Genomic DNA, 278,446 nt, shown 5'->3' with positions numbered 1-278,446 from the left:
TTAGGGTGTCCAGACGTCCTGATTTTATAGGGGCAGGCCCAAGATTCGGGGCTTTGTCTTATAAAGGCGCCTAGTAACCCCCCCTCCTCCGTCCCGATTTTTCACACTTGCTATCGGGTCACCCTTTGCTTTGTGCCGAAGTCCCCGGATACAAAAAAGCGGCTGCAAAGAAGCCACCTGCAGATAAAACAAGCCCCCAACCCCCCCCGCTCTCGAAAAATTTAAGCAATTTAAAAAAAAAAAAAAAAAGAAGCAACTGCCCAATTCCACTTATTCTAGGGCAGTGGGTCTCAAACGTTTGTACTGTACCCTCTTCCACACAGCTAGCCTCGGAGTGCCACCCCCCCTTACAAATTAAAAACACTTTTTCATATTGAACGCTATTATAAATGCTGGTGGCAAAGCAGGGTTTGGGGTGGAGGCTGACAGCTCGTAACCCCCCCCCCCCCATGTAATAACCTCCCAACCCCCTGAGGGGTCCTGACCCCCAGTTTGAGAACCCCTGTTATAGGTGGACTTGCCCACATCTGGCGCCCCCTGGTGCCTCCTCTCGGGAACGCCCCCCCTGCCTCTTGGGGCCCCACTCACTGCTGCTCTGGCGCCGCCCTGGTGGCTGGGAATCTCCCGACCCGGCTTAGCCCTTGAAAATGTAAGCGGGGGAATGGTCCCGCTATTGTGGGGAACTTTCCTGGCATCTGCACTACCCCGGTGAAGTGGGCTAGCGAAAGGATCTGAGTCCTCGCTCCCACTTCCTTTACCCAGAGACCTCCCTGCCCTTGAGGGCTCCCCTTCCACTCTCCTGTCTGGCAGAGTCCTCGTAACCCCGACAAGGCTGGGCCCAGGATTCCTGGGGGGCTCGACCCCCAACCCTGCTGTGGTCACCCAGGACAGGGGCTAGGGTGTCCCCACTCCGGGGTGCTCTCTCTGCACTAGGCACCTCCCTGACCCATTGATCATTTCATACAATTTAAAGCAAATACCAGTCGTTTAATTAACAATTAATTTTAAAAAGGAATAAGGAAAAATGGGAAAGGTTAAAGGAAACACGTCACCCCGCTCTGTGGCCGGGAACATCACAACCAGTGTCTCTGGAACCTCAGGGCAGGTCACAGGCTGTTCCTTGTAGGTCCCAGGCTCCTTCTCAGGCCCCAGCCATGCTGCGGGGACGCTGCGGGTCGGACACTTGCTCGGCCGGTGGCCACACGCTCTCAGGCTCTAGGTGCAGGACCCTTCTTCCCAGCGTCGCCCCTGCCCGGTCGGGGTTACGATCCCCCCCAAGTCTGGCCTGCAGAGCCTCTTGGCTGAGGCGTCTCCCTGTGCTGGGCCCACTGCCCAGGGTCCCCCTCACTCTCCCCAGCTGCTGACCGCACCCGGCTCTGGACAGCTCCAGCTCCAGCCCCAGCCCCGGCTCCAGCCCCACTCGGCCTCAGCCCGGCTGCTGCTGCTGCTCCACCTCCAGCCCCCTGGGCTGCTTGTCTGGCCCGGCCCTGCCCCCAGCCCAGCTCGGGCCCCTGCTCTCTCCTTAGCTCGGCCCCTCTCTGTCTAGGGTTACCATACGTCCGGATTTTCCCGGACATGTCTGGCTTTTGGGGGCTCAAATCCCCGTCCGGGGGGAAATCCCCAAAAGCCGGGCATGTCCGGGAAAATCGGGAGGGAGGGAGGGAGGGCTTGGCCGGGGCCGGTGCGGGGCCGGGGTCGCGGGGCCGGGGTGCCGGGCCGGGGTCCGGGCCGGTGCGCTGGGCCACGGGGCCGGGAGCCGGTCCGGGGTAGCGGGGGGTGCGCGGGGCCGGGAGCCGGTCCGGGCCGCCGGGGGGTGCGCGGGGCCGGGAGCCGGTCTAGGGTAGCGGGGGGTGCGCTGGGCCGCGGGGCCGGGAGCCGGGCCAGGCCGCCGGGGAGTGCGCGGGGCCGCGGGGCCGCTCCAGGGTAGCGGGGGGGGTGCGCTGGGCCGCAGGACCGCGGGGCCGGGAGCCGGTCCGGGGTCACGGAGCTGGGGCCGCGGGGCCGGGGTCGCGGGGCCGGGCCGCCGGGGGGTGCGCCGGGCCGCCGGGGGCCAGCAGTGCTGGGCGGGCCGGGGGCCGGGGTCGGCACCCCCACCCCAGGGCCCGAGCCGACCCAGGCTGGAAACGCCGGGGGGCCAGCCTGGGCCGCGCCTCCTCCCCCCACACTCCCCCTTACCTGCTTCAGGCTTCCCGTGAATTAAATGTTCGCGGGAAGCAGGGGAGGGGGCGGAGACTTTGGGGCGGGGGCGGAGTTGGGGCGGGGGCGGGGGCGGGGCTGGGGGCGGGGCCGGGGCCCCATGGAGTGTCCTCCATTTGGAGGCACAAAATATGGTAACCCTATCTCTGTCTGACCCAGGCCATTCCAGTTCATACAGAGGACGGGACCCCCCTGCCCTCCTGACTCCCTGATTAGCCTGCCCGCCCTGTCAATCAGGCTGACCTGGAGCATTGGCCTCTCCCCATTGCCCCTGGGAACTGTCAGTCTCAGGCTCCCGATTTCCCATCGACCCCTCCCCTTTAGCAGCCACCAAAACACCCCCACTGAGTGTTAGTAAGGGGGCAAGAGTCCCCTTACATAAAGCATTAAACTAGGGGTCGCGCCCTTCGGTGCTGCTGGCATTTGAGCTCATTGCACCAGCACCAGGGCCCTCTGTGCCCCCTCCCAGCTCCCCCCCATGCCAGGGGCTCTGCGTGCCCCCCATTCCCCATCCATGCCAGGGGCTCTGTGGGCTCCCCGTTCTCCCTCCCCCCATGCCAGGGGCTCTGTGTGCCCCCCCATCCCCCTCCCACCCCGCCATGCCAAGGGCTCTGATTTGGAATTTAGCCGGAGCCAGCAGAGGTGGCAACATCACCTGGGTTCCCCCATCTGGCCTGATCCCAGCTCAGCTCCTAGGCCCAGGACACTGAAGACCCAATGACGTCATGGTGGAGCCCAGGAGATGGTGCCGCCCAAGAGATGGTGCCAATGGCTCCCATCTGTCCACCCGGCTCCCTTCATCCCCTCCCACAAGTGCTCCCCAAAAGGAGGGGGTGCCGGAATAGCCCCTCCCCCTCCTGCTTTTGTCCACCAATCAGGATCGTTTCCGACCCACCAATTTTGGTCCATTCGTTCCCATTCTCCTTGGGGAAGTGGGATCTCTGAGCCAGGTGGCGCTGCCAGGGCCACGAGGAGGAGACTACGGATGGCTCACTCAGCCATGGCCACCCGTACCGAAGCTAGGCAAAAAATGAAGGATCTGGATACGTGCCGAGATTCAGTGGGTGAAAAGGGTAATATTTGGCAGAGCGATTTACGGCTAAACCTTGCCACGGCTGCAGCTGTTGGAGGAGCAATGGGGGTGTCTGCTGGCCCCAGCACCTGGCCCACATGGGATCTTCTAGGGATGCCCACCAGTTAAATAATAACAGTTGGTTTTTGGGGGTGCCTATCAGGTGACAGAGCTTGTGGAGCTTGCCTGAGCTCCGAGCTCCCTGCTTCTAACTGGGCTTCTGTCTCCATGAGGGAGGGATCATGGCAGAGCTGGGTTCATAAATCCTTATGGGACCTTGCTGGGCCTACGGGGAGAAGACAGGGCCCTACAGGCGACAGCCAGGTGGGAATGCAGGGAAGGGGCCTTTTCACTGCCGATCCCAGTTTTTCCTGCTATCTACCCTAAATCTCCCTGGCTTCAGGTGAAGCCCATTACTTCTGGGCATATCATCGGTGGACACGGAGAACAACTGATCCTCGTCCTCTTCGTAACAGCCCTGAACAACTTTGAAGACTGTTCACAGGTCCTCCACAGCCCTTCTTTTCTCAAGGCTAAACAGGGCCAGATTTTTTTTTTAAATCTTTCCTCCTAGATCAAGTTTTCTAAATCCTTTGTTCATTTTTGTTGCTCTCCTCTGGATTCGCTCCCATTTGCCCCCATTTTTCCTACCGTGCGGCACACAGAACTGGACACAGTCCTCCAGCTGAGGCCTCCCCAGTGCCGACTAGAGTGGGACAATCACCTCCCGTGTCTTACATCCAAGCCTCCTGTTAATACATCCCAGTGATATTAGCCTTGTTCGCAAGTGCATCACACTCGACTCTCATTCAATTTGTGATCCACTATCACCCCCAGATCCTTCTATACCGGGGGTTCTCAAACTGGGGGTCAGGACCCCTCAGGGGGTCGTGAGGTTATTACATGGGGGGGGGTTGTGAGTTGTCAGCCTCCATCCCAAATCCCAGTTTGCCTCCAGCATTTTTAATGGTGTTAAATTTTGAAAAGTTTGTATATATTTATAAGGGAAGTCACACACAAAGGCTTGCTGTGTGAAAGGGGTCACCAGTCCAAAAGTTTGAGAAACGCTGTTCTCTACACTCAATCCTCCTCCATCTGAATGATGGGAGCGATAAGAAAAACTGGGTTTTTTTTCAGTTGGCTGGCTGGGCCAAAAACTCGGGGGGGGGGGGGGGGGCGCGGGGAGAGGAGAATCATGTGGGTCGAATGAAACGCTTTGATTTGGGGGGGGGGGGGGGGCAAAAAAAATAAAATAGGAGATGGTGATCGGAATTGACATTTCAAAACATTTCAATTTTCTTGACCATGAGGGGTGGGGAGAGACACAAACAATTTGCTGAAATTGACACAAATTCACAAAATTTCTCCATCAACTTGAATCTGCAATTTTTGGTGAACATTTTTGCCTGGTTCTAGCCGGGATTCCAAGATCCCCAACCCCAGCGCAGGTTCTCTCCCCGGCTCCGGGAAGGGAGCGGGATCAGGAGGGTTAGAAGTAGGGGGGCTGGAAGCCAGGATTCCTGGGTTCTATCCCCAGCTCTGGGAGGGGATCACAGTCTTCGTAGACCAGTGTTTCTCAAATGCATCCACCACGTTTTTTTTCCTGCAGCCATGACAGACACCTGGGCAGATATGGGGGAGAGGGCAAAGCAGCACCCCCTCCCTGCAGCACCCAAGGGCTGTGGGGGCAGGGCTCAGCACTTCCTGTCTGGCTTCAGCCCCCCTCTCCTGCTTCAGCCAGAGTCTCCGCTGGCAGACATTAATTCCCCCACCCCCTCCAGCTGCGCGGTTCCAGGGGTGGTCTTAACCCTCCTGCTTCGGCCTTAGGGCTCTGGCAGTGGGTTCCTGCCTCCCCCTGCCAGCTATTGGGCTCTGGGCTTCGTCCCCTTCCCCCGGATCCAGCCGTAGGGCTCCAGCTCTGGGTTTCAGCAGGGCCAACTTTATTGGGCGCCATGGTCAAAGGGCACAGAAGGGAGCTCACGGCAATCAGGGGGAAGCATCAGGCTCCAGGTGATCCGTCAGGGCAGGAGGGAGGCAGCAAGGGCCAAGGACACCAAAATACAGCTGTACATTAATTTCATTATTGAGTTTGCAAAAGAGAGACCCTACATAAATAAATGACAATGGTTCAGACGTGTATCTGTGCACATTTGTTTGTTTTCCCTACAGTTAATTAAGAATTATACAAAAGCAGGGTCAGAGCGGCCACCAGCAGAAGTTGGTGTCAGCGCTCTGAGGCCATCAAAAACGTGTGTTGTGAGAACCACTTCCTAGACTCCTGAGCAAGCCTACTGCACATACAGAAGGAACGGTTGTGAAAGGAGACGCTCAGGTGGACTGAAGATACATGGAGAAACATCGCCCCCTACTGGTGGGCACTGTACTACAGCAGGCACTTTAAGAACATAAGAACGGCCCTACTGGGTCAGGCCAAAGGTCCATCTAGCCCAGTGTCCTGTCTTCTGGCAGTGGCCAGTGCCAGGTGCCCCAGAGGGAATGAACAGAACAGGGAATCCTCAAGTGATCCATCCCCTGTTGCCCATTCCCAGCTTCTGGCAAACAGAGGCTAGAGACACCATCCCTGCCCATCCTGGCTAATAGCCATTGATGGCCCGATCTTTCATGAATTTATGTACTTATTTTTTTGAACCGTTATGGTCTTGGCCTTCACAACATCCTCTGGCAAGGAGTTCCACAGGTGGACTGTGCGTTGTGTGAAGAAATACAGTACTTCCTTTTCTTTTAAACTTGCTGCCTATTAATTTCATTTGGTGACCCCTAGTTTTTGTATTATGAGGAGTAAACACTTTCTTATGTACTTTCTGTACACCAGTCATGATTTTATAGACCTCAATCATATCTCCCCTTAGCCGTCTCTTTTCCAAGCTGAAAAGTCCCAGTCTTATTAATCTCTCCTCATACAGAAGCCGTTCCATACTCCTCATCAGTTTTGTTGCTCTTTTCTGAACCTTTTCCAATATATCTGCTTTGAGACGGGGCGATCACATCTGCACACAGTATTCAAGATGTGGACGTACCATGGATTTATAAGGAGGCAAGATGATATTTTCTGTTCTTTATCTATCCCTTTCTTAATTATTCCCAGCATTCTGTTTGCTTTTTTCACTGCCGTTGCACATTGAATGGATGTTTCAGGTTACATCAGTGAGCAATGACCCCGGAGTACCCACCAAGCACTGAGATGCTTCCACCTCTGGGGAGGGGCAGCTGGGGAACAGGTGTGGGGTGACGTTGCACCAGGAGGGTTCGCCCGGCGCTGAGATGCAGCCGCTTCTGGGGCAGGGCAGCTGGGGGACAATCTTTGCACACAGAGGCACATACACCGATCGCACGAGAATCAAACCTTTTGCAAGACACGGGACATTTTAAAAAGTGCTTTGTTTATCCTTTTTATTACAAAATACAAGTCAGGCCACGTTACATTCAATCGCCAAGGCAACCGGGAAATGTCACTCCACATTGCAGTTTAGAGGTTAAGAATTAAAACAAAGAGCTGGGGCAAGAACCCAGGCGTCCTGATCCTCTGCCTGGTTAATGGGGAGAGCTAAAATCTGGCTCATGCTTCCGTCAGTCAGACCCAGCTTGGCTTGGCGGAGGGGCAAGGAGGTCAGAAACCCTTCCCTGGCTTGTCGTGGGGGGTTGGGTCAGTTGACACCCCCCCATCCGCACGGATCAGGGGGTGGGGTATGAGGGGGTGGGGTGGGCCAAGGGGCAGCCAAGGCCTGGGGGTGAGGCCCCCACTTGGTATGACGCAAGCAGTGTGAAAGGCCGTGCTAAGGCTGGGGGCTGATGGGGAGGGTGATGGAGGAGAGGCGCCAAGGACAGCAGTGGAGCAGGGGCTGATGGGAGTGGGGGGGAAGCAGGCGCAGGGGGGTGCAGAGCAAAGGTGCCAGCAGTGGGCCACGTGGAATGGCGCCCCTCCTGCCAGTCGGCTGGGGGATGGAGAGGGTCAATTGACGGGGGGACACGGGGTTTGAATGGGATCATGATTAAATACTGAGCCCCGGGGGGTTAAGGCACAAGAGACATGGGGAGGTCGGCCTCCCCTCGGAGCTGGGGAGAGAACCCAGGAGTCCTGACTCGCTGGGGGGGACAGGAGGCCTACCCCAGAAAAGCCACCGTGCTGCATTGGCACATATCTCACTGGCAGTATGAACAGAGACCGACCCCACCCTGCCCCCTAGAGGGAACCTCCTGTTAAGGCAGTGATGGGGCACTGTGAGCGGGGGAGATCGGAGGGCACCCCTCCTCCCCAGCAAACAGCGACCCATGGGCCTGGGACGCCCCAATACCCTAACTGGGGCATGGAGTCCCCCACCCTGAGGAGGGGAGTTGGGGAGAGCAGCAGGTACACAGGAAGTGGCACCATGAGACAGGAAGTGGGCACAGCTGGCGAGGGGGGCGGGGTACGGACCATACCACAGAGAGCAGGCCCGCCCGAGACAGGACATTGATGCCGGAGGGGAGGGGCCGGGACACAAAAAGGAAGTTGGCATTACTGTAACAGGAAGTAGAGACCGAGAGCAAGAGGCGGGGCCTACAGGAAGCTGATTTTCCCAAAACAGGAAGTAGATACTGGCAGGAGGGGTGATGAAACAGGAAGTGGGCTTGGCCAGGTAGAAGTGGGCTTAGAAGAAGTTGACTTGCTCAGTGCATGAAGTTAATGCTAGTGTGAGGGGCTTTGCCACGCAAAGTGGCACTGCCCAAAACAGGAAGAGGCTCAAAGGGGAGGGACAGAGCCACAGGAAGTGACATGGAGGATGAACCGTCAGCTCAAAATGCCACAAATTCACAGATCTCAGAAAATCAGAGGCTCTTCAGGGCGGATCTCACCCCAACCCCGAAGGCAAGAGATGCGAGGAGTTCATAGAAACCATTCTGGACGGGAGGGGGCTGGCTAGTGCTTAAAAAGCAGGATTTAAACCCGGTGTTCGCTCCGGCCGTCAGTGCATAAACCTCCCAGCAGGGGGCAGTGGTTCTGCTGGAAGACAGGGCCCTGTTCACGAATCCTGAAAGGCCGAGAATATAGCTGGGGTTACAAACTCAATATGGGCCTACCCAGCCCCAGCCTCCCCCATATCTACACCAGTGGTGCGTGCTGAGGGGTGACTACGCCCCACGGTACTTACCAGAAAGCCCCAGCCCCACAGCAGGGGGAGAGGGGGTGGAAACTGGACGCAGGACTAGCCGGTGGTGATGGCCACTCCGATGATAATCACAACGATGACGACGGCGACCGAAAGGCAGATGATGATCATGAACTTCTTCTGCCGAGCCACGCACAGAAGGGGAAAGTGTTAGCAGGCTTCCCACCTTCCACAGCTTAACCCACTAGACCCCACTCCCCTCCCAGAGCCAGCAAAAGAACCCAGGAGTCCTGGCTCCCAGTCAACAGTGAGGTGTTACAGAAAGTGGGATGTGGGTCCTTTCTCCTGGAGGGGCACTGGTTCTGATCCGGCTGCTAAGCCAGGGGTCGGGGGGTAAGACTGGTTTGCTCAGTAGGGCGGGAAGGGAACATCAGGGGACCCACCTTGCGGGCTTTCTTCTGGCTCTCCCTGGCCGAGCTGAGATGGACGTGTCCCTTCTTGACGTAATCCTCCGAGTCCAGGATGTTCTTCTCAATCCGGTCGATCATCTCCCCCTACAGCCCAGGGGAGAAGGAGGTAGTTGTGATACCCTCCGCTGGTCCAGGATTCGGGGAACAGGGAACAAGGGTGAGAGACAGGGAAGCATGAGGCGGTCGAGCTGAAACGAAGGGGAGATGGACAGGGCTATGGGAGGAATGGGGCAGCACCTACAGGAAGCGGCCCTTCCCCACACAGGAAGTGGCCATTGGCAGTGCGGGGCAGGGCACACAGGAAGTGGCCCTGCCTAAAACAGGAAGTGAATATTGGCTAGAGCGGGCAAGTGGAAGTGGTGGCTGGCAGGAGAGATGGGCCCACGGGAAGGAGCCAGCTGCCCAGAAGAGGGAAAGCTGTGCCCCCGGGAGGGGGGAGGGTTCTGGGCCCCCCCATACCTGCAGCTCCACCTCGATGGCGAGGTAGGTGAACATATCGTGCAGCTCCTGGATGCTACGCTCCAGCTTGAGGATCTCGTCATGCCGGGTCTCGATCTCATTCAGCGCCTGCTTGGTCACACGCGTGTCCTTCATGATCTGCCGGGGGAGGGGAAGGGGGGGTCAATACCCCAGCCTGGCCTGGACAGACCCCGCCCCCCCCCAATCGTTCCCACACACACACGCACACCCATCCCTGGCACTCACGTTAGAGACAAACACCTCCGTCTGGCCACTCTCCAGCATCTGCTCCAGCTCTTCGTCTGACACCACGCCTCCGCCGGCTGCCGAGAGAGTAAGGGGCTGGGTCGGCTCCCTTCCTTACTCACTAGACCCCGCTCCCCTCTCCTGACCCGGGTCTAGTGATGCAACCCGACCCCTAAGCCCAATGGCTCTATCAGGGGCCAGTCCTGCAGTGCTCTTGCCCCATGACAGAACGGATAAAGACACTGGCGGCTTGTGATCTTGTTAAGCTACCCTCGGAAGCTCAGACCCTTGGGAGTTCAGCCCTGACAAATGACATGTGGAAAGGTGAGCGTATCTGGCGATCTTAGGGCAAACGGAGCTGAAAAATCAGCCCGGACAGTTCCGAGATTTTCCCCAAACACACCCAGCCAAAATAGGCCCCATCCTCAGGTCTCAGCGCGTTGAATTCCCACACGGCAGCGCCTGACGAACATGGCCCCACCCCGAGCAAGGCGTAGTGCAGGGTTGTCCGGGTTTGAAAAGGACGCTTGCTGTCTGAGAAGATACGCGCCGAGCAAGGTCCTGGCTGGGTCAATGCTTGGATGAGAGATCTGTCAACAGACCCCACTCCCCTCCCAAGGAGAACCCAGGAGTCCTGGCTCCCAGCCCCCTCTGCTCTAACCCACTTGACCCCACTCCCCTCCCAGGGCCAGAGATAGAACCCAGGAGTCTCGACTCCCAGCCTCCCTCTCCCCTTCCCCCCGCTCTCACCCACCAGACCCCACTGCCCTTAGAATCTGGTGATAGAACCCAGGAATCCTGGCTCCCAGCCCCCCTGCTCTAATCCACTTGACCCTACACCCTTCCCAGATTTGGGGAGAGAACCCAGGAATCCTGGCTCCCAGCCCCCCTGCTCCAACCCTGGCCTCCCCAAGGTCATTGGAACAGGTTTATCAACCACCGATTGCCCTGCATGGATTTGACCCATGAATTCCATCCCCCCTGGCTGTTATCCTTGCTGCAGACCTAAAGGAGGTGCTCCATTGGCTGGCAGCAGCAGTAGGCAATTAACCCATATCGATGAGCCACTAAAGGGGCACGTTCACTCTACAGGTTACATCCCAGGCCCCTCCCTAGGGATTGGGGGCAGGACTGTCTGGCCAACGCAGAATTCCAGTCGGGGATCTGCTCGGTCAGAGGGGCAGGACCCCTTGACCAATCCAGAGTCCAGGGTGATGTTCTGGACTGGCCGTGAGGCAGGATCTATGGCTCTAGACCGTCCTAGGGGCAGGATCCGGGGGGACGGAGGGAAAGCCCCCAGGCTAGGCCCAGAGCCGGCACTCACTGATCTGCAGCTGCCGGTGGATTCGCTCCACGTTGCGGTCCCGGTACTGCGACTGGATGCTGTTGCACTTGTTGATCAGCTCCAGGAACTGCTGGGACAGGATGCCGTGCTGGGAACGGGGAGGAGGGGGTTAATCGCGGCTCCTGGGCCCAGACACACTCCCCCCCCCCCTTCACACACCCCTCACCTGGGTTCTCTTCATCCGGGTGTTGATGGCGTTTCTGTTTTCGTCCTCCTCACCCTTCTTGGGCTCGATGGCTGGGGAGAGACTGGAGTTGATGGAGAGAACCCAGGAATCCGGGTTTCCAGCCCTGCCCCCACCCCACCTCCACTCCACTCCCCTCCCAGAGCTGGGGACAGAACCCAGGAGTCTGGGCTCCCAGCCCCCCCAATCTCACTCACTTTTCAGGCGGCTCCGAATGTCTTTGGCCAGGTCCTTGATCTCCTCACGCAGTCTCTGCAGATCTCGCTTCATGCCTGGGGCAGATTTGTGTGTGTGTGTGGGGGGGGGGGGCAGAGATGTCAGATGTCAGCCGAGCCCCCCACCCGCCCAGGGACAATCCCAACCCCATCCCCAGATCTTTAAGGGGTCCTTAAGCCAAGCCTAGACCCATCCACTCCTGAGGGGAAGTTCAAGAGCCCCCTCCCCAAGAATGATCTAGGCAAAGCCCTCCACTCCCCAATGCTACCCAAAGAGCCCCCCTTCGCCTACCCCACCTATTCCCTCCCCCCGACCACCCCACATATTCCACCCACCAAACTGCTCCCCGCACACCACCCCCCATGCCAACCATACCTTTTCCAGACCTTCTCCATACATCGCCTCATGTTCCACCACCACCCCCAGATTCCCTATGCCCGCAGACCGCCCCATAAGCCTGGTCACATGCCCCTCCACATCTCCCCTTGTGTTCCCCTCTCAAACTTCCCCAAAGCCCCTTTCCCATCCTCCCCAACCCACCCTCCCAGTTCCCCTCTTCCCCCTCCACTCAACCAGACCCCCACAATACCCCACCTCACCTCCAGCTTCCTAACCCTGCCCCACACTTCCTCCCGAAAGCCCTCCCTTCCCAACACTGCCCCATACTCCTCCCTGGGACCCCCCCTGCCCCAACCCAGACCACCCCCACTCTGCAGGGGACCCACAAACCATGCCCCTCTCTCCCAACCCAACCCTGCCACAGGGACCCAGAACTTGGCACACGCCATGCATGATGCCATGTTACAAGCCACATGGGGGCTGGAAGGATTCCTGCACCCCAGCCGTGCACCCCTCCCCCCCAAGCTTACTGTCCTCCGGCAGCGGGGTGGCCAGAATCGTGGTCTGATGCTTTTCCAGATCCTTCACCTTCCCCTCCAGGGTCTTCAGCGCCTCACGGATCCCCCGGGCCTGCAGGAGCGGAAAATAGACAGAGATGAGACCACCCCGCAGCCCAGAGCAGCCACTCCCGTGCCCTGGTGATGGATCAGAGCCAGCGCCCCCTAGAGGGGAAAGGCCCCGTGTCCCATTCCCCACCCCTCTGGGCCAGCCAGTCCCCCACTCTGGGACTGTACTGAAGTCGATGCCCTCTGGAGCACAGAGGTTGTGTTACCGTCTGGAAGAACTCGTCCTCCGGCTCCCCTTCATCCTTGAACTTGGCCGATCCTGGCTTCACGACCAGGACCATCCGCTCGGCCTCCTCACTGTCTGAGCTCCCATCATCCTGTGGGGAGGGGGACATCAGGCACCATACACAGACCCCCACTCTGCAGCCAGCTCCATCCTTCACACCTCACCCATCCCCCTCTGCTCCCCCTCCCCTTCTTCCTGCCCCAGCCCCTATCAACACCCCACCCCAACCCCTGCCCTTCCACACACACACCCCCAACCCAATCAGGGTGGATAAAAATTAATGATTTTTTTTTAATTTAAATTGAATTTTTTTGATAAAATACTTCTTGAGGAAAAAACCTATCTAAAGATAGTTTTAATTAAGATACATCTTTGAGCTATAATGTCTCATCATGGAATAGGGATTATAAATTCTAATTCTATAGTAGGAGACAATATATTCATGTCATGTTTAAGAGAAGTTTTGTAAATGAGTTCCAATAGTTCATGGATTAGGGATCCAATCTTATGGGGTTCCACGGGCTTCTGTAGAGATTATTTGGGTTAATCTTTCTATCTACCCAATGGGACGCAGTGCTCAGTCTAGAAGATACCAGCAGAGATGCTTAGTTTTGCAGTTCTCAAACTGTGGATTTACGTCTCCAGAGGTAACAGGCTTGTTAACAGCAAAAATGATTTTAAATAAATAAATAATATATAGAGGCGAGACATAACAGACCTCAACCTTATTGTCCCTCTGCAAATGTGTGTACACAGAGTCAATCTCTTACCTCTCTCTAAAAGTGCAAAGTTTCAGAAAGTTCAATGAATAGAAGATTGTTGGGGGCGGAATAGATCTGGACAAGGAGAAGAAGTCTGGAGATAAATGTGAGAAGGGAGGGACAGGCAGCAGAAACAAAAGTGAAACTGTTTGAGCAGCATATTCCAGAAGTCTTGAGGTCTTTCTGAGTGTAGCCTTCATTGATTTGAGACCTACCATACCATTCTTTCTCTAGAAGGGAAAACCTATAATGGCAGCAGGCCGTAAGAGAGACCCAGTTTGGGTCTCATCTATCTCGGAGTTGTGAAGAATAAGTATTGAGGTTATAACTACCAACAAGAATGCACTTGTATGTAGAAATCCATGATTAAATCGAGTCTTCCTGACTAGTGATTTAAATCAAATCCACCCTGACCCAGTGCCCAACACTTTCCACACTCCCCCACTATATGTGCTCCACCCCAATCATAGAATATCAGGGTTGGAAGGGACCTCAGGAGGTCATCTAGTCCAACCCCCTGCTCAAAGCAGGACCAATCCCCAGACAGATTTTTGCCCCAGATCCCTAAATGGCCCCCTCAAGGATTGAACTCACAACCCTAGCAGGGACAAAGCAGAGACTTGAACCTGGGTTTCCCACATCCCTGGTACATACCCTAATCACTGGGCTACTCCCCGCCACCCACTCTGCCCCTCTTCCACTGGACGCGCCTCAGCCCCAATCTCCCTGCCCAATATCTGTGCCCTCTCCCCAACCTTCTCTTTGCTCCTCCTATTCCCTCTCCCCCACACCAATCCTCATGCCATCAATTCACTGGCTCCAGGTCCATGTCCTGGCCCCATCCCCACTCCCTCTAACCCCAGCTATGCTAAAACCATTAACGCAGCAGCTGGGGAGCTCAGCGGGGGCGCTCTCCCCTTGCAATCAGTGTAGGCTCCCTGGCTCTGTCGCAGATGCTCTGTGCGATTTGGACACGGGACTGCGTCTTTGGGCCTCAGTCTCCCCGTGTGTAAAATGGGGAGAATGATCCTGCCTTTGTCTGTTCGGACAGTGAGCTTTTCAGGGTGGGGACTACCTCTTTCCATGTCTATGCAGCGCCTGGCGCAACGGAGGCCCAGATTTTGGTTGGAAGAGAGGGGGTCTGTGCAGCGCCCAGCGCCACGGGGCATCTCCAGGGTTTGGTGGGGGCTGGGGAGGGAGCTCCCCCTGGACACCGACTCCATGGAGAGACATTAACCCTTCGCCTGCTCTACGGGGGGGGGGGTGGGGGTGTCATATCTCTCCCAAAGACAGGCAACCCAGAAGGCCAGATACCAGAGTGAGGGGCACGGACAGAGGGAGACGGGGCTGGGGAAAGAGCGGAGGAGGGAGGGACCTCCCTGGGGACAACAGCCCAGCGGAGAGGGAACCAGAGGAGGGGAACAGCCTGGGGGGAGGGGACGGGAATTCCCGGGGGGGGGGCGAGAAGGCCTGGGGATGAATGGGGGAGCGGGGGGGGGGGGGGAAATGGGGGGCAGGGACTCCCAGGGGGAACAGCCTAGGGTACAGGGGGAGCAGAGGGAGGAGGGAACCACAGGGGAGAGGAACAGCCTGGGGGGGGGGGAGGGGAACTCCCTGTGGGGGAAGAGCCCGGGGGTGAATGGGTGGAGCAGAGGGAGGAGGGAACCAGAGGGGGGAAGAGCCCAGGGGTGAGTGGGCGGAGCAGTGGGGCAGGGAATGGGGGGAGGGACTCCCAGGGGGAACAGCCTGGGGGAGGGGGGAGCAGAGGGTGGAGGTAACCAGGGGGGGGGGGGGATCAGCCTGGGGGGAGGGGAACTCCCTGGAGGGGGGAAGAGCCCGGGGGGAGGGAACCAGAGGGGGGAACAGCCTGGGAGGAGGGGCCAGGGAGGGGAACTCCCGGGGGGAACAGCCCGGGGGGAGGGGACCGGGGAGGGGAACAGCCCGCGGGAGCGGGAGGAGCAGAGGGGGCTCGCTGGGGGGAACAGCCCAGGAGGGAGGGGAGCGGGGGGAGGGGGTTCCCTGTAGGGAACAGCCGGGGGGGGGGCTCTCACCTCTCTGAGTTCCTGCGTTCGATCCCTCATGGTCATTCCCAGCCGCAGCCCCGCCCCTTCAGCCCGCCCCAGATGGAACTCTCCCGCGCCGCTCTGCGCATGCGTTTGGCACCTCCCCGCGAGCCGCACCGGAAGTAACTCCGCCCCGAGCGGAAGGTGCCCTGTTGCGTGTCTGGCACCAGCCCTGCAGGGGCGGCGGGAGGACCGGAAGTCGATGACCCCAAGGAGGGAAGCGCCGCGACCGGAAGTTAGATCGCCCCGACCGGATATCGCCCCATGCCCCGGAGTCTCCGCCCCGGAAGTTGCTCTGCCCTGACCGGAAGTTTCCCTGCGGGCTCAGCTACACGTCGCCGTGCCCTTAGCTCTGCTGGCGCGGTTGCCCGCCCGAGGGACACCATAAAGATCCAGGGGCGGACAGACAGTCCCTTCGCCTCTGGTCCTCCCAGATCTCTGTGTCCCCGCTCCGCTCAGCCGCTGATATGGCCCCCAAACTAGAGCGTGCAGCCCCACCCCATAGTGACACGCACAGCCCCAGAGAGACCTACCATAGAGTTGACCAAGTCAAGAGAGACCAGAGCGTCACCCTGTCAACTCCAGGGCAGCGGGCGGGCGGGCTGGCTGGCTCAGGGAGGGGGGAGAATGGGATGTGGGGCCTTTCCCCGTACACTGAAAGTGGATCAATACAGAGACAATTAGCCTGACCCCAGACCAAGGAAGACACACAAATTTGTGAAGTGGCCTAGTGGGGAGAGCACTAGACTTGGACTCAGGAAACCTGGGCTCTTTTCCCAGCTCTACCACTGGCCTTCTGTGTTACCTTGGGCAAGTCACTTCCTCTCCCCGTGCCTCAGTTTCCCCTTCTGTAAAGTGGGGATAATGACTCTGATCTAGAGTGAGACAAGGTGGTGCTGGTCTGGGAAAATCCACCTATCAATATTGCACATACCCAATGAGTTGATGAACATTATTAGGTGTATTATGGTAGTACTTAGTAGATTTGGCACGGGTCAAACAGGGAGTCAGTGGCAGAGCTAGGGATAAAACCCAGGAGTCCTGACTCAAAATCCCGTGCATTAATTACAGGATCTGTGATGCCTTCCTTACGGCAGCTGGCTGGAGGATCGTCCTGGATCCATGCCATGTGCCAAATCCACATGCCCAACTTCCTCTTTGACGTTGGCAGGCAAATCCCAGGGTATTGCTTTCGGTAGCAGGGCATTGGCTGCTGCTCTTCTCCTCTCTGTGACTGAATGCCCATGCTGCTTCCTTGGCACTTTCCCTGCCTGTCTCTCTCCACAATGAGTCAGGGCTAGAAATTATCCTGGCGGGAACCAGAATGAATTAATTCATCCCGTCAAGACCAAACAGCAAAGCCAAGGGGACAGAGCAAGGCACAGTCCTCAGTCCCAACCTGCAGCCCCTGCTATCCCAGCCCTGGCGTCCTCCTGCCCCACACTCAGCTGGTGCCCTTCCATCCTGCCCTGCAACCCCCTGCTATCCCAGCCCTGGGTTCCTTCACCTCAGCCCTGCTGGTGCCCCTAAATCCTGACCCACAGACCACTGCTTTCCCAGCCCCGGGGTCTTACACACACACAGCTCTGTCAGTGCCCCTAAGCCCCAAACCACAGGCCTCAACTAAACCTGGCTGCAAACCCACCATGGTTATTTCTGACTCCCTCCAAAATCATCGGTTTAACCCCACTTCCTAAGGATGAATGCCAAGTGAGTCAGCCCTAATTTGGCTCCTCCCCTTCTGAGCCCCGGCCCCCTCCCATGCTGACTCACCCCTTGAATGCATGGCCATAAACTAGCTGCCTTGATTACCTGACACAGTCCAGCATGACTCACATGCCATAGCTACTGCTTCCGGTAAAAAACGGGCTGTTGAGAAAAATCACCAGATAAAGTCATCCATTTATCATTCTTATCTATTAGGTGTACTAAGGTAGCCCTGCTGACCTTGCCAGAGATCAGGGTCCCTGTGGTGCCAGGTGCTGCACAGACACAGAGTGAAAGACGGACTCTACTGCAAGAGGCCATGTCTACACTAGATCTTAGGTCGGCCAAACTCTTCTCGCTCAGGGGTGTGAAAAAAACACCCCACTGAGTAATATATTTTGCTGGCATAAGCACTTGTGTACAAAACGGTAGGTCGGTGGGACATGCTTTCCCACCAGCATAGCCACCGCCCCTCATTGAGTTGGTTTTATTATGTCGATGGGAGAGCTCTTTTCAGTCAGCAAAAAGCGGCTACACACGAGACATCTTACAGCAGCGCAGGTGTATCAGAACAGCTATGTTGCTGTAAGCTCCTAAGTATGGACATGGCGTAGTATATTATGACAAACACCATGTATATCTTTCCACAATGGCACTGATCCATCCTTCCAAGTCCTAGTCATCCACCCATCTGTCAGACCATCGTTCTGTCTATCCATCCGACTTGACAAGCTATAGACATATATCCACCCATCATCCCGACTATAGCCATCAGTCCTTCCATCCATCCCAGGTATACCCATCCCTCCTTCCATTCATCCATGCTGTACCCTTCCTTCCATGCATCCAAGCCCTTCGTATAGCTCTTTCTCTTTCACCTCCAGTTCTCTGAAAATCAGTGCCATGGTGCTGAATGCTATCAATACTTACTTATTAATAGCCCCCTCACATCTCGGACGCTCACATCTAACTCCCCAGCTGGGGCAGCAGAAGGAATCTAGGAGCACTCGTGGCTAACGGGCCATTGTTGAACATGCCCATTGCAAACAGGACCGGGTATGGTATAGCGCACAACGGCCAGTTGGGCTTAACCCGAAATTCCCTTCCCCCGATTTGTTCACCCATACAGTTATACTGGTCCAACGCCAATTGTGGAGGCAGCTCTACTGGAATAAAGGAGTCGTATACTGGTAGAGCCTATTCCCCTTCCTGTATTGGACTAGCTATGCTGGAATAAGTAGTTTTATCCCAGTTTAGCTGCATATACGCAGAGCGGGTCAGCTAGGCTAGGATAGACAAACCAGTGCAATCTGTGGCATCAGGCTCAACACTGACTGTGAGAGGAGAGCGCCACCTATTGGGCCCCCTACTCTGCTCCTTGCAGCACAGCACCCCCAGAACCACTCACTGGGGCACTGGGGGCCAGCACTGACTGTTGGGGGGAGGGCCGGGGGAAGAGAGAGAGAGAGAGAGATTTCATTTTTTTATAGCACACATTGTGGTGTTGAGCAGCAGTCCAGGGGTGTGAGTGTGTGTATATGTGTGTGTTGTAGTTGTGTAGGGCACACACTGTGGTGCTGTCAGGGAGGATGGGTGTGTGTTGTGGTTGTGTAGGGCGCACATTGTAGCACTGTTGAGGAGGCTGTGTGTTCTGGTTGTGTGCCATACACAACCACAACATACACAATTCCCTCACACCACAACAGTGAGTCCTTACACAACCACAGCATAAACACACTGAGCCCCTGACACCACAACAATGTGTGGCCTACACAACCAAAACACACACAGCTTTCCAACACCACAACAGTGAATGAGCTACACAACCACAACACAAACCCGCAACGCTCTAATATCACAACAGTGAGTGTCCTACACAGCCACCTCACACCCACACACAACGCCATAACTGTGGGTCCCCTACACAACCACAACACATACACACATTCTCTCACAGTCTTTCATGCACACACTCTCCAAAACAAACCCCAGCAGAGAGACCTACAACACAATGCAACACTGTCACATGCAAACACACTTAAGATGATGCACACACATTTTCACAACTACACTTCAGTGCCCCTAATCTGCTGATAGATACACACACATACTTTAGCACCCCTTATCGCCTGATAAAAAGCACACACAAACACACAACCTCACAATCACACTCCAGTATCCCTTATTTGCTGATATGCACACACACACTCTAAAAACCCTCTAATCTACTAACACTCACTCACACACACACACACACACACACACCCTCACAACTTCACTCTAACACCCCTCATCTACTGATACACAACTGCACACACTCTAATACTCCTACTTCTTCTGCTGATGTACACAACACACACACACACATACACACTAGCTGCTTCAGAGCAAGGCACATGGCTCCCCCTAGTGCCCATTGCTGGAACAACATATCCAGCTGAACCAGCTGGAGGCGGGCTCTGAGGCACTCCCTTACACACACACTGACACACACTGCAACACTCACAGACACACACACATTCTGAGACATTCACTGACACACACACTCACAGACACATTGACACAGATACACACATGCTCTGAGACACACACACGCACTGAAACACACTGACACACACTGCAACACTCATAGACACAGACACTCACAGAGGCACTCACTGACACACTCACAGACACACACCAACACACGCTCTAAGACACACACACACATGTACACTGAGACACTCACTGACACACACACTGCAACACTCACAGGCACACACTGAGAGAGACAAACTCACTGACACACTGACATGCTCACATTGACACACACTCTGACACACACTCACAGACACACTCTGACACACACTGATGCTCTGAGACACACACACTGAGACTCATTGACACACACTGCAACACTCACAGACACACACAGACACACTGACAAACACACTGACATACGCTCTAAGACACACACACACACGGAGACACTCACTGACACACACACACTGCAACATTTACAGACAAACACACTCACAGACACACATGCTCTGAGACATTCATGGACACACACTCACAGACACACACAGTTACACTCACACACCCACTTAGACACACTCACAGACACACTGATATGCTCACACTCACAGACACAGACACACAATGACGCATGCTCTGAGACACACACACAGACACTCACTGACACACACAGACACACACACACTGAGACATTCACTGACACACTCACAGACACACACATGCTCTGAGACACACATACGCACTGAAACACTCACTGACACACACACTGCAACATTTACAAACACACTCACAGACACACATGCTCTGAGACATTCATGGACACGCACTCGCAGACACACACAGTCACACTCACACACCCACTCAGACACACTCACAGACACACACACTCACAGACACACCCAGTCACACTCACACACCCACTCAGACACACTCACAGACACACACACTCACAGACACACCCAGTCACACTCACACACCCACTCAGACACACTCACAGACACACACACTCACAGACACACTCTGACACGCTCACACTCACAGACAGACACACAATGACACATGCTCTGAGACACACACACAGACATTCACTGACACACAGACACACACACAGACACACACTCACACACACTGAGCCACTCACACACACAGACCACCCCCAAATCTGCACCGCCCCGCCTCCCCCCAAACTACAACTCCCAGCGCTCCCCGGGGGGGGCAGGCGGGCCGGGAGGGGGTGCAGGGAGCATGCCCAGACCCCCATCTCCCCCCTCCCTCCATCCTTCCCCTGCATCCCCCCCCCCCCCCCCCCCCCCGCCCGCCCCCTCTGCTGCATCAGCACCAACCTCCCTCCATCCTTGAGCAGCGGCAGCGGCAGCGGCCTCCCGGCTGGAGCGGGGAGCTTCGCCCGGTGCTGCAGTAACCCAGAGCCCCCCCCCCCCACACCTCCTCCTCTCCCCCCCCCCCCAGCAGCAGCCCCCCCGCCGGATCCAGGGGGAGCAGGGGCTGCGGCAGCAGCAGGAGGAAGCAGCAGCCATGAAGGACCGTACTCAGGAGCTGCGGACTGTAAGAGCCAATGTCTCCTTTCTCCCTACCCTCGGGGCCCCCGGCCGGCGGGGCGGGGACAGAGCCCTGCTTCCCCCGGGGGAGGGGACACTGGGGGCGACCGGACCCCCCGGCTGAGCTCTGCAAGGGGGAAGGGAGATCAGACCCCCCCAGGCTGAGCTCTGCAAGGGGGAAGGGAGATCAGACCCCCCCAGGCTGAGCTCTGCAAGGGGGAAGGGAGATCAGACCCCACCCCCCAGGCTGAGCTCTCCAAGGGGGAAGGGAGATCAGACCCCCCCCCAGGCTGAGCTCTCCAAGGGGGAAGGGAGATCAGACCCCCCCAGGCTGAGCTCTCCAAGGGGGAAGGGAGATCAGACCCCCCCAGACTGAGCTCTCCAAGGGGGAAGGGAGATCAGACCCCCCCAGACTGAGCTCTCCAAGGGGGAAGGGAGATCAGACCCCCCCCGGCTGAGCTCTGCAAGGGGGAAGGGAGATCAGACCCCCCCCGGCTGAGCTCTGCAAGGGGGAAGGGAGATCAGACCCCCCCGGCTGAGCTCTCCAAGGGGGAAGGGAGATCAGACCCCCCCCGGCTGAGCTCTGCAAGGGGGAAGGGAGATCAGACCCCCCCAGGCTGAGCTCTGCAAGGGGGAAGGGAGATCAGACCCCCCCCCAGACTGAGCTCTCCAAGGGGGAAGGGAGATCAGACCCCCCCAGGCTGAGCTCTCCAAGGGGGAAGGGAGATCAGACCCCCCCCGGCTGAGCTCTGCAAGGGGGAAGGGAGATCAGACCCCCCCCGGCTGAGCTCTCCAAGGGGGAAGGGAGATCAGACCCCCCCCCCCGGCTGAGCTCTGCAAGGGGGAAGGGAGATCAGACCCCCCCCCCCGGCTGAGCTCTGCAAGGGGGAAGGGAGATCAGACCCCCCCAGGCTGAGCTCTGCAAGGGGGAAGGGAGATCAGACCCCCCCCGGCTGAGCTCTGCAAGGGGGAAGGGAGATCAGACCCCCCCAGACTGAGCTCTCCAAGGGGGAAGGGAGATCAGACCCCCCCAGACTGAGCTCTCCAAGGGGGAAGGGAGATCAGATACCCCCCCCGCTGAGCTCTCCAAGGGGGAAGGGAGATCAGACCCCCCCAGGCTGAGCTCTCCAAGGGGGAAGGGAGATCAGACCCCCCCAGGCTGAGCTCTCCAAGGGGGAAGGGAGATCAGACCCCCCCAGGCTGAGCTCTGCAAGGGGGAAGGGAGATCAGACCCCCCCCAGACTGAGCTCTCCAAGGGGGAAGGGAGATCAGACCCCCCCAGACTGAGCTCTCCAAGGGGGAAGGGAGATCAGACCCCCCCCAGACTGAGCTCTCCAAGGGGGAAGGGAGATCAGACCCCCCCCCAGGCTGAGCTCTCCAAGGGGGAAGGGAGATCAGACCCCCCCAGGCTGAGCTCTCCAAGGGGGAAGGGAGATCAGACCCCCCCAGACTGAGTTCTCCAAGGGGGAAGGGAGATCAGACCCCCCCAGACTGAGCTCTCCAAGGGGGAAGGGAGATCAGACCCCCCCAGGCTGAGCTCTCCAAGGCAGCGGGGTTGGATCAGACCCCCTAGCTCAAATCTCCAAAGGGGGAAAATTTAGATGGGGAGGGGGGTTCATTGCTGAACTCCCAGGGAGTGTGTTTGTGTGTGTGTGCTGTGGGGATCCAGCCCCCCCCCCCCCCCAGGGACCCAGAGGAAGGGAATGATACAGGGAGGGAATAACCCCTCCCCAGGATATATTTCCGTGGGACTATGGGAAGGGGTATGTGTGATGGATGCGGGGGGTATTCAGACCCCCCCAACCCCCTTCTTGCTAGCTCCATCCAACCCACTCCCCACCCCCTCTCTGGTGCCCAAATCGAATCGGACTTGTCTGTTTCATAATATCTTTTTCCTGGTGATATTTCAGCAGTTTCCTGGCCAGGATTCCTATTCCCCCCCTCACACACACACACACACACACACTCCCCTTCGGGGGTTTTCTGGGAGGATGCGGGGGGGGGAGGAGGAATGCGGTGGCAGGATAAAATATATAAATGGGGTGATGGAGAAAGAACCACCCCTTTTCCACACACCCCCAATTTATGTCACAGATCAAGGTTGGGGCGGTGGGTGGGGGTGGGGGTGGGGTGGGAGCTGGGAATCTGGGTCTTTGCAAATCTTTCTCTCAAGGAAAAGGCAGGATCTATTTCGGTCTGTGATTCCTATGGGTTCTATTTGTGTGTGTGTGTGCACGCGCGCTCATTTCACTTCCCTAATAAAAATATTGCAGATGGAGAGAAAATTCTCTCCAACAGGATACAAGCGGTTCAGGCATATATGTGTGTGTGTGTGTTTAACAACAAATACCCAGAGAGAAACACGATTTAATTACAGCTTGGGGAAAAAAATCCTTCCAAAATTGTTAGTTGATTTGCTTTCCGCTTTGCTGCTGGGGGCTGGCTGGCTGGCTGGAGCCAGATAGACAATGCTGCTCGGCGGATGGAGTCTAAAATAGCTGGTGGCAAGCGCACCCTTCTGCAGTGAACAGAAGCGGGGGCTTTTTTTCCTATGCTGCGAGGCTGGTGGCAGGGAAGGCTGGCCGGGATGGAGGGATGGGGAAAGGCAGAGAGAAGGAGAGAGGCAGCCGGGAATGTAGCGTGCTCGTTTGCTGCAGGGACCCAGGGATGGACGGAGAAGGGGGAATAAATGTTCCCTTCACTACGAGGATGGAGGGATGGAGAAAGGCAGCGAGGCGGAGAGGTGGGAATGGATTCCAGAGCCCCTGGCTGCTCGTTGGGGCTTCTCCTGGCTAGATTTGAAGGCTGCTGCCTTCTCTGTGGCCCTTGGGCCAGGGGCCAGCAGGACTGGGGGGGCTGAGGCCAGCAGGAGGCCCTGGGCCCCACGCCCCTGGCCCAGCTGCAGGTGCGGGCAGGTGGGTGCAGGGAAGATGGCCCGGCTGGCTGCTGGCGCAGTGGGTGCTGGGGCGGGTTTGCTGCAGGGAGCGGAGGGGGGTTTTTCACTCGGTGGTGGGGAGTGAATGCAGCAGAGAGACACGGGGGGTGAGAGGGAGTGTGTGACGTGCGTGTGAGCGACGTGTCTGTCAGTGTGTGATGAGCGTGTGTATGTGATGTGTGTCTGTCTGGGAGCAATGGCTGTATGTCTGTCAGGGTGTGTGTGTGTCCATGTGTGAGCGACAGCTGTGTGTCTGTCAGGGTGAGTTTGTGTGTCCGTGTGTGTGAGCGACGGCTGTGTCTCTGTCTCTGTGTGTGTGTCCCCGTGTGTGAGCGACGGCTGTGTGTCTGTCGGGGTGTGTGATGTGAGAGAGTGTGTGTGTCTATGTGTGAGCAATGGGTGTGTGTCTGTCAGTGTGTGTGATGTGTGTGAGTTTGTGACGTGTGTGTGTGTCTGTATGTGAGCGACGAGTGTTTGTCAGTGTGTGTGATGTGAGTGTGTGTCTATGTGTGAGCAATGGATGTGTGTCTGTGAGTGTGTGATGAATGTGTGAGAGTGTGTGTGTCAGTACGTGTTACGTGTATGTGTCTGTGTGAGAGCGACAGGTGTGTGTGTCTGTCAGTGTGTATGTGAAAGATTGTGTGAGACGTGTGTGTCTGTGCGTGTAATGTACGTGTGTCTGTGTGTGAGCAACGGGTGTGTGTCTGTCAGTATGAGTGTGAGAGAGTGTGTGTGTGATGTGTGTGTCTGTGTGTGAGCAATAGGCATGTGTCAGTGTGTGATGTGTGTGTATGTGTGTGTCATGTGTGGGTGACCTGTGTGTCTGTGGGTGAGCAACATGTGTGTCTGTCAGCGTGTGTAATGTGAGAGAGTGTGTGTGGCTATGTCTGAGCAATGGGTGTGTGTCTGTCAGTGTGTGTGTGAAAGAGTGTATGTGATGTTTGTGTGTCTGTGTGTGAGTAACAGGTGGTTGTCTGTGTGATTAGTGTGTGTGTCAGTATGTGTGTGTGTCCATGTGTGAGTGACGGGTGTGTGTCTGTTAGTGTGTGAGTGTGTATATGTGACATGTGTTTGTCCACGTGTGAGCAGTAGGTATGTATCTGTTAGTGTGTGTCATGTGTGAGTGAGAGTGTGTGTGTGACCTGTGTGTCTCTGGGTGAGCCACGTGTGTGTCTGTCAGTGTGTGTGTCAATGTGAGTGAGTGTGATATGTTTGTGTGTCAGTGTGTGTGTGATGTGTTAGTGTGTGTGAGAGAGTGTGTAAGTGATGTGTGTGAGTGATTAAGAGTGTATGTGATCTATGTATCTATCAGTGTGTTTCTGATATGTGGGTGTGTGAGAGAGAGAGAGTGTGTGTGTGTATGAGAGAAACTATGTGTGGCGTGTGTCAATGTGTGTGTGGTGTGTAAGTGTGAGAGTATGTGTGTGATATGTGTATGTCAGTGAGTGTGTGTGTGAGACTGACATATGTGTGTCTGTCAGTGTGTATATGAGAGAGAGAGTGACACGTATGGGTCAGTCACTGTGTGTGTGTTAGTGTGTGTGTGAGAGAGAGAGAGATGGAGGGGACACTCAGTGTGAGAAAGAGAGCTGTGTGTGTTGGTCACTCCACGTGTGTGAGAGACAGTGAGTGTGTGACGTGTATGTCTATCAGTGTGAGCGATGTGTGTGAGTCGGTGTGTGTGTGAGAGAGAGTATTTGTCAGTGATGTATGTGCATGTCAGTAGGCATGTCTGTGTGTGTGTGTGTGTGTGTGTGTGTGTGTGTGTGTGTGTGTGTGTGTGTGAGAGAGAGAGAGAGAGAGTCAGTGTGTGTGTCAGAGCATGTGTTTGTGTCAATGTGTCTGTGCATGTGTGTGTCTGTGTGGGTGCAGTTGCATGGGTTATAAAACCAGGTACGCTGCGTGGGAAATGGCACACCCACACAGACACAATTGCACATGCCCACACATTCTGACACACACACACACATCCACTGCCATACACTCCGAAACACACACATCATACAACATGACAGCAGATGTCTAGTGTGCTTTCTCCCCCATCTGGGTGACTGCGTGTGTGTGTGTGTGTTGTGGCCCCACAAACTTACAATGCTGGGCTGGCTTGGGGAGCTGCTTACCCGGACAGTGGGGAGCAGTGGGGAGACCCTGGCATAACAGCTTCCGCCGTGGGGCAGGGGCTGGCATGAGGAGGCCCCAAACTGCCCAGCCGCCCCTGCACAAGGCCACATGCGAGCAACATCTCGCCAAAGGAAGCTAGGGGCTAAGATCCTCCAGTTAGGGGGCAGATCCCAGACGGAAGCTACCCCCCCACCTCGCCTGATAGATACGAGGTGTATGGAGATAGATAGATAGATAGATAGATAGATAGATAGATAAGGGTGTATGGAGATAGATAGATAGATAGATAGATAGATAGATAGATAGATAGATAGATAGATAGATAGATAGAGAAGGATGTATGGGGATAGATAGATAGATAGATAGATAGATAGATAGATAGATGAGAAGGTTGTGTGGGGATAGATAGATAGATAGATAGATAGATAGATAGATAGATAGATAAGGGTGTATGGGGATAGATAGATAGATAGATAGATAGATAGATAGATAGATAGATAGATGAGAAGGTTGTGTGGGGATAGATAGATATCAGGGGGTGTATGGGGGATAGATAGATAGATAGATAGATAGATAGATAGATAGATAGATAGATAGAGAAGGGTGTATGGGGATAGATAGATAGATAGATAGATAGATAGATAGATAGATAGATAGATAGATGAGAAGGTTGTGTGGGGATAGACAGATAGATATGAGGGAGTGTATGGGGGATAGATAGATATATAGATATCAGGGGGTGTATGGAGGATAGATAGATAGATTCTCTCTCCCTCTGTGTGTGTACAGATCTCTTGGTAGCGCTGGCTCTCCCTGCCCGCAGCGCTGGACTCTGGGCCGTAGCTGGATGGTTGGTGGGTGCCCCAGGGGGAAGCCATGCGGCCCCCCAGCAGCACAGGCTGTGTGTGTCTGTGTGTGTCCAACTGGGGCTCCACGTTCCTGCCCACCGGTCCCTCCCTGCCAGACAGCTGCAATGCAGACACCTGTGGGGGGTGGGCAGCAGTGACAGGGGGCCTCTGTCTCTCCCCATCAGTCACCCCAGCTCAGGGTGCTTGGCAGGGCTGGAGGAGCTGGGAGGGCCGGGGCTAGGCCAGGCAGGGGGCAGATGCTTGGCTGGGGTCTGGGCCTTTCGCACTGGGTTTTACTGGTTCCTCTGGAAGGTTTCTCTGCAAGGTGGTGGTGGGGGCATCAGCCCAGCAGACGGAGACATGCGGACACAGCCAGACAGCCTGACTCTCTCCCCCCCGCACACACACACACACACACACACACACACACAGAGTCTCTCTCTGAAACACACCCCCTCTCCCCAACACACACACACACTCAGAGACACACACCTGCACTCTCACACACACACACATCTCTGTCCCCCACACAATCACACACTCAATGTCTCTCTCACGCACAAAGTCTCTCACACAAGCACACTGTCACACACACACACACTCGCTCACACACACACAATCTCAAAGATGCAGAGCCACACACCCGCACACAAATATCACTGATGGTCACAATCTCTCCCATACACCCTCAGACACACAATCACACACACACAACCTCCCCCACACAAACACAGCCTCTTTTACACATACAGACATAGTGACACACATAAAGATACACACAAGTTCTCCTCAACACACACAGAAACACACAGCCTCTCTCTCACACACACACACACACACACAGAGTCACATAGACGTGCTGTCTCCCTCCAACACACACATACCCTGTCCCCTCCTGACCCTCTCAGCCCTGAGCCCCCAGAGCCACGGCTGGAGCCCCACGGCTGGTGGAGACCCAGACTCCAGCCTGGTTGCTATTACTGTCAAGGTGACAGCACCAGGGCTTAATTTGTGCCAGGGCCTAGCAGTTCGTAGCCCCGGCACCTCCGGGCCTGGCAGTTCATAGTCCCAGCACCTCTGGGCCTGGCAGTTCACAGCCCCGGCACCTCTGGGCCTGGCAGTTCGTAGCCCCGGCACCTCTGGACTCGCCACATCTTTTATGAATGTAAAAAAATTGCTTGTGCCCCGGCACCTCTCTCATTACAAATTAAGCACTGGACCACATCTGGTGCCAGAGGCGGCTGCTGTGTCCTGCCAGCCTTGTAGTGTGGGGCTGGGACCCCCAGAGTAGTGGATGGACAGACCGGACAGGAGCAGGGAATGAATCTGGGTCACCCAGCAGGGAGAGAGCAGGGGTTCTGGGTCCCCTTTAGGATGGGGGTCAGAGAGGGGAGATTAGAAGGTTTGGAAGATCCATCCATCCATCTTCAAATATCCCATCCATCCATCCATCCCCATATACCCCCCTCTGTCTATCTATCCATCCATCCATCCATCCATCCCCATATACCCCCTCTGTCTATCTATCCATCCTCCATCTCCATATATCCCATCCATCCATTCCCATATACCCCCTCTGTCTATCTATCCATCCATCCATCCCCATATACCCCCTCTGTCTATCTATCCATCCATCCATCCCCATATACCCCCTCTGTCTATCTATCCATCCATCTTCAAATATCCCATCCATCCATCCATCCATCCCCATATACCCCCTCTGTCTATCTATCCATCCATCCATCCCCATATACCCCCTCTGTCTATCTATCCATCCATCCATCTCCATATATCCCATCCATCCATCCCCATATACCCCTCTGTCTATCTATCCATCCACCCATCCATCCATCCCCATATACCCTCTCTGTCTATCTGTCCATCTATCTCTATATATCCCCTCCGTCCATCCATCCCCATGTACCCCCTCCATCCATCTATTCAATCATCCATCCCCATATACCCGCTCCAACTATCTATCTATCAAGACAGCCAGCCCCAGACACTCCCTCCATCTATCTACCAATCAATCTATCCATCCATCCCCATATACCCCCTAGCCATCATCTATCTATTTATCTATCTATCCATCCCCATATGTTCCCTCTATCTATTTCTCCATCCATCCCCATACACCCCATCTATCTTTTTGTCTATCCTTCCATCCCCATAAGCCTCCTTTCTCTCTCTCTCTCTTCCCATAACCCTCCTCCCTCTCTCTGTCCCTCCCAAACACAACCTTTTGGGGCGGAAGCAGGGTCTAATGGGTTAGAATAGGTTGAGAGCCAGGACTCCTGGGTTCTGTGCTGGCTCTGGGAGGGGGGTGGGGGCTAGTGGTTAGAGCAGGGGGGGCTGGGAGCCAGGACTCCTGGGTTCTGTGCTGGCTCTGGGAGGGGAGTGGGGGCTAGTGGTTAGAGCAGGAGGAGCTGGGAGCCAGGACTCCTGGGTTCTGTGCTGGCTCTGGGAGGGGAGTGGGGGCTAGTGGTCAGAGCAGGGGGGGCTGGGAGCCAGGACTCCTGGGTTCTGTGCTGGCTCTGGGAGGGGAGTGGGGGCTAGTGGTTAGAGCAGGAGGGGCTGGGAGCCAGGACTCCTGGGTTCTGTGCTGGCTCTGGGAGGGGAGTGGGATCTAGTGGTTAGAGCAGAGGTGGGCTGGGAGCCAGGACTCCTGGGTTCTGTGCTGACTCTGGGAGGGGAGTGGGGGCTAGTGGTTAGGGCAGAGGTGGGCTGGGAGCCAGGACTCCTGGGTTCTGTGCTGACTCTGGGAGGGGAGTGGGGGCTAGTGGTTAGAGCAGGAGGGGCTGGGAGCCAGGACTCCTGGGTTCTGTGCTGGCTCTGGGAGGGGAGTGGGATCTAGTGGTCAGAGCAGGGGGGCTGGGAGCCAGGACTCCTGGGTTCTGTGCTGGCTCTGGGAGGGGAGTGGGGGCTAGTGGTTAGAGCAGAGGTGGGCTGGGAGCCAGGACTCCTGGGTTCTGTGCTGACTCTGGGAGGGGAGTGGGGGCTAGTGGTTAGGGCAGAGGTGGGCTGGGAGCCAGGACTCCTGGGTTCTGTGCTGACTCTGGGAGGGGAGTGGGAGCTAGTGGTTAGAGCAGAGGTGGGCTATGGGAGAGACCCCGTTGTGGCTGGGAGGAGCAGGGCAGCGGCAGCAGTAGCAGTGCATGCAGCCATTAAGCTGTTTAAGGGGCTCCGTATTTGGGCAGTGGAGTCTTTTTTTAGCCCAGTGTTGTGACGCTGGCGCGCTGGGTTTTCCTCAGCCAGCGAGGGGAGGGCAGTGCTGCTAAATATGCTGCTCGCCTCTCGAGGGCTGGGAGAGCGCGGGGGGAGAACGGGAGCGATAGCTCTAATTATGATCAAGAATTACTCCGCAGAAGCAACCCGGCGCTTTGGGGCACGTCAGCATCGCTCCCCCGGCACTGAGATGCAGCTGCCCCTGGGGTGGGGTGTGGCAGCTGTTTAACGGCCATATGGGGGGGACACCCCTGCTTATACCGCTTGACCCTACTCCCCTGCTAGAGAACCCAGGAGTCCTGGCTTCCAGCTCCCTGTGCTCTAACCCACTAGACCCCACTCCCCTCCCAGAGTCGGGCAGAAAACCCAGGAGTCCTGGCTCCCAGCCTGCCCCCCGCTCCAACCCAGTGGATCCCACTCCCTTCCCAGAGCTGGAGATAGAACCCAGGAGTCCTGGTTCCCAGCCCTCCCCTGCTCTAACCCACTAGCCCCCCACTCCCCTCTCAGAGCTCTGGATTTCCATCACTTTCTCGACAATTTGAACCTCCCGCCAGTGCCCCTTAAGTCATCCATCTCCCCCCCTGCTCCCATCCCGAACCCCTGCCTGGGCTTTCCCCTGGTTGTGGGGGCTGAATCCTCTGGCTCCCGGCAGCGCCCCCCTCTTCCCTGCCTGTCCGTGCTGCAGGCTGCCCGTGCCGGAGATCCCGGCATGATGCTGCAGCAGAAGGCTGGCCTGAGCACAGAGCTGCAGAGGAAGGGAGCTGGAGACTGACAGGCTGTACAGACAGACACCGAGAGACACACTGACACCAGCACAAACACCGCACCTGCCCAGCACCAAACAACACACACGCGCCGACTGACACACAGCTGCAAGGCTCGAGATGCACAGTCGAGATGCAGAGAGATGCCTTGACGCACACAATACACAGTCACACAAACACACGCTGGGATACATCCGTGGCGTGTGGCTGTGTTTGACTCACAGCCACAAAGCCGCAGGTGTGCCCAAAAGCACAGAACCAGGCAAACACGCCAGCCTGCAGACACACACACACACAGCAACTCTTGTGAACTGACACGCAGACACAAACCACAGATGTGCAGAAAAAGCCACAGCCACACACGGCAAACACACACACACAGACACACAATCCTACTACTACGGAGACACAGAAACCAGATGCCCACGGAAACCGACAAACGGGCACACAACCAGATATGCAAGCACACAAAATCACAGTCGCGTGTACAGCGACGCCAAACACAGACCCACACGGACAAGCACACACCCACAGAGACACACAGGCCCACGACCTCACACACCCACAAATACACAACATGACACACACTCTCATGCATAAAACCACCGACACCCCTCCCCCCACAATCTGAGACACAGGCAGAAAGCCACACACACATACACACACACACACAAAAGCCCAGGCACAAATACACATACACACAGCCTGTGTGTCATATGGCCGGGCAGGCTGGTGAAAGGGTATGGATGGCTCCTCTCTGGGGAGGGGTCAGGAAGAGAGATGGGGGTGGAAAGAACAATGAGTGGGGAGCAGTCTAGCTATGCTTTGGGGGGACCCCTCCTCCCTGTATGACAATAGAGGCTATAGGGAGGCAGGGCTGCCCAGAGGATTCAGGGGGCCTAGGGTCTTCGGTGGCAGGTCCTGGGGCGGAAGGACCCCCCGCCACGGGTCTTCAGGGCACTTCGGCGGCGGGTCCCGGAGCGGAAGGATCCCCCGCCGCCAAACTGCTGCTGAACACCCGGAGCGGAAGAAGCTCCGGGGGCCTGGGCCCCGCAACAGTTTTCCGGGGCCCCTGGAATGAGGGAAGGACCCCGCTCCAGGGCCCCCGAAAAACTCTCGTAGGGGCCCCTGTGGGGCCTGGGGCAAATTGCCCCACTTGCCCCCCCCTCCCACCGGGCGGCCCTGTAGGGAGGACACCTGAATCTCGAACACCCCACTCCCTGCAGCACAGCACCCCCTAGCACTGCCCGGGGCAATGCGGCCAGCCCTGACTGCCAGGGGAGAGCGCCCCCTACTGAGCCCCCGCCCTGCTCCCCGCAGCACACCGCCCCCTAGCGCCGCACTGGGGCATTGGGTCAGAGCTGACGTCACTCTGGAGACTGGTTATTTTGGGGATGACGGATTCCTGGAAGGACAATGGGAATGTGATAGTCCCCCAAGCAGAGGATGCGCTACCCTCTGCCCCCTCCCGCAGCCACTGGAGCGTGTGCGTTATGTCACCGCTCCGACACACCAAGCAGTGACCTTGGAGCGAAGGAGACGCATGAGAGACGCGAGCCAGAATGCCCTCCAGGAGAGAGAGAGACAGCCTCAGACACAGCCCCTCCCCAACCCATCTTCACCCCTCCATGTCTCGATCCCAGACCCCTCCCCTCCCGGAGCACCTTTGGGACACCCCATCTCTCTCCAGCTTCGGGGGGATGGATCTGTCCCCCCCCCAGCTCTGGAGTGGGACCCCTCGGCTCAGGACGGTGCGCTCCCTGCAGCGCTGGGGCTCTGTACAGGGAGCAGAGCCCACCCAGTGGGACGTTTCCACACTGCTACTCCAGAACATGTCACCTGAGGTTAGATCAAGTTTGGAAAGCGTCTTATGTAAGTGGAGTGTAGTCATGGCATAGAGAGGGCTGCATGTGGGGCTGTGGAATTGAGGAGCATGGGATAGATAGATAGATAGATAGATAGATAGATAGATAGATAGATAGATAGATGAGAGGGGGTGTAGATAGATAGATAGATAGATAGATAGATAGATAGATGGGGTATATGGGGTATATGGGGATAGATAGATAGATAGATAGATAGATAGATAGATAGATGGGGTATATGGGGATAGATAGATAGATAGATAGATAGATAGATAGATAGATAGATAGATAGATAGATGGGGTATATGGGGTATATGGGGATAGATAGATAGATAGATAGATAGATAGATAGATAGATAGATAGATAGATGGGGTATATGGGGATAGATAGATAGATAGATAGATAGATAGATAGATAGATAGATAGATAGATAGATAGATAGAGGGGGTGGATGGGGATAGATAGATAGATAGATAGATAGATGGGGTATATGGGGTATATGGGGATAGATAGATAGATAGATAGATAGATGAGAGGGGGTGTAGATAGATAGATAGATAGATAGATAGATAGATAGATAGAGAAGGGTGGATGGGGATAGATAGATAGATAGATAGATAGATAGATAGATAGATAGAGAAGGGTGGATGGGGATAGATAGATAGATAGATAGATAGATAGATAGATAGATAGATAGATAGATAGAGAAGGGTGGATGGGGATAGATAGATAGATAGATAGATAGATAGATAGATAGATAGATAGATAGATAGATGGGGTATATGGGGATAGATAGATAGATAGATAGATAGATAGATAGATAGATAGATAGATGAGAGGGGGTGTAGATAGATAGATAGATAGATGTGTGTAGTGGGAAGAGACGGGGGTGTATAGGGATGGATAGATAAAGGTAGGGTTGGAAGAATTTGATTTTTTTTAAATAATGTTGATGTTTATTTTTAAACCTTTTTTCCCGATTTTTGTCTATTTAAATTTGAACAGGTGCACACAATTATGGGGTTTAAGCAATTTTTTTGTATTTGTATTGATTTCAATTTTCAGAGTTGTGGGAAATTCCCTGGGGGCATGAGACCATAATTATTTAATGGCAGGCGACGCTGAGATTCAGAAAGTGTTGTAACCGTTAAAACGCAAATTGTCCACATCCCATGTCAACACATAGGAGTCTACTTAAATCAAACTCTCCTCTCAGGCAGCATCTTCCTTACTTTGACCAGCTGTCAATTTCAGTTGTTACGGATGGGAAAAAAAATTCATTGATTTGTGTCTGTGTAAGGTGAAATCGATGTTTACGAATAAAAATTTAATGCTTCAATGCCTAAATCAGTGGCTCTCAACCTTTCCAGGCTCCTGTCCCCCTTTCAGGAGGCTGATTTGTCTTGTGTACCCCCAAGTTGCACCTCACTTAAAAACGACTTGCTTACAAAATCAGACATCAAAATACGAATAGTGTCACAGCCACTAGTACGGAAAAACGGCTGACTCTCCTTTTTACCATGTCATTATAAACTAAATCAACTGGAATCGAAAGATTGTACTTGCGTTTCAGTGTGTCGTGTACAGACCAGGAGGAACAAGTGCTTTTTATGTAGCCTGGTGTAAAACTCGGTAAATCTCTAGATGAGTTGATGTACCCCCGGAAGACCTCTGTGTACCCGCAGGGGTACACGTACCCCTGGTTGAGAACCACTGGCCTAGGTAAAGGAGTCTGTAGTTAGCTGAACTAAGTATCAGGGGGGTAGACGTGTTAGTCTGTATCCACAAAAACAACGAGGAGTCCGGTGGCACCTTAAAGACGAACAGATTTATTTGGAGAGGGGTTTTTTACTCATGAAAGCTTATGCCCCAATAAATCTATTCGTCTTTAAGGTGCCATCGGACTCCTCATCGTTTTTTTAGCTGAGGTACATCATAGTTGCAGAGAGAACTAGATACATAGGTGCAAAACTGGTTGGAAAACTGTTCCCAGAGAGTAGTTATCAGTGGTTAACACTCATGCTGGAAGGGCATAACGAGTGGGGTCCCGCAGGGATCGGTTCTGGGTCGGGTTCCATAGGCGCAGTAACTAGGGGTGCAGTGGGTTCAGCTGCAACCCCAGGCTCCTGACAGCCAGCCCCGCACCCGGGGCCCCAGCTGCTCTCCCGCACACCCCGGATCCCGGCTGCCGGCCCCGTGCGCCCAGGGTCCCGGCCTCAGCTGTCTGGTTCTGTTCAGTATCTTCATCAATGATTTAGCTAATGGCATAGAGAGGACACTGATAAAGTTTGTGGACGATACCAAGCTGGGAGGGGTTGCAAGTGCTTTGGAGGATAGGATGAAAATTCAAAATGATCTGGACAAACTGGAGAAATGGTCTGAAGTCAATGGGATGAAATTCAATCAGGACAAATGCAAAGTACTCCAGATGGAACAATCAGTTGCACACACACAATGGGAAATGACGGCCTAGGACGGAGCACTGCGGAAAGGGATCTGGGGGTCATAGTGGACTACAAGCTAAATATGAGTCAACAGTGTAACGCTGTTGCAAAACAAGCAAACATCCTTGCAGGATGTATTAGCAGGAATGTTGTAAGCAAGACATGAGAAGTCATTCTTCTGCTCTACTCCACACTGATTAGGCTTCAACTGGAGTATTGTGTCCAGTTCTGGGTGCCACATTTCTGGAAGGATGTGGACAAATTGGAGAGAGTCCAGAGAAGACCGACAAAAATTATTTAAGGTTTAGAAAACATGAGCTGTGAGGGAAGATTGAAAAAACTGGGTTTGTTTAGTCTGGAGAAGAGAAGACTGAGAGAGGACATGAGAACAGTTTTCAAGTATGTAAAAGGTTGTTACAAGGAGGAGGAAGAAAAAATGTTTTTCTTAACCTCTGAGGATAGGACAAGAAGCAATGGGCTTAAATTGCAGCAAGGGAGATTTAGGTTGGACATTAGAAAAAACTTCTTAACTGTCAGGGTGGTTAAGCACTGGAATAAATTGCCCAGGGAGGTTGTGGAATCTCCATCACTGGGGATTTTTAAGAGCAGGTTGGACAAACACCTGTCAGGGATGGTCTAGATAATTCTTAGTCCTGCCTTGAGTGCAGGGGACTGGACTAGACGACCTCTTGAGGTCCCTTCCAGTCCTATGATTCTATAGATAGGTCTACCTATCCTCCTAAACAAACATCTGTCTATCCATCTCCATACACACACCCCTCTATCTGTGGGGTGTAGTGGGTTGGAGTAGGTGGGGCTGGGAGTCAGGACACCTGGATTCTATCCCTGGCTAGGGGAGGGGAGTGGGGTCTAGTGGGTTAGAGGAGGGCGGGAGGAAGGAAGGAAGGGATGGGGGTCAGGATTGCTGGGTTCTAGTCTAGTCTTAGAACTGCATGACCTTGTTCCAACCCCTTTGGCACTCTGAGCCTCAATTTCCCCAGCTGTTGCAGTAGATCTGTTCCTTCCTTAGGCCAGGCTGACCTTAGTGTTTGGTAGGGAAGGATGAACGGGGAACCCCAGTGAAATTATTTAGGGGGACCCCTCCTCTTAATCTCTTGCCTCCCACATCCCGTTTCCCTCCTCCTCTGCCAACACCAGACACAGCATGGCCCCATGTTAACTGGGGGTGCATGCAAGACCCCCACAGCCACCCCTGTCTTTAGTGGGGAGCATTGGGCCCTATTCCCTGAAGGGATTGGCAATCAGTGGCTTTTGGCCTAAAGTGGGTCAAAGGCAGGGTCTCAATTTTTCCCCTCTCCCAAGATTCAGCCTCCCTGCCCAGCCAACAAACTACTCCAGGACCAGGCTCTGTTGGCCTTTGTAGGCCTTGCAGGCCACGGTGGGCAGTGTGGTGTATAGGACAGCACCCCAAAGTAGGGTTGCCAACTTTGGTTGGATGAATTCCTGGAGGTTTCATTGCATGACATTATCTTTAACAAAAGATTCATCATTAATTCAAGATAGATAGATAGATAGATAATGGGTGTTTCAGCAGAGTTGTGGGTGAGGGAGCTCAGGGCTTGAAGAGCATGGGGGAATTGCAGATTTGCATTGAAGGGGATAGGCCATATTTTTCTTCATTTTATGTCCTAAATTGTAGGACACCCTGCTGCGCTCCACCCCAGAAATGGCTGCATCTCAGCACTGGGTGAGCCATCCCTACGCGGCGTCACTGTGCGGCTGTTCCCCAGTTGCCCTGCCCTAGAGGTGGCTGCATCTCAGGGCTGGGCTGTGTGATACATACCTGCCCACCCTGCAAATTGCTCTAAGGTGGTCACTGGGATCTGTGTGCATCTAACCTCTTCTCTTCTCTCCTCTCCTCTCCAGGCCAAAGACAGCGACGATGAAGAAGAGGTGGTTCATGTGGACCGGGATCATTTTATGGATGAATTCTTCGAACAGGTAAGAGACGAAGGGCTGCTATTCATATGAGTCGTGTCCTACTTAGAGTTACCGACTCTCCTGGTTTCACCGGGAGTCTCCCGGAATCGGGCTCTATCTCCTGGAGGCTCCTGAAGCCAAACCGGGAGATTTTAGGTGCTAAAAGTCCGGCGGCGCAGCAGGGCTAAGGCAGGCTCCCTACGGCCCCTGGAAGGGGAGGGGGGTCTCTGCGCGCTGCCTCTGCCCCGAGTGCTGACTCCACAGATCCCATGGGCGCTGCGGGGGCGGTGCAGGGACGTGCCGGCAGCTTCCAGGAGCAACGCGGGGCCAGGGCAGGCAAGGAGCCTGCCTTAGCCCTGCTGTGCCCGCCTGGCGCTCACACCGCACCCCTCTGCCCCAGCTCTGAGCCCCCTCCTGCACCCCAACCCCCTGCCCCAGCCCGGAGCCCCCTCCTGTACCCAAACTCCCTCCCAGAGCCCGCATCCCCCTCCTGTACCCTAACCCCTTGCCCCAGCCCGGAGCCCCCTCCTGTACCCAAACTCCCTGCCCCAGCTCTGAGCCCCCTCCTGCACCCAAACTCCCTCCCAGAGCCTGCACCCCCCACCCCTCCTGCACCCCAACCCCCTGTCCCAGCCCGGAGCCCCCTCCTGCACCCAAACTCCCTCCCAGAGCCCGCACCCCCCTCCTGTACCCTAACCCCCTGCCCCAGTCCTAAGCCCCCTCCTTCACCCAAACTCCCTCCCAGAGCCCACACCCCTCACCCCCTCCTGCACCCCTGCCCCAGCCCGGAGCCTCCTCCTGTACCCAAACTCCCTGCCCCAGCTCTGAGCCCCCTCCTGCACCCAAACTTCCTCCCAGAGCCCGCACCCTCCACCCCTTCTGCACCCCAACCCCCTGCCCCAGCCTGGAGCCCCCTCCTTCACCCAAACTCCCTGCCCCAGCTCTGAGCCCCCTCCTGCACCCAAACTCCCTGCCCCAGCTCTGAGCCCCCTCCTGCACCCAAACTCCCTGTCCCAGCTCTGAGCCCCCTTCTGCACCCAAACTCCCTCCCAGAGCCCGCACCCCCCACCCCTCCTGCACCCCAACCCCCTGCCCCAGCCCTAAGCCCCCTCCTTCACCCAAACTCCCTCCCAGAGCCCACACCCCTCACCCCCTCCTGCACCCCAACCCCCTGCCCCAGCCCGGAGCCCCCTCCTGCACCCAAACTCCCTCCCAGAGCCTGCACCCCAACCCCCTGCCCCAGCCCTAAGCCCCCTCCCAGAGCCTGAACCCCCACCCCCTCCCCCACCCCAACCCTGAGCGGGGCAGGGCCTTGGAGAAGGGGCGGGGCAGGGGTGGAGCCTTGGGGAAGGGGGGGCAGCGGGCGGGGCCAGGCTGTTTGGGTTTGTGTGATTAGACAGTTGGCAACTCCTACTCCTCACCCAGCTGCCACACCCCAGACCCGGCTGCATCTCAGCCCGTTAGCTCACGACATGGTGTTTCTGTGTAACCTGAAATAACTCCTACCAAGGCAGGTGGTTCTGAATTAGTGCGCAGCTGGCCTCATTAATATTCAGACAGGCTGATTAATAGGCAAAGGAGCTCACTAATGATGCAGTTTGTCCTTCACACGCAGGTGGTGGTGTCGTAAATTATACACCTGGCCTAGTTAATTCTGCAGCCATGGCAGGGGGCGGGCAGGAGGAATAGCAAAGTGTGCAGAACAGTTCATTTCCAGTGCCACAGCATGGTGCTAGGGGGCGATATGGGACGAGGTCCAGGGCCTTAGCGCAGCGCCCCCTAGTGCCGCAGGGGGGCATCGGCCCCAGCATGGAATGCCGGGGAGAGCGCCCCCTACCAAGCCCTCGGCCCGCTCCCTGCAGCCCAACGCCCTTTACTGAGCCCTGCCCCGCTCCCGCAGCCCGGCGCCCCCTGCCAAGCCCTCGCCCTGCTCCCCGCAGCCTGGCGCCCCCTGCCAAGCCCTCGCCCTGCTCCCCGCAGCCCAGCGCCCCCTGCCGAGCCTCCGCCCCACTCCCTACATCCTGGCACCCCCTACCGAGCCCCCGCTCCGCTCCCTGCATCCCGGCGCCCACTGCTTAGCCCCCGCCCCACTGCCTGCAGAACAGCGCTCCCTGCCGAGCCCCCGCCCCGCTCCCCGGAGCCCAGCACCCCCTACCAAGCCCCCGCCCCGCTCCCTGCAGCCCAGCACCCCCTACCAAGCCCACTCCCCGCAGCCCGGCACCCCCTGCCAAGCCCGCGCCCCGCAGCCCAGCACCCCCTGCCAAGCCCCCACCCCGCGCCCTGCATCCCGGCGCCCCCTGCCAAGCCCTCACCCCGCTCCCTGCAGCCCAGCGCCCTTTACTGAGCCCTGCCCCGCTCTCCGCATCCCGGCGCCCCCAACCGAGCCCCCGCTCCGCTCCCTGCAGTACGGCGCTCACTGCTTAGCCCCCGCCCCACTCCCTGCAGAACAGCGCCCCCTGCTGAGCCCCGTCCCGCTCCCCGCAGCCCGGCGCCCCCTAGAGCCACAATGGGGCACTGGGGCCAGCACTGACTGCCAGGGGAGAGCGCCCCCTGCTGAGCCCCCCCCGTCCTGCTCCCTGCAGCACAGCGCCCCCTGCTGGAATGCCTGGAGATTGCAGTGCCCTGCCCCCGTGCATGTATCTGTCCGTCTGCCCCTCCCCAGGTGGAGGAGATCCGCGGCTGCATAGAGAAGCTGTCGGAGGACGTGGAGCAGGTGAAGAAGCAGCACAGCGCCATCCTGGCTGCTCCCAACCCAGATGAGAGTGAGTTGGGGTGCCCCAGGCTGGGGGGTCTCTGAGCCCCATCGCCTCCCTGCTCTGCGGGGGGGAGAGGGGGACAGAACCTAGAGGGGTCCAGCCACCCCTTCATTCCTCCTTCCTTCATCTATCAACCCATTCACACCCTTATCTATCCATCCCCATACACACCCCTCTGTCTACCCATCCCTCTCCTTTCATTCATCCCTGTCCACCCATACATCCCTCTCCCTTCCTCCTTCCATCCATCTCGCTGTGCCGCCGTCCCTCCCTCCACCCATCCCTCTCGCCTCCTCTTCATCCATCTGTCCAGCCACCCATCCGTCTGCCTGCCAATCTGTCCTCGAGCCATCCCTCCATCTGCCTACCCGACTGTCCGTCCCGCCCTCCGGCTATTCATCACTCCATCCCTCCATCCCGTCATCCATTGCTCCCCATGTACGCGCCTATCTATCTGTATCCACGCTTCTCTCCATTCACCCAGCTGTTCCAGACCCCGTCCCCAGTGTGGAAGGTGGGCAGGCGGGGGGGCAGGAGGGGATTCCCCACCGGGCATGCCCGCCGTGGGGATCCCAGGGGGTCAGGGGGCTGGGAAGGTGGCCTCACCCCCAGTGTGGGAGGCGGGCATGGTGGAGACTTTCCATCTCATGCCCCGCTCTTCCCCCCATGCAGAGACCAAGCAGGAGCTGGAGGACCTGACGGCCGACATCAAGAAGACGGCCAACAAGGTGCGCTCCAAGTTGAAAGGTACGAGCCCGGGTGGCCATATTGGCTGGTCCTGCACGCCTTCCCCTCCAGGGCATATCACTCCGCCCTGAAGAATACTCCCCTTCTTCCGTGCCAAGGGGGTCCATGGCTCTGATCCTGCTCCTCTCGTCTCTCCACAGCCATCGAGCAGAGCATTGAGCAGGAGGAGGGGCTGAACCGGTCCTCAGCTGACCTGCGGATCCGTAAAACACAGGTATCCCTCCGCCCTCCCCCCCCAACACAGGTATCCCTCCGCCCCTCCCCCCCCCAGACACAGGTATCCCTCTGCCCCTCCCACCCCCGACACAGGTATCCCTCCGCCCCTTCCCCCCCAGACACAGGTATCCCTCTGCCCCTCCCACCCCAGACACAGGTATCCCTCCCTCCTCAGCCCCTCCTCAAATACAAGTATCCCTCTGCCCTCCCCCCCCCGCCCGACACAGGTATCCCTCCGCCCCTCCCCCCCAGACACAGGTATCCCTCCGCCCCTCCCACCCCAGACACAGGTATCCCTCCCTCCTCAGCCCCTCCTCAAATACAAGTATCCCTCCGCCCTTCCCCCCCAACATAGGTATCCCTTCGCCCTCCCCCCCTCCCGACACAGGTATCCCTCCGCCCTCCCTCCCTCCCGACACAGGTATCCCTCCTCCCCTCCCCCGCAGACACAGGTATCCCTCCGCCCTCCCCCCCTCCCCTGACACAAGTATCCCTCCGCCCTCCCCCTCCCGACACAGGTATCCCTCCGCCCTCCCCCACCAGACACAGGTATCCCTCCCCCCCTCGCCCCCCCGACACAGGTATCCCTCCCTCCTCAGCCCCTCTTCAAATACAAGTATCCCTCTCTCCTCGCCACCCCCCAGACACAGGTATGCCTCCCTCCTCAGCCCCTCCTCAAATACAAGTATCCCTCTCCCCTCGCCACCCCCCAGACACAGGTATGCCTCCCTCCTCGCTCCCGCCCCCAGACACAGGTATCCCTCCCTCCTCAGCCCCTCCTCAAATACAAGTATCCCTCCCCCCTCCCCCCCGATACAGGTATCCCTCCCCTCCTCGCCTCCCCCCTCAAATACAAGTATCCCTCAGCCCTCCTTCCCCCAGACACAGGTATCCCTCCCTCCTGGCCCCCTCCCCCAGACACAGGTATCCCTCCCTCCTCGCCCCCCTCCCAAATACAAGTATCCCTCTGCCCTCGCCACCCTCCAGACACAGGTATCCCTCCCTCCTCGCCCCCTCACAAATACAAGTATCCCTCAGCCCTCCTTCCCCCAGACACAGGTATCCCTCAGCCCTCCTCCCTCGAGACACAGGTATCCCTCCCTCCTCAGCCCCTCCTCAAATACAAGTATCCCTCCCCCCCCGCAGACACAGGTATCCCTCACCCTCTCCCCCCCAGACACAGGTATCCCTCCGCCCTCCCTCCCCCGACACAGGTATCCCTCCCTCCTCAGCCCCTCCTCAAATACAAGTATCCCTCTGCCCTCGCCACCCCCCAGACACAGGTATCCCTCCCTCCTCACCCCCCTGACACAGGTATCCCTCCCTCCTCAGCCCTCCTCAAATACAAGTATCCCTCTGCCCTCGCCACCCCCCAGACACAGGTATCCCTCCCTCCTCGCCCCCCCACAAATACAAGTATCCCTCCATCTCCCCGCCCCCAATATCCCTCCCTCCTGAAGCCCCAGCCTCAGCGTGATCAACTTCCAGAGCCATCCTCTCTCTTCCATCCCTTCCTTCCCCACCTCTCCAGCTCTCTCCCGTCACAGCTCCCCGCATCCCTCCCTCCACTAGGCCAAGGGCGGATCACTCGCAATCTCAGCCAGCACCACAAGCTACCGCCACCGAAGGGACCCCCCAAAAATAGTGCCTCCCCGGCCGCTCTACGTCTCTCACGGTGTCTCCCTTCCCTACCCCCCCCCCCCAGCACTCCACCCTATCCCGTAAGTTTGTGGAGGTGATGACGGAGTACAACGCCACCCAGTCCAAATACCGGGACCGCTGCAAGGATCGGATCCAGAGGCAATTGGAGATAAGTAGGTTTGGATTTGGCGGGGGGGGGGCGTTGCGGGGGGAAGCTGTGGCTGTGTGTGTGTGTAAGAGAGAGCGGCACTGCCCCCTGCTGGTGGGAATCAGGGCCCTATGTGTGTGTGTGTGGGCGCGCACACCCTCAAAGTGCTGAGTGACTCCAGTGCCCCTGTGTGGCACTAGGGGGCGCTGTGCTGCAGGGAGCGGGGCAGGGGCTCAGCAGGGGGCGCTCTCCCCGGGCAATCAGTGCTGGGCACAGTGTCACAGTGCAGCGCTAGGGGGCGCTGTGCTGCAGGGAGCAGGGCTCAGTAGGGGGTGCTCTCCCCTGGCAGTCAGGGCTGGCCCCAGTGCCCCAGGGTGGTACTAGGGGGGCGCTGTGCTGCAGGGAGCGCGAAGGGGCTCAACAGGGAGCGGGATTTTGCTTCCATCAGCCCTGGAGCAATGGGCCAAGGCCACTGACCCTCTATCGCCTTCACAGCTGGCCGGACAACCACCAACGAAGAGCTCGAAGACATGCTGGAGAGCGGCAAACTGGCTATTTTCACTGATGATGTGAGTGTCAGGACTGGGATGTCACCCAAAACAGGGCTTCCCATGTTCCGGACTTGGATGGGAGACCAAGTCAATAGCCCAGTGCGGCACTAGGGGGCGCTCCCCCTCTGGCAGTCAATGCTGAACGCAATGCCCCAGTGCAGTGTTAGGGGGCGCTGTGCCACTGGGGACAATTGCATTTCAGCACAGGGCGAGCCATCCCCATCCCCTGCTGCCCCACCCCAGAGGTGGCTGCATTTCAGCAATGGGTGAGCACTGGAAGGCCCTGGGGCGAGGGGGGGAATGCTTGTTTCTATCATCCAGACTCTCTTCTGCTTCCACAGATCAAAATGGACTCACAGATGACGAAACAGGCTCTGAACGAGATCGAGACCCGACATAATGAGATCATCAAACTGGAAACCAGTATCCGTGAGCTGCATGACATGTTTGTGGACATGGCTATGTTGGTGGAGAGCCAGGTTAGAACCTGCAGTGTTCTGGATCTAGAGTGGGCATCAGCCTAGAATCTGCAGAGTTCTGGATGGTGGAGCACATGAGCTGTGGTTTAGAAACTGCAGAGTTCTGGAGCCCAGAACTATTTTTGACAGCCCACGGCCGTCTGCATCACAGAAACCATGCACTATAATCTAGAACCCATAAACGATGGTCTAGAACAGTGGTTCCCAACCTTTTCTCTGCTGTGGCACAACTTGAGCTCCAGGGGCTCTTCCCCACCCCACCCTGCCCTCAGCTGGCATCTGTAGGAGGGAAGGGGAGGGGCAGAGAAGCTGACCTGTTGCTCACACAGAAGGGGAGGGGAAAAGAGAGGGATATTGAGCTCTGATTGGTTGCTCCACCCCTGGAGGAGGCAGGTCAGTGAGGCAGATGACCAATCAGAAGGCAGCTTTCCCCCCTTTGTAGTTTTTCAAAAAATTCCTTGGCACCCATGACAGCACACCATCGGGGAACCTGCAGGGTTCTGAACCTTTGGCCCATATTATCTACAGTCCACAGCCTTCTGCATCATAAAACCATATACTGTAGGCTAGAACCTAAGGAGTTCTAGATTGTGAAACCCATGCGCTGTGGTCTACAACATACAGGGTTCTAGACCTTGAGACCCATGAGCTATTATCTAAAGCCCACAGTCGTCTGCATCCTAGAACCCATGTACTCTAGAACCTGAAGAGTTCTGGATTGTGGAACCCATTAGCCAAGTTCCAGGGTTTCCAGGGTTCTGAACCTTGGGGCCCATAAGCTATTATCCACAGTCTTCTGCATCTTAGAATCCATGTATTTCTCCCAGATCCAAGAGAGTTCTGGATCTGATATGATCTGGAATGTGTAGGATTCTATAGTGTGGAACCCAGGAGATTATTACCTCAAGTGGAGAGCATTCTGCATCAAGAGTTATAGTCTAGAACCTGCAGCAATCTGTATCATGGAACCCAGAAATGAATCTCCAACCAGCAGAATTCTAGATCATGGAGCCCATGAGCTATGCTCTAGAATGTACAGGGTTCTCTACCTTGGACCCATGAGATTATTGTCTAGATGCCTTCTGCATCCAACAGACTTCTGCACCTAAATGCAACAGTCTAGGACCCACTGTGTTCTGAATTATGGAATCCATGCATTATAGACAATTCACGCATGATAAATCCAAGAATGAACTATTATCTAGAATCCACAGCCTTCTGTACCTTAGAATTTAGATGTTGCACTAGAAAACCCAAAAAGTTATGTATCATGGAACCCATGAAATATGACCCATAATTCATAGGGTACTATAACCTAGAACCCCTGAGATTATTACCTCAACCTGACAGCTTCATGAATCTAAGTACTCATGGTCTAGAACATGCAGAGTTCTGGATCGTGTAACCTGTGAGCTGCAGTCTAGAACCCATACAGTTCTGGATTTCAGAGCCCATGGTTGGCTTCAGTATTTCAGGGTTAGCCAAGTTCTCAGTCCTTTGAGCCACTAAAACCTTGGAGGTCTTTTGCATTACAGAACAGTTAGAGTTCTGGATTGTGGAAGACATGAGCAATGGTCGAGGACATAATGCATTCTGCAACGCAGGGCACTTGACAGTCAGATGGGCTTCCCAGTCTAGAACCTAGAGAGATCTGGATGGTGATGCTTCTGAAGATACTCACAGCTGCATGTGTTCTGCCATCTAGAACCCATAGAGTTCCAACACTCTGGGGCCAGAAAGAGTGCTAGAGAGAGTCCCAGGATGGTGGGTTCTCTATCTTACACCCTACCATAAGGTGATGGTCCACTCTAGAACTCTTCTAGAACATGGGTGGATCCAGAATGTACAGCGTTACAAGTTCTGAAACAGACTCACCAATCTTTTAAAGGTTCTGGCACCCAGGAAGCACTAAATGGGGCTCGTTTGTAGAGTCCATCAGGGGCTGCAAAGGTGTCAGTGGTGTGTATTTGTAAGCTCACAACAAGGTACCTAGATTTCCAATTCAGCTGTTGGCTTCTCTCCAAAGGGCTGCCAGGCAGGGCCCCATTGTGATGTTGTCTCTTCTCCCACGAGAATCTGGACTGAGACTCATGAAACTCATTGCATACAAGACTCAGAATAGCTTTCAGATAAAATTCACTCCTGACTTACAGCCCCCGCCAGAGGGGAACGACCCCGGGTCCCATTCCCTGCCCCCTTGAGCGAGCCAGTCCCATTTTGAGCCAATGCCCCCTACAGGGGAACGACCCCGGGTCCCATTCCCTATGCTGGCCGGTTTTTCTGTGCTGGTTTCCCTCTCACCCGGGCTCTCTGTCTCAGGGAGAGATGATCGACCGCATTGAGTACAACGTGGAGCACTCCGTTGACTACGTGGAAAGAGCTGTGTCCGACACCAAGAAAGCTGTAAAATACCAGAGCAAGGCTCGGAGGGTGAGTGCGGGGATGGGGCAGGGGGGTGGACCCCCTTCAGCTGATAAAAGAGGCTGAGACCCCACAGAAATCCAGACACATATCTCCCCGGCCCCACCCGAGGCAGGTCATCCCCGAGAGCCTCCTCCCCCAGCAGAGATGGAGACACTTCACCAGAGCCTGTCCCCTCCCTTCTCCTGTCTCTCTCTCTCCATCACTCCATCCCCAAGGCCTCTCCACACCACACGCTTCACTAATTTTGTGTGTGGCAGCTGTTTTCTATTTTTAACACAGTCTATCCACTCCCTTCCATCTTAGCCCCCACTTCCCCTGGCTCCCGAAACACTGCTATCCCAACCCTGGCCTCTCGGTGCCCCTCACTTCCGACATGCAGCCCCCTGCTATCCCAGCCCGGGCTTCCCCTGCACCCACAGCTCTGCCAGTGCCCCTAACTCCTGACCTGCAGCCCCTGCTAGTGCTAGCCCAGCCCTGGCCTCCCCCGCACCCACAGCTCTGCCGGTGCCCCTCACTCCCGACCCGCAGCCCCTGCTAGCCCAGCCCTGCCCCCCCCCCCGCCTCCCCCAGCTTTGCCGGTGCCCCTCCCTCCCGACCCACAGCCCCCTCCTGTCCCAGCCCCACCTCCCTTGGTAGAGCAATGAGGGATCTCTGTCCGACTGCTACCTGGCAATGTGAATAAACAGATGTGATGAGTCTGAGAGCGGGAGAGGAATGACGCTCCGAGTGAACACGAGGGCCAGGGACACCCTTGGTTTCCATCAGGAGATGGAGACATCTAAGGAACTGAGGACCTCTGGGTTCTGTTCCTGGTTCTAAGAGGGGAGTGGGGTCTAACAGGATGGAGCCTGAGGAAATAGGAGCCAGGACTCCTGGGTTCTTTTCCTTATTCTATAGATTGATGGTGATTTAATAAATCACCTTTTTGTTCAAGGTAAATAAATAAGAACAGCTGGGGTCACTCGGCCGTCGCTCCATTGGGGGTCAGTGGGGCCAGATCCCCAGAAGGTGTCACTCAGCCGTCACTCCATTGGGGGTCAGTGGGGCCAGATCCCCAGAAGGTGTCACTCAGCCGTCACTCCATTGAGGGTCAGTGGGGCCAGATCCCCAGCTGGGGTCACTCAGCTGTAGCTCCATTGGGGTCAATGGGGCCAGACCCCCAGCTGGTGTGAATCCATGCAGCTCCTGTGATTTCCACCAGCTAAAGATCTCACTCGTCCTGCTTGTTGTCTTGCTGGTGCCCAGTCCAGCCATGAAAGTATTAAAATAGCCATTAACATCTCTCCTTTTCTCTTTTTCTCTCTCTCTCGCTTCCTGGATCCCTGGGGTAATGTAGAAGAAAATTATGATTATAATTTGTTGCGTGGTCCTTGGGGTAGTTCTCGCTTCCACAATCGGGGGGACTCTGGGGTTGTAAATCAAAGCAAAAAAATATATAATAATAATAATATAATAATAATTTAAAGAAAAATTGTACATGCAATGGATATAACAGCACATGTTCCAGCTACCTATACATACACTCCTTGGGGGTCAGCAAATCTAAGTTTCTTGTTCTCCGCCATCTTTCCATCCATCTCTCCATCCCCCGGATACCTGGGTTCTCCCCAGATCTTCCGACATCCTTGACCCCTGGTAGGAGGGCGTGGATTTGTCTCATAACCAACCATTGGGTTCACAGTGACCCAAAAGCTCCGGTTCCTCTTCACATCAGGGGTTAGCCTGGAGGAATGGGATGGTGACCTGTCCTTTGTTAATGCTATCTTGTTTTGGGTTCTGCTGGGGATGGTGTGGCCAGTAGTAGGGGGGGGAAATACCAGTATAATACATGGAAAACTAGCATAACAGGATATTATACTGTCAATACCAGAATGTTAAGGAATGCCAGAGTGGTTACCAGTCAGTTGTTATGAAAAATACCAGTTTATTCTAGGAAATACTACAGGAGCTGAATATTACAGTGTCAATACCAGCCCACTGAGGAAAACAGGAGTAGTTACCCATCAATCATTATGGAAAAAATACCAGAGAATTATATGAAACACTAGAGCAGCAAAATATTACAATATCAGTACTAAAATATTAAAGAATATCAGAATGATTACCAGTCAGTCATTGTCAGGGGGAAACAGACTGCTACATAAAATACTAGAGTAACAGAAAATGGTGTTGATACTAGAGCATTGAGGAATTCAAGAGCATCAAATTATACCAGAATATGAATGAAGCACCATCCCAAAATACTAATAGTAGCATACTAGTCCTGCAGTATGCAGGAAAACTAGAGTACTAGTATTAGCATATAGAGGAATGCTACAGCAGACTCCAATGCTACAGTATCAATGCTACAGTATCAAAAATGCTAGAGTACAAATACTGTCGTTCCAAAGAATGCTGTCATATCTCAGACTACTTCAGTAGCAATGTTACTGTATCCAGGTGTACTAGAGCAATGCTACTACAGTGCCCAAGAACCCAAACTGCAGGATCCTGGAATAGTGGAGTATTTATGCTACACTAGCAAGAATGCTGAGCACTGAACAGATTTAACAATTTTATTAAGATGATGTTAAAAAAAAATAGTGAACAGAGTTTGAGCATAGAAGTTTCTGGTTATCAGGGAATAACGTACAGATTATCGAGGGTGCAAAATTTGGTTTAAGATCGGGTGGCATGAGCAATACATAATCTGCAATATCCCCAATTGGGGGTAAAAGGTTGATGGACATTGAGATATGAGGGTATGAAGTTCATAGAGTGGCTATGTTCGGGTGTGGGGTATAATGAGTGGACATGATGATGAGGATGGATTGACCCTCATTTGGTGAGATTTAATGTTCAGGGAGTTTATGGTTCCAGTTCATATGATCCAACGGAGAAAGTCTCTTGGTCCCTTTCTCATAGTCGAAAAACGGTGTCACTCTGGCTCACGCCTCCTGGTACTGTCGGTGGCCGGTGATGTGCTCGATGTAGATGTCTCTGGACCATCGGATAGTGTCTGAGACCATGAATATTACAGTAGCCATGAATACTGGAGTAGCAATATGACAGTATGTAAGAGTGTTAAAACTATCCAGATTAAGTCATCCCCCATCAGAAGATATGAGAATACTACAAAATACTCCAGTTTCTAAAGATACTCCAATATACTTGACTTGGGGAAGCACATGGCTATCCCAGCTCATGTCGATTTCCAATTCCACATGCCAGGAATGGTTGTTATTGAAAAAGAAATGAGCATTACTACAGAAATACTACAAAACCAAAGAATACTCCGGTATTCTAGATGGGGAGATCCTAAAGTTCAGCCCCTCCTTTGCATGAGAGCAGCTATGAACAAAAAATATTACTAAGTTATTAATGATCACTATTACACTATTCCAAAGTAACAATACTGTGCCATTGTAAAATATACTCGAATAATGTACGCAGACAAGGAAAATGACACAGTACTTGAGGGTAATAACAGTAATACATGATCTCAATTACAATAGCCTCAGGAAGGATATTACTGTGGTGTCCTAGTGTAATATTGGCTCCTACAACCTAAACCCTCACAAAATACTGGAGTATAAGTACTCCCAAACACCACACCCTTATAAAACACTAGAATAATATACTAAAGTAATAACAGCTCCCAAATACTAAACTCTTGTAAAATACGAGAGTAATAATGGCTCCCCAAAATGCAAAATTCATATAAAATACTAGAAAAATAAGGGCTCCCAAATACTACAGCCTTATACTAATTCTGCAGCAATATAGAGTAATAATGGCTATCCAAATATTACACCCTTATAATACATTCAGGTAATATAAAAATACTGGGCATACAGGTTTCTGGGGAGGAAAATCCCACAGTATTTTAGACTAATAGTGGTGCCCAAGTACTACACCTTTATAAAATTGCTTGAATACTATACAGTAATGACTGGTAATTGTTAGTAATAGATGCTAAATTGTATGTCTGCGGAAAAATATTGTGGTATTCTAGAATAATAATGGCTTGGTACCCAGTACTACACATTTATTTAAAAATACTAGAGATATACAGAGTAATATTGAATAGGCAACATTATGCCCAAGAAAAGAAAAAATACAGTATTCTGGAGTGAGAGTATGTGGCCAAGTAAATACATCCTTTATAAATATATTAAAGTAATATGGAGTAAAAATGGATATTCAAATAGCATCTCTTTGAGAAAAATACTATGGTAGTCTTCAGTAACGATGGCTTGTAAACATCTCAAATATTATACCCTCATTTAAAAAGAATCATAGAATAGAACAGTGGTTCTCAACCAGGGGTCCTGGCCCTCTGGGGGACTGCGAGCAAGTTTCAGGGGGTTAGACCAGGGTTAGACTTGCTGGGGCCCAGGACAGAAAGCCGAAGTCCCACTGCATGGGGATGAAGCCCTGAGCCCCGCCACCGGGGCTAAAGCAGAAGCCTGAGAAACTTAGCTTCACGCTACTCCCTGGGCAACTGCCCTGCTTGCTATCCCCTGGCTTTCATATGCAGAAAACCAGTTATTGGAGTTTTTCTAGTATGTTTGTGGGGCCTCAGAAAGAAAAAGGTTGAGAACCCCTGGAATAGAATATTTAGTAACAATGAAACCTAAATACTACATTCATATAAAAATATTGCACTAGAGTATATTAGTAAGCGCTCTCCGGATAATACAGTTATAGTACAGAGTAATAAGGGATGTCCAAATATTATGCCCCTGAAAAAATATTGCAGAAACCTAAAGTAATACTGGATAGCCAAGCAATACATAGCTAAAAAATACGACAGTATTCCAGAGGAACGGTAGTTTTCCTAATAAAACATTCTTATAAAAATGCTAGATTACTGTAAATTAATAATGGATGTCTAAATACTCTACCTTTTTATTTTATATTTGGGGGACAATACTATAGTATACTACAGTAATACTGGCCCTCCAAATATTACACCCGTATAAAAGATACTGCAGTACTCTAGAATGTTACTGTTTTCCAAAGAATTCACCCTTAAGGATAATACTGAGGCAATATATAGTAATAGTGAATTCTGAAATATTGTTCTTCTGGAGAAAATAATACAATATTATAAAGCAATAATGGCTCTCCAAATACTATACCTGTTATAAAAATGCTAGAGTAATAACGGATGTCCAAATACTGCACCGTTATAGAAATGTGAGACTAATCTAGAGTAATACTGGCTATATTTGATTGCTGCAGTAATCTAAAGCAATACTGGATCCCAAATAGTATACCGCTGCAAAATACTGTGGTAGTCTAGAGTAATAATGAATATCCAAATATGGCACTCTTATAAAGACCCTGGAGTATATAGAGTAATAGTGGCACTTAAATATAGCCTTGGAAAAATTTGATAGTAATCTAGAGTAATAATGGTTCTCAAACACAGTCTTATAAGAATACTAGAGTAATTTTGAGTACTAATGGCTCCCTGAAAAAAATCACTTATAAAATATTACAATGATATAAAGTACTCATGACTCCAAAACACACTTCTGTAAGAATACTAGAGTAATCTAGAGTAACCATGGCTTGCCAATACAGTTTGGAAACTATTCTCACTCTAGATTATGCTAGCATTTGTATACACTAAACTTCTATAAATAGTAAGCTAATTAATAGTGGCTCCCAAACACACTTCTAGACTAATTTAGAGTAATAATATCTTCCAAACACACTTTGGAAACAAATAGTACTCTAGATTATTCTTATTTTCTTAAAAAAAGATGCTTCTCTAAGAATAGTAACCTAGAGCAATAAGGCTCCCAAATACATGTTTATAATAATACTATTGTAATTTAAAGTAATAGTGTCTCCCTAACACACCCTCAGATAATCATGGAGTAATGTGGAGTAATAACCAGTCCCAAATATACCCTTGTAAAATACTAAAGAAATTGGAGTATTTATGGCTCCCAAGTATGCCAGGATAAAAATACTAGAATAATAATGTATCTCCAACTGCTAGTCCTCCCAAAGTACACTGCAGCATTCTGGAGTAATAGCCCCAAACACTGCCATGTCACTATTGTATTAGGGTTCATTACTCTAGTACACCAGAGTATTCCTACAAGTATCTGGGGCAATTACTCTGGGATGCTGTAGGGAGGGGGGGGGTTGGGAGGGGAGAGTTATCCCAGAGCAATGTCAGCCACACCTGGGTATTAACAGTCTTCAAGGCACCCTACGGTGGAACTATCTTGTGGCCAAACGCCACTATGAGCGTTGGCGTGGGGAGGAAACAGGCAGAGAGGAAGGGCATAGACTGCTCCAAATCACATGGGGGGGACTGTGGCTGGTCCCTCACCCCAGATGGAGGAGTGATCAGTGGTCAGGCCATGAGGAGACACCCCATCAGGACCCATCTAGCCAGCTGGGGCACAACCATCCCTGACCATCAGCTGCCCAGGAACCTACTTTCCAATGTCCCCACAATGGGGTGACGTACTTCTGTCCCCGCAACTCGTCCTTACCCGCTAGGTCGTCTTCCTGACTACTGTGTCACGCTGTTGTGTTTTATAGCATATGTGGGGGCGTGCGCGCACACACACACACACACAATATGTGTGTGTATTTCTATTTATATACATGTGTGTGTATTCACACACACGCTATACACAACACATTTCTGCATGCTGCATATAGTATACATTAACAGATGTGTATCTAGCTATATGCATAGGTGTGTATTTATTTATTTATTTGTGATTGTGTGTGTGTATATTTGTGATTGTGTGTGTGCATATAGATATATTTGTGATTGTATGTGTGTGTGTGTGTATATATATATATTTGTGAGTGTGTGTGTGTGTATATATATATATACACACACACACACACACACACACACACACACACACACAATATATATATATATATAAATGGATATCCAAATAGCATCTCTTTGAGAAAAATATTATGGTAGTCTTCAGTAACAATGGCTTGCCAGCACCATTGTAAACATCTCAAATATTATATCCCCATTTAGTTCTAGTTACGCTGTATAAAACGCTATCCTGTGGCTAGGTGGCTAGATCGCGATACCTACGGTGTGTGCGACATGTGTGTGTTTGAGTGTCTCGCTCAGTGACTATAGACTCAGCTGTCGGTGTAGCCGTAGCTAAATCCTGCTCACAGAGAGACAACCTGCTGTATTTGAGGTGGGTCCCACCGGACCGCTCTCTGACTGGGAGTGGGGGGCATCTGGTCTAGATCAGGGAGAAGAGTGAGGAGCGTTGTGCTGTGCAGAGCACATACAAACACACCAAATATACTATACAAGCGGGGTGGGCATGGAATGGGGCCAGGTCCCAGCTGGTGTCATTCAACTTTGCTCCACTGAAGGCAAAGAAGTGATAGTCGTTTTATACCAGCCGGGGATCTGGTCCAGTGGGTGCGAGAATATATTGGAGGCTATGTGTATGTAGATAGATAGATAGATAGATGTGCATGTGTGTATATATGTGTATATATGTGTATATTTGTATCTTAAATGTCCTATAGATGTGTGTGTGTATATATATGTGTGTGTGTGTGTGTGTGTGTGTGTGTGTGTGTGTGTGTATAAACAAATATTAAATATCCTATAGATGTGTGTGTGTGTGTGTGTGTGTGTGTGTGTGTGTGTGTGTGTGTATAAACAAATATTAAATATCCTATAGATGTGTGTGTGTGTGTGTATAAACAAATATTAAATATCCTATAGATGTGTGTGTGTGTGTGTGTGTGTGTGTGTGTATAAACAAATATTAAATATCCTATAGATGTGTGTGTGTGTGTGTGTGTGTGTGTGTGTATAAACAAATATTAAATATCCTATAGATGTGTGTGTGTGTGTGTGTGTGTGTGTGTGTGTGTGTGTGTATAAACAAATATTAAATATCCTATAGATGTCTGTATATGTGGCTGTATTAAATATATTATAGATGTGTGTATATAAACACGAATATTAAATATGGTATATTTAATTAACCCTCTATCATATATTTAATATTTATATGATGTGTGTATATATATAAAAAGCTATATAAAGATACACACATCTACAGCATAGTTACTGTGTATGTGTGTATGAGTACAGATATACAGACACATCTATATTATATTTCCTATATATCTGTATGTCTGAGTGTATATATTTATATTTAAAGATAAACACACACATCTATAGGATATTTAATAGTTATGTTTATATTTGTATATATAAATAAAGATGCATAAAGACACATCTACAGCATATTTATGGTGTGTATAGACAGTATATTTCTTACATATCTGTATGTGTGCATATATACGTATATATAAATATAAGTACACATATATCATACATGTACAATATGTATATTTACTATATCTGTATCTCATATATAATATCTACATATCAGATATAGATACATAGATATGTGTAGATATTTAGATTTATACACACACACACACATACATATAGGAAACATACTATACATGTCTATATCTATCTTTATATAAAAATATATGCATTATATATTTACTGTGTGTATAATATATATATATATATGTTGTATATAAATAAATACACACATACATATATAGTAAATTTACTATAGATGTTTATCTACCTTTATATATGCATATATATGCACACACACATATATATAAAATATCCTCTGTGTGTCCTTCCATGTATAAGTATATATCTACATTCCCATATATATAGTAGCTATACTATATATGTGTGTAACTATGTATACATACATGTATCACAGATATACTATATACCTATGTATAGCGTGTCAAAATATACTAGACACACACACACACACAGAGCCAGATTCACAGCTGGTACAAATGATGACAGTTCCGTGGATTTAGGACCACTAACAATTCATATCAGCTGCGTCTTGGCCCCAGGGTCTAGCCGTGATATATAGTATGTGTTCTGTGTGTGCGCTCACAATCCCTGTACCTACCTACACAACCTCCATTCCACCGTGTCTGCATTCCCAGCCCACCTTCCGAAAAAGAAAAAAAAAAGAACAAACCAAACTTAGATTTTTTGATCTTTTTTAAACAAAACACAAAAGTGAACAAAAAAAAAAAGTCGTTAAAAAAGGACTAAAAAACAAAACAAATGCGGGAGAAAAATTCCTACCAAGTTGTCGATGTCCCTCGACTTCCCTTTTCGGGTATTGAGCTGTGTATTGTTTCCGTGTGGGCTGTTTTCCTGTAATCTGTGGTGTGTTTGCTAAGAAACAAACAAACAAATAACGTCTTCATTTTTCTTTCCTTCCTCCCTTTCCTGTTTCCACTTCCGTTCTCTTCCTCTGCCCCTTTTTGGTCTCTGTGGCATTAAAACATTTTTAAAAAGACAAATGAACTAAAAACAAAAAAAAAACCCACTAACATGTCCCTCCTTTCACTGCTTGAAAACATATCAAAGAACTGCCAAAATAAATTCGTTTTCCAGTCACCGCATGACCTGGGATCCTGTCTGGATTTATCGCTCCTCTATTTTCCCATCCCCATCCCCTATTATTTGCTCCGTTTTGGATCGAAAGAGTTTTTCCTTCCCTCTCTCTAGACCTGAGAGGAACCAATGTTTAGTTCCAGATCAGAGCTGTGAGCTAGTTTTGGTCGGATAAATAGCAACACATCACACGCAGCCACACGTACATAGTGAGCTGAGGATGTACAATAGTGAGCGGTGGTGCAAATGCACCCGCCCACCCGTACAGTGAACCAATTCTGTGCGGGGGGCGGCGTGCAAAACGCAAGTGTGGGTTTGCACACCCGAGGCCTGATTTCCTCCAGCAGGGGGCAGCATTTCACACACACAGACACAGACACACACCCCTTCATGGCCAGCTTGATACAAACCCCAACAAATGAACTCACCTTCCACAGCTGTGAAGGTGGGGAGCTGCTTTCATTCCTCATGGACAGGGTACATGCGGGGCAGATATAATTCCGCCCACAGGGTGAAGAACATATCACCCCTCTTCTCTAGCCCCCAGCTCAGCCAGGCACCCCGGGAGCACTCCAAAAACCAGCATCCTTCCCCCTGAGGATCCAAGGAGGAGGATTTCACTCCACAAACCCATAACCTTCCCTCGTAAGTCAGGTTTTCTAAACCTTTTCTCATTTTTGTTGCTCTCCTCTGGACTCTCTGCAATTTGTCCCCTAAAGTCACAGGACTCCAGCTGAGGCCTGAGCAGAGCGGGACAATCACCTTCCGTGTCTTACCCTACGACACACATGTACCTACGACACGCATGTACCTTCGACACGCATGTTCATACACCCCAGAATGATATTCGTCATTCGCATTTTTTCACAACTACATCCCGTTGCTGATTCAGCTCCAATTTGTGACCCACTGTCACCCCCAGAGCCTTTCCAGCCATCTGACCCCCTACCCACTTAGTCCCCGTTTTATAGCAATGCGTTCGATTTTTTCCTTCCTAAGTGAAGTACTTTGAACGCGTCTGTATCGAACCTCCCGGTGCTGGCTACAGACCAATTCTCCTATTCATCAAGGGCATTTTGAATTCGAATCTTGTCCTCCCACGGGCTTGCCACCCCTCCCTGCTCGGGTCATCTGCAAATTGAATAGCGCCCTCTCCGCCCCATTAGCCAAGTCATTCGCTGGGCTAATACCGGACCCAGGCCTAACCCCCGCAGGAGACGCCCTCCTGACCCTGTCACCTCATCCGTGTGAGGCGCGCCCATGAACGCCAACAGATCTATGCAGGGCCCTGGATTTAACAAAGCAGCCAGCGTGGGGATGACTGATGGCTCTGATCACCAATGCTGTTTAGGCCTCTGACTTCCTTGAAGTCTGTGGAAATGAGCTGAAGCCCAGTCGAGGATCTGGATTTTATAAACACATGACAGGCTTCGCCTTTGTGCATGCGGGTGCGGAGTCAGCCACGCAGCTGGCCAGAGCACGAATGGGATGGATTTGCTGGCATCGCCTCTCCGGTTCTGTGCGCCCAAATCCATCCCTGCTCAGCATGGCATGTGAGCCTGCCTTTGAGATGCCGACCTGCCGACGAGTGGGAAGAGTTCATGGGCTTTCGAGCGGCGCGTCTGATCCCTGTCCAGAGCCTGAAAACCTGCGGCTGGCTGGCGCAGCCGGTCTAGAGCTGACGTTTCAGGCCAATCCACCGCTTCCTTTCGGAGCGTCTCTGCCTTCGGATCGGACTCAATGCACCCTTGGCTGCTTCGTGTAAATCTGGGCCGGGCGTCGATTCGTCAGGGTCCGTGGGCTGGCTTGCTTTAGCGAAGGACTTAACGAGAACAATGCGTGGCTTCAGATTTAAGCACGTGCATCAAGTTAAAGGCATTCACAGCCCCGTCAGTTTCAACGGGCAAGTCGGTTCCAGCCGGCGCGTCAGTTTCAGCAGGATCCCAGGCCCCATTCATTAACAGGAACACCTTCCCCCCCCTTCCCTTCCTCTGGGTCTATTTTGCCATTCATTCTTTCCATCCCTTCTCCTGTGTGTAAATATTAACTGAGGAGCACGACGGGTCATTTCCTTTTGCCTGCTGAGTTGCTTTTTTCCCTTTGAATGCGCTTTCCCCACCCCCAGCCTGGTCACGGAGTATTTGAGAGTCACTTCTGGGCATTTGCTTCTGATTTTTTAATCTATTTGTTTGAAGTCTTTTTTCCTTCCGTTTTTTTTTTTTTTTTTTTTTTTTCCATTCGAAAGCAAATGAATTGTCCGATAATTCTGGTTTTCAATGTCTGTCCTAATGTGCTTCGTTAAAGCCAGCGGCTAACTGCTAAACCTTCCCCCACTCAAGCAGGCTCTCTCGTCTGCCTCTTGCATAGCACAAGCCAGAGAGTTTCACCCTGAACTTCAACCAGTGATATACATTTGTCTAAAGCACATCTTTAGCAAGGTAATGGTTTAAAACAACCCAAATCTTTTAACTCCAGGCGTGGCTCTGCTAACATAGACTCACCAGCCAGGCTTTTCAGATAGTTTGATTATGTATATGCAGAATGCAGATGTTTCATTTCATTAGACATTAAAGGCCCGAAGAGATCATCCAGTCTGACACAACCCAGAGAATTTCCCCCACACACACACACCTCCCCCCATGATTCCTGCATTACCTTGAGTTTGAGCAAGAGGGTAGCCCGTGGAGACACAGCCAATGTCAAGCTCAATGATGCCAAGCAATGGAGAATCTGTTGCATCTTTCATGTTGCTGACGCTGAGCCTTGAAAGCCCATGAGATCAGCTTTAAAATATACCAAATGTTAGGTTATCGGCCTTCCATTTTGCTAACACTGCATTTTGGGGCGTTTCTGTCAACTCAAAACTTGGATTTTAAACAACAGTTTGACAGCTGAGATTCCCCCGTCATCACACGACACTGGGGCTTTAGAACGAGTGCCAGCTGTCGTGAGAGTGGGAACAAAAAGAGTTGGCCACCCTGCCGTGAAAAATGTGTCCCTTGTTTTCGGTCTGAATTTGTCAGGTTTCACCTCTCAGTGCTGGGCCCCCTTTTGCCTCTTGGAGATAACATGCAATCAAATCTAGCACAACTGTGGCTTAAAAATATCAGGTTGAACTTCCCTGTCCCCTAGAAAAAGATGAAGATTCACCAGCAAGGGTTAGACTTCAGAATTTACCAAATCGGGGGAAGATCACACTTATACCTCCTTCAAATTAACGGTCAGATTCATCCCAGTACAACTCTTCCACCAGCAAACTAGATTAGGATTTAGTCCCATAGGACCAAACAATTTGTCTCTGTAAGAATAAATATTTGAGGGCTCAAATATTGTGGTGGAATTAACACTAAAAAGAAAAAAGAATCATTCTTCATCTCGTTCATTGCAGCAAAATGACGATAGACTAGAATTTGCTAGGAGCACACAATTTGTCTCAGCAAGCATGAATATTTATCAGATGAAATCCATGCTAAAAAAGAAAACCAGGAAAGAGCCGCAAGATCTTTTCATCTCCTGTGGAAGGTTTAGGACTTAATCCCTGGCCTGACTGGAATTGTAATATTTTTTCTCTGCAAAACTTTTGTCTCACGGGTTTGAAAAAAAAATGCTTGCATGTTTTAATGAAAAAAAACAACTAAAACATAAAAAAATGACAAAAAAAACAAACAAACAAACCTGGTTTGAGATTGTGGTGTGTGCCCGTTTTTCTTCTGCCTTGTGTTCTGCTCTCATCTGGAACGCGAAGAGAAAAAAAAAAAAAGCAAAAACAATGAATGAATGAAACAAAGAAAAAAAATTTAAGTCTGTGTGGGTTCAAAAAAAAAAAAAAAGACTCAAAAAGCACCTGTTGTCTGTTGTCTGTTTTCCTTTGGTTCTCATGGTTTCTGTGGTGGCTTTTTGTTGTGTTAGCTCTCTACAACTTTCTGTCTAGATCTCTGCGCCTTTCTGTCTGACGTGCTGCCGCTCCGAACAACTTCCTCTTGGGCTCTCCACAACTTTCTCACGGGCTCTTTTCGGCTCTTGACAACTGTCCGGCTCTCTCCAACTTTCTACCTGACTCTCTTCAACTCTCTAGAACTTCCTCTCCAACTTTCTATCTGACGATCTTCGACTCTCTAGAGCTTCCTTGTACTTTTCAGTCTCTCTTCGGCTCCCTGCCGCTTTCTCTTTCTCTTTCTCCACCTCTCTCTAACCTCAACCAGTTCCTGTCACCTCTTCCTCTCCAGCTGTCCCTTCTGGGCCCTGTCGTGGTCCACCCTGTGCCACCGTTCGGGCCAAGCCTGCAGACCCCCGTCAGCCCGATTTCACACCTGCCTTGGCCGAGCATCACCAGATGGAATCAGGGCCGGGCCTTCACCACCGATCTCTCTATAGGTTTTCATACAGGTGGGGGTATTGACTAGGGAGGGGGGGGTCACACACCGGACTCATGGGGGAGGGGGAGGTCAGACCTCCTTCCCCCACCTACAGCCAAGAAAAGGGGTCTTGAGCTGAAAAGGTTGACACCTCCTCCCCCCCCCCGCCCCGCCACATAGTGTAACTAATGATACCCCCACCCACCCTTCTGGTCCTGTGCTTCTCTGTTTGTGTCTGAACATCTTTCTGTGTGTCGCTTTCACCGTCAGGTCTTTCTTGTTTTTCTCTGAGAGTGTAGGGGTTGAGTGAGTTAAAACGGGATGGCTGGGGGATCAGGACACCTGGGTTCTCCGAGAGAGGAGTGGGGGGGTCTGGTGGGTTAGAGGGGGGGCTGGGACTCCTGGGTTCTCTCCCCAGCTCTGGGAGAGGTCATTCTTTTGTGTGTGTCGGGAGCTTTGAGAGCCTCAAATGACAGAGGGGCCTCCCCCTCCATCAGTCTCTCCCTCTACATGTGCTGTCGCTTTGCGGTCAGTCGTACACACACACACACACACACACACCCCGGGGAGAGGACCTTCCTTCTGAGCTGCCTGTCTGTCTAGCTAACCCCGGGGGACAAGCCACCTCCCCACTCCATCGCGCCCAGGAAAGAGGGCCCAGGGCAGGGCGTCTCGAGGTGGGGAGAGCCACAAACACGCAGGGCCCCGAGCCCCTCCAGCAGGGGGCAGCACTGCTTCTACACAGCAGGGGGTGCTCTCTGCCCCGGCCGTCAGGGCTGGCCCCAGGGCTAGGGGGCGCTCTCCCCTGGCAGTCAGTGCTGGCCCCGGCACTAGGGGGCGCTGTGCCAGAGGAGGCATTCAGCATTTGCCTCCAGCTGATACGCAGGGCCCACACAGCTGAATCTGTTAACAACCAAGCAGCCGAGTGGGCTGTCTCTAAGCCGATTAGTGGCTAATCGCGCAGGGCTGGATAAGCCCTGCTCTTTACAGGCCAATCTCGTTAGAACAATCCCCTTGGGGTCAGGGTGACATATGCTCAGCCAGTCACGCCTGGGAGCACATCTGGCAGAGGCTGCATTAGCCTGTTTCTGCCCGGGAAGGCCTGTTGTCTCCTGGAGCGGCCTGGTCCCCCGAGCGCCCCCCTCCGTGCCACAGACTGAGCCCCTAACATTCGTCCCTGCCTTGCTCCCCTGCAGGCAGCGCTCGCCCATTGTGCAAACACAGCTGCCTCTGGGGTGGAGCAACCACAGCACAGACTGCTGGGGAGAGCGCCCCCGACCGAGCTCCGCCCACTCCCTGCAGCACAGCGCCCCCTAATGCCGCACTGGGGCACTGGGGCCAGCCCTGACCGCCAGGGGAGCGCGCCCCCGACCGAGCTCCGCCCACTCCCTGCAGCACAGCGCCCCCTAATGCCGCACTGGGGCCAGCCCTGACCGCCAGGGGAGAGCGCCCCCTGCTGAGCCCTGCCCTGCTCCCCGCAGCACAGACCAAAGCCCTGGTCTCTACCCCCAAAGCTCTGCTGGTGCCCCTCAGTCCCGACCCGCAGCCCCCTGCTCTCCCAGCCCTGCCCCCCACAGCTCAGCCCTGCTCGCCCTTCCCACCCAGGGCAGGAAACGCCGGAACATCTGTTCCTAGCTCATGTGAACCCAACCCAAGCAGCGGCGCCCCCCCGCCCTGTCCCTCAGGGGTCAGATGATGCCACAGCTTCATTATTTCCTCCATGAGCTTGATCAGCCAACGCTGACAGCTGCTCCCATCTGGGCCCACCCTGGATGAGCGGCCGGTCGGCTGGCTCGTTTGCCCAGGGAAAGGTCATCCGACCCCACCCAAGCCACCAGCTCATCCGGCCAGGGCCAAACACAGGCAGGGAATGGACATACGGCTCCCCAGCCACGGCATCTGGGCTGCGACCTGCCCGGGGCCATCCTCCCTTGTCAGTGGGGAAACTGAGGCACAAGCACGCCCAAGGCCAATGCCTCAAAGGCACTTCGGCACCTAACGCTCTTCAAAGCCAAGAGGCGTTCGACACCTGCCGTTGAGGTGCTAACCCTAAGGGATGCGCCCGCACTCAGGGCATCGACCCCCGGTCTTCACATCACCCCGCCAGCCTTCTCCTCTGCACTGATGGACGCCTGCCTGCCCGTCCCTGCCTGCCCACCCCAGAATACAGGATGGAGAAGTGCATTATGGAAGTTTTCCTCCCCGACCAGTCCTCTACCTTGGTGGAGTGGGAGCTCCCACAGTGACCGCCGTCCCCATAGGGAACCCTGCTGTGGGATCAGATGCTGGGGCATTGGGGTCAGCCCAGACTGTCAGGGGAGAGCACCCCCCCTGCTGACCCCCCGCCCCGCTCCCTGCAGCACAGCGCCCCCTAGTGCCAGACTGGCACCGGCCCTGACTGCCAGGGGAGAACACCCCCTACTGAGCCCCGCTCCCTGCAGCACAGCACCCCCTAGCGCCGCACTGGGGCACTGGGACCAGCCCTGACTGCAAGGGCAGCACGCCCAGCCCGGGCTGTGCCAAGGATAAAGCCGTGCCAGCCGGGGAGGCGCCCAGAGGGCACGGTGAGGGGGTGCCCTGTACCGCGCTGAGCAAGCCAGAACTGCGTGAATTCAAGCGTAGCCCTGCACCCCCCACACCCCCTCCCAGGCCCCAGCCAGTTTCACCCCCCTGCTGCCGTCCCACACAAGCCCGTGGAAAGCCAGGACTGCAGCTGGGGGACCGTCTGCCACGGGGCCCCGGCCGCCACGCGAGGGTGACAGAGCACCACCGCCGAGCTGGGCCGGTGGAGCCCCAGCGGCTGCTAGCTTGCCCCCCTCCCCCCGCTTCCTTTGGTTGACTGGCGTGAAGGCCAGATGGGGACCACTATGAGTCAACTCGCTGCAGCTGCAGGGAAGGCGGCTACCGAGCGTTCTGGGCTTCAGGCCCGGGAGCGGCACGTGGCGGCCACGGGAGGTCATCGGCCCCCTTGGCTCGGCCCTGGGGAGGCCTCAGCTGGCAGTGAGGAGGCCGCCCTGGAGAGAGGCCAGAGGAGAGCGACAGACAGGAGCAAAAGCTTTCGAGCCCCCGACGCGTGAGGGGAGGTTAAAAACCTGGGTGTGTTCAGACGGGAGGAGACACACGGCAGGAGGGACCTGGGGCCAGTGAAACTTCCGGGCCCACCCAGCCTGTCCCCAGCCAGCGCAGGCTTAGACCCGACGGGCCCACGATGAGCTAAGGCTTTAGAGCCAGGACTCCTGGGTTCAATCCCCAGCTCTGGGAGGGGAGTGGGATGAGGGGGGCTAGAACTCAGGGGTCCTGCACAGCAGCTGGCACAAGGGGGTGCCTGATCTCAGGCGGGTTCTTTGTCCTCTTTGGCAGGGACTAGCTCTCACTGCTTGTCACTGTCGGGAGGGGGGGGTTGGGATGGGGGTGCACGTGCTGGTTTCTCCTCCCAGCACCCAGGGTGCTGCCCCACTCCAGATGTTCCCGCCAGGAGGCTGGCAGATGTTCTCCCTCCCTCTTCCCACCTCAGTTCTGTCACGGAAGGCGACTAATCCCCGTCTTTCAATATTTAAACCACCCTGGGCCAGGGGATTATCTCACTCCGGGAACACAGCACGGCCCTGTACGGCGCTCGGGTGAGACCCACAAGTCCCTGCACCAGGGAATGAGCCCAGCCCGCCCACTCTAACCCACTAGACCCCACTCCCCTCTCAGAGCTGGGGAGAGAACCCAGGAGTCCTGGCTCACAGCCCCCCCTGCTCTAACCCACTAGACCCCACTCCCCTCTCAGAGCTGGGGAGAGAACCCAGGAGTCCTGGCTCCCAGCCCCCCCTGCTCTAACCCACTAGACCCCACTCCCCTTCCAGAGCTGGGGAGAGAACCCAGAAGTCCTGACCCCTCCCTGTGGTAAATTTACACACAGCATCTGTGACCTTTTACTGCACCAGGAACACTCAGGTCTCTGGAAGGCGACTGAGGGATTTCCACAGCCCCTGCCTTCGCCTGCGGCCCGGGATGCACTGGTATGTTCAGTATGCACCGACTCTCCCACTACTCACAGAGCCGCACAGCGCAGCAGGGGAAATGAGAGACCAAATAGAGACACATGGGGAGTCAGAGCCCCCCGCCACCGCCTCAGCTCAGAACCAGGAGTCCTGGCTCCCAGCCCCACCCCCTGCCGCTCTAATCCACCAGCCCCCACTCCCCTCCCAGAGCTGGGAGAGAACCCAGGAGTCCTGGCTTCCAGCCCCCCCGCTCTAATCACTAGCCCCCACTCCCCTCCCGGAGCCGGGGAGAGAACCCAGGAGTCCTGGCTCCCAGCCCCCTCTGCACTCTCAGCCAAGGGGGATTATGGATGGAAGAACAGAGGCAGTTCTCAGAAGGCCGGCATTTTAAGCTCTGAAGTTTAGCCCAGGCTGCTAACGTCAGGGGCTTACGTCATTCACTGCTCTGAACAGCTGTGGGGCTACAGGGCAAAACTGAGGGTCAGCAATAGAGTGGGAGGGAGCCCAGCAGTGGATACAGCAGGGGGCCATGGGTCAGGAGTGAGGGGCACCGGCAGAGCTGTGTGGGGGCAGGCCTGGGCTGGCAGGGGCTGTGGGTCGGGAGTGAGGGGCACCGGCAGAGCTGGGGGGGGCAGGGCTGGGGGGGGTAGGGGCTGCGGGTCGGGAGTGAGGGGCACCGGCAGAGCTGGGGGGGGCAGGGGCTGCGGGTCGGGAGTGAGGGGCACCGGCAGAGCTGGGGGGGGTGGGCAGGGCTGGGCTGGCAGGGAGTGAGGGGCACCGGCAGAGCTGTGGGGGGGTGGGCAGGGCTGGGCTGGCAGGGGGCTGTGGGTCGGGAGTGAGGGGCACCGGCAGAGCTGGGGGGGGCAGGGCTGGGCTGGCAGGGGCTGTGGGTCAGGAGTGAGGGGCACCGGCAGAGCTGGGGGGAGCAGGGCCGGGCTAGCAGGGGCTGCGCATCGGGAGTGAGGGGCACCGGCAGAGCTGGGGGGAGCAGGGCCGGGCTAGCAGGGGCTGTGGGTCGGGAGTGAGGGGCACCGGCAGAGCGGGGGGGGGGGGGGAGAGCAGGGCAGAGCAGAGGCTGGAAGAGATTTGGACCAAAGTCAAAGCTGTGCAAACAAACCCGGTGCCCTTTGGCCGTGCCCACGCTGCGCGGGGAGGGGGGGGGTGGAGGTGGGTTTCATGTTGCAGGGGGCCGGGGCTGGCAGCCGGAGATAATTACACCCAGGCTTGTTTGGCTGCCACATGGGACGGGGAGGGATTGGCCGGGGCCCAGTCCCTGCACCACAGCCAGGGCCAGCGTCTGGCTCTCAAGGGGGAAAGTCCCTCTCCCCTTCTCCACCCCCTGAGCCAGCCAGTCCCCTGCCCTGGGGCCGGATGGGGGCCAGCGCCCCCTAGAGGGGACAGACCCCGTGCCCCATTCCCCGCCCCACTGACTCAGCCAGTCCCCTGTCCTGGGGTGGGATGGGAGCCGGCGCCCCTTAGAGGGGACAGGCCCCATGTCCCTTTCCCCGCCCCTGTGAGCCAGCCAATCCCCTTCCGACCCTACAAAAAATAATCTTTTATCCATTATCAAGTGATCCTTTAACAGTTTAATTAATACATAAGTTACCAGACTTTGCTTGGCACGTCTGTGTGGAATGTGCTGTGGGCTTTAGGCCTCTTCTTATAATTAGTCATAATAAAATAATAATAATAATAATAATAATTGAGGAAATTAATGCTTAGACCAGAGGTATTCACGCACTGAAGGAAAGCCTGGAGCTGGAGTCCAATGGGGAATGGACTCCAATCCAAGAGGTCTAATATGTTGGTTGGCCTCCAGGGAGCATGGAGTCCAGGCTGGTGGCTAATACATAGGTTGGAAAGAAATCCCGGAGCAGGATCTCCATGGACAATGGAGTCCAGGAGCCAGATTTCTTGAGTAGGATCCGGGTCCAGCTGTCTGACCCACCTCTGCGATGACATGGGGCGGGGGGGGGGAGGGGGGACACTCCATGTCCAGATCCCTTTAGGGTAGAGCTGGTTCCTCCCCAGAAGTGCACTGGGGATCTGGACCAAAGCACCAGGGTGGTAACAAAATCCAGATCTGGATCCATTTGCAATCAGGGCGGGATGGTCTGCAGGAATGCACTGGGGGGGGAGCAAAACCTGGATTCCGGGAGTGGAACACAGATCCGGATCCCAAGGAAACCGGGTCGCGGTGTGCTGGGATGAGACAAGACCTGGACTGGCCAATGCCTCTGCACTGAGGTGCACAGGCTGGCAGCAAAACCCGGATCCGGAATCCATCTCCATGGAGCCAGATTCACTGGAAGGATGTAGGTAGGATCAGAGCAAAACCCGGATCCGGATTCCCCCATCCCCTGCTCTGACAGCCACGGGATGGAGCAAAACCCAGATCCGGATTCCCCCATCCCCTGCTCCGACACCCACAGGATGGAAGCAAAACCCGGATCCGGATTCCCCCATCCCCTGCTCTGACAGCCACGGGATGGAGCAAAACCGGATCCAGATTCCCACATCCCCTGCTCTGACAGCCACGGGATGGAGCAAAACCGGATCCGGATTCCCACATCCCCTGGCACTGGCGGGTTGGAACAACACCTGGATCTGGATTCCTCTCTCCGGAGCTGGATTCATTGCAAAGAAACATGAAGGCTGGAACCAAGGCCCAGCTGCTCAGTTCCCCACTACCATCTGGCTCCACCGGCTCTACTTCCCCGCCTCTCTCTGGGCGTCGACCTCCTGGATCCAGGCCACAGTGCGGGCTCGGCTCTCCTCCCAGGTGTAGAGAGGCTGGTAGCCGAAGTGGCGCTGGGCCTTGTCCGTCTGCACCGTGAAGGTGGTGCTGGCCACGGCCAGGGTGTACGGGTTGAGCAGGGGGGCGTAGGAAAAGAAGGGCCGGAGAAGCCGCCGGAGGAGGTTGTTGGCCAGGGCCAGGCAACGTAGGAGCCAGTGGGGCACGACGGGCTGGGAGCCCAGGAGGCGGAAGCCGCAGGAGGCCAGGATCTCCATGTTAAAGTCCTCGTAGCTCTTGTAGGGGGAGGCGTCGTAGCAGAAGTAGACCTGACCCCCGATGGCTGCCGGGGCATCCTGCATCTGCCGCGCCACCAGCACATGCATCCAGGCCACGTTGCCTGCAGGGAAGACAAAGGGGGGGTGTCAAACACCCAGCCCTGATCCGCCCTAGGAGGGGGCAGTGCTGCGCTCACCTCTGCCCTCCCCCCTCCTCCCAAGATCAATCTCCCCTCGTTTGTCCAGGAATTCAATCCCGCGTGTGAGCTGCAGCCACTAGATGGCGACATCGCTCAGACACACACACCACCCTAGTCCCCTCCAGCACGGGGCAGTGTTACACACACACAATCCCGCCTCCAGACCAAGCCCCATTTTCACAGTCTCCCTGCGTCCACATGCACAAACCACACACCCCTCGCCCCCCACCAAGGAGTATTAGCAGAGCTGGGGCGGGGGATCTGGGCTAGCAGGGGCTGCGGGTCGGGAGTGAGGGGCACCGGCAGAGCTGGGGGGGCAGGGCTGGGCTGGCAGGGGGCTGCGGGTCGGGAGTGAGGGGCAACGGCAGGGTTGGGCAAGGGGGCTGGGCTGGGCTAGGCTAGCAGGGGGCTGCGGGTCGGGAGTGAGGGGCACTGGCAGGGCTGGGCAGGGGGGCTGGGCTGGGCTAGGCTAGCAGGGGGCTGTGGGTCGGGAGTGAGGGGCACTGGCAGGGCTGGGCAGGGGGGCTGGGCTGGGCTAGGCTAGCAGGGGGCTGCGGGTCGGGAGTGAGGGGCACCAGGCTGTCACTCACCCACGTAGACCCGGCCGTGCTCGGTGCTGACGGGAATGGCCCGGAGCAGCCTCCGTCCCGTCTGCAGCCCCTTCTCGTAGAATTCCTTCATTAGCGGGTGTTTCTCCCCATAGATCCCCGTGGGGCGCAGGGCGCAGGTCACCAGCCACCGGCCACCCCCCAGCTGTGGGCAGACAGGGGGGTGAGTGCCCAGAGGCCTGGGTCCCATCCCCTCACTCCCCGGAGGCTGGGTGCTCTGTGTGATGCCGTCCCGGACGCCTGGGTCCCATTCCCGATCACAATCTCTCTTCCCCTCCCCCGCCCCGATGGCTGCAGAGTCCTTAGTGGGCTTGTCCCGGATGCCTGGGTCCCATTTCCTCCCTCCCGTGGGATTGTGGGGCAGGGAATGCAGAGCTCCGCCGGGGTGCTCTCCCCCATCCCAGGGGCTGTGTCGGGGGCTACTTACAGGTGTCCCATTGGCCTCGATGACCATGCGCTCGGCCCGCGCCTTGCTCAGGGGGTATGGCTGCTCGTGCTGGGCATCATAGGCCGAGTCCTCATTCCCCCTGCAACGGGCGAGACACAGGCGCTCAGGGGCAGTGCCACTTCCTTCCTGCCTTTCCCCTTTCCAGGATCCCACAGCCCCCACCATCCCTCTGCTCTGAGCTCTGGCAGTCCCCGCCCCCCTCCCCTTAAGCCATTCTGCGATCCCACCACCCCAGCCTCTCCCCCTCCGGTATTTCCCCCCCCCCCGGAACCCCCCAGCCAGCTCCAAGCAATGGAGGGATATTGGAACAACCCCCAGCCAGCGCTGGATGGCACCTGCTGTCCCCAGCCACCCACATCTGGAGGGGACACGCTGGAGGTGTGTGCAAGCAACAAAAACACAAGCACAGCTGCTTGCCGCCTGAAAAGCTTCAGGATATGGAAACAGGACCCAGGCATCCGGGCTGGCAGACAGACGTAGCCCGGGCAGCAGGGGGGGGGGGGCAGGGAAACAAAGATGGGGAATGGGACCCAGGCGTCCTGGACAGCAGTGAAAGGCGTCACAGCTCAACGTGCCCGCTGCCTGCAGTGTGTTTGTTTCATGTGGTGGTTGCCATGGGGCTGGGGTGGGAACCCTGAGGGAAGCCCTGGGTGGGGCTGGAAACAACTGACGCTGGGTGGGAGCCAGAGACCGCAGGCAGGGAGGGGTGGGGAGTCGTGGAATCCTAGAGTCACAGAACCTCGAGAGGTTGTCTAGTCCAGGGCCCCGCACTCATGCCAGGATTAAGGATTAACTAGACCAGTGGTTCCCAAATCGGGGTTCAGGAACCCTTCGGGGTTCTCGAAATGTATCAGGAGGTTCTCAGAAACAATTGGGTAACGGCGGACAGAGCCGTCCCTGAGGACCCCGGACGCGGGGGGCGGCAGCCCGAGCCCTGTGACCACAACTTCCTGGCAGAACAAGTTTAAGCTTCGTTCTAGTCGGGTGAAGTTTTCTTGGACTGCTCAGGACCCGAATGCTTGTGGGGGGAACCCTTTCATTGAGTGGCTTCTTAAATACCTTCCTGCTGTTTCGCGTCTGATACTCCCTGATAAAACACGGAGGAGGCTTAATCGAAGTGATAGGAGCTACCGAAGTGAAATCCGGGAAGAGTGTTGCCATTTTCATCATGTGAGAACATTAATAATAGAATGATCAAGAATACTGTAATCACAACTAGTGTGTAATCCACGTACCACGTTATTTCCAAGCTCACTGCTTCTATCATTTATGCTCAGGTAAGGGAGAAAACCCCTGGAAATATTCGTTTTTAGGAGGGGGATCGCGAGAGCTGATATTTTCGTGAAAGGGGGTTTGCGGGTTGTTAAGGTTTGAGAACCGCTGATCTAGACCATCCCTGACAGGACTGGAAGGGACCTCGAGAGGTCATCTAGTCCAGTCCCCTGCACTCATGACAGGACTGAGTATTATCTAGACCATCCCTGACAGGGGTTTGTCCAACCTGCTCTTAAAAATCTCCAATGATGGAGATTCCACAGCCTCCCTAGATAATTTATTCCAGTGCTTAAACACCCTGACAGTTAGGAAGTTTTTCCTAAGGTCCAACCTAAACCTCCCTTGCTACAATTTAAGCCCATTGCTTCTTGTCCTATCCTCAGAGGTTAAGAACAATTCTTCTCCCTCCTCCTTGTAACAACCTTTTATGTACTTGAAAACTGTTCTCATGTCCTCTCTCAGTCTTCTCTTCTCTAAACTAAACAAACCCAATTCTTTCAATCTTCCCTCACAGCTCATGGTTTCTAGACATTGAATCATTTTTCTTCATCTTCTCTGGACTTTCTCCAGTTTATCCACATCTTTCCTAAAATGTGGCACCCAGAACTGGACACAATACTCCAGTTGAGGCCTAATCAGCGCGGAGTAGAGCGGAAGAATGACTTCTCCTGTCTTGCTTACAACCCTCCTGCTAATACAGCCCAGAAGGATGTTTGCTTTTTTGCAACAGCGTTACACTGTTGACTCATATTTAGCTTGTGATCCACTCTGACCCCCAGATCCCTTTCTGCAGTTCTCCTTCCTAGGCAGTCATTTCCCGTTTTGCACGTGTGCAACTGATTGTTCCTTCCTAAGGATGAGGGCCTTTAACTCCTAGGACGCCTGGGTTCTCTCCCTAGCTCTGGGAGGGGAGTGGAGTCTAGTGGGTTAGAGCAGGGGGGCTGGAAAGCAGGAATCCTGGGTTCTCTCCCTGGCTGTGGGAGGGGAGTGGGGTCCAGTGGTTAGAGCAGGGGAAGCCAGGCGCCTGGGTACCTGTAGAAGGGATCCCCCTTGGTGTTGGGGCCAACAACCTCCATGCTGCTGGTGTAGATCAGATACTGGGTCCCATGCTCGATGCAGGCATCAATCACGTTCTTGGTCCCTGGAGGGGGGGGGGGGGGGGAGAGAGGAAAACAAGGGATTACTCAGGTATCTGAGCGTCCCCAACTCTGCCTGGTGGGAGAGCCTTCTCCACCGCAACCCAACCCCTGCCCCAGGTGCCGGAGCAGCCGGGGAGTGGGGGCTGGGAGCCAGGACTCTACCCTAGCTCTGTACCTCAGTTTCCCTTCTGCACCTAAATTCTCCAGCTCTGGAATCATTGGCTGTTACTCAGAAGAGGTGGATCAGGCTCGTGTGGGAGCCAGGACATGCCTAGTGGGTCCCCCCGGATTCACTCACCCACCCGGTAGCGTGACTTGTGTCTGGTAAACAGCTGGCAGAGGCATCACCTGCAGCCGCTTCCCTCTTCAGTCCCTTGGCTGTGTGAGAGGGATTTTCCGAAGCTCAGGGCTTTTCCAGCGGAAACTTGGAAGCGGGACAGACGGCCCAAGCCAAGAGCAGCGGAGTCACTCAGAGGAGACATTCAGGGTTGCAGTCCCAGGCTCAGCCTGAAGGGGGTGTTGGCTGTCGGGGGGAGGGTGTTCCCGGCTACCCCAGAGCCAGCAGGGGGCGCTATCGGGAGTGAGGCAGGAACACTGGCTGCCCGGGGAGAGCACCCCCGGCCGAGCTCCCTGCAGCAAAGCGCCCCCCTAGCGACGTGCGCTGCCCCAGCCCCAGCCGTTTCCCATACCGTGAACGTTCACCTCCGTGATCTTCTCGGGTGGGACCCTGCCCCACACGTCCACCAAGCTGGCTGCGTGGATCACCACGTCCGCACCCTTCACGGCAGCCCCAACGTCTGTGGGGCTACTGATGTCCCCCAAGATCAGGGTCACCTTCACCTTGTCTGAAACAGAGATACAGAGCCCCGGTGAGAGGGCTTGAAGTGCGGCGGGGGGCTGGGAGCCAGGACTCCTGGGTTCTCTCCCCGGCTCTGGGCGGGGAGTGGGGTCTAGTGGGTTAGAACGGGGGGGCTGGGAGCCAGGACTCCTGGGTTCTCTCCCCAACTCTGGGAGGGGAGTGGGGTCTAGTGGGTTACAGAAGTGGGAGCTGGGAGCCAGGACTCCTGGGTTCTATCCCCAGCTCTAGGAGGGGATGGGGGTCTGGTGGGTTAGAGCAAGGGGGGCTGGGAGTCAGGACTCCTGGGTTCTCTCCCCAACTCTGGGAGGGGAGTGAGGTCTAGTGGTTAGAGCAGGAGGGGCTGGGAGCCAGGACGCCTGGGTTCTCTCCCGGCTCTGGGAGCAGAGTGGGGTCACTTCTTTTACTGGTATCTTGACTGTCACCGATCCTCTTTCCTGCCAGCTGGGCAGGGTGTCACCCGGCTCCCATCCAGTGCCAGCCCCGCCCCACATTCCTGTCTGTCCCCCCCCACCCATGCGTGTCTCTCCCTCCCGGCCTTCCAGCTGCTTCCTCGGCCTTCACAGGAAGGAGCTGTTCCTCTGGACCACACCACATTGTCCGATAGAAACCACCAGATGGAAACAGACAGTGGCATATCCTCCAGCAGAGAGGATCACGCGAACACGGGAGTTTTGGGAAATGGGACACGGGCCCTTTCCCCGCTAGGGGGCGCCAGCTCCCATCCAGCCCCAGGGTGGGGACTGGCTGGCTCAGGGGGGCAGGGAATGGGGCACAGGGCCTTTCCCCGCTAGGGGGCGCCAGCTCCCATCCAGCCCCAGGGCGGGGACTGGCTGGCTCAGGGGGGCAGGGAATGGGGCACAGGGCCTTTCCCCTCTAGGGGGCGCTGGCTCTGATCTGGCCCCAGGGTGGGGATTGGCTGGCTCAGGGAGCTTGGGGGGTGGATCCGAGGCCCAGATGAAAGGTGATTTCTCAACTATGTTTTCGCTGGAAAACTCGATTCCCTGTTTAATTGGCTCCAGTCAGGAATCCAGTGGAAACGCTCCAGGCATCTAGAACCGGAGCAGGGATTAATATATCCCATGGAGCAAAGCAGCTTCGAAAGCCAATTTCTTCCAATGAAAAAGTTTCCTAATAAATAGCCCTGCCGGTGCCCCTCACTCCCGACCCACAGCCCCTGCCAGTTCAGCCCTGTCCCCGCCCAGCTCTGCCGGTGCCCCTCACTCCCGACCCGCAGCCCCTGCCAGCCCAGCCCTGCCCTGCCCCCCCAGCTCTGCCGGTGCCCCTCACTCCCGACCCGCAGCCCCTGCCAGCCCAGCCCTGCCCTGCCCCCCCAGCTCTGCCGGTGCCCCTCACTCCCGACCCGCAGCCCCTGCCAGTTCAGCCCTGTCCCCGCCCAGCTCTGCCGGTGCCCCTCACTCCCGAGCCGCAGCCCCCTGCCAGCCCAGCCCTGGGCCCCTGCCCCCAGCTCTGCCGGTGCCCCTCACTCCCGACCCGCAGCCCCCTGCTAGCCCAGCCCTGCCCCCCCCAGCTCTGCCGGTGCCCCTCACTCCCGACCCACAGCCCCTGCTAGCCCAGCCCTGCCCCCCCCAGCTCTGCCGGTGCCCCTCACTCCCGACCCACAGCCCCTGCCAGCCCAGCCCTGCCCCCGCTCCCCCAGCTCTGCCGGTGCCCCTCACTCCCGACCCACAGCCCCTGCCAGCCCAGCCCTGCCCCCCCCAGCTCTGCCGGTGCCCCTCACTCCCAACCCACAGCCTCTGCCATCCCAGCCCTGCCCCCCCCAGCTCTGCCGGTGCCCCTCACTCCCGATCCACAGCCCCTGCCAGCCCGGCCCTGCCCCCCCCACCTCTGCCAGTACCCCTCACTCCCGACCCGCAGCCCCTGCCAGTCCAGCCCTGCCCCCCCCACCTCTGCCAGTGCCCCTCACTCCCGACCCGCAGCCCCTGCTAGCCCAGCCCTGCCCCCCCCAGCTCTGCCGGTGCCCCTCACTCCTGACCCGCAGCCCCCTGCTAGCCCAGCCCTGCCCCGCCCCCAGCTCTGCCGGTGCCCCTCATTCCCGACCCGCAGCCCCTGCCAGCCCAGCCCTGTCCCCCCCAGCTCTGCCGGTGCCCCTCACTCCCGACCCACAGCCCCTGCTATCCCAGCTCTCGGCTCCCCCCAGCTCTGCCGGTGCCCCTCACTCCCGACCCGCAGCCCCTGCCAGTCCAGCCCTGCCCCCCCCACCTCTGCCAGTGCCCCTCACTCCCGACCCGCAGCCCCTGCCAGTCCAGCCCTGCCCCCCCCACCTCTGCCAGTGCCCCTCACTCCCGACCCGCAGCCCCTGCTAGCCCAGCCCTGCCCCCCCCAGCTCTGCCGGTGCCCCTCACTCCTGACCCGCAGCCCCCTGCTAGCCCAGCCCTGCCCCCCCCAGCTCTGCCGGTGCCCCTCACTCCCGACCCGCAGCCCCTGCCCCCCCCCAGCTCTGCCCCCCCCCCCAGCTCTGCCGGTGCCCCTCACTCCCGACCCGCAGCCCCTGCCAGCCCAACCCTGCCCCCCCCCAGCTCTGCCGGTGCCCCTCACTCCCGACCCGCAGCCCCTGCCAGCCCAACCCTGCCCCCCCCCAGCTCTGCCGGTGCCCCTCACTCCCGACACGCAGCCCCTGCCAGCCCAGCCCTGCCCCCCCCCCAGCTCTGCCGGTGCCCCTCACTCCCGACCCGCAGCCCCTGCTAGCCCAGCCCTGGTCTGCACCCCTATTTCCGCTGGTGCTCCCCTACCAGCTCTCTCTCTTTGGACAGTTATGCTGGGCTGTTGCCAAGATGAACGAATCCAGGGCCTGGCCCAAGACATAAATATCGGGGCCCAGCCAGCTCAGGATTTCATCCATTCTGCTCCTGCCTCCAGCTCCCTGACAGCGCCTGGGAGCCGTTCCTGTGCGGGAGCAGCTCTCAGATGGGTCAGGCACCAGGCGAGAGCTGACCACACAGCGTGGGTGCTGCGGGAAACCAAACAGACTCTCCTTCCACGTGCGCTAACCACCAGCCCCCACTCCCCTCCCGGAGCTGGGAGAAAACCCAGGAATCCTGGCACCCAGCCCCCCCTGCTCTAACCCACTAGCCCCCACTCCCCTCCCAGAGCTGGGAGAGAACCCAGGCGTCCTGGCACCCAGCCCCCCCTGCTCTAACCACCAGCCCCCACTCCCCTCCTGGAGCTGGGAGAGAACCCAGGCGTCCTGGCACCCAGCCCCCCCTGCTCTAACCACCAGCCCCCACTCCCCTCCTCGAGCTGGGAGAGAACCCAGGAGTCCTGGCTCCCAGCCCCTCCTGCTCTAACCACTAGCCCCCACTCCCCTCCCAGAGCTGGGGAGAGAACCCAGGAGTCCTGGCTCCCAGCCCCTCCTGCTCTAACCACTAGCCCCCACTCCCCTCCTGGAGCTGGGAGAGAACCCAGGCGTCCTGGCACCCAGCCCCTCCTGCTCTAACCACTAGCCCCCACTCCCCTCCTGGAGCTGGGAGAGAACCCAGGAGTCCTGGCTCCCAGCCCCTCCTGCTCTAACCACTAGCCCCCACTCCCCTCCCAGAGCTGGGGAGAGAACCCAGGAGTCCTGGCTCCCAGCCCCCCCTGCTCTAACCACTAGCCCCCACTCCCCTCCCAGAGCTGGGGAGAGAACCCAGGAGTCCTGGCTCCCAGCCCCCCCTGCTCTAACCACCAGCCCCCACTCCCCTCCCAGAGCTGGGAGAGAACCCAGGAGTCCTGGCTCCCAGCCCCCCCCTGCTCTAACCACTAGCCCCCACTCCCCTCCCAGAGCTGGGGAGAGAACCCAGGAGTCCTGGCTCCCAGCCCCCCCTGCTCTAACCACCAGCCCCCACTCCCCTCCTGGAGCTGGGAGAGAACCCAGGAGTCCTGGGGATCAGTGATGAGCACTCTGGGGCTGGGAGTCAGGACTCCTGGGTTCATACCGGCACTGATGAGTAACCGACGTACACACATACACAGTACGTGACTTCACGCACACAAAACACAGACACAAACACCCATTGTCCTGGGTTGATCCACAGAGGCAGCAGCTAGAGATACGGCCCCTCTGATCCCTCCCGCCGGGGCTATGCCCCCCCCCCCACACACACTCACACTCTGAGATCACGTCTGCATGCCGAGCCCTCAGATAGGAGCTGGGGCTGGGATGACAAAACGTTACTTCCTTCAGCGTGTGTGTCTCTGTGTCCACACACACTTCCCCCTGCTGGAGGGAATCGGGGCCTTGTGGGTGGGAGACAAAAAGGGAATCGTCTGTAATATTTGTATGCCCCCCACCCCATGCGTGCCTCAGTTTCCCTCTGTACTTTGCATGGCTGCCCAGGGCGGGGGGGACAAAAGGGTTAACGCTGCTCGTGGAACAGCACAAGAGACGGGGTGGGGAGGGGGAGGACGCCTGGCTGTCTCGGAGGCACTATGGGACGGATTGAAATGGGAAGCTCAGGCGGATGGGGGGGCGTGAACTCAGCCTGGCCCTGCCTGGAGAACGAGGCCTGAGCTGGGACCGGCAGAGGATAATGTTGGACTCGCCGGGCAGGGCTCGAGGGGCGAAGCAGGGGGGCTGGAGCCCAGACACTCAGTCTCAGAGGCAGGGAGGCTGCAGGGCTGCCCCGAAGGAAGAGTGGGACCCCTTGGGGGTCCGGCCCACTTACAGGGCATAGCACCAGTCCTGTGTCTCCGGGACAGGTGGTGGCAGGGGTGGGATCCACAATGCACCAGGAGCATTTGGCAAGAAGTGACTTGCGGGGGTAAAAACAAAGTCAAAGGAAATGGCAGGAGAATGGTGCCTAAGCCCCGCCCTCGCCCGGACAGGGAGCGAGGGGTGAGCGCTGGGAGCTCCAGGATCTGGAGAAGGGAAGGTGCAAGAGGACCCAAAGAGGGGTAACTGGGGAAAGGCCCTGGGATGCCCATTCCGCAGGAAGCCAAGATACCAAATCGTTGCCCCAGTTTACGGGGGTGGGGGAGCAGAGATGCCAACCTCACGGCCGGCGAGAAGTCCTGCACCTTGAACCCGGTCGGCCCTGCAGCCCGGCCCCTCCCTGGTCCCAGAGCGAGAACGGCGGCCGGCCGGGGAAGTTCCCAACGGCCCCACTGCTGCTGTCCGAATTCACCCCTTATAGGAAAAGGCCTCGGGGTGTTCAGAGGACTCAGGGTGTGACGCACACACCCCGCCCTGGCAGCAGAATATCTCCACAAGTGGGGGCCGGTGCAGAGCTCACGCCGCTGGAAGCTTCGTTTAATCCGGCCGGGTTGGAGCGACTCTCGGAGAGCCATCCCCACGAGCGTAAAACGTGGCTGGACAGGAAGTCAGAGGAGCCGCCTAGCGCGGGCCGGTTGGCAGATGAGTTTGCAGAGAGTAAGCTGAAGGGGAGTGGGGCACCCCCATGTGACCCACAAGCAGGCTTCGAGTCAATCCAAACCAGGGGTGACAGCCTACCCGGGCAGACCTCCTGCAATGCATCTCGCGGGGAGGTGCAACGTTTCTAGGAAAACAAGGCACAGGTGCCCAATGAAATCAGGTTTCCCTGGGACGGAGGCGATCTCTCATCCGCCGCCCAGCCAGGGAGGGCCCAGAGAGCAAACTCTGGGGAGAAAGCTATCGCCCAGCCAGACCCCTTGGGGGCAGGGAGGTGGTGACAGACAGGATCCCACTGCAGGCACCATCTCCTGTTGGACTCCCCTGGACTCAGACTCCTGTGGTCCCCAGTAGGATCAATGGTTAATGGGGAGACCTCCATGGGGTGGAAAGATTCTGGGATGGAGGGAAACCTGGCTTGATAATGGCATAGAGAGAACACTGATAAAGTTTGTGGACGATACCAAGCTGGGAGGGATTGCAAGTGCTTTGGAGGATAGGATTAAAAATTCAAAATGATCTGGACAAACTGGAGAAATGGTCTGAAGTCAATGGGATGAAATTCAATCAGGACAAATGCAAAGTACTCCACTTAGGAAGGAACAATCAGTTGCACACGTGCAAATTGGGAAATGACTGCCTAGGAAGGAGAACTGCAGAAAGGGATCTGGGGGTCAGAGTGGATCACAAGTTAAATATGAGTCAACAGTGTAACACTGTTGCAAAAAAAGTAAACATCGTTCTGGGATGTATTAACAGGAGTGTTGTGAGCAAGACAGGAGAAGTCATTCTTCTGCTCTACTCCGCCCTGATTAGGCCTCAACTGGAGTATTGTGTCCAGTTCTGGGTGCCACATTTCAGGAAGGATGTGGACAAATTGGAGAAAGTCCAGAGAAGAGCAACAAAAATTATTCAAGGTCTAGAAAACATGAGCTGTGAGAGAAGATCGAAAAAATTGGGTTTGTTTAGTCTGGAGAAGAAAAGACTGAGAGGGGACATGAGAACTGGTTTCAAGTATGTAAAAGGTTGTTACAAGGAGGAAGGAGAAGAATTGTTCTCGTTAACCTCTGAGGATAGGACAAGAAGCAATGGGCTTAAACTGCAGCAAGGGAAGTTTAGGTTGGACATTAGGAAAAACTCCTAACTGTCAGGATGGTTAAACACTGGAATAAATTGCCCAGGGAGGTTGTGGAATCTCCATCATTGGGGATTTTTAAGAGCAGGTTGGACAAACACCTGTCAGGGCTGGTCTAGATAATACTTAGTCCCATGAGGGCAGGGGATGGGACTAGACGACCTCTCGAGGTCCCTTCCAGTCCTGTGATTCTATGTTCCAACCCCCTCAAACACTGCAGGGCCGTGGGACCCGGGATAAGGGCCCAGGTGCAGAGTTATTTGCCCCACTGATGGCTCAGATCCCTGGGCAGACACGGGATGGCTCAGGCCGGGGTGGGGGGATTCCCCAGCTTGGACGCCCTCCTCGGGAAGGACAGCGTCACTTCAAGGCACAAGTCAGGCCCCGCGGCCGCGAGCTCAAACCACGGCTCCGAGCGGAGGAGACACTGAAAGTGGAAACAGCTGAACTAGCAGGGAACGGACGGTTCCTCCCCTGGCTTCGCCTCTAGCTCAGAGGAAAGGCCCCAGAGCCTCAGGACGCCGTCAGCGAGGCCGGCACGTGAGCGGGACCGAGCCCCAGCCAGCTCCGCACGGGAGATGTGAGTCATGCGGGCGTGCCTGCAGCTCGCCGCTGTGACTCGGGGAGCCAGCTCCCGGCAGGACGGCCGAGCCCAGTGGGGTCTGAGCCCCCGGCGCGGCGTGCGGGGGAGACGCGGGCAGGCTCACCCTGGCCGGAGAAGCCCCAGGGAAGGGGAAAGCAGCCAAGAGGCGGTGGCTTGTCACAGAGACACCTGCTCAGAGCGTGACACGGCCCCCGGTGGGTTCCCTTAACCAATCACAGCCCCCCCGGGGTGGGGGGGTGGAGAGGACTCTGCCCTGGGGGTGAGGGCAATGGGGTCCTTGCATGCACACGGCCCCTGAGGGGACCTGCCAATGTTGGGGAGCGCCCTGCGCCCCTGGCCAGCAGAGCCCCAGGGACAGACTTACATTGCTCAAGGGGTCCCTCCCTCTCTTGCCCACAGCTTAGGGGGACGGGCACCCCATGCCAGCTGAGCCATAGGGGGAAGGAGGGTCCCCTGCCCCCCTCGCCAATGAGGGGAGGGGGTCATGGCAGGACCCAGCCCACTTTCACACCCAAAGGTGTCAGGGTGGCAGACGGGTGCTGGGGGGGGGGGGCCTTAAAAACTCCCCCCCCCCCCCGGTCTGCGTCATCTAACGGAGCAGCCCTACGGGGGCTGTCCGCCCCTGAGCTCGATGGATAAGAAACCGAGCTGGGAGGATCTGAAGGTGGCCAGCAGATAACGCGGGCGAGTCTCAACTCCCCCAGAATACAGGTTAACACGCCCCTGCTTGGCTCGGCCTCCGAGGGGTAGAGGAAGGATGAAGGGGGATTTCTTGTAATTTTTTCCAGAATCCCACGTCTGCCTCAGTTTCCCTCTGTACTTTTCATGGCTGCCCCGGGCGGGGGGGGGGGGGGGGGAGGAGAAGGGTTAACGCTGCTGCTGGAGCAGTGAGAGCCGTTAAGGGACTGCTGGAGATGGACGTAGATCTGGAGAGACAACGCTGGCTCCAAGCCTGGTTGGACTGGCCGGGCAGAGCTCAAGGGGCAAAGCGGGGTGGGGGGAATTGGAGCCCCACAGTTCAGTCTAGGAGGTGGGGAGCCCACGGGGCCGACCCTGAAGGCAGAGGGGGGCTCCCTTGGGGGTCTGGCCTACTGGCGGGGTTCCTCCAAGGGACCGGGGTACAGCCCCGTGACTGTCTGGGGGCATGCCGCCCTGCCCCCTACGGGAGGGAATCAGGAGGGGGTGGATGGAGGGCACGCCTCACCTGTCCCCAGCTGCCGCAGGGCCGGATCCAGCTGCAGATCGAAGACGCGCACCTCGGCCACGTTGGGCGACCGCTCCACCAGCATCCGCACCAGATGGGAGCCCAGGAACCCACAGCCGCCCGTCACCAGATAGACCTGCCGGGCCCGGCCCCACTCCATCAGGCCCTACGGGGAGAAGGGAGACAAGCTGGGGGTTAGGCCAGGGGGAGCTCAGGCCGCACATGTGTGTGCGGGGGGGAGGGAGAGGGGGTTTGCATACCAATCCTCTCTCTCTGCCCTGGACGCCTGCTTCCCATCCCCCTCGCTCCCTGGGAGATGCGGGGCCCTCTTGAGATGAGCCCCCAACACTGTGGTCCCGGACTCCTGGGTCCCAGCCCTGCCACATCCCGAGCCCTCCCGCCCCCAAAAGGCCTGGGCCAGATGTCCCCACCCAGGCCCAGACTGAATGACCTCTCTGTGGCAGGTGGCGACTCGCAGGGCTATAATTTACGGCTTTGCTACCCCGGATGCCTGGGTTCCTCCCTCAGGGTTGTGGCTTGTGGGAACCCTGAGCAGACTGGAGAGCAATTTCCTCTCTGACAAAAGGAAAGACAAAAGAAGCCTGTGTGTTCATGAGCCTTTGTCAGTCACCAGGAAGCAAAGCCGCCCTTGAATTTACAACTGGCCAAACCATTCTCCGCATCACAATGAACAACAGGCGAGGACAAGCGGCTGTGGGGCAGGGCACCTAGGGAACAGCTGCACAGCAATGCTGGCTGCACAGAGACGCTGAGATGCAGCCACTTCTGGGGCGGGGCAACTGGGGAACAGCCGCACAACGCCAAACGGGGACAGTTCACTTGGCACTGAGATGCAGCCACTTTGGGGAGGGGGAAAGCTGTAAGGACTGGGGGGCTCAGTAGGGGGCACTCTCCCCTGGCAGTCAGGGCATCGCTAGGGGGCGCTGTGCTGCAGGGAGCAGGGTAGGGCTCAGCAGGGGGCGCTCTCCCCTGGCAGTCAGGGCATCGCTAGGGGGCGCTGTGCTGCAGGGAGCAGGGTAGGGCTCAGCAGGGGGCGCTCTCCCCTGGCAGTCAGGGCATCGCTAGGGGGCGCTGTGCTGCAGGGAGCAGGGTAGGGCTCAGCAGGGGGCGCTCTCCCCTGGCAGTCAGGGCATCGCTAGGGGGCGCTGTGCTGCAGGGAGCAGGGCAGGGCTCAGCAGGGAGCACTCTCCCCTGGCAGCCAGGGCTGGCCCCAATGCCCCAGTGCGGCACTGTGCTGCAGGGAGCAGATCAGTAGGGGGCGCTCTCCCCTGGCAGCCAGGGCTGGCCACGCTATGGTGTCTCTCAGCCACATGCGTTATTGTTGAGTTTTTATATTGCATTAGCGCCTTAAAGCTACAACACGGCGGGGCCCCGTGGTGCCGGGCGCTGCCCAGACCCACAGCAGGAGCCGGTCCCTGTCCCGAAGGGCTCACAGTCTAACCGGACAAAGGCAGGAACATTCTCCCCCTTTCACAGCTGGGGAAACTGAGGCTCAGAGAGACCCAGGACTTGCGCCAGGGGCACAGGGAGTCTATGGCAGAGGCAGAGATAGAACCCAGGAGTCCGGATCACCCAGCCCAGCACCCTAAGCACAGCTCAGTTCCGGTCTCGATTTCCCAGCAACAGGAAGGCCAGTAAATGAGGGAAACCTGCTTAGGAGAGGGAAATGACAGGGATCGTTTCGTGTTTCCCTGACGCAGGAGAAATTGTCCACCCCTCATACCCCAAGGAGCCCAGCCAGCCAGGGTCTGCGCTCGGGAAGTGACTGGATGCTGCATTCCAGCCAACTCCATTCCCCCTTTGAGGGCAGAACCCAGGAGTCCTGGCTCCCAGCCCCACCTCTATTCCACCTCACCTCCCAGAACAAAGACTAGAACCCAGGAGTCCTGGCTCCCCGCTCACCTGTTCGAACCCACTAGACCCCCCTCCCCTGCCCTGCCCTGCCCGAGCTGGGGATAGAACCCAGGAGTCCTGGCTCCTGGCTGCCCCCCGCTGCTCTAACCCACTAACCTCACATGGTGGGAGGGGAGTGCACACCTACTCTGACGGTTGGCAGCAGGGCACCCAGCCAACTGAGTTGTTTGGATTTAATGGCTGGAAATCATTGCCAGGGGGTGTCCACGGATCACCGCACACTAACTCAGACTTCAGGCGGTTGACAGGGAGAGATCCACCCCCTCTGGCACTTCAAAACTCATTGCAAGCCCCGGGGTTATTGGGGGGGGCACCGGCACAGCTGGGGGGGCCACACAGGTCGGGAGGGAGGGGCACTGGCAGAGCTGAGAGCGGACGGGATGGATTCTGGCCCAGCCCGGTGTCCCATCTTCTGGAGACAGAAGAGGTTAGATCCATCTCATTCCATGGGTCCAGTCCGGCTGGACGTCCCCACAGCACGCTCGCCGAAAGCCGGGGCTGCACCGCGCCAGGTCGCGCTGATGCCCCCAAGAGTAGGTGGGCCAGGTGTTGGCGGTTCTCTGGCCGCCTTCCGGCGGGAAGCGAGACGCTTCCCAGCCCTGCTTTGGAAACCTTGACTCATTACCCAGGGCGGGGCAGCCGGACGTGGGCACACGACGACCAGACCGAGCCGGTCTTGCGAGCCCTCTGTTCTTGGCAAAAATCACAGGTAAATGGCACCTGAGCTCAACTCCCGGCAGCACAGCGCCCCCTAGCGCCGCCCTGGGGCATTGGGGCCAGCCCTGACCGCCAGGGCTCTCATCCTGGTTAGTTCCCAGCCCACAGTAGCTGTTTTCCCATGTTGGGCCCTCCTGGGCCCCCGCACTCCCCTTCCAGAGGCGAGTGTCCAAGGTAAAGCAGAGATAAGGGGCTGGCATGGCCATGAGATTAGAACCAGCTCTGCCCTTGGCATGCTGCCACCACATAACACGGTCACCCCGGGAGATAACCACAATCCTGGCTCCCAGCCCCACCTGCTCTAACCCACCAAACCCCACTCCCCTCCCAGAGCTGGGAAGAGAACCCAGGAGTCCTGGCTCCCAGCCCCCCCTGCTCTAACCCACCAAACCCCACTCCACTCCACTCCCAGAGCTGCAGATAGAACCCAGGAGTCCTGACTCCCACCCCCTGCTCTAACCCACCAAACCCCACTCCCCTCCCAGAGCTGCAGATAGAACCCAGGAGTCCTGACTCCCACCCCCTGCTCTAACCCACCAGACCACACTCCCCTCCCCTCCCTTCCCTTCCCCGAGCTGGGGAAAGAACCCAGGAGTCCTGGCTCCCAGTTCCCCCTCGCTCAAACTCACCAGACCTCACTTCCCTCCCAGCTCTGGGGAAAGAACCCAGGGAGTCCTGGCTCCCAGCCCGCCCCAGCTCTGACCACTAGTCCCCACTCCCCTCCCAGAATCGGGAGAGAACCCAGGAGTCCTGGCTCCTACCCTCCCCCATTCCGAACCCTGGGCCCAGAAGGTGCCCCAGCTGTGCTGCCTGACCCCGGCTGAGGGCTGCCCTGCCGCATGGGTGTGACCCGGTCTCATGTAAACAAGCCCAGCCTGACTAGCAGGTGCTAGCTCCAGAGCACGTGAGGCCAGCCAGGCTGCCTAGTTCTTAGAGCAGATCTCAGCTCCCAGCCAGTCCCAGAACAGGGGCCAGACACCGGGCTACATGGGCCCCTGGGGCTGACCCGGACTGCAGGCTCTGGCAGGGAAGCACCTGTTCTCTCGCTAGCGGGAAGGGCCACGAAGGGGTTAACTGAGGCGAGATGGGAATGGAAAATTTCTCAGACGCTGAATTTGCTCCAGCTTCTACACATCAGAGCAACTGGTGTGTGTCGTCCCCCCCCCGCGGAGATGGAACCCAGGAGTCCTGGGTCCCTCCCCCTCACCCCACCAACTCCAACCCACCAGACCCCACTCTCCCCGCCCCCCGAGCCAGGGAGAGAACCCAGGAGTCCTGGCTCCCAGCCCCTCCCTACTCGGACCACTAGTCCCCACTCCCCTCTCAGAATCGGGAGAGAACCCAGGAGTCCTGGCTCCCAGCCCCTCCCTACTCGGACCACTAGTCCCCACTCCCCTCCCAGAATCGGGAGAGAACCCAGGAGTCCTGGCTCCCAGCCCCCGCCTGCACTAACCCACTAGATCCCACTCCCCTCCCAGAGCTGGAAGAGAACCCAGGAGTCCTGGCTCCCAGCCCCCCCTGCACTAACCCACTAGATCCCACTCCCCTCCCAGAGCTGGGAGAGAACCCAGGAGTCCTGACTCCCAGCCCCCCCTGCTCTAACCCACTAGATCCCACTCCCCTCCCAGAGCTGAGGAGAGAACCCAGGAGTCCTGGCTCCCAGCCCCCGCCTGCACTAACCCACTAGATCCCACTCCCCTCCCAGAGCTGGAAGAGAACCCAGGAGTCCTGGCTCCCAGCCCCCACCTGCATTAACCCACTAGATCCCACTCCCCTCCCAGAGCTGGAAGAGAACCCAGGAGTCCTGGCTCCCAGCCCCCACCTGCTCTAACCCACTAGATCCCACTCCCCTCCCAGAGCTGGAAGAGAACCCAGGAGTCCTGGCTCCCAGCCCCCACCTGCTCTAACCCACTAGATCCCACTCCCCTCCCAGAGCTGGGAGAGAACCCAGGAGTCCTGACTCCCAGCCCCCCCTGCTCTAACCCACTAGATCCCACTCCCCTCCCAGAGCTGAGGAGAGAACCCAGGAGTCCTGGCTCCCAGCCCCCCCTGCTCTAACCCACCAGCCCCCACTCCCCTCCCAGAGCTGGGAGAGAACCCAGGAGTCCTGGCTCCCACCCCCGCTCCATATCCCCCTCCTCTCCCAGAGCTGGGGAGAGAACCCAGGAGTCCTGGCTCCCAGCCCCCCCTGCTCTAACCCACTAGACCCCACTCCCCTCCCAGAGCTGGGAGAGAACCCAGGAGTCCTGGCTCCCAGCACCCCCTGCTCTAACCCACTAGCCCCCACTCCCCTCCCAGAGCTGGGAGAGAACCCAGGAGTCCTGGCTCCCACCCCCGCTCCATATCCCCCTCCTCTCCCAGAGCTGGGGAGAGAACCCAGGAGTCCTGGCTCCCAGCCCCCCCTGCTCTAACCCACTAGACCCCACTCCCCTCCCAGAGCTGGGAGAGAACCCAGGAGTCCTGGCTCCCAGCCCCCGCCTGCACTAACCCACTAGATCCCACTCCCCTCCCAGAGCTGGAAGAGAACCCAGGAGTCCTGGCTCCCAGCCCCCACCTGCATTAACCCACTAGATCCCACTCCCCTCCCAGAGCTGGAAGAGAACCCAGGAGTCCTGGCTCCCAGCCCCCACCTGCTCTAACCCACTAGATCCCACTCCCCTCCCAGAGCTGGAAGAGAACCCAGGAGTCCTGGCTCCCAGCCCCCCCTGCTCTAACCCACCAGCCCCCACTCCCCTCCCAGAGCTGGGAGAGAACCCAGGAGTCCTGGCTCCCACCCCCGCTCCATATCCCCCTCCTCTCCCAGAGCTGGGGAGAGAACCCAGGAGTCCTGGCTCCCAGCCCCCCCTGCTCTAACCCACTAGACCCCACTCCCCTCCCAGAGCTGGGAGAGAACCCAGGAGTCCTGGCTCCCAGCACCCCCTGCTCTAACCCACTAGCCCCCACTCCCCTCCCAGAGCTGGGAGAGAACCCAGGAGTCCTGGCTCCCAGTCCCCCCCTGCTCTAACCCACCAGCCCCCACTCCCCTCCCAGAGCTGGGAGAGAACCCAGGAGTCCGGGCTCCCAGCACCCCCTGCTCTAACCCACTAGATCCACCTCCCGGAACCCAACAGAGAACCCAGGAGTCCGGGGAGCGGCCAGCCAGGTGCGCAGCTCCCAGCCCCGCACCCCCAGGCCACGTAGCCGGGCAGGCGCGCGCTGAGTGCCGTGCGCAGGAGGCCCCGCAGTGCCGGGGGGGAGGGGGGCGGTACCTGATCGGGTCTGGGCTCCCCGGACTCCGGGGTTCCCAGCTGGCCGCTGCTGCGTCCTGGCTCCTGTGACATCCTGCTGCTCTGCGCCCCTCCATGGTGCCGCCGGGAGATGTACTGACAGCTGCCGCCCCGCCCTCCGCCGGCGGGTCCTAGCGCCCGCCCAGCAGCCGCCGGACGCCTGGGTTCTCTCCCCAGCCCTGGGAGAGGAGGGGGATATGGAGCGGGGGTGGGAGCCAGGACTCCTGGGTTCTCTCTCCGACTCTGGGAGGGGAGTGGGGTCTAGTGGGTTAGAGCAGGTGGGGCTGGGAGCCAGGACTCCTGGGTTCTCTCCCCGACTCTGGGAGGGGAGTGGGGTCTAGTGGGTTAGAGCAGGGGGGGCTGGGAGCCAGGACTCCTGGGTTCTCTCCCCAGCTCTGGGAGAGGAGGGGGATATGGAGCGGGGGTGGGAGCCAGGACTCCTGGGTTCTCTCTCCGACTCTGGGAGGGGAGTGGGGTCTAGTGGGTTAGAGCAGGTGGGGCTGGGAGCCAGGACTCCTGGGTTCTCTCCCCAGCTCTGGGAGGGGAGTGGGGACTAGTGGGTTAGAGCAGGTGGGGCTGGGAGCCAGGACTCCTGGGTTCTCTCCCGGCTCTGGGAGGGGGGTGGGGTCTAATGGGTAAAGCAAGGCGGGGGGGGCGGGAGCCAGGACTCCTGGGTTCTCTCCCCAGCCCTGGGAGAGGAGGGGGATATGGAGCGAGCGGGAGCCAGGACTCCTGGTTCTATTCCCCTTTCTCCCTGGATTCTGTAGGTGCTCGCTGGGCCGCCCCAGCATCTCCCACCTCGCAGCGATTTCAGTCCGGGGGCGGACAGCAAGAACCTAGAGCCTGCTCCCCCATCCTCAGCCCCCAGGGCACCCCACCGAGCCGACACCCCCTAGTGGGGCAGGGCCCCCGTGTCCCAGACCCCACTCCCTCAGTCCGCCCCCTGGAGGGGAAAGGGCTCATGCCCCATCTTTCTAGTCTCTGGGTTCATGTGGGGTGCACAGGCTGGGGGGGACCCCAGCGGCGTGGGGAGCGAGGCCGGGGGGAGGAACCCCACGTGCAGGGGCAACTGGACCCATTCAAGTTCCAGACTGGGGTCGCCTGTCGTCGTCCCCCAACCACTACCTCTTTCAGCCCCGTGACTGACAGGTTCTTTTTCCGCTATGCAGAACCACTTCCCTATTCCCAGCACCTCACCGGATCTGGGGCGGGGGGGCTGCGGCCCCCCCCCCGCCCCCACCTGCCCCAGAGGTTCTTAGAAATGCACCGAGCGCCCCCTTGTGGCCAATGGGCAGCAGCCCAGCTGTGTCACTTACTGGATTTAAAATAATATCACAGCGGTGGGGGAAGCTGGGTGGGGTTAAGTGTAGGGTGGGGAGGAAGAACCCAGGAGTCCTGGCTCCCAGCCCCTCCCGCTCTAACCCACCAGCCACCACTCCCCTCCCCGAGCCAGGGATAGAACCCAGGAGTCCTGGCTCCCAGCCCCCCCTGCTCTAACCCACTAGCCCCCACTCCCCTCCCAGAGCCAGGGAGAGAACCCAGGAGTCCTGGGTCCCAGCTCCCCTCCCCGAGCCAGGGATAGAACCCAGGAGTCCTGGGTCCCAGCTCCCCTCCCCGAGCCAGGGACAGAACCCAGGAGTCCTGGGTCCCAGCTCCCCTCCCCGAGCCAGGGACAGAACCCAGGAGTCCTGGGTCCCAGCTCCCCTCCCCGAGCCAGGGACAGAACCCAGGAGTCCTGGGTCCCAGCTCCCCCGCTCTAACCCCCTAGACCCCATTCCCCTCCCAGTGCAGGGAGTGGTGGCAGTACCCGTTCCAGCAGGGATCCCCCAGCTCCAGCCCCACAGGGGCTCCGTGCCAGCACAGGGCAGAGCCAGTTGGATTCTTACCTTACCGGCCTGCGCTGCTCCCCAGCAGGTGGTGACGCAAGGAGCCGGTAACCAGACCCCCCCAGTTCCTCTTTCACACCCTGAGACACTTTCGCTTGCAAACCTCTGGGTTCGCCAGCCAGCCCCGGTGCCTGTCTGCCACCAGCAGGGCGTGGGCGGGTATCGGGGTGAGCTCTTGTGCCAGATCAGAGCCAGCGTCCCCTAGGGGGGAAAGGGCCCTGGCCCTTTCCCCACCCCCAGACCCAGCCAGTCCCCCTTCCTGGGGCTGGATTGGAGCTGATGCCCCCTAGAGGGGAAAGTCCCTATGTCCCATTCCTGCCCCCCTGAGCAAGCCAGTCTCCTGGCCTGGGGCTGGATCGAGGCCAGTGCCCCCTAGAGCAGGGGTGGGCAAACTATGGGCAGCATGGTAAGGGGGCACAGAGTGAGGGGCTTGGATAGAGGGCAGTGGAGTTCAGGGTGGTGGTCAGGGGACAGGGGTGTGGACAGGGGTTGGGGCAGGGAACAGAGGGTTGAATGGGGGCAGGGGTTCCAGGGGGCCAGTCAGGAAGGAGGGGGGGTTGGATGGGGTGGCAGGGGTTCCGGGGGAGTCAGGGAGAAGAGGTGGTTGGATGGGGCAGGGGTCCTGGGGGGAGGGGGGGCATCAGGAATGAGAGGAGGAGTTTGATGGGGCGGCGGGAGTCCGGGGATGGTCAGGGGACAGGGAGGTGTGGATGGGGCAGGAGTCCGGGGGGGGGGGGGGGGGCAGATAGGCGGTGGGGGCCCCCTCCCCTAACCGGCCCGCCATACAATTTCCGAAACGCAATGCAGCCCTCAGGCCAAAAAGTTTGCTCGCCCCTGCCCTAGAGGGTAAAGGCCCCATGTCCCATTCCCCACCCCTGAGCCAGCCAATCCTGGGTCAAGATTGGAAAAACAGCCAATCACACACAGTCTCTCTCTCTCTCTCACACACAGATGTCAGGGGCGAGAGAGACACACACGAAAACCTGAGACCCACAACCAGGATAAGAACAAATATAAATAACCCCCGTTTGGGTGTCTGTATTTTTTTTTTTTTTTTTTTTTTTTTTTTACAATAAAAGTTTAATGACATTTATAAAAATGTGCTTGTCTGGCACCAAGTATTGAATCCACAACGTATTAACATATGTACAGTAGGAAACCGAGGACAGCAAATTAAAGAGAGCGCGGAGAGAGGTCGCTCGTACTTTGGTGAAGAAGGGATAGGGGAATGTGTCTGTTTTCTTCACTCTCTGAGCCGCTCAGCTCCCCCAGCTGGAGAGATCTTTGACAACACACACCGAGAGAGGGGGAACTTTTGGGGGGTGTTTTTTGACCTACCCTAGAGCTCTGGGAGTTGGTTCTGAGTGGGGTTTTGTCTGATACCGAGGTAGGGGGTGATCTTTTCTCCCATCTGAGTTTCTGATCTGGTTTCTCTCGGCTCAGACGCTTGGACAGAGATAATTGGAAACTGCTTTGCATCCACGTCTAGTTCTGGCTACTCTCTGTGCCCCCACCTGGCGCAGGATTCCTTCTTTGGGGTTTCCTTCCAAGAAAGCGACGGTTCAGTTGAGACGGGAGAAGAGAGCTCCCAAAGCCTCCCATACCCAAGAGATCCAAAGGCAGAAGGGAAGGAAAACTCAAGACGACAGGCGTCTGTTTAAGAGACCTACTTAATGCGATTGCTGAACCTACGGTTGGTGAGTTTCAATGGAAAAGGACGAGGTCTGAGACGCGTAGGGATGCAGACAAGACACAGGCCTGGTTGACTCTTAAATCAAAGTCCATCAGATGGGCTGGCATCGCTTTCCATTCATGGGGGGTGGCTGGGGAGTTAAGAGGGGAAGAGTTTGTGGCTTTGGAATTAAATCAAGAAGAGGTGTTGACTAAACAAAAAGAAAAAAGATCAGTTGGTGGGGTCAGATGACAGGGTGATTCACGCCTGGCAGAGATCTGAATGGGCAGCTACCAGGACAGATATTCCCCACAGTAGATGGGCTTTGAAATTGATTTTCTCCCTCCTGGATGAGCTGTGGAGCAAAAGGTGAAGCTGTGATTTTTCAAAAGCCGACTCCTCAGTGCCGGGCTTTCTTTCCAACCAGGGCCATTTAGAAACCCGACTCCCATTTATCACTGAAGCTCAATCTCGTGGTCTGCTTTGGAGAGATGCAGGGATCCCCGAGATCCAACGAGAAACAGGAGCTGTGGCCCACACCCACCGAAGTCAACGGAGTTAGACGTCTATATACTGTCGAGGATCTGGACCTGTGCGTCTCTAAGTGACCACGGGAGCTTTGAAAAGCTTGAGAGACTAGCCTAAAAGCCTTGGCTAATATGCATATTCCAGAGCAAGGGCCTGAAATCTTGCTTTCTGAGCTGACAGGAGGTCCCCATTCTCCCCACACCTGTGCGGAGCTGGAGTGGCAAAAACATTTGCTCCGACACCAAAAGCTAGAAGCGAGCCCAGAGATTAAAATCAATGCTGAGAAAATGAGGCAAGTTACAAACCCATTGCAGACAAACGGTTAAAAAAAAAAAAAAAGGGGGGCTGGTGGGTTTAAAAATCGGTAAACCAGCTTCAAATTGGGGGAGTTCTGAGTTGTTAGGCACATGTTAAATGCCCCGTATCGCAGGCGTTACAGAGATTGCTTCCTAGCTTAGAGCACGCTCAAAAGAGGGGACACATCAGAGACATGAGTTTCATTGGCGCTTGAGTGTAACGTTTTAAAAACAAGCCTTTCCTTCTAGTCTCCTACACGCCCAAGAGGGAAAATCGATGTCCAAGATGATCTCATTGGGAGGAAAAGTTGTGCACTGTATTAAAGTTGAATTAAATAATACACAGAAGAAACTGCCAGTTTCAGTGGGTTAAGAGGTTCGAGTCTATAGCCCATGGCTGGTGTATTTCTATCTAGCGAGTTGCAGGGGGGATGGCAGGTTTAGATGTCTTCACCGTGCACGGGGCAGAGTTTGGACAAGAGACACACTCAGTTACGATTCAGCAAGCAATAAATCGGTCACAAATGTCACTTTACAGGAAGGGGCAGATTCTGCTCCAGGAATAAACCAGAGTGAATCTGTTGATGCCAGTGTGAATCTGCAATTGATTCCACTGATTCCAACAAAAGTTGGTTACACCAGAGGAAATCTGGAGTGACTTTAATGGAGTCTCTCCAGGTTCAGACTGGTGTAACTGGGATCCGAATTTGGTCATAGCCCTGCAGAATTCAGTGGAGTCACTCTGGATTTACTCCAAGATTCTCCCACTGCCCATCTCAGATGAACCGTTACCCAGTTCAATTTCATTTGCTAAAATCTCTCCGGGGGACAGAGACAGCCGCTGACAGCTGTGTTTTCCCAGCATGGTGACATGATGGCAGAGGCAAAGCAGTTTCCAATCAAAGCCAGGAAGGTTTCCAACAGCCAAGGTTCAGCGGTTCAATCTCATGAGATGTTGAGGCCTTCTTCTGACGGTCATCAGGAGAAAGATTTGAGCTCAAGACAAAAAGCTTTTGAAGCAGACTTGAGGAAAGAACAACCTTGATTCTTCAGACACGGCTATTTCTGGGGTGCCCACACGGACACCTGAAAGGGGCCTGACTTTCAGGAAATGGTAACTATCTGCCTCCTGGAAGCCAGCTATTTGTGTGGAATCTCGAGCTAGCCACCCCAAAAATCACTAGCCATTTTGGAAAAGCGGATACTTGGCTGGCAAAGGAGAACAGCACTAAGGGTGACAATTTGGTTGTCGATCTCAGCTCTGGCTTTACATCTCGGAGTCCCGTATAGGAAGGGCAATGTATTGGCATCTAGATCGGCCCTGTGGATGAGAGAAGAGAATTTGCGGATGGATACATGGATAATCTGAGGTGAACGCAAAACTAAACAAGAAGAGAATTTGGGGATGGAAGTGTAGGTGTGGATAATCCAAACCTCGAAAAGGCAGATGCAACAACAAACAAGATCTGGTGATTTACGCTTTAGCACAGAAGAGCCCAAAGCTCAGAAACAGGGACAGGAATTTAACTGCCTTCCCAAACAAAATCCCATCAAAACACAGTTGAAGGCAAATCAACATCTCATAGATTGGACCCCAGACAGTCCAGCCACCTTGACAAAATCCACCGGGGAGGAGCGTTCATCTTTTGAAAACAAAGCCACCATCCCAACCAGCGTCCGATTGAGACTCACAAACACCACCACAAAAGTTGGGGCAAGATTGGCACCATATCCACAAGCCAGATTTCCTGTTTTCCCGTCTTTCAGAACCGACTCCCGTTAAAAAAAGCAACTCAACAAACTATATTTTCTCCAGTGCCCATCCATAAAAGGCTTTCTGTTTTCACCCCAGGGATAATAAAGCAAACTTTGCATCGAAGGAAATTAAATTGGGGCAAGGGGAAAAAAAGATAGCTGTTATTTACAACCATTTTTTTCTTTTTTAGTCGGAAGAGGGGAAAAAATAATAAAAAGAATATTTACATACCAATAACTTTTGTGTGTTTCTACAAGAAACAGCCAGTCCATCTGGAATATATACACAACTTTCTTCTCCTAAAGAAAAATTAACAGGGGGTCTTGATTCTGGTCTCGGCTTACGCTGGAGATACGTTCTGCCCGAGCGACACCAGGGTGAGCGAGAGGAGAATCCAGCCCCTTTATTATTATCTACTTGTGTTTTTATTTTAATTTTTTAATATGTCGGGGGGGAGGGAGGGGCACACACTGATTGGCAGCAGGATACGGAGATGAAGTGATCTGATTGGTTCTGTTATATTTGAGAGGGGACTGGATAGTTTTGTTTTGTCCAGCGGGAAAGATTTCTCCACAGAAATATCAGGGCATTAATGCTAAAGGGGTGCGGGACTTTGCGAGGCACTGTAATCAAAGGGTGGAGGCTGTGTTCATAGTGGAGTGAATCAGGAGTGGCACCTGTTACAAAACTGATGAGAGGGGGAACAGAACAGTAAAAACCCGACCATGCTAAACAGATCCTCCCCCGCCGCAGAGGGCGCTCGGGAACTACCTGGTGCGGGTGCGAAGAGCAGCAGGGACAGGAAGAGTCTGCTTCAGGCTCTAATGTTTTGGACTCCGACCCTGGGTGATTAGATACATTACTGGTGCTTTCAGCTGCTTGCGTACTATGGTCACGCCAATGGCAAGACCATGGCATTTCCCACCATGCTCAGCTCCCTTCCCCTGACAACTGGGTGGCGACAGGTGTCCATCAAGCAGGAGGACAGGGGAGAAGGGAGGGGTCCTGCAGGCAAGGACCCGAATTCCTCTTCAGAGGCAGGGAATATAAATGCAAAGCAAAACTCCCAACTGTGATGGAAAGAGGGTAGCTCTGCTCCCAGCATGCACTCTGCTCCGCTGCCCCCAAAGCATCCTGGGGATTTGGGTCAAGCGCCCTGGTCCTAAGCAGAGCTGCATGCTGGGAGTCATGGGCGGGGAAGGAACGAGTCTTGCCTGGGCAAAGCTGCTTCCAACTCAGCTCATGCCGAAACGTTGTGACCGCTGGCTCTGGAGCCAATCTGCAAGGGGCGGGGGTCACTAAAGGCAACCTGAATCCGGACCTGGCTTCCCCGGGAGGAGGGCGGATCCTGGCAGAGAACCGACTGGCCGTGGGCCCCATTACCAGGCCACGTGGAGCTCTTAAGGCGCCGGAGGATGGGGCAGGGAACACAATAAATACGGCTCTCAGTTCAGGGTGCCGCGGCAGTTCTCTGTGCCGCACAGGCAGGGAATCTTGTTCTCCTCGATGGGGAACTTGTAGTCGTAGGTGATCTCCTCGTTGACGCTGATGGGCTGCTTGGAATAGATGACGATCTTCTTCTGAGCCTCTATGGTGATCACTTTGGCGTAGCAGTTGGGCTGAGGGATACAGGGAGTGGGGTGAGCGACAGCCACGTTATCCACCCCCTTAACTCCCCCCAGTTGGATGGGCCCTCCCGGGGGGATATGGAGAGCCCACCCGCAGTGCCCTCGAGCCCTGCTCTCATAAGTACACAAGCTACGGAGGGGAGGGACCCAGGAGATAGGGGATCAATCCTGGCTGCCACTAACTCCCAGCGTGAACACGGAGTCGCTGGGCCGTGGCTTCCCCAGCTGTAAAGCGGGGCTATATAAGCTGGGTGGCCCAGACTGACAGACCACGCTTGGAGACGAGCAAGGGACGAACAGAAAAGGACAAAGCTCTGACCGAGGGAGGGACGGAAAGACACAGAGCTGGGAGGGAGGGACGGGTGGAAGCAGACAGAGCCTGGGTGGATGGATGAACAGATCTATGGACAGAGGAGCCCAGTGGCTCCGACCCCTACCCAGGGCGCTGTGTACACAGACTCTCATGAAGCCACCTGATCCGGGCCTGGCTGTAGCGGGAGGGGATAAGGAACAGTGGGTAGCACAGATGCCCTCATCCCAACTCAACAGGCGCCGAGGCCCCTCCCTGAGCCCACAGGCATCCCCCCAGGGCGAGAAGTCAGCAGCTCTGTCCCCCTCCTTGAGCCCACAGGCACCTCCCCACCAGGGCGAGAAGCCAGCAGCCCCGCCCCCTCACCGTGCAGCAGTGGTTGATGAAGCGGGCCAGGTTGCCGCACTTGGTGGCGTCGATGATGGTGTCGTGGTCGACGCGGAACAGGTAGCTGCTGCCAATGCCCTCCTGCACGTAGCGCTTCTCCCGCATGTCGGCCACCACCTGCAGGCAGGGGGAGAGCGGTGAAGACTCCGAGAGTCTGGGCCACACACTGCCCCATGGGAATAGCTGCACCCCAATGGCTCGCCTGGCACTGAATTGCAGCCAACGCTGGGGAGGGGCAGCTGGAGAACAGCCGCACAGTGACACTGCACACAGATGGCTCACCCGGTGCTGAGATGCAACCACCTGTGGGGTAGGGCAACTGGGGGACTGACCCTTGTCCATTTCTCTCTCTCTCTCTCTCACCCCCACCCCCACCCCCACACACACCACCAATAGAGCAGTGCCACTGCCACACCCCCGGACTCACCTGCCGGATGTTCTGCCCCACATACTCAATCACCATCTCATCGGCAGCGATCGGCTCCATGGCGAACAGGCCCCACTCGTGGATACGGCTCCGGCCAAATCGCAGCTTCTTCTTACGGAACTGGAGTGAGGAGGGACAGGAGGGTTACAGTACTGGTGTGACCGGGACACCCTGGTCTCAGGGGGCAGTCATGTCCCTGCACCGAGCTCTGCCCCGCACCCTGCAGCACAGCGCCCCCTAGTGCCTCCCAGGACATTGCGTGCCCCTCTGTAGCCAGGGAAGCCGGTCCTGCCCCACCGAGGAGCCGCAGCGCTGAGCATGTACCTTGAGCTGATTGAGTTTCAGCAAGTCGCTGTCCAGGATGGCGGAGGAGCCAATGGCGCTGAGCAGACGCCGCTGCTCCGACCTCCGCTCCGAAAGGATGCGGTTGGTGCCCTGGGAGACGGCAGGAGAGGGGGTTAGAGCATCTGCCCCCCCAAAAGGGATCACAGCACCAACCACTGAAATGTCCCCACCCACTCTCCATGTCTGCAAGGGGGACAGGCAGCTGGAGATGACCTGCCCTGGGTGGGGACAGGCGAGATGGGCCTGGCTGGGGCAGCTCCACATCTGCCAGGTGACAATCCTGCCCCCCGGACAGACTGGCCCAGCTGGGGCGTCTCCATCTCCGCCAGGGGAACAGGCAGTCAGAGACAATCCTGCCTCAAGTGGGGATGGTGAGATGGGCCCCCTGGGGCGTCTCCATCTCTGCCAGGGACGCTCCTGATACCTGGGTGTCCATCACCTCCAGCTCCTGTGCCGTCACAGGACACACGTCGAGATATTTGTCCTTCTCCTTTTTGCTGATGGGGTAGTAGCCTTCGCTGCGGGCACAGCCAGTCTGGTGCTCCCGCAGGTCCGACGACTTCCGCTTCCGCTTGGGGTTGGCGATGTTGGTGAGTGGGAGCAGGGGTTAAGGAAAAGGACAGCTGGAAAAGATCAACGTGCCCAGATCCCTCATCCCCTCCAGGGGACAGGATCCATGGGCCTTTCAGCCTCTCTAGGGCTGGCAGCCAGGGGGCCCACTTGCATCAGGCTGTGCCAGCAGGAGCAGACAGGGATGCCCACCGCTCAGGCCATGGGGTACAGATCCCACACTCTCATGTTCTATAGGACACCAGCCATCCAGCTGACTACTAAACCTCTGGGGCCGTATGGGAGCCAGTGCCCCCTAGAGGGTAAAGGTCCTGTGTCCCGTTTCTCACTCCCTGAGCCAGCAGGTCCCTCACCTGAGGCCAGATTGGAGCCAATGCTCCCTAGACAGAAAAGGCCCCCTCTCACCTTCCCCACCTCTGAACTAGCCAGCCCCGTCCTGGATGGGATGGGAGCCAGCACCCCCCAGAGACTCCACAGTAAGGATATTGGTGTGGTGCACCCAGTGGGTGTCGTTGAGCCAGTCGGTGCTGTTGTCCTCCTGCAGCAGGCGCTCGTAGGTGAGTTTCAGGTAGTGCATGTCCTCCACGTCCAGGCCCGAGTTCCAGATGTCGTAGAGGATGGTCATCTGCTCGAACTCGCTGCGGGTCTCAAAGGAGGGGAGGGGCTGGGGCCAGGGCTTGTGCGAGTGGGAGCGCAGCGTCCGCCGGCGCGTCTCACCGGCATCAGCGTCCTCGCTCTCCTCCTCCTCCTCCTCGCTCTCCGAGGGGCAGGGCTCCGAGGCCGGGGAGTCCGGTGCCTCCTCTGTGTCTCGGTGTCGCTTCCTCCTGGCCCGCTCCTCCCCAGCCAGTGCCAGGAGGGCGCCCACCTCTGGCTCAGGCTTGGCCTCGCTGGCCTCCGCCACCACCTCCTCCGGCGCTTCCAGCACCTCCCCGACGTGCCCGCCAAAGAGATCCACCCGCAGCAGCTCAGCTGGGCCCTGGGCCTCCTCCTCGGCCTTGGCTGCTCTCCGGGGAGCTGGCGGCGCCGCTTTCACAGCCATGGCGTAGTTGTGCTCCAGGAGGATGCTATTGTCTCGGGGTGCAGGCAGGGCACGGGGGGGCGACTGCTCCTCCGCCTCATCTGATGTCTCCGTGCCCTCCGAATCCTCGGCCTCCTCTTTGGCGCGGCCAATGGGCATCTTCAGGGCGATGTCTGCCAGCACGGCTAGGTCCACGCCACCCGCCTCGGGCTGGTTGGCCAGCTCCAGGAGGGACGAGGCGCCCAGCTGCTCCCGTAGCCGCAGCCGCTCAGCCTCCCCGCTGGCTAGGGGGCGTGGGGGCTCTGAGGAGCGGGAACGGGAGCGACGGCGTCCGCTGCCGGCAGACGGTTCCTCGGCCCAGCACTTCACCAGCGAGGCGTGGTCGGCCGGCAGGTTGCTGATGGTTCTTTGGCTGGCTTTGGGGGGCTCCCGTTTACGCCCCCCACTGAAGGGAGGCTTGGGGGCAGGGGGCGGCGTGGCAGGGCGGGGGGTGTCCTGCACTAAGGGCACTTGGGGCATCGGTGAGGCGGGTTCCACAGGCACTACTGCGGGAGGCTCCTCGGCAGGGGGTGGGGGCAGGGGAGGAAGGGGAAGAGGGGACGGGGCTGCTTCGGCCACCTTCTCTGCCCCCGCCTTGGCCACCTCCTCCTCGCTGGGGGCTGAGAAGGAGACTGTTTTCCGGCGCTTCTTGGGGGGTGGCAGGAGGGGGATGGGCGAGGAGGGGCGGGGAGCCAGCTCAGCCTCACGCTCCTCTGGGGGGGCGGCTTTCTGCTCCGCTGCGGGCTCTGTGAGGGGGGAGATCACAGGGGGTTAGAGACCCCCAATCACACACCGAGATAGAACCCAGGGCCCCTCACTGCCTCCTGGCCTGGCCCTATTGCGCCCCTCTTCAGTGCCTCCCACCACAGGCCTCAGCCAGAAGAGCCTTTGTCAGCTCAACCCCTTCCCGACATGGCCCCCATCCTGCCGTCCTTGGGCCCCGACACATGGCACGATATCCCCGATCTCCAACAACATACTCTCACCCTCCGCTCCTGCTAGACGGGGCATCTCCATCTCTGCCAGGGAGCAGACGGTTGGGGATGACCCTGCCCCTGGTGGGAACGGGCGGATGGGCCCAGATGGGGCATCTCCATCTCTGCCAGGGAGCAGACGGTTGGGGATGACCCTGCCCCTGGTGGGAACGGGCGGATGGGCCCAGATGGGGCATCTCCATCTCTGCCAGGGAGCAGACGGTTGGGGATGACCCTGCCCCTGGTGGGAACGGGCAGATGGGCCTGGATGGGGTGTCTCCATCTCTGCCAGGGAGCAGACGGTTGGGGATGACCCTGCCCCTGGTGGGAACGGGCGGATGGGCCTGGATGGGGTGTCTCCATCTCTGCCAGGGAGCAGACGGTTGGGGATGACCCTGCCCCTCGTGGGAACGGGTGGATGGGCCTGGATGGGGTGTCTCCATCTCTGCCAGGGAGCAGATGGTTGAGGATGACCCTGCCCGGGTGGGAACGGGCAGATGGGGTGTCTCCATCTCTGCCAGGGAACAGACAGTTGGGGACGATCCTGCCCTTCCTGAGGTGATGGACATAATTGGCTACGTACCTAGCGCAGCCTCTTTGACCTTCTCCAGTTCCGTGCCCACCAAGGACTCTGCTTTGCTCTCCTTCCCTGCTGGCTCCACGGGGCAGCTGTCCATGGTGGACTCATCCATGGTGTCCTCTGCTGTCCCCTCCACGCTCTCAGCTTCATCCGAGGAGGAGGAGGAGGAAGAGGACGAGCTGCTCTCAGAGTCCGAAGCACTGTCGCTGTCCTCGTCCGATTCCTCGTAGAGGGAGTATATAGAGGAGTCCTCGCTCTCTGCCGCTTCTAGTCAAAGCAAAGGGCAGCTCAGTCCCCACTGTATAGCAATCTATTGCTGAGATGCAGCCAGCTCTGGGGCGGGGCAGCTGGGAACAGCCGCACAGTGACACTGCCCAGGCATGGCTTGCTTGGCACTGTGACGCAGCCAGCTCTGGGGTGGGGTAGCTGGGAACAGCCACACAGTGACACTGCCCAGGCATGGCTTGCTTGGCACTGTGACGCAGCCAGCTCTGGGGTGGGGTAGCTGAGGAACAGTGATACCACCTGGGAACGGCTCGCCCAGTGCTGAGGGGCAGCTGGGTAACAGCCCCACACAAACATTCAATCTTTCGGGGGGAAGCGATGGAGAGTCCTGGTTGGGCTGGATGCACAGAGGGGACGGAGGGAGCCAGAGCACAGTAAGGGGATCTGGCCAGAACACCGGGGTTCATGCTCTGACTATGGCTGAGGGGAGCCAGGACTTGTGATAACCATTGAACGTCAGAGGCCTGGTTTCTGCCTCACCTGCCGCCTTTATGTGCTGGTAATACTGGGCACCAGGGCCAGCCCTGACTGCCAGTGGAGAGTGCCCCCTGCTGAGCCCTGCCTGTGCTCCCTGCAGCACAGCGCCCCCTAGTGCCACACTGAGCCAGCCCTGACTGCCAGCGGAGTGTGCCCCTGCTGAGCCCCCACCGTGCTCCCTGCAGCACAGCGCCCCCTAGTGCCACACTGAGCCAGTCCTGACTGCCAGCGGAGTGTGCCCCTGCTGAGCCCTGCCTGTGCTCCCTGCAGCACAGCGCCCCCTAGTGCCACACTGAGCCAGCCCTGACTGCCAGCGGAGTGTGCCCCTGCTGAGCCCCCACCGTGCTCCCTGCAGCACAGCGCCCCCTAGTGCCACACTGAGCCAGTCCTGACTGCCAGGGAGTGTGCCCCTGCTGAGCCCCCACCGTGCTCCCTGCAGCACAGCGCCCCCTAGTGCCACACTGAGCCAGTCCTGACTGCCAGGGAGTGTGCCCCTGCTGAGCCCTGCCTGTGCTCCCTGCAGCACAGCGCCCCCTAGTGGCAACAATGGGAAACATCCCAGTTCTTTTACCGTCTGATTCCTCTTCCTTGTCGCTGTGTGCTGCATCCTCCTCTTCCTCCTGCTCGTCCTCTTCCTCCTCCTTGAAAGGATGAAATAGGGTACATGGAGAGAGCTCTTGGGGTTCTCGAAAGGCTGAGAGAATCTTTTACCTTTGTGGGCTCTCCCTGATCCCCAGGCAAACAACCCTCAACTTACCTGGGAGATAGAGTCTTCAAATGGGGAGGGGAAACTGAGGCAGGCAGCCAGGGAAGGGATTGCATGCACAGAAGATGGGCCCTGACAGGGTGTCTCCACCTCTGCCGGGGACAGATTGCTGGAAATGGGCTAGAAGCGGTGGCTGCTCTCACCTTCTCTGAGGACGACTCTTCAGACGTCTCTTCCCCTTCGCTGTCCAGGCAGAAGAGCTTCCGGCGCTTGCCCGGCCCCTTGATCCATTCTTCGTCCCGCTTGGATCCCTTTGGTCCTTGAGCAGCCTCCTTGTCTGCGAGGGGCAAGGGCAGGGATTTAAAGGGAACATTTGCAGGGAGATGAACCCAGGAGTCCTGGCTGCCAACCAGCCTGCGCCCCCATTCCCCCCGCCATTTCTCCAATCCACTAGAGTCCACTCCCCTCCCAAAGCTGGGGAGAGATCCCAGGAGTCCTGGCTCCAAGCCCTGACTACTGTAACCCACCAGACCCCACTCTCCTCCCAGCACCAGGGACAGAACCCCGGAGTCCTGCCTCCCAGCCCCCACTACTCTAACCCACCAGACCACACTCCTCCCCGTGCTAGGGATAGAACCCAACTGTCCTGGCTCCAAGCCCTGACTACTCTAACCCACCAGACCACACTCCTCCCAGCACCAGGGACAGAACCCAGGAGTCCTGGCTCCCAGCCCCCACTACTCTAACCCACCAGACCACTCTCCTCCCAGTGCTAGGGATAGAACCCAACTGTCCTGTATCAAAGCCCCCTCTGCTCTAACCCACAAGACCCCACTCCTGTCCCAGAGCCGGGGAGAGAACCCAGCAGTCCTGGTTCCCAGCCTCCCTGCTCTCACCCACTAAACTGCCATTCCCCTCCCAGAGCCGGGATTGAACTCCCAGCCCCACTGACACCGCTCGGAAGAGACTGCTCACCATCCTCTTCCTCCTCTGCGGGAGTGGAAGGCCGGGGTCGCGTCTCTTCACTGCTCTCCGAGATCTCCGAAGGCTCTTTCCTTTTCACCTGCAAAGAGCACAGTGGTTGCCAGGGACCGCAGCAGCTTGGGGAGTTGACAGGCTAAGAGCAGCGCCCTCTGGAGGAGAAAGGCCCCATGTCCATTCCCCACCCCCTTGAGCCAGCCAGTCCCCTGCCCTGGGACCAGATGAGAGCCTGAGTCCCCCAAAGGGGAAAGGCCCCATGTCCATTCCCCGCCCCCCTGAGCCAGCCAGTCCCCTGCCCTGGGACCAGATGAGAGCCTGAGTCCCCCAAAGGGGAAAGGCCCCATGTCCATTCCCCGCCCCCCTGAGCCAGCCAGTCCCACGCCCTGGGACCAGATGAGAGCCAGAGTCCCCCAAAGGGGAAAGGCCCCATGTCCATTCCTCACCCCCCTGAGCCAGCCAGTCCCCTGCCCTAGGACCAGATGAGAGCCTGAGTCCCCCAAAGGGGAAAGGCCCCATGTCCATTCCCCGCCCCCCTGAGCCAGCCAGTCCCACGCCCTGGGACCAGATGAGAGCCTGAGTCCCCCAAAGGGGAAAGGCCCCATGTCCATTCCCCGCCCCCCTGAGCCAGCCAGTCCCACGCCCTGGGACCAGATGAGAGCCAGAGTCCACCAAAGGGGAAAGGCCCCATGTCCATTCCCCGCCCCCCTGAGCCAGCCAGTCCCACGCCCTGGGACCAGATGAGAACCAGCAACCCCCAAATGGGAAAGGCCCGATGTCCATTCCCAGGCAGTTCAGGTGCATTTACCTTGAAGGACGGGAGCCTGAGTGCCCCACGGAGGCCGGTTCCGAAGCTGAAGCCCTCGAGGCTCACGGTGCCACCGCTCTTGGCCCAGTCGACCAAGGACAGCAGGGCCGGATCTTTGAGTTTGGTTTTCTCCTTCTCCTCCTCCTTGGCCTGTTGCTTGGCTGCGTTCTGGAAGGGCTGAAGGGAGGACACCCTATTAGTAACTCTGCCGAGAGCCACCACAACAAGGCCCCATGCCGTGGGGGCGGGGGGTCTGAGTTCTGCCTTGGGAACGGCACAGGCTGGGGGAGCACACATTGAACCCAGGAGTCCTGGCTCCCAGCCCCCATGCTCTAAACCACTAGACCCCACTTCCTTCCCAGAACTGGGGAGAGAACCCAGGAGTCCTGACTCCCAACTCTGACTCCCGGCTCTAACCCACCAGATCCCACTGCCCTCCCAAGGGTGGAATAGAATCCAGGCATGTCCTGACTTCCAGCCCCCACTCCGACAAATGGAACCCACCCCCATTTTCGACAGGACCGGAGTCAGGAACAGTGCCAAGCACTGGCTTGACGGAGTGAGGGGTGGGGACATGCCCACAGCGTCTGGACATGGGGGGGGGAGGGAGAGGGGGGAGCTAAAAGGGCTGGAGGGTCCCATGGCTGCAGGGTTGGAGGGGCTCACTCCTCCAACACCAGCAGGCTGGCGGTAGGGTTGTGGGGACGGTCACTGCTCTGATTCCCAGAGGGTTGGTGGGGAGGGGCAGATACCGGGGCTGGAGGTTGGCAGTGCCCACTGCTCCAATTCACAAGGGGTTGGAGGCTGGGGAGGCCCCACAGCTCCGATAGCGGGAGGCTTCCATGCTCTCACCTTGGCCTTCTGCTCCTTGCGCTCCCACCACTTGTCGAAGGTGCTGAAGGCCACGTTCTCCACCATCTTACGGTTGAGGTCACGCTGCATGATGCTCTTCATCTCCTGCGTTAGGGTGGCCAGGACACTGTCCACGGTGGAGGCATGTGGGTCGCAGGGCGCCTCCTCCTGGTAGCCCCACGTCGCTGCCCGGTAGTCCAGCAGCCGCTGCGGTTGTGAGGGGGGCGGCGGAGGCGGGGGCTGCTCCGAGCCGGGCGGTGGCTCCTCGGTGCTGGCCGGCTGCTGCAGGAAAAGCTGGTCTCTCGGGAAGTGGCGGCTGTCCTGATCCAGCAGGTAGTGCCCGTAGAGTGGGTGGCTGGCGAATGCTGCCTCCTGATGGTAGGGGAAGGGCTCTTCGTACTGCCCCTTGCCTTGGCGCAGCTGGTGCAGCCGGCTCAGCATCTGCGTCTGCATCTGGAAGGACATGGGCATCCCGCCCCACTGGTTGCCCAGCCGGTTCATCAGCTCCAGGGAGTTAACGAAGTCGTAGATGTGCGGGGGAGCAGCCGCCCCGGGTCCTGTGCCTGCCGCGCCTGCCTGCGCCCCGTAGTCCGGAAGGCCCGGCGCCTGCAGGTGGTGGGGTGGCGGGGCCTGGGAGTAGTCGGCCTCGCCTGTCAGGTGGGGCAGGGACACTGACATGAGGGGCTGCAGTGGGTAGGCAGAGGGTGGCTCCGGCGGGTGGGCAAAGGCCGAGACACCCAGTGGGAGGTGGCCAAGGCCTGCAGGCAACACCGGGAAGTGTGGATCGGCCGGCGCCGACCCCGTGGGCTCATCCTCCGCCTCCTCCTCCGAGATCTCCATGTCCTCGCCCGATGACTGCTGGGAGGCCTGGGGAAGGAGGCGGGGTTAGGACACCCCCCGCTGTTCCAGCAACAGGCCCTGTCCTACCCTGACACCCCCCTGCCCCTCCCCCAGCACTCCCATCCCCATCCCCACCCCACCCTTCTCTTCCCCCAGCAATCCCAACCCTTCCCCTCCCTCTCCAAACCCACATCATGCCCTCAAGTCCTGGCTCCCAGCCCCCCTGCTCTAATTCACTGGATCCCACTCCCTTCCCACAACTGCTGATAGAACCCAGGAATCCTGACTCCCAGCCCCACCCCCGCCCTCTAACACACTAGACCCCACCCCTCTCCCTGACCCCAGGAGCAGCATCTCACCCTGTCCTGCCCGTTGGCCTTGGGTGACTCTACCCCAGCGTCCGGAGCTGGCACCACATCCTCAAAGCTGATGGGCAGGGGTGGGGGCGGGGTGCAGGGCCCATGCGGTTCTGCCCCCTTGGCCCCCGCCTTGCCCCCTTCCTCCTCCTCTTCCTCCGTGTCTGAATTGAGGAAGGAGAACTTGGATCTTTGCTCCTTCAGCAGCATCTCAATGCGCGAGTCCAGGCTGCTGTGCTGGGCAAACGGGACGCTCTCATTGGTGGTCTCCGGCGCTGGGGAGCCCAAACGGGCCGGCGAAGCCTGGGGCGCTGGCGACTGGGCCTGATCTTCGGTGCTGGCAGCTGCGGGGCTGGGCTCTTCCTTGCTTTCCTGAGCCAGAAATTCCGTGGGGGGCAGGGAGTTGGCAGCGAAGGTCTCGGCCGTGGGCAGCAGCCGGTAATCCTGATCACAGGGGTGTGGCTCCGGGGGTAGCGGGAAGGGCTCTGGGGGGGCCGGGTAGGGAGGGTAGATAGCACCGGGGGCTGCGAAGGGCTCCCCTTGCTGGCCGAAGCTGTGGCTGTTCTGGAAGAGGGTCCCGTCCGGCGTGGCTGGAGCCACGGGGTAAGCAGCTGCCGTGGTGGAAGCGGAGGAGGAGGAGGAAGAGGAGGAGGAGGAGGAAGAAGAAGAGGAAGAGGAGGAGGAAGAAGAGGAAGAGGAGGAAGCAGGGGTGGGATCGTCCCGCTGGGGACGCTCCCGATGCCGGGAGTGGTAACTGGAGTCCTCTCTTTGGTGGGAGCGGTGGGCGGAGGAAGAGGAGGAGTGGTGGGAGGCAGAGCGTCCCTCGGAGGAGTGGCGACGCTGGTAGCGCCCGCCTGCCCCCTCGAACTGCTGGTTGTAGGGTGAGTAGTGGGGGTCATTGGGGCGGTAGTGCGAGGAGGAGGCGGCAGTGGTGGCAGCCGTGGAGGAAGAGGAGGAGGAGGAGGAAGAGTAGTGCCGGCGGGAGTACGACTCCGGGTAGCTGTTCTCATGCCTGCGGGACTTGTAGGAGGTCGGCTCCGGGTGATAGCTGGAGTAGCTGGGCGTGCCTTGCCTAGGAGACGGGGGAGGAAAGACACAGGCAGTGAAATCCGGGCACCGCAGGAACAGCTGTTAGCCCCAGAGACCCCTGCTGGGTCGGGACAGCTGGCTCACAGCCACACACAACGCCGCACAGGGCTGGCTCATCCAGCACTGACTGCCAGGGGAGAGCGGCCCCCACTGAGTCCCTGCCCTGCTCCCTGCAGCACAGCGCCCCCTAGTGCCACATTGGGGCCGGAACTGACTGCCGGGGAAAGCGCCCACCCCGCTCCCTGCGGCAGCTCCAGCCCAGCTGTCTGGCGTGAGCGCCAATGGCGCAGGGAAGCTGTGCGTTGGGTCCAGCAGAGAGTACAGAGCACGTACCTGCTGGAGTAGGCCGAGTCTTGGGAATACGGCGTTCCTCCTCGGGGGGTGTGCGGGGTCCCCTGGGACGACTGGGGGGTAAACTGACCATAGAACGAGGGGGTATCCTGGCGAGCACTGGAGTATGGGGTGTCCTGAGAGCAAGGGGTCCCATTGCCGGGCGTCGAACCCACAGTGCTGCCTGAGTAGGAGGAGTCGGTGGATTGGCGCCGTCGGGACTCTGACTACAGGAGGAAGGAAGAGAAGTTTAAAGATATCTGGTACCTCTGGGGCGGGGCTGCTGGGAATCGCCATGCAGCGACACCGCCTGGGGATGGCTCGCCCAGCTCTGAGATGCAGCCACCTCTTGGGCAGGGCAGCTGGGGAACAGCCACACACAGCACTGCACAGGGATGGCGCCAGGCACTCAGATGCAGCCACCTCTGAGGAGGAGCATCTGAGGGACAGCTGCACAGTGCTCACCCGGCGGTGAAATGCAGCCAGCTCTGGGGCGGTGCAGCAGGATAACGGCTGCACACAACGCTGCACAGGGATGGCTTGCCTGGAGTGGAGATGCAGCCACCTCTTGGGCAGCTGGAGAACAGTTTGTAGCTCTGACAAGTCAGGCTACTTATTCCCATTCCTACACACGGACGCCGGTGCCTGAATTTGAGACGTGGAGTAAGAGCCTGGCCCCTAGCCCACCCCGCCAGCCTCCTGTACCGTCTCGGCCTGGGCCACAGGCGCTGGGAATTTCTCGCTCAGAGATTTGCCCCCGGTGGGCACAGTCTGAGGGGTGTAGGAGCCGTTGACGATCAGCTCATAGTACTTCATCCGCTGCTGTCCTGCAGGGGTAGGGAGAGAGCACAAGGTCAGGCTTGGTAATTCTAGTAGGCGATTCATGATGCAGCCGCTTCTGGGGCAGAGCGCAACAGCGGTACCAAATATAACTAAATGGCGCCCACCCCATTTTTCCAGGCTGCTGACAGAACCCCTCAGCTAAGGTGGAAAGACCGAGTGGGATTCTTAGGAGAACAGGAAGCCAGGTGGATAGAGAATCCTGGCACACCTGGGGTCAGTTACGGAATGGGGATGACACAAGGATGAGTGAAAGGCAGGAGCAACCAGCCGTCCTTCGTCCCAGCAGCTTGCCCCGGAAGGAAGCTGGGGCTTACGCTGGGTCACGCTGCTGGCCGTCTTATCTCCGCTGCCCCCTTGATCCCTCCCTACGGCACCGTTTCCTTTCCTGAAGACTGAGCTGTTTTAGTCGAGAGCCTCTGGGCTCTGTCTAGGGTGTATGGGCACAAACCACCAGCCTGGGTCGCACAGGAGGCCAGACTAGATGATCCATTGGTCCCTTCTGGCCTGAAACGATGATACACCACTGGTGCAGAGGGCCCATTTGGGATTTCCCGCTGTTGTCACACAAAGAGGAGCAGCGACCCCAGGATCCCAGCAGAGAAAACCAGCCCCGCTGGGGAGACGCCAGGGGTCGGAGAGGAGAAGCACTCTCTGCCCCCAAGGAGGAGGTGTTTAAAATACAAGACACCTCCTGACAAGGATGCTTCCCAGGTGACCGGATGGCGACAGGATCTGCTCTAGCTGACTGGGGCCGTGGGCTGGAGGCAGGAACCCAGGGCCTGGGTTATTCAGCCAGATGCAGGCTCTGCATTGTGAACAGCACCTAAGGGTCCCTGTCCCTCACCCCTTCTGCGAGTGCAGCCACCCCTGCCACGTGGGGGGTCTTTGACCTAAGAGATTTCGGCCATGATTCTTAGAAAGTTGTTGGCATCCTGTTGCCAGTTAAGGGCCCAGATCCCCAGCTGGGGCACTGAGGGAAGAGCACCCCCTACTGAGCCCCTGACACTGCTACACTGTCTTAGTTCCCATTGGCTTTGAAGGAGCGACAGTGATTTGCACCGGCTGGGGAACTGACCCACGGGGAAAGGAATGAACCACAATGGGGAGCATGGGGCCCGAGGGGAGGGGAGAGCTCCAAGGTGGGGTTGGTACCTTTGATGTCCAGCTGAGCGTGGATGATGTTGCCCATGACCGAGGTGTTATGCAGGTTCTTGACGGTTTCCTTGGCTCCGCGGGTGCTGGTGAAAAGCACCTTGGCCAGGCCCAGGTGCTTGCGGTTCTTGGGATTGTAGAGAATCTCGATCTCCTCGATCTCCCCGTACTTCTTGCACATCTCGGCCAGGAAGGGCTCCTTGATGTTGTCATTCAGCCGGGCAAAGGTCACCTCCTTCAGCGGGATCTGCCCGATGTAGAACTCGTCCAGCTGCCACCGGGCAAAGGGGAGAGATCAGCACCCACACACTGACCCCCAGCAGCCTCCAGGCAGGGGGAATGAGACCTGGGGCCTTTCCCCTCTAGAGCGTGCTGGTTCCAATCCAGCCCCAGGGTGGGGGTCTAGCTGGCTTGGGGGACAGGGAATGGGCCCCTTCCCAACTAGGGGGCATCAGCTGTGATCCAGCACCAGGGCAGGGGGACTGACTGGCTGGCTCAAGTGGTGGGGAATGGGACATGGGGCCTTGCCCCTCTAGAGGGCACTGGTTCCCATCCGGCCCGTATTGGGGACTGGCTGGCTCAGAGGGTAGGGAATGGGACACAGGGCCTTTCCCCTCTAGGGGGCACTGGCTCCAACGCAGGCCCATGTGGGGAGTATCCCATCTACCCGTCTTCACTACACAGCAGCCCACAGTGGCCAAAAGGCTCTGGAAGTTGGCTAGATCCCAGCACACATCCGGATGGGAATGGCCTAGCTGAAGGATTAGCAGCTCATTGGGAACTGCTGCAGTAACATCCCTGGGGCTGGCTTGGGGAGCGGCAGAGGGGAGCTTGCTGCCCTGCTGGGGAGCTGGGACGCTCCAGGGAGAGCTGGGACCAGGCAAACTCCACCCTGCTTACCTTGAATTTAGGAACAGGGAGCGACAGTTCTCTGTGCTTGGACCATATCCTGCGCGGCCGGGGGTCTCGTACATCACCCACAGGAGGATATCCTGAATCCTGGGGGAGAAGGAAGAAAGGTTAGCTGGAGGTTACCTTGCAAAGGACCTCAAAAAGAAGAACAGGAGTACTTGTGGCACCTTAGAGACTAACAAATTTATTAGAGCATAAGCTTTCGTGGACTACAGCCCACTTCTTCGGATGCATATAGAATGGAACATATAATGAGGAGATATATATACACACATACAGAGAGCATAAACAGGTGGGAGTTGTCTTACCAACTCTGAGAGGCCAATTAATTAAGAGAAAAAAAACTTTTGAAGTGATAATCAAGCTAGCCAGTACAGACAGTGTGATAAGAAGTGTGAGAGTATTTACAAGGGGAGATAGAGTCAACGTTTGTAATGGCTCAGCCATTCCCAGTCCTTATTCAAACCGGAGTTGATTGTGTCTAGTTTGCATATCAATTCTAGCTCTGCAGTCTCTCTTTGGAGTCTGTTTTTGAAGTTTTTCTGTTGTAATATAGCCACCCGCAGGTCTGTCACTGAATGACCAGACAGGTTAAAGTGTTCTCCCACTGGTTTTTGAGTATTTTGATTCCTGATGTCAGATTTGTGTCCATTAATTCTTTTGCATAGAGACTGTCCGGTTTGGCCAATGTACATGGCAGAGGGGCATTGCTGGCACATGATGGCATATATCACATTGGTAGATGTGCAGGTGAACGAGCCCCTGATGGTATGGCTGATGTGATTAGGTCCTATGATGATGTCACTTGAATAGATATGTGGACAGAGTTCTCCTCATTATATGTTCCATTCTATATGCATCCGAAGAAGTGGGCTGTAGTCCACGAAAGCTTATGCTCTAATAAATTTGTTAGTCTCTAAGGTGCCACAAGTACTCCTGTTCTTCTTTTTGCGGATACAGACTAACACGGCTGTTACTCTGAAACTTGTCATTATGCAAGGCACTGCATTTAGCCGTATGGAATGGAAATCCATCAACCTCATGAAAAAACTCGTACAGATACAGACAGACATCATCTTCCTTTCCAAATGCAAGCAGATGGACATCATACCAAAAGGACTAAAGGTAAAAAATCCATTACAATCTACATATCACACAGACTATGCTGAGAGACTGTGTCACACACTCTCAAAGAAACTGCGAAACCACCTGATCAGCATCCTATACAGCAAACAGGGAAAGATTAAGAATGAGCTCTCAGAACTGGATACTCTCATAAGAAACCAACCTTCCACACAAACTTCCTCATGGATAGACTTTACAAAAACTAGACAAGCCATTTACAAGACAAACTTTGCCTCTCTACAAAGGAAAAAGGACACTAAACTATCTAAACTGCTACATGCCACAAGCAGCCACAACAGTAGTTCCCTTAACCCACCCAGCAATATTGTTAATCTTTCCAGCTATACTCTTAGCCCAGCAGAAGAGTCTGTCCTATCTCGGGGCCTCTCCTTTTGTCCCTCCAGACCCATGAATATGATACAGTTCTGCGGTGATCTAGAATCCTACTTTCGACGTCTCCGACTCAAAGAATATTTCCAACATACCTCTGAACAGCATACTAACCCACAGAATCCTCCCTACCAGCACTACAAAAAAAAGGATTCTGCATGTACTCCTCCGGACGGTCGAAACAACAGACTGGATTTCTACATAGATTGCTTCCGTCGACGTGCAAAGGCTGAAATTGTGGAAAAGCAACATCACTTGCCACATAACCTCAGCCATGCTGAACACAACGCCATCTACAGCCTCAGAAACAACCCTGACATCATAATCAAAAAGGCTGACAAAGGAGGTGCTGTCGTCATCATGAATAAATTGGAATATGACCAGGAGGCTGCTAGACAGCTCTCTAACACCACATTCTACAGGCCATTATCCTCTGATCCCACTGAGGATTACCTAAAGAAACTACACCATCTGCTAAAAAAACTCCCTGACAAAGCACAGGAACAAATCCGTACAGACACATGCCTAGAACCCCGACCAGGGGTATTCTATTTGCTACCGAAGATCCATAAACCTGGATATCCTGGACGCCCCATCATCTCAGGCATTGGCACCCTAACATCAGGCTTGTCTGGTTATGTAGACTCTGTCCTAAGACCCTACGCTACCAGCACTCCCAGCTATCTTCGAGACACCACTGACTTCCTGAGGAAACTACAATCCATCGGTGATCTTCCAGAAAACACCATCCTGGCCACTATGGACGTAGAAGCCCTCTACACCAATATTCCACACAAAGATGGACTACAAGCTATCAGGAACAGTATCCCTGATAATGTCACAGCTAACCTGGTGGCTGAACTTTGTGATTTTGTCCTCACCCACAACTATTTCACATTTGGGGACAATATATACCTTCAAGTCAGCAGCACTGCTATGGGTACCCGCATGGCCCCACAATATGCCAACATTTTTATGGCTGACTTAGAACAACGCTTCCTTAGCTCTCGTCCCCTAACGCCCCTACTCTACTTGCGCTACATTGATGACATCTTCATCATCTGGACCCATGGAAAAGAAGCCCTTGAGGAATTTCACCATGATTTCAATAATTTCCATCCCACCATCAACCTCAGCCTAGATCAATCCACACAAGCGGTCCATTTCCTGGACACTACTGTGCTAATAAGCGATGGTCACATCAATACCACCCTATACCGGAAACCTACTGACCGCTACACTTACCTACATGCCTCCAGCTTCCATCCAGGACACACCACACGATCCATTGTCTACAGCCAAGCTCTAAGATATAACCGCATTTGCTCCAATCCCTCGGATAGAGACAAGCACCTACAAGATCTCTATCAAGCATTCTTAAAACTACAATACCCACCTGCTGAAGTGAAAAAACAGATTGACAGAGCCAGACGAGTACCCAGAAGTCACCTCCTACAAGACAGGCCCAACAAAGAAAATAACAGAACACCACTAGCTGTCACCTTCAGCCCCCAACTAAAACCTCTCCAGCGCATCATCAGAGATCTACAACCTATCCTGAAAGATGATCCTTTACTCTCACAGATCTTGGGAGACAGACCTGTCCTCGCTTACAGACAACCCCCCAACCTAAAGCAAATACTCACCAGCAACCACACATCACTGAACAAAACCACTAACCCAGGAACCTATCCTTGTAACAAACCCCGATGCCAACTCTGTCCACATATCTATTCAAGTGACATCATCATAGGACCTAATTACATCAGCCATACCATCAGGGGCTCGTTCACCTGCACATCTACCAATGTGATATATGCCATCATGTGCCAGCAATGCCCCTCTGCCATGTACATTGGCCAAACCGGACAGTCTCTACGCAAAATAATTAATGGACACAAATCTGACATCAGGAATCAAAATACTCAAAAACCAGTGGGAGAACACTTTAACCTGTCTGGTCATTCAGTGACAGACCTGCGGGTGGCTATATTACAACAGAAAAACTTCAAAAACAGACTCCAAAGAGAGACTGCAGAGCTAGAATTGATATGCAAACTAGACACAATCAACTCCGGTTTGAATAAGGACTGGGAATGGCTGAGCCATTACAAACGTTGACTCTATCTCCCCTTGTAAATACTCTCACACTTCTTATCACACTGTCTGTACTGGCTAGCTTGATTATCACTTCAAAAGTTTTTTTTCTCTTAATTAATTGGCCTCTCAGAGTTGGTAAGACAACTCCCACCTGTTTATGCTCTCTGTATGTGTGTATATATATCTCCTCATTATATGTTCCATTCTATATGCATCCGAAGAAGTGGGCTGTAGTCCACGAAAGCTTATGCTCTAATAAATTTGTTAGTCTCTAAGGTGCCACAAGTACTCCTGTTCTTCTTTTTGCGGATACAGACTAACACGGCTGTTACTCTGAAAGGACCTCAGTGGGTGGCTGGACCAGAAAGAGATGGGTGTTAGGACTCCTGGGGTCTAGCCCTGGCTCTGGGAGTGGAATGGGAGCTAGTGGTTAGAACAGGGGGCTGGCAGTCAGGACTCCTGGGTTCAGTTCCCCCGTTCTCTGGATTGCCTAGGACACAAGACAGCATTCCTGTTTGAACAAGGGCATGCAATAATTACCCCTAGCTCTTAAGTCACGCTCTCTCATAAACCTCAGAACACTTTACAAAGGAAAGTCAGGCTCACTAGACCCATTTTACAGAAGGGGAAAACTGAAGCACAGTGGGAGACAGTGACTTGCCCAGGGGCAGCCAACAAGCCAGTGGCAGAGCCAGGAGTAACACTCAGGTCTCCTGAATCCCAGCCCAGTGCTCTACTCACTAGACCATGCTACCATAACATCCAATCTTCATTTTAAAATGCCAGGGATGGGGAATCTACCACAGCCCTTGTTAAATTGTTCCAACAGTGAATTCCCCTCACTTATGCCTTATTTCCAGTCTGACTGTGTCTAGCTTCCACTTCCAGCCACTGGATTGTGTTAGACCTTTGTCTGCTAGATTGCAGGGCCCATTGTCAAATGTCTGTTCCCAGTGGAGACACTTACAGCAAGGCTCATGGGAATTAGATTTTTATCTGTAAATGTTGCTTTCGCTGTATGCACACAAACTGACAAAAAAGATTTCCTTCAATAATAATCAAAGTTTACATCTAGGCAAAGTAAGAAAAACGCTGCTTGAGAGGTTTTTTTTGACATGTGATGCTGACAATTTGTGTTTGAACGGTTATAAACCTTGAACTTTTTGAATGTCAACGTCTACTGTCATTAATTATTGTTCCCCCCACCCCCCATAACTTTACCTGCAACTGTGAAAATCTAAATGGATAAAAATCCAAAGAGTTGCTTTAAAGTATCCATCATAATTATACAAAAAGAAAAACTGACTTCTGCTAAGCCTACTTACAGATGGTTACCCCTTCCCTTTCCCCTGTGGTGGATTTCTCTGCATTTGTTTTAACATGGGGGAATGGTTTTATTCTCGTATAGTACTCTTCACACACCGTAGAAGGATGGCTGTGTTCTCGATCAGCATCCTGCGCATCTCTAGGGGCTAATGTTTGTTTCACAGAGGCAAAATCAGAGCCCTAATCTAGAGAAGTCCAGTTCTCAGCTCCAGCACGCAGGGCTCATCCTCTTATTAAGGGCCCTGGGGAAGACGATAGGTCAGGTTAATCAAGGGTTTTTGTCTGAGGTTGCTACTGTTATTGTTATTCCTACTGGCTGTCATGAGCAACCTGAAACCTCGTCAATTTCAGAAGTGGTTTCACAGAGGAACTTTGAATCAGATTACTAGGTTATGTGGTTTCCCAAACATGCTACATAGATTCCAGAAGGGATTATTGTGATCATCTAGTCTGACCTGCTTTGTAACACAGGCAACAGAACTTCCCCAAAACAATTCCTAGAGCAGATCTTTTAGAAAAAACATCCAACCTTGATTTTAAAATGGTCAGTGATGGGGAATCCACCACGACCCCTGCTGAATTGTTCCAATGGTTAATTACTCTCACTGTTAAAAATGTACACTTTATAAAGGGGTTTCTCTCCCCTCCCCGCTGTTGTGGGAAAGACTCCAACAAAAACAACAGCAGGGAAAAGGGACTGTCAAGGAAGGGAGTGAAACTGACCAGACATAAAGTGATCAAATGAAGGCTGGGAAAGAATATGATTGCTCTCTCTAAATATATATAATCTATAGGGGAGACACTGTTATTTACATATGGGATCTCAGCAATCAGATACCACACGTATATAATCTATCCCCTACCCCAATATGTTGTTATATGAATACACACTATCTGGGGATAGATATCTATATACAGGTGCGGATTGCTCAGATTATGTATTATACAATCTATCCCCTTCCCACGATTATATGTATAATCATATACCCTGTACATAATATATGGGGGGGGGGATTTGACTGAGGGTGCTTTTAGATATACAGCAGGGTGCCCAACCTGTGGCTCCGGAGCCACATGTGGCTCTTCAGAGGTTAATATGCGGCTCCTTGTCTAGGCACCGACTCCAGGGCTGGAGCTACAGGCGCCAACTTTCTAGTGTGCCGGGGGGTGCTCACTGCTCCACTCGGGCTCTGCCACAGGCCCTGCCCCGACTCCACCCCCCCTTCGCCTACCGTGCCCTTGTTCTTCCCTCGTCCCCCGCCCCAGAGCCTCCTGCACACCACGAAACAGCTGATCAGCAGGGCTGCCGGTGGGTGGGAGGCGGTGGGAGCGGGGTGGGGAGCTGATGGGGGGCTGCTGACGTATTACTGTGGCTCTTTGGCAATGGACATTGGTAAATTCTGGCTCCTTCTCAGGCGCAGGTTGGCCACCCCGATATACAGTGTTTCTTTAGACAGAGATTTTGATGCAATGCACAGTTAGCCTGTGGAATTCAGTGCTTTGGGGCCAAGAGCTTAGCAAAATTCAAAGAAGGCCAGGACTTTTATCCGGATAATGAGAAGATCCATGATTACAGCAATAGATATTAAACAGACAGGGGTTTTGCATGGGATATAAATCCTCATGCAAGAGGATGCAATCTCTGATGGGGGCTAGGAAGAAATATGCCCAAGGGGGCAGGTTATTCCAGAATTATCCCCTTCCTCTGAAGCAGTTGGTGTTGGCTACTGTTGGAGAAGGGATAGCAACCTAGATGGGACTGTCAGTCTGATCTGGGGTGGCAGGATACCAGGCTAGATGGGCACACAGGTCTGATCTGAGGAGGTGGGATACCAACCTAGATGGGCCCATAGGTTTGTTCTGGGGCAGCAGGGATGGGGACAGGTGATCTAGACGGGCCCATGTGTCTGATCCAGGGCAGCAGGGAAGGGGTGGGATACTAAGCTAGACTGGCCCATGGGTTTGATCCAGGGTGGAAGGGAGGAGGTGTGTATCGGACTAGATGGGCCCGTGGGCCTAATCCGGGGTGGCATGGAAAGGGCAGGATCCCAATCTAAATGGGCCCAGGGAGGTCTGATCTGGGCGGGGCCGGGATGGGGAGCAGGATATCAGGCTAGATGGGCCCAATCTGTGGTGGCAATTATGTTTTTAATTACGCAAAATCTTAGCTCTTTGGACATTGGCAACCACCTAGGGATAAAGGGTAGCCATAGAAAAAAAAAATCTCAAGAATAAATTGCACAAGACCACTGAGTTTCGGCTGTGGGGGACAGGCTTATTGGAACAGACAGACTGGATCAGATCCATGGGCCCATCTACCCTGGTTTCCTGTCCCCTCTCTGTCCCCCTGAGTCAGACCCATGGGCCCATCTAGATCAGCATCACACCAGCTCCCTGTCTCGCTGGATCAGAGCCATCTAGCCTGGGATCCTGTCTCCCACAAGCTTTAGAGAAAAGGATCTGGGCCACTGGTGGTAGGTTCTGCTCAATTCTGCTGCTGCACAGAGATCTGTGCGATGGGTTTTTAAGTCATGCCCACTTGTCATTTATATAAATCTAAATAAAAAATCCTACAAGGCAACCTGCCCATAGATCTATATTGTGTCAGACCTAAAAGCCAGAATCATGGCCCAGGCCCCCACTGTGCTAGGTGCTGTACAAACACAGAACAAAAAGAGGCTCCCTGCCCCAGAGAGCTTATGATCGAAGTACAAGACAAGAGACAACAGGTGAAGACAGAAAGACAGCCAGATGGGGGAATACACTGAGCCAGGATGGTGAGCACCACACACCTTTTTGTCAGCATCACAACAAAGGGGAGTTTTGAGGAGGGATGTTAAGGACAATGGGGCAGCTTTGCAGCTGTTTATGGGCAGCTCCTCGCAGACAGCAGGGGTAACCTGGGAGAAAACCCAAAAGTGCCTATTTAAAAACATAACAAGTGAGCAGCGGCGGCCATGGGCCGACCAGCAGCAGGAACAGTCATCTCAAAAGCAAATGAGACAGCATAGATTGGGTGGGGACCGGCCGGCCGTGGAAGAGAAAACAAGCAGCTTATATTTGATGCGATGGAGAAGGGGGAGCTAGTGTAGGGATGCAAAGTGAGGGGTGACACAGGCAAAGCGATGGGCTTGGAGAACTATCTTTGCAGCAGCGTTCTGAATGCATACAAGCAAGGAAACACTGCATTTATCAAGACCAGAGACAAGGACACTGCAAGGATCCAGATGAAATGAGGAGAGCCTAGGGGTTGTGTTTCTTCCTCACCTGATGCAAGCAGAAATTGGCATCTGCCTGATATATCAGGATTTATATATCCTCTCTAAGAAAATGTGCCACAAATCTACATGGTCTGGTCTATACCCCAGCCGGTGACCAGTCCCTTGGGAGTGACCCCTTTTACAGGGCCAAACCCCACAGGTTCACAAAGTTGCACAGCGGCAGGCCCACGGCATCCATGAGTGGGCCTTCGGCACCAGCAATCCCACTCTCTCTTCATGGCTCCCTGCAGCAAATCCAGCCTGTGGGAGGCTGGTATTGGGCCCCTCCATGTGGATAAAAATCAATTATTATTTAAAAAAAAAAATCTGATTTGATTTAAATCTGATTTTTTTTTTGCTAAAATGCTTTTTGAGGAAAACACCCATCTAAAGATAGTTTTAATTAAGATACATTATAGCTCAAAGATACCTCATCGTGGAATAGGGATTAAAAACTCTAATTCTATAGTAGGAGACAATATATTCATGTCATGTTTAAGAAAAGTTTTGTAAATGAGTTCGTATAGTTCATGGATTAGGGATCCAATCTTATGGGGTTCCACGGGCTTCTGTAGAGATTATTTAGGTTAATCTTTCTATCTACCCAATGGGACACAGTGCTCAGTCTAGAACAGGGGTCGGCAACCTTTCAGAAGTGGTGTGCTGAGTCTTCATTTATTCACTCTAATTTAAGGTTTTGCATGCCAGTAATACATTTTAACGTTTATAGAAGGTCTCTTTCTAGAAGTCTATAACATATAACTAAACCATTGTTGTATGTAAAGTAAATAAGGTTTTTAAAATGTTTAAAAAGCTTCATTTAAAATTAAATTAAAATGCAGAGCCCCCCGGACCAGTGGCTAGGACCCGGGCAGTGTGAGTGCCACTGAAAATCAGCTCGCCATAGGTTGCCTACCCTGGTCTAGAAGATACCAGCAGAGATGCTTAGTTTTGCAGTTTTCAAACTGTGGATTTGTGTCTCCAGAGGTAACAGGCTTGTTAACAGCAAAAATTATTTTAAATAAATTAAATAAATAAATAAATAAATATAGAGGGGTGAGACATAACAGACCTCAACCTTATTGTCCCTCTACAAATGTGTGTACACAGAGTCAATCCCTTACCTCTCTCTAAAAGTGCAAAGTTTCAGAAAGTTCAATGAATAGAAGATTGTTGGGGGCGGAATAGATCTGGACAAGGAGAAGAAGTCTGGAGATAAATGTGAGAAGGGAGGGACAGGCAGTAGAAACAAAAGTGAAACTGTTTGAGCAGCATATTCCAGAAGTCTTGAGGTCTTTCTGAGTGTAGCCTTCATTGATTTGAGATCTACCATAGCATTCTCTCTCTAGAAGGGAAAACCTATAATAGCAGCAGGCCGTGAGAGACACCCAGTTTAGGAATATTTTAATGAAGTTCCTCTACCTGTGGTTAAGACAGGCATGTGTGCAAAATGCAAACAGTGCAACAAAGAAATGCAAGGCCTGGTTGCCCAAATGAAACAACATCAGGAGAAGTGTTCCTGCTCAGGAGGAAGTTGCGTTGTAGATGATGAAAGGAACATGTCTGAACATGCAGGATCTTCAGCTTGGTAACGAACAACCAACAAGAATTTTTACGTAGAAATCCATGCACTTTACGTAGAAATCCATGATTAAATCGAGTCTTCCTGACTAGTGATTTAAACCATGAATTAAATCAAATCCACCCTGGGGCTCCTCCAGGGCGCAAGGCTCCCAGTCAATATTTGCAGCCACAGACAGCCTTTTCAAAACCAAGTAATTTATTAGTCACCTGGCTACAGCATCTGATAGTCCTGAAGTTAGCAAACACAGGCAGAAGTTAAGCCCTAGTCCATTCTAGCCAAGCCAGTGCCATGAGCCAGCCCAGCAGTGAGAGATTCTCGCTGTCACTTTGTCCATCCAGGTGACAGCAGCTGGGGCTAGGAACACAGGGCGACGGCTGCCTCTCGGAGCCAGGCCTGGTGAGAGGACTGCCTCGTTTGGCTGCCAGTGATGGACTTAGGGTGGCATGAGCCCAGACAGGGCAGAGCACTGACTTCCCTGGTACTCTACAGAGCCCAGGTGGCATGGAAAAGTTTATTTAGGACTTTGGGTAACCCTGATCTAGCCAGAGGACTGCCCCACCGCAATATGGAAGGCATCGGAGGCTGAGCGGATCAGCTGGAGACTAGGAGGGAAACCGAGGGAGAGCCACTGCCATGCCAAGCCAGAAGGGGGCACCAGCCATGGAAAAATGTTACATTGATCCAGGAGCGGGGCTGCTTAGTGCTAATGCCAGACAAAACGTTTATTGGCTCTATGTTTTCGTGAGCTGCCATGTCTCTGCCTGGAGTCACCTGTTGTCTCGTCTTGCACTTAGCTTGGCAGCTCTAAGGGGCGGGGACTGTTGTGTCTGTGCAATGCCTAGCACGATGGGGTCTTGGGCCAGGACTGGGCTCCTAGGTGCTACCATAATACACCTAGCAAACCACAGACAGCCCCTAGCACAACGGCCACCTGGTCTATGACTGGGCTCCTAGAGGTTACAGTGACATAAATAACTAGAGCGTCACGCACTTCATAGCTTCTGTCAGCCAAGCACAATGCCCCCCTCAGGGACTCCTGGCATCTCTACATCCCACCCCCCACCAAGATCTTCAGATAGTCCCCTCTCATTCCCCCTATTTCAGGGACTCCCGGCAACCCCCCACCCCCAGTGCTGTGTGTGTCTCCCCTCCTCCCCCCTCCCCCCCATCTTCCAGGGGCTAGGTATGTCCCACATATACAAGAGGCTCTTTGTATCCCATGTCTGTAAATGCCTCTGATGCCAGGGGTTCTGTCCCCCACATTCCCCTCTTCCCCATACCATGGCTGTGTCTCCCCCTTCCCACCGACAGCAGGGGCTCTGTGCCCGCCCCCCATGCCTCCTGTGCCATATATCAGGGGGTGCGTGTGCCCCTCCACGTCCCAAAGAGGCAGGCCTACAGGGAAAACCACCATAGCCTGCAGTTCAGTAAGAGGGTACGAAACAGAGTACGATGCCGGGGAGAGGAGAGCTGGGGGGACACGCTCTCTAAAGAGGGCTAGGAGCATAGAAAGAGGCCCTGGGAAACACAACCGTATGGACTGGCGAGAATATAGCCCAGTTATTCACGGCCCCCAGGGCCGGCGTGGGTGCCACCTAGCATGAGGGCGCAGCAATCATTGCTAGTGGGGGAGGCTGAAGGGAGTGAGCAGAAGGCTGGCAGTCGGCTGACTGACGAATGAAGACAGAGCCTCTGAGAGGAAGGGCAAGGCTGGGTTTGTGAGTGTTTGGATCGCTGGCTTATACCCCAATAGGAGGTGGACTTTGGGGAGCGCTGGAAGCGGGAGAATGACAAACTGAAGGGGAAACTGAGGCAGGGTAGGGCAACACCATGTGGAATTTAACAGACATCATGGGAACACTTCTCCTGCTGAGATCTGCAAAAGGGTTTTACAAGTCGTCACCCGCCCTCAGTGTTGTATTGCCTTCAACGAGCGTCCCCAGTGCAATGATATGACAGCAGGTGAGAACGCTTTGTGCTTCAGCAGCCCTTTTCACAAGTAGACCCGGTGTGCTTTATCCAGAGTAATTAGTGACCCTCACAAACCCGCCCACCGAGCTTTAGCCCTATTTACACATGAAGAAACTGAGGCACAGAGCACAGGGAGGGACGTGCCCTAAGTTAGGCAATGAGACAGAAACAGGGGAATAGAACCCAGGAGTCCTGACTCCCAGCCTTAACTTGCTCTAACTCATTAGACCCCCACCCTCCTCCCAGAACTGGGGACAGAACCCACAAGTCCTGGCTCCCAGCCCCCCTACTCTAACCCGCTAGACCCCACTACCCTCCCAGAGCTGGGGACAGAACGCAGGCGTCCTAGCTCTCAGCCTCCATTGCTCTGATGCATTAGCCCACAGTAAGAGGTGAGCAAGTGCTGTCCAGGGTGGTCCTACGCAGTGGGCTAGCACCAGATACTGCTCCAGGCAGAAGGGGAGGAAAGAAGGCTACCCCTTCTCTGTTGGCAAGCCCCCAGCCCCCCAAAGCAGGCAGTGAAGCCCCACTGCCACCCATGCCTTGACTCACAGGGGCGCTGAAGTGGACTCCATCGTAACGGTAGACTTTCTGCGGGGCCCGCCGCAGCGCCGGGTCAATGACGAGCTTGTAGCTTCTCCACTGGAAATTGGGGGCTTTCTGGATGTCACCCCCACTTTCCTGATCCATGATGACTCATTTAAACTGAGAGGGAGATAGAGAGGAGAAAAACCACTATCAGCCACGTAGTACAAACACACACAGAGTACCCCCCACTGGCCACCTCTGGGACTGCTCTGCCACGCTGCTCGCATCTCCCTCAATCCCAGAAGCCTCCAGGTCCAGAGAGGAAAGCGTCTCTCTATCCATCCCACCAGACACACCCCCACGACCAGGAGGGCCCCTCGATCCCAGCAAGCTGGAGACCAACTAGGCTATTGAGACAAGATTTGCCAGGGTTACTGGGTAAGCCTGGAAGGATTTCAGAGAGTTCCAAGCCAAAAAGTCCCATTAGATGATCGAGTCTGACCTCTTGTATAGCATGGACCAATCAGTTTCACCCAGTTCCCCCTGTGCTGAGCCCACTGACCTGGGTTAGACCCAGTCCTCAGGAGGCTAAACTAGAACCCTTCTACCCAACGACAAGTGTTGGGTCCAGATCAGGTGGGAAAACAACCGGCTGCTCTCGGGCTCGGGTCGGACCAGCTCTCCTCCTGCCACAGGGTTGACACGAAGGCGACTGCAGGCCCTGTTCTTGCTGGCCACCTACCACCTCGCTGCACTGTGTGCACTTCAGAGTGAGTGTGCTGAGGAATCCCAAAGCAGAAGGGAGCGGAAGCTAGCAGGAGCGGGGCATGCAGGTTCAGCAGGAAGGGTTGGCTTAGGTGGGAAAACAACTCAATCTTCATGGGCTTGGATCCAGTTTGAGTCAGGCTTAAAAGTTAGGCCTGAGCAGATTCTAGACTCAGCCGTTGTGAGAACAGGAAAGATTGAGGGGGCAATAATGCTGGGCTAGATGGGCCCTTGGGTCTGATCTGGGATGGCAGGGAGGAGGCAGGATACCGGGCTAGATGGGCCCAGGGGTCTCATCTGGCGTGGTCAGGGATGGGGGTGGGATACTGAGGCCTCTGCAATGGAAGGGCATTGATTAGGTGAGTCATGCAGAGATGATCTCATCAGGTGATCCGCACACCATGCTGCAGATGGAGACAACCCCTGCACCCTCACCCCAAGGTCCCTGCTGGTCTGACCCAGAGGAAATTCCTTCCAGACCATGAACCTGGTGAGCCAGAGCACATAAGCCAGACCCACCAGCCATGCAGCTAACCATGGCGAGCTGAGTTGAGCAGGGGGTTCATGATCGCTGTCAATCGGTGTTTGAACAGCATCAAAGCCAAGCGTGGGGGGAAATTCTTTAGGGGGAAAAAGAGAACTAAAAGCATCAAGGAAATTCAGGAAAATGTAGGTCAAGCCTTAGGAAATATTTCCCGTGAGAGAGGAGTCTAATAACTGATGTTCTCATCTCTCTCACGGGAAAGGACAGGAGCCTCCTCACTTTGGAGACCAGAAATTAAGAGCCCTGTGGGGGACGATCCCACCCTGGGTGAGGAGGGCCCGGATGGGGTGACTCCATCTCTGCTGGGAGAATGAGCAAGATGGACCAGCTTTCTTCAGCCTAGGCTTTCCTAGTCTCTGGCTTGAAGGCTAGCATGGGATAGCAAACAGTCTCTAACCTCCCCTGCCTGGCCCAGGTGACATCAGCTCGCTTGCAGGAGCCAGGGGAATCTGGTCCTTTCCTCTGCCTGTAAACTGGGGCTCTTGTGGATAGAGCCAATTACAGCAACTGCCTGCCTTGGAACTGGTGTGTGGGTTACAAACATGCCTATTAGTCCCTTAAAATTTCACCACAAAGAGTTTGCCTATACAGACATCACCTGGCACGGAGATGCAGCTGCCTCTGGGGAGAGGTAGCTAGGTAACAGCTGCACAGAGATGCCTCACCTGGTGTTGAGACGCAGCCACTCTGGGGCAGGGCAGCTGGGGAACACCCATGCAGCAAATGCCCCACACAGATCTCAGCTACCCCAGTCCAGAGGTGGCTGTAACAGCCGTACAGCAATGCCCCACAGGGATGGCTCGCCTGGCACTGAGATGCAGCCACCTCTGGGATGGAACAACTGGATTACAGCTGCACAGTGGCGCTGTATAGGGATGACTTGCCTGGTGCTCAAATGGAGCCATCTCTGGGGTGGGGCAACTGGATAATAGCCAGACCACACAGAGATCTCTTGTCTGGCACTGAATTCCAGCCATCTCTTGGGTAGGGCAGCAGGGTAACAGTGCATAATTTAGGACAGGAAGTATAGAAAAATCCCATGTCCTCATGAAATTGCAAGAGGACCGTTAGGAGGCCAAAATGTAATTACACATTGGAATTTGCCCAGGAAAGTCGTGACACACAGAGCTACACCTTCACATGTACCCAAGAACACTGCACACTTTGCAGCCAAAATGGCAGTGGGGCAGAAGATACAAGTGAGATGGGGACAACAGAGTCCTTCGGGTCTATGTCCTCATCTCAACGCACTGGACACCAAGACAGAGTTAATGAGTTATACACACGCTGAGGGGAAGGGTAGAAGTTCAAAAGAACTAGATCACCCTGCTTTTTCCAGGCACGATCAGCCCTGCCCTTATAGTAGTGGTAAAGTGTCAGATACAAATTTAGACGTCAGATCTGGAGACTGAGTGCGCACAGTGGGTATAATCTGGCACTGGCAAGGTAAGCCACCCCAATCCCCACAGAGTTTATTGGGGATCTGGTTAGAGATCTGGGTTGTTACCAGCACTCCAAGACTAGAGTAGGGACCATACAAAGAGCAGTGCTTCCGTTTCAATGCGTGCTGCTAGTGGTTCGCCCTGACTTTCATCTGGAACCCCTCAACTCCCTGCTCCACAACCCCCCTAAAGATCAGAATTTTCTGTCGATTTTCTACCTCTCTGGAATTTTGCACTAAAACAGCTCAGCTGTTCTTAATGATACTCTCCCACCCATGTGTATGGATATTAAATATGCCTGGCACTATAATGTCACATCTGTGAGAGCGACCAACTGAGGATTTCCCCTGGAAGGCTGGGGATGGGGCAGGATCCCCCTGGGGTATTTCCCAGAGTTTCAAGGAGCCATCAATACCACCAGGAAATCAAGTAACGCACCCCAGTGCAGCAGATCTGAGCTTCACTAATAGAAATGTTATCATTTATAGTGAGATAGCATGTGGAGAGCCCCATGCAGGACTGGAGGGTCTCTGCCACTGGGCTGGGTGCTGCAATGGCTGGGTGCCCCCCAATGAAGATCATGGACTCCCAGTGCACCAGGTGCCACGCAGACATACAGGGAGAGACAGTCCCTTCCCCAAACCACTCACAGCCTAAATAGAAAAGGCCAGAACAGAGATGGAAGGCTATTGTCGTGCTGGGCGCCTCAAAGACTCCCACCTTGAGCAAGATCGGGGTTCCCCCATAGTGCTGGGAGCCACACAGATGCTCCCACCCCAATCACATGGGGCATCGCTACATGAATGCAGATGTGCAAACCCAGTCCAGCACTGCAAGATGCCTTCACAAACAGTGCCTTGTTTGAGTACCATCCTACACAGGACATGCTAGGCACGATCAGACGGGGCAACACCCACTCCTGCCCCTTGGGAAGGAAGGTGTTTGTCTGTGCATCCCCAGGGCAGGCACGGCCTGGGCAGTGGGAGGGAGGGCACAGGTACAGAAGCCTGATTCCTGCCAGCAGGGGGCAGCACTACCCATACATACACACACCCCCTCAATTCCCTCCAGCAGGAGACAGAGCTACACACCCACAGGGCTCCAATTCCTCCAGCAGGGGGCAGTACCACCCACCCACCCTGATTCCCTCAAGCCGGGAGCACTAAAATTCCCCTGACCCCACCAGTGTGCCTCAACCCAGTCCAGAAAATCAAATCCAGTTCGGTAGGAGATAGATATGAAATCGTACCTGTTATGGAAGATTTGTTCGGGGGCTTTTGATAGCTACGAAAGAAGACGTGTGTCTGTAAATGCGGCAGACTTCTTTCCAATGCAACGGGGCAGATGTTTAGTCCATGATGCAGAGTGGGACCTCGAAGAACTGGGAGGGAAGCAAAAGAAATGGGGGTTAAGCCTCAGAGGAATAAAGAGTGATGGGGGGAAGGGGTTATGCAGTGTATTACAGAAGATGCATCCAGAACATACAAACAGTGGTGCCCTACTGTGTGAGAGGGGAACTGTACTGAAGTCAGGACTCCTGGGTCCTATCCCCAGCTCTAGAAGGGGAGTGAGATCTAGTGGATTAGACTGGGGGGCTGGGAGGCAGGACTCCTGGGTTCAATTCCAAGCTCCTGTATGATATTAGAGTTTCCAACCTACTTGTCTACCAGCAAAAATAAATTAAAAAAAAAATGAAGAGATTCAAAAGACAAAACTGAAACCCAGGTTAAAAGTTATTTCATGATCTGGCATCTGAGACCTGATCGAACCCTCTCAAACCAGACGCTGAGAAGGGCAGGCTCATAAGGAAGATAAGATAGCACTACGGGACGGGACAGTGATGGGCTGCAGCATGGAACCGTAAAACAGGCCTCTGGCATTAGAGCGCGCCCCAGAGTCTAGCTCTGAATTTTGTAAAGCAGCCGTTTCCAAAGCGAAGGGAGTCACTATCGAAGCCTGGAAGCTGTAATGCAGGACACAAGGGTGGTCCACTTTGATAAGAACAGCTTGCTCTTCTACGGCCCTATTCATCCAAAAAGCTAACCTAGCCAGCCCCATTATCATCCCTACTTTAGGTGTGAGGAAACAGAGACACAAAGAGGCAAAGCTATGCAGCAGACCAGTGGCAGAGCCAAAAAAGAATCCAGGATTCCTGACTCCCGGCCTCCACCCCCTTCCATCATTATAGAGTACACCCACTCCCAGAGCTGGAAACTGGAGTCCAGACTCCGAGCCCCCCTGCTCAACCATAGAATATCAGAGTTGGAAGGGACCTCAAGAGGTATCTAGTCCAACCCCCTGCTCAAAGCAGGACCAATTCCCAGCTAAATCATCCCAGCCAGGGCTTTGTCAAGCCGGGCCTTAAAAACCTCCAAGGAAGGAGACTCCACCACCTCCCTAGGTAGAACCGACCAGACCCCACTCCCCTCCTAGAACCAGGACAGAACCCAGGATTCCCAGTCCCCCCACCTCCAACCACTCTAGTGGCTGCAGCCTCTCCCTACAGGACACCAGATCTCCTGGCTTTGGCGACCAAGCATAGCCAGCCGGGGCATGCCCATGGCAGGAGCCAAAGCAGGGGTAACTGTGCTACCACCACCAAGGGGGTAAATGGAATCAGCCTGTAGCAGGTACCCAGGAAGAGGGCAGGGGGAGACAGGGGTATTCCATCTGAGCCCACAGGGAGCTGGTGGGGAGTGGGCAGTGCCCAGGGATCACACCCCAGACTGGCATTAAAGCCAAGAAATGAAGGGGACAAACTCCACTCCTGCTTTTACCTTGGTGCCCACTGTGAGCACAGGGATGCCACCTGGTATAACTCTCTCCCCCCGAGGCCCCCCTCACAGCACTGCCCGTATCCTTAAACCCCAGGGCCCAGGCATCACCCTTGCCCCACGTCCCACCCTGAGCACTCAGCAGCTCCCTCCCATTGGCATAGGCCCTTCCCCAACCCAGCACCACCACCTAGGGCACCCTCACCCCACAGGCTTTTCCCACCATCTGCAGCAAGCCTTCCCTCAGATCTTCCACCTTGTGTCCCCATCCCCGCCCCCTCAATTCCCCCTCCACCCAACTCCTATGACCTCCCGATCTCCTGCTTCCCTTAGATTCCACCCCCCACCTCTCGGATTCTCTCACCCCAACCCCCTATTAGGGGCCTCAGCTCCCCATCCCATTCCAATTCTCTCCTCAGCTCCCCCCAGATCTCTACCACTCAGGACCCCTCCCTGGGGCCTCCCCCACCACTTCATCTCCCCCACATTCCCCATCCCAGTTTACCGCTAATCCTTGTCACACTCCCAAAAGCCACCTCAACTCCCCCCCCCCCCCAAGTCCCCCACGCGCGCACACACACAAATCAGTTTCCTCCCCCACAGGTCTCCCAGCTCCCCTCCCCCTGCCTCCCCCCTTCAAGAACTCAGCTCCCTCCCCTTTTTTGAGCCCATCCCCTCAGAACCCCCAAAGACCACCCTCAGCTTCCCCCTCCCTCCCTCCAAGCCCTTCCCCCAAACCCCCACCTTCCACCCCAGAGCCCTCCCTCTCCAGAGGATGCCCAGTCGCCCCAGAGACCTCAGCTCCCCCCTCCCCCCCAGTCCTAGAGTGCCTCTTCTCTGAGCCCCCCCCCCCCACCCAGGGGGCCCCCCCAGAGACCTCAGCTCCCCCCACTCCTAGAGTGCCTCTTCTCTGAGCCTCCCTCCCCCCCAAACAGCCTCCCCAGAGACCTCAGCTCCCCCCACTCCTAGAGTGCCTCTTCTCTGAGCCTCCCCCTCCCCACCCAACCAGCCCCCCCAGAGACCTCAGCTCCCCCCTCCCCCCACTCCTAGAGTGCCTCTTCTCTGATCCTCCCCCCCAAACAGCCCCCCCAGAGACCTCAGCTCCCCCCTCCCCCCACTCCTAGAGTGCCTCTTCTCTGAGCCTCCCCCTCCCCACCCAACCAGCCCCCCCAGAGACCTCAGCTCCCCCCTCCCCCCACTCCTAGAGTGCCTCTTCTCTGATCCTCCCCCCCAACCAGCCCCCCCAGAGACCTCAGCTCCCCCCACTCCTAGAGTGCCTCTTCTCTGAGCCCCCCCCACCCAACCAGCCCCCCCAGAGACCTCAGCTCCCCCTCCCCCCACTCCTAGAGTGCCTCTTCTCTGAGCCTCCCCCTCCCCACCCAACCAGCCCCCCCAGAGACCTCAGCTCCCCCCTCCCCCCACTCCTAGAGTGCCTCTTCTCTGAGCCCCCCCCACCCAACCAGCCCCCCCCAGAGACCTCAGCTCCCCCCACTCCTAGAGTGCCTCTTCTCTGAGCCCCCCCCACCCAACCAGCCCCCCCCAGAGACCTCAGCTCCCCCTCCCCCCACTCCTAGAGTGCCTCTTCTCTGAGCCTCCCCCTCCCCACCCAACCAGCCCCCCCAGAGACCTCAGCTCCCCCCTCCCCCCACTCCTAGAGTGCCTCTTCTCTGATCCTCCCCCCCAAACAGCCCCCCCAGAGACCTCAGCTCCCCCCTCCCCCCACTCCTAGAGTGCCTCTTCTCTGAGCCTCCCCCTCCCCACCCAACCAGCCCCCCCAGAGACCTCAGCTCCCCCCACTCCTAGAGTGCCTCTTCTCTGAGCCTCCCCCCCACCCAACCAGCCCCCCCAGAGACCTCAGCTCCCCCCACTCCTAGAGTGCCTCTTCTCTGAGCCTCCCCCCCACCCAACCAGCCCCCCCAGAGACCTCAGCTCCCCCCTCCCCCCACTCCTAGAGTGCCTCTTCTCTGATCCTCCCCCCCAAACAGCCCCCCCAGAGACCTCAGCTCCCCCCTCCCCCCACTCCTAGAGTGCCTCTTCTCTGATCCTCCCCCCCAACCAGCCCCCCCAGAGACCTCAGCTCCCCCTCCCCCCACTCCTAGAGTGCCTCTTCTCTGATCCTCCCCCCCAAACAGCCCCCCCAGAGACCTCAGCTCCCCCCTCCCCCCACTCCTAGAGTGCCTCTTCTCTGAGCCTCCCCCCCAAACAGCCCCCCCAGAGACCTCAGCTCCCCCTCCCCCCACTCAGTCCCAACCCCCCAGCGCTCCCTGCCCCCCACACCAGCATCCTCTCCCACAGCTGCCCCCCGCCCCCTCAGGTGACCCCTCCCCCCACAGCGCCCAGCCCATCCCCCGGCTGTAACCGTCCCCTCGCGCGCCGCTCCTCACCCGCCGCCCGGCCCCGCCCCCCTCGGCCTCGCGGGGACCCCGCGCGCGCCCCCCGCCGCGCTCACCTCGCTGCTCCCGGCCCCTCCCCCCCCGCGCGCGCGGCCTCCTCGCTCGGCGAACAGGGGGGGCCCGCTACTGCCGCTGCCGCAGACAGGGAGAGGGGGCGGGGCCAACGGGCGACGTCCCGCCGGCTCGCGCGAGAGTTCCCGCCGGCTCGCTCCCCCCCTCCACTCCCGTCTCCGGCTCTGTGTGTTCGCGTCCGCACTTTCGACGCAGGAAATAGGAACTACTCGCCTCCGCTAGAGGTGGACTCCGGCTGTAAGGCCGTCCTCCTCCCTCTCTCTCGTTCTGTAGTGGGGCGATTATTTTTCTCTCTCACCCCAAGCTCGGGAAAGGTGACGAATCCGCGGAAGAGAAACAGCAGCTAGCCCCACAGAAGGGAAGGAGAGAGGCGCATTTTCGCCGCGGAATGGTCTAAATTTAAATATATTTACATAATGAATCGTAACGGAGCGGAAAGGCAAGAGGAAGAACGTGAGTCGCTCTGATGCGCCGCGCTATTTTTTGAAGGGGATAATTGGAGATAGAAGAATTGAATCAGCTCCGGTGAAATCGCAGCTAGTTCCGAGGGGGAATGTAAAAGCTCAAAACTTTCGTCATGGGATGGAATAAATCTAAAACATTTAAATAAGTAATTACAACGTTAGTAACATGTAAAATGGGGGGAAATGTCCCCCGGGTCTTATTATTTTTAAAGATGGGGAGAATGGCATGTTCAGAGAACGAATCTGGTCTAGAGAAATCACAGCTAGGGGAGGAGCGTGTTATTTGACTCCAGCACTTTCGCCATAGCTGTGGAATTCATTTAAATAAATCTAAGTATTTAATTACAGCAACATAGAAAAGCCACCAGGAGGCAAATGAGCCCTGTCCCACTCCCACATCGGCTCATAATACTTTTATAGGGGGAGAATGGGAGAGGCAGGATTGAATCTACTTTGGTGACATCATAGCTTGTTCCTCGGAAAGGAAAGAGGAATTATTCAAACTCTGCACTTTCGCTAAGGGACGGAATATATTTAAATAATTTATTACACAATTGTAGGAAAGCCAATAAAGGAATGAAATCCCCAATATATCATATCATTTTATATTGGGGAAATAGGAGATTGAGAGATAGTATCTGCTTTGGCGAAATTGTATTTAGTACCAAGGAAGGGAGGGGAAACGTAGTAGTTTATTTGTGCCCCGCACTTTCGTCATATGATTAAATAAATTTGATTAATTTTACATAATTATTTATACCCTAAGAACAGAGCCAATAGGACGAAAGTGACCCCATCCTCCAAAAAAATCACCATATTATTTGTGCGGAAAGAAATGGGAGGTTCAAGTATTTAATCTGCTTTGGCAAAATGTCAGCTAGTTCCATAGAAGGGAGGGTGGGAAAAGGGAGTCGGTTATTCATACCTTGCACTTTCACTATGAAATAGAAGAAATTTAAATATATTAAAGTAACGAATTACAATGCTAGAGCAGAATCAGAGGGAGGCAAATGAGTCCACTGATTATATATTATTATTTAAAAGGGAGTAATTGGATATCACAGGATTGAATCTGCACAGGAGAAATCACAGCGAGTTCCAATGGCTAGGAGGAATCCTAGGGGATTGATTGGGCTACCGCACTTTTGCCACGGGGTGCAACAAATTACGATACATTCAAATAAATAACTTCCTCCCTTTAAAAGATTACGAGTAGGAGAGGAATCAGCTCCTGAATTAACATAATATAATGATTTAATTTTAAGGGTTATGCCGAACCTGTTAAAGCCAACTACAGCTGGAGCCAAGTAGAGATGAGAGGAAGAACAGGAAAAAACGACTCTCTCATCTGCTGCCAGCACTTTCGTCACAGGGTAGAAAAACCATTAAATAAATTAATTAAGTTAAACAACATCAGAGAGCAGAAATTCAACTACTACTTCAATAACTTTTTTTTTTTTTAGGCCATGGGTAAATTGTGTGGAATCTACACAGCTAATCCATCCCTTTCCCCTAAGGAAGGCAATAAAAAAAAGTGACTCACCTTCAGCATTTTCTTCATTGTGGAAAAGGTCAATAAATTGAAATAAATCTAAGTAATTAATAAAACCATCCAAAATCTCATGAGACCCCCCAAATAAAATGCTAATTCATCAAGGCTGATTTTTGTCATGTACTTGAGGAGAAGAGGCAGTCTGTTGAATCTGCTAGTGCTCTTCCATAGGCTCAATTACAACCTCCTGAGACCTATCTTGTGCCCTCCGGGACCAATTTTGCATCCTCTGACCTATCTTTTGATAGCTGGAAGTACTTTCAAAACAATTAATTACCACAGATTCTCCCTGTTTTTTTAAATCAGCCCCAGCCATTCACATTTAGAGGAGGAGGAGGCCTTTGATTACAAATGGTTCAATATATTTCCATATGTAGTTTTCACAAGTGTTGAATCTACTGTCCTCAATGCACACACCTGTTGTAGCATTGCCACAAGGAGTAAACACAGTGATGAATGCAAGATGTTTGAGGTGCCCCCAGCTAGTCTCCTCCTTAATGTACATGTTATACCAGTCTCCCTTGACACCCACCAGCAAGCCACATTCTGAGTCCTGCCCATCTTTATTTAGCGGGTGGGGTAATAAACCCATTGTACCCAAGATCTGCCACCAATGGGCATATTAACATTGCACAGGGACAATAAGCAGATAGCACCCACAGATGTCCCACCCCAATGTAGTTGAATCTGCTGGGGGGCAGGACATGTAAAAATGAGTCTTGTTACCACATAAAGGTGGATGGAGCATAGATGGAGAAGGCCATGCCTGCTTATTAACAAAAGTGACCCTCCTAACCAGCCCCTGACCCTGGTGTAGCAATAAAGGCCACTTAGTGGTCTTTGTCCTTTACTAATCTCCCTATTTAACTCAAACACCTGCCAACCACTGGTGAGAAAAGTTTGTTATGTGAAATACCCAACATGGTTTCAATTTAAGGCTGTGACAGCCCTGATCCACCTCTCTGGGGACTCCTAGGAGACTCCCAGCCAACAGACATAGGCAAAGTATTGTTTGTTCCAAGACTAAAGTGACATGAATTACAAAACTCCTTCAGGGCTTATGTATGCAGAGGAAAGCAGAAAAAAAAAAAAAAAAAAGACAAACATAGGGTGACCAGATAGCAAATGCAAAAAATCAGGACAAGGGTGGGGGGATAGCTCAGTGGTTTGAGCACTGGCCTGATAACCCCAGGGTTGTGAGTTCAGTCCTTGAGGGGGCCATTTAGGGAACTGGGGTAAAAAAAAGTCTGCGGATTGGCCCTGCTTTGAGCAGGAGGTTGGACTAGGTGACCTTCTGAGGTCCCTTCCAACCCTGATATTCTAATAGGCGCCTGTATAAGAAAAAGCCCCAAATATCAGGACTGTCTCTATAAAATCAGGACATCTGGTCACCCTACACAAACCCATTGTGACGGTCATTCTTGTGGTGAAGACACCAGACAGAGTCTGGACAGCTAGGTTCTATGCATCTCCACCACAGCCTCCCTCGGGGACTTTGAGCCAATCACTGAATCTCTCTGGGCCTCAGCTTCCCCATCTGAAGTGGGAAGAATGATCCTACCTTGATCTATTTAGAACACGAGCTCTCTGGGACAGGGATCCTGACCTCAGTCAGGGCCCGTAGGAAACATGGCGCGACAGAGAATGAGATGAAGTAGAAATAACTAATAGCAACACTGCATTTGATTTTCCTTGTTGCAGGTCACCTCGACAATCCCCTGGTGTAAATGGCTCACTTCCCCCACCAGAGGGCAGCAGTCACCCAGATATTTCAGACGTAGCTTAAAACTAGCTTGCTACCTACAAACTTTTCTGTCCTTTGGGGTTACCTCTGGCCCTGAGCCAGCTGGTTCCCAGCCAGAGGCTAGGATGGGAGCTGGCATCCCCTAGAGGGGAAAGGCCCCGTGCCCATTCCTCACCCCCTGGAGCCAACCAGTCCCCTGCCCTGGGGCCAGATGGGAGCTGTGGCCCCCTACAAGGGAAAGGGCCCGCATCCCATTCCCCAGCTAAAGTTTCACACTGAACAGCTATTAATTCATTTTCTCCACCCCTGACTAGTCCAGACCTGAGTTCAGCCCTGGGGGTTTCGGTTCATGGCGTCCCTAAAACCAGGCACACACCCTAAACCTGCCCCTCCCTGAGTCTCACCAACACCCCCTTGCTGGGAAAGGCTGGGCCTGGAGTAGCTAGGAACACCCCCCACCGCCAGTACTCCTGCCCTGCTCCCCACATGCCCCCTGCTGGGCGAGGCTGGGATGGCAACATCCACTCCTATCCTATGCCAGACTCACTGCAGCCTGTGGCAGAGGCAGCCTGGCCCTTCAGGCTCCATTTCCCAGGCTCCCCTCTTGCTCTGGCCCTGGGCCCAGCTTCCCCGCTCCCTCTTTGGCCAGCAGTGTTTGCTTCCAGGCAGGGTAAATGTTTATTCTGAATCGGGGACAGGGGGCATCAACAGAGTCTGTCCCAACTCAGGGCTCAGCCTGGGGTGGGGTGGGGGAGATGTGGGCTCCCCCTGCGAGAACCCAATAACCCCCACCCCCATCCTAGAGCCAGAGAGAGAACCCAGGAGTCCTGGCTCCCAGCCCCTCTCGTGGAGGGAGTCGGGACCATGCATCTGCGTCCAGCTGTTAGTCAGAGATCGCTTTGCCACCAGAGAACCACCTGCATCTACAATCGCCCAGGGCTGCCCCTGCAAATAACTGTCCCCAGCCGGGCCCTTTGCCAAAGACAATCGTTTATTTACAAACTGCAAAAAAAATGACAGGCACAAAAAGACCAGAAAATCCACCAGCAGACCCCAGGGGGCTGGAGCCAGCCACAATCCTTGGTGCAGGATCGAACTGTCGGCATCAGAGGGGCCAGGCACCCCCCTGCTCTGACCACTAGACCCCACTCCCCTCCAAGCACCAGGCTGCTGGTGATTATAAGGCACTGCAGTATGGCTGTGAATTGCTCTGCAGATGTTAATAATGTCTCTGGCTCTCTTGCAAAAGGTTCTGTCCTTCCAGCTAAACCACACATTTCTGCTCGCCACCCTGCAGGGCAGAGTACACAATATTATAGGCCCTACAACTAAGCACTGGCAGTTTGTTTCCATTAAGCTACTTGCCTGCACATTGGCTGAATGTGTGACAACATATTATAGGCCCTACCCCCCCCAAAAAAAAAAAAAAGACCACTGGCTGGCTGTTTCAGTTAAGCAGCTGGCTGGACCTGCAACACCACATTATTACAGGTCCTACCAAAAACACTGATTCGGCAAGCAAGATGGGCTCCCCTCCCATCCGCAATCAATGCCACATATCGTAGGTCCTACAAAAATATAGTCTGTTTTGCTCTGCTTAAGTACCTGTTCCTGCTTGATAGAAGCCAAGCACAAGACATTATAGGTCCTACAGAACTGGCTTTTGTTTTGGTTTAGCAAGGGGTGTTGTCCTCTGCTGGGACAGGGTATGGACCATATTATCAGAGGGCCTACATTAATGCTAGCTACTGTTTTGTTCTCTGCAGTGGAGCTCTGACCGTAGTTAGAGAGCAAAGGTCGCTATATCAGCTAGTCAGTCATTAATGACCAGTGGGGAAGAGGACACAGGGCACTGGTGCCAATCCAGCCCCGGGGAGAGGGACTGGCTGGCTTAGAGGGACACGGGGCCTTGCCCTCCAGGACAGGGCTGGGGGGTTGGTAGGACATGAGTTGACTGGCTCTCAGCCCAGGGACAAGCACCCCGCTCCCATAGCCGCCAAAGGCTGGAGAGGCCGTCGATGCCGAGATCGACCACTAGGGGGCAGCGCTGAGGCAACATGGCTGAGAATAACCCCCACCACACCCCATCTACCCCAGCTCCGGGACTGCTGTACCCGAATGGTGGCTGAGCCCCAGATCTGTGCGTATGCCCCACTGCAGACCCCAGCTTGGCCGTATCTGTGTCTACACTTTCCCCCGATCTGTACCTGTGTGCCCCACACAGCACCCCCCACCCCCCAGGACGAGCCGCCGGCTGGGCGTCATTACCACAGCCTCAGCAGGGGAAGCATGGCCGAGAAGGAGAGGGGACGGGGAGCGGTTCTCCTGGGCAGTGCCTGGTCAGGCCGGACAAACCAGCCCCACTTCCCCCACGGCTGGGGTGGCGAGGGACGGAAAACCCAGCCCAAAAGCAGCAGAGGCAGGAGGAGGAGACGGCTGGGAACGACCCCAGCTGTGGATTAGTCCCCAGCCAGCAGCTGTCTCTCCTGTCCGGTTCAAGCAGCCTCCACTCGGGGGAGCCGCCAACATCTTCTGGCCATCCCCGGGGCAGCCGGGGGAACCGGCCAGCTCCAGGCACCCCCTGCGGTCAGGAGCCGGATCCGGCCTCACACAGTTTGCACCGCGGTAGCCTCTCCGTCCAGCTGGTACTTAATCTTGCTGAGTTCCTCCAGCTCCTGCTGATGCCGGTCGGTCTTGTGGCTCACCAGCGAGCGGTAGAAGTGGAGGGCGAACACCACGAACACCACCCCCACCGGCACCATGATGACGGTGGAGGCCACGGCGGCGTCCCAGCCGCCGCCAGCCACGGGCATGAACTTGACCCAGCAGATGAGCACCACCTCGGTGAGGAAGAGGAAGATGCCCAGGGCGGTGGAGAAGCCCCAGGCCAGCTCGATGTAGCGGTGCATGCGCTCGTGGGGCGACTCGTTGACCGAGTTGAGGTTGTGGATGTTGCTGACGGCCTCGATGTTAGGCAGGATGCAGGTGCTGACCATGAGGGCAAAGAGGTGCACGGCCACCAGCACCGTCGTGCAGGCACTGAAGGCGATCAGCAGCCCCGGCGGGTAGTCATAGTCCTCCAGCTGCACCTCCACCATCGCCACCTGCAGGGGGCGCCGGAGACACCGTCAGCCCCACTCCTGGCTCGTGTGAGGTCCCATTCCCCACCCCCCTGAGCCAGCCAGTCCTCACCCTGGGCCCAGATCAGAGCCAGCGCCCCCTAGAGGGGAAAGGCCCCAGGTCCCATTCCCCATCCCCTGAGCCAGCCAGTCCCCACCCTGGGCCCAGATCCAAGCCAGCGCCCCTAGAGGGGAAAGGCCCTGTGTCCCCTCCCCCACTCCTTTAACACATCACAGCTGGATCCAAATTCCTTTCCCAGCTGCTCTGGGGTGCAGGGCGGGCTCAGCAAACACCAAATATTTCCCCAGCTCTGACAGCTCAGTCACGGTGTTTAGTGTTTAAGGCAGTCTCAGACAGGGGAACCGAGGCAGGAGGGCAGCATAATAAAGCTTGCGTTTAACCCTTGTGGCAGGGGTGGGGTGGGGGGGCTCGGAGTGCTGCGGAGAGTGGGGGGCTTGGCAGGGCGCACAAAGTGGGTCTCAGAGCCTGGCCCAGCTCAGGGGCACTGGGCAAAGCAGGGCCAGGGAGAAGAGGTGGGGTCACATTCATGGGGCAGCGCCAGAGGGCCTGAAGAAGACATTGCCAGGAATTAAGCCCAAGAGGGGGGGCAGTGGGCAGGGGGAGGGGGAAGGGATCCGCCATCCTGGGCCCTTCATCCTGGCCCCCAGAAGGGAAGGGGGCAGTTAACCCTCACAGTGCCAGAGCGGTCACAACTCCAGATTGATCTAACCCCACGCCAGGGCAAGAGGGGAGTAATTAGGAAGCCAGAACACGGGACTGGGGAGCCAGGACTCCTGGGTTCGATCCCCGACTCTGGGAGAGGGGTTGTGTGGGCAGCGCTGCCCTCTACTAGAGGGGATCAGGAGCACGGGTGTTTCCCAGACTGGGGGCTGGGCACAGGCTGGCACGGCTGGGAATTGGCAGTCAGGCCTCCTCAATCTAATTAAAAGGGTCAGAGCAACGGGCCAACAAACCAACACCCACACCCAGGGGACTGGATAAGAGCTGGTGCCCCCTAGAGGGGAGAGGCTCCAGACCCCATTCCCAGGCTGCAGCAGTAGGTTCCATCCTAATCAGTTGCTGCGGTTAGAGGAGTGAGATCATCCCCAGGGCTGGAATTTCGCCTGGGGATGGGTGGAAGCAAAATTATCTTCCCAGAGAGACAGGAGGGCCTTGAAGGGGAAAGATCAGGGGCACCGGCAAAGCGGGGGGGGGGGGAGGAGGGGCTGGGCTGGCAGGGGACTGTGGGTCAGGAGTGAGGGGCACCGGCAGAGCTGGGGGGGCAGGAAGAGAGGTCTTATCTTGTTGCCAGGTTTGAGACAGTGTCACATCCGCTGGCACATGCCACTGCCCTGGGGCCAATTAACCACAATCAACACGTGGGCAGTGGCCACAACTCTGGCCTTGAGGGGAAGGAAAGGAGGTTACCAGTTACCAGGCTAGCTGGAGGAGGAGGGGTAGATGTGGGCCTGTGTGACAGTCCTCCTGCCCCCCCCTCCCGCTCTAACCACTGGACCCCACTCCCCTGCCAGAGCCAGGGATGGAACCCAGGAGTCCTGGCTCCATGTCCTCAGTGAATTATTCCCCAGCCCTGGGGCTGGGCCCTACCCTGGGTACTAAACTCTAGTAAGGGATGTAGATTAGAGGGGCTTCCTAACTGCCCTGACCCCCCCCCCCCCAACACTGCTATAACTAGTCAGAACTCCTGGGTTCCATGCCCAGCTGTGGGAGGGCAGTGGGGTCCAGTGGTTAGAGCAGGGTGAAGTGGGGGGCTAGGTGCCCCGATGCCTGGGTTCTCTCTCTGGGGAGGGAAGGGGAGTCAGAGTAGGGAGGGGCTGGGAGCCAGGACTCCTGGGTTCTCTCCCCAGCTCTGGGAGGGAAGTGGGGCCTAGTGGGTGCTGGGCACCCGGACGCTGGGGTCCGCTCACCATGGCGAAGCCGGAGAGCAGGGCTGAGGTGCGACTCGAGGCCTTGAGCTTAGCCCGGCTGAGGTAGAGACGCCGCCAGTTGAGGGCGTGCAGCGAGTGCTGGTTGGCACCCATCAGCTCCAGGTAGCTGTGCCGCACAAACTCCCGGTAGGTGGGGGAGACCCCCAGTGTGTCCGCCGCCTCCGGGTTCAGGGGCTCCCGCTCCCCCTCGCCTCCCAGCTCCCCCTCGGCACCCCCGCCGGCCTGCATCGGGACCGGGTGGTAAGATCCGCCGCTTGGCGGGGAGGGGAAACCTAGGCAATGGGGGCGGGGAGAGAGAGGTGCAATGGGGGGGGCAGATAATGGGGGGGTAGGCAGACTGCGGGGGAGGTCACAGATCGCCCAGGGCCAATGAGGGGAGGGTAGTATCCAGGGGAAGGCACAGGGGGCTGGGAGACCTCAGGCAGGGGAGGGGAAATGAGGGACCAGGATGTCCTGGTCAAGGAAGGGGGAACCCGTGGGGGGATGGGACGGGAGAGACCTCCAGGGGCAGGGATCACACAGGGGAAGGGCGACCAGAGAGCCCAGGGTGTGTGTGTGTGGGGGGGGGGAGGGAATCTGAGGGAAAGGGGATGGAGGGGCTGTCTAAGGGGAAGGTGGGGGGGGAGTTTGGGAGGGGGGCAGAGGCAGAGGAGGGGTGGGGGTAGGGAGCTGTACCAGGAAGCAGAGAGAAAGGAGTAGGGGAAGTGCCTGGGGGGGGGCCGCTGTCCCAGGAGGGGGGGGGAGCAGAGGAAAGGGCCCAGGGGTCCCTGCCGGAAGGGGCCGGGGGGACCCGGGATTGGAGGGGGCTGGGGGGTCCCTGTCCCGGGAAGCCCAAGGGGGAAGTGCCAGGGGGTGGGGCGCTTTCCCGGGGGGGGGCGCTGTCCCGAAGGGGGGAGCAAAGGAAAGTGCGGGGGGGGCGCTGTCCCGAGGGGGGGGCCAGAGGAAAGTGCGGGGGGGGGGGAGAGCAGAGGAAAGGGCCCGCGGGGTCCCTCTCCCGGGAAGCCCAAGGGGGAAGTGCGGGGGGGGCGCTGTCCGGGGGAGGGGAGCAGAGGGAAGTGCGGGGGGGCAGAGGGAAGTGCTAGGGGGGGGCGCTGTCCGGGGGGGGAGCAGAGGGAAGTGCTAGGGGGGCGCTGTCCGGGGGGGGGGAGCAGAGGGAAGTGCTAGGGGGGGGGCGCTGTCCCGAGGAGGGGGGAGAAGAGGGAAGTGCGGGGGGGCGCTGTCCGGGGGGGAACAGAGGGAAGTGCGGGGGGGCAGAGGGAAGTGCTAGGGGGGGCGCTGTCCGGGGGGGGGGAGCAGAGGGAAATGCGGGGGGGCAGAGGGAAGTGCTGGGGGAGCGCTGTCCGGGGGGGGAGCAGAGGGAAGTGCGGGGGGGCAGAGGGAAGTGCTAGGGGGGGCGCTGTCCGGGGGGGGGAGCAGAGGGAAGTGCGGGGGGGGGGGGCAGAGGGAAGGGCCCGGGGGTCCCGAGGAAGCGGGGCTAGAACCTGCGGAGCTCGCAGCGGGTGCGCGGCTCCGGCAGCCGCGGCGGGGGAAGGGCCGAGCGGGGCGGGGCGGGAGCAGCCGGGCTGGGCGCTCCTGTCCCGGGCGGAGTTTTTAAAGGGGAAGCGGCCGCCGGAGGGGGGAGGGGCGGGAGGAGGCGGAGCTTCCGCTGGGGACACCCCGCCCTCCCCCGCGCCGAGCGCCCCCCCGCACCCAGCAGCGGCCAAGGGTCCGAGGGAGAGATAAAGGGGCTGCGTGGGGGGCAGGGTTATCGATAGGGGGGGATGGATAGAGGGGTGGGTACATAAGGAGGTGGGTGGGTATATACGGGGGTGGATGGATGCAGGGATTTCCCTACACACACACACCCGAATTTCCCCAACACCGCCCCCCCCCCCCCCCGCAGTTTTGTGGACTAGTTACATGCAGTTTTGCCAATTTAGTGATTGTTTGGAAATTTGGATTGAAATTGAAACATTAATACACACTTCAAAAGCATGTGTATGATAAGATACGTGTATCTGAAAAAGGATCATGGATTTAAGAATGCTGGAGACACAACGCAGTTCATGCGAACACACATGGCTGTGGCATCCTACTTTCTATTTAAGCAAGAGATACCACACACTACAAACTGGAGGCCAATGTTAAGTGCATTGTCACTTGTTCATCCTGAAGTTGAACACTGGTTCCGAACAAGACCAGCAAATGCTCACTATCTTTCTTCAGTTAAATGCTTGTCTATTGGACCCCAAACAGATGCTGCTTGTGCATTTGATGGAGCTGCAAACTTCTCTGGAAGACATGGTGGAGTACAGGCTTAGCTCAGAGAAAAGTGTAACCCTAATCTCTCCTATACACACTGCAGAGGCCATCTACTCCAACTAGCACTAGTACGAGCTGCAGACTCTTCAAAAGGCATTTAAAAAGCTATAAATTTAATGTCTTCCTTATATTCTTTTTTCAGCAAGGGTCCAAAAAGACTGAATATCTTGGAAAATATAGAAGATACCCTGGGACTGAAGTTCAAATTAGTCCAAGCTGGGAAAACCCGCTGGCTTTCTCCTGAGCGATCCTTGGCTGTTGTCTTAAAATGACTCCAGCCGTTATTACTGGCTTTGGAAAGTATCTACCAAGATGGGATGGATCTAAGTAGTGAGGCTGGTGGATTCCTTTTGCTACTATGTTCAGAGAAGACTATTGCCGTTCTCTCTCTCTCGTAAGTCTACTGTTGAAACCACTTGGGTCATTACACAAGGCCATCCAGGCATCTGCTACAATAGTAGGAGATCTTTGTCCAGCAATAGAAGCTACATTTGGATCAATCCGAGAGCTATCCATTGAAAACGTACTGGGAGAAGCAAAGATTTCAGTCCAGAAGTTGACTAATGAAGGCATTTATACTGAATCCTTAAGTGAAGAAGACAAGAAGTGTTTGTTAAGACAACTGAAAAAGTACAGACTTGATTCTTAAAACTCTACAACAGCAACTTCTAGATTCTACTCAACCTCTGCGGAGCTTTTACAGATCCCTGTCCTATAAAACGCCGACAGCTGAGTGGAGTGAGGCACTACCAGCAATGGGGCTGCCATGTGCTCAGGACAGAACAGAGAATTTGAACACAGAGTGGAATATCATATGACGAATGAATGAAGATTTGACTTCAACTTCTTTTTTATCATCACTAGTGGCTCGACCCGATCTCTGGGCTCTGTTTCCTGGGATGAAAGAAGTAGGAATTCGTCTCTTGCTACTCCCAGGAACAACAGCTACAGCTGAGCGTTCTTTTTCATCATTGAATAGAATTTTGGGTTCTGAAAGAAGTCGCCTTCTGCCTGATCATGTGAATGAACTAACGAGCATCTCAATTGAAGGAATTGAAGTACCGGACACACGAGACGCCACCAAAGATGAACGCATTGCTTTCAAGAAGTTCATTAACAGAGTTGTGCAAAATTATAACAAGAAACCAAGAAGGATGTAGATGTCATGCTTCATAGAAGGCTTGAGTAGCCAACTTTAATTTGTGTGATGATTTTAAAACATGAGTTCTAATAAAATGGTCATGAAACATTTTTCAGTTTTTACTGTGGTGCCATACAGCCCACCTTCACCCTCACAGTCTCATCCCTCATCGACCCTGACCCCCCCACCATGTAAATTCAAACATCCCCCCCCCCCATTTCAATTCCTGGGAAAAACACTGGATGGATAGATGGGTGAGTAGATGGGAGGTGGGTGGGTACATTAGGTGGTGGGTGGGTATGTACAGGGAGTGGATGGATGGATAGGTGGGTGGGTAGATAAGGAGGGGGTGGATATGTACAGGAGGTGGATGGATGGAAGATGGGTGGGTAGATGAGAGGTGGGTGGGTACATAAGGGGGTAGGTGGGTATGTATGGGGGGGATGGATGGATAGATGGGTGGGTAGATAAGGAGGGAGGTGGGTATGTACACGGGGTAGGTAGATGAGAGTTGGGGGTATATAAGGAGGGGGTGGGTAAGTACGGAGGGTGGATGGATGGATAGGTGGGTGGATAGATGAGAGGTAGGTGGGTACATAAGGAGGTAGGTGGGTATGTACGGAGGGTGGATGGATGGGTGGGTAGATGAGAGGTGGGTGGATACATAAGGAGGGGGGTGGGTATGTACAGGGGGTGGGTAGATGAGAGTTGGGGGTATATAAGGAGGGGTGGGTATGTACGGAGGGTGGATGGATGGATAGATGGGTGGGTAGATGAGAGTAGGGGGGATATATAAGAGAGGGGGGTTGTGATGCTCTGTACCTCTGGGGAACACCCTGCACCCCCATGTTCATATTTGTACAATGATTGTGTGGTATCCAATGCAAAGTCTGTCACGTCGGGTGTCTTCAGAAGGTTCGTATGCTCTGTGCATGGTTGTTATAGTGATGTTATAGGCTGTAATTTCATGTATATTGTTATGAGGCTGCAAATGTGTCCTTATGGCTTAAAACAAGCCCAGGCAAAACTCTCCAGGAGCAGAGGGACAGTTCACACCTCATCAGGGCACGTATGGGACAAACCCAGCCCAGCCTCACAGGAACAAAGGACTCTGGCCTAGGCAGCAACAAAGGATGTATTGGACTCTTGAGTGAGTCACCCCCCTTCCTTTGGGTCCGTTTGGGACGGCGATGAGGTAATGCTCACCTGACTCTGAAGGGGGGGGCAAAGCCAAGAGGGAAGAAAGGACATGATAAAAGTGAGAGACGTTTGATATGCTCTTCCTCTCTCTTCCACCTCCATCTACAGAAATAATCACCAAGCAACTGAAGCGCTGATCAAAGGGGAGAGCCTGGCTGAAGAGCAACCAGCCAGCCTGTGGTGAGAAGCATCTAAGTTTGCAAGGACACCGAAAGTGTTAAGATCAGCTTAGAATGTGTTTTGCTTTTATTTCATTTGACAAAATCCAACTTCTTGTGCTTTGATTTATAATCCCTTAAAATCCATCTTTTGTAATTAATACATTTGTTTGTTTGTTCTACCTGAAGCAGTGCGTTTGGTTTGAAGCGTGTCAGAGACCCCCCCTTGGGAGAACAAGCCTGGGACATATCAATTTCTTTGTTAAATTGACAAACACATATAAGATTGCAGTGTCCAGCGGGCATAACTGGACACTGCAAGACGGAGGTTCCTAGGGTTGTGTCTGGGACTGGAGATATTGGCTAGTGTCATTTGGTTGCACAATCCAAGGAGCAGTTTACATGCCAGAGGCTGTGCGTGAACAACCCAGGAGTGGGGGTTCTCACAGCGTTGCAGGGTAAGGCTGGCTCCCAGAGTCAAGCATTGGAGTGACCGAGCAGATCCCCGGTCCGGATAACACCAGAGGGGAACGTCATAGTGGCACAGTGAGCAGGGTCTATGTACGCCTTGTTACTCCAAGTGGAGTTCACCCTTTAAGCACTGTATCAGAGGGGTAGCCGTGTTGGTCTGGATCTGTAAAAAGCAACAGAGAGTCCTGTGGCACCTTTAAGACTAACAGATGTATTGGAGCATAAGCTTTCGTGGGTGAATGCCCACTTCATCAGACGTAACATCTGTTAGTCTTAAAGGTGCCACAAGACTCCCTGTTACTTTAAGCGAGTCTTAAGTGCCGTGGCTAAGGGCAGTCAGGAGGAGGTCCCAGTTTTGTTATTTTCTGTTTGCTTATTTTGGGAAAGGGAAGTAGGAACAGAAAACAGGAAACTGAGTGAAAGCAGTGACGCGATTGTGAAGTTGGAGTGTTTTGGGCAGCAGGCTGCAGAAAAGGAGAGGGGCCACCAGAGATTATTGCAACTGAAAGAACTGGAGATAAAAGAAAAAAGAGAGAGAGAAGAAAGAGAAAGAGAGAAAACACCAACTGGACCTACTAGAGAAGCAGAACCAGAGGCCTCCAACCCCAACGACTCCCATCACTCCAAAACTCCACAAGTGGGAACAGTTATGTCCCACACAGAGTGAGGAGGACGATATTGCTGAATATCTGACCACCTTCAAGAGCCTGTGTGTCATACATGAAATCCCCGATGATCAGAGAGTTCCTACCCTGATTGCAAAATGAACTGATAAAGCGCGAAACGGATTCAATGGAATGCCTACTGAAGATGCTTTAGACTATTGCAAATTTAAAAATACTGTTTTGTGTAGTTTTTAGATTACCCCTGAAACGTATCGCGTTAAATGTAGGATTCTTAAGAGGGATATTGCGATGAGTACTGGGGAATATGTGAACAAACTGAAAGATGTGTTGGGGAAATGGGTGAGGCGTAGAGAGCTGGCCAGTTTTGAAGGACTGCTTGATCTTGTGCATGTGTAAGGCTGAGGGGAAGCCGTGTCTGTGGGATAAAAATGTCCAGTCTGTGGAAGAGATGGCTGTTTTAACCGATGCCTTTGAACAGACTCGGGCGTCTATTGAGGGCAGGCCACAGAACGAGGGGTGGTGGGACCGGAGGATCCCATTTTACCCCTGGGAAGAGAGAAGGGGGTTGGAGCTTAAACATTCTCCTACCCCAAAACATCCCTCTACTGGTATCTCCTATCCCAAACCTCTAGGAAAAGCAGAAGAGCCCAGAAGGTGCTAGCAGTGTAATTCCACTGATCACCTGAGCAATAAATGCCCTGTGCTGGAGGAAGCAGGCGACCAATAGCTCATGTTAGTTCTGCTGTCTCAACACAGACCCCCCCAGGCAATCGGAACCTCTCATATTGATTCTGTGAGGTTAACCTCTGCAGAACTAGACATGGAGCATGTTAAGGGTCTCAAAATTAATGGCAGGGAGTATTTGGGGCAGAGGGATACAGGGGCCCAGATCTCTCTGGTTAAGCAGCGTGTGGTCCCAAAGGCCAGTATGTTGCCTGGCCAAATGGCAGAGATTGTGGGGTGGGCGGAAGCAGATTCCTCGTACCACTAGCTGAAATCCATGTGGGGTGGGAAGGTTTGGAAAGGGTTGTGACTGTGGGGGTGATGGAACAGCTCCTCTTCGACCTGCTCCTTGGTAATGATTTTTTCCGTGTCGCTCAGGTTACAGTATTTGCCTGCAGCAGGAGGGAGTGTTATGCTGGGACTCCCGAGGGAAAGGGTAAGGTCTCAGGAACTGCTGAGGGAAAGGGGGAGAGTCTCCTTGATTCTTCTGCAGTAGGGGGAAGCCACATGCTTCCAGGGGGGAGGGTGGTTGAGACAAGCCCCTGCACTGCAGCTGAAGGCAACACCACCTCAGGAAGGGATGGGGGTGTGATGCCGGCCAGTGAGAGAAGTGTCCAGGTTGTGAGCTGCCAGCCGGTCGCAGCTGAACCAGAGACAGACCCGGCTCTAGGGAGCAGAGAGCAATGTGTCCCAGAGGAGAGCCCAGAGACAGGACAGGGGATCTCAAAAACCACTGAGGTGGTGAGGGTCCCTGTGACTCTGCAACACAGGGAAGCAGGGTGCTCCCAAGTAGGGGAGGGGCTGAGACTAGCTCCTTTCCAGCAGAAGGCAACATGCCCCCAAGCTCAGAGACAGGAGAGGGGTTGTCAGGGATTAAGGAAACTGTCCCAGTTGTTAGCTGGCAGAGTTCTGCAGTTGAACAAGAGACAAACCCTTTCCTAGGGAGCACAGAGAAATGTGTTTCAGGTGGGGACCCAGAGGAGGAAATGGGGGAAAGAATAGTGGGGGTACAGGAATGTCTCCGCACTGGTCACTTGGGGCAGGATGCCGGGGCACTAGGAGAATGGCTGGGTCAGCATCTGTGCACCCAGGCACTCAGCCCGTGACCCGGGTTTTGAGAAGGAACTGTGTGACCGACCTCCTGGAGGGGAGCAGTCCCACAGCTGACTTCTCAGGGACAGAGAAGGGGGTGGTGTAGGGGACCCCAATCCAGGTCCTGGTTTTGCAGGATGCTATTTCTGATGGGTGTTTGGAAAGTAACGGTGTCTCTTTACATCAAGATGCAGCTCCAATGCCTGTGATAACAGAGGAGTTGGGAGCAGGAAGTTGCCAGGTGGTAGTTTGTCAGGACACAAATGACCAGCTGGCAGAGAGGGGGGTGTTTTCCCCCAGGCTGGTGAGACACAGGGAGCAGTTATGGGAAAGCTACTGGGAAAAGGTGCATCTGATCGAAGGGTAAACGCACCTAGCCCACAGATCCCAGCCCTCTAGGGGGCAGGGAAGGACTCAGTGCTGGGAGGGGGAAACACCGGGTAACCCCACAAGGGGAGCTGGATTTTCTGCATATGTACAGTCCTGGGGTTGGGAGACGGCTCCCCAAAGCCAATGTGCAGGATCCCCCTGAACACCAATTGTACCAGACCCTGAGGCACCAATATTTCAGAAACATGGTTAAATGAAGAGCCCACCCAGAGGGGAGCACTGGAGGGAAGGAAAAGCCAGTAACTGATTACATGGGAGAGTCAAAGGACACCCTGGGTAATAAACAAACTAACCTCAAACTACACTATCTGAACAGAGGGCGAGGTACCAGAAAAATACTTGTAAATGCACATCTGAAATCAACATTTGGGTATTAATGTTACGTTTTGGGGAGAAGAATTTTGACACAGATGTTAAACCTTCTGATAATGCGACTTTTCAATTAATACAGGGGGTGGATAGATGGTTAGATGGGTGGGCAGATGAGAGGTGGGTGGGTATGTACAGGGGGTGGCTGGATAGATGGATGGATGGGTGGGTACATAAGGAGGTGGGTAGGTACATAAGGAGGTGGGTGGATGGATAGATGGGTGGGTAGATAAGGAGGGGGTGGGTATGTACAGGGGGTGGATGGATAGATGGGTGAGTAGATGAGAGGTGGGTAGGTACATAAGGAGCTGGGTGGGTATGTACAGGGGGCAGGTGAATGGATAGATGGGTGGGTAGATGAGAGGTGGGTGGGTATGTACAGCAGGTGGATGGATGGATAGATGGTTGGGTAGATGAGAGGTGGGTATGTACAGGGGGTGGATGGTTGGCTAGATGGGTGGGTAGATGGGAGATAGGTGGGTATATAAGGAGGTGGATGGTTATGTACAGAGGGTGGATAGGAGATGGGTGGGTACGTAAGGAAGTGGGTGGGTAGATGAGAGGTGGGTGGGTACATAAGGAGGCGGATGAGTATGTACAGAGGGTGGATGGATGGATAGATGGGTGGGTACGTAAGGGTTGGTATGTACAGGGGGTGGGTGGATGAATGGATGGATAGACGGGTGGGTAGATGAGAGGTAGGTGGGTACATAAGGAGGCGAGTGGGTATGTACAGGTGGTGGGTGGATGGATAGATGGGAGGTGGGTGGGTATGTACAGGGGGTGGGTGGGTGGGTGGATAGATGGGTGGGTAGATGGGAGGTGGGTGGGTATGTACAGGGGATGGATGGATGGGTGGGTAGATGGGAGGTGGGTGGGTATGTACGGGGGTGGGTGGATGGATGGATAGATGGGTGGGTAGATGAGAGGTGGATGGGTATGTATAGGGGTGGGTGGATGGATGGATAGATGGGTGGGTAGATGGGAGGGTATGTACAGGGAGTGGGTGGGTGGATAGATGGGTGGGTAGATGAGAGGTGGATGGGTATGTATAGGGGGTGGGTGGATGGATGGATAGATGGGAGGGTACGTAAGGTGGTGGATTGTGGGTATTTACGTGACTGGAGGAAGTGAGAACTAGGCAGACATGATGAGATGGATGGATGAGGACAGACACACAGATGCTCAGAGTAGTGACTGGAGCTCCTGGGATGCAACCATCCTGCGGTTGGTGCGGGGAAATGGGCTCTGGTGCCAGGGAGGCAGAGGACTGGGTCCCAGCCTTGAGATTCTGAGGTTTAATAATGAATATTGAGCCTTCTGAGAAACTCATATCCCAACTGGGTTGGGCTGGGAGCCAGGATTCCTGGGTTCTCTCCCCAGCTCTGGGAGGGGAGTGGGGTCTAGTGGTCAGAGCAGGGGCGGGCATCTGGGACTCCTGGGTTCCATTTGAGACTCTACCAATGTAATTTACATGTAAACCAGTGTCAGGCCATTTACCCATCTATAAAATGGGCATCTCAAATCTATTGAAGGGAAATTGCGTTAATTAATGTTCTTTAGTCTATGAGGGACTTCTCCACCTCAAACCCACCTAGTCTGGTTTCAGGGACACCTCGGCCAATCAGGGCACAGTTTCTATTCCTTCAGGCAAGAGGGCAAATTCTTCTCGGGGGTCAAGCCAATTTCCCGTCTGCGGTCAGGGGAAGTCCGCGGGGCTCAGAGGCTCTCAGATGCGGAAAGGTAGAGGAACCATTAGGCCATGTAGTTTGATCTCCTACATAGCCCAAGCCAGAGAAGTTCACTCAGTGATTTCCGCCAAGAGCGCACAGCTTGTAGGGTGACTGTCCAGCGTTGCCTGTGATCCCAAGTCACTGAGAAGGCATCACAGTGGTCTGGAAGTGGGGCAGTATGTATGGGGGTGACCAGATAGATGGATGGGGGATAGACAGATGGGTAGCGGTATACAGGGTTGAGTAGATAGATAGATAGATGGGGGGATGTGGATGGATAGATACTAGGGCCATCAAGCAATTCTAAAAAGATAATCATAATTAATCATGCAATTAATTGCATTGTTAAACAATCCTAGAACACCATTTATTTAAATATTTTGGATGCTTTCTACATTTTCAAATATATTCCCTTCAATTACAACACAGATTAAAGTGTACAGGGCTCACTTTATATTTGATTACAAATATTTGCACTGTAAAAAACAAAATAAATAATATATTTCAATTCACTTAATACAAGTACTGTGGTTCAATCTCTTTATCATGAAAGTGGAACTTACAAATGTAGAATTATGTACAAAAAGATAACTGCATTCAAAAATAAAACAATGCCAAACTTTAGAGTCTACAAGTCCATTCAGTCCTGGTCAGCCAATTACTCAGACGAACAAGGTTGGTTACAATTTGCAGGAGATAATGCTGCCTGCTTCTTATTTACAACGTCACCTGAAAGTGAGATCAGGTGTTCTCATGGCACTGTTGTAGCCAACATCGCAAGATATTTCTGTGCCAGATGCGCTAAAGATTCATAGGTCCCTTCATGCTTCAACCAGCCTTCCCGAGGACACGCGTCCATGCTGATGACGGGCTCTGTTTGATAACAATCCAAAGCAGTGCAAATGACGCATGTTCATTTTCATTACCTGAGTCAGATGCCACCAGCAGAAGGTCGATTTTCTTTTTCGATGGTTCGGGTTCTGTAGTTTCCTCATCAGAGGGTTGTTCTTTTAAGACTTCTGAAAGCATGCGCCACACCTCATCCTGCTGATTTTGGAAGGCACTTCAGATCTTGCATCGAGTGCGGTACTATCTTTAGAAATCTCACATTGGTACCTTCTTTGCATTCTGTCAAATCTGCAGTGAGTGTGTTCTTAAAATGAACATGTGCTGGGTCCTCATCCAAGACTATGGCAGAATGAGGGTAAAATAGAGCTGGAGACATACAATTCTTCCCCCAAGGAGTTCAGTCACAAATTTAATTAGCACATTTTTTTTTAACGAGCATTATCAGCATGGAAGCACGTCCTCTGGAATGGTGGCCGAAGCATGAAGGGGCATACGAATGTTTAGCATATCTGGCATGTAAATACCTTGCGACACCGGCTACAAAAGTGCCATGTAAACGCCTGTTCTCACTTTCAGGTGACATTGTAAATAAGAAGCAGGCAGCATTATCTCCCGTAAATGTAAACAAACGTGTTCGTCTGAGCGATTGGCTGAACGAGAAGTAGGACTGAGTGGACTTGTAGGCGCTAAAGTTTGACATTGTTTTGTTTTTGAGAGCAGTTATGGAACAAAAAAAATTTACATTTATAAGTTGCACTTTCATGATAAAGAGATGGCACTACAGTACTTGGAGGTGAATTGAAAAGTACAATTTCTTTTATCATTTTTACAGAGCAAATATTTGCAATAAAAATAACATAAAGTGAGCCCTGTACACTTTGAATTCTGTGTTGTAATTTAAATCAATATATTTGAAAATGTAGAAAAAAAGATTAAAAAAAGTAATAAATGTCAATTGTATTCTATTAACAGTGCGATTAAAACGGTGATTAATCACAATTAATTTTGAGTTAATCATGTGAATTGACTGTGATTAATCGACAGCTCTAATAGATACATACAGGGGTGGATGGATAGATGGGTATCTATGGGGTTGGATGGGTGGGTATGTAAAGGAAAGGATGGACAGACACATGGAGGGATATACACAAGGCTGGGTGGGCATGTCCAGGGAGGGAGGGATGGACAGACACAGGAATGGATGGGTACCGTCCAGGGCAGGGGGGATGGATATCTATGGGGATGTCTGTTAGATTAAAGAGACAGACTGTAATTACTAAGGGCCTGTCAAAATATGTTCTCATAACAAGTTGCACTTTATCTAGCGGGGCTGTGAGCTCCTCAGGGCAGGGACTGGCCCCAACGGGGGCCCTGCAGTGCCCAGCCTGAAAGCAGCCCCGATCTTGGCTGGGGTCTGTGCGGCACCTGCGAGCGCCCCCCCCCCACCTCCCCAAGAACCAAGCAAAACCAAAAAAGTAGAAAACAAAACCCAAAACGATATAAAAAATGAATATTTTTTCCGGCAACATAAAGAAAAAAAACAAAAAATTAAAATAAAATAATAAAAAAAACCAACAATTTTATTTTGCATTTTTTTGGAAGAAAATGGAAGGGGGGGGGGGGGAGAATATAAACAGGCTTAAGACCAAAACCACAATTTCTTTTTTTGATTTTGTTTTTTTCTTTTTTATCGCAAACAGTATAGTACAATGCAGAACACCTGAAGTCAGGCTCCGAGTCGGTTTTTTCCGGTCCACCCTTGCTCTGAGCGGCTGTCAGGGCTCACAGAGGGGCTGGCCCAAAGGAGAACTGGGGAGGGGGGCGGGTGGTAGGAGAGGTTGGTTATTTCTGAAACCCAGGGAGGGTGGGGGAAGGGAAAACTTTGGTCCTTGGCTGGGGTTGGAGTCAGTCTAGAGGGAAACCGGGGGGGGGGAACGACGACCAGGAAACGTGTGAGAACGATGTCGCTATCTAGTGGCTGCAGCTCACACAGCGGATGCGATTCCCAGCACAGCGAGGGGAGAGATTCGTCTTTAAGGTGGCTCCCGGGGGAAATGGGTGGGGGGATCCGTGGGCGTCTGGGTTACCCTAGGAGGAACGTGGGGGCGACCAGGGCTGAGCAGGGGAAGGGTTTGTGTCTCTGGGTAGGGGCCGGCTCACTCACTGGGGAAACTGGCTCGGTTCAGAGGGAAGCTCTCTGTATGTAGGATGTCTGTCTGTCTATGGGATCGCCACATGGGTCTGTCTGTCTACTGGACCTGTCTACGGGATCACCACGTGTCCGTCTGTCTGGGGGATCTCTCTGAGGGACTGCCGCGTGTCTGTGGGATCTGTCTGTGGGATCGCCCTGTCCGTCCGTCCATCTGGGGGATCTCTCTGAGGGACTGCCACGTGTCTGTGGGATCCAACCATGGGATCGCCACGTCCATCCGTCCATGGGATCGCTGTGTCCATCTGTCTCTCTCTCTCTAGGTTCTGCCCGTCTGTCTGTGGGACCCGTCCGTCTCTCAGCTCCATCCGTCTGACCTTCCCAATACTCCCCCCTCTGCCCCACCCCGTAGCAGCAGCGGTTAAGCCCAACGTGCCTGGTGGGATTTTCGCTCTAATATTTAAACTTTCTTTCTTTTAAACCTGAGGCATTTTCCATAAAAACATCCACTGAAAATGAACCAAGGCAGAGCCAGGCTGAACCCGGGGACCCCCGCCCCCGATCCTGGGGAGGGAGGGAGGGTTATCCAAGCCCCGGCCCCGCCAGGAGGAAAGGGTCCGCATGGAGTGTGTGACGCTCGAAGGAACAGGGAGAACTGGACAGGAACGGGGAGTCACTGATGGGGGGGGCGCTATGGGGGAACTCCCCCCCCCTCCAGATTCCTCTTAACCCTTTACAGCCAGCATCCCAACTGATGGGGGGGGGCACGCCTCAAAAGAGACCCAGCCTTGAGGATCCCCCATCAAGCCCCACAGACATCCCCCACCACCAGCTCTACGCTGCCCCCCAGCACCAACAGATCGCCGCCCCCTGGGAGAGGATGCCCCAGGGGATTGGGGGGGGATGACCCCCCCGACATTTCCTTGGCCTTTAAACACTGAACAGAAACAAAAATGGGGGAGGGGCAGGAAATACCTTTTTCTTTGCATCTTTCGCCTCCGACGACAGAACCTACAGCTACGATTCAAGTAACGCGTTAGCCGGGGGTGCGGGGGGAAGGTTTCAAGTATCAAAAGAAAGGTCGCCTGCCCCGCCCCCCAACCTCCCAGATGCGCAGGGGGACGGCTGCCCCCCAACAGCTGCCCCACAGAGAGAGGATGCCACCCTCCCCCTCCCCCAGCTGCCCAAATCTGGGACTGGGGAGGGGGTCTCCCCACTGCCAGCCCGCCCCACCACACCCCTCAAACCAAAGTGGAACTGATCATGTGCACCCCGTATGGGGGGGGATCTGATGAGCCTGACACCCCTCTCCTTGGGGCCCGGACCAGGGTGCCCCCCACCCCCTCCCCTGATCCACAGGTAGAACCGCTGCCCTGCCGCGCAAAGCCACGCCCCCTTCCCCCAAGTGGGAGGAGCAAGGGGGAAGCGTAACCGTTTCGAAAAAGGAGGTTCAAGTTTTGGGGCCGGAGAGGGGGATCCGAGCCACCTCCCCACTCAAGCTGAAGGGGGAGGGGCATTAGGAGGGCCCCCTATCCCGGGAGGAAATCCAGACGCTGCCCCCGCAAGTGGTTATTTAAAGCTGGTGGATCTGAGGGGGGGGCAGGGCATCGGGCGTGGGCGGGGCTGCCCCCAGGGAGTGTGTGGGGGTGGGGATAAACCATCAGTGCTAGAGCCCCCCCCACAGAGGTGGTGCGGTGGTGGTTGGGGGGGTGCCCAGATCCAGTAGCCACACACTTGGCAACGGATACAACCAATTCCAAAGGCAGCACACTGAGGAGCTGGGGGAGGGGGGGCGATTTTTTAAAGGGGGGAGGAGATGTGCCCACCAGTACCAGTGCACCCCTCCCCCCGGAATCCTGGCTTCCACACCCTCCCCCCAGGGGCAGTACCAACTCCAATCAGCCCCCCCCAGACACCCCCAAATGGGATCCCCTCCCAAATCAGAGATGGGTGGAAAGCGGGTCCCCCTTGGCTCCCTCCCTGCCCTGGAAGGCCCCCGGCCCCCCCATGATTCAGTGCATGGCTTTAGTAAAAGGTCTCTCTTCAAGTCTCTGGCGCAGCCTGGCCCCGCCCGGCTATTAGCTGTCTTTGATCAGCAATTTCTCCTCGGGGCAGCGGAAGGGGGGCCCGGCAGGCGGGGGGGCCGGGGGCCCGGAGTCCTCGCAGAAGCGGGCGCAGCCCTCGGGGGTGACGTGGCGGCAGGAGCGCAGATCGATGCGGGAGAGGCGCGGGCAGCGTCGGAAGAGAGGCAGACACTGGTCCGTCAGGCGGTTACACCCTGCGGGGAGAGGGAAGGAGAATGAGATGAGACCCAGGGCCTTGGCCCTCTAGGGGGCGCCAGTCCGTAATAGTACGTGTGTCCATCAGACAGTCCCGGGCTGGGCTGGCAGGGGCTGCAGGTCAGGAATGTGGGGCCCCGGCAGAGCTGGGGGGGGGGGGGGGCAGGGCTGGGCTAGCAGGGGCTGCGGGTCGGGAGTGAGGGGCACCAGCAGAGCTGGGGGGGCCCAGGGCTGGGCTAGCAGGGGCTGCGGGTCGGGAGTGAGGGCACCGGCAGAGCTGGGGAGGCCCAGGGCTGGGCTAGCAGGGGCTGCGGGTCGGGAGTGAGGGGCACCAGCAGAGCTGGGGGGAGCCCAGGGCTGGGCTAGCAGGGGCTGTGGGTTGGGAGTGAGGGGCCCCGCGGAGCTGTGGGGGTGAGGGGGCTAGCAGGGGCTGTGGGTCAGGAGCGAGGGGCCCCGGCAGAGCTGGGGGTGTGGGGGAGGCCAGGGCTGGGCTAGCAGGGGCTGCGGGTCGGGAGTGAGGGGCCCCGGCAGAGCTGGGGGGGCGGGCAGGGCTGCGGGTCGGGGGTTGGGAGTGAGGGGCACCGGCAGAGCTGGGGGGGGCAGGGCTGGGCTGGGCTGGCAGGGGCTGTGGGTTGGGGATGAGGGGCCCCGGCAGAGCTGGGGGGGCGGGGGGCTAGCAGGGGCTGCGGATTCAGGGTGCGGGGCCCGGCAGTGCCAGGGGGCAGGAGCTCACCAGAGAGGTTGATCTCGGCGAGGCTGTCGCGGAGGGGGGAGTTAGCAGCGGTCAGCAGGTTGACGGACTGGTCACCCACGTGGTTGCAGTGGCTCAGGTCCAGCTTGGCGAGCTGGGGCGTGTGGCGGACGACGAGGCGCAGCGAGGAGTCGGTGATGTCCAGCCCCGACAGGCGCAGCTCGGACACATTCTGCAGCCGGCCCCGGCTCTCGGTCTGACCTGGGGGAGCAGGGACAGGTCGGCTCCCTGCAGCACACCGCCCCCTGGTGCCGCGCTGGGGAACAGCACCCCCTAGCACCTACCTGGCTTGCTGTCCGTGGGTGGCAGCAGCAGCTCCCGGAGGTGCGAGTCCTTGACGTCCTCGATCCAGCGCAGGTCGAGCAGCCGCAGCGAGGGGAAGCTGGCGGTGCTCAGCGCCGAGACGGAGCACCACGAGCAGCCCGTCAGGACCAGCTCCCGCAGGCCTGCAGGGGGCAGCAGAGAGGTGCCGCGTCAGGGAGAGAACCCATTTCCCCCGGGCTCTGAGCCACCAGGCCCCACTCCCCTCCCGGAGCTGGGAAAAGAACCCAGGTGTCCTGGCTCCCCGCAGCGCCCCCTACCCTGTAGCCTGTTGATAAGCCACATGAGTTGCTTCTTGGAGATGTTGGTCCAGCTGAGGTCGAGGCTGGCTGGCTGCCGGCGGATGATGCCGCTCAGCATAGACGGGGTGATCGATTTCCGGCGGCTCAGGTCGATGCGGGTCCACAGGCGCTTATCACAGCACCTGGGGGGGCGGGGGTGGAGAAACTTAGAGAGCACCACTACTACAGTCAGTACGGTAGCAGTACCAGCGTCCCACCTATGCCCTAATGCGCGGTCATCCCGTCCAGCACAGCTTTCACCTAGAGCACTAATACAATCAATACGGTAATAGCACCAGCCGCCGCCGCGTCTAATACAATCAATACGGTAGGGATACCAGCTTCTCCCCACTATACTGGTATATAAGGTCCTACTTGATTTGCGATATTGCCGACCCCTAATTCTGTCAGCCGGGAGCCCTGGCTGTGGGCCCCCCCGGGGGCTCCCTCTCTCAGCCACGCCCCCCCCACGTTAATGACTGTAATATAGGTGCATCAAGCTGTCTGGTTATCAAAAAAATAAATCAGCCGGCATCACATAATACTTGTTCCAGCCGCTCTCTGAAATACGCCGCTCTTCTCCGGCTCTTCCAATTACCGCCGTTAATAAAGGTCTGTTAGTACTTTGCCGGGACTTTCCATGTCTTGGCCGTCACCCAGCCGCAAGCATTGCACAAGCATCCCAGAACTCAAGCAGGGCCCCACTTATACAGTCAATACGGTGAGGGGAACAGGCGCCACCGTCTCTAATACAATCAATACGGTAAAGGCACTGGTTTCCAGCCAGTACGCTAATACAGTCAATACGGTACAGTAACCCGGCCCCGCCCTCGTTCCCAGGCAGCAAAGCGCGACCCTGCAGCTCCCCCGTGTGGCCACAGAGACCATTGCACCCTCTGCAGCCTGCAGTGCCCCATGGGACCCACGGCCCCCCCCAGCACCTACTGCCCCACGCTCACTCATGGGACCCCCTCCTCCCGCCCATGGGACCCGCAGCCCCACCCCTGCCCCCCAGGGACCCCCAGCCCCCGGCCTGCCCCCAGAGACCTATCACCCCACATCCCGCCCATGGGACCCACAGCCCCCCGACCCACCCTCCCAGGACCTGCTGTCCCATGGGACTTCTACACCCTGTGCCCAGGGACCCCCCACAGCCCCACACTCCTTCCCCTGCTCCCAGTGACACTCTCCTTCCCCACAGGCTGCAAACCCAGCCCTCGTTTCAGTCCCTGACAGCCCCACACCAGACTCCAGTTAGGGCTCAGGAAAGTGGCCACTCCAACACAGCGCCCCCTAGGGCCGCCCTTGGGCATCAGGGCCAGCCCTGGCTGCCAGGCGAGAGCGTCCCCTGCTAAGCCCCCCACCACACACACGCCCCGCAGCGCCCCCTAGTGGTGCACTTGGGACCTGCATATTGCCCAACGCCCCCTAGTGGTGCACAGGGTTCCTACAGCTTGCCAGCCTCCACCCTGCCCCCTAGTGGCACAGTGGGGTACTTCAACACTCTTCCCAGCACCACAGCGCCCCCTACAGGGACCGGGGGGGTGGGGATTGTAGCTCCTTGGTGCCCCGCAGCGCCCGCCCGCCTGCCGGCGCTTACCATCGGCTCCAGGTCCGACACACCCGCATGCAGACGCAGAGCTCGCGGTAGCTGAGGTGCTGGAAGACGGCCAGCCAGACGTCGCGCTGCATGACGTGGTCCGAGCCGCTGTCCAGGGGCAGTGAGTCCGGCTCGGGGCTGTCGGGGGGCGGGCGCACCACGTGCCGCTCTAACTGCAGCAGGGGCTTGGGGGGCGAGGGCACCAGAGGCCACTGGAGGAACTGAGTCCGGGCCACCATATGCAGGCCTGTCTGCCCGGCCGGCCGCCCGCCCTTCCGGCCCCCGGCCTGCTGCTTGGCTCGCTCGCTCCCCCTGCTGGCAGCTCGGTGGTGGTTCTCTTTCTCCTGACAGTTCGCCCGCGGCCCCTTGGGCTGCTTGCCATTGCGGGCCGCCTCCGAGCCCCCGTTGCGGCCTTCCTCCTCCTCCTCGTCCTCCTCGTCCTCTTCCTCACTGGCGCTGAAGCCGAGGGCGGCCAGGCGCTGGGCCCGGGAGGCGGGCGAGGCGGCCCGGCTGGAGCCCCCGCCCCCACTGGAGCCCTCCGAGCCCCGCGAGTCCGTGTCCGAGTCCGAGTCGGAGCTGGAGCTGGAGCTGCTGCTGTTCTTGACCCGCTCCAACATCTGGCACATCTGCTTGAAGCGCTCCAGCTTTTCCCGCTGGTGAGACTTGTCCGACTGGGCAGAAGGCTCCAGCGGTCCCTGAGGTGCCTTGGTTTTCTATGGGGGAGGGCGGAAAGGGGGATTATGGAAAATGGACCCTTCCGCTCTAGGGGACACCGGCTCGGATCCGGCCCCAGGGCAGGGGACTGGCTGGCTCAGGGGGGCAGGGAATGGGGCATGGACCCTTCCCCTCTAGGGGACACCGGCTCAGATCCGGCCCCAGGGCAGGGGACTGGCTGGCTCAGGAGGGCAGGGAATGGGGCATGGACCCTTCCCCTCTAGGGGACACCGGCTCAGATCCGGCCCCAGGGCAGGGGACTGGCTGGCTCAGGGGGGCAGGGAATGGGGCACGGGGCTTTTCCACTCTAGGGGCTGCCGGCTCCCATCCAACCACAGGCTGGCTCAGGGGGGTGGGGAATGGGACACTGGGCCTCTCCCCTCTAGGGGGTGCCAGCCCCAGTGGGGGCTCCGGTCTGCTCTCACCTCCAGGTCGCTGGGGCCGATCTGGCTCAGGCGGATGGTTGAGTGGGAGATGGAGCCTTTCACCTCCAAGTCGCCGCTCCCCACGCGGCCCCAGCTCGGCAGCGGCTGCAGCTTGTTCCCCTCCGACGGCTGCTCGGAGGCCTGCAGGGGCAGCGAGCGGGGCAGGTCTCAGCGGGGAGGCCAGCGGCAGCAGCCACGGGTCCCGGCCACCAGGACTGCACCCCTCGGGGGAGGCCCACGGGACACCCCCAGCGCTGGGCAGTCCCCACCCCTGATCCCAATGCGCGCCCAAGAGCCCGCCACTGACTAGCCCCAACCTGCGTCTCCAGGGATAATCGGCAGATCCGTCAATATCAGGGATGGAAAAGAAACCGGGGAATGAGACCCGGGGCCTTTCCCCTCTAGGGGGCGCTGGGTCTGATCCAGCCCCAGGCCGGGGGACTGGCTGGCTCAGTGAGGGGAGGAGAGGCGGGGAACGGGACCCGGGGCCTTTCCCCTCTAGGGGGCGCTGGGTCTGATCCAGCCCCAGGCCGGGGGACTGGCTGGCTCAGTGAGGGGAGGAGAGGCAGGGAACGGGACCCGGGGCCTTTCCCCTCTAGGGGGCGCTGGGTCTGATCCAGCCCCAGGCCGGGGGACTGGCTGGCTCAGTGAGGGGAGGAGAGGCGGGGAATGGGACCCGGGGCCTTTCCCCTCTAGGGGGCGCTGGGTCTGATCCAGCCCCAGGCCGGGGGACTGGCTGGCTCAGTGAGGGGAGGAGAGGCGGGGAACGGGACCCGGGGCCTTTCCCCTCTAGGGGGCACTGGTCTCCCCTCCTCCTGGGCACAGAACTGGCTAGCTGGAAGATCAGAGCCACTCACCTTCTTCAAGTGTTTTTCCCGCCCGCCTTTCAACTGCAAGACAGTCAGACAAAGACACAGTTAAACAGAGCCAGGACTCCTGGGTTCTATCCCAGCTCTGGGAGGGGAGTGGTGTCTAGTGGTTAGAGAAGGGGAGACTGGGAGCCAGGACTCCTGGGTTCTCTCCCCAGTTCGGGGAAGGGAGTGGGGTCTAGTGGTTAGAGCATGGGGGACTGGGAGCCAGGACTCCTGGGTTCTGTCCCCAGCTCTGGGACGGGAGTGGGGTCTTGCAGTTGTGGGGCGGGGGTGGCTGGAGCCAGGACTCCTGGGTTCTCTGCCCGGTTCTGAGAAGTGGGGTCTCTGACCTTCTTCTTGGGCCCCATGTCGGGGGGCGGCAGCTCCTTCTCCTTCTTGCGCTTGTGGGCGCTGGCGGGGGGCTCTTCCGTGGGGGGCGGGGCCGGCAGCAGCTTCTTCTTGTGCTGGGCCAACTCGTCCGTCAGCTTCCACCGCACCCCATCCTCCCCGTTGTCCGCCCGGCGCTTCCCGGCCCCATCGCCACCCGAGTCCTGGGGGCAAGAACGGGTGGGTGCCCCTCCCACGGCATGGCCCACTGCGCCCCCCCAAAAAACAGCCCCACCTTGTGGGCAGCCCTCCAGACAGCCCCCACCCCACACTGCAGCTACCCCCAGATCCCTGTCCCCACTCCCTTCCTCCCTTCCCCCATGACTGCCCTTCCAGGTGCCCTGCCCCCTCCACCCAAACACCCCATGACCCCTTCCCCTCCACCCCCACCATCCCAACATCCCACAATTCTCCCAGCCGCCCCCTTGCAGGAAGGATCCTATACCAGGATGGGGAGCCCCCCATATTCCAGCCTAGCCCCCTGAACTTCCACTAATCCACGCCCCTAGAGGGGAAAGGCCCTGGGTCCCATCTCCAGCCCCCCACCCTGAGGCCTAATCCACGCCCCCAGAAGGTAAAGGGCCCAAGTCCGGGGGGCCGGGTACATACCTTGTTGGATTTCCCTTCTCGTTTGCATTTGGGGCACTCCCAGCAGTTGGGAATCTCATTGTTAATCACAGCTTCCGCCTTCCCCATCTGGGCGGACAGACAGACAGACATTCAGCCACCCATCCCGGCCTCGACTCAGCCCCATCGCCGACGAGGGGGGGTCACGGACGCCCTCCCCCATCATGTCAACAGCAGGGAGCGTTCTCCCCACTTCCCCATCGGGGAAACTGAGGCACGGAGCCAGGCTGTGACTTGTCCAAGTCACACAGGGAGTCTTGGGCAGAACCGGTGAGAGAACTCAGGAGTCCTGGCCCCCAGCCCCCCTGCTCTCACCCCTAGACCCCACTCCCCTCCCGGAGCCAGGGAGAGAACCCAGGAGTCCTGGCTCCCAGCCCCCGCTGCTCTCACCACTAGGCCAGTGGTTCTCAACCAGGGGTACGTGTACCCCTGCGGGTACACAGAGGTCTTCCGGGGGTACATCAACTCATCTAGAGATTTACCGAGTTTTACACCAGGCTACATAAAAAGCACTTGTTCCTCCTGGTCTGTACACGACACACTGAAACGCAAGTACAATCTTTCGATTCCAGTTGATTTAGTTTATAATGACATGGTAAAAAGGAGAGTCAGCCGTTTTTCCGTACTAGTGGCTGTGACACTATTCGTATTTTGATGTCTGATTTTCTAAATAAGTTGTTTTTAAGTGAGGTGCAACTTGGGGGAAGGCAAGACAAATCAGCCTCCTGAAAGGGGGACAGGAGCCTGGAAAGGTTGAGAGCCACTGACCTAGACCCCACTCTCCCCTCAGATCCGGGGAGAAAACCCAGGAGTCCTGGCTCCCAGTCCCGCTGCTCTAACCGCCAGCCCCCGCTCCCCTCCCAGACCCAGGGAGAGAACCCAGGAGTCCTGGCTCCCAGGCCCCCCACTCTCACCCCTAGACCCCACTCCCCTCCCAGAGCCAGGCACGAACCCAGGAGTCCTGGCTCCCAGAGGGTGACGCTGGCCGGCCCGGGGGGACGGGGGCGAGCCGGTTAACCCCTGCCCGGGTGGAGCGCTCACCTTGAGGCAGGCGGGATGGACGATCTCATTGCAGATGGAGCACTCCATGAGCGACAGGTTGAACTTTTCCTCCTCCCCCTCCACCGTGTCCTCCTTCCCGGCCTCGCCGCAGAGTAGGCACACGGCCGTGTGAGGCAGGACGGGCTGCGGGCGGCAAGGAGAGGCGCCGGGGCCAGCTGAGCGGCCGGCCCTGCAACCGGGGGGCCCCCCGAGAGAGAGATCAGGGACCCCTAGCGACCCCCTGCCCTGCGCTGAGATGCAGCTGCCTCTGGGGTGGGGCGCGGGGTCCGGTTATATGGGGATCCCTCCCCCAGCACTGTGATGCAGCCACCTCTGAGGTGGGGCACAGGGGCCGATTATATGGGGATCCCTCCCCCAGCACTGTGATGCAGCCACCTCTGGGGTGGGGCACAGGGGCCCGGTTATATGGGGATCCCTCCCCCAGCACTGTGATGCAGCGACCTCTGGTGTGGGCTGCGGAGGCTGGTTTCTGGGGACCCCTGGCACTGTGATGCAGCCACCTCTAGAGCGGGCTGCAGGGGCTGGTTATCCGGGCCCCCCAGCACTGTGACGGGCTCCAGGGGCTGGTTATCCGGGGCCCCCGCCCGCCCCGCCACGCCTCCAGCTCACCGCCGTGCATTGCCTCATGAGGCAGGACTGCTTCATGCGCCCTGGGCCCCCGAACTTCTTCATGTCCTTGCAGAAGTGGCACTCGCCGCACTCCGTCCGCTGGCAGGCCTTGCACTTACGGCACCGCGTCCGGCGCCGGCGAGATCCAGCCCCCGCCCCTTTGCTGGACGACATTGGCTACCTCCCGCTTCAGCTACTCTGCAGGCTGGGGGCAGGGAGACGCCGGGGGTGAGAGGGGAGCCGCGGGCATCGCACAACACCCCCCACTGAGCACCCGCGCAGGGGAAACTGAGGAACAGAGCCCGGCACAATGTCCCACAGGAAGCGATGGAGTAGAACCCAGGAGTCCTGGGCCCCAGCCCCGCTGTTCTAGTGTTCACAGACCCCAACCCTCCCAGAGCTGGGGCTAGAACCCAGAAGTCCTGGCCACCAGCCCCCCTGCTCTAGCCACTAGACCCCACTCCCCTCCCAGAGCTGGGGATAGAACCCAGGAGTCCTGGGGCTAGCCATGCTGTCCAGGATGACAGCCCCACCCGGAGGAGCGAGGGATGGGACAGCAGCCGGCCCAGGGGATGGACCCCAGGTGCCCTGAAGAGCTCAGGCCGGGGGGCTGTGGAGCGGGCCTCACGCTGGTAAAACAGAGCTGGGGACACCAGGAACCCTCACTCACAGCTGGCATCAGATGCCTCCTCCCAGGGACCAGGCAGAGGAACCAAGAGGGCATAGCCAGCCACAGGACTCCTGGGTTCTCTCCCCAGCTCTGGGAGGGCAGTGGGGTCTCACTCCTCCTAGTCTGACCACTAGACCCCACTCCCCTCCCATAACATCCCAGTCTGCGAAAGGTGAAGGGCTGGGAGCTCACAGAACCTCCCCTGGTCAAATACTTCGACAGTTAAAGACTCCAGCTCGTACCCCTAAGATGCAGCTGCCTCTGGGGTGGGGCAGCTGGGGAACAGACGCACAGCGACACTGCAGGATCCCTCTGTCACCCAGGCACCTACAACAGACCCATCTAACCCAGTCTCCCGTCCCCCCCAGCACTGGATCTGACAGTCACACGTTTAATCGGCCTGTATTTGACACTCAAGCACAGCATCAGGGAGTTCCACAGGTCACCACAGCAAGCCAGGCCCCTACCCAATACCCCCTAGACACTAGGCGAAGGTCTGGCCCTAGTGCATGCCTGAGTCTGCAGGGAGCCTGAGACAAGATGGGTATCGACTCTGAAACTTACTGACGGCAGATGAGCCACCAGCACTATTAACAGTTCCACTGTGGTCCCAGACCAAAGACAATTTCAGGGAGGTCTTGTGAGCAGCACAAGGGGACGGAGACCAGAGCCCCGATCGCGCCGGGCCCTGCACGGACCCCGACCGAGACCAGAGCCCCGATCGCGCCGGGCCCTGCACGGACCCCGACCGAGATCAGGGCCCTGATCGCGCCGGGCCCTGCACGGACCCCGACCGAGACCAGAGCCCCGATCACGCCGGGCCCTGCACGGACCCCGACCGAGACCAGAGCCCCGATCACGCCGGGCCCTGCACGGACCCCGACCGAGACCAGAGCCCCCATCGCACCGGGCGCTGCACGGACCCCGACCGAGACCAGGGCCCCAATCGCGCCGGGCCCTGCACGGACCCCGACCGAGACCAGAGCCCCCATCGCACCAGGCGCTGCACGGACCCCGACCGAGACCAGAGCCCCCATCGCACCAGGCGCTGCACAGACCCCGACCGAGACCAGAGCCCCCATCGCACCGGGCGCTGCACAGACCCCGACCGAGACCAGGGCCCCGATCACGCCGGACCCTGCACGGACCCCGACCGAGACCAGAGCCCCCATCGCACCAGGCGCTGCACGGACCCCGACCGAGACCAGAGCCCCCATCGCACCAGGCGCTGCACAGACCCCGACCGAGACCAGGGCCCCGATCACACCGGGCCCTGCACGGACCCCGACCGAGACCAGGGCCCCGATCACGCCGGGCCCTGCACGGACCCCGACCGAGACCAGAGCCCCCATCGCGCCGGGCGCTGCACGGACCCCGACCGAGACCAGAGCCCCCATCGCACCGGGCGCTGCACAGACCCCGACCGAGACCAGGGCCCCGATCACGCCGGGCCCTGCACGGACCCCGACCGAGACCAGGGCCCCGATCACGCCGGGCCCTGCACGGACCCCGACCGAGACCAGAGCCCCGATCGCACCGGGCGCTGCACAGACCCCGACCGAGACCAGGGCCCCAATCGCGCCGGGCCCTGCACGGACCCCGACCGAGACCAGAGGCCCCGTCGCGCTGGGTGCTGCACGGACCCCGACCGAGACCAGAGCCCCCATCGCACCGGGCGCTGCACAGACCCCGACCGAGACCAGGGCCCCGATCACGCCGGGCCCTGCACGGACCCCGACCGAGACCAGAGCCCCGATCGCGCCGGGCCCTGCACGGACCCCGACCGAGACCAGAGCCCCGATCGCACCGGGCGCTGCACAGACCCCGACCGAGACCAGGGCCCCAATCGCGCCGGGCCCTGCACGGACCCCGACCGAGACCAGAGGCCCCGTCGCGCTGGGTGCTGCACGGACCCCGACCGAGACCAGAGCCCCCATCGCACCGGGCGCTGCACAGACCCCGACCGAGACCAGGGCCCCGATCACGCCGGGCCCTGCACGGACCCCGACCGAGACCAGGGCCCCGATCACGCCGGGCCCTGCACGGACCCCGACCGAGACCAGAGCCCCGATCGCGCCGGGCCCTGCACGGACCCCGACCGAGACCAGAGCCCCGATCGCACCGGGCGCTGCACAGACCCCGACCGAGACCAGGGCCCCAATCGCGCCGGGCCCTGCACGGACCCCGACCGAGACCAGAGGCCCCGTCGCACCAGGCGCTGCACAGACCCCGACCGAGACCAGGGCCCCGATCGCGCCGGGCCCTGCACGGACCCCGACCGAGACCAGGGCCCCGATCGCGCCGGGCCCTGCACAGACCCCGACCGAGACCAGGGCCCCGATCGCGCCGGGCCCTGCACAGACCCCGACCGAGACCAGGGCCCCGATCGCGCCGGGCCCTGCACAGACCCCGACCGAGACCAGGGCCCCGATCGCGCGGGACGCTGCACGGACCTCGACCGAGACCAGGGCCCCCATCACGCCGGGCCTTGCATGGACCCCAACCGAGACCAGGAACCCCATCGCGCCGGGCGCTGCATGGACCCCGACCGAGACCAGGGCCCCCATCGCGCCAGGCGCTGCACGGACCCCGACTGAGGCCAGGGCCCCCATCGCGCCAGGCGCTGCACGGACCCCGACCGAGACCAGGGCCCCGATTGCGCCGGGCCCTGCACGGACCCCGACCGAGACCAGGGCCCCCATCATGCCGGGCCCTGCATGGACCCACGGTGAGAAACACACCCTGCCCCCACCAGCTCCCAGTCTAAGCAGACGTGGCAGAGGGATAATCCTGCTTTTATCACAGATGGGGAAACTGAGGCCTAGAAAAATTCAGTAACTTGCCCAGGAACACAGAGGGGGGGTCTCGGCAGACCCAGGAGAGAATCCAGGAGTCCTGGCTCCCAACCCCCCCTCCCTGCTCACAGACACAGGGCTAGAACACAGGAGTCCGGGTTCCCAGCCCCCCCTGCCCTAACTGCTGGCCCCCAGCTGGAAAGCAGCTACTGAAATCGAGAGTTCCTGGGCAGACAGATCAGAGCAAGATACCCCAGCTGCCTCGCACCCCTCGGCCGCCCACAGATCCTCTGGGCCTGTCAGGAACACCCCTGCCCCCCAGATTTCCCCAATGCCCCTTAACCCCTCCCCCACTGTCAGCTTCCCTCCACAGCCCCAATCCCACCCCCCATGCTACTGTGATCAGCAAAGAAAACAGAATAAGGAAATTGTTATCAGTGGAGCAGGGGCGAGGAGGGGCCCAGGGCTGGGCTAGCATGGGGCTGTGGGTCGGGAGTGAGGGGCATCGGCAGAGTTGGGGGGCAGGGCTGGGCTAGCAGGGGCTGCGGGTCGGGAGTGAGGGGCACCGGCAGAGCTGGGGGGGGCAGGGCTGGACTAGCAGGGGCTGCGGGTCGGGAGTGTGGGGCACCGGCAGAGCTGGGGGGGCAGGGCTGGGCTGGCAGGGGCTGCGGGTCGGGAGTGAGGGGCACCGGCAGAGCTGGGGGGGCAGGGCTGGGCTAGCAGGGGCTGCGGGTTGGGAGTGAGGGGCACCGGCAGAGCTGGAGTGGGGCAGGGCTGGGCTAGCAGGGGCTGCGGGTCGGGAGTGAGGGGCACCGGCAGAGCTGGGGGGGGCAGGGCTGGGCTAGCAGGGGCTGCCGGTCGGGAGTGTGGGGCACCGGCAGAGCTGGGGGGGCAGGGCTGGGCTGGCAGGGGCTGCGGGTCGGGAGTGAGGGGCACCGGCAGAGCTGGGGGGGGCAGGGCTGGGCTGGCAGGGGCTGCGGGTCGGGAGTGAGGGACACCGGCAGAGCTGGGGGGGCAGGGCTGGGCTGGCAGGGGCTGCGGGTCGGGAGTGAGGGGCACCGGCAGAGCTGGGCGGGGACAGGGCTGAACTGGTAGGGGCTGCGGGTTGGGAGTGAGGGGCACCGGCAGAGCTGGGGGGGGCTGGGCTGGCAGGGGCTGCGGGTCGGGAGTGAGGGGCACAGGCAGAGCTGGGGGGGGGGGGCAGGGCTGGGCTGGCAGGGGCTGCGGGTCGGGAGTGAGGGGCACCGGCAGAGCTGGGGGGGCAGGGCTGGGCTGGCAGGGGCTGCGGGTTGGGAGTGAGGGGCACCGGCAGAGCTGGGGGGGCAGGGCTGGGCTGGCAGGGGCTGCGGTTCGGGAGTGAGGGGCACAGGCAGAGCTGGGGGGGCAGGGCTGGGCTGGCAGGGGCTGCGGGTCGGGAGTGAGGGGCACAGGCAGAGCTGGGGGCGGGCAGGGCTGGGCTGGCAGGGGCTGCGGGTCGGGAGTGAGGGGCACCGGCAGAGCTGGGGGGGGCAGGGCTGGGCTAGCAGGGGCTGCGGGTCGGGAGTGAGGGGCACCGGCAGAGCTGGGGGGGGGCAGGGCTGGGGGGGGCGAGGGGGCTGTGGGTCGGGAGTGAGGGGCACAGGCAGAGCTGGGGGGGGCAGAGCTGGGGGGGTAAGGGGGCTGCGGGTCGGGAGTGAGGGGCACCGGCAGAGCGGGGGGGGGCAGGGCTGGGCTGGCAGGGGCTGCGGGTTGGGAGTGAGGGGCACCGGCAGAGCTGGGGGGGCAGGGCTGGGCTGGCAGGGGCTGCGGGTCGGGAGTGAGGGGCACCGGCAGAGCTGGGGGGGGGGCAGGGCTGGGCTGGCAGGGGCTGCGGGTCGGGAGTGAGGGGCACCGGCAGAGCTGGGGGGGCACAGCTGGGGGGGCGAGGGGGTTGCGGGTCGGGAGTGAGGGGCACCGGCAGAGCTGGGGGGGGCAGGGCTGGGCTAGCAGGGGCTGCGGGTCGGGAGTGAGGGGCACCGGCAGAGCTGGGGGGGCACAGCTGGGGGGGCAGAGCTGGGGGGGCGAGGGGGCTGCGGGTCGGGAGTGAGGGGCACCGGCAGAGCTGGGGGGGCACAGCTGGGGGGGCAGAGCTGGGGGGGCGAGGGGGCTGCGGGTCGGGAGTGAGGGGCACCGGCACGGTCCCCCCCACACACAGCGTCTGAGCCCCCCCCCACCTACCTGGCCCGGCATCCTGCGGCCGGGGCCCGCCCCTGGCCCGGCGGGGGGGCTGGGCGGGGGGGACCGGGGCCAGCCCCCCCCAGGCCCCCTGCCCGGGGTGACACACGAGCCAGATTGAGCCCGACACAGCCCAGCGCGTCCCCACCGGCTATTGCTTCCCCGGGAAATCGCGCAGGGAAAGTTTGGTTCCTGGGTCGCCCCCCCCCCCCCCGCCATCCCGCTGCCCCCCGAGATCGCCGGAGCCGCCCCCCGCTTTGCATCCTGCCCCCCCCGGTCTGTCCGCAGCCCCCCCCAATGCACCCCGGGGGGGGACGAATAAATCCTGCCACCACAAAGGGGACTGGCCGAGGGGGAGGGGCCCCCAGCCCCCCTCATGCTCGGTGATCTAAGGGGGGCCCCCAATTGCCCCCGGCCCCCCAGCTTTGGCTCCGATCTCCAGCCCCCTCGTCCCCCCAATGCTTGTAGGGCTCTGCTCCCTGCCGGGCCTGCGGTGGGGCAGCTCCCGAAACCAGCCTGTGCCCCTTCCTCCCCCCCTATGTCTGCACCCCACAGCCCCGGGGAGCCCCCCCGAAAGGCAGCCGGGCTGGGGGGAGTAGGGCCGGGAGGGGGGGGCTGGGGAAACCAGCCAGATCTCAGCGGAGGCAAAGAAACTTACCAGGAATCCCGGCTCGGCCTGGCCCCTTCCCAGGCACCGACCCACCCCTCCCTGGGGTGGCTCTGGGTTTTTTGGGGGGTGGGGGGGTCCCCCAGAGACTTGGAGGGGAGGGGGAGCCGCTTACCTGCTGGGTAGCCATGGGGCTGCGTGGGATCCGCCGTGGGTCACGGTCTCTTCCATGGGGGGGTGGTGGTGTGGGGTGGGGTGGGGAAGAAACTGCAACCAACCCAGACTTTTGTTTCCTTGGGCCCTACGGCGTGGGGGGCGGGTGGGTTGGGGGGGCTCGGAGGCGGCCTCTGAGGTGCAAAGTGGGGCACCCCCCCCTCGCCTCAACCTGACCCCCACCCCAACCTGACCCCCACCCCCTTTACCCTTCACGGTTCTCTTGTCCTTGGAGGAGGAAGGGGAGCCGATGCCGAGTGCACCCCCTCTCTCCAGACCCCCCGGGGGCACCCCCAAATCCTCAGCACCTCCTGGGCTTTTTAGGGGGGGGTCTGAGCTGCCCAACCCCTCCCAAAGAGGGACCAGGTCCCCCCCCTCCTCCCAACCCCCCCAATAGGAATCAAGGTCCCCCCCTTTCCAACCCACCCCAAGTAGGGCTCAGCCGCCCCCCTCTTTCCAAGCCGCCCCCCCCAATAAGAAGCAGGGCCCCCTCTTTGCAACCCCCCCACCCCAATAGGGAGCAGGTCCCCTGCTCTTTCCAAGCCCCCTCCCCCCGCTTAGGGAGCAGCCCCCCCCCCAACAGGGCTCAGACCCGCCCCCGCTCCTCAAGCTGCTGCCCCCCACCAATAAGGGGGTTCGCCTCCCTTTTTAGGGGGGGCTTTGCCCCTTCCTATCCTGCCTGCCCCCCTCGGGGGAGTCTGTGGGTCCCCCCAGCTGAAGAGGGGGAGCTCAGCCCCCTCTCTGCCCCCCCTAATTTAAGGATCTAGCCTGGGGGGGTCCTGCGCTGCCCCAAGCCCCCCCCCACACATATGGGGGCGGGGCCTAAGCTGCCTTCCTCGTTTCCCCCTCCCCCCACTCGGGCTGGCTCGTGCGGGGGGGAGGGGCTGTCCCAGCCCCCCCTAAAAATGCAGAGCGAGGGAGGGGTGCAGCTCCTGGGAGGGGGGGCTGGGCCCCAAGGCTGCTGTTCTTCTCCTGCTTCGGCTGCTGCTGCCCCCTCCTGCAGCCTGGCTCATCCCCCTCCCCTCCCCCTCTCAACCCCGCAAACACACAAAACCCATCATGGCGGCCCGGAGCCAGCCCAGGCCCGCGCGCTGCCTCATGGGAGACGTAGTTCCCCCGCCACCAGGCCGCGTTCGTTCCGAATGGGAGAACTGGCGTGTTTGGACTACTGGGGTCATGGCGGCGCAGGGAAGCCGGGCCCGCGCAACGCCTCATGGGAGTTGTAGTTCCTCACCCTCTCCTCTGAGGCGCGTTCATGTCTATGGGGAAGGGGGGAATGTTTGGACTACAAGTGTCATGGTGGCGCAGGGAGTCTGGGTTCTCGCGCTGCCTCATGGGAGATGTAGTTTATTTGGCTACCTCCGCGCCCTGGTGTTTTCCTATGAGGGAAAAGAGTGTTTGGTCCAAAAGTGTCATGGCAGCGCAGGGGTGAGGTGGGCGGTGGGCCCTCGCGCTGCCTCTTGGGAGATATAGTTCCCCACCCCACTGAGCCCATTTATGTCCGGGGAGGAGGGCATGTTTGGACTACAAGTGTCATGGCGGCACAAAACAACGACTCATGGGAAATGTAGTTCTTCAGCCACCCAAGTCCCAGTCATTTCTAAATGGATGGGGACATGTTTGGACTACAAGTGCCATGGAGGCGTGAGGGGGAGGATGCGCAATGCCTCATGGGAAAGGTAGTTTTTGACACCCCTCCCCCCAAAAGGAGCCCTTTTGTTCTTTCAGGGAAGTGGGAGATGTTTAAATTACAATTGTCATTGCAGTGCAGCCAGGCTCATGCCTGGCAAGGCCTCATGGGACATGTGGTCCTCACACCCTCCTGGACTACAACTAACATGGCAGAGCTGTCCACGCACGGCCTCATGGGATTTGTAGTCTTTCCCCTTCCCCTATGATATCTGGAAAGCAAAGAGGAGAAAACTGGACTACAACCACCATGGAGGCTCAGGGGTGGGGAGGGGAAAATTCCACATTTGCCATTGAGTTAAAGCTGGGTTGTAGGAGGAAAGGGCCTTATGGGAATTGTAGTCCAGTTCCCCTGCCCCAGCCCCCATTCATCTCAAACAGCATTCACTCCCAGCCCCTGCCTGCCCCCTTGACCCTATTCCCCTCCCAGAGCTGAGAACAGAACCCAGGAATCCTGGATCTCAGCCCCTGCTCTAACCCACTACATTCCACCTCCACCTGGCGTTGGCAACAAGACAAAATTCTGCCACCCTCATTCACTATGGCAGGACTAGCCAGGGAGTAACATTACTCCGCAATTTCTGTGGCGTTACCAGCCCCAAGCGCTCAGAAATTGCGACCGAAGCCACCACAAATCGCCAGCTCAGTGTGGCAAATCATGAGATTTCATAAATGAAATAATATCTCCCGTACTTGTTAGTTGCCTTCTTGGTTGAGCGCCGATAGGGCTTTTCTCCAACAACACGGACTAAACAATAATTATTTGGCTCTTTTAAAGGCAAAAAGAATTTTTTCACGTGACTCCAGAAGCTTGAGGCATTATGGGGGGGGCGGGGACGGGAAGATTCCTGATTAAATGGTTGCATGCGGCTCAGGATCTGTTCCTGGATCAAAATCGTGCGAAGATAGCTGTAACCCTGACCTGAAGTGTCCCTCCCGAGCAGAGTGCTGATGTGACAAAAGTATTTCACCACTTTGCTATAGCCGCTGACTCTGTTAATTCTTCCCGGCAGCGTGTGGCTTTCAAAAGCAACAGAAAAACCTCATTCTGATCCAATGAGGAGTGACTCCATTTTCAGGGCCAGACTCTGAGCTCGGTGACCCTGGTGTAAACCCAGACAGAGCCGAATCTACCCCAAGATTAACTCCGGATCGGAAACTGGCCTTCCTGGTGCGCTGACCAAGAATAACAATTCAATCAACGCTGAAACTCAAGTCGACAAGAGTATTCCTGGAGTTAAAACTGAAGACAGGGATAAGTGGTGGTCAGATCTCGCAGCATGTGCTTCAAACAAGTCCTTCATTCGAGAAGTAAAAGTCTACTCACTTGCAGCACCGGGGTCAGCCTGCACTGGAAAGGGAGAGCGCCCCCGACTGAGCCCTACCCCACAGCTCCCCCTAGCGCCGCACTGGGGCCAGCCCTGACTGCCAGGGGAGAGCGCCCCCCACTGAGCCCTACCCCACAGCGCCCCTTAGCGCCGCACTGGGGCCAGCCCTGACTGCCAGGGGAGAGCGCCCCCGACTGAGCCCTACCCCACAGCGCCCCCTAGCGCCGCACTGGAGCCAGCCCTGACTGCCAGGGGAGAGCGCCCCCGACTGAGCCCTACCCCACAGCGCCCCCTAGCGCCGCACTGGGGCCAGCCCTGACTGCCAGGGGAGAGCGCCCCCCACTGAGCCCTACCCCACAGCGCCCCCTAGCGCCGCACTGGGGCCAGCCCTGACTGCCAGGGGAGAGCGCCCCCTACTGATCCCCCGCTCCCTGCAGCACAGCGCCCCCTAGCGCCGCACTGGGGCACTGGGGCCAGCCCTGACTGCCAGGGGAGAGCGCTCCCTGCTGATCCCCCGCTCCCTGCAGCACAGCGCCCCCTAGCGCCGCACTGGGGCCAGCCCTGACTGCCAGGGGAGAGCGCCCCCTACTGAGCCCTACCCCACAGCGCCCCTTAGCGCCGCACTGGGGCCAGCCCTGACTGCCAGGGGAGAGCGCCCCCTACTGAGCCCTACCCCACAGCGCCCCTTAGCGCCGCACTGGGGCCAGCCCTGACTGCCAGGGGAGAGCGCCCCCTACTGAGCCCTACCCCACAGCGCCCCCTAGCGCCGCACTGGGGCACTGGGGCCAGGCCTGACTGCCAGGGGAGAGCGCCCCCTGCTGATCCCCCGCTCCCTGCAGCACAGCGCCCCCTAGCGCCGCACTGGGGGCGGCCCTGGCTGCAGGGGGCAGCGCTCCTTCTCTCCACGGCTGAGTGAAGGGTTAATACGACCGATCAGTGGAAGCCTAGACAGGACCAGGCGGGTCTACCCTGGGGGGAATGAAATAAGAAAGGGACCTTCCGCTTCCTTCCCCTCCCCCCCAATCCAAGCAGCCGGGGGGAGGGAGCGATCCCCAGTCTCCCCTAGCCCCCGGCAAGCAGGTAGGTGTGTGGGTGCAGACAGGGTGTCTCTCCAGCCTGCAGAGCTGTGGGGTGCGTGCATTGATTGGCTCGCCAATTGCATGGTGCGGATGAAGCAGAGGGAGGTGGGATGGGGAGGGGGGTCGGAAAGGAGCCCGCGTTCCCCAGTCCCCCCTGAGCTCTGCCCCCCTAGATCGGGACTCCACCAGGGAGGAGCAAATCCCCCAATCCCTGGCGCTGCTGAGTCCAGGACATCTGGGGAGGGAGCTGAGCCCAGCAGGGTTGCCCCAATGCCACCAGCTCTGGGGATGCATGAGAGGAGGGGGTCTATGCAGGGTCCCCCCAACCCAGCCAGTTCTGGGCGTGCATGGGGGAAGGGGAGTGTGCAGGATCCCCCCCAACCCAACCAGCTCTGGTGGTGCATTGGGGTGAGGGGTGTGTGCCGGGTCCCCCCAGTTCCACCAGCTCTTGGGGTGCATGAGGGAGGGGTGTGTGCAGGGTGCCCCCAACCCAGATAGCCCTGGGGGTGTATGGAGGGGGTTCTGTTCAGGGTCCCCCCAGTTCCGCCAGCTCTGGGGATGCACAGTGAGAGGGGGCAGGGTTCCGCCCACCAACCCAGCCCCATATTTTGGGTGGTTTGCAGGTGACAGTTGGTGGGACGGAGAGCGGTGTAGATGGACTACCCCAGAGGACTGTGGGAGGCACGGAGGCGGCACCCCAATCCTGCAACCCAAGAGGAGGACCAGGAGCCCCACATGCTACAAGGTAGAGCTCAGAGTTTGGGGGGGGGTGTCTCCCCAGCAGGGGGTGCTCTCCTTGAGGCGGAGGGGCTCTAGTGGGGAGCCCAGGACTGAAAGGGAGGGTTGGTTTCCCCGGGGTCTCCTAAACAACTCGCTCTTCTCCCTCAGATCTCACACGCCCCCAGGGGTCTCTGCCTAGCTCGGAGAGACGTGAGCGGCAGCGGGGCAGGGCTGACCTGCCCTGGGAGCCTGGCGTCCAGGTGGGTCGTGGGGCTGGCCGGGTTCCTGAGAAGATGAGACTGGTCTAGGTTCTGGTCTCAGTGACCCCAGTGGATATCTGCTGTGGGTCTGATCTGGGGCAGGAGTGAGCAGATGGGATACCAGGCTAGATGGGCCCCTGCATCTGATCTGGGGCGGCAGGGATGGGCAAGATACTAGATGGATGTTGCTAGGAAGTGAGGCTTCTGGGATAGTCCCACAATGCACTGGGGCATGTGGGGGGGCCCCTGCTGGGATATTCCCACAATGCACTGGTGCACACAACTCTGGGCCACATGAAGGTGTCTGCCCAGATAGTCCCAGAATGCACTTCGGCAGTAGCCAGCTCCACCCCTCAGAGAGCAGGGGTGTGGCCGCGGCGCCCAGTGGGGTCCCTTGCGGTTGCAGGCGCCAGTAACATTCGAAGAGGTGGCCGTGTATTTCACCGAGGAGGAGTGGCGTCTTCTGGATGAAGGGCAGAGGCGGCTCTACAGGGATGTCATGCTGGAGAACTACACCAACGTCAGCTTCCTGGGTGAGGGGCCGCTTCCCCTCGGGGACAGGAGCTGGGAAAGACAGTCCCCGACTCTAACCACTAGACCCCACTTCCCTCCCAGAGCTGGGGATAGAACCCAGGCATCCTGGCTCCCCGCCCCCCTGCTCTAACCACAAGACCCCACTCCCCTCCTAGAGCTGGGGATAGAACCCAGGAATCCTGGCTTCCAGACAAGCCCTATCACTCTATTGTTTTACCCTGTAATAAGTATTTCACCAATGGAATGATCTATCTGTCTACACCCATTTCTATCTATCTATCCCCATACACCTCCCTCCCTCTCTCTAATACCCTTGGCCGATCTCTTTCTATTAACACGTCCCCCAGCAGAGGCAACTCAGGCCCCTCCGGGAGCTGAATTCCCATCTCTGTTTTCCTAGTCCCTCTGGTCTGGTCTGGAGTCTCACTTGACCTTATCCCCCCGCTGGCAGGGTTCCCGGTCCCCAAACTGGCCGTGATCGCCCGGATGGAGCGAGGGGAGGCGCCGTGCATCCCGGATCTCCAGGGCTCTGAGGGGAGGGAGATCCCAGGTGAGGAGATCGGGGAGTGAAGGGGAAGGTTTGCCTCGTCTCGCTGAGTATCGCCCCCAGCAGGTGCCCTGGCCTCACGGCAGGAGCCCTTCCCTCCCACAGCCTTTGAGGGCTCAGCTGGGTCATTGAGGCAGAACCAGTCCCTCTGCTCCCCTCTGGGGGAGGTTCGGGAGCTTGGTTCCTGCCCATTGGGTTTTCTACTCCATCACCAACCCCTTTGCTGCCCCCTCTGTCCGCGGCACAGGGAACGAGCCCCGGCTTGAGGCTCTTTCTCCCCCCCTAGCAGGTGCCAGGACGGCGAGTGAGAATCCTCGGCAGAGAGTGGATCTGCGCGGCACATTCCCCTGGACATCCCAAGAGGACATATCCCAGAATCCTTCGGGAACAGATCAGTGCAGGGTGTTCCCACAGAGATCCCAAGAGGACGTATCCCAAAATCCTTTAGGAGCGGATCTGCACGGGCCGTTTTCAGGGCGATCCAAAGAGGACATATCCCAGCATCCCTTGAGAGGGGATCCACACAGGCCGTCCTCTACCCTGCAGCCCAGAGGGGCCCGTCCAGGGGCAGGAGCGGGGGGCCGGCTGGGGCTGCCCGGGGCCTCCCGACGCGGGGAGCGGCCCACCATCTGCGGCGAGTGTGGGAAGGGCTTCCTGCAAAACTCAGACCTGGTGAAGCACCTTCGCACGCACACGGGCGAGCGGCCCTACAAGTGCGCCCAGTGCGGGAAAAGCTTCACCCAGAGCTCGGCCCTGACCCAGCATCACCGCACCCACACGGGCGAGCGCCCCTACCCCTGCCCCCAGTGCGGGAAGTGCTTCACCGAGAGCTCCACCCTGGCCCAGCACCGGCGCGTCCACACCGGCGAACGGCCCTACCGCTGCCACCAATGCGGCAAGGCCTTCAGCCTCAGCTCCACCCTGAAGAAGCACCAGCGCACCCACACCGGCGAGCGGCCCTACATGTGCGAGGCATGCGGGAAGAGCTTCGGGGAGAGCTCCCACCTGGCCAACCACCAGCGCGTCCACACCGGGGAGCGGCCCTACCGGTGCAAGGAGTGCGGCCGGGGCTTCAACCACACCTCCACCCTCTTCAAGCACCAGCGCACCCACACCGGCGAGCGGCCCTACCGCTGCGGGGACTGCGGCAAGGCCTTCAGCTGGACCACGGCCCTCAAGCAGCACCAGCGGATCCACACGGGCGCCAAGCCGTACCAGTGCGGGGAGTGCGGCAAGACCTTCAGCTGGAGCTCCACCCTCAACCAGCACCGGCAGGTGCACTCTGGGGAAAAGCCCCATGTCTGCCCCGAGTGCGGCCGCGCCTTCGCCCGCAGCTCCCACCTGGCGCAGCACCGGCTGGTGCACTCCGGGGAGAAGCCATTCAAATGCGGGCAGTGCCAGCGGAGCTTCATCCAGAATGCCCACCTGGTGTCCCACCGCCGGCTGCACGCTGCCCCCGCCGGGCCGCCCCACGGCATGGAGGAGGGCCCTGGAGACCATGGCCTGGTTCAGTTCCCGCCCTGAGCCCACTGCTCGCCAGCCCTGGCTTGGGGGCGCCTGTGTGCACACCCTGGGATAAGTTAGAACAGCTTCAGAGCTGCTGCTGGCGCTCTGGCCACGCCCTCTTACCCAGGCCCGCCCCCTCAGATGTCCCTCCCTCTCAGGCCCCACCTGAGATGCCCTGCCCACCTAGGCCCTGCCCCCTGAGACGCCCTCACCAGGCTCCACCCTTGACATGCCACTCCTACCCAGGCCTCGCCCCCTAAAATACTCTGAAATGCACCCTCCTGCCTAAGCCCCACCCCCTGAATCCCCTACCCTCCCAAACACCACCTCCTATGATGCCCCCTCCCTCCCAAGTCCCACACCTGACCACCTCCTCCTCCTAGGCCCTGGCTCCAACAGGCCCCCTGCTCTAGCCCTTCCCTTCCAGATCCTGCGCCGATAGCCCCCTCTTTACCAGTCCCCGCCCACTGACACGCCCACTGTTCTGCCCCTCCCTCTTAATCCCCGCCTCCTGACAGGCCCCTCCTCCAAATCCCCCCTCACCACGCCCACTGCTCCACCCCATAGCTCCCAAGCCCCGCCCCTAAGCTGTCCCTTCCCACCCAGGCCCTGCTCCGGACACTGGAAAACATTACAGAGACCGTTTGATTCTATTTTAAGGGTGGGATCTTAGGTCCCAGCATATTAGCACCTTCTCAAACGCTGAAGCACTGACATGGGGAACACAGATTTGATAACGGGGTCGTCTGGTAAAGATCTAACCGGATCTGACGGCTGGAAGTTGAAGCTTGACCCATTCAGACTGGAAATAAGGTGAGAGGAATTAACCATTGAAACGACTTCCCGAGGGTCATGGTGGATTCTCCGTCACTGGCCATGTTTAAATCACGGTTGGGTATTTTTTTAAAAGGCTAAATGATCCCAGCGGTGCCTTCATGGCCTTCGTGAATTGATAGACCCCAGTCAAGATAAATCAATTGTATGTTAGCATGTATTAAACCGATCGCGTTAAAGTCTATGTTGTTTCTCAGCTTGTCTAAAATCAAGCAAAATGTGTTACTTGTCTACATTTGCGGGAAGGATGGACTTTTTTTTGTTTCCATGCCAATTCAGAAAAAAATTTAAAAATCGTTTTGCAGTGACCAGAAAATTAATTTCCCCCCCAACTTTTCAGAGAATCAAAACGCCGGAAAAGAAAATCATTTCGGGTCAAACAACATATTTTGTTTGACCCAAAATGAAACATTTGGGGCATTATTTAAGATTTTTGTCTTTTAAAAAAAATAATAATAAAAGGACAGAAAATTTAGAATTGAAAATTCATTTTGAATCAAAAAATCAAAACATTTGGGTTTTTTTGGCATTTGTTGCGGGGTTTTTTTTCCCTTCCCAAAACAAGTTGGTGAAACTGATGCAAATCTTCAGTTTTCACACACAAAAAGTTTCAGTCAAAACTTTTCACAAAACTCTAGATACAGACTTAAATTCCAGTGTAGCATCTGAGATCAGTGGTTTTCAAACTGTGGGTCGCGACCCAGTACTGGAATGGAAGGCACTGGGTCGCAGCGGCTCTGGTCAGCACCACCAACCGGGCCATTAAAAGTCCCGCAGGCCGTACTGCCCGGCTAAGGCAGGCGAGTCCCTACCTGTTCTGACACTGCGCTGTGCCCTGAAAGCAGCCAGCAGCAGGTCCGGCTCCTAGGCAGGGGGGCCATGGGGCTCCGTGTGCTGCCCCTGCTCCGAGCACCGGCTCTGCACTCCCATTGGCTGGGAACCAGCCTTAGATCCAGGTGCTAACTCTTTCTATTTGGGTATAAGAGAACTGATCTGGGTTTAGTTTATGGCATTTGGGAAGAAGTTTAAGCTAAATGGAAAAGTCTACTCCTATACTGGGATAAGAGTGCCTTCCCGGGAGTTATTCTGGATAACTCTACTGGGGTAACTGGTACCACTTTCCGATACAGACAGAGCACTACGTTTGGGGAAACTATAGACTGGCAGAATCAAAGAATTTCATTTTTCCTCTTTTGATGGTGCTGTTGTTTTTCCAAAGTGAGAGGAAGTTTAGAAAAGTTAGAGTGGGGGAAAAGGAAATGAGAAGGGGAGGGAAAGAATTGAAGAAGTGCAAGGAAAGAATGCAGAAAAAGGTTTTGTAAAACAGTGACAAGGAAAAAAAAGAAAAATTTGTTTGGGCTGAAAATGATTGAAATTTTTGAATGAAAAAGAGAGGAAAAATACAAAAAAAAACCCCAACTTCTTAAAAAAAAATTGCACATAAATAATCCAAAAAAATTTTGCTTTGGAAAGGAAAATGATGACGTTTTGGAGGGTTTTTTGTTTTTTTTAAAAAAGGAAAATTCCCCCCAAATCAAATTTTTTTCCTGCCAAAAGTTTTGTAAAAGATTTTAAAGACAAACATGATGCCGTGTTGGAATTAGAAGAACTTTGAAATTCTGGAATAAGACAATGAGGAAAACCCCAAAATATTAAAAACAAACAAAGTAAAAAGGTTTGGGAAAATTTTTAAAGAAAATGAAATGGTTTTGGAAGGAAAATAATGTTCAATTTTCGAATGAAATGAAAAACTGGGGAGGGGGAAAGATACCTGGACATCATTCATTTGTTGCAATCAGTAGCAAAAAAAAAACAGAAATAGAAAAACACTCAAATTGCATTTTTTCTAACAACAAAAACAGTTTTGCAATACCTTTAAAAAAGAGAGAGAAATTGTTGGTTGGAGAATGAAAATAGTGTTGACATTTGGGGGGGGGGGAAACTGAGGAAAAACTCCCCCAAATCAGAACTTCCCACCCCCAAAAAATATTTCACAAAACATTATTTTAAAAAATGAAAAATGACTGGTTTGGGAATGAAACTGCTGGTGACGTTTTTCAATAAAAAAGCGAGGAAAACCTCCCCAAATCAGAATTTCCCCCAAAAAATATTTCGCTAAACAGTTTTGAAAAATGATTGCTTTTCGAATGAAAATGACGTTGACATATTGCAATAAAAGACGAGGACAAACGCCCCAAATCGGAGGTGCTCCAATATTTTGCCAAACATTTTTTACAAAACGGTCGGTTTGGGATTGAAAGCAACGTCGTTTTCAAGCCAAAATGTCAACGTTCCTCAACTTGCGACAGCAGCGTCGTTTCAGAGCAGAACAAAGTTGTCCGCCATCTCGGGCAGTCCCTTGGACTCGGAGAATGAACTTCTCCAGCCTAAACTGAAGACCTGGCATCTGTAAGAGGCGTCGTAACCGCCTCATACGTGGCGTGAGAATGGGACACACATGGACCTGTGGGTTACAGCTGAACCAGAGACAAATGGCTACCTTTGATACCCACAGCACCTGGTGGAAATACCCCCAGGAGATGGACAGTGGACATCTGATAATTGGCTCAGATCCTTTTGGGGAAGAGACTTTTTTGGTTCTGTGTTTGTACAGCACCTTGCACATTGGGGTCCTGAGCCATACCTGGGGCAGCAGGACACACATAATCAATTACACTAATTCCACCAAGGATTGGAATGGGGAAATCCCCAATCAGAAACAAACCTAGTTCATCAAAACCTCCTTTCGGTATCTGAAGGAATTTCTTGGGGTTTTTGATTGTTGATGGGGATGGCGGAGATGGATAATCCAGATTCCCTTCGGGTGGGGCTGGGCCTGGCTCTGTCGCCACCAGCGGCTCTGTGGCCCATACACACCAGCCAAGAGGCAGGGTGGCCAAGTGGATAGAGCACTGGGCCTCAGGTTGCCTCGGTTCTGTTCCTGGCTCTGCCCCTCTCTGTGCCTCAGTGTCTCTCTCTGTAAAAATTGGGCTAATCACCCTGAGCTACTGTTGTAGACTGCTTCACGCTCTACAGATGGAAAGTGCTAGTGAAAGGCAAAGTATCATTCTAATGCGGCATGGGAGCTGGAGGAGAAGGGGAAAGGTTCTGAGGGATGTCAAGGCATTGGAGGGAGGGTTTTTCCTCTCTGTGTGAGAGAGACACAAATGGGTGATGTCCCCAGCTGGTGTCAATTGGACGTAGCTCCACTGGAGTCAATGGGGCCAGATCCCCAGCTGGTGGGAATGAAGTAAACAGATCTATGCTCATTGACACCAGGTGGGGATCTAGATCACTGGAGTCAGATTCTGCGGAGATGGGACCAAAGGGAGAGCAATTTACTGTAGAGCTATGAATTAGCCTGACCAAGGAACTTCTGGAGTCCCACCAGGCCAGATTCTATGTTTCTCCACCCCCTTGCCGCCACTTCAGTGGGCTCCCTACACTGGTCTCTGGTTACCCTTTCCAGTTCCCACTGAGAAGCAACACAGCACTGAAAATCTTTGAGCTGCCAGGTACATCTGTTGGCGTCTGTCTACACAATAAATCTCTTTCCCTAGTCACCTGTTGTCTGTCTTGTTCAGTCTCTGGTCCACGCTGAACTTGGCCGGATCCGAAAGGAAATGCCTTGGGACCATCAAAAGGCACCTCTTTGACTCCAGGGCTCTTCCCCCGCCCAAGATCCCGATGGGAAAAATGGAAGTGTGGGAGCTTTACAAATACAGGCCGCCAGACTCTTTCATCCTGGAAAGGGTGCAGCCAGTTCAAGAGCAGGGTGGCTACCAGCCTCCTCTCTGGTAACAGCCTCAGCGGCGTTGTCTGCAGAGGCACAGTCCAGCTTCAGTGGGGAATGTGGAACTTCTTAGAAAGACAATTGGGCCATGGCTATGCTACCACTTACGTCGGCAAAACGTATGCCGCTCAGGAGTGTGCAAAAACCATCCCCCAAGAGACCTAAGTTTCGCTAGCATCAGTAGTAGCGTGCCCAGCCCTCTGTTGGCAGGAGAGCTTGCTCCCGTCGGCATAGAGCGGCTACACGAGCGATCTCGCACCGATGCAGCTGCGTTGGTACAGCTGTGCCACGGTAAGGTCTTTAGTGTAGACATAGCCTTAGTAATTCCAGGATTGGGGATGTCTCGGACCCAAGGGGGGAACATAGAAGCATGGAGCTGGGACTCCTGGGTTCTACTGCCAGCTCTGGGAGAGGAGTGGGGTCTAGTGGGTTAGAGCAGAGGGGGCTGGGAGCCAGGACTCCTGGGTTCTCTCCCCAGCTCTGGGAGGGGAGTGGGGTCTAGTGGGTTAGAGGAGTGGGGGCTGGGAGCCAGGACTTGTGGGTTCTAGCCCCCGCTCTTCCAGAGACGCCCTGTGTGACTTTGAGTAAGTCATTACTTTCCTTTGTGCCTTAGTTTCCCCATCTGAAAAACGGGGCCTGTCTCTCCCTGTGTGTCTGTGCAGCATCTGGCACAAGGGGGGCCCTGCTATCAGTCTGCACCCGGCATGACCAGGAGGACCCTGCTCTCAACTGCGTTCTGGGCAGCACCTGGCACACCGGGGGCCCGATCTCAGCTGGGGGCTTTAGATACTACCGTAATACACGTAATACAAAAACTAAATTCCGTCTCCACTGCCCCGAGACCTCTGGGACTATTTCCTGGCCACACATCACTTTGCTCCTGACCCTGCTCGAAGGCATCTCTCTGGGCAGGGGACTGGCCGGCTCAGAGGGGTGGGGAATGGGACAAGGGGTCTTTCCCCGCTAGGGGGCGCTGGGTCCGATCCTGCCCCAGGGCTGGGGACTGGCTGGCTCAGGGGAATGGGACCCAGGGCCTCTCAGGGCCCGACATATCCCACTGCTGCCACCACGTGGTGGGCCGCAGCTCACAGCTGCTGCAGTGAATGCGTTCAAAGGAGACGGCTCCACCTCCTGGGCTTCTCGGCCAGGAAGGACGAGGGGACAGGAGAGCAAAGGGACCTTCCTGTTCCCAGCTCCTCGAGCCCGCCCCTTCGCCCCAGCCTCTGGGCTCGGCGGCGGGGTCCCTGGGCCCCCGGGGCCGGATCGGGCTCCCCTGGGGTGGGGAAAATCGCCCCCCGCGCTGGTGAGTCGGGCCTCCTGGGATCCAGGGAGGGAATCGCCGCCCAGCCCGCTCCGGGGGCGCACAGGGAAGGGGGTGGTGCAGGGTCCCCCCCCCGGCCCAGCCAGCTCTGGGGGTGCACGGGGAGGTGTGTGTGTGGGGGGGTGCATCTGAGCCCATTGGCTGCAATGGGGGATTTTCCTGGGCGTGAACTGGTGGGGAATGCACTAGGATCGGGGTTCCCACAAGGCAGGTTTTTGGTGGCCAGCTCTGAACATTTGTCCTAAAAGACTTATTAACTTTAGGAGAAACAAATACGGCTGCACATAGGCATGTCCACATCGTTGTCATTTATTTATGTAGGGTTTGGTTTTGTTTGGTTGGTTTTTGCAGACTCAATAATCAAAACAACGCACAGTTGTCTCTATTCTTTACTGGACCTTAACAGAATAACATGCAAAGCGCCGGATTTGCGTTTCTGTCTTTTGGTGGTTGTTCCTTTTGCTTTTGGGTTGTCCGTTGTGTCCCCCAGATCTGCTAGCGAGTAAGTCTGCGGCTGTGAAAAGGGATAGTTTGTGTGTTTGTTAATATCTTTTTGCACAGCAGAAGACTTGCTAGCTAGCTGGGAGGCAGTGAAAAGTGTGATTAACAAAACGTACAAATATCCCCGAACCCAAATATCACCTTTCACAGCAGATTTACTCAGCCCCGGCAAGCCGGGGACCAATTAAGCCTTGGAAGGGAGGCAGTGGGGGCCAGGTGATTGGGTGGATGGGTGAGGGGCCGGAGGAGGCAGTGGGTACCAGGGATGATGGGGTGGATGGGTGAGGGGCCGGGGAAGGCAGTGGGTACCAGGGGTGATGGGGTGGATGGGTGAGGGGCCGGGGGAGGCAGGGGGTACCAGGGGTGATGGGGTGGATGGGTGAGGGGCCGGGGGAGGCAGGGGGTACCAGGGGTGATGGGGTGGATGGGTGAGGGGCCGGGGGAGGCAGTGGGTACCAGGGGTGATGGGGTGGATGGGTGAGGGGCCGGGGGAGGCAGTGGGTACCAGGGGTGATGGGGTGGATGGGTGAGGGGCCGGGGGAGGCAGCGGGGGCCAGGAGTGATGGGGTGGATGGCTGAGGGGCCGAGGGAGGCAGCGGGGGCCAGGGGTGATGGGGTGGATGGGTGAGGGGCCGGGGGAGGCAGGGGGCACCAGGGGTGATGGGGTGGATGGCTGAGGGGCCGGGGGAGGCAGGGGGGGCCCGGGGTGACGGGGTGGATGGGTGAGGGGCCGGGGGAGGCAGTGGGGGCCAGGGGTGGAGAGCCAGAAGCCCCAGGCTGAAGCTGGAAGCCTGGGCCCCACTGTCCTAGGAAGGCGGGGAACTCACACCAGCTGTCTGCTCCTCTGGTGTTTGTGGCTCCAGAAGAGGGCAGGGCCCAATCCCTCCTGGAGGGGTGCTGCTTTGCCCCCCTCCCTCCCCGTCACCGCCCAGGGGGCTATGCCTGGAAGAACAGCCCCTGATGGCCGCTGAGAAACGCTGCGCTAAGATGCCCTTCAGCGTAAATTACTATAGCGAAGATTGCACTGTAGGGCGGAGCTAGGGTGGAGGTGGAGCCCACGGTTGAGGTAGCAGGGGGCTTGCCCCAGGCTCTGCCTCCCGCCCCAGAGACACTCAGCCCCGCAGCGCCTGTTAGATTGAGCCCTCTTTGCTCTGGTTCGGTGTTGACAGGTTCTTTTGGGTTGTCCTCAGGTTGGCGTTGGCCTATGGATGACCCCCAGAGCTGGGAGGCGGTGAGCGTCAAGGTGGAGGGAGAAGAGCCGAGTGTCACTGGGGAAGCCCAGCAGGGTGTACTGGCTCTGAGCCCCTACCCCGGGGCTGCACGCCCACTGGGCGGGGCTCTGAAAGAGGAGCCGCAGTTCCAGCAGGGAATGGGTAAGAAACTGGGGATGTGCGGGGCGGTCTTCTATAGGGGGAGGGCTCTAGAGCAGACCCCTGTGCTCAGATTGGATTTTGGGGCAGGACTGGTCAGGGACAGGGATTTTGGGTACCCCCTTTGCTGCATCCCCAACCTTCTCAGCCCCAGTTCAGAAAGCCCGTCCGGGTTCTCTCTCTCTGTCCCAGCAGGTGATGGTGAAAGCCTGGGATGGGATCCGGCGCAGAAAGATCTGGAGAAGGCTGAACTGCACCACCTCTTATCGATGGCAAACGTCCCCCAAGTAGAGCTGGGTGGGGCGCTGTCTGGAAGACCTGAAGGAATCCTTCCCCAAGCGGATCTGCTTAGGACGGTTTCTGGAGGCTCTGAAAGAGACGTTCCCCAACTGGATCTGTGTGAGATGTTCTCTGGAGAATCCGATGGGGATGTTCCCCATATCGATCTGTGTGGGGTAACGTCAGCAGGCTCTGCAGGGGACGTTCCCCAGGTGGATCTGCATGGGATGCCCTCAGGAGGATCTGAAGAGGATGTTCCCCAAGCGGATCTGCGGGGGACGTTCTCTGGAGGGTGGGAAGGGGTGGACATGCAGCAGCAGGGGGACCCTCCAGTGAGGAGCCAGGGGAAGCCAGCCCAGCATGGCAGCCTCCCTGCACTGGCCCCGGAGAAACCTTACAAGTGCTCGGTGTGCGATAAAAGCTTTGGGCAGAGCTCCCACCTCATCCAACACCAAGTGTCGCATACGGGCGAAAAGCCTTATAAATGTCCCGAGTGTGGCAAAGGCTTCACCTGGAGCTCAGCGCTGGCCCAGCACCGGCGCATCCACCGCGGCGAGAGACCTTTCGTCTGCCCGGACTGCGGCAAAAGCTTCAGCCAGAGCTCCAACCTGAGCACCCACCGGCGCACCCACACGGGCGAGAAGCCGTTCGTCTGCCCGGACTGCGGGCGCGGCTTCAGCCAGAACTCCAACCTGGCAGCCCACCGGCGCACCCACACCGGCGAGCGCCACTACCGCTGCTACGACTGCGGGCGGGGCTTCCTGGAGCGGGCGGCGCTGGCCGAGCATCAGCAGGGCCATGTCGGGCATCGGCCCTATACCTGCGGGCAGTGCGGCAAAGCCTTTGGGCAGAGCGCCAAGCTGGCCCAGCACCAGCGCATCCACACCGGCGAGCGTCCCTTCCGGTGCGAGGAGTGCGGCAAAGGCTTCAATGATGGCTCTTACTTAGTCAAGCACCGGCGAGTCCACACCGGCGAAAAGCGCTACCGCTGCCCAGTGTGCGGCAAAACCTTCAGCCAGACCTCTAACCTCATCACCCACCAGACCACCCATACCGGAGAAAAGCCTTTCCGGTGTGCGGACTGCGGGCGTAGCTTCATCCGCCGGGCTCACCTGGCTGCCCACCGGCGCACTCACACCGGCGAGCGGCCGTACCAGTGCACCCAGTGCGGGAGGTGCTTCTCCCAGCGCTCCACCTATGCCCAGCACCGCCGCACCCACACCGGCGAGCGGCCTTACCGCTGCCCCGACTGCGGCCGGGGATTCAGCCAGAACTCCAACCTGGCGGCTCACCGGCGCATCCACACCGGCGAACGGCCCTACCAGTGTGGCCAGTGTGGCCGGCGCTTTGTCCAGAGCTCTGCCTTTACCCAGCACCAGAAGACCCACAAGAAGGGGCAGGACTAGGGAGGGATGCGGGGGGCCGGCCTGGGAACAGCTGTGGCTCACAGGAAGCTGTGCCACTAGGCAGGTCTTGCTCACAGGAAGTCGCCCCACTAGGACACGGTCTGGCTTATAGAAAGTGGATCCATCTAATGAGCCTCACTCACAGGAAGTTGTCCCACTGGGTAGGACATCTCTGACAGGAAGTCACCCCCTCTAGCATGGGTCTTGCCCACAGGAATTTGCACCCCTGAGGTGGGCTCACTTTCAGGAAGTCACGCCCCCATGCAGGTCTCTCTGACAGGAAGTTGCCCCCCTGTAGGGTGGGTCTTGCTCACAGGAAATCACACACCCCCTTTGTATCATGCTCAAAGGAAGTCGCCCCCTGTAGAGTGGGTCTTGTCCACAGGAAGTTGCATCCCCAGGTAGGTCTTGCTCACAGGAAGTCGCCCCCTGTAGGGCAAGTCTCTCTGAGAGGGAGTTGCCTGGCTATATGAGTCTTATATATAAGGGTGAGTCCTGCTCACAGGAAGTTGCTCCTGGAGGACAAGGTCTTTCCACAGGAAGTTGCCCCTCAAAGTGGGTCTCACAGGAAGTTGCCCGCTTTGGGCAAGGTCTGGGCCATGGAAAGCCACGCCCTCCTGTAGGCCCTTGTGCTCCATTTGATGTGTGTTGGGGCACTGCCGAGGCCTAATGGGAACCATCTCACCTTGCCACCATCACCCCATCCTTAGCTATGTCACTAACCTGTGGCTAACTTGCCACATGGTCGGATGAGAATTTTAGGGTGACCAGATGTTCCAATTTTATAGGGACAGTCCCGATTTTTGGGTCTTTTTCTTATATAGGCTCCTATTACCCCCCACCCCCGTCCCGATTTTTCACACTTGTCTGGTCATCCTAGATGAGATCCACGAAGATGCCTCATTATGTTAATGAGGTCGCGGGTCTAACGAACCGCGTTAATGGGGAATGTGGACTTTCTTCTAGAGAATCTCTTCTTGAACAGTATAGATGGAGATTGTGTGTGTGGCTGGTCCACAAAATAGGATACAAGCCTATTACAGCTGCTGGTGGATGGAGTTAACGTGTTTAGTTCGTGAAGTAAAGGATCATGCTTTTATCACTGGAAGACCCAATGTTTGAACCCCGCTGATGACCCCAAACAGGGTCGTTCTACAATTGTGCCATATTAATGTGCTTATTGACTGTGAGAGCTTCCTTCATCGGCTTCAGAGGAAAGAAATCCCTTTGAACAGACCAAGATGCCATTGGTGGGTTCTTCCATAGGTCATACCTCAACTCCGTGGTGATCCGTCTTCAGGTCTTGTCTAGCCACTCTTCTCCTCTTTGACTCTATGGTTGGCTGGAGGACTGGATCTTATAGCCTCACCAATACTATAAGAAATAGTTGGTTTCTAGATACTGTAAAGAGAAACTTAACTAAGAGGAGAAATTAAGGTCATGGTTAATATTACAAAAGGCTAATGAATGATCTGTGCATGTTATACGGATGTTCCTGACATGAGCAGCACATGCTATAGATGGTTATAAGCCACAGTTATTGGCCTATCAGGACGGTATAACAATCAATGAGCCATTGATCTAAACAGAGATCTGATTGTTTATTAATAAATGGAACCTTTAATATAAAGGAAGAACCGAGTGGTTTTTATTTAGACTCCTTAAAACTGGTGAATTTTGAAGTATAAAGCCCTATATGAGTCAAAGGCCTAACACACCAATGGGAGAAAAGCTTTTGTTGAAAATGTAGGAATTGGAGCTAGTTGAAATATGGGCTTTTAGGGAGAGGACAATGTTTGATTTTTCCATTGGAATTTGAATACTGAATAACTCCAGCTGAAAACGGAAATATTTCAGTTGAAAATGGAAATATTTCAATTTGGAAATGCTACTGCAGTGTCTCGTGGGAGATCTCACGATGCTTTCCATAAGGGGTGGAGTCCTATGCCCCGCCCCTTGCTCCAGGGCAACCAAGTAGTGTTTGGTATTGGGTGGGGCCTCTGCTATGGGCCAATTGCCCCATAACTGGCCCCTATGGCCTTGTCTAAATTGAGGTGTGTAGGGGTTTTCCGTCATGTTTTATAAACCCCACTTAGCCGAGTGTGGATGTGGTCTGATCCCTTCAAACACATGTCAGGGGCGTGGCCTAAACCTAGGGGGAGGGGCCTGCCCAACTGCCATGACAGACACTTTGGAAGGTTCCATTCTCACTGAGAAGGGTATCTGGCCAGCTGCCACTTTGGAAGGTTCCATTGTCAGTGGGAAGGGGAACTGGCCAACTGCCCTGACACTTTGGAATGTTCCATTTTCACAGGGGTGGGGGAGATAGTGGTGTCCTGATGCAAATCCCCAGTACTGGAACTTTGATTTTAAAAATCCCCCTTTTACTAAAAAGAACAGAAATATTAAAAGGCTCTAATTTTTTAGTAATGGAGAAATGAAAATTAAACGGGGCAAATTTGAACCTTTGGCATTTTACCCTGCTCCTCCTCATCAGTGAAATGGTTCATCCCATCAGCTGGGAGCCTCTCTGCCCCTTGGAAGGAACCATTGCACTCTTGGGAGGGGGGGTTAAAATTTCTGGGGAAGCCAGATTTGATATATATATTTTTTCTGTCAGGAAATTAAAAATAAAATTTCCTCCCATTACAGCCCCCTTTTTAATCTGGGAAGGGAGTTAAATCCCTTGAGACTGGGGATAATTTCCCATCCCCCCCCCACCATGAGAATGGTACCTCCCAAGCCCAGAGTGGAGGAAGGGGGCCAACACAGTTCTAAGAGGGGTGGAGTGTGATTCTGGATTCACTCCGGGGTCACTGAGATCAGAATCCAGCCCTTATTCTCTTGCACCAGCGGAGTCACTCTGGATTCACACCAAGGCCACTGAGATCAGAATCCAGCCCTGACTCCACTGGCGTCAGTGGGATCACTTCGGATTCAGACCGGGGTCACCGAGATCAGCATCCAATCCTCACTCCACTGATGTATATTTTCCTTAAAGCCCACAGCTCCTGGAGTCACGTGAAATCGGCTTCCATTTGGAAAATAAATGTTTAATTCTCATGGATGTGGGGAAACGGTTCAAAACATGACCCAAGTATGACCAAAAAGAAGAACAGGAGTACTTGTGGCACCTTAGAGACTAACAAATTTATTAGAGCATAAGCTTTCGTGGACTACAGCCCACTTCTTCGGATGCATATGGAACATATAATGAGGAGATATATATACACACATACAGAGAGCATAAACAGGTGGGAGTTGTCTTACCAACTCTGAGAGGCCAATTAATTAAGAGAAAAAAAACTTTTGAAGTGATAATCAAGCTAGCCGAGTACAGACAGTGTGATAAGAAGTGTGAGAGTACTTACAAGGGGAGATAGAGTCAATGTTTGTAATGGCTCAGCCATTCCCAGTCCTTATTCAAACCGGAGTTGATTGTGTCTAGTTTGCATATCAATTCTAGCTCTGCAGTCTCTCTTTGGAGTCTGTTTTTGAAGTTTTTCTGTTGTAATATAGCCACCCGCAGGTCTGTCACTGAATGACCAGACAGGTTAAAGTGTTCTCCCACTGGTTTTTGAGTATTTTGATTCCTGATGTCAGATTTGTGTCCATTAATTCTTTTGCGTAGAGACTGTCCGGTTTGGCCAATGTACATGGCAGAGGGGCATTGCTGGCACATGATGGCATATATCACATTGGTAGATGTGCAGGTGAACGAGCCCCTGATGGTATGGCTGATGTGATTAGGTCCTATGATGATGTCACTTGAATAGATATGTGGACAGAGTTGGCATCGGGGTTTGTTACAAGGATAGGTTCCTGGGTTAGTGGTTTTGTTCAGTGATGTGTGGTTGCTGGTGAGTATTTGCTTTAGGTTGGGGGGTTGTCTGTAAGCGAGGACAGGTCTGTCTCCCAAGATCTGTGAGAGTAAAGGATCATCTTTCAGGATAGGTTGTAGATCTCTGATGATGCGCTGGAGAGGTTTTAGTTGGGGGCTGAAGGTGACAGCTAGTGGTGTTCTGTTATTTTCTTTGTTGGGCCTGTCTTGTAGGAGGTGACTTCTGGGTACTCGTCTGGCTCTGTCAATCTGTTTTTTCACTTCAGCAGGTGGGTATTGTATGTATGACCCTAAATGTAGCCAAATGAAAAGCACCCACAATTTATAATTTAAAAAAAATCTCATGATTTTTAGCCAATCTTGTGATTTTGTGGGGCCCCACTTCTGAGTTTTGAATCTTTAGCACCACCATTGCCTGTTGCGATTAAATGTCTTTTTTTTTTCGGGGTGGGAGGGAATAGCATTTCAATACGAAACATCTTGATTTTCCCCTTTCCAAAGGATGTTTTCTGTTTATGACATTTACAAATTATAACGCAATCTAATAAAAATGTCAAAATTGGAATGCAACATTTAGATTGCAGAGCAAGGAAGGGTGACCAGATGTTCCGATTTTATGGGGACAGTCCCAATTTTGGGCGCTTTTTCTTATATAGGCCCCTATTACCTCCCACCCCATCCCAATTTTTCACACTTGCCCTTTGGTCACCCTAGAGTAAGGGAACGTTTTCAATTGACCTGGAGGTATTTTATTTTCCCAAGTTGGGTGGATAGATAGAGGGTGTGGATGGGGATAGGTAGACAGACTGACACATAGATGGGGGCTACATATGTGGATGGATGGATAGATTAGATAGATGGGGTGTATGTGGATAGGTAGATAGAGGGGGCGTATGGGGATAGATAGCTAAAGGGGATGTATGCGGATAGACAGATTAGATGAGAGGGGTGTATGGAGATAGATGTGTATGGGGGTAGATAGAAGGTTGTGTATATGAGGCTGGATGGATAGACAGACATAACAGCGTGTAAAGGGATGGATGTATAGATAAGAGATGTGTATGGGGATAGATAGGGTGTGTGTATGGGGATGGAGAAATAGAAATATAGAGAGTGCGTGTGGGGATGGATAGATAGATTGGGATGCAGATGGGGATAGATAGAAGGGTGTGTACATGAGCAAGGATAGATGGACGTATATAGAGAGAGATAAGGGTGCGTATAGGGATGGATGGATAGATAAGGGGTGCCTATCGGGATAGACGGGGGTGCACATGGGGATGGAGAGATAGATATATAGATAGACGGTGAATATGGGGATGGATAGACATATGGGGATGGATGGATGGATGGATAGACAGGCATATCGACGGGGCATGGGGGGATGGATAGATAGATGGGGGTACACATGGAGATGGGTAGATACAGGGCTTAATCTGTAATGAAAATGGTGCCGGGGCAGAAGCAATTTTTTTACATTCATAACTGATGCGGCGAGCCCAGAGGCGCCAGGGCTGTGAACGGCCGAGCCCAGCGGTGCCGGGGCTGTGAACGGCCGAGCCCAGCGGTGCCGGGGCTGTGAACTGCCGGGTCCAGAGGCGCTGGGGCTGTGAACGGCCGGGCCCAGAGGCGCTGGGGCTGTGAACGGCCGGGCCCAGCGGTGCCGGGGCTGTGAACTGCCAGGCCCAGAGGTGCCGGGGCTGTGAACGGCCGGGCCCAGAGGCGCTGGGGCTGTGAACGGCCGGGCCCAGCGGTGCCGGGGCTGTGAACTGCCAGGTCCAGAGGTGCCGGGGCTGTGAACGGCCGTGTCCAGCGGTGCCGGGCTCTGACCTGGCACACAGCAAGCCCTGGCGGGCTGGTAGCTAGATCACTGCATTTCTCCTTTGCCCATCCACATGAACTCTCCTGGCACCTCTGCCCAGATGTTCCCGGGGGGGGGGGTCTGGGACCCGGCTGCCCCAGCTCTGCGAAGAGTTAAATGGATAGAGGCGCCGAGTCCTCCAGCTGGCTAGAAAAGTGCCGGGCTGGAGCCGCACAGCCCCGTGCAGGGGGAATTGAATAACAAAGGCAACTTCCTGTTCCCAGCCTGCTCGGCTGTGCACAGCGGCTGGGCGGGGGCAGGGGGGGGCCCATCCCCAGCACCGAAATCCCCCTCCAAAGTGGGGGGGGAGGGGATTGCAAAGGGAGCCGGGGTGAGTTGGGGGCGGCCGGGCCCTGGGGGGCGGTGGCCAGAGGGCAGGAGCGAAACAGCAGGAGAGAGGCAGGACATTGCAGCCTGTAGGAAGTGCTCGGAGGGGATCAGCTGGGGGGGGGGGTCAGGCAGCTCTGGGGGGGTGCAGGCGGGTCTCTGTAGCTGAGCCCAGCAGCCCCCCCCAGCCAGATCTGGGGGTACACGGGGGGGTCTGTGCTTCTGAGCTCAGCAGGCCCCCCCCAGCCAGCTCTGGGGTTGCATGGGGGGTCTGTGCTTCTGAGCCCAGCAGGCCCCCCCCAGCCAGCTCTGGGGTTGCATGGGGGGGTCTGTGCTTCTGAGCCCAGCAGGCCCCCCCCAGCCAGCTCTGGGGGTGCATGGGGGGCCATGCAGCTGAACCCAGCAGGACCCCGCACCCAGCTCTGGGGGTTTGTGGGGGGGTCTGTGCAGCTGAGCCCAGCAGCCCCCCGCCAGCTCTGGGGGTGCATGGGGGGCCGTGCCCCTGAGCCCAGCAGGGCCCCCCCAGCCAGCTCTGCAGATGCATGGGGATGGGGGCCTGTGCAGCTGAGCCCAGCGGGCTCCCCCCTCAGTCAGCTCTGGGGGTGCACGGGGGGTGTCTCTGTAGCTGAGCCCAGCAGGGTCGCCCCAACTCAATCAGGGCCAGTACTGGGAGGTTCCCGGTGTCGCCCGCCACTGGATGTTGCATTGGACATGATGGGCCTTTCTGCCCCTATTCACCCCATTAGTGTCCTCTCTGCCTGCCCGCCCCTCGGGGCATGAATCCCCTGCTCCCTCCATCTACTGCTCTTTCTTTCTCCCCCCAGCCCCCCAATTCTTTTCATCCAGTTATCTCTCCCCCAGTAGGTACCACCCGTGTGCAGGGAGCCCCTCCCGCTCTGGCTCCCAGATGTTCGGTGCTGCCCAGCCAGGGGCAATCAGGGACCCTGACCTGGGGTGCGTCTCTCCTTGCAGGTGCCGGGGGCTGCGATGGAGGAGTGGGCTCTGCTGGATGAGAGGCAGAGGGAGCTCTACCGGGACGTCATGCAGGAGAACTATGGGGATGCCATTTCACTGGGTGAGGGGCGGCAGCGGCACCCCAGGGCCGCCGGCAGAGAGACTGTGACCCCACGGCCCCTTCCTGTGACGTGATGCAGCTCCTGGGCCGTCTCCTCCCGCCCTGCTCCCCCCACAGTGCCCCTGGGCTCCCCCCACTGTCCCTTCCCACAGTGCCCCATGGCTCCCAATCTGCTCCCCCCACTGTCCCTTCCCACAGTGCCCCTGGGCTCCTGCCCTGCTCCCCCCACAGTGCCCCTGGGCTCCCCCCACTGTCCCTTCCCACAGTGCCCCTGGGCTCCTGCCCTGTTCCCCCCACAGTGCCCCTGGGCTCCCGCCCTGCTCCCCCCTTCCCACAATGCCCCTGGGCTCCCCCCACTGTCCCTTCCCACAGTGCCCCTGGGCTCCCCCCACTGTCCCTTCCCACAGTGCCCCATGGCTCCCAACCTGCTCCCCCCACTGTCCCTTCCCATAGTGCCCCTGGGCTCCTGCCCTGCTCCCCCCACAGTGCCCCTGGGCTCCCCACACTGTCCCTTCCCACAGTGCCCCATGGCTCCCAACCTGCTCCCCCCACTGTCCCTTCCCATAGTGCCCCATGGCTCCCAACCTGCTCCCCCCACTGTCCCTTCCCATAGTGCCCCTGGGCTCCTGCCCTGCTCCCCCCACAGTGCCCCTGGGCTCCCCACACTGTCCCTTCCCACAATGCCCCTGGGCTCCTGCCCTGCTCCTCCCACAGTGCCTCTGGGTTCCTACCCTGCTCCCCCCTTCCCACAATGCCCCTGGGCTCCCCCCTTCCCACGATGCCCCTGGGCTTCTGCCCTGCTCCCCCCTTCCCACAGTGCCCCTGGACTCCCGTCCTGCTCTTCCCACAGGGCCCCTTGGTTCCCCCTTCCCACAATGCCCCTGCGCATCCCTTCCCACAATGCACCTGGGTCTCCCCCTTCTCACAATTCCCTGTCCACCCGCTCCTCCCACTATTCCCTTGGGGTCCCCCTCCACTCTTCCCACAATGCCCCACTGGGCCGCCTTTGATCACCCTGATCCCTTTCAGAGTGGCGCCGGAAGCTCTGGGCTGCCTCTCCCCAGAAAGCATTGCTGCTGACGTGACCGAGCGTGGCGCTGACGCGCCTCCGTGCGGACATGTGCAAACACCGTACACGGAGACGCCAACGCCTGCTAGCTACGGGCCAGATAACTGTCGAACGAAGTCAAGATCTATCTAGCTCCAGCACCATAGCCTCTGGGCACCTCATGCTTTCTAGCGCGTTTAATCTCACACCACCCTGTGGGGCAGGGCTTTTAGCCCCCTTGTACAGATGGGGAAACTGAGGCACTGAGCGGCTAAATGACTTGCCCATGGTTACCTAGGAAATGTGGGGCAGAACAGGGAATTGAGCCCAGGTTTTCTGGCTCACGCCCTATAACCACTGGGCCACCCTTCCTCTCTGCACGATAACACGTTTGCAGCTGGAGCTGGCAGAAATTTCTGGAGTGACAGATTTATTGGGAAATGGCCTTTAAAAACAAAATTTCATGAAATATTTGGTGTTTTTTAAAAAAAACAATTTGTTCGGGATTTTTTTTTTGACAGAAGTGTGTAATGAACAATGGAGGTGTTTTTTTCAGTTTTCCATTTCTCCCCATTTCTCCGTTGCTGGTGACAGAAGGAAAAGGGGGGGAAATGTCATAAATGAACAATTTTCAACTGAGAAAAATGTCACCGGTTTTCTTTTAATGCTGGTGTGATTTTTTTTAAGTGGGAAATGGAAATGTGAAAAAAACAAAATATTTAAAAAACGAACAATTTTCAACACAGAAAATGTTCATGGAAAAAAAATTTTTTTTTTTTTAATTCTTTTATTTTCAAAAATGTGGCAAATGATTCCCCCCCCCCCAACTTTTCTTTTTTCTATTTATTCCTCTTTTTCTGCAGCAAAATGGGAAGGGAAGAGGGAAACCCCCCAAAGTATGAAAAAGTGAATGTTTGACAATTGTATGCGGTATTGTAGCTGGGTCAAAGAAGACTTGAAGAAGAGCTCTGTGTATCTCTCTCACCATAGAAGCGGGTCCAATAAAAGATATCATCCCATTTTACAATTGGAAATTTTAATGGAAATTTAAAACATCATTTTTTGTTTAAAACATAACTGAAAACATTTAAATGGCATCAGTTTTTCAAGCTTCTTGTCCAACCCTTTTTTCCTGTGGAAAATTGAAAAAGGTGGAAAAAAAAGGAAAAGTTTAGCAAATGAACATTTTAAAACCCAAAAATGTTCACGGAAAATGTTTAGGTTTAAAAAAAAAGCACTTTTTAAAAAACAAAAAGTTGAAAATGAAACTATTGCACTGTTTTTCAAGTTTCTTTTCTCCAATTCCTCCTCCTTTACTGTGGCAAAACAAATTAAGGGGAAAATCCCGCAAATTTTAAAAAATGAATATTTTCAAAATTGATTTATTTTTTAAAAATTCCATGGGTTTTTTTTGTGATTAAATTAGAAAATGACATGGTTTTTCTAGTTTCCTCCCCTGCCCTCCACTTCCTCCCCATTTTTTCTGTAGTAAAATAGGAGGGGAAAATGGGAAAATACCAAAGAATCATCATGGAAAATTTTAGTTTTTTTATTTTAAATGAAACTAAATGGGGTTGATTTTTCAATTTCCATTTTTCTTTCCTTCCCCTCCCCTTTTACTGTAGAAAAATTTAAAAATGGGGGAAAACAAATAAAAAAATCCTCAAAAATAAACATTTTCAAAACCAGTATTTTGGGTTTTATTTAAAATAATCTTTTTATAATGAAACGAAAAAAGAAAATTGAATTTTTTGTAAGTTTCCTTTCCCCTCATTTCTTACTGTTTTTCTGTGACAAAATTGGGGTGGGGTGTACAGTGACCAGATAGCAGATGTGAAAAATCGGGACGGGGGTGGGGGGTAATAGGTGCCTATATAAGAAAAAGCCCCAAATATCGAGACTGTCCCTATAAAATTGGGATATCTGGTCACCATAGTGGGGTGTCAAAATATGTATCCATTCATATTCTATTCAGCTCTGTTACAATTAATGTATAACAAAAGTAAAAAAAAAAATTCCCTTTATTGTTTTGGCTTGTGTAATATAATATAATATAATTATAATTAATAATATAAAAATTGGGCTTGGAAGGATTCAGTTTCTATCATTAAATGTTGGTAGATGTTGATTTTCCCCTACACACACAAACCAGCGAAAAAATATTTCCATTGATAATAATCAAAATTTACAGAGAGGCAAAGTTAGACTTTATGGGCAAAATCCAATGGTTTAGACCAGGGATCGGCAACCTTTGGCACGTGGCTCCCCAGGGTAGGCGCCCTGGTGGGCCGCGCCGGTTTGTTTACCTGCCGCATCGGCAGGTTCCGCCAATCACAGCTCCCACTGGCCGTGGTTCGCCACTCCAGGCCAATGGGGAGCGCGGGAAGTGGCGCAGGCTGAGAGATGTGCTGGCTGCCGCTTCCCGCCGCCCCTATTGGCTGGAGCGGTGAACCGCGGGCAGTGGGAGCCGCAATTGGCCAAACCTGCCAACGTGGCAGGTAAACGCCCGGCCCGCATGCCAAAGGTTGCCGATCCCTGGTTAGACTTTTGAATGAGTGGATGTTTACTTCGGATATTTTGACATTGACAATTTGTGGGTAGCAAACATAAAGCTTTAACTTTTTAGTTGCAGCATCTACTGTCTGACCTCCCCCACCCAAAAATTTCCCATAACTGAAAATTAAAAAAAAAAAATGCTTTAAACCCCTAATTTTGCACAGTTGTGAACATTTTAATTGATAAAAATCTAAAAAAAGTTTTAAAATAAACATTGACATTGTCAAAATCATCAAAAAAATTCATTCTGCCAAGCTGTATTGTATTCTATCATATTATACTTTATATTATAACCTAGTTTCCTGCCACTTCCCTATTCGGGGTCAGTGACTCTTACAGCAATGTAATATACTAGCAAATGTTTTGATTATTATGTAATAGTGAAAGCATTTTGCGTGTATTGTCTTGTATTACATTATATTACGATCATAACAATACAGTTAAGATTACATATTCTGATTGCATGTGGACATCCCCACATGTGTCCTACCATGGACTTTAGTGCACGGACATGCCACTGCTTCTTCCGTTCTCCTAAAGGATCTCCATGAACGTTCTTAGTGGGCCTTGATGAATAGATAACAACCTGCTTTCCCCCCGCTGGCAGGATTTCCCGTCCCCAAACCGGCTGTGATCTCCTGGATGGAGCGGGAGGAAGAGCCGTGCGTCCCGGATCTCCAGGGCTCTGAGGAACAGGAGGTTCCAGGTAAGAAATGAGTGACACCGGCTTGGAGACCATCCAGGAGTGAAGGGAAAAGCTGGGATCCCCGCAAAGCTGCCGAGAGCCCCCTCAGTTCTTTCTCATCTTCTCCAGCGGGTGTCCTGTCATCCTGACAGGCGTCACTTCTGGCTAACACTTGCCCTGGCAGGACCCCTCACCTCCCCCAGCCTTTCTCTGAGGGCTCCGTGGGCCATTGGGGCAGAACCCCTTCTCTTCCCTTGGGACAAGAGACTCAGACCCCAGGGTGATGGGTAATTTAGATAGAGGGGTGTGTGTGGAGGGCAGGATGGATGGAGATGTGGGGATGGAAGGATGAAGGAGGGAGGTGTCTGGGGATGGTTTTGTATGGAGATGGATGGATGGGTATGCATGTGGACGGATGCCTGGATGGGGATGGATGGAGCAGGGGTGTGGGTGGGGATGGAGGGAGGGAGGGATAGATGGGAGATGTACAGGGATGGACAGGTGGGAGGATGGATGGGGAGGGAGGGAGGAGGGGTGTGTGGGGAGATGGAGGGATAGCTGGGATGAGGACAGGGAGGGATGGATGTATAGAGGTGTGTGGGGATGGAGGGATGCGGACAGGGATAGATGGATGGACAGAGGGATGTGTGTGGGGATGGAGGGATGTGGACAGGGATAGATGGATGGATAGAGGGACATGTGTGGGGATGGAGGGATGTGGACAGGGATGGATGGATGGGTAGAGGGACGTGTGGGGATGGAGGGATGTGGACAGGGATGGATGGATGGACAGAGGGATGTGTGTGGGAATGGAGGGATGCGGACAGGGATGGATGGATGGATAGAGGGATGTGTGGTGGGGATGGAGGGATGTGGACAGGGATGGATGGAGGGATGTGTGGGGGGATGGAGAGATGGATAGAGGGACGTGTGTGGGGAGAGAGGGAGGGATAGATGGGCTATGTACAGGGATGGATGGGTGGGAGGATGGATGGATAGAGGGGTATGTATAGGGATGGAGGGATAGCTGGGATGAGGACAGGAAGGGAGGGAGGGAGGAGGGGTGTATGTGGGAATGAAGGGATAACAGATGAGGACAGGGATGGAGGGATGGATGACGATAGGGGTGTGTATGGGGATAGAGGGATGAATGGGTGTTCTTGGGGATGGATGAAATGAGGGGTGGATGGAGGGGTGTTTATCGGGATGGATGGGATGAATGGACAGAGGGGTGGGTGATATTTACGGGGAATGGAGGGATAGATGAGTGTTTATAGAGATGGGTGGGTGGGTGTTTATGGGGATGGAGGGAGGGATGGATGGGTGAGTGGGTGTTTATGGGGATGGATGCAGGGAGGGGTGGGTGGGTGTTTTTGGGGATGGATGGAGGGAGGGATGAGTGGGTGGTTGCTTATGGGGATGGAGGGAGGGATGGGTGGGTGGGTGTTTATGGGGGTGGAGGGAGGGAGGGATGGGTGGTTGGGTGTTTATGGGGATGGAGGGAGGGATGGGTGGGTGGGTGTTTATGGGGATGGACAGAGGGAGGGATGGGTGGGTGGGTGTTTATGGGGGTGGAGGGAGGGAGGGATGGGTGGTTGGGTGTTTATGGGGATGGATGCAGGGATGGGTGGGTGGGTGGGTGTTTATGGGGATGGACAGAGGGAGGGATGGGTGGGTGGGTGTTTATGGGGATGGAGGGAGGGATGGATGGATGGGTGGGTGTTTATGGGGATGGAGGGAGGGATGGATGGATGGGTGGGTGTTTATGGGGATGGAGGGAGGGAGGGATGGGTGGGTGGGTGTTTATGGGGATGGAGGGAGGGATGGATGGGTGGGTGTTTATGGGGATGGAGGGAGGGAGGGATGGGTGGGTGGGTGTTTTTGGTGATGGGCGGAGGGAGGGATAGGTGGGTGGGTGTTTTGGAGGAGGGATGGGTGGGTGGGTAGGTGTTTATGGGGATGGATGCAGGGATGGATGGGTGGGTGGGTGTTTATGGGGATGGATGGAGGGATGGGTGGTTGGGTGTTTATGGGGATGGATGGATGGAGGGAGGGATGGGTGGGTGGGTGTTTATGGGGATGGATGGAGGGAGGGATGGGTAGGTGGGTGTTTATGGGGATGGATGGAGGGATGGGAGGGTGGGTGTTTATGGGGATGGATGGATGGAGGGAGGGATGGGTGGGTGGGTGTTTATGGGGATGGATGGATGGAGGGAGGGATGGGTAGGTGGGTGTTTATGGGGATGGATGGAGGGATGGGAGGGTGGGTGTTTATGGGGATGGATGGATGGAGGGAGGGAGGGGTGGGTGGGTGTTTATGGGGATGGACGGAGGGAGGGATGGGAGGGTTGTTGTTTTGCGGGATGGATGGAGGGATGGGTGGGTGGGTGGGTGGGTGGATGTTTTTGGGAATGGATTGAGGGATGGATGGGTGGGAGGATGATTATGGGGATGGATGGAGGGTTGGGTGGGTGGGTGTTTATGGGGAGGGATGGGTCGATGGGTGTTTATGGGATGAACGGATGGACGGGTGTTTATTGGGAAGGATGGGTGGGTGGGTGTTTAAGGGGAGGGATGGATGGGAGGGTGTTTATTGGGATGGAGGGAGGGAGGGATGGGTGGGTGGGTGTTTATGGGGACGGATGGATGGGTGAGTGGATGTTTATGGGGAGGGATGGATGGGTGGGTGTTTAAGGGGATGGATGGGTGTTTTGGGGGATGGAAAGACAGAGGGATGGATGGGTGGGTGGGTGTGTTTGGGAATGGATGAATGGAGGGAGGGATGGATGGGTGGGTGTTTAAGGGGATGGATGGAGGGACGGAGGAATGGGTGGATGTTTATGGGGATGGATGGAGGGAGGGATGGGTTGGTGGGTGTTTATGGGGATGGATAGAGGGAGGGATGGGTGGGTGTTTATAGGGAGGGATGGAGGGAGGGATGGGTGGCTGGGTGTTTATGGGATGGAGGGATGGACGGGTGGCTGGGTGTTTATGGGGATGGATGGATGGAGGGATGGGAGGGTGAGTGTTTATGGGGATGGAGGGATGGGTGTGTGGGTTTTTTTGGGAATGGATGGAGGGAGGGATGGATCGGTGGTTGTTTATGGGGATGGATAGAGGGATGGGTGGGTGGGTGTTTATGGGGATGGACAGAGGGAGGGATGGGTGGGTGGGTGTTTATGGGGATGGATGGAGGGATGGAGGGATGGGTGGGTGTTTATAGGGAGGGAGCGATGGGTGGATGGTTGTTTTTGGCGATGAATGGAGGGAGGGATGGGAGGGTGGGTGTTTATGGGATTGATGAATGGAGGGAGGGAGGGATGGGTGGGTGGGTGTTTATGGCGATGGATGGCGGGAGGGATGGGTGGGTGTTTATGGAATGAATGGGTTTGTTGGTGTTTATGGGATGGATGGAGGGAGGAAGGGAGGGATGGGTGGATGGGTGTTTATGGGGAGGGATGGAGGGATGGATGGGTGGCTGGGTGTTTATGGGGATGGAGGGAGGGGTGGGTGGGTGTTTTGGGGGATGGATAGAGGGAGGGATGGGTGGGTGTTTATGGGGAGGGATGGAGGGATGGATGGGTGGCTGTGTGTTTATGGGATGGAGGGATGGACGGGTGGCTGGGTGTTTATGGGATGGAGGGATGGACGGGTGGCTGGGTGTTTATGGGGATGGAGGGATGGGTGTGTGGGTTTTTTTGGGAATGGATGGAGGGAGGGATGGATCGGTGGTTGTGTATGGGGAGGGATGGGTGGGTGGGTGTTTATGGGGATGGACAGAGGGAGGGATGGATGGGTGAGTGGGTGTTTATGGGGATAGATGGAGGGATGGAGGGATGGGTGGGTGTTTATGGGGATGGAGGGATGGGTGGGTGGGTGTTTATGGGGATGGATGGAGGGATGGATGGGTGTTTATGGGGATGGACGGATGGGGGGTGGGTGTTTATGGGGATGGAGGGATGGATATGTGGGTGGGTGTTCATGGGGATGGAGGGACGGATTTGTGGGTGGATGTTTTGGGGGATGGAGGGATGGGTGGGTGGGTGTTTATGGGTTGAATGGATGAATGGGTTTGTGGGTGTTTATGGGATGGTTGGAAGGAGGGATGGGTGGGTGGGTGTTTATGGGATGAATGGGTGGATGGGTGTTTATGGGATGGATGGATGGTTGGAGGGAGGGATGGGTGGGTGTTCATGGGGAGGGAGGGAGGGATTTGTGGGTGGATGTTTAGGAGGAGAGAGGGATGGAGGGAGGGAGGGATGGGTGGGTGGGTGGATGTTTATGGGGATGGATGAATGGAGGGAGGGATGGGTGGGTGTTCATGGGGATGGAGGGAGGGATTTGTGGGTGGATGTTTTGGGGGAGGGACGGAAGGGTGGGTGTTTATGGGATGAATGGATGGAGGGAGGGGTGGGTGGGTGGGTGTTTATGGGATGGATGGTTGGAGGGAGGGAAGGATGGGTGGGTGGGTGTTTTTGGGGATGGATGAATGGAGTGAGGGAAGGACGGGTGGGAGGGTGGGTGTTTTTGGGGATGGATGAATGGAGAGAGGGATGGGTGGGTGTTCATGGGGATGGAGGGAGGGATTTGTGGGTGGACGTTTTGGGGGATGGAGGGATGGGTGAGTGGATGTTTTGGGGAGTGGAGGGATGGGTGAGTGGGTGTTTATGTGGGGGGATGGATAGGTGGGTGGACGTTTGGGGGGATGGGTGGGTGGGTGTTTATGGGATGGATGGTTGGAGGGAGGGAAGGATGGGTGGGTGGGTGGGGGTTTTGGGGAGGGATGTACAGGTGGGTGGGTGGGTGGATGTTTATGGGGATGGATGAATGGAGGGAGGGAAGGACGGGTGGGATGGTGGGTGTTTTTGGGGATGGATGAATGGAGGGAGGGATGGATGGGTGGGTGTTCATGGGGATGGAGGGAGGGATTTGTGGGTGGACGTTTTGGGGGATGGAGGGATGGGTGGGTGGGTGTTCATGGGGATGGAGGGAGGGATTTGTGGGTGGACGTTTTGGGGGACGGAGGGATGGGTGGGTGGGTGTTTATGGGATGAATGGGTGGATGGGTGTTTATGGGATGGATGGATGGTTGGAGGGAGGGAAGGATGGGTGGGTGTTTTTGGGGATGGATGTACGGGTGGGTGGGTGGATGTTTATGGGGATGGATGAATGGAGGGAGGGATGGGTGGGTGGGTGGGTGTTTTTGGGGAGGGATGTACGGGTGGGTTGGTAGGTGTTTTTGGGGATGGATGAATGGAGTGAGGGAAGGACGGGTGGGAGGGTGGGTGTTTTTGGGGATGTATGAATGGAGGGAGGGATGGGTGGGTGGGTGTTCATGGGGATGGAGGGAGGGATTTGTGGGTGGACGTTTTGGGGGATGGAGGGATGGGTGAGTGGGTGTTTATGTGGGGGGATGGATGGGTGGGTGGGTGGGTGGACGTTTGGGGGATGGAGGGATGGATGGGTGGGTGGACTTTTGGGGGACGGAGGGATGGATGGGTGGGTGGATGTTTTGGGGGACGGAGGGATGGGTGGGTGGTTGTTTATGTGGGGGATGGATGGTTCCATGTTTCTGGGGAGAGACAGGTAGTTGCGGGGAGTGTTGCCCCTCGGTCTCTGCCCTCTCTCCGTGCGCTGTGTTGGTGGGAAGCCCCTCTCGGGCGTCGGGGTGAGCTCTGCCTGCACTCTGCTGTCTCTCTCCCAGCAGGTGACGGGACTGCAAGCGACAACGAGGAAGAGGAGGCGGCAGAGCCTCCCCGGCAGCAGGAGGAGCCGCCGGGGCTGGATGCCCCCAACCGCCCCGACTGGGCCGAAGCCTGCGAGAGCTTGTGCCGGCCCCGGCAGCGGGGGGGCCGCTGGGGCCCGTACGCCCGGCGGCGACGGGTCAGCACCGCCCCCCGGGCCGAACCTCGCTTCTTCGACTGCCCCGACTGCGGGAAACGCTTCACGCTCAGCTCCCACCTCATCCGGCACCAGCGGGTGCACACCGGCGAGCGCCCCTTCGCCTGTGGGGTGTGCGGGAAGAGCTTCTCGCAGCGCTCGGACCTGGGCCGCCACCAGCGCACCCACACGGGCGAGAAGCTCTACCGCTGTACCCAGTGCCAGAAGAGCTTCAGCGAGAGCTCCCACCTCATCCGCCACCAGATCATCCACTCCGGCGAGAAGCCCTTCAAGTGCAACGTCTGCGGCAAGAGCTATGGGGACAGCTCCTACTTGGCCGTCCACCAGCGGGCCCACACCGGCGCCCGCCCCTACCGCTGCCCCCTCTGCGGCAAAAGCTTCGGACGCAGCTCCACCCTCATCCGCCACCAGCGCGTCCACGCGGGCGACGGGACGCCGGCGGAGGGCCAGCCTGCCCTGCCCGTGCCCCCGCCAGCCCCCCGGCCCAATGCCCGCCATCTCCGGATAGTGGGGTGGCAGTGGGGGGTGGAGTGAAGGGGACGGGGTGGGTGGGGAGAGGTGGGGGGCTTAGGGAGTGGTCGGTCGCTGTGGCGGGGTTGGTTACCATGGTGACTACGGAGGGGATCAATGGGTTGGTTACCCTGGTGATTGGTCACTACGGAGGGGATTGGTGGGTTGGTTGCCATGGGGTGGTTGGTAACTAGGGAGCAGATTGGTGGGTTGGTACCATAGCGATTATAGGGAGGGGATTGGTGGGTTGGTTACCGCAGTGGTTGGTCACTAAGGAGGGGATTGGTGGGGTGGTTGGTAACTAGGGAGCAGATTGGTGGGTTGGTCACCGCGGTGGTTGATCGCTAGGGAGCGGATTGGTGGGTTGGTACCATAGCGATTATAGGGAGGGGATTGGTATGTTGGTTACTGTAGTGATTAGTCACTAGGGTGGGGGTCGGTAGTGCAGTAACCATGCTGACTGACCACTAACAGCGATTGGTGGGTTGGTTCCCATGGTGGTTAGTTGCTAGAGAGAGAATTGCTGATTTGGTTAGTAAGGATGATGGGTCACTCTTGAGAGAGAGAGGGAATTGGTGGTTTGATTACTAGGGCGATTGTTGCTAAGGAGTTGATTGGCGGTTCGGTTACTAGGGGCTACTGGTCACTAGGGAACGAGTGGATTGATGGTGTGTTTACTAGGTGTGAAATATTGTTCGGTGGGGCGGGGGGTTGAGGCTCAAGGGGATTAAATTTGGGTGATGGGGGACAGATTTTGGTACTCCCCAAACCTTTGTAGCATTTAATGATGGTGCCCAGGGGGTTCATACCCAGGAACTCCCCTAATCCCAGCTCACCAGGAACCCCCACACACCACAGCCCATTTCCTAGTGCCCAACACATGGGGCACCCCATTCCTTCAGATCTCCCCGTCTCTGGGCCTCTGCTTGGTTCAGAGGGGAGGGCGGTGGATTGACAGCCTCGGGACATGGGGGGCGCATGAGGCAGGATAGACTGATGCCCCGTCACTGGGGGCAGCGTCCGCAGCATTCGCCCATTTCAGAACCAGCCGCCAGGACGGACCAGGAACAGACGTTTCATCGGGGAGACGGGGCTGCTGGGCGCCCGGGCAGATCCTGTCCCTGGAGCACTGAGACGCCGCGGACTCCACACAGCAACGGGGAAATGGATGAAAACAAATATCTTCTACTTAGAGAGTCAATGGGGCCAGACCCCAGCTGGGGTCACTCGGCTGCAGCTCCATTGGGGTCAATGGGGCCAGACCCCCAGCTGGGGTCACTCGGCTGCAGCTCCATTGGGGTCAATGGGGACAGACCCCCAGCTGGGGTCAGTCGGCTGCAGCTCCATTGGGGTCAATGGGGCCAGATCCCAGCTGGGGTCACTCGGCTGCAGCTCCATTGGGGTCAATGGGGCCAGACCCCCAGCTGGGGTCACTCGGCTGCAGCTCCATTGGGGTCAATGGGGCCAGATCCCAGCTGGGGTCAGTCGGCTGCAGCTCCATTGGGGTCAATGGGGCCAGATCCCAGCTGGAGTCACTCGGCTGCAGCTCCATTGGGGTCAATGGGGCCAGACCCCCATCTGGGGTCAGTCGGCTGCAGCTCCATTGGGGTCAATGGGGCAGATCCCAGCTGGGGTCACTCGGCTGCAGCTCCACTGGGGTCAATGGGGCCAGACCCCCAGCTGGGGTCACTCGGCTGCAGCTCCATTGGGGTCAATGGGGCCAGATCCCAGCTGGGGTCAGTCGGCTGCAGCTCCATTGGGGTCAATGGGGCCAGATCCCAGCTGGGGTCACTCGGCTGCAGCTCCATTGGGGTCAATGGGGACAGACCCCCAGCTGGGGTCAGTCGGCTGCAGCTCCATTGGGGTCAATGGGGCCAGATCCCAGCTGGGGTCACTCGGCTGCAGCTCCATTGGGGTCAATGGGGCCAGACCCCCAGCTGGGGTCACTCGGCTGCAGCTCCATTGGGGTCAATGGGGCCAGATCCCAGCTGGGGTCAGTCGGCTGCAGCTCCATTGGGGTCAATGGGGCCAGATCCCAGCTGGAGTCACTCGGCTGCAGCTCCATTGGGGTCAATGGGGCCAGACCCCCATCTGGGGTCAGTCGGCTGCAGCTCCATTGGGGTCAATGGGGCAGATCCCAGCTGGGGTCACTTGGCTGCAGCTCCATTGGGGTCAATGGGGCCAGACCCCCAGCTGGGGTCACTTGGCTGCAGCTCCATTGGGGTCAATGGGGCAGATCCCCAGCTGGGGTCACTTGGCTGCAGCTCCATTGGGGTCAATGGGGCCAGACACCAGCTGGGGTCACTCGGCTGCAGCTCCATTGGGGTCAATGGGGCAGATCCCCAGCTGGGGTCACTCTGCTGTAGCTCCATTGGGGTCAGTGACACTAGCTGGGGGTCTGGCCCCTTTGAGCCCAATGGAGCTACAGGCGAGTGACAACAGCTGGGGGTCTGGCCCCAATTGGCCATGACTCCAGTGGGGTCAATGGGCCAGATCACCAAGAGGTGTCATTCGGCCATCGCTGTCTCGGAGTCAACAGTGCAAGGCTGGTTGACGGCAGCTGGCCATGTATCCTGGAAGTTCTCAGATCTTGTGACACTATAACACAACTGACCTTTATATTTATTGACGGTTCCCGTCCCCATCCCCTCAGCGTGCCCTAGGTTTGTCTAACTTAGATTGTAAGCTTACCGGGGAAGGAACCTTTTTTTTTAGACCTCTGTACAAGCACTGTGCAAAGCCACGGGGCTGCGGAAATGTTTAATAATAATAATAATTAATAATAATAAAAACCTAACGAGGAGTCATCTCACAGCACCTCCATGGCCGTGCCGATCTACACCTGAGCCTACGGTCCACAGACCGGAATTGGGGCCGGCCCGTCGATGGATCCTTGGTGGGTTTGAGTACCTGGTTTCTGCGGTGTCTGTTGCTGATACGCAATCCAGGGATGGGTAGCCATGTTCCTTCGTTGGGTCACGAGCCGGGACTGAACCTACCTGGAACTAGATCAGTGCTGGAGCCCCCTGGAGGGGAGAGGCCCCATTTCCCCATTCACCACCCCCTTGAGCCAGCCAGTCCCCTGCCCTGGGGTGGGATTGGAGCCAGCGCCCCCTAGAGGGGAAAGGCCCTGTGCCCCATTCCCCACCCTGGGTAGCTGCTATAACCAGAGGCATTTCTGCCTTGACCTGAAGGTGACCAGTCCAGCAGAGGGTCAGGGGTGCGATGGGGTTGTCATTGTGCCATGTGGCCAGGAGGTGGCAGTGCAGACTCACCGGAGCACTAGGCTAATACCCTGCGCGGTTCATGGTGGACCCCCCCCTCCCATGGCCGGAGAGGTGACTCCAGAAGAGCTGGGAGCCAAGACTCCTTCTAGCCCAGCGCTGGGAGGGGATTGGTTTGAGGGCATGTCTGTGAGGCAGGCTAATTTATCAATACAGCAGGGGAAACTGGGGCAGGGACAGAGAGGCACCAGAAAGAACCCAGGCATCCAGATTCCCTGCTCTAACCTACTAGACCCACCAGAGCCAGGGAGAGAACCCAGGAGTCCTGGCTCCCAGTACCCTGCTCTAACTCACTAGACCCCACTCCCCTCCCCAGAGCCGGGGAGAGAACCCAGGAGTCCTGGCTCCCAGCCCCCCGTGCTCTAACCCACTAGACCCCACTCCCCCCACAGAGCCGGGGAGAGAGCCCTGGTGTCCTGGCTCCCACCCCCCTAAGTAGTTAGTTCACTGAGTGAAATGGAGAGTAGAAGCTGGATAGCAGGCTCCCAGGTGGGTTGGGTCAGGAGGAAACGGAAGCGATAGAGGCAGACTAACGGCCTCCCAGTCTGCCTACCAGGTGCTTTCCCACCCGGTGCCCAGCTGGCATCTCGGACACCTGCTTCCATCCGCCATCTGGGGCTGGATTCCTGGAAAGAACAAACTGTGGCCTGTTCCAGTTAGACCAGTTCCACCAGACGACTTCCCAGCCCAAATGCGCCCCCTAAGGGCAAAGGCCTTGGCTCCCATTCCACTCCCCCCACCACCAGTTCCCTGACCCAGGGCTGGCTAGGAGCTGGCGTCCCCTACAGGGCAAAGGCCCCGTGTCCCATTCCCCATCCCGCTGAGTCAGCCAATCCCCTGCCCTGGGACCAGATCGGAACCAGTGTCCCCAAGAGGGGAAAGACCCCATGTCCCATTCTTCCCCCTGCCCGGCAGATTCTCTTCCCAGATCTTGGTCTCTTCGTTGTGTTTCAATTCCCCATCAAGGCAGATTTACAAAAAGGAAATTATCTAGAATAAATAAAGGCGAAGGGCAAGGGACGGGGAAAGTGAGGGGACTCTTAGCAGGGGCTAAATTCCAGGCAGAGAGGAAGGGAGCCAGGTGGCCGGGTGTTAGCAGGGCTGTATTGTTTGATTAGACCCCGTCATAAAACACGTTATGATTTCCGGCTAGACACTGGGAGAGTCTCTCTTTCCTCTCGCTGACCGTCTCAACCCTCCCGACTGGCCTGTTTGTAGGTGACGCGCGTTCTGTCGACTCTCCGACCCCGCCAGAAATTGTAGCAGCTTTTTGTGGGCAAAACTTGGGCGGAGTGTGGTGTTTGGTATTGGGCATGGAACCTAGGAGTCCTGACTCCCAGCTCTGACGGCTAGACCCCACTCCGCAGCCAGAGATCAAACCCAGCAATCCTGAGTCCCGCCCCCTCTGTTCTAACCACTAGACTCCACTCCCCTACTGCAGCCAGAGATGGAACCCAGGAGTCCTGACTCCCAGCCCCCCCCCCTCACCCAGAGCTGGGGCTAGAACCCAGGAGTCCTGGCTCCCAGCCCCTCCTGCTTTCAGCTGCCACAACTTCCCCATCCGTGTTGGAGGGAAGGAAATAATTCTGTATTTGATGTCAGCGGGGGTCTGTGACAACATATGGGGAAGACTGGAAAGAGACCAATATGCAAATAAGAGGGCAAGACCAGGATGCCTTGGGGCTTTCGATCCTGGGCCTGGGAGTGTCCTCACATGCCAAAGCTGACTGGAAATCATCCACCGGTCAGAGGAAACCGCTGGGCCTGGGGTGGTGAAGGATTTACCCCCCTGAGCCGTCACAGGCAGACACGTGACTCATTTCCTCTCCTCACCATGAGCAAAAAATTGTGGGTTTGTGTTAGGGGCTTCAGCAGCTGGGGTGGGCAGAGGGAGGCTCTAGGGCTGGGATAACAAGGGAGCTGCAGGTTGAGGGACAAGGGCAGGGCAGGGCAGGGCAGGGCAGGGCAGGGCAGGGCAGGGGTGGGATGGGGATGGGGATGGGGATGGAGATGGAGATGGAGATGAGGACCCCAACACTGGAGTAAGAGGGGGCTACAGGTCAGGAGGTCTGCATCTGTGTGAGAAGAATAGAACAGGTGCTAGAAATAAAATATCTCATATATAAAGCTGACTCTTGGGTTTCTTATTTGTTCTGCTAGTGCCTCTCAATCCTGTTGGGGTGTGGCAGGGGGTTGGGTGCGGGGTGCAGGCTCTGGCCAGGCGGCACTTACCTGGAGCGGCTCTGGGGTGGCAGTGGCCGGCACCACATCCCTGTGGCCCACGGGGGGAAGGAGGTGCAGAGGGCCTCGCCTGTGGGTACCTCCCCCAAAGCTCCCATTGGCCGTGGTTCCCTGTTCTCGGCCAATGGGAGCTGTGGGGGCGGTATCTGCAGGCGAGGGCAGCGCATAGTGCCCTCTGTCCTCCCTCCCCCCCAGGGTCCGCAGGGACATGGTGCTGGCCACTTCCGGGAGCAGCGTGGGACCCACGGTGCCACAGGGGTGTAAAGTTTGCCCACTCCTGTACTAGGCCCTACTCTACTCCCAAAACCAGGAATAGAACCCAGGAGTCCTGGCTCCCAGCCCCCTGCTCTAACCCACCAGACCCCACTCCCTCCCCCCAGAGCCTGGGCTAGAACCCAGGAATCCTGGCTCCCAGCCCTCCCCCCCCCCGCTCTAACCACTAGCCCCCATTCCCCTCCCAGACCCAGGGATAGAACCCAGGAGTTCGGGCTCCCACCCCTCTCCTCTGCTGGATTCTTTCCCGTCCCCCAGGTTGCTTTGTGGCTGGAAACCTGATCTGGCGAGGACGTGCAGAAATGCCAGTCGCCGTCGGCTGGCACGGCCCTGGCACCTATTATGTCTGTCACAATGGGACCCCTCCCTGCCCCCTTCCTCATTCCCCCCCGCCACTCTCACCGCTTCTCATCCCACTTTTCTTCCTTGAGGGCAGGGTCCTGGCCTCCGGTGCCCCCTTGGGGTGGGTCGAGCCCTCCACTTGCATCTGCCCCAGGGGCCCCATGCTCATGGCTGGCCAAGGGGGCTGCGGGGCCTGGGGCGATCTGGGGGAGGGGCATATAGGGATGGGAGGAGGAGGGGGAATGGGCGGACTGAAGGAGGTGGATTGACGGAGTGGGGCTGGGGATGGAAAGCCACGACCGGGGACGGGACCGAGAAGGAGGAAGAATCTGCAGGGTTGGCTCCCCGCCCTTCCCAATAACATGTGGCTTTGGGACTTTCAGGCTGGGGTGTGGCCACCCCCCAGACACAGGCTCACTTTCCCATTCCTTCATTCCTTCCTTCCCTCGCACGAAGCATTGTGCAATCCCAACCCACACACCTGACCCCCGACTCCCTGCCCCATGGCACACCCTCCCCATTCCCCTCTCCCTTCCTGGAAACAGAGTCCAGAAAACCCAGGTGCCTTCCCCGCCCGCTCCTGGCAGAAGGGAGGGGGACAGGGCCCGACCTGCCTATAAAGCAGCCACATCCCCTAGGACTCAGGTAGCAGAAGGGACCTGGCCGAAGAGGAGCCCCTGGGAAGCTCCCAGCCGAGACAGAGAATTCAGTGGGGTGGGTGCTGGGATCAGCCACTAGGGGGCAAGAAGAGGAGGTGCCGGGATTGGCCACTAAGGGGCGACAGGAGGCAGTGCCGGAATTAGCCACTAGGGGGCAAGAAGAGGAGGTGCCGGGATTGGCCACTAAGGGGCGACAGGAGGCAGTGCCAGAATTAGCCACTAGGGGGCAAGAAGAAGCGGTGCCTGGATCAGCCACTAGGAGGCGACAGGAAAATAATTTGGAGGCCACACCCCGATTGGCACCCTCTGCAGGCCAGGGCTCCAGAGATGCCTCCCACTCTAGGTAAGTGCCCCTGCATAGGCCCCTGGGGAGGATTTAACTGAGCTTCCAGACCCCCTGCTCTAAGCAACTACACTCCACTCCTTTTCCAAAGCTGGGGATGGAGCCCAGGAGTCCTCGTTCCCAGCTCCCCCGGCTCTAACCCACTAGATCCCATTCCCCTCCCAGAGGGTAATATACACTGCACAGTCTCCAATCCAGACAGGTGTGTAGCTCCTGTTCTGGATTTAGTTACTCCCCGTCAATCTGCCCATTGATCGCTGCAGGGGCCCAGCTGGGAGAGTCACAGGGAAATCCTGGAGTGGAGTCTGGCTCTGCACTGGATTGGGGACCCAGAATGCAGACCAAATAGCAGAGAGGCCAGATAGGGAGTCCATCAGGAGGCAGAAGGCTTGTATAGCCCAGAGCTAGGGGGAGGTGGAACCCCAGCAAAGGTGGAAGAGGCTGCAGGGGGAGGGGCCTTTCATACCCAGAGCAGAGGGACGATGGGGGTGGGGGGATCCCAAAAGTGGAAGAAGTGGCTGTCATAGCCAACAGCAGAGTGATGGTGGGAGAAGTGGGATCCCAGCAGAGGAAGAAGTGTCTGCCATAACCCAGAGCAGAGCGGTGGTGGAAGCGGTGGGATCTCAGGCTGAGGGAAGGTGCTGAGACAAGCCAGGCCAACGGCTGACTCCCCTACTAAGCCTCTCCTCCACTCTACTCTTGCAGCCCAGAATCTGCTTGTGTCCCTGGTCCTGGTCCAGCTGGCCCAGCCCGACCCCAATCCCAGTGCTGCTACCATCTCTCAGACCTACAACCTGGCCCGGCTGCTGCAGGCCAACACCACGAAGCTGCTCAACACCTACGTGAGTGCTGGGCCCCCAGGCTGGGAGGGGGCTCGGAGGCCTCAAGGGCCATTCATGGGTAAGGCTGCGTGTCTGTCACGGAGGTCACGGAGTCCATGACTTTCCTTGGCCTCCGTGACTTCTGCAGGAGCAGCAGCAGTTTGGATGTGGGAGGGGGCTCAGGGCTGGGGTGGGGGGTTCCCCAGTTCCCACTGGCATGTCCCAGTAGCTCTTAGGCGGACGGGCCAGGGGGCTCCACGCACTGCCCAGGTCCGCAAGCACCGCCCCAGCAGCTCCCATTGGCTGCAGTTTCCGACCAATGGGAGCTGTGGAACTGTGACTGTGGCAGCAGCAGCACGAGCTTCAGGGACATGCCGGTCCGAGCCGGGAAGAGCCTGTCAGCCCCGCCAACTCTCCCTCCCCAACCACCAGCAGGGGTCCTGGGGCCACGCACCACTGCCTGGCCCCCTCCCGCCCAGCACCAGTGAGGGTCTTGGGCTGTGAAGTTTTGTTTTCTGCCTGTGACCTGTCCGTGACTTTTACTAAAAAATACCCATGACCTAAAACGCAGCTTTATTCCTGGGCCAGGAGGCCCGGGGTTCCACTCTCTCTAGCCAGCACCCCTGGAGGGGACAGGCCCCCTGTCCCATTCCCCGCCCCCTGAGCCAGTGCCCGGGGAAGACACATATGAATAGTTTAATCCAGTCTCTTGGTGAATCCTCCAATGGCCTTGTCCTTCTGTCGAGGTCCTTCTCCCCCTGACAATGCGGAGGGGGGGGCGGAGAGGAGTGTCATGTTTTGGCCGCCCCACCTGGGGCCCCTTGGTACCAGCCCCAAGCTGGAAGATGCCAGCTCAGGAGTTCACACCCAGCTGAGCCCCCAGCCAACACGCTCTCTGCAGCCTGGAGCTCGCCAGCAATTCCGAAGCTGGGCTGGTGCTAGTACGCCCCACCCCTGGGAACGCCAGGGTGCCAGGTGGTGATGGGGTAGGGTCCAAGACCCCCCCTCCCAGCGCAATGGGAATTCCCACCCCAGGCATCCCCCCCAGAGGACCCAGTTCTCTCCCCCCTCCCATTCTGCCTCTGCATGTCTATGCAGTCCCCATTCCAGGTTGGAAAGGGGTGTCGAGGGAGAAGGTGGGGTCTCTGTGGGGAGGGAATGGGGGGATTTGAATCAATCTTGGGGTGGAGCTGGGACTGGGGTAGGACAGGAGTTGTGGGGATTAACCTACTGGGGAAGGACAGCACATGCCCTGACCACCCCTCTTTTCTGTGTCTCCCTCACAACAGCTGAGCACCCAGGGCTCCCCGTTCAGTGACCCCGGTTTCAGCGCCCTGGGGCTGCGGTGGGCGGGGGTGCCGGTGGCCACCTTCCCATTCCTGGCCTGGCGCAGCATGGGCGACTCGGAGCGGCTGGCGCGGAACTACGGGGCCTATGCCACCTTTGACGTCTTCCTGCAGCTGGTGTGGGACGACCAAGACGAGTTGTGCCCCGACTGCTCTGAGCTGCTGACCATGCTGGGCACTGCCCGGGCCCGGACTCGAGGTCTCCTGGCCAACCTGACCTCCATTATGGCTGCCATGGGCATCCCGACGCCCCCGGCCACAGACCCCTTGACCTCAGAGGCAGCTGAGGTGGGTGCATTTGAGAAGAAGTGCCGGGGCTACGTGGTATGCCGGGAGTACCATGGCTGGGTTGACCGGACTGTGCGCGACTTCACCCTGCTCAAGGCCAAGTACCCGGCCTAGGGGGCGCCTCCATGCCAGGCACTGTCTGTGAGCAAAGAGACTGGACCATGCATTTCCTCTTGGCCTAGAGGATGCTTCCTGTTGGCTGGGCCAATGCACTTCCTATTGACTTATAGACCGGGCCATGCACTTCCTGTTGGCTGGGTCACGGATTTCCTGTGATCCTATAGACTGGGCCATGCACTTCCTGTTGGCCTAGGGACTGGGTCATGCACTTCCTGTTTGTTTAGAAGATGATCAATACACTTCCTGTTGACTTGACGTTGTGCTTCCTGTTGGCCTAGAGGATGGCCAATACACTTCCTGTTGGCCTAGGGATTGGGTCATGCATTTCCTGTTAGCCTAGTGGATAGCCAATGCACTTCCTGTTGGCCTATGGATTGGGTCATGCATTTCCTGTTGGCCTAGTGGATAGCCAATGCGCTTCCTGTTGGCCTATGGATTGGGTCATGCACTTCCTGTTGGCCTAGAGGATGGCCAAATACACTTCCAGTTGGCTTGACCATGCCCTTCCTGTTGGCCTCTGCTTCAGGGATCCATCACGTGCAGGGAGCCCAAATAGGTTGCTGGCCTCCTGGCTAGGCCACGCACTTCCTCTGGGCCTGAAGAATAGCTGATGTGCTTCTGGTTGCCCAATAATGTGGCACATGCGCTTCCTGTCCTAAGTTTCCGATCAACCTTATTTCCTGCCCTCCATAACAGGGATAAATGAGTCCAAAGGTGGGGTTTTTGTTGTTGTTTTGCTCAGGGTCAGTGGATTTTTCTTCTCACGTCAGTTCTGGCCCAAACTGAGATGGGGAAAGATCCTTTTGTGACAGATGTGATGATAATTATCAGAACAATAATGCCCAGCTCTTACCAAGTGCCGGTCATCCATAGATCTCAAAGCGCTCCACAGGGGAGAGTGCTATCTTTACCCCAAGTTTACAGATGGGGAAACTGAATCCCCGGCAGGGGGACAGTGACCTGCAGAGCCAGGAGTAGAACCTAGGAGTCCATGGCTTTAAGTCCTAGGCCACAAAATCCATTACGTGTGTGTAAAGAATATTAATGGATCACTCAATGATTCCCTGGTCTGTTCATTCCCTCTGGGGCACCTGGCATTGGCCACTGTCTGCAGACAGGATACTGGGCTAGATGGACCTTTGGTCTGACCCAGTCTGGCTGCTCTTATGTTCTAATATATATTTTAAAATCCCATTGTATTTATGTCCAAAAGAAGCATTTATCTGGATTATTTATATTATTTAACAGACATGGGAACGTTGACTTGAATGTGGGGCTTCTAATACTTTGGACACCTCTTGAGTCCACATCAAGAGAAAATTGCTGTAGGTTTGCTGAAGGGAACCAAGAGAAATGTTCAAGAAGCACTTTATAAAGTGATGTGAGGTACCGAGGTGGAAATCCAAGCCAGTGCTAAAATGCAGCTGGCTCTGGGGTGGGCAGCTGGGGAACAGCTGCTCAGGAACGCTCCATGAGGATGTTGCGAGCCATAAAATTTGATGCCTTAAAAATCATGGTCAAGTCTTGCTACCTGTGGAATTTCCTAGGATACTGTATTAATTTATTGACTTTTGTGGATGTCGCTGCTTGATTACAATAAGCCTAGATGGTACTATTGTCCAACACTTGTCTCTCTACGCTGTATATCTGCTCAGGGTTGTTATTCCAGGGTGGGTGCGTAGAAGCACAGATAGAAAGAAGGTTGTCTGCCTTAAAGACATGGGCTACTTCTGTATGAGCTCAGGGGAACCGCCATTAGCAGTACGGGGAATATGAAACATAGTGGAGCAACTTTGATTCTAGCCGGTAGAGGGCCATAGTCTTTCTCTCTTTCTCACACGCATACAAGGAGAGACACAAACACAGCCCCACTTCCCCCCATCAGGGGGCAATGCTGGAATTCCTATAAACTCTCACGGCTCACCCATGTCTCTGCCATTGTGTCATGGGGAATTTCTGTAAAACTGGTTTCTTCGACACTCAATAAAAGCTCTGTTTTTTCTGAGATAAGACGCTTGTGCGGGGATATCTCCCCAGCTCTGGGAGGGGAGTGGGGTCTGCTAGGTTAGAGCAGGGGGGCTGGGAGCCAGGACTCCTGGGTTCTCTCCCCAGCTCTGGGAGGGGAGTGGGGTCTGGTGGTTAGAGCAGGGGAGGCTGGGAGCCAGGACACACTCATGCCCCCAGCAGCAAACTCCCCATACTTTGAGCTTCTACTAAAAATACTTTATTAATAATTATGACACTGTTTTCTGGTAAGAACATACCACAGTATGAACTAGAGTTTGGGGGGGGTCAAAGGCCCCCCTGCACCTCCATATATATGGGTGGGGGTCCCCCAGTATTGTGGGGGGCAGAGGGGACTTCTCCTAGCCCCTCTGCATAATGTCTGTATTGACAGGGAGGGGGGAGTTGGGACCGATCCCTCCCCTCAGAGTTCAGTGGGGCAGGGCCCCTTCAAGGGAGTGTGTGTGTGTGGGATCCCCTCCCCCCAACCAGGGCAGGAGTTGGGGGAAGGGAGATCCCCCAGGAGTTTGCAGTGAGGGCTGGGGAGGAGAGTCGGAGGTTGGAGCAGGAGGGGCAGCGGGTTTGGGGGGGGAAGATGGGGGAGCGGGAGGTTTCTTGGGGGGATGGTTGGGGCAGGGGTACTTGGGGGCAGATGCAAGGGGGATTCATGTGGGGGGCAGAGATTATCTGAGGGGCAGATGGGGGGCAGGACCTGGGGGGTGACAGGGGCAGGGGATATCGGGGGGGGCAGGATCCAGGGTTCCCGGGGAGGGACAGGTGGGGGGCAGCGGTATCTGGGGGGCAGAGGGCAGGATGGGGGCACTCACAGCGGGTACTTGGTGTGGAGAAGCCCGAGTGCCTCGTGGCTCCGCATGGCCCAGTCCCGATGCAGCCGGCACACATGGTACCCGCTCAGCTTAGCCAGGAAGGCGCTGGTGGGGGGGCCGCCCAGGCTGGAGGAAGGAGGCGGGGGGCCTGGCAGCTCCAAGGCGCCCATGATCCCCTCCAGGTTCCCGGCCAGCCCCAGGCACTGCCGGGCCGCAGCCTCCAGCTGCCGATGCAGCTCCGAAGCCAAAGGGTTGAGCTCGGCCTGCTGCCGCCGCACGGAACCCAGGAGTCCGGGCAGGGTGGCGTAGGCCGCGGCAAGGTGCCAGAGCCGCTTCCCGTCGCTGAGCGCCAGCCAGGCCTCGGGGGGGACAGAGGGCGAGGGCAGCCCGGGGACTGCCGTGGCAGGGGGCTGGAAATCTGGACTGCTGAATGGCTCCCCTTGGTGACGCACCTGGAACGGAGAGACACTGAGTCAAGACTCCTGGGTTCTATCCCCAGCTCTGGGAGGGGAGTGGGGTCTAGTGGTTAGAGCAGCGGGGGGCTGGGATCCACGGCTCCTGGGTTCTATCAGTGGCGCTGGGAAGGGACTCGGAGGAAGCTGTCTGAGCATTTGTGCTGTAGGAGCAGCAGCGAAGTCCGTAACAAATTTAATACTTGAATTTCCACCATTAGGTTCAAGAGTTAACAGCTTGGGCCAGCTTCCCACTCTCAGAGCCATCGTGTCAGGCTCTCCGCTCGGATGTCATGGTTTCACTCAGGGTCCCAAAGGGCGTCTGACCATCGGAGGACAGAAGGACATGGTCTCCCCTGGGATCGAAGCCAGGGAATTGAAAAAAAACTTGTAGACAACTGTGTAACAGGGGACAGCGAGACACACACACACACACACACAGAGGACTCTGACCCCTCCAGCAGGGGGCAGCACTACCCCCCTTCCCAATGCTCACATATTCTGCCAGCAGCTGTTCTGAGCAGTGCTTCAGCAGCACTGTCAGGCGGTGTGTTTGCTTGATCTTGGTGGCTACTTCTTGCTGGGAGAGGGACGAGGAAGAGGAGGTGGAAGAGAGCAGGTTGGCGCGATCCACTGGAGAGAGGAAGTAAACAAAGAGTTTATTCAACTCAGGCCCAGAGCCACGAGCTTTGGAGCGAGCTCCTGGGCTCAGAAGCCACCTAGAGAGGAAATTCATCTTAGGAAATCCCCTCCTGGAAAAATACTGCTGAGATGCGGCCACCTCTGGGGTGGGAGCAGCTGGGGAACAACCGCACACAATGGTTCCTTCCATCTGCCTGCAGCACAGCGCCTCCTAGTGCCACCCTGGGGCATTGGGGCCAGCACTGACTGTCGGGGAGAACACCCCCTGCTGACCCATTCCCCTGCCAGGTGTCAGATGCACCCCACCCCCTATTGTACTCAGTATTTTACCTCCCAGTCAAGCACCAGAGATCCCATTGTCCTGACCCAATGCACCAGAACGGAGCAGCCGCTCCCTTGGAAGGGAGGAAAAGTCACAACAGGGCCGGGAGAGAACCCAGGAGTCCTGGCTCCCAGCCCCCCCTGCTCTAACCCACTAGACCCCACTCCCCTCCCAGAGCTGGGGAGAGAACCCAGGAGTCCTGGCTCCCAGCCCCCCTGCTCTAACCCACCAGAGCCCCTCTGTCTAACCTCCCCTTTTCACTGATCTTTGATGCGAGGTAGTGCCCATACCCGCCCCCACTCTCAGGTAGCTGGTCACGTCCCAGCTGTCAGCCCCCCGCCAGGTTCCCAGCCCAACCAGTAGCTACGGGGGTGTCCCAACGGCGCGAGAACCTTGCCAACCCCAGCCCTGCAGGAGGATGACGCGGGCACTGTACTGGGCACCTGCCCAAGTCGGAGGAGGTGGCCAAGGCAGAGAAGAGGACCCTCTGGAAGTGCCATAGCTTGGGACCCTTCTCCACCTTGGGTGATGCCAATCTCCTGGGGGGTGGCTGGGAGCCAGGACTCCTGGGTTCTATCTCCAGCTCTGGGAGGGGAGTGGGGTCTAGTGGTTAGAGCAGAGGGGTGGCTGGGAATCAGGACTCCTGGGTTCTATCTTGAGCTCTGGGAGGGGAGTGGGGTCTAGTGGTCAGAGCAGGGGGGTGGCTGGGAATCAGGACTCCTGGGTTAAAAACAACAAAGAGTCTGGTGGCACCTTAAAGACTAACAGATTTATTTGGGCATAAGCTTTCGTGAGTAAAAACCTCACTTCTTCGGATGCACCGAAGGTTTTTACTCACGAAAGCTTATGCCCAAATAAATCTGTTAGTCTTTAAGGTGCCACCAGACTCTTTGTTGTTTTTGTAGATACAGACTAACACGGCTACCCCCTGATACTTGACTCCTGGGTTCTATCTTGAGCTCTGGGAGGGGAGTGGGGTCTAGTGGTTAGAGCAGGGGGGGCTGGGAGCCAGGACTCCTGGGTTGTAGCCGAAGCTCTGGGAGGGGAATGGGGTCTAGTGTGTGCGAGGGGACTGCATATCAGGACTCCTGGGTTCTCAGGAAGGGAGTATGGCCTACTGGTTAGAACAGCCTTAGGTGGTCGCGTTGGTGGATCTTGACGAGCATGTCACGGACTTTTGGTTCGAGTCCTGAGCGCGCTCGTCACGCTCGGTCCCTACCCAGGTGCCTTTGGCGCCCAAACTCCACCAGTCAATCATTAGCTAGGGGCCATCCCAGCCCAGAGATGGAGCCCGGAAGAGCTGCCAACCAGGCAGGTGGCTGGGCGGACAGCGAAGAGTCCATGTTGCCCCTCTGGCTGGCCCCGCAGAGACGTGCCCGGGGCAGGAGCTGGTGGGTGGACAGAAGGGGGTTAGCTAGGGCGACCAGACAGCAAATGTGAAGAATTGGGAGGGGGGGGGAAATAGGAGCCTATACAAGAAAAAAGACCCAAATTGGGATTGTGCCTATAAAATCGTGACATCTGGTCACGCTAGGGTTAGCTTTTGGAAGGGAAGATGGGGAGGAAGGTAGAAGACCTGGGGGTGGTGGCCAGATGCATAGAGGGGTGGAAGGGTCTGGAGAAGTGTCTACAGGGGACAGGGTCCTCTTGGGGTTCCTCAGCTCTTGGCACGTCCCCCAGCCCCACTTGCCCCCCAACTGTCTCCATCTCCCCTCAATTCTTAGCACCCCGGAGCCCTCCTCGGGGAAGCCAGGCCCTCACCAGCCCATCTAAGCCTTTACTCCTGCCCCCAATTCAGTACTTCCACTATGCAAGCTGCCCCCCCCCCCCGCTGGACCCAGGAATGTCCCCCAAATGCGGGGTGGGGTGGTGAGTCATACACTGCTGGGGACAGAACCCAGGAGGCCTGGCTCCCAGCCCCCCTGCTGTAACCACTAGCCCCCACTCCCCTCCCAGGGCCAGGGAAGGAACCCAGGAGTCCGGGCTCCCCTACCTGTCAGCACTTCCATGCTGTCCCAGCCGCGCTCACTTGTTGCTGCCCGGCAGAGGCCAGACTGGGGGCGGGGGCCCCGGGTTTATATCCCCTCCCAGCCCCCCCTCATCCCCCCCGCCCCCGCCCCCTTCCCGGACCCGCGTGGATGCCAGGAGGCTGAGCTCAGCGCTAGCCCGGCCCGGGCCAGGGGCGCGCGCCCCGGGGGGGATCAGCTCCTGGAGGCGGGGGGGGGGGGCGGGGAGGAGAGGGGGGGGGTTGCTCTTTGCTCCGCTCCCCCGCCCGGGCCCGTCCCTCCATGTGCGTGCGGCGGGGTGTGGGGGGGGGACAGCCCGGGGCATAAACACATTCCTGAGCCGGCTTAAAGGGGCCGCGGTGCGCCCGGGCCGGAGCGGGGGAGGGGGGGGGGGCGTGTGTCCGTCACTGCGCCCCTCTGGCCCTCCCCCACCCCCTCTCCATCTTCCCCCTCCCCCCACCCCTCTCTTACCCCATCCACCCCCACCCCCTCTCTAGCTTAATAATAATAATAATACCCCCTCCCAGCCCCCTCCCACATCCACCCACCCCCACACCCCTCTCTTACCCCATCCACCCCACCTCCTCTATCTTACCCCCTCCCCATCCACCCACCCATGCCCACACCTCTCTCTTACCCCATCCACCCCCACCCCCTCTCTGTCTTACCCCCTCCCCATTCACCCACCCCCACACCCCTATCTTACCCCATCCACCCACCCCCTCTCTGTTTTACCCCCTCCACCCTCCATCCACCCTCACACCCCTCTCTTACCCCATCCACCCACCCCCTCTCTATCTTACCCCCTCCCACATCCACCCACCCCCACACCTCTCTCTTACCCCATCCACCCACCCCCTCTCTATCTTACCCCCCCCATCCACCCACCCCACCCCCTCTCTATCTTACCCCCTCCCACATCCACCCACCCCCACACCTCTCTCTTATCCCCTTGCACCCCTACACACCACCCTCTATCTTACTCCATCCACCCCACACCCCATCTTACTCCCTTCCCCTCCCACCCCCCCACACCCCTCTCTAGCTAACCCACTTCCCCCTCCCACCCCTATCTTACCCCATCCACCCCACCCCTATCTTATGCCTCATCCATCCACCCACCCCCACACCCCTCTCTATCTTACCCCCTACCTCCTCCATCCACCCACCCCCACTTCTATCTTACCCCTACCCCATCCACCCCCACACCCCTCTCTATCTTACCCCTCCCCCATCCACCCACCCCCACCCCTCTCTAGCTAACCCCCTCCCCCTCCATCTACCCCCTACCCCCTCCATCCACCCCCACACACTGCTCTCTAGCTAGCCCCCTCCCACTAATCCCCCCATCCATCCAGCCCCATATACCCATCTATCACCTTTGGGGGGAGTGGGGTCTAGTGGGTTAGAGCAGGGGGGCTGGGAGCCAGGACTCCTGGGCTCTCTCCCGAGCTCTGGGAAGAAGTAGTGCATTTAACTCTTTTCTTCATGTCCCTCACTCCTTATATGACCCAGACCTGTGTAACATCACAGAGACCCCCCACCCCACCCGGAAAGCTATTGCAAGATGTGTCATGACTTTTCTACGGCTCTTTATTTGTGAAACGTGTGGGAAGAGCGGCAGAAAGGTACAGCCCCCCCCCCCCCCCAGCTCTGCCCAGGCCCCTCACTCCCGACCCGCAGCCCCCCGCCGGTGCCCCTCGACTCCGGCCCACAGCAGGTTGGAGAGACCTTCCCTTGTGAGGCTGAGGTCATGGTGACCCCCCCACACACACACACACCTCCGGTGTGAGTCAGCGACAGCACAATGAGCTCAGTGTGGCATCCGAGCCCCTCCATTGTAATCCCTTCCAAGCCGCTTCCAGGATTAACGAGGGGGGGCAGGGCGTGGGAAAGGGGCGGGGAGCCGGGACGCCTGGGTTCTCTCCCTGGCTCTGGGAGGGGAGTGGGGTCTAGTGGTTAGAATAGGGGGGCGGGGCTGGGAGCCAGGACTCCTGGGTTCTCTCCCTGGCTCTGGGAGGGGAATGGGGTCGAGTGAGTGAGAGCAGGGGGGGCTGGGAGCCAGGACTCCTGGGTTCTCTCCCTGGCTCTGGGAGGGGAGTGGGGTCGAGTGAGTGAGAGAAGGGGGGGGCTGGGAGCCAAGACTCTGGGGTTCTCTTCCCGGCTCTTGGAGGGGAGTGGGGGCTAGTGGGTTAGACGGGGGGGGGGGGTTGGGAGCCAGGACTCCTGGGTTCCCTCCCTGGCTCTGGGAGGGGAGTGGGGTCAAGTGAGTGAGAGCAGGGGGAGCTGGGAGCCAGGACTCCTGGGTTCTATCCCTGGGAGGGGAGTGGGGTCGAGTGAGTGAGAGCAGGGGGGGCTGGGAGCCAGGACTCCTGGGTTCTCTCCCTGGCTCTGGGAGGGGAGTGGGGTCTAGTGGTTAGAATAGGGGGGGGGGCTGGGAGCCAGGACTCCTGGGTTCTCTCCCTGGCTCTGGGAGGGAAGTGGGGTCGAGTGAGTGAGAGCAGGGGGGGCTGGGAGCCAGGACTACTGGGGTCTATGTTTGTCTCGGGGAGGGGAGTGAGGTTTAGTGCTAGAGAACCCAGGCGTCCTGGCTCTCAGCCCCCCCTGCTCTAACCCACTAGACCCCACTCCCCTCCCCTCCTCTCTCAGACGAGGGAGAGAACCCAGGAGTCCGGGCTCCGAGCCCCCTCCCCTGCCGCTCTAACCCACTAGCTCCCAGAGCCTGGAGAGAACCCAGGAGTCCTGGCTCCGATCCCCTCCCCCCGCCGCAGGCCCCAGCTTGGCTCGCGGAAGCCGGGGAGTTTTGCTTCCGCTCCGCCCTTTCTCCGCAGCGAGCGGAGCTGCTCCGGCCTGGCCCCCGCGACCGGCACAGCCGCCCAGACCGAGACAGCCGACCGGACAGAGGGACCGACACCCCGCCGGGAGGGGCGCTGCGGGGGCAGGGATCCATAGGGGGGGCGGGCAGAGACAGGGAGGGGGGAGATAGGAGCGGGGGGGGGATAGGAGCAGTGGGGAGATAGGAGCAGTGTGGGGGGGGGTCTATGGGGCGCCCTCGCTAGGTCCCAGCCAGGCAGCCGGTGGGGGAGCGGTGGGCGATCGCTGGGTACAGAGGTAGGCGTGGGGGGATTTGGGGCTGGATGGACGGGTGACTTGTTGGACAGACAGACTCCGAGTGAGCCTCCTCTTGGGCTCCCCAAGCCCCGTCGGACAAAGGTGTTGTTCCCCTCCGCCGCCCCCCCGGGCGCCGTCCCCATGTCAGGGCGCACGGTGCGGGCCGAGACCCGCAGTCGGGCCAAGGATGACATCAAGAAGGTGATGGCGGCCATTGAGAAAGTGCGCAGATGGTGAGTGGGCAACACGGCGGGGTTCCCAGCTGCCCCACCCCAGAGGTGGCTGCATCTCAGTGCTGGCAAGCCAGCCCCATGCGGCGTCACTGTGCGGCCATCTCCCACCTGCCCCACCCCAGAAGTGGCTGCATCTCAGTGCCGGGCAAGCCAGCCCCATGCGGCATCACTGTGCGGCCGTATCCCACCTGCCCCACCCCAGAAGTGGCTGCATCTCAGTGCCGGGCAAGCCAGCCCCATGCGGCGTCACTATGCGGCCGTATCCCACATGCCCCACCCCAGAAGTGGCTGCATCTCAGTGCCGGGCAAGCCAGCCCCATGCGGCGTCACTGTGCGGCCATCTCCCAGCTGCCCCACCCCAGAAGTGGCTGCATCTCAGTGCCGGGCAAGCCAGCCCCATGCGGCGTCACTGTGCGGCCATCTCCCAGCTGCCCCACCCCAGAAGTGGCTGCATCTCAGTGCCGGGCAAGCCAGCCCCATGCGGTGTCACTGTGCGGCCATCTCCCACCTGCCCCACCCCAGAAGTGGCTGCATCTGAGTGCTGGGCGAGCCAGCCCCATGCGACTGTTCACCACCTGCCCCACTCCAGAGGTGGCTGCATCTCAGTGCTGGGCGAGCCATCTCCGTGTTTAAAGTAACACCCTGTGACTAAATGCAGGATCTGGCTCTTAATTACAACAATTAATTATTATTCTATGGTTTTATTAATTCTTTTGCTTATCATTCGCCTCCCTTTGTCGGTGGAACTTGCTCCTGAGACATGAATGGCTGTCAAATTATTTACCCTGGCCTAGGTGATATGTGTGACAGTGGTCAAGAGAAGATAATAGCTTACTGCTGCTGCTGTTTAAAGGAGTCTCTCCTTTAACTCAGGGGGTAGAAGGATGCCATTTGAGGGTTTCATCCCTCATGACAGAGGATGATAAGCTACCACTGCTACTAGCTAAAGGCCTGGCCTCTTTAGCTCTGCACAGAGGATAGCAACTTCCCAACGCAACTAGCTAATGGCATCAGTCCTTTAGCGCTGCATAGTGGATAATAACCTACTACTTCTTCCAGTGAATTGCCTTACAATCAGGTATATGGGGGTGGGGGGAGGAATCTCTGAAGATTTTGGGGGTGGGGGGGATCTCTGGAGGGCTATAATCCATCCAGTTTAATTCCTCCTCTCCCCCACCCAGGGAGAAGCGCTGGGTGACCGTGGGCGACACGTCTCTGAGGATCTACAAGTGGGTGCCCATTGTGGACCCCCGGGATGAGGTGAGAGAGGGGCTGGGCGCCCGTCTGTCCCCACCCCGCCCCGTCTGTCCGTCTGTACCGCGCTACCCTTGCCCCTCCTTTCCAACTTCCCCCCTGTTTGGAGGCCATCTCTACCCCCCACACTCTCTTCCCCTCCCTGCAGGAGAAGCGGCGCTTGGCCGGCAGCGGGGAGAGGCACAAGGGCCGGGAGAGGAGGGGGCGCGTGCCCAGCCCCCGGGCCAACCCCGCCCTCCTCATGCTGGACCTGAACGGTACGTTTCTGGCAGGGGAGGGGACCCAGGCGTCCGGGACGTTGGCTCCTGAGGGGCTCCCACAGCATCCCCAGCTCAGTGAGGCATGAGAATTGGGGAGGGGCAGTGGGACTCAGGAAGAGAGCCACAGGGTGAAGAGGGACCGCAAGGGTCATCTAGTCTGACCCCCTGCCCAGATTCAGGATTTGTGTGTGACCCATCCCAGACAGGCGACCGTCCAGCCGCCTTTTAAAACCCTCCAGAGAAGGAGCGTCCACACCCTCCTTAGGCAGGTCTGTGCCATTGTCCTCCTGTCCCGACACTCAGGATGTTGTTCCTGAGATTTCATCTCAATCTGCTCTGCTGCCGTTTGAACCCACGGCCTCTGGTCCTGCCCTTCAAGAGAGAACCACTTTTCTCCATCCTGTTTATGGGCTGCCTTTCAAGGGTTTGAAGAACGTCGCCATGTTTCCCCCTCAATCTCCTCTTTTCCAAACATGCCCAGCCTTTGCTCAGGTGGCTTGTCTGCCCTCCCTTTGACCACTCGCCGCTGGCCCCTTTCCAATTTCTCCACATCGTGTCTATACACCGGTGCCCGAAACTGGACACAGTCCTCCAGCCGAGGCCTAACCAGTACCAACCCCTCCCGGGACTTGCATGCGACGCTTCTGTTCATTGCATTTGCTTTTTTAAACATTTTTTTGCAAGAGCATCGCATGGCTGACTCATGTGGAGGCTGTGATCCACCGCGACTCCCAGATCCTTCCCAGCAGTGCTCCTGCCAAGCCACTTACTCCCCATGCTGTATTTGAGCATTTGGTTTTTCTTCCCTACGTGCAGCACCATACATTTGTCTTTAGAATCATAGGACTGGAAGGGACCTCGAGAGGTCATCAAGTCCAGTCCCCTCCACCCATGGCAGGACTAAGTATTATCTAGACCATCCCTGGTAGGTGTTTGTCCAACCTGCTCTTAAATATCTCCAGTGATGGAGATTCCACAACCTCCCTGGGCAATTTATTCCGGTGTTTAACCACCCTGACAGGAAGTTTTTCCTAATGTCCAACCTAAACCTCCCTTGCTGCAGTTTAAGCCCATTGCTTCTTGTTCTATCCTCAGAGGTTAAGAAGAACAATTCTTCTTCCTTCTTGTAACAACCTTTTACATACTTGAAAACTGTTCTCATGTCCCCTCTCAGTCTTCTCTTCTCCAGACTAAACAAACCCAGTTCTTTCAATCTTCCCTCATAGGTGATGTTTTCTAGACCTTTCATCATTTCTGTTGCTCTTCTCTGGACTTTCTCCAATTTGTCCACATCCTTCCTGAAATGTGGTACCCAGAACTGCGCACAATACTCCAGTTGAGGCCTAATCAGCGCGGAGTAGAGCGGAAGAATGACTTCTCCTGTCTTGTTTACAACACTCCTGCTAACACATCCCAGAATGATGGTCGCTTGTTTTGCAACAGCGTTACACTGTTGACTCATATGTAGCTTGTGATCCACTCTGACCCCCAGATCTCTTTCTGCCATACTGCTTCCTAGGCCGTCATTTCCCATTGTGTATGTTGAATTTCGTTCTGTCTGTGGCCCAGTTCTCCAATGTATCAAGATCCCTCTACCTTCCAAAGTGTTGGCACGCTGCCCCCAGCTTTGTGTCATCTGCAAATGTGACCAGAATGCTTTCTATTCTTCCAGCCAGGTCATTAATAAAGATGTTGAACAACGCCGGACCCAGAACAGATCCCTATGGAACCCCACTTGAGTCCTCCCTGGAACCTGACATCATTCCATTCATAGTCACTCAACCAATTATGTGTCCACCTAATGGTATTTGTTCTGAGCTCGCATTTTTCCAGCTTACTTATCAGAATGTCACGTGGGACCGTGTCAAAAGCCTTGCTGAAATCCAGGTATATTACGTCCACCGCTTTCCCCCTATCCACCAAACCCGTTACCCTGTCAAAGAAGGGAATCAAGCTGGTTTGGCAGGATTTGTTCTTGGCAAATCCACGCTGACTGCTGGCGCTCACCCCGTTCATCCTCCCGGTATTCACCCATTGAAGGTTTTATGCATTGCTCCAGTAGCTTCCCAGGTATCCAAGTCAGGCTGACTGGCCTATAGATCCCCGGCTCCTCCTTTTCAAAGATGGGCACTAGGGTAGCCCTTCCGGGACCTCTTCTATCATCCGTGAATTTGCAAATATTATTGCCAGTGGCTCTGAGATGTCTTCAGCTAATTCCGTCTGCACCCTGGGGTGAAGAGCATCCGGCCCCGCTGACTTGAATTCATTCAAGTTGGTCAGAAGATCGCCGACATGTGCTTTATTTATCCCGATCTGCAGTCCTTCCCCGTTTTTGTCTGTGGTAACTTCACGAGTTCCCGGACATGTGTCATTTTATGTGTGAAGACTGCAGCAAAGTAGGTATTGAGCAGTGCTGCCTTCCTATCATCTTCCATCACCAGCTCACCTTCTCCACTGAGCAGAGGACCCGCACCGTCTTTGATCTTTCTTTTTTGTCTGGTGTATTTGAAGAACCCCTTCTTGTCTTTAGCATTCCTTGCCAGCTGTAACTCATTCTTTGTCTTGGCCTTCCTGATTGTGGCCCTACACGCTCCTGCGGTTCCCATGCAGACGTCCTTGGTGCCATGCCCCTCCTGTCTGTATCCCTTTTGGGTTTCAGATCGCTAAAAAGCTCCTTGTGCAGCCACCTGGGCTCTTCTCTTTCCTCGGCATCGGAATAGCTTGATGGTGAGCCTCTAGTATTATTAAATCTTTTAGGAATGGCCAGCCCCCTTGGATTCCTTTTCTTCCTAATTGGTCTTTCCACGGGACGGTGCCTGCTATTTCTCTGAGTCGGTTGACATCCGCCTTTCTGAAGTCCAGTGGCCTTGTTTTGCTGTTCTCAGGTCCTCCTTTCCACAGGATCTTGGAATCTGTCAGATCCTGATCGCTTCCTCCCAAATTCCCGACCACCTTCACGTTGGCAACTAATTCGTCCCTCTTGGTCCAAACCAGCTCCAAACTGTTTCCTTAGCTGTCTGGATCAGAAAGCTGTCCCTACCCACGCGGAGAATTGGCAGGACGTCGTACCTTTTGCTGCCACCGTTTTCCAGCAGATAATGGGGGATCTTCACCCCCCGATAATACTAGCTCAGGTGCCCTCATCCGGGAGGGTGGAGCAGGACTCTGCCCCCTGCCCCCAGAGACTGAGGAGATGGGACCCAGGTGTCCAGAATGGGACTGGACATTTGGAATGGTACCATAAAGGTTCACTCCAAAGGGTCCCTGGGGAGCAAGGGAATGGGACCCAGGTGTCCGGGATGTCTGTGCTCCCAGCCCTCAGGGGATGACAGGATGGGACCCAGGCGTCCAGGATGGCAGCGTGCCCAGCATGTCTGGAGTGAGAGGATGGGACCCAGGCATCTGGGATAGCAACACCCCCAGCCTCCAGAGAAGTGAGGGATGGGACCCAGGCATCCGAGACGGCCCCCACCTGTAACCCTCTCCCCTTTGCAGATGAGAACAGCAACCAGAGCTCGCTGTCTGAGACCTCCCTGGCCAAGGGGGGAGACACCAGCTCCAGCCCCACCCCCGACCGCAGCCAGACGGCAACCCCCACCCCGCTGGGGGAACTGAAAGCGGAGGACTCGCAGCCCCCCATGCTGGGGCAGGAAGGGGGTAAGTGCTATGGTGCGGGGGAGGGAGGCTGTGTTCCCCGCCCCCAAAGGAGGAGGGAGCGAGTGGAACCCAGGACCCCCGGACCTCCAGCACTCCTAGGGCGTGAGGGAATCCAGGATGGCATCACTTCAAGCCCCCAGGGAGTGAGGGGATGGGACCCAGGCAGCCGGATGGCCGTGCTTCCCGGAGGGCTACAGCAGAGGGTGTCTGCATGGGATTACTGGTGGTGAGCTGGCACCAAGGACCTATAACCTCAGGGTACTCCTTTGTCTTCGTTCCTCTCTGGGTGCAGACTCTGGGGTGCTGCTGCTTGAGGGGACGGACGAGCCCCCCATGCTGACCAAGGAGGACCCTGTTCCAGGCCTACTGGAGTCACAGGTGCATGGGGAAATTGAGGGGTGAGGGGTATATGGAGGTGGGCCGTGGGAGGTGGGTTGGGTGTAGACTGGGGAGCGCATGGTGCGGGGGAAATGCATGGAAGAGTGGAATTGAGGGATGTATGGAGTTGAGGTGTTGGGTCAGGTGGATGGAGGTGAAGGGTGTGCGGGGGTGGGTTGAGTGGGGTGGAGACTGGGAGGTGGGTTCGGTTGAGGTTGGCCCATTGGCAGTGGTTGGGTTGAGCTGGATTGAAGTTCGACTATTAGGGAAGGTTGGGCTGAGTGGAGGCTGGGCCAGTGGTGAAAGTTGCATTCGGTTGGGTAGAGGTTGGGCTATTGGTGAAGGTTGGGTTTGGTTGGGTGGGGTGGAGGTTGAACCATTGGCAAAGATTGGGTTGAGTTGGGATGAGTGGAGATTGGGCCATTGGTGAAGGTTGGGTTGAGTTGGGTTGCGTGGAGGTTGAACCATTGGCAGAGTTGGGTTGCGTGGAGGTTGAACCATTGGCAAAGGTTGGGTTGGATTGGGTTAGGTGGGTGGGTGGAGTTGGGCCATTGGCAATGGTTGGGTGGAGGTTGGGCCATTGGAAGGGTTGGGTTGAGTTGGGTGGAGGTGGGGCCATTGGCCTGCCGGTCTCATTGCTTATGTTGGGGTGGGTGCTTACCCATGGCACAGGAGAATGTAGGGAGGTTGATGGGGATCTCTGGGTGGGATCGAGGCTGGCATACCAAGGTTGCTGGGGGTGTCCATCCCCCCAGATGCTCTCTCTCAAAGTATAACACCCCTTCCCTTTTTCCCCAAAGGGGCAAGAGGATGCACCCCCCTTTGAGACGGCCCCAACCTTCCCGCAGCCAGTGCTGGAAGAAGAGGACGATGAGTCCATGGGGGCACCTCCCCTGAAGCGCATCTGCCCCGAGGAGCAGGAAATGGGTGTCCCCCACTCTCCATAGACCTAGCCTCCTCCCTGCCCTCTCCCCGGCTTTGTGCCGCACTGGAGAGCATGGGGGGCAGAGGGGGAGCTGGGCGGGAGGTGAATCATGCTTGCCAAATGCACAAGGACCAAAGACACTTTGAAGAGGATGTTGGCGTTGGGTCAGGACTCCTCGGAGGGGAGTGGAGGCTGGTGGGTTAGAGCAGGGGGGATGGGAGCCAGGACTCCTGGGTTCTCTCCCCAGCTCTGAGAGGAGAGTGTGGTCTAGTGGTTAGAGCAGGGGGAATGGGAGTCAGGACTCCTGGGCTCTCTCCTTTGTGGGAGGAGATGGGACATGGGTAGGGAAAGATGGGCAGCATCCCCTGATGCCAGACTCTGAGGGGGCCTGGGTGGATTTTACATTCTCGGTGTATATACGTATTTTTTTGGTCTGAACAATAGACTTTGCTATTAAACTGCTCATGTGCCTCTGTGCCAGTCATTTAACAGCACCCCCATGCAGCCCCAGCCCTCCCAAACCAAGCGAACGTCTCCTCTGCACCCCAGCGCTGAGATGCAACCATCTCTGGGGTGGGACAGCTGGGGAACAGCCGCACAGTGACGCGGCACGGGGATGACTCACCCGCTGCTCAAAAACACAGGTCTGGGGTCCCCATCTGGGTTCTGTTTCTTCTGGGGTGATGCGCCAGAGGATGGGGCTATATCTGGACTATAACGGAGGCCTCCTACAATTCCATGAACAGGGCCTGTCACGGAGTGTGGGGGAGTCAGGGCCCTGCACCCCCCACTTCCTGCGATTCCCCGGGACTCTCAGCCAGCCAGTAAAACAGAAGGTTTATTAGATGACAGGAACACAGTCTAAAACAGAGCTTGTAGGTACAGACAACAGGACCCCTCAGTCAGGTCCATCTTGGGGGGCAGGGAGCTTAGACCCCAGCCCTGGGGCTCAGGACCCCCACAGTCAGGTCCATCTTGGCTGGGGTTCCGTCTGTTTCCCCAGCCAGCTCCAAACTGAAAACCCCCTCCAGCTTTCCTCTGGCCTTTGTCTCTTTCCTGGGCCAGGAGGTCACCTGATCTCTTTGTTTTCCAACACCTTCAGTTGGCACCTTTGCAGGGGAAGGGCCCAGGCCATCAGTTGCCAGGAGACAGAGTGTCGGCCATTCTCTGTGCAGACGGCATCACACTGGCTCTCTAGGGCTTTGCAACAATCCCACCCCCTTATCCCACCACCTAGATACTTAAGAAATGCATAGGGGAAACTGAGGCACCCACACAGTATTCAGTGAAAACATTATGAACATTCCCACTTCGTCACAGGGCCCACTTCTGCGCTCATACTACCAAGGTTCGAGGGAAGGCTGTACCCCAGACCTGGGACTCCTGGGTTCTATCCCCAGCTCTGGAAGGAGAGTGAAGTCATGTGGGTCAGAGCAGGGGAGGGGTTGGGAGTCAGGACTCCTGGGTTCTATTCATAGATTCCAAAGGCAGAGGGGACCATTGTGATCATCTAGCCGGACTTCCTGGGTAACGGGCCAGAGAACGTCCCCCAAAATCATTCCCAGCACAGAGCTTTTTGAAAAACATCCCCTTCTGATTTTAAAATGGTTAGGGATGGAGAATCCACCGCCACCCCTTAGTAAAGTGGTTAATTACCCTCACTAGTCAAAACTTTCCCCGTATTTCTAGGCTGAATTTGTCTAGCTTCAACTTCAAGCCATTGGAGCATGTTAGACCTTTTGTCTGCTAGACTGACAAGCCTGTTATCAAATCTTTGTTCCCCGTGTAGATATTTCTAGACTGGGATCAAGTCACCTCCAGAGCTTCTCTTTGTTAAGCTAAATAGATCGAGCTCCCTGAGTCTGTCACTATACGGCAGGTTTTCTAATCCTTTAATCATTCTTGCAGCTCTTCTCTGAACCCTCTGCAATTTCTCAACATCTTTCTTGAATGGCACCAGAACTGAATTCCAGCAGCAGTCGCACCAGGGTCAGATACAGAAGTAAAAGAACCTCTCTGCTCCTGGAGAGTCCCCTGCTTATGCACCCCACAGGATCACATTAGCTCTTTGGCTCCCCGGTAGCTCATGTCCAGCTGATTACCCACCAAGACCCCCAAATCTTGCTGCTTCCCAGGAGAGCGTCCCCCAGCCCGTAAGCAAGGTCGACATTCTTTGTTCCTAGATGGATACATTTACATTGAGCCGTATTAAAACACCCCGTGACCCGGCCTCTTCATTCTTTATCACTTCCTCAATTTGTGTGGCATCTGCAAACTTTCTTGGTGACGATTTTATGTCAGCTTCCAGGTCATTGATAAAAATGTTACATAGCGTAGGGCCAAGAACCGCTCCCTGAGGGACCCCGCTAGAAACACGCCCGCTCAATGACCATTCCCTGGTTACGGCTACAGTTTGAGATCTATCAGTTAGCCAGTTTTTAACCCAGTTAATGTGGGCCATGGTCACTTTATATCATTCTAGTTTTTAATCAGAATGTCGGGCCGTACCAAGTCAAACGCCTTACAGAAGTCTGTTATGTCAACATGATTACCTTTATCAAGCAAACTTGCCCTGGTCCGGCTTCCGCTTGAGGTTCTCAGTGTAGCGGCAGCGGATGGTGTCTTTCAGGGTCCTTTCCAGCATCGTTCTGGTGGTCGGGGTGACGATGGTGTGGTCCGAGGTCTTTATGCACGGCACCAGTATTCCCAGCTCATCACAAAAAGGGATATCAAGTTAGTTTGACGGGATCTATTTTCCGTAAACCCACGCTGATTGGCATTAATTATAAGACCCTCCTTTCATTTATTATTAATGGATTCCTGTATCAGCTGCTCCATTATTTTGCCCAGCATCGAGGTCAGACAAACAGGCCTCCAATTCCCCATTTACCCTTTTTAAATATTGGCACAACATTAGCTTTCTTCCAGTCTTCTGGAACTTCCCTGGTGCCCTGCGGCTTATTGAAAATAAACATTTTCCGTCCAGCAACTCCTCGGCCAGTTCTTTTAAAACTCTTGGATGCAAGTTAGCCAGATGTGCTGATTTAAAAATATTGAATTTTAGTGGCTGTTTAGCTGCCTGAAAATAGCAGGAGAATAGAAATTTGACACCCTGATTTCTAAGGCTTTGAGTCCTCCGAGCAGGGCCGGCACCAGCTTGGCAAGCAGGTGCTTGGGGCGGCCGCTCCGGAGAGGGGCGGCACGTCCAGGTATTCGGCGGCAATTCGGTGGACAGTCCCTCACTCTGCCTCGGAGCGAAGGACCTCCCGCCAAATTGCCGCCGCAGATCGCGATCGCGGCTTTTTTTTTTTTTTTTTTTTTTTTCTGCTTGGGGCGGCCAAAATCCTGGAGCCGGCCCTGCCTCCGAGGAGGCTCCCCCCCACACGCCCTCCCAGGCCAACCTGGCGCAAGTGTTTGAAAAGCTCGGCTAAAAGAAGATATTGATTGTAAATTCTTTTACACGTTGTTTTAATTGGTTACGTGTGTTATAATATTTGGACAGCAGGGCCCCATTGTGGTGGGCACTGCACTGACCCTCCCGCCCCAACCAAAATCAGAGGCCCTGTCACATTGGGTGTGCACTGACCCCATCATTGAGATCGGGGGCCCTGTTGCATCAGGTGCTGTACTGCCCCCCAGATCGAGGTAAACCCCACTCCCTCCTGCAGTTGGGAGCCAGGACTTCTGGATTCCATCCCTGGCTCTGGGAGGGGAGTGGGGTCTGGTGGGTTAGAGCAGGAGCAGGGCTGGGAGCCAGGACTCCTGGGTTCTCTCCCTGGCTCTGGGAGGGGAATGGGGTCTGGTGGGTTAGAGCAGGAGCAGGGCTGGGAGCCAGGACTCCTGGGATCTATCATTAGCGCTGGGGGCAGAGTTTGACTATTTCGGAGAGGTATATGGGTTGGGGAGACGTGCTGTGAGGGGCCTGAAGGGTTTATGGGGCTGGATGTGGGGGTCAGAGGAGAGAATTAGTTGGGGTCTCAGCAGCCATCAAAACCATCTCTCGCCTCTGTATCCGAGTGGCACCTCGTCAGCAGAAATCAGGGCAAGGGAAGAACCTGGCGAGGGCCCTGTGAGCCTGGGGAGCCGGACGCTGCTCCTCCCCAGGGACGTCAAACCCGTCTCCTGAGTCCAGCCTGGAGAGGTGCCCCATTTCTCTGGCCACTGGCCCCGGGCTCCTCTTCCTGGCTATCGCTGCCTGCTCTGACCCTGGGGCCTGAGGTCTGCTCTAGCCACTAGGCAGGACTGCCCGAGGCCCGGTCTCGGCCGCCAGCCTGGGCTTGGGCTTCCCCGGTCCTGCTCCCCAGTTCATTTGACGCACAAGTCCAGGACATCCTTCCTGTGGCTCAGACACCTCCTGGGATGTTATCGGCTGAGGCTGCCTGTACGTAGGAAACAAAACCACCGCGTTTCCGTTCCGCGCAGCCATCTGTGCCCCGCGGATGGGCCTTGTGGCCAGTTCAAGGGTGGAATAAACATGCCGGGCTCATCGGCGGACGGCGGAGCTCAGAGTCTGGCCCCGGCCCCCCTCGCGTCAGTGGGGTCGCTCCGGCTTCATGCCGGAGTCTCCAAGATCAGATTCTGGCCTGGCTCTATTGCCATCAGTGGGATTGCAAATAAAAAAGAGCCTGTGTTGATGCATTTGCATTTCTGCATGGTGTAGGGATGCGGGGGCTGGGAGCCAGGACTCCTGGGTTCGATCCCCGGTTCTGGGAGGGGAGTGGGGTCTAGTGGTTAGAGCAGGGGCCAGCTCCCCGCTTCTGGGACTCACAGGCAGTGATAGGTAACCCCCGCGCACCGCACCCCACCCCACCCTGGGGCGAGTTCCTCCTGCCCCGACTCTGACTCCCCTCAGAGCTGCGGCGAGCGGAGGGTTAAAGGGCCGAGGCATGCTGGGAAATATAGTCCCTTGGGGGGTAGCGGGACTGCTGCGGGGCTCCCCCCAGCATCGTCCATTTCCGCCCCGTGTAACTCCGCTCACCCTCCACAGCTGGGGCAGGCCAAGCTCCGCTCGTCTCCCGGCTCCGGCCTGCCAACTGGAAGGAGCTGGTTATTAATACAGCTGAGATCGGTGCTGCACACACCCCCACCGGGATCGGGGCCCTGCCCACATGCACCGGGTGAGAGTGCCCCCACCCCCACAGAATTGACACAGTCATCTGACAAAGGAAGAATTCTTGGCCCCATTTCACAGCCAGGGAAACTGAGGCCCGGAGAAATTCAGCAGTTTAGTCAGAGCTGGGGTTAGAACCCAGGAGACCTGACTCCCAGCCCACCCTGCTTTAACCTTCCCAGTCCACTTCTCTCCCAGGGCCAGGATCGAACCCAGGAGTCCTGGCTCCCATATCCCCCCCCCAACCCACTACTCCCCTTCCAGGGCTAGGATCGAACCCAGGAGTCCTGGTTCCTATTCCCCCTCTAACCCATTACTCCCCTTCCAGGGCCAGGATCAGGATCGAACCCAGGAGTCCTGGTTCACAGCCACCCCTGCTCGAACCCACTAGATTCCCGTCCCTGAGCTGGGATAGAAGAACCCAGGAGTCCTGATTCACCCCAGGGAATTAGGAGATTGTCATCTCCTTCATGCTGTCCTCTAGGGAGCAGATTATGATCCATCTGCACAGCAGGGAAACGCCCTGGCCCCCTCCTGAGATTTCTTCATCGCCACTGGCACCAGCTGCTCCAGACACGAACCTCTCGCTGACTCGTTCTGAAAAGCAAAGCCCAGGTAACGGGGAGCGAAAGGTCTGTTTAGACTGCACAGCCCTCAGCACAAGGGGGCCCCTGATCTTGGCCAGAGTCCCTTTGTAATTATGGCCTGTTACAGGAGTGCCTGCCCCCTCCCGGACCCTCCCCCTCTTCCCAGCGCAGGGAATGAGCCCTGGCTGGATCCCTCCCCCATCGCCCTCTCCCAGCAGGTGTCAGGAAGAGGATCCCCATCAAGGACGGGATCCGTGCAGGACGTTCCCTTGAAGACCCCAAGGGGACGTGTCCCAGAATGCAGAGGGAGCAGATCTGTGCAGGCCGTTCCAAGCGGACGCTGAGGGGACGTATCCCAGAATCCTGCGGGAAAGGATCTGCGCGGGACATTCTTGGGGAGATCCCAAGAGGACGTTTCCCAGAATCCTGAGGGAGCAGCAGCAGATCTGCATGGGCTGTTCTGGGGATCCAGGAAGACGCACATGACAGCACTCTTGGCATCCATGTCCCGTGATTGTGGGGAATGCCTACTGATGCTCTCAATGCAGCCGAAATTCACCCGTCCCTCCAGCCTCCTCAGCATCAACGATACCTCAGCCACCGGCAGGCCACCCACCACGCAGGGGAACCCCATCTCTGCCCTGACTACGGCTGGGGATTCACCCACTGCTCAGAACTGACAGCGCAACCTATGGTGCCCCAAGGGGGCAAGGGATCCCACTATGGACACCAATGTGGAGACACCCCTACCCACCTGTGCCACCATTGCAGAAAGGGGTTTATATGGGCACAGAAATGCGATTCTCATGAAGATTCCAACAGGTGTCGACACTTTTGGAATTCTCTCCAAAAGCAAATTCGGTTTCAGGGCAATCAAAGTGTTTCATTTTGACAAAAGTACTGGTAGCGGGACCCCTGAGAAACAGCTCAGGGTGAGATTTTGGGGCAGAGCGCTGGCTGGAAGGAGGCATGGGATTGTGAGCAAAGAAACTGTCTCCTGCTGTTTTGATTCCCCTTAGGGTCAGAGAAACAGGACTTTGTGTCTGCCCTTTGTAAATAAACAGGATTGCATCAAAGAAATACCAGACTGGTATCATCAGTTTCTCCTTCAACCCTGAGAGATAAAGTTCCAGGGGTAACTGATGCCTGCCTGAGCCAATTGCCTTGAGATGGGGGAGCTGTCCTGCTTGTAACCAATGCAGCCACCCTGCCTAGGTCTGCAGAGAGCCTGAGCCCATCGCTCTGAGCATGAACGTCCTTGCGCCTCTCAATCTCCGCCTGCCGACTTTGGAATTCACTATTCCCTTGCTGATCTTTGCAGTGGCTGGAGAGGAAGTGATGCCAGTGGGGACAGGATGGGGGAATAAGCACAGGAAGGAAATCTAGAGTCCTCTGTTTATATCCCTAAGTCGTTGTGGACTCCGGCTCTGGCAGTAGGTTGTTGTCCCCTAGCACATGAGCCGCTCAATGGAGCCATGACACTAGAGGAGTAAAGCCACCAACTGAAACAGCTACGAGACTCCAGCTGAGCTAAAGGAGTCACTCCATCATCTGGCAGCGGTAGTAGGCTGTTATCCTCCAGCAGACCAATAAAGGGGTGGCCTCTGCCAGCTGCACTGGAGGCATCAGCTGGGGCAGACCAGACTAGGTAGGGAGGGGCAGTGCCTGGGGTGGAGTTAGTCCCTCCCCTACTCAGTTCAGAGGGGGATTCGGGGCTTCAGGATGGGGTGGGTGGTGAGCTTGAGCCCAGACAGATGCCCCCGGGCTAGGGGGCAGCACCTGCAGTGCTCAGATCAGAACTGGCTACCAGGGAGCAGCCCAGGGGCAGGGAAGGCGAGAGATTTCCTCTGAGGCAACAGGGCTCACAGACCTCCCAGCCCGACCCAGGCCCAGACTCCCCGATTCCCAGCAAGACTCCCTGGCCGGTCCCCAGCTTTGGATCATAGAAGATCAGGGTTGGAAGGGACCTCAGGAGGTATCTAGTCCAACACCCTGCTCAAAGCAGGACCAACACCAACTAAATCATCCCAGCCAGGGCTTTGTCAAGCCAGGCCTTAAAAACCTTTAAGGAAGGAGATTCCACCACTGCCCTAGGGAACCCATTCCAGTGCTTCACCACCCTCCTAGTGAAAAAGTTTTTCCTAATATCGAACCTAAACCTCCCCCACTGCAACTTGAGACCATTGCTCCTTGTTCTGTCATCTGCCACCACTGAGAACAGCCGAGCTCCATCCTCTTTGGAATCCCCCTTCAGGTAGTTGAAAGCAGCTATCAAATCCCCCCTCATTCTTCTCTTCTGCAGACTAAACAACCCCAGTTCCCTCAGCCTCTCCTCATAAGTCATGTGCTCCAGCCCCCTGATCATTTTCGTTGCCCTCCGCTGGACTCTCTCCAATTTGTCCACATCCCTTCTGTAGCGGGGGGACCAAAACCGGACACACTATCCAGGTGTGGCCTCCCTTCCGATTCTGGGCTGGGGTTTCCGGGGTGTCCTTAGCACTGCAATTCTCTGCTGTGTAACTGGAGCGATTTCAGAAGCCGGCACCAACGCTCGCCATTTTTTATCTTCAGTCTCGTGACGCTTGGGGGTGTTTGAATTCAAGCCCCAGGTGGTGCAGCCAGGAGATGTGCTAACAACCTCAGCCTGCATTTACAGCAGGACGCCTGGGTTCTATCCCTGACTCTGGGTGGGTAGTGGGATCTAGTGGTTAGAGCGGGGGGGGGGAGCTGGGAGCCAGAACTCCTGGGTTCTCTCCCCAGCTCTGTGAGGGGAGTGGGGGCTAGTGGTTAGAACAGGGGAGCTGGGAGCCAGGACTCCTGGGTTCTCTCCCCAGCTCTGTGAGGGGAGTGCAGCCTAGGGGGGCAATCTAGGAACCAGAACTGTGTACTCCCAAAACAAAAATGTCTACGTATTTCCTTCCCCTACACACCAGGCCAACCCCATTGGTGGCACATGGCATCTGAAATTGTGGACAAACAACATCACTTGTCCCATAACCTCAGCCGTATAGAACGCAATGCCATCCACAGCCTCAGAAACAACTCTGACATTATCATCAAAGGGGCTGACAAAGGAGGTGCTGTAGTCATAATGAACAGGTCAGATTATGAACAGGAGGCTGCCAGGCAACTCTCCAAGACCACATTCTACAGGCCACTATCCTCTGATCCTACTGAGGAATACCAAAAGAAACTACACCATCTGCTCAAGAAACTCCCAGCTACAGTACGGGAACAAATCTACATGGACACACCCCCAGAACCCCGACCAGGGGTATTCTATCTACTACCCAAGATCCATAAACCCGGAAACCCTGGACGCCCCATCATCTCAGGCATTGGTACTCTGACAGCAGGATTATCTGGCTATTTGGACACTCTCCTCAGACCCTATGCTACCAGCACTCCCAGCTATCTTCGAGACACCACCGACTTCCTGAGGAAACTACAGTGCATTGACGTTCTTCCTGAAAACACCATCCTGGCCACCATGGATGTAGAAGCACTTTATACCAATATTCCACATGAGGATGGACTACAAGCTGTCAGGAACAGTATCCCTGATGAGGCCACAGCAAGCCTGGTGGCTGAGCTTTGTGACTTTGTCCTCACCCACAACCACTTCAGATTTGGGGACAACTTATACCTTCAAGTCAGTGGCACTGCTATGGGTACCCGCATGGCCCCACAGTATGCCAACATTTTTATGGCTGACTTAGAACAACGCTTCCTCAGCTCTCGTCCCCTAGTGCCCCTCCTCTACTTGCGCTACATTGATGACATCTTCATCATATGGACCCACGGAAAGGAGGCCCTTGAAGAATTCCACCTGGACTTCAACAATTTCCACCCCACCATCAACCTCAGCCTGGACCAGTCCACACAAGAGATCCACTTCCTGGACACTACAGTACAAATAAGTGATGGTCACATAAACACCACCCTATACCGGAAACCTACTGACCGCTATACGTACCTACATGCCTCCAGCTTCCATCCAAGACACATCATACGATCCATTGTCTACAGCCAAGCCCTAAGATACAACCGAATTTGCTCCAACCCCTCAGACAGAGACAAACACCTACAAGATCTTTATCAAGCATTCGTAAAACTACAATACCCACCTGGGGAAGTGAGGAAACAGATTGACAGAGCAAGACGGGTACCCAGAAATCACCTACTACAGGACAGACCCAACAAGGACAATAACAGAACACCACTGGCCATCACATACAGCCCCCAGCTAAAACCTCTCCAGCGCATTATCCACGACCTACAACCTATCCTGGAAAATGATCCCTCACTCTCACAGACCTTGGGAGGCAGGCCAGTCCTTGCTTACAGACAACCTCCCAACCTGAAGCAAATACTCACCAGCAACTACACACCACACCACAGAAACACCAACCCAGGAACCTATCCCTGTAGCAAACCTCGTTGCCTACTCTGTCCCCATATCTACTCTGGCAACAGCATCAGAGGACCCAACCACATCAGCCACACCATCAGGGGCTCATTCACCTGCACATCCACTAATGTCATATATGCCATCATGTGCCAGCAATGCCCCTCTGCCATGTACATTGGCCAAACCGGACAGTCCCTCTGCAAAAGAATAAATGGACACAAATCAGACATCAGGAATGGTAACATACACAAGCCAGTAAGTGAACACTTCAATCTCCCTGGTCATTCTATCACAGATTTAAAAGTCACTGTCATTGAACAAAAAAACTTCAGAAACAGACTTCAAAGAGAAACAGCAGAACTAAAATTCATTTGCAAATTCAACACCATTAATCTGGGCTTGAATAGGGATTGGGAGTGGCTGGCTCACTACAGAAGCAGCTTTTCCTCTCCTGGAATTGACACCTCCTCATCTATTATTGGGAGTGGACTACATCCACCCTGATTGAATTGGCCTTGTCAACACTGGTTCTCCACTTGTGAAGTAACTCCCTGCTCTCCATGTGTCTGTATATAATGCCTGCATCTGTAGCTTTCACTCTATGCATCCGAAGAAGTGAGGTTTTTACTCACGAAAGCTTATGCCCAAATAAATCTGTTAGTCTTTAAGGTGCCACCAGACTCCTTGTTGTTTTTGTAGATACAGACTAACACGGCTACCCCCTGATACTTGACAACATGGCATCTGTGTAACTGACAGGAGAATTTTAACCAGAAGAGGAGACAGTCATGGTAGTGGGGAAGCAGGAATTATTTGCTGTGATTGGACACTGTAGACCCCACACCCCTCCCAGAGCCAGGGAGAGAACCCAGGTGTCCTGGCTCCTAGCCCCCCTGCTCTAACCCAGTGGACCAGTGATCCTTACACTTTTGTATTGGTGACCCCTTTCACACAGCAAGCCTATGAGTGCCACCCCCCCACCTTATAAATTAAACCCATTTTTTTATATTTAACACTATTATAAATGTTGGAGCCAAAGCGGGGTTTGGGGTGGAGGCTGGCAGCTCGTGACCCCCCTGAGGGGTCACAACCCCCAGTTTGAGAAGCCCTGCATGAGACCCCCCCCTCCCCTCCGAGGCTGGGGAGAGAACCCAGGAGTCCTGGCTCCCAGCCCCTCCTGCTCTAACCACCAGTCCCCACTGCCCTGGCAGAGCTGGGGAGAGAACCCAGGAGTCCGGCCCCCCGGCGGAGGCGGAGCTCGAACCCGCGGCCAGCTGTTCCGCGCCGCGGGGCGAAGGACCATAGAGCGTGTTCCTTGCTGGCGCCGGGAGCAGGCGGGAGCGGGAAGTAACGTAACAGGGTGGGTGGGTTGGGGACAGGATACGTAAAGGGACCTTCCTCCGCTCGCCAGCCAGTCACCCTGAGCCCCGGCCCGGCGCCTGCCCACCCCGGGGGGAGCCCGGATGCGAGCCCGGGCCATGGGGGCCGCTGTGCGCACGGGCAGCCGGGGGGCGTAGCGCTCCCCCTCCCCGGAGCGGTGAGTGGGGCCCGGGGGGCGGCAGCGGGAACAATAGAGGGGGAGCGGGGGGCGGTTCACAGGGAGACGCCGCTCAGCCGCTCTAACCCTCCCCGTGCAAGAGAGAGAACCCAGGAGTCCGGGCTCCCCCCTTAATCCACTAGACCCCACTCAGCTAGGGAAAGAACCCAGGCGTCCGGGCTCCCTGCCTCCCTTACTCTAACCCACCAGACCCCATTCCCCTCCCAGTGCAAGAGATAGACACCCCACACACACACACTTTAACCCCTAGACCCCACTTCCCTTCCGCAGCTGGGGAAAGAACCCAGGAATCCTGGCTCCCAGCCCCCGCCCCAAGCAGTATTAGTGGGGGCTGGGAGCCACCCCTCAGTCCAGCAGGGACCCCCAACCCAGTCAGTGGGGGTCAGAGGTGCTGGTTCTCCCAGAAATGTGCCTGTTCAAACCTTGTCCATCTCTTCCGTTGCTCCACAGGTAGCCGGAGAGGGATGGGGCGGGGGGTCATTGCTAATCCCTAGTGAACGAGGGGTTGATCTGCATTAAAATACAGCCCAGTCACTTCTGTGCCATCGCACGGCGTCTTAGCGCGGTGGCTGCGAGAGCGAGCGGCGTCCCTGGACGGAGATGCACGGCGGAGGGCGCTGGTTTTCCCTCTCCGTCTGAGGCTGGCGAGACTGGCCCAGGCGCACCTTGTCTAGGGCTTGTGTCAGGGTTCCAGATTGGGGGTGGCTTTGGAGAGGCCCCACAAAATTGCCTGACCAGAAGTCAGGAGTCCTGCGATCTCTGGGATGGGAGTGGGGTCTAGTGGTTAGAACAGCGGTGCCTGGGAGCCAGGACTCCTGGGTTCTGTCCCCGGCTCTGGGAGGGGCGTGGGGGCTAGTGGGTTAGAGCAGGAGGGGCTGGGAGCTCCAGCTCCGAGAGGGGAGTGGGAACTGAATCCTGGGAAGCAGTGACTCTGAAAAGACTCGGGGTTCGTAACAGCCACACAACCCAACACGAGCTCCCTGTGATACAAAGGGCTAACTGGACCCTCGGCCATATTAACCAGAGCGTCAATGCTGCTGGCAGTTCTGGGGGCAGGGACGTGGCCCCACAAAAACTAGGCGAGGGCAGGAGAAAGCCGCCAGAGACTTCGAGAGCTCAGCCAAAGGAAGATGGAGAGGTGACCTGAGACAGTCCTTGCTACTGATGAGCTCCTGAACGTAGCAGAGAAAGGGCTGAAAAATCCATGGCCGGCAGCTAAAACCCAAACACATTCCCATGTGGAATAAGGCAGCACCTGTTCAACGCTGTGGGTGATTGTCCATTGGAACAAACCCCTAAGGGCCGAGGTGGATTTTCCATCTCTTGAGGCCTTCCCATCTTGACTGGCTGCCTTCTCGGAAGAGGCTTGAACCAAACACAAGTGACTGGGCTCCCTACCAGGGGAAGCGGGTGCAGTTCTCCGGCCTGGGTTATACAGGAAGGCAGACGGATCCTGGGCCCGGCCGTTTAAATAGGATGAAATTCAGGAAGGACCCATGCAAAGGACGAAGCTCAGGCAGCAGCAATCCGTGGCCCAAAGCGGGGAATGACGGCCTAGGAGACAGTGCTGCAGAAAAGGACCCGGGGCCAAGAATGGATCACAGACGAAATATGAGTCAACAAGGTGATGCGTTTGCCAAACCCCGCCCCGCGAACGTTGTTCTGGGGGGATGCAGGCGATTGCCGGGAAGTCCTTCTACCTCCGCGCTCAGCGCTGCGAAGGCCTCAGCTGTGTTCAGTTCTGGGCCCCACGTGTTGGAGAAAGAGCCACAAAAAGGAGGGAACGGTCCAGAAAACGTGATTTACGGGGAGAGGTTGAAAAACCGGGGTTGGTTTCGTCTGGAGAAGGGAAGACAGAAAGGGGACCCGAGCACAGTTTTCGAGCACATAAAAGAGGGTTACGAAAAGCAGGGTGATCGATTCTTCTCCTTATCTGCTGCAGACAGGACAAGAAGCAATGGGCTTCAATTGCAGTCACTACGTGTCCTAGGAGAGCCCTTCCCGCCCGATATTTCAATGATTGTCACTAAACCAACCTCCATTCTGAAGGTCCCTCCGCTGCTGGCCAGTGTTCTGGCCAGCTGATCTTGGATTTAGCCTCTTAGGCTCGGCTAAAAGCCTCGCTGCAGGGTGTTGCTGGGTTGTCGTTGTTCTTAACAACGTCACTTGGCGAACTCTCCACTTTTTCTCCCGCAAAAATAGTAGATGGCTGCACGGGAAGGAGCCGTCCTGAAACTGGCGGAGATGGTGTGAAAAATCTTTGCTCACCCAAATCGATTGATTGCACCTATCTTTCTAACTGGGGCGCGGGGGCGGGGGGAGCCAGGACTCCTGGGTTCTATCCTTCGCTCTGGGAGGGGAGTGGGGGCTAGTGGGTTAGAGCAAGGGGGGCTGGGAGCCAGGACTCCTGGGTTCTATGTTGAGCTCTGGAAGAAAAGTGGGGTCTTATATAGTGCAGTACCATGTGTGCTAGGGCCCGATCTCTATCCGGGTTTGTGCAGCACCTGACACGACAGGGGCCCCTGATCTCAGTCAGGGTCCGTCCAGCTCCCAGCAGAATGGTGGTCCTGTAATTTTAAATCATAATAGTAATTAAAAGCGTCCACAGGCTGTTTGTTAGGTGGCTTTAAAGTTGCTGAAAACACAGCAGGGGGTGGGGAAGGTGTTGTCGGGTTTTTAAAGGGATAAAAACCAAACGCGTGGTCAAGGTTTCCCGAGTTGAGGAGTTAAAGCGAAGCAGCTAAATCCAGTTTCAAGGAAGTCAGGACCGGATCCTGGTGCAAATCCGGAGCGACCCCAGTGCAGTCACGGCTGGGTTCTGATCTCAGGGACCCTGTCCCTAGACGGGGTGAACTGGGCTTGCAGCCAGGGATTTTGGAGCCCGAAATCTCAACCCTGCCACTGACTCATCGTGTGCCCCTGGGCACATGACTTCATCCTTCCAATTCCGCTCCCAGTGTGTCAGGCAGGGCTAAGAATACCTACCTCACAGGGCTGTTGGGAGGATTAATTAGCTAATGGCTCTAATTGCTTTGAAGATTAAAAAAAACCCCAAAAATCCTGCATGGAAACTGACAAGGGCTGTAAATTTAATCTGAATAACCCAGGCCGGGAGGTCAGGTTCCTGGGGCTCCGGAATCAGGCGTCGGATCTCGGGGACCCCTGTGTAAATCTGGAGCAACCCCCACTGACACGATCTGGGAGGGGAGGGGAGTGGGGGCTAGTGGTTAGAGCAGGGGGGCTGGGAGCCAGGACTCCTGGGTTCTCTCCCCAGCTCTGGGAGGGGAGTGGGGTCTAGTGGTTAGAGCGGGGGGGGGGGGGGGCTGGGAGCCAGGACTCCTGGGTTCTCTCCTCCCTGTGCAATTATCTGTTTTTCTTTTTTCTGTGTGCAGATTACCCCGATTCTTCCCCCGCTGTGACCTCCCGGATGGAGAGAGGGGAAGAGCCGAGCGTCCCGGATCTCCAGGGCTCCGAGGAAAGGGTGATCTCAGGAGGTACCCACACGCATTAATGAGTGGGAGAGACCGGCTTGGAGACTGTCCAGGAATCAACTGAGGCTGGGCTCCTTGGTTCTCTGGGAGGGGAGTGGGGTCTAATGGTTAAAGCAGGGGGGCGGGGCTGGGAGCCAGGACTCCTGGGTTCTATATCTGGTCCTGTAGCGAGGGTGCAACCTTTACTGCTCTAACCCACTAGTCCCCACTCCCCTCCCAGAGCTGGGATAGAACCCAGGAATCCTGGCTCCCAGCCCCCCCAGCTCTAACCCACTAGACCCCACTCCCCTCCCAGAGCTGGGATAGAATCCAGGAGTCCTGACAGATTCTTATCATCTTTCTCTCCTCCTTTCCCCCAGCGGAGCGGACGTCACCGGAGGACAAACCTCCCCAGGACCCCAAGGTCGCTGGCCCCAAGTGGCCGTGGGAGAACCTTTCCTGGACCCAGGCGGGCCGCCCGCCCCGCCTTGAGCCCCCGTCCTCCTCCGCCCGGCCCCCTGCCCCGCCGCAGCGCAAGGGCGAGCGCCCCTACATCTGCAACGAGTGCGGGAAGAGCTTCACCCAGTGGTCCAAGCTGGTGCGGCACCAGCGCATCCACACAGGCGAGCGGCCCAACACTTGCACCGAGTGTGGGAAGAGCTTCACCCAGAGCTCCCACCTCGTCCAGCACCAGCGCACCCACACCGGCGAGAAGCCCTACCGCTGCTCCGAGTGCGGCAAGAGCTTCAGCTGGAGCTCCAACCTCATCCAGCACCAGCGCACCCACACCGGCGAGAAGCCCTACCAGTGCGGGGAGTGCGGCAAGGCCTTCAGCCAAAGCACCAACCTCATCAAGCACCAGCGCTCCCACACCGGCGAGAAGCCCTACCAGTGCGGCGACTGCAAGAAGAGCTTCTACCGCAGCTCCGACCTCATCCAGCACCAGATCACCCACACCGGCGAGCGGCCCTTCAAGTGCACCCAGTGCGGCAAAGGCTTCACCCAGAGCGCCAACCTGGTCAAGCACCAGAAGATCCACGCCGGGGAGAAACCCTTCCGGTGCACCGAGTGCGGGAAGACGTTCATCCAGAGCTCGGAGCTCATCCAGCACCAGCGCACCCACACCGGCGAGAAGCCCTACGAATGCTTGCAGTGCGGGAAGAGCTTCGGGCACAGCGCCACGCTGGTCAAGCACCAACGGCTGCACATGGGGGTGGAGCCCTACAAGTGCCCCACCTGCCACAAGACCTTCGGGCTCAGTTCGGCCCTGGCCCGCCACCAGCGCTGCCACACCGAGGAGCGGCCCTACGCCTGCGCCGAGTGCGGCCAGAGCTTTAGCCTCAGCTCCAACCTCACCCTGCACATGCGGATCCACCGGGGCGAGAAGCCCTACCGGTGCGGGGAGTGCGGGAAGAGCTTCGGCATGAGCTCCACCCTGATCCGGCACCAGCGGATCCACACCGGCGAGAAGCCCTACCAGTGCGCCGAGTGCGGGAAGAGCTTCGTCCGCAGCTCCCACCTCATCCAGCACCGCCGCACCCACACCGGTGAGAAGCCCTACCGCTGCTCCGAGTGCGGCAAGGCCTTCAGCCAGAGCTCCAACCTCATCACCCACGAGCGCATCCACATGGAGGAGCGGCCCCATGTGTGCCACGAATGCGGCCAGCGCTTCGCCGAGGAGGAGGCCCTGCGGCGGCACCAGGAGGAAGGGCATAGCGGCGGGGCGGGAGGTAGGGGGCTCGGGGAGAGCCGGGAGACTTGCATCTGCAACGATTGTGGGAAAAGTTTTGGAGATAGCTCAGTGTTGGCCAAGCACCAGGAGATCCATTCATCTTGCATCTGCGATGATTGCGGAGAAAGCTTTGGCGATAGCTCCGCGCTGGCCAAGCACCAGATAACCCATGTGTCTTGCATCTGTAACGACTGCGGGGAAAGTTTTGGAGATAGCTCAGCGTTGGCCAAGCATCAGGAGATCCATTCATCTTGCATCTGCGATGATTGCGGGGAAAGCTTTGGAGATAGCGCCGCGCTGGCCAAGCACCAGATAACCCATGTGTCTTGCATCTGTAACGACTGCGGGGAAAGTTTTGGAGATAGCTCAGCGTTGGCCAAGCATCAGGAGATCCATTCATCTTGCATCTGTAACGACTGCGGGGAAAGTTTTGGAGATAGCGCCGCGCTGGCCAAGCACCAGGACATCCATGCCCCGTGCATCTGCCCGGAATGCGGGCAGAGCTGTAAGGACAGCGCGGCCCTGACCCGGCACCAGATCACCCACATGCGTGAAAAGCTTTACAAGTGCCCTGACTGTGGGCAAAGCTTTGGCGACATCTCTGCCCTCACCCAGCACCAGAGGAACCACATCAGGGAAAAGCTGAGGTGCCCCGACTGCGGGCAGGGGCTTGGGGCGAGCTCGGCTCCAGGGGCCCACCAGAGAGGCTGCACCCCAGCCAAGCCCTTCCACGAGTGCTCGGCGGCCGGTGCCCACGAAAGAAGCCACGCCGAGGGGGAGCCCGTCCATGACAGCTCAGAGCTTGGTGTCCACGAAAAAGGCCACCCCAGGGCGGAACCGTCCCACGCAGCTCCAGGCATCCACCAAAGAGGCCGGCCCGCGGCAGATCCCTCCCCCGCCAGCTCAGCCACTGGCGGCCGCCCCGGCTCGGGTGAAATGGCCAGCCTCATCCGGCGCCCGGCCACCGAACCCTACAAGTGCCACGACTGCGGCCAGAGCTTTGCCGAGGGCTCGGGTCTCTCCCGCCACCTGGCCTCCCACCCCAAGCCCTTCCGGTGCCCGGAGTGTGGGCGCGGCTTCCCGGACGCGGCAGCCCTGGCCCAGCACCGAGAGGTCCACGCTGGAGGGGAACCGGCCGGGCCCGGGGAGAAAAGCCGCAAGAGCTGTGCCGAGATCTCCGCCATCCTCTTGCGCCAGGGGAACCACGTGGCCGGGCGTGGCCCGCGGAGGCACGCGGCAGACCACTCCCTTCCTCCCGGCGGCTCGGCCCCGGCTCGGCCCCGCCTCCAGCCATCAGGCCGCGGCCCGGCCACGGCCGCCCGCCGCGATGGGGGGATGTCTCTGGCGCGCCCGGAATGTGGCAAAGGCTCCCAGGGGGGCTCTGTGCTCCTCCAACACCTCCAGAACCACGTGGGGGACAGGGTGTGAGGCCCCCGAGGGCACCTGGCCAGTTCATAGCTAGAGATTGGGCTGGGGGTGGGGGGAGGGAGGGGGTGCCTGCTGGAACCTGGGTCGCGGGACAGGCGTGAAGGTTTGAGGGCCCTGGGGCAGGAGGCTGGGGGCGAGGAAGGGGAGGTTGGTGGATGTGGGGGTGGTTGGTCTGGGGATCTGTTTGACGGGGATCTGGTTTGGCAATGGGAGAGGTTGCCCTGGGATCTAGGGGATCTGGTTTCGTGGGGATTGTGCCGGAATCTGAGGGAGCCTGGGTTTGCAAGGTGTTCTGCTGGGATCTGGGGGGGGCTGGTTTTGTGGAGGATCGTGCTGGGATCTGGGGGGCTGGTTATGTAGGGGGTCGTGCTGGGATCTGGGGGACTGGTTTTGCAGGGGGTGGGGATGGGATCTGGGGGGCTGGTTTTGTGGGGGGTTGTGCTGGGATGGGGGGCTGGTTTTTCAGGGGCTCGTGCTGGGATCTGGGGGGTTGCTTTTGCAGGGGGTGGGGATGGGATGGGTTGGGGGACTGGTTTTTCAGGGGGTCGTGCTGGGATCTGAGGGGCTGGTTTTTCAGGGGGTCGTGCTGGGATCTGGGGGGCTGGTTTTGTGGGGGGTTGTGCTGGGATGGGGGGCTGGTTTTTCAGGGGGTCGTGCTGGGATCTGGGGGGCTGGTTTTTCAGGGGGTTGTGCTGGGATCTGGGGGGTTGGTTTTGCAGAGGGTGGGGATGGGATGGGATTGGGAGCTGGTTTTGCAGGGGGTGGGGATGGGATGGGGGGCTGGTTTTGCAGGGGGTGTGGATGAGATGGGATGTGGGACTGGTTTTGCAGGGGGTCGTGCTGGGATCTGGGGGGTTGGTTTTGCAGGGGGTGGGGATGGGATGGGTTGGGGGACTGGTTTTGCAGGGAGTCGTGCTGGGATCTGGGGGGCTGGTTTTGCAGGGGGTGGGGATGGGATGGGATTGGGGGCTGGTTTTGCAGGGGGTGGGGGTGGGATGGGATTGGGGGCTGGTTTTGCAGGGGGTGGGGGTGGGATGGGATGGGGGACTGGTTTTGTGGGGGTTTGTGCTGGGATCTGGGGGGGTTGGTTTTGCAGAGGGTGGGGATGGGATGGGATTGGGGGCTGGTTTTGCAGGGGGTGGGGGTGGGATGGGATTGGGGGCTGGTTTTGCAGGGGGTGGGGGTGGGATGGGATTGGGGGCTGGTTTTGTGGGGGTTTGTGCTGGGATCTGGGGGGGTTGGTTTTGCAGAGGGTGGGGATGGGATTGGGGGCTGGTTTTGCAGGGGGTGGGGATGGGATGGGCTGGTTTTGCAGGGGGTGGGGATGGGATGGGATGTGGGACTGGTTTTGCAGGGGGTCGTGCTGGGATCTGGGGGGTTGGTTTTGCAGAGGGTGGGGATGGGATTGGGAGCTGGTTTTGCAGGGGGTGGGGATGGGATGGGGGGCTGGTTTTGCAGGGGGTGGGGATGAGATGGGATGTGGGACTGGTTTTGCAGGGGGTTGTGCTGGGATCTGGGGGGTTGGTTTTGCAGGGGGTGGGGATGGGATGGGTTGGGGGACTGGTTTTGCAGGGAGTCGTGCTGGGATCTGGGGGGCTGGTTTTGCAGGGGGTGGGGATGGGATGGGATTGGGGGCTGGTTTTGCAGGGGTTGGGGGTGGGATGGGATTGGGGGCTGGTTTTGCAGGGGGTGGGGGTGGGATGGGATGGGGGACTGGTTTTGTGGGGGTTTGTGCTGGGATCTGGGGGGGTTGGTTTTGCAGGGGGTGGGGGTGGGATAGGGGGCTGGTTTTGTGGGGGTTTGTGCTGGGATCTGGGGGGTTGGTTTTGCAGGGGGTGGGGGTGGGATGGGATTGGGGGCTGGTTTTGGTGGGGGTGGGATGGGATGGGGGGCTGGTTTTGCAGGGGGTGGGGGTGGGATGGGATGCAGGGCTGGTTTTGCAGGGGATGGGATGGGGGGCTGGTTTTGCAGGGGGTGGGATGGGATGGGGGACTGGTTTTGCAGGGGGTGGGATGGGATGGGGGGCTGGTTTTGCAGGGGGTGGGGGTGGGATCTGTCTGGGGGAGTAGCTGGTTTTGCAGGGGCTGAGATGTAATACACGGACGTGATTTCGATCATGTTGGGATCTGTTTGGGGATCCGATTTCATTGTGGGGTGCGGTGAGCCGTCCCCAGGTGGTGTCGCTTTGCGGCTGTTCCCCAGCTGTCCTGCCTCAGAGGTGGCTGCATCTCAGTGCTGGGTGAGCCAGCCCCCAACTCCCCCAGAGATGAAATATTTCCTCTTCTACCAACTTTGAATTTATCTCCTCTCTGCTCTCAGCCATTGTCTCCCAATTGGCCTTTGTCTGCTAGCTCCAAGAGCTCTCCTCCTTTAGGTGCTTATCGGTTGTCTTTCCAGGCCTCGAGTCAGTCATGGGAGGCAGTGTGGCTTAGTGGGTAGTGCCCTGGCAGCCAGGACTCCTGGGTTCTCTCCCCAGCTCTGGGAGGGGAGGGGAGGGGGGGCTGGCAGCCAGGACTCCTGGGTTCTCTCCCCGGCTCTGGGAAGGGAGTGGGGTCTAGTGGGTCAGAGCAGGGGGGGCTGGGAGCCAGGACTCCTGGGTTCTCTCCCTAGCTCTGCCAGGTGACCTTGGGGCAAATCATGTCACCTTTCTGTGCTTCAGTTTCTCCATCTGTAAAATGGGGCTATGTATACCAACATCCTTGGTGAAGGTCTTTGAGATCTCATCCCCCAGACCTTTCCCATGTGGGCCACTCGATTACACGTGTATTTCATCTCCCGGCCCGGGAGGAACTCCGCTGGGAACCTTCCCTCGAACTGCAGTGGCTGGGATTTGAGAGCTGATCCATGCTCTGCTTAGCCAGGGGAACTACCTGCAACTACATAACAGCAGAGCCTAGAATTAAAAATAAAATAAAACAAGGATGGAACATTGCTAAGGATAATGCGGGCATTCCACGTTGTGACAGTCAATAGGACTCTTGGAATAACTAGAGCTGGGAGACGTTTTTCGGCCAAAAGTTTGTTGGGGGTGAAATGGACAGATTCCGTGAAATCATTTGCAGTTCCTTGTCAGTTTCAGCAGATGGTTACGGTTGGAAAAAACCCAAAAATCAATCCCGAAAAAGTGAAAATGTTTCACCGTTCTGATTGCAAATGGCGGCTTGTTTCAGAACCTCCCTTGGTTTGATTGAAATGACAACTCAAAAGCGTTAAAAAACAAACCAAGGCTCAGAAGCCAAACGAAACATTTTGTTTAACCCCAGATGGGACTTTTTTTCAACTTTTGATTTGCTGAAAATTTCATAAACATTCAATTTTGACCCAAAACCTGAATTTTTTCCCCTCCAATTTTTCAGACCTGCCAGTGAACCGAAAACTCCATTATTCACCCCGAAATAAGCAATAGTCGGAGTGGAGGGAAGGGAAATGAAACCCACCCTACTCTGGGGTCCGGTGTGGGATCTTCCTTTCCCTGGGGGCAAGTTATTCCAGAACTGTCCACCGGGGGGAGAGAGGGTTGATCTGCCTTTCTCTGAAGCAGCTGGGACAGTCACTGGTAGAGGTGGGATACCAGGGTAGATGGGCCCACTGCTCTGTTCTGGGGCAGCTGTTCCTGTGTTCCCCACTGTGTGATTCTGCCAGCTATGGAAGAGGACCCATGAAATCCACTGTTGCTCCTGCTCTGGACTGGGCAGAGATGCCTTGGGGAGGACCGGATATTAAAATCAAGGATTGGGTCCCTTTAAAAGCAAGCAGGGTGCTTGCTACACACTGGCTCCTTGTTCCTTTCACGCTCCACTGTACACTGGATTGCAAGCTCTGTGTCTGCACAGTGGCTAGCACTGGGGGTGCTAGTGGGGTCTTAGGCCATGATTGGTGCTCAGAGATGCTACCACAATCCGGATAATAAATAGCGTTAATTTATGACCTTTTTGGTGCCTAGAGATGAGGTCAGAACAAATGGATTCCCCTCGAAAGAGATCAGGGTTGTATTTCTGCTTTAAAATATTTGAGTCAGTTTTGGAGGCTGTTAATGAAATGGGATGGAAATTCCACACCTCCCACATTTCTGAGGTAGAATTTTGGTTCTACTCCCCGACCCCAGTGATATTTGAAATTGTAATGAACTTTTTTGTTGGGTTGAAAACTTTCATTGAAATATGGCTGGTTTTACTGGGATATGAAGTTTTACAACCACTGACGTGTGTTGAGAAATGCGGATAGAAAGTATTTCAGAGAGATTCAGAATTCTGCTTGAAAATATCAAAATTCAAAATGTTGACAGAAAATGTTTTGTTGAAATTGGAAATGGATGCAAAACTTCATTGGAATTTCAAAGTGTGATTGAGGAAAAATGTCAATGAGATTTGCCATCATGGGAGACAATATCAAAATTGAAATGTCAGTGAAAATGTTGTGGTGAAATTTGAAATTGATGAAAAATGTCAGTGGAATTTTCGTTTTTGTAGGGGGGAAATTTCAATGAGAGTCAAAATTCTGATGGAAAATATCCAAATTAGTAGTGCCACTGGAATTTTTGGGTTGAAATGCTTGTGATATTTTGAGGAGGAATTTTGTTGGTGTTCAAAATTGAGATGGAAAATAGCAAAAATTGAAATGTGGCTGAAAAGTTTTCACTGAAACTTGATATTTTGATGCACATTTTCATAGATATTTGAGGCATCCATGAGAATGTTGGAGTTCAAATTTTGATGGAAAAATTTCAGAGATGTAATTTTGATGAAAAATGTCCCAATTTGAAATGTCAATGAAAAAAACCTTTTCTAAAATTTGAAATTGATGAAAAATGCACTGGAATTTTAATTGTGATGAAAATATTTTAATGACATTTGAAATTCTGATGGAAACCGGAAATTTACAATGTCAGTGAAAGTTTTTTGGGTGAATTTGAAATGCTGAGGAATGTTTTCACTGAAATTTGAACTGTGGATGCGAAATGTTGCGATTCAAATTTTTGAGCAAAAATTTCAATAAGATTAAAAACTGATGGAAAAAATATTGAAATTCAAAACATGGATGATTTTTTTTTTTTTGTAGAAACGTTGAACATTTTTACTGAAATTGGACCTTTTTGACCATTTTTATTGATGGGAAATGTGTCAATTCAATTTTTGATGAAAATATTACAATGAGATCTGGATGGAAAAGAAATATCAAAATTTGAAATGTCGAAAATATTTTCTTGGAATTTGAAACTGATGAAAAATTTCACTAGAAGTTTCAATGGAGAGTGAAAAAAATTCAATGCCTTTCAAAATGCTCATAGAGAAGATCGACGTTTGGAAGGTGGATGAGAAATGTGAACATTTGAGGTGTTCTGAGATTCCGAATTTTGGGGGGGAAAACCTTGCAATTAACCACATTTGACATTTTGATGGGAAAAGGTTGAAATGTTGCAAGTTGTTTGTGGACATTTCAAATGTTGATGAAAAGCTTCCCTGACCTTTGGAGGAGAAAAGTTGAGATTCCAGCTTTTGCATCACTAGAGCAAAGACAATGAAGCTAAGATTTCCCCCAGCTTCTCTCTCTCTCTGCCTAGCTCTCCCATGAGGCAATGGGCCAGGGAGAATGATGCCCTGTTATGGATAGTGTCTGGAGAGAATGACCTTCTGTGTTGTCCCCATGCCATGTCGACCTAAACTGGCCAATTTCCTCCGGCCAATAAACTGGTCACTGGGAATTTGTGATGTCTGGTGTGAAAAGGAAGCAGAATTTCACCCTCTCCCAAAAATCACTGGAGGCCAGCCTGGCCCTGAAGCATGTGCTGGGGATAAAGAAAGCCAGCCGGACCATCAAAATCAGTCTAGTTCTCTACCTCTGTGGGGCTGAATCGAATGACCCCTAACTGAGCCCTATATTTCCTGCTCTAGGCTTTCTCTCCGCTCCCTACAGCCCTGCTCTGCAGAGGCAGACATCCTTCCCCCACCCCGGTGGTGTCCCACGTGTATTGCAGCTCCCAGGGACGGGGCCGTTCTAGCACTACTGGTGGCCAGGAGGGGTTCTGCGCCTTGAAGGACCAGCGCCCCTCTCATGCAAGTTGCCCCCCAGAGGCCAGCGTTGTACAACCTCAAAGGAGCACTTGGCAGATTTGCAGCGACGCTGATGGGTTTTTTGCCCATTACGGGAATGGCGTTAATAAAAACGCCATTTAATAAAACGTTAATAAAAACGTTTTTTTAGAAAAGAAAACCCAGATCAATGTAGCTTGGAAGTGTGCGAACGTCTAGGAGATTCTCCGTTCCCGGGGGCCAGAACTGCAGCCTAGGGCGCGCTGTCCCGGCTCGAGGAGGTGGGTGCTCATGGATCACTCGTCTGCCAACGTTGCTCTGGGGCAAGGAGATTCTGAGCTGGGCTTTCAATGCCGCCTGGCTGATCTGGACATCTTACAGCTGCTCTGACAGTGAGCCATGGGTTACAATTGCTACATGAATTCTGTCCTATCGATAATGCACATGGTGTCTGTCTCATTAGATTCTGGTCTGTTTGTCTAGCTGTACACTCTGACTTTCTCATTATCTATCTATCTATCCCCATCCACCCCAGGGCCGGCGCTTCCATTTAGGTGACCTAGCGGTCGCTTAGGGCACCAGGATTTGGGGGGGCGGCATTTTGCTGTCCTTGGCGGCAATTCGGCGGGGGGGGTGTGTCCTTCTGCGCTCCGGGTCTTTGGCGGCAATTCTGCGGCGGGTCTTTCACTCACTCCGGGACCCGCTGCCTAAGTGCCCCGAAGACTGGGAGCGTGGAAGGACCCCCCCCCCACCGCAGAATTGCCGACAGCGACCGGGAGTGCGGAAGGACCCCTGCCTAGGGCACCAAAAACCCTGGCGCCGCTCCTGCATCCACCCCTTCTATCTATCGATCTATCTCAGATTGTGGTGTTTCTACCTGTCCAGCCCCCCACAACCCTTCTGTCTGTCTACGTGTCTGTCTCATTACAGTCTAGTGTCTCTTGCACTCCTCGATAGACTCAGGGCTAAACATTCACTACTCTGCCGAGTAAAGCCTCCACTCTTAACACGCGAAGCTGCTGGAAATGACTGGTTTATTTATGTATGTGATTCATGTCATGGTAGCATTTGTCGCCTAGTGACTGTCTCCTTTTTAGCTCTGTGGATGAGCAGTGTGTGGTAAATGACTTTGCCCTGTATTCTAGGAATGTAACCAGCCTGTGGGAGGGGAGATGGTTGTTAAAAGTTTTCTAAGAGAAACATCAAGAGTGTTGGAGTGTGTTAGTGTGTATCTGTGCCCAGAGATCTGGGGCAAAGCTCCCATTGAGTGCAATGGGGCAGGATTCACCTGTAAGGTGTGTACGCGCACACACACACACACACACACACGGCTGCGATTCTCCACCAGCAGGGGGCAGTATGCTGGTCTCCCTGGCTCTCTCTCACACACGGAAATATGACATCCACCTTGATGTCCCATATATTCAAAAGCGCCCTGAAAATAACCCTCACACTCAATGTAAGCTCAAAAGCTGGTCTCTCTTGCCAACAGAAGCTGGTCCAAAAAAAGATAGTCCCACGCCCACCTTGTCTCGCTAAGAAAATCAATCAAGCAACCCCCAAACCACCCCCAAAGCATGCCGCTAGCAGGGCTTTCACCCCCAAAACTTAGACGTGCCAGAGACTGTGTGAAATCTATCAGGTTTCTATCTAGCTGGGGTCATTTAGTCTGCAGAAAAGAAGTGGGGGGGATTTGCTAGCAGCCTTCAACTACCTGAAGGGGGGTTCCAAAGAGGATGGAGCTCGGCTGTTCTCAGTGGTGGCAGATGACAGAACAAGGAGCAATGGTCTCAAGTTGCAGTGGGGGAGGTCCAGGTTGGATATTAGGAAACACTATTTCACTAGGAGGGTGGTGAAGCACTGGAATGCGTTACCTAGGGAGGTGGTGGAGTCTCCTTCCTTAGAGGTTTTTAAGGCCCGGCTTGACAAAGCCCTGGCTGGGATGATTTAGTTGGGGATTGGTCCTGCTTTGAGCAGGGGGTTGGACTAGGTGACCTCCTGAGGTCCCTTCCAACCCTGATCTTCTATGATTCTAGGTGTCTTGCTAGTGCTATAGATTTTACCCAGAAGGCGCCCAGACACAGTGATGATGGGCAGCCAGGATAAATGGACAAGCAACACCACACACACACAGACCTGTGTGAGAAGAGCCATGTGACGTATGCAGATGTGTGATTCAAAATACACTGTTTGTGTCTGTGTGCCAAGGTCGAAAGGTGAGTTATTTGTGTGTGTGGGAGAGAGATTAGGATTATAAAATGCGTGTGCGTAAAAATATCAATGGTGTATCTGTGTGTGAGGCGAGAATGCTGAGTGCGTCTGTCTAGACTTTGCAAGGATTTGATTTTTATCGGTAAATGTCGACTTCACCATATCCACCCACAGCCCAAAACTATTTCCAGTGATCATCAAATTTTGCAAAATACAACTGAATGTTTAAACTGATAAAAGTAAAAAAAAAAAAAGGCATAAAAATAAACATCGCTATCCACCTAAATTATAAAAGAGTAAAAATCAAACACTGCCAAGGCTACGGCCGTGTGACTCTCGGCTTCAAACGCAAATTGTGCGTGTGTTTGTGTGTGAGACGGATTAGAAAGGTGACTATTGGGTGTCTGTTTAACACGACATATATTCGGAGGCAGATTAAGGTTTCATGAGGCCCTGGACACACACACACACACACACACGGGTGACCCTGATCCCCTCCAGTCGTTTTTGGACTTTCCCTCCTCATACGTATAGAAAATGCGTGCAAGTGATTTTCGGAGAAGAAACAATATGTGTATTTATCCTGCAGTGTGTGGGGAGAGCGAGTGAGCAGGGCTGCCCTCTGCTAGACAGAAGCAGGACAGTGTGTGTTACCTGAGCAGAAGACTCCAGGGGATCGGAGCAGGCCGTTAACCTGCGGAACTCACCTCCACATGACGAGGTGTCGCAAGATTCCCAGAAGGACTGGGGATTTCATATAGGCAGTCATAACATCCACATTTGTAAGGACCAGGATTACAAAACTAGCCAAGGCTTCTCGCCGGGAAATTCTGGGCCTAAACCAAGCTTGAAATATGGGGTTTGGGAATACATTTTCCCCTATGGGGAGGGGCACTTTGCAGTTTTCTCTAGAGCAGCAGCTTGTACCGACTGCTGGGAGCTAGGGCGGTGGGGCTGATTCTGGCCGCAGGGAGGGGGCGGGATACCGGGCTAGATAGGCCCTGGGGGAGAGAAGCCCGAGCTGGGCTTGGGGCACTGCTGTGGGGAAGCTCGCAGCACTGGAGTCCCTGGCTGGGCACGGCTGTGAAAGGCTGAACACAGGGGAGCCAGGACTCCTGGGTTCTGTCTCCCACCCTGGGAGAGGCGTGGGGTCTAGTGGGTTAGAGCGGGGGGGCGGGGCTGGGAGCCGGGACTCCTGGGTCCCATGGACACAACAAGCCCTGGGACAGCCCCTCCCACCATCACTTCCCGTGCCTGGGAAACTACACTCCCCATGGTGCTTTGCAAGGGCCGGTCCTTATCGGCTGCTTCCTGCCCCCCAAGCGGCGGCGGGGAGCGGGGGGGTCGCTGCATGGAGTCGGGACCCCCGAGCACGGAGCCGGCTGCCGCTGCCACCCGCCCGGCGGGGGACGGGGTCCCCAGGGCCGATGGGTGCCTAGGTGAGCCCCCGCCGCCCCCTGCACCCCATCCCGCACTCCCGTTCCCCTGCACCCCATCCCGCACCCCTCTGTCCCCATGTAACCCCTCCCCGCACGCCCCAAACCCCGTCCCCGCACCCCTGCTCCCCCTCCCGCACCCCCCGCACTCCTCTGAACCCCTCTGTTCCCATGGAACCCCTCCCTGCCCCCCGTCCCCCTGCACCCCATCCCGCACCCCTCTGTCCCCATGTAACTCCTCCCCGCACGCCCCAAACCCCGTCCCCGCCCCCCTGCTCCCCATCCCGCACCCCCCTGAACCCCTCTGTCCCCATGTACCCCTCTCCGCCCCCCCGTCCCCCTGCATCCCATCCCGCACCCCTCTGTCCCCATGTAACTCCTCCCCGCACGCCCCAAACCCCGTCCCCGTCCCCCTGCTCCCCGTCCCTTCCTCCCCGTCCCCCTGCACCCCATCCCCGCATCCCCATCCGCATCTGTCCCTCCCATCCCCCTGCACCCCCTCCCCGCACCCCTCTGTCCCCCTGTAACCCCTCCCCACACTCCCCGAACCCCATCCCGCACCCCCCCGAACCCCATTCCCATGCACCCCCTTACCTCACACCTCCCTCCCCCACCCCATCCCCGCATCCCTGCACCCCCGTCTGCATCCACCCCTCCCCGCCCCCACTCCCTCCTGTCCCCACCCTCCCCACACCTCCCATCCTCATCCCGCCTTCCCCATCCCCGCAACCCCTTATCCCCAACCCTCCTTCCCCGCACCCCCTGTCCCCACCCTCCCTCCCCACATCTGCCTTCCTCATCCCACCTTCCCCACACCTAGAGAGGCGTGGGGAATGGATGGTTAGATGGGAGGATGGATGGGGATAGACACATGGATAGAGAGGTGGTGGGGTGGATGGATAGATGGGGGGATGGATGGGGATAGATACATGGATAGAGAGGTGGGGGGGTGAATGAATAGATGGGGGGATGGATGGGGATAGATACTTGGATAGAGAGGTAGGGGGGATGGATGGATGGGATAGATACATGGATAGAGAGGTGCGGGGGGATGGATGGATAGATGGGGGGGGATGGATGGGGATAGATACATGGATAGAGAGGTGCGGGTGGATAGATGGGAGGATGGATGGGGACAGATACATGGATAGAGAGGTGGGGGGATGGATGGATAGATGGGGGGATGGATGGGGATAAATACATGGATAGAGAGGTGGGGGGGATGGATGGATAGATGGGGGGATGGATGTGGATAGATACATGGATAGAGAGGTGGGGGGATGGATGGGGATAGATACATGGATAGAGAGGCGTGGGGGGGATGGATGGGATAGATACATGGATAGAGAGGTGGGGGGATGGATGGGGATAGATACATGGATAGAGAGGTGGGGGGAAGGATAGACGGGGGGATGGATGGGGATAGATACATGGATAGAGAGGTGTTGGGGGGGATGGATGGATAGATGTGGGGATGGATGGGGATAGATACATGGATAGAGAGGTGTGGGGGGGATGGATGGATGGGATAGATACATGGATAGAGAGGTGGGGGGGTGGATGGATAGATGGGGGGATGGATGTGGATAGATACATGGATAGAGAGGTGCGGGTGGATGGATGGATAGATGGGGGGATGGATGGGATAGATACATGGATAGAGAGGTGGGGGGGTGGATGGATAGATGGGATAGATACATGGATAGAGAGGTGGGGGGATGGATGGATAGATGGGGGGATGGATGTGGATAGATACATGGATAGAGAGGTGGGGGGATGGATGGACAGATGGGGGGATGGATGGGGATAGATACATGGATAGAGAGGTGCGGGTGGATGGATGGATGGGATAGATATATGGATAGAGAGGTGGGTGGATGGATGGATAGATGGGGGGATGGATGTGGATAGATACATGGATAGAGAGGTGCAGGTGGATGGATGGATAGATGGGGGGATGGATGGGGATAGATACATGGATAGAGAGGTGCGGGTGGATGGATGGATGGGATAGATATATGGATAGAGAGGTGGGTGGATGGATGGATAGATGGGGGGATGGATGTGGATAGATACATGGATAGAGAGGTGCGGGTGGATGGATGGATGGGATAGATATATGGATAGAGAGGTGGGGGGATGGATGGATAGATGGGGGATGGATGTGGATAGATACATGGATAGAGAGGTGCGGGTGGATGGATGGATAGATGGGGGGATGGATGGGATAGATACATGGATAGAGAGGTGCGGGTGGATGGATGGATAGATGGGGGGATGGATGGGATAGATACATGGATAGAGAGGTGGGGGTGGATGGATGGATAGATGGAGGGATGGATGTGGATAGATACTTGGATAGAGAGGCGTGGGGGGGATGGATGGATTTTTTGGGGGTTGGATGGATAAATGGATAGAGAAGTGCGTATGGGGATAGGTGAGATGGTCATGTACGTGGATGGATGGGTAGGAAGATGGATGGACGAAGGCGTATCATGCCTTCTTTTCCATCTCGTCTCTAAGACACACAGTCCCCAATTGGTCCCACCTCTCTCCAGACAGAACCCCCCGTGTGTCTTGGGTCGCCAGGGAGCATGAGCGGAACTGTCCCCAGTTCAATGTCTTTCTCCTCCTGTCCCCAGACTCTCGTGCATGGGCTGAGGAGCAGGACGCTCCCATGACGGTGTCAGTGCGTGGCCGGCGTTCTCTGGCGGCCCTTGTACTCAGCACCCCCTTGCTTGTTCCTCAGGTCATGGGCCCAGATGTCAGCCCGAGGAGGACAACAGAGCTGCTGAGATGGCGCCACCAATCGGGGAAGTTCCCGGAAATGCCCAAGAGAGAGGCCTGACCTCCGTGTCATTGACCGGCCCCAAGACGGAGGAGGAGGAAGTCCTCAAGATGGCGTGTCTCAGAGGGGATGTTGTTGAGACCACCAGGGGGCATGCAGTATGGATGACCGTGGCCAACATGTTGACTCCCAATATGGACATTCCCGGAAAGGGCCAATGGGGACGTTCAGCCTCCGTCTCACCGACTGTCCCTAAGGTCGAAGAGGAGGAGGAGACTGCCAAGATGGAGCCTCTCAACGGGGATGTTGCTGTGAAGGCACAAGGGGGATGTTCACTGTGGATGACTATGGCCAAGATGATGCCTCCAAACATGGATGTTCCTGGTGTGGGCCAGCCGGAATGTGTAGCCTCAGATTCATTGCCTGTCCCTAAGACAGAGGAGGAGGCCGAAGACACCAGGATGCTGCCACCCGAAGGGTCTGTTTACACAAAGGCCCAAGAGGAACATGCAACATGGATGACCATGGCCAAGATGGAGCCTCTCAACGGGGATGTTGACGTGAAAGCCCGAGGGGACCCCTTGACCCTGATGCCTTTCCCTATCTCCAAGGCTGAGGAGGATGAAGCCACCAAGCCGGTAACTCCCCCTGCTCCTGCTTGCCGGGAGCGCCCGTACCGCTGCGGTGAATGCGGCAAAGCCTTCTCCCGCAGCTCGTCCTGTGTCAAGCACCAACGCACCCACACGGGCGAGCGCCCCTATGGGTGCCCGGATTGTGGCAAGTCCTTCGGCCAGAGCTCCACCCTCAACCGGCACCGCCAGGCCCACCTGGCCGACAGGCCGCACCGCTGCGCTGACTGCGGCAAGGCCTACGGGACTGCCTCGGCCCTGGCCCAGCACGGCAAGAGTCACCTGGCCAAGAAGCCCCACCGGTGCCCGCAGTGCGGCAAAGGGTTCAGTGAGCGGTCGAACCTGGCGAAGCACCAGCTGACCCACACAGGCGAGCGGCCCCACCGGTGCGCCCAGTGCGGCCGCGGCTTCAGCCAGAAGGCCAATCTCCGGCGTCACCAGGAGACTCACCGCGGCGCTGAGCTGCACCGGTGCGCCGACTGCGGGCGGACCTTTCGCCATGCCCGGCGGCTGGCTCAGCACCGCCGGGCCTGCCACACACCCGGCGAGCCCCACTCCTGTGCCGACTGCGGCCAAACCTTCGCCGCCCGCTCCCAGCTGGCCCGGCACCGGCGCGGGCACACGGACGAGCGCCCCTACCGCTGCGGCGTCTGCGGCAAGGCCTACAGCGTCAGCTCCCACCTGCTGGTGCACCTGCGCGGGCACACGGAGGAGCGGCCGTACCGCTGTGCCGAGTGTGGGGCCGGCTTCGCCGAGGCCGCCAAGCTGGCCCAGCACCGGCGCAGCCACACCGAGGAGAGGCCCCACCAGTGCGCGCAGTGCGGGCGGCGCTTCGGCCTGCGCTCCAACCTGACGCGGCACCAGCGAGCCCATTCCGGCGAGAAGCCGCACCGCTGCAGCCAGTGTGGCAGGGCCTTCAGCCGCGGCTCCAACCTGGCCCAGCACCAGCGGACTCACCGTGGCGAGAAGCCGTACCGGTGCGGCCAGTGCGGCAAGGCCTTTGCCGTCAGCACCCACCTCCTCATCCATCAGCGCTCCCACACCGGGGAGAGGCCCTTCCCCTGCCCTCACTGCGGCAAAGGCTTCACCGTCAGCTCCAACCTCCGGCAGCACCTGCGGATCCACACCGGGGAGCGCCCGTACCCCTGTGCCGAGTGCGGGAAGAGCTTCCGGGCTCGGACTCACCTCCGGGCCCACCAGAAACTCCACGCATGAGCGGGCGGGGCGGGGCCGTGGGGGAGACGGCGGGTCTGTGGCTGGCCACGGCTATAGAGGGGGACGGCAGGAGGCAGTGGAGCTAGTTATGGGGTTAGTTGTAGCTTAGGGAGCATGGCTCTGTAGGGCCATGGGGAAGTATTGGGTGAGGGTTTTCAGAGCCATGGGGGACCATGGAGGTTTCTTGGATCTTTAGGCTGAGAAGGGACGATGACGGGGGGTAGGTGGTAGCTTTGGTGGGGTTCATAGATGGAGTCTAACCTTGACGCACCTGAGTATGAGCCACAGAGGCTCTCAGGGCACCGATGGCAAATGACACGGCCAGAAGGGACCATCGTGATCTGACTTACGGAGCAGAGAACCTTGCCCCGTGATTCCCGCATCCAGCCCATGGCGGGTGGTCGAGCTCGAGCGAGACGCCGGGTTGTCGTTTAAGGACTCCGAGCGGCAGAGACTCCACCAGCACCCGTGGCAAGCGGCTCCATCGGTTAATTAGGAGGCTGCATTAAAAATATGGGTGGTGGTTCTAGTTTGAGGCAGGGGGAGGACTTCTGGGTTCTCTCCCCAGCTCTGGGAGGGGAGTGGGGACTAATGGGTTAGAGCAGGGGGGCTGGGAGCCAGAACTCCTGGGTTCTCTCCCTGGCCCTGGCATTGTCTTGCTGGGTGACCTTGGGCATGTAGCTTCTCCGGTCAGTGCATCTGGTTCCCTCCCGCAATTTGTCCTGTCTGTTTAGCGTGTGGTCTCTGCAGGGCATGGCCGATCTCTCACTGTGGAGCACTCTTGGTTGGGGTCTGGGCAGCGCCCAGCGCGACAGGGCCCTGATCTCGGCCGGGGTCTGGGCAGTGCCCGGCACGACGGGGCCCTGAACTTGGCCGGGGTCTGGGCAACACCGGGCGCGATGGGGCCCTGATCTTGGCTGGGGTCTGGGCAGCAGAAAGATCTGTGCCAAGGACAGTCATGGGCCACCCTATGGGAATCGCGCCACCCTATGGGAATCTGCCTCCCCCCCCCAGCAAACTGCCCCAAATGCTGAGGTGTCCAGGCTACAGTGGCAGATCGGCCTAGGGGGTTTAGAAGCCTCAGTTTCAAAATCAGTATTATTAGTGTTTGTGTTACTGTAGGGCTTAGGACAGGGATGCGGAAACTGATCCCGCCCTCCGCTTAATTTCATCTGGCTTGCGGCAAGTCTCCATGCCGCGGGCTGGAAGCCCTGAGCCTGGCCCCTCCCTTTTTCCCCCAAGCGGGGCTGCAGCCACAAGCGCGAGCTTGCCCCACTGTGGGGGAAAGCTAGAGTTGCCAGCCTGTTAAAAGTCCGCGTGGCTCCCAGAAGTGGCCGGCATGTCCCTGCGGCCCCTAGGCACAGGTGTGATCAGGGAAGCTCTGTATGTTGCCCCCGCCTCGCACGCCAGCTCCACTGCTCCCATTGGCTGGGAACTGTGGTCAATGGGAGCTGCAGGGGTGGTGCCTCCACTTAGGGACTGGACACAGCAGCTGCTTCCGGGAGCAGTGTGGAGCCAGGGCAGGGAGCCTGCCTTAGCCCCACTGCGCCGTCAACTGGGAGCTGCCGGAGGTAAGTGCCACCTGGCTGGAGCCCGCACCCCAAATCCCTACCCGGCCCCAGGTCAGACCCCCCTTCTGCACACTAACTCCCTCCCAGAGCCCGCACCCCCCCAACCCCTGATCCCCCTCCCGCACTCTGAACCCCTCATTTCTGGCCCCACTCCGGAACCCGCAGCCCCGGCTGGAGCCCTCACCCCCTCCCAGATCCCAGCCCCCTGCCCCAGCCTGGTGGAAGTGAGTGAGTGAGGGGGAGAGTGAGCCACGGAGGGGGGGGGGGAGGGGCAGGGCCTCAGGGAAGGGGTAGGGCCAGGATGTTCAGGTTTGTACCATTAGAAAGTTGGCAACCCTACAGAAAGCCCCGAGCCCTCTGTGCCCCCCCCCCGCCTCCACGGGGCTGTGTGTGGCCAGCGATTGATTTTTTTATGTGGGTCAGTGGCCCCTGATAGAAAAAAGGTTCCCCACCCCGGCCTAGGAGGCCGCGCCCTCGAACTGACCCTGTCTCACGTGTGCCCTGGAGCTCCCAACTCCCATTGGCACGTTGGGAACCTGCCCTCTGGCTCCATGCCCCTGTGCTGGGCAGCCACCGAGCTCCCCTGGAGTCAGTGACATCAACGGGGGCTCGGGGCCTAAACACCCCTGAGGTTCTGGGCCTAAGGGTAAATTACACTGAGACTAATGGACTGTCTGTCTGTCTGGCCCTATCCACCCCTCCCATGTAATCTAGCTACCCCCACCCACCCATCTCTCCATCCCCATCCCCCCCCTCTATCTATCTATCCCCATCCACCCCTCTCATCTGTCTATCCCCACACCCCCACCCACCCATCTCTATCCCCATCCCCCCCCTCTATCTATCTATCCCCATCCACCCCTCTCATCTGTCTATCCCCACACCCCCACCCACCCATCTCTCCATCCCCATCCCCCCCCTCTATCTATCTATCCCCATCCACCCCTCTCATCTGTCTATCCCCACACCCCCACCCACCCATCTCTCCATCCCCATCCCCCCCCTCTATCTATCTATCCCCATCCACCCCTCTCATCTGTCTATCCCCACACCCCCACCCACCCATCTCTCCATCCCCATCCCCCCCTCTATCTATCTATCCCCATCCACCCCTCTCATCTGTCTATCCCCACACCCCCACCCACCCATCTCTCCATCCCCATCCCCCCCCTCTATCTATCTATCCCCATCCACCCCTCTCATCTGTCTATCCCCACACCCCCACCCACCCATCTCTCCATCCCCATCCCCCCCCTCTATCTATCCCCATCCACCCCTCTCATCTGTCTATCCCCACACCCCCACCCACCCATCTCTCCATCCCCATCCCCCCCCTCTATCTATCCCCATCCACCCCTCTCATCTGTCTATCCCCACACCCCCACCCACCCATCTCTCCATCCCCATCCCCCCCCTCTATCTATCTATCCCCATCCACCCCTCTCATCTGTCTATCCCCACACCCCCACCCACCCATCTCTCCATCCCCATCCCCCCCCTCTATCTATCTATCCCCATCCACCCCTCTCATCTGTCTATCCCCACACCCCCACCCACCCATCTCTCCATCCCCATCCCCCCCCTCTATCTATCTATCCCCATCCACCCCTCTCATCTGTCTATCCCCACACCCCCACCCACCCATCTCTCCATCCCCATCCCCCCCTCTATCTATCTATCCCCATCCACCCCTCTCATCTGTCTATCCCCACACCCCCACCCACCCATCTCTCCATCCCCATCCCCCCCTCTATCTATCTATCCCCATCCACCCCTCTCATCTGTCTATCCCCACACCCCCACCCACCCATCTCTCCATCCCCATCCCCCCCTCTATCTATCTATCCCCATCCACCCCTCTCATCTGTCTATCCCCACACCCCCACCCACCCATCTCTATCCCCATCCCCCCCTCTATCTATCTATCCCCATCCACCCCTCTCATCTGTCTATCCCCACACCCCCACCCACCCATCTCTCCATCCCCATCCCCCCCCTCTATCTATCTATCCCCATCCACCCCTCTCATCTGTCTATCCCCACACCCCCACCCACCCATCTCTCCATCCCCATCCCCCCCCTCTATCTATCTATCCCCATCCACCCCTCTCATCTGTCTATCCCCACACCCCCACCCACCCATCTATCCATCCCCATCCACTCCCTCTATCTCTGTATCCCCATCTACCCCTCTCATCTATCTATCTATCCCCATCCACCCTTCTCTATCTATCTATCTATCTATCTATCCCCATACACCCTTCTCTATCTATCTATCTATCTATCTATCTATCTATCTATCTATCTATCCCCATACACCCTTATCTATCTATCTATCTATCCCCATACACCCCATCTATCTATCTATCTATCTATCTATCTATCTATCTATCTATCTATCTATCCCCGTACACCCTTATCTATCTATCTATCTATCTACCTATCTATCTATCCCCATCCACCCTTCTCTATCTATCTATCTATCTATCCCCATCCACCCTTCTCTATCTATCTATCTATCCATCCCCTTCCACCCCCTCTATCTATCTATCTATCTATCTATCTATCTATCTATCTATCTATCTCGTTCAGGTGTCACACTCCACAGTCCATTACGTGGTATGTGAAGCTTTCCCTCGCTGGACGTCGTTGCCCATGTTAGAAAGTCGGAGTCTGGGTCACCATCCCCCTTCCCTCCGTCCATGTCTCATGTGAGTGACCCCCTTCCCTGTCCCCCTCACCCAGCCTGCCACTTAGTTCCCGTTTCAGGGGGCTCCTTGCTCGCCCACCCCAGCTCTCCCCCTCTCTGGGGCTCGAGCTGGGGGGATTCGCGGGCTCTGGAGTTGGGGGTCAGGTGAGTCTGGCTGCCGGACTCCCCCAGATGGGGGGCAGCACGTTCGGCGTTTGGATCAGGAGCCCAGCACGGGACACGAGCAGGGATGGTGCCCCGTGGGGGACAGGAATGAGAAACGACACAGCTACCCTCTGTCCTCTTTCCATCAGATGGTAGATTAGGACGGGGGGGCTGGGAGCCAGGACTCCTGGGTTCTGTCCCCAGCTCTGGAAGGGGAGTGGGGTCTAGTGGGTCAGAGCAGGGGGGCTGGGAGCCAGGACTCCTGGGTGCTATTCCAGCTCTGGGAGGGGAGTGGGTCTAGTGGATTTTGAGCAGGATGGGGGAGCTGATAGTCCAAACTCTTAAGTTCTAGTGACCGCTGTTGGCTCTAACCACTAGACTGGCCTCCCCTCCCCGAGTTAGGAATAGAACCCAGGAGTCCTGACTCCCAATCCTTATAGCTGTGGAGCGTCCCTGACCCGACTATCTGGCAGTGAAAGATAATGGAAAGCCCCAGTGTTTATGTTGCCATTATTAGGTTTCAGGATTAACACGTCACCCCAGAGGCATGTGACAGGTCTGGTCTCTCACTTGGGCCTGGGAATCCCTCCAACTCTTGTGGTCTGGGTCGAGTGGCTCCTCCTTTTAGGCTGGGGCGGGGCTTTAGATGGGGGGGGGGGCTTGCTCCATCCCATCCCTGGCGATTCAATAGGTGGGCCTGGGGATGAGGCAAAATCCTAATGGTTTGCCTTTCTGCTGTTAGGACTACAATTCCCACAATGCCCTGTTGCAGAAGCTATAGTACCCATGGTGCTTTGCAAAGGAAGAGGCAGATAAAATGTTCAGCCACCCATTCCCTTCTTGTACACTCAGCCTACCCTGCTTGGGTGGGGGCTGGGAGCCAGGACTCCTGGGTTCCATCGCCAGCTCTGGGAGGGGAGTGGGGGCTAGTGGTTAGAGAGAGTGAGCGGGTATCAAACTGGGCTATCTGGGGTATTCTGCCCCCTTTCTGGTTTCCAAAGATCTCATGGCAGATGAATGCTGAGGGGATTTATATGACTGGGTCTTTCTGGGGGAGCTAGATTCTCAGCTCAGCACCCCTGGGGGCCAACTGGGAGTCACCCCTGGGCTGCAATGCGGTCATGGCCAGCTAATCTCAGTTCCCCCGGTGTAAATCTTGAGCCACCCCCTGGAAAATTGCATGGTAGTTAATGGACTCACTCTGGATTCACACCCGTTTACCTGTAATCCGGGCTACCACACCACCTCAGATATCTGCACATGTTGGGGGGGAGGGGGCACGAGCGGATTTAGTTCCTTTCCAATACGCCCAGCCTTAAGCAGCCAGAAATTTCCCTGTGGGGGCCAAAACAGCTGGCAAGACATTGCTCATGGCTCTGAAATAATGGGTGGGCTATTTGGAGCTTGCAGGGGGTGATCACGATGCCCGTCCACGCTCCTGTGAGTTTGGACTCCGTTGTGTCCGGCTAGCATGTCTGGGTGCAGGGGCTGGGCGGGGAATATCTTTTTATCTCCGCGGTGGATTGAAATTCCACCAGCTCGGTTTGACGGAATTCAACGTGGATCGTGTCCATGTGACAGCTAAGAGCCATCTTGATTTGGAAGCGTTTTATGTCTGCTCTGGTTGGATTTGTACCTCTTCAGCGTGGAGGCAGAGATTCAAGCTTCATAACTGTTAAGAATGCAAATGGTCAAAATATCCACAATAAATAGCCTTCAAGCAACCCGCGTGAGCTCCCTGAGCCGCCGTTTTCTTACGGTGCCGCGCGGTAACTTTGACGAGCGATGGATTTGTCGGCTTGCGCGTGTCCAGGGAAATCCACCTTTATGGGTCAAAAAATGGACTCCTGCCAAGCCTGGACCCTAGTGAATGGCCCTCTGTTGAAATTCAGACCGCCGCGCTCTCCCCTGGTGGGCAGGGTTAGCAGGGGATCGGTCTGCTAACAATTAAATCGTATTGCGCGGTCGGAAAGCGAATAAACCGGCCTTGGCTCCCCAGCCGTTTCTCACTAGCTCACAATGCAGGAAGCAGCTACATACACTAGAACGGCAGCTCTCCAATGGTGGGACCCCAAAGTGGGTCATAACCCCCTTTTAATGGGGTGGCCAAGGCTGGCTTAGACCGAGCCCCGCTGCCCAGGGCCGAAACCATAAGCCTGAGGGCTTCAGCCCTGGGTGGTGGGGGCTCAGGTGACAGGCCCCCCCTCCTAGGGTTGTGGAGTTTTGTTGTCAGAAGGGGGTCGCAGTGCAGGGAAGTTTGAGACCTCCTGATCTAGAGACCCCGGGGGAAAAGAGCCAGTGAGAAGGTGAAAGATTTGGGGGTCATCCTGGCTAACCATAGAATATCAGAATTGGAAGGGGTCAGCTACTGCTCAAAGCAGGACCAATCCCCCACTAATTTTTTTTGCGCCAGATCCTTAAATGGCCCCCTCAAGGATTGAACTCACAACCCTGGGTTTAGCAGGCCAATGCTCAAACCACTGAGCTATCCCTCCCCCTAAAGCGCCCAGTGTGACTCATGGCCAAGGGGCTAACGCGATCCCGGGCTGTATAAACAGGGGACTCAAGTAGGAGCAGAGCAGTTATTTGATTTCTGAATTTGGCCCTGGTGCTCACAATTCAAGGATGTGGATCAATCAGGGCGGGGCCAGAGAGCGAGCAAAGGCTTAGAAAACCTGCTGTACCAGGATAGCCTCCAAGGGGTCAATCAATTTCGCTTAACAAAGAGAAGGTCCAGGGGTGACTTGACCCCAATCTAGAAATACCTCCGTGGGGAGCAAATATTGACTAAGGGACTTCTTTAGAGAAAAGGTCTAACACAATCCAACGGCCGGAAGCTGAAGTTAGACAAATTCAGCCGGGAAAGAAGGTGTGAATTGTTAACGGGACGAGCAATTATATTGGATCGGCCCATTTTCAAATCAAGAGAGGATGGTTTTTTAAGAGATCTGCTCTAAGAAGTATCTTGGGGCAGGTCTCTGGCCTGGGACAGACTAGCTACCACAGTGGTCGCTTCTGCCCTGGGAATGGATAACATTCTGGAGGGATTGCTGTTTTTATAGACTGTGTGTATCTCACGGGCGAGCCCGTCACGGGCAAACAGGCCACGTTAGACTTTGGAGCAGCGGGCGCTGTGTTTTCTCTGCTACACCTGCCCTTCGTGGGCTAGCCCGGCACATCGGCCCCGTCCGATGGAGACCGAGGGCATTTCGCTTTGCCGTGCGGACAGTGATACATGCAGAGATTCTCCCGCAAGCGCAGCAAGGAAACTGCATGCCAGAAAACTTTGTGACTGAGGCGGGTTTCAGAGGGCTGATAAATACCCTCATCTGTAACAAACTAGAACAGGGCTGAGGAGAGGCTGAAGATTCACTTGAGGCCAGGGAGACGTAAAAACCCGTAAAAGGTGGAGGATGACTTAGGAAAGAAGAGGAAATGATACAGGGTGGAATTTAGTAAAGAATGGCCCAGTAGTTAGAGGAGAGAGGACAGGAACTCTGGTTCACTCCCCAGCTCTGGGGGGGGAGTGGGGTCTAGTGGGTTAGAATGGGGGGGCTGGGAGCCAGGACTCCTGGGTTCTCTCCCCAGCTCTGGGAGGGGAGTGGGGTCTAGTGGGTTAGAATGGGGGGGCTGGGAGCCAGGACTCCTGGGTTCTCTCCCCAGCTCTGGGAGGGGAGTGGGGTCTAGTGGGTTGGGGGGGGGCTTTGAGAACCTGCCAAGAGTCTGACAGAAGAACACAGCAGAGGCTATGCCAATAAGTCTTTATTACAAGAAGAAGGGTAAGGAATACAGGACCACAGCTGAGAGCAGTGCCGGATCGCTCCCAGGTACCTCCATCTGCCACCACCAAGCTCTGCTGCCCCCCACCCCAAGCTGGGATGACAACCACGGACCCATCCCCACACTAACTCCCAAAGCCCCTCCCCCTGTGCACAAGGAAGTGTGTGTGGGGGGAATAACTCCCCAACCCCCTCCCCGCCAGACTTCATTAACAGAGTATCCCCAAGGGCTGCATAGATGTTCATGGGTTAAACGTGAGAAGCCCACCCCCAGGAAGCGTTACTGATCCCCAATCTAAACATGGGGAAACTGAGGCACAGAGCGGCATGCACCTCACGGTTACATAATGACAGCAAAAAGGGAGGACTGGGCAAAGAACCCAGGAGTCCTGATCCCACCCCCAGTCCTCCCTATGGCTCTAACCGCTATACTTCCCCGCCCTCCCTGAGGTGTATCCAATCTCCCAGCCTAACTCAGACACCCTCTGTAGGGGTGGGATTATGCCAAACTCCTCACAACTCACTTCCTGTTTAGTCCCCAACCACCCGCCAGACAGGAGCCGGCGCCCCCTAGGGGGGAAAGGCCCCAGGTCCGATTCCCCATCTCTGCACCTGTCCGCTGCTTCTCTACAGCGTGGCCTCTACTCAACTAGCACCCTCTACGGCAACGGGGAACACTGCTTCCTCGCTAATGTCGCCAACAGCCGATTACGGCATCCTCACCAGCCCCATAGCTCTAACCCCCTAGGCCCCACTTCCCTCCCAGAGCCAGGGACAGAACCCAGGAGTCCTGGCTCCCAGTGCCCCCCGCTCTAACCCACGGGGCTCCACTTCCTCCCCAGAGCTGGGGAGAGAACCCAGGAGTCCTGGCTCCCAACCCCTGCTGCTCTAACCCACCAGACCCCAATCCCCTGCAAGATTCAAGGATAGGACCCAGGAGTCCTGGCTCCCAGCCCCCCTGCTCTAACCCACTAGACCCCACTCCCCTCCCCGCAGAACTGGGGATAGGACCCAGGAGTCCTGGTTCCCACTGCTCCCCTCCCCCTCCCACTCCTGTATACAAAAGACAGATACATTTCGTTGGGACCCAAACCCTCCGCGCTTATTAGCGTCAATCTCAGAGGGTTACCAGTGTGTGTCCCCCCCCCCCCAAGCCCCACTTCTCTCTCCTCTGCCCCCCAGCCCCCATTGCCTCCTCCTCCTCTTCCTTCCCCTCACTGCTTCCCCCCCCATGTCCCCCCCCTGAGGGGGCAGATTCTCATACTCCCATGCCTAGCGCCACCGCCACCCCCTCCTCGACCACCACCTCCAGAGCCGCGGAGGCCGCTGGCGCCCCGGATCCCGGCACCGCCCCGGCTCTCTCCTGGGCCAGCAGCTCTTCCCGGGCATGCACCTTCTGGTGGCGGGTGTACTGCAGCAGGTAGCGGAAGCAGAGGCCGCAGCGGGAGCAGCGGTAGGGCTTCTCCCCGGTGTGGATGCGCTGGTGCTGGACCAGTGCCGAGCTCTGGCTGAAGCTCTTCCCGCAAGTTCCGCAGGCGTAGGGCCGTTCGCCGGTGTGGGTCCGGCGGTGCTGGGCCAGCGCCGAGCTGTGGCCGAAGGCCCGGCCGCAGTCGGGGCAGGTGTAGGGGCGCTCGCCGGTGTGGGTCCGGCGGTGCTCCAGCAGCTTGGAGCTCTGGGAGAAGCCCCGGCCGCACTCCCCACACCGGAAGGGCCGCTCACCGGTGTGGGTGCGCCGGTGCTGGGCTAGATGGGAGCTCTGCCGGAAGCTCTTCCCGCAGTCGCCGCAGATGTAGAGGGTGCCAGGCGGGCGGGCCTCCCCGCCGGCCCGGTGCACCTTGCGGTGCTGGGCCAGGTGGGAATTCTGCCCGAAGCCGCGCCCGCAATCCGGGCAGCGGAAGGGGCGCTCGCCGGTGTGCACCCGCCGGTGCTGCACCAGGTGGGAGCTAACGCCGAAGCTCTTGCCGCAGTCCTGGCAGCGGAAGGGCTTCTCGCCGGTGTGGGCCCGCCGATGCCGCAGCAGCGTGGAGCTGAGGCCGAAGGTCTTGCCGCAGTCGGGGCACTGGTAGGGTCTCTCCCCGCTGTGGGTGGTCTGGTGCTGGATCAGGGTGGAGCTGAGGCTGAAGGCCTTGCCGCACTCGGTGCAGCGGAAGGGACGCTCGCCGGTGTGGGTGCGCTGGTGCTGGGTGCGGGTGGAGCTCTCCGAGAAGCGCTTCCCGCACAGGCCGCAGGGGAAGGGCTTCTCGCCGGTGTGGGTGCGCCGGTGGTTGAGCAGGTTGGAGTTGCGGTTGAAGCTCTTGCCGCAGTCGGGACACTTGTAGGGCCGCTCGCCGGTGTGGATGATCTGGTGCTGGAGCAGGGTGGAGCTGAGGCTGAAGGCCTTGCCGCAGTCCGGGCACTTGTAGGGCCGCTCGCCGGTGTGGACCCGCCGGTGCTGCAGCAGGTTGGAGCTGCGGCTGAAGGCCTTGCCGCAGTCCGGGCACTTGTAGGGCCGCTCGCCCGTGTGGGTGCGCTGGTGCTGGAGGAAGGTGGAGCCCCGGCTGAACGCCCGCCCGCACTCCCCGCACTTGTAGGGCCGCTCGCCCGTGTGGATGCGGCGGTGCTGTGCCAGGGTGGAGTTGGAGCCGAAGGATTTGCCGCAGTCCGAGCACTGGAAGGGGCGTGCCGGCGGGGTGGGGCGGGAGGACGGTGGGCCCGGAGGGGGCCACGCTGCGGAGGCTGGGCCCGGATTGCCAGCGAGGTCGAAGCCGGGGGGGGCTTCCGAGCTGGCGTGCAACCCGAGGTCCCCGTCCTCGTGCGAGCCACGACGGAAGCTTAGCTCGCCGTCTTCATCTGAGCCGGCGTGCAACCCAAGCTCACTGTCCTCGTGCGAGCCAGCGTGCAGCCTGAACTCGTCATCTTCATCTGAGCTGGCGTGCAACCCAAGTTCACCGTCTTCGTGCGAACCAGCATGCAGCCTAAACTCAGCGTCTTCATCTGAGCCGGTGTGCAACCCAAGCTCACTGTCCTCGTGTGAGCCAGCGTGCAGCCTGAACTCGTCATCTGCATCTGAGCCGGCGTGCAACCCAAGCTCACTATCCTCGTGCGAGCCATCAAGCAGCCCGAACTCACCATCTTCATCTGAGCCGCCATGCAGCCCACGCTCACCATCCTCGTGCGAGCCAGTGTGAAGCCCAAGCTCACTGTCTTCTTCGGAGCCAGCGTGTAACCTGAGCTCACTGTCCTCGTGCGAGCCAGCGTGAAGCCCAAGCTCAATGTCTTCTTCTGAGCCGGCGTGGAACCTGAGCTCACCGTCCTCGTGCGAGCCGGCGTGCAACCTGAAACCGCCATCTTCATGTGAGCCACGCTGGAAGTCAAGCTCACCGTCTTCCCCTGAGCTGGCGTGCAGCCCGAGCTCACTGTCCTCATGCGAGTCACGACAGTAGCTCCTCCCGTAGGCTGCAGGGCTGCTGTCCGGCTGGGAGCAGGCGTCCCCCACTCCCCCGCTGCCGGCTGGGCTGTCCGCCCCCCACTCCTCGTTATCCGACCAGCACTGGATGTCGCACGAGATCTCCCGCTCCGAGCCAGTCAGGCTTGGCAGCTTCTCCTCTTCCTCGGCCCACGGACAGGGGCTGGGCTCTTCCTCCTCGCTCATGGCTGGGACTGGGGGGAGAAGAGAGGAATTCATGGAGTGACTGACCAAGAGGGGACCCGACCCCCCTGGACTGGGAGCCAGGACTTCTGGGTTCTCTCCCTGGCTCTGGGAGGGGAGTGGTGGCTAGTGGTTAGAGTGAGGGGGAATGGGAGCCCGGACTCCTGGGTTCTCTCCCCCTGGGCTTCAAAGGCTGGGGGAGGCAATGAATGTCAAGCGTGAGCAGCGCCGCCTCCTGCTGGAGGGAATGAGGGTCATGGTGTGTGTACACACAGTGTGTATACTCACTCACACACACACACACATACCCACAGGGGGAGGGGTCAGTACTGCTCTCCCCAGGACAAGGTGTGGGGAGGGGCAGTGGATTGGGGAGGGGACACACAGTACAGGAGGTGGGGAGGGAAGAAGAGGAGAAATCTGCACCAGGGCTGAGAAACGGGGGGGCTGACAGCCCCAGCCTGGGGTGCTAAGCACGTCACCCCGACCTGGGATCCAACGGACCGGGCTGGGGGGGGGGACCCGGCACCGGCCCCTGTCCCCGTGCGCCCCGGGATCGGGCTGGGGGGGGGACCAGGCACCGGCCCCTGTCCCGTGCGCCCCGGGACCGGGCTGGGGGGGGGACCCGGCACCGGCCCCTGTCCCGTGCGCCCCCGGACCGGGCTGGGGGGGGACCCGGCACCGGCCCCTGTCCCCGTGCGCCCCCGGACCGGGCTGGGGGGGGACCCGGCACCGGCACCGGCCCCTGTCCCGTGCGCCCCCGGACCGGGCTGGGGGGGGACCCGGCACCGGCCCCTGTCCCGTGCGCCCCCGGACCGGGCTGGGGGGGGACCCGGCACCGGCCCCTGTCCCGTGCGCCCCCGGACCGGGCTGGGGGGGACCCGGCCCCGGCCCCGGCCCCTGTCCCGTGCGCCCCCGGACCGGGCTGGGGGGGGACCCGGCACCAGCCCCTGTCCCCGTGCGCCCCCGGACCGGGCTGGGGGGGACCCGGCACCGGCCCCGGCCCCTGTCCCGTGCGCCCCCGGACCGGGCTGGGGGGGACCCGGCACCGGCCCCGGCCCCTGTCCCGTGCGCCCCCGGACCGGGCTGGGGGGGACCCGGCCCCGGCCCCGGCCCCTGTCCCGTGCGCCCCCGGACCGGGCTGGGGGGGACCCGGCACCGGCCCCTGTCCCCGTGCGCCCCCGGACCGGACCGGGCTGGGGGGGACCCGGCACCGGCCCCTGTCCCCGTGCGCCCCCGGACCGGGCTGGGGTGGGGGCCCCCGGCTGGATCCCGGGCGGCCCCGACTCACCCGCGCCGGGGAGCGGGGATTGGATCCCCGCTGGGGGGCCCCGATCCGGCCCCTGGGGCCCAGCCGGCGCCGAGCCCAGGGCCGGGGGTGGGCGGGTGCCGGTAACAGGAAGGTCCCGGCGTGAAAGCGGCTCCCGGTTACGCACTTCCTAGGCGGGGGTTTGAACTGGCGTCCGGGAGCCAGAGCCCCGACACCGGGGCGATGGGCGGGGAGCCAGGCCCGGAGATGGGGGGGCATTTCCCCAGCGGGAGGGGCTCCCCGGCCCACAGCGCTCCCCCTCCATCCTCCACACCCATCCGCCCCATAGTCCTCTGGGCCCCACACCCACAGCCCCCTGCACCCCCACACCCATCCCCCCCTTAGCCCTCTGGGCCCCACACCGACAGCCCCCCCCACACCCATCCGCCCCATAGCCCTCACACCCCAAGTCCCCCTCCCACACCCATCCGCCCCATAGTCCTCTGGGCCCCACACCCACAGCCCCCTACACCCCCACACCCATCCACCCTATAGCCCTCACACCCCAAGCCCCCCTCCCACACCCATCCGCCCCATTGTCCTCTGGGCCCCCCACCCACAGCCCCCTGCAACCCCACACCCATTCGCCGCATAGCCCTCTGGGCCCCACACCCACGGCCCCCTACATCCCCACATCCATTCGCCGCATAGCCCTCTGGGCCCCACACCCCAAACCCCCCTCCAACACCCATCTGCCCCATAGCCCTCTGGGCCCCACACCCACAGCCCCCTGCACTCCCACACCCATCTGCCCCATAGCCCTCTGGGCCCCACACCCCAAGCCTCCCCTGCATCCCCATGCATGCATATGGCCCCCTACACACAGCCATGCACCCCCTACAGTCTCTACAACCCCCCCAGACCTTCCATAACCACAGCCACCCCTGTGAAGCACAGCCCGCCCCTCCGTGCTCACTCCCATCCCTGCACTGCCCCCTATGCACCCGCATAGCCCCCTCTAACCCACACCTGCAGTCCCTCTCTGCACCCCGTATACACACACCCAGCCCCTCTAGGCCCAGGAGGTGTGTTCACACAAACACCATAGGGTTGCCAATTCTGGTTGGCGGTATTCCTGGAGGTTTCATCACGACCATCTTTAACTAAAGACGAATCTTTAATTCCTGTAGAGTCCAGGACAATCCTCGAGGGTTAGCGGGAGAGACACAAACCCACTTGCAGTGATATTCTCCAAGTACAGTTGGTAGGAAACAAAATGCTTCCACTTTCCCCACTCAGAACTAGCCCCAACTTGTCCGTTTTGATTTTATTCCGGATTAAAATGAACGGATCTGGGTTTTTTTTTGTAACATAAGGAGCCTTTGCCCTGATGGAACCAACCAAACAAATCACCATTTTGGACGTAAAACAAAATCTTTTATTTCATTTCGATCCCACTGACGTTGTTTGATGCCACCTGCCATATTTAAGCCGTTGTCTGATCAAAACTAGATGAAAGTTCATATTGACAGAACAAGGAAATATTTTTACATTTCCACTGTTCCACCCAGAAAATGGTGGTGGTTTTTTTTAAACACAAAGTTTTTTAAACACTTTTTCTCGTGGAAATTGAATGGAAATGATTTTTGTAACGACGTGAGATGATTGAACTTTCTATTGAAACTAAATTAAATCCTAGTTACATCAAATTAAATATTTGACTTTTCCTCGTTCTAACGACGTGAACATTGTAATTAGCATCCTTTTTATGAAAAAGGGAAACATGTTTATTGATCACAAATGAAAGAAAATCGTCTTTTGAATTAAGTGAAATTTCTGCTTTTTCCAATTCAAAGCAATTTTCATTAGGACTTCAATCAACACAAAGTGCAGTTCAGGTTTTTGAGGTATTTTCTTTTGGTAAAGATTCACAATATTTTGAATTTGTTTGATGGAAAAATCAATTGCTTTAGCTAGAGTAGACATTTTCTTGCAAAAAAAAATCAGTTCGCTGGGAAATCTTTCTGCACAAAATATTTGGACCAAGGTGAAAAGAGACAGCCCCTACCCCTAAAAGCTCACAGTCTAAATAGACAAAGGCAGGATCATTCCCCCATTTTACACATGGGGAAACTGAGGCCCAAACCCATTCAGTGACTCCACAGAGGTCACATGGGGAGTCTGTGACAAAGCCAGGGATAGAACCCAGGTGTTCTGACTCCCAGTCCCCACTAGGCCCTGCTTCCCTCCCAGAGCTGGGGATAGAACCCAGGCGTCCTAGTTCACAGCCACCTCTCCCCTGACTCTAACCTACTTGACCCCACTGCCCGCCACCTACGGACAGAACAAAAGTTGGGCAAGAAGCAGCTTTTTCATTGAGCAGAAAACACCAACATTTCAAAAATATTTCAATTCCCAAACAATTATTTTTGTGTGAAATTTCTTGAAAAATGACGTTCGGGGCGAAAAATATCACTTTGCGTCAATCAAAATGTTATGGTCCGATTTCAACCTTTACCAAAAAGTATGTCCTATAAACAATTATCTATAGTTATATTAAATAGACAATTGTTTATATACCTTTTTAAAAACCAGACTATGAAATATTGTATATGAAATATTCATTGTATAAGTATACATATATCATTATATTTAAATATTCTATAGAGCACGTAATAGTTACATTTAATTTTGACTGAAATTTATATTCTGTGACTATTCGGCTTGGGAGAACTAGATTCGGAATTTTAATTTGGACTGATATCGATGTTTATTTTGAACCTTTTTTATTTTTTTTTTTATCAATTTAAACTTTCTCAATTGCAGGAAATTCGGGGAGTGTCAGCGAATTATTTAGCGATCGTCTCTAAAGTTCACAAGCCACATGTTTCTTTGATTATCTGTCCCTTTCGATTTTGTGGTCACTTTGGGGGTGTGGACAGTGAAATTGACATTGACTGATACAAATCCAATCCTTCCAAGCCTAAATAGTGTAGGGCTGAGAACGTCAAAATTCAAAAAAATCAAAATGAAACATCACGTTGAAGCAAAAAAATCAAAATGCCCTGATCTGATTCTCCCCCCCTCCCCGCCGTTCCCTCCTCCCCAAAATGTCATCAGAATGTTTCCATGGCATTTTTTCCCTACACAAACATGGTCCATCTCTGGAAAATTTCCCACCACCTCTAGCCAGAACCCAGGAGTTCTGGCTCCCATGCCTGTACCTTTAACACAAGCGCGTCTTCGCCTCTTATCACCCACCCACCGATTATGGAGCATAGAGCAGCATAGAAATCTGTCTCCTGTGAGGACCAAGCACGTATCTGCGGCGTTGTTTCAGATGATCCAGGGCCTAGCGCCAAGCTGCCACCATGACCCCATCCACTCTTGGTTGAAAACTTGCCAGGGATGGAAAATCCACCACAGCCCTGGGGAAATTGTTCCCATGGTGAATTCCCCTCCCTGTTACAAATTTGCACCATATTTCCCGTCTGAACGGGTCTAGCTTCAGCCTCCAGCCATTGGCTCGTGTCAGACCTTTCTCTGCTAGGCTGAGGAGCCCACGATCACGTCTGTTCCCCATGGAGGTACTTGTAGACCATGATCTAGTCGCCCCGTGGCCTTCTCTTTGTTCCTCTAAACAGCTTGAGCTCCGGGAGTCTCTCACTCTAAGGCAGGTTGCCCAATCCTTTAATCATTCTCCTGGCTCTTCTCCGACCCCGCTCCAGTCAATCCACGTCCTTCTCGAGTGGTGGGCACCAGAACTGGACACAGGACCCCAGCCGCGGTCACACCAGGGCCAAATAAACCCTCGGCTCCTTATCGCCATTCCCCTGTTTGTGCATGCCAGGGTCACACTCGCTGGACCTTTAGATCCTTTTCGGAGTCCCTGCTTGGCAGGATACAGTCTGGCCTTGCACTCAGCTCCTCTTGCTTTGGAGGACCAAACAGCTGGGGATGATGGGTGTGACGTTCTGAGTGTAATATAATATTTTGTTGGAAGGTGACAGGGCCAGAAAGAGTTAATTAACTCAGACTGATCTGACCCATGGGTGAACCTTAAGGACTGGTTAGGAAGATCTGTAAATGAATAGAGGTTTGAAATTTCTAAGGGGGGGGGGGATAGCTCAGTGGTTTGAGCATTGGCCTGTTAAACCCACAGTTGTGAGTTCAATCCTTGAGGGGGCCACTTGGGGATTTGGGGCAAAATCAGTACTTGGTCCTGCTAGTGAAGGCAGGGGGCTGGACTCTATGACCTTTCAAGGTCCCTTCCAGTTCTAGGAGATGGGATATCTCCATTAATTTATTAAAAATTAAATGCAAGTCTGCATTGTTAGAGATCTCAAGGGGAAATGTTTGCTCAGGGCTTGTGATGTAAGCAAACAAGTCTTGTCTGTTGCTATCACTTTAATTCAAAGATCAAAACAGGAATATTAACATTTATAATGATACTTGAGGGAAATAGTATTATTGTCTCTGTCTCTTTGAAGGTTGTGGTAACCTGGATCTGAACTGTTTAATGGATAAATTACCCTGCGCTAATTGCCAGGATGTTTGGAAGGAGAATTAAGCCTATTGTTTTCTCAGGCCGAAAGGCTGCTGGAAATGTATAAGACCCTGGGACACGATCCTACTTCATCTCAGATCTGCTTTGGGTTTCAAGAGGGGGAAACCTTAAGCCACAAGGATTGAGATCCCCAGTCGCTGACTGGAGTCACCCTGAACATGGACATTGGACTATAACCTATGGACTATTTCTAAAAGGACTTTTGGCAACGACAAGCTGTTCACTTGCTGTGTCTGAACCTCAAGAATTGAATTCAAGTCTGTCTGTATATTGATCTTTTAACCATACTCTCTCGCTTTTCTTTTTAAATAAATTTTAGCTTAGTTAATAAGAATTGACTATAGCGTGGATTTTGGATAAGATCTACATTGTAATTGAACCTGGGTGTGTGGCTGATCCTTTGGGGTTGGAAGAACCTTTTCTTTTATATGATGAGATCAGATTTTCATTAATCATCATCATATCTGACAGGTGTGTCTGGACGGAGGCCTGTGGCTGGGCACTTTAAGGAAACTGCGTTGGTTGGACTCTGAGTAACCAGTGAGGTAATACAGAGGCTGGTTGGTAAATCTAAGTATTGAAATATCCACCAGCGTTTGGGGTTTGGCTGCCCCACTTTGTTTGCAGTTCACCCTAATTGAGTAACCTCAGCCGGCTCCCACGGGCAGCACCGTCACAAGGGGTTTGAGAGTTTTTTTCGATGTGTAAGGTGGTGCTTATAAAGCCACTGGATGGCTTAGGGGGCAGGGAATGGGACACGGGGCCTTTCCCCTCTAGGGGGCGCTGGCTGCGATCTGCCCCCAGGGCAGAGGACTGGCTGGCTCAGGGCAAGGGGCAGATTTTCAGGGGGGTAGCGTTCCCCCCCGAATCATAGAGCCCGGGGCAGAAATAGGGATACACACTCTCTGCAAACCGGGCACTGA

At 56.6% G+C, this 278,446-nt stretch overlaps 14 protein-coding genes across 18 annotated transcripts in view; 6 read left to right on the top strand and 8 right to left on the bottom strand.

Annotated features, from left to right (window-relative positions):
• Positions 1-6,662: 6,662 nt before the first annotated feature.
• On the bottom strand, positions 6,663-15,379 carry STX4 (syntaxin 4). The gene is made up of 11 exons (XM_054026281.1): positions 15,300-15,379; positions 12,468-12,578; positions 12,166-12,265; positions 11,278-11,352; positions 11,063-11,133; positions 10,876-10,984; positions 9,552-9,628; positions 9,306-9,443; positions 8,820-8,930; positions 8,419-8,556; positions 6,663-8,298 (listed from the first exon to the last, which is right to left on the bottom strand). Exons 1-10 carry the CDS (start codon positions 15,333-15,335, stop codon positions 8,473-8,475), a joined length of 912 nt encoding a protein of 303 aa, XP_053882256.1. The 5' UTR covers positions 15,336-15,379; the 3' UTR covers positions 6,663-8,298; positions 8,419-8,472.
• Positions 15,380-20,990: 5,611 nt separating this feature from the next.
• On the top strand, positions 20,991-49,228 carry STX1B (syntaxin 1B). Of its 2 annotated transcripts, none has more exons than XM_054026282.1 (10): positions 20,991-21,098; positions 37,182-37,256; positions 39,898-39,997; positions 40,664-40,738; positions 40,879-40,952; positions 42,660-42,768; positions 43,239-43,312; positions 43,636-43,773; positions 46,093-46,203; positions 47,534-49,228. In XM_054026282.1, exons 1-10 carry the CDS (start codon positions 21,069-21,071, stop codon positions 47,612-47,614), a joined length of 867 nt encoding a protein of 288 aa, XP_053882257.1. In that variant the 5' UTR covers positions 20,991-21,068; the 3' UTR covers positions 47,615-49,228. The 2 variants fall into 2 exon arrangements, with proteins under 2 accessions (XP_053882257.1, XP_053882259.1); XM_054026284.1 differs by lacking the exon at positions 47,534-49,228 and adding an exon at positions 47,132-47,479.
• A 16,351-nt stretch (positions 49,229-65,579) lies between these two features.
• On the bottom strand, positions 65,580-85,865 carry HSD3B7 (hydroxy-delta-5-steroid dehydrogenase, 3 beta- and steroid delta-isomerase 7). 3 transcript variants are annotated; one of them, XM_054026279.1, is made up of 7 exons: positions 85,760-85,865; positions 79,860-80,025; positions 71,382-71,537; positions 70,586-70,694; positions 68,258-68,357; positions 67,813-67,975; positions 65,580-67,144 (listed from the first exon to the last, which is right to left on the bottom strand). In XM_054026279.1, the coding sequence occupies exons 1-7, from the start codon at positions 85,829-85,831 to the stop codon at positions 66,720-66,722; spliced, it is 1,191 nt and encodes a 396-aa protein (XP_053882254.1). In that variant the 5' UTR covers positions 85,832-85,865; the 3' UTR covers positions 65,580-66,719. The 3 variants fall into 3 exon arrangements, with proteins under 3 accessions (XP_053882254.1, XP_053882255.1, XP_053882253.1); XM_054026280.1 differs by lacking the exon at positions 85,760-85,865 and adding an exon at positions 83,547-83,635; XM_054026278.1 differs by lacking the exon at positions 85,760-85,865 and adding an exon at positions 80,120-80,762.
• Positions 85,866-88,728: 2,863 nt separating this feature from the next.
• SETD1A (SET domain containing 1A, histone lysine methyltransferase) lies at positions 88,729-128,155 on the bottom strand. 2 transcript variants are annotated; one of them, XR_008444947.1, is made up of 21 exons: positions 128,081-128,155; positions 124,107-124,238; positions 120,131-120,283; positions 107,810-107,908; positions 106,910-107,180; positions 105,620-105,741; positions 104,918-105,141; positions 103,499-104,567; positions 102,300-103,166; positions 101,448-101,624; positions 100,637-100,724; positions 99,865-99,998; positions 99,527-99,596; positions 98,197-98,460; positions 96,069-97,385; positions 95,437-95,606; positions 94,992-95,102; positions 94,668-94,787; positions 94,220-94,357; positions 92,147-93,534; positions 88,729-91,480 (listed from the first exon to the last, which is right to left on the bottom strand). XR_008444947.1 is itself a non-coding variant. In XM_054028710.1 (20 exons), the coding sequence occupies exons 3-20, from the start codon at positions 120,266-120,268 to the stop codon at positions 93,361-93,363; spliced, it is 5,553 nt and encodes a 1,850-aa protein (XP_053884685.1). In that variant the 5' UTR covers positions 120,269-120,283; positions 124,107-124,238; positions 128,081-128,155; the 3' UTR covers positions 88,729-93,360. The 2 variants fall into 2 exon arrangements, 1 of the variants encoding a protein (XP_053884685.1); XM_054028710.1 differs by having other exon boundaries at positions 88,729-93,534.
• A 6,249-nt stretch (positions 128,156-134,404) lies between these two features.
• Positions 134,405-137,813, bottom strand: ORAI3 (ORAI calcium release-activated calcium modulator 3). Its single transcript, XM_054028713.1, has 2 exons — positions 136,905-137,813; positions 134,405-134,960 (listed from the first exon to the last, which is right to left on the bottom strand). Exons 1-2 carry the CDS (start codon positions 137,151-137,153, stop codon positions 134,463-134,465), a joined length of 747 nt encoding a protein of 248 aa, XP_053884688.1. The 5' UTR covers positions 137,154-137,813; the 3' UTR covers positions 134,405-134,462.
• An 11,719-nt stretch (positions 137,814-149,532) lies between these two features.
• Positions 149,533-166,612, bottom strand: FBXL19 (F-box and leucine rich repeat protein 19). Its single transcript, XM_054028716.1, is given in 14 exon segments — positions 149,533-152,405; positions 153,140-153,358; positions 153,442-153,603; positions 153,739-153,902; positions 155,360-155,586; positions 155,588-155,700; positions 155,889-156,072; positions 156,499-156,639; positions 157,356-157,388; positions 157,700-157,900; positions 158,346-158,432; positions 159,405-159,548; positions 160,035-160,239; positions 166,475-166,612. Coding segments are annotated over 13 exon segments (2,049 nt in total). The 5' UTR covers positions 160,209-160,239; positions 166,475-166,612; the 3' UTR covers positions 149,533-152,205.
• Positions 166,613-170,531: 3,919 nt separating this feature from the next.
• LOC128835542 (zinc finger protein 420-like) lies at positions 170,532-201,507 on the top strand. The gene is made up of 11 exons (XM_054025073.1): positions 170,532-170,609; positions 171,232-171,353; positions 171,497-171,588; positions 171,995-172,121; positions 172,574-172,672; positions 172,956-174,127; positions 182,663-183,669; positions 189,625-189,712; positions 190,681-190,783; positions 194,995-195,093; positions 200,777-201,507. Exons 2-11 carry the CDS (start codon positions 171,263-171,265, stop codon positions 201,505-201,507), a joined length of 3,609 nt encoding a protein of 1,202 aa, XP_053881048.1. The 5' UTR covers positions 170,532-170,609; positions 171,232-171,262.
• Positions 201,508-208,609: 7,102 nt separating this feature from the next.
• On the top strand, positions 208,610-211,194 carry LOC128835540 (cardiotrophin-2-like). Its single transcript, XM_054025072.1, has 3 exons — positions 208,610-208,625; positions 209,277-209,467; positions 210,736-211,194. Exons 1-3 carry the CDS (start codon positions 208,610-208,612, stop codon positions 211,192-211,194), a joined length of 666 nt encoding a protein of 221 aa, XP_053881047.1.
• A 2,207-nt stretch (positions 211,195-213,401) lies between these two features.
• CTF1 (cardiotrophin 1) lies at positions 213,402-217,536 on the bottom strand. The gene is made up of 3 exons (XM_054028715.1): positions 217,441-217,536; positions 214,980-215,116; positions 213,402-214,483 (listed from the first exon to the last, which is right to left on the bottom strand). The coding sequence occupies exons 1-3, from the start codon at positions 217,454-217,456 to the stop codon at positions 214,028-214,030; spliced, it is 609 nt and encodes a 202-aa protein (XP_053884690.1). The 5' UTR covers positions 217,457-217,536; the 3' UTR covers positions 213,402-214,027.
• A 2,959-nt stretch (positions 217,537-220,495) lies between these two features.
• On the top strand, positions 220,496-227,734 carry BCL7C (BAF chromatin remodeling complex subunit BCL7C). Its single transcript, XM_054028714.1, has 6 exons — positions 220,496-220,797; positions 221,979-222,057; positions 222,200-222,308; positions 225,807-225,968; positions 226,261-226,346; positions 227,147-227,734. Exons 1-6 carry the CDS (start codon positions 220,706-220,708, stop codon positions 227,291-227,293), a joined length of 675 nt encoding a protein of 224 aa, XP_053884689.1. The 5' UTR covers positions 220,496-220,705; the 3' UTR covers positions 227,294-227,734.
• An 11,056-nt stretch (positions 227,735-238,790) lies between these two features.
• Positions 238,791-245,919, top strand: ZNF629 (zinc finger protein 629). The gene is made up of 3 exons (XM_054028712.1): positions 238,791-238,916; positions 242,330-242,431; positions 242,788-245,919. The coding sequence occupies exons 2-3, from the start codon at positions 242,365-242,367 to the stop codon at positions 245,565-245,567; spliced, it is 2,847 nt and encodes a 948-aa protein (XP_053884687.1). The 5' UTR covers positions 238,791-238,916; positions 242,330-242,364; the 3' UTR covers positions 245,568-245,919.
• Positions 245,920-255,117: 9,198 nt separating this feature from the next.
• On the top strand, positions 255,118-262,161 carry LOC128836632 (zinc finger protein 497-like). Its single transcript, XM_054027087.1, has 2 exons — positions 255,118-255,246; positions 257,993-262,161. The coding sequence occupies exons 1-2, from the start codon at positions 255,159-255,161 to the stop codon at positions 259,873-259,875; spliced, it is 1,971 nt and encodes a 656-aa protein (XP_053883062.1). The 5' UTR covers positions 255,118-255,158; the 3' UTR covers positions 259,876-262,161.
• Positions 262,162-269,304: 7,143 nt separating this feature from the next.
• Positions 269,305-273,094, bottom strand: LOC128835972 (zinc finger protein 345-like). Its single transcript, XM_054025930.1, has 2 exons — positions 272,999-273,094; positions 269,305-271,718 (listed from the first exon to the last, which is right to left on the bottom strand). Exon 2 carries the CDS (start codon positions 271,708-271,710, stop codon positions 269,338-269,340), a length of 2,373 nt encoding a protein of 790 aa, XP_053881905.1. The 5' UTR covers positions 271,711-271,718; positions 272,999-273,094; the 3' UTR covers positions 269,305-269,337.
• Positions 273,095-278,293: 5,199 nt separating this feature from the next.
• Positions 278,294-278,446, bottom strand: part of LOC128837074 (nuclear factor 7, ovary-like) — a 5,819-nt gene continuing 5,666 nt past the window's right edge. The window contains exon 6 of the mRNA XM_054027911.1: positions 278,294-278,446. This exon is cut by the window's right edge and continues 441 nt beyond it. Coding sequence (XP_053883886.1) covers positions 278,346-278,446 — 101 coding nt within the window. The 3' untranslated portion in view covers positions 278,294-278,345.

The sequence above is a fragment of the Malaclemys terrapin genome, chromosome 4 (assembly GCF_027887155.1).
Source record: "Malaclemys terrapin pileata isolate rMalTer1 chromosome 4, rMalTer1.hap1, whole genome shotgun sequence".
NCBI lineage: Eukaryota > Metazoa > Chordata > Testudines > Emydidae > Malaclemys > Malaclemys terrapin.
This window is presented reverse-complemented; position numbering and strand designations above follow the sequence as displayed.

Bases quoted from the DNA above. Each gene is read 5' to 3' on its own strand.
- STX1B (XM_054026282.1), top strand. From the start codon at position 21,069: ATGAAGGACCGTACTCAGGAGCTGCGGACT. The intron at 43,313-43,635 runs GTGAGTGTCAGG...CTGCTTCCACAG, and splicing joins TGGCTATTTTCACTGATGAT to ATCAAAATGGACTCACAGAT. The intron at 43,774-46,092 runs GTTAGAACCTGC...TCTCTGTCTCAG, and splicing joins CTATGTTGGTGGAGAGCCAG to GGAGAGATGATCGACCGCAT.
- LOC128835542 (XM_054025073.1), top strand. From the start codon at position 171,263: ATGGACTACCCCAGAGGACTGTGGGAGGCACGGAGGCGGCACCCCAAT. The intron at 171,354-171,496 runs GTAGAGCTCAGA...CTTCTCCCTCAG, and splicing joins GGAGCCCCACATGCTACAAG to ATCTCACACGCCCCCAGGGG. The intron at 190,784-194,994 runs GTGAGGGGCGGC...CCCCGCTGGCAG, and splicing joins TGGGGATGCCATTTCACTGG to GATTTCCCGTCCCCAAACCG.
- STX4 (XM_054026281.1), bottom strand. From the start codon at position 15,335: ATGACCATGAGGGATCGAACGCAGGAACTCAGAGAG. The intron at 10,985-11,062 runs GTGAGGGGTGTG...CCCCGTTCCCAG, and splicing joins CCCGGATGAAGAGAACCCAG to CACGGCATCCTGTCCCAGCA. The intron at 9,629-10,875 runs GTGAGTGCCGGC...CTCTCTCGGCAG, and splicing joins CCACCGGCAGCTGCAGATCA to CCGGCGGAGGCGTGGTGTCA.
- HSD3B7 (XM_054026278.1), bottom strand. From the start codon at position 80,245: ATGTGGCAGGGCTGGGACCCAGGAGTCCGGGACCACAGTGTTGGGGGC. The intron at 80,026-80,119 runs GTATGCAAACCC...TTCTCCCCGTAG, and splicing joins AGGGCAGAGAGAGAGGATTG to GGCCTGATGGAGTGGGGCCG. The intron at 68,358-70,585 runs GTACCCAGGCGC...CGCCCGTTGCAG, and splicing joins AAGGGGGATCCCTTCTACAG to GGGGAATGAGGACTCGGCCT.
- ZNF629 (XM_054028712.1), top strand. From the start codon at position 242,365: ATGGAGAGAGGGGAAGAGCCGAGCGTCCCGGATCTCCAGGGCTCCGAG. The intron at 242,432-242,787 runs GTACCCACACGC...CCTTTCCCCCAG, and splicing joins GGAAAGGGTGATCTCAGGAG to CGGAGCGGACGTCACCGGAG.
- LOC128836632 (XM_054027087.1), top strand. From the start codon at position 255,159: ATGGAGTCGGGACCCCCGAGCACGGAGCCGGCTGCCGCTGCCACCCGC. The intron at 255,247-257,992 runs GTGAGCCCCCGC...CTTGTTCCTCAG, and splicing joins CAGGGCCGATGGGTGCCTAG to GTCATGGGCCCAGATGTCAG.
- LOC128835540 (XM_054025072.1), top strand. The intron at 209,468-210,735 runs GTGAGTGCTGGG...CCCTCACAACAG, and splicing joins CGAAGCTGCTCAACACCTAC to CTGAGCACCCAGGGCTCCCC.
- BCL7C (XM_054028714.1), top strand. From the start codon at position 220,706: ATGTCAGGGCGCACGGTGCGGGCCGAGACCCGCAGTCGGGCCAAGGAT. The intron at 222,309-225,806 runs GTACGTTTCTGG...TCCCCTTTGCAG, and splicing joins CCTCATGCTGGACCTGAACG to ATGAGAACAGCAACCAGAGC. The intron at 225,969-226,260 runs GTAAGTGCTATG...CTCTGGGTGCAG, and splicing joins CATGCTGGGGCAGGAAGGGG to ACTCTGGGGTGCTGCTGCTT.
- SETD1A (XM_054028710.1), bottom strand. From the start codon at position 120,268: ATGGATCAGGAAAGTGGGGGTGACATCCAGAAAGCCCCCAATTTCCAG. The intron at 100,725-101,447 runs GTAAATGCACCT...TGCTCTTTGCAG, and splicing joins TCAGGCTCCCGTCCTTCAAG to GTGAAAAGGAAAGAGCCTTC. The intron at 95,607-96,068 runs ATATCCTTACTG...CCCTGCTCCCAC, and splicing joins CCACTGGGTGCACCACACCA to TCACCAACATCGCCAACCCC.
- CTF1 (XM_054028715.1), bottom strand. The intron at 214,484-214,979 runs GTGAGCATTGGG...TCTCCGTTCCAG, and splicing joins AACAGCTGCTGGCAGAATAT to GTGCGTCACCAAGGGGAGCC.
- LOC128835972 (XM_054025930.1), bottom strand. From the start codon at position 271,710: ATGAGCGAGGAGGAAGAGCCCAGCCCCTGTCCGTGGGCCGAGGAAGAG.
- ORAI3 (XM_054028713.1), bottom strand. From the start codon at position 137,153: ATGCAGGCCGGCGGGGGTGCCGAGGGGGAGCTGGGAGGCGAGGGGGAG. The intron at 134,961-136,904 runs GTGAGCGGACCC...CGCCCCCTGCAG, and splicing joins TGCTCTCCGGCTTCGCCATG to GTGGCGATGGTGGAGGTGCA.